We start from the raw sequence: 288358 nt of genomic DNA on the forward strand, positions 1-288358 counted from the left end.
TTCATACTATACTACAGGGTTACAGTAACCAAAGCAGCATGTTATGTGTACAAAAAGAGACACATAGACCAATGGAATAGAATAGAGAACCCAGAAATAAGGCCACACACCTGGTTAGCCATATGCAGAAGATTGAAACTGGAGCCCTTTCTCACACCACATACAAATATTAACTCAAGACAGATTAAAGACTTTAACATAAAACCCAAAACTATAAAAACTCCGGAAGACAACCCAGGCAATACCACTCAGGACATAGGAATGGTCAAAGATTTCATGACAAAGACACCAAAAGCAATTGCAATACAAGCAAAAATTGACAAATGGGATATAATTAAGCTAAAGAGCTTCTGCACCACAAAATAATCTATCAACAGAGTGAACAGAATCTACAGAATAAGAGAAAATTTTTGCAAACTATGGTTCTGATAATGGTCTCATATCCAGCATACCTAAGGAACATAAACAAATTTACAAGAAAACAAAATCCAACCCCATTAAAACGTGGGCAAAAGATATGGACAGACACCTTTCAAAAGAAGACATACACGTGGCCAACAATCATGTACAAAAAGCTCGACATCGCTGATCATTAGAGAAATGCAAATCAAAATCATTATGAGGACCATCTCACACCAGTCAGAATGGCTATTATTAAAAAGTCAAAACATAAAAATTGCTGGCAAGTTTGCAGAGAAAAAGGAACACTGATACACTGTTGGTGAGAGTGGAAATTAGTTCAGCCATCATGGAAGACAGTGTGGTGATTCCTCAAAGAGCTAAAAACAGAAATACCATCTGACCCAGCAATCTCATTACTGGGTAGATACACAAAGGAATACATTTTCTGTTTATGTGAGGAATCATTTATTGATATGCTGAGTGGTCTGCTGTTCGTCTAATGGGCTTCCCTTTGTAGGTGACCTGACCTTTCTCTCTAGCTGCCTTTAACATTCTTTCTTTCATTTCGACTTAGGAGAATCTGATGATTATGCATCTTGGGGACCATCTTCTTGTGAAGTATCTTACTAGGGTTCTCTACATTTCCTAAATTTGAATGTTGAATTGCATACAAATAGGGGTGCCTGTTCTGTTGACAAACATTATCCAATAGCTTAGTCCAAGCTACCCTAGCCTTGTTTATTTGATAATATGTTCCACTTTTCAGACAAGAGCATATGATCAAAAATTAGCCAATCACAGATCACAGTACCCTCAACTGTTTGGCCTCAGTGACGACTATCTAAATGTCCCAAATCCTATCACTTTTGAGGCTACTTCTACTCCTGATATTGAGTACTGATATTTTAAGTTAGGTTTTATATTTGCAATTTTTATTTGTTTAATTAATTACAGTAACATTTTCATCACTTACAAACAAATGAATCATAAGTAATAACAGTGGTATATGATATAGTAAGTTAGTGAGTTTAGCATTATCTATATCTGTCAAAGAATATTAAATAAAAATAATGAAAATAGCAAAATGTTGATGTATGTTTGTGAATTTAATACCTTCTTCTTCCACTCATTTAAATGATTAATAACAAAGCTATCAAACAACAATCAGAAACAGAAACATAAAGATTTTACCTATTCAAATTGTTGATTAATAACATAATGCTCCTGAATCTGTTTAAACAATTTTTTAAAAGGGGAACAAAAATGAGTAAGGAACCAACTATGATGAAATGGACAAATTCTATTCCAAAAAGAGTCAAATGCCACAACTAAAAAAATTTAAAAAATAATTATTTACACCCAAAGTTATAAAGAACATGTATAGAGCAGAATGGACATAGGTTAAGAGAAAATCCCTTAATTAAAAGGTAGGTTAGAATACTTTTTTAAATCATAAAATAAAGACTAGGATATAAAATATATGAAACAAAGGTTAGGAAAAATATAAAATAAATTGAAAAAATAAACTATATGATAAGTAAAGTTCCAAAAGGAAATCACAAAAAGAGGAAGAAATATGTCATATTGAAAAGATAATGAAGATAATTTTCCAGAAAGAATGAAAAACACCAATCTTTAGATTTAGAAAGGCTATTTACAAGTAGGAATAATTAAAAGATGTCTACATGTACACATTTTAAGCTAATTGCAAGTAACTGAAGGTAAGGAGAACATAAAAACAGACATAGGAAAGAAAGATTATCTATATATAAATTTAAATTAGACTCTGGCTTACCAAAAATTTTTTTAAAATGACAGCCTGAATGGAATGGAATAATATCTTTAATGTGCTGAAGCTAAATGGCTACCAACTAGAAGTCAAATAACCAGCAAAATATATTTCAAGAGTGAAGCAGAGGCCCAGTGTCACACCTGTCGTCCCAGCACTTTGGAAGGCCTAGGCAGGACGATCACTTGAGACCAGCAGTTCAAGAACAGTGTGAGCCACACAGGAAGACCCCGTCTCTACAAAACAAAACAAAGCAAAACAAATTAGCCAGGAATAGTAGCCTGTGCCTGTAGTTCTAGCTACTCAGAAGCCTAAGGTGGGAGGATTGCTTGAGCCCAGAAGTTTGAGGTTGCAGTGAGCAATGATGGTGCCACTGCACTCCAGCCTAGTGACAGAGCAGGACCCTATCTTCAAACAAACAAACAAACAAAAACAAAATCTTGCATAAGGCTGAATTAAGTACTTTTCAGATATACTGAAATCTAAAGAAAAATTAAAATAAACATACATTACTAAAGAAACTTCTAAATACTTGCTAAAATGAAGAAAAGTAATCACCGAAAATACAAAATGTAAAAAGCAACAGTGAGTAAAGAAAATAGGAATGTATACATAAAGCTAAACAAATGCTGAAATACTATTACGAAATAGTAAAAGCAATTTTTGTTATGGAATTTAAGGACAAAACAAGGTAGGGTGTTAACAGCTAGGAAACAAAAGCAGGGAAACAGAGAAGTGGCTAATGATATGTTGAATAGTATTAGACTTTATCAGATATGCATCTTAAAATTTCAGATAATCACCGGTCAAAAATAAAATCTGATAAAATTAGAAAAAATGTTGAAACTTTATTGTTGTACAACTAAAAAAACTACAGATTGCTATCCAGGAAACTTCAAACCAAAAAGGACTATAATAAATGAAAATGCATTGTATATTTCAAAATTGCTAACAGAGTAGATTTCACGTATTTTCATCATCAAAAATGGTAAGAATATGAGGCGATAGATTTGTTAATTAGCCTAACTTAATCATTGTATATTATAAACATATATCAAAACTTCACATTGTATCCCACAAATATGTATGCTTATAATTTGTCATTTACAAAGAAAACAAAAAACCTAAAGTCATAAGAAGGTTACAGGCTCACCATTACAGAATGGTTTATAAAGTGAATATGAGAAAGTTGATTAACACTTTCAGTGATTGGTTACTACAGTGAAGTTTTCCCAGTTGCAGTGGATTGGTTAGAAGTGATTATATTACTTGTGGAAGATGATTCAAGTTTTGTTTATGATTATCAGAAAGATTTACAAGGAAGAATCTAAGTTTCCTTTATATGAAAAAACAAAGTATGATTAAGTTTTGCTTTTGGGACCTAACTGGTTTTGTCTGCTCAGGGAACCCCTTGGCCTGATCTCCTTTTATTTCATTTAACATGCTTAAAGAATAGATTGTATATAGTAGAAGGGAGAAGAAAATCTTTAATCAATGCAACATATTTCAAAGTTACAGAAAAAGAAACAAAAATGCAGATAATTAAAAGCACACAAATGGATGGCAAAAAGAAAAAAAAAAACATAATCAGAAAATGTACAAGTGTTAAAGCCTTCTGTTAAAAGACATATGATTGGATATAAAAAATACATATCTAGGTAATTTTTTTTTTTTTTTTTTTTTTTTTTTTTTGAGACGGAGTCTCGCTCTGTCGCCCAGGCTGGAGCGCAGTGGCGCGATCTCGGCTCACTGCAAGCTCCGCCTCCCGGGTTCACGCCATTCTCCTGCCTCAGTCTCCCGAGTAGCTGGGACTACAAGCGCCCACAACCGCGCCCGGCTAATTTTTTGTATTTTTAGTAGAGACGGGGTTTCACCGTGGTCTCGATCTCCTGACCTTGTGATCCGCCCGCCTCGGCCTCCCAAAGTGCTGGGATTACAGGCGTGAGCCACCGCGCCCGGCCTATCTAGGTAATTTTCAAAATCCTAACAATAACAATTGCTGATGAGGTTGCAGAACACCATGAATTCTTCATTTATTGTGGTGGGAATGCAAAATAGTACAGACAATCTGGAAGACAGTTGGAAATTTCTTACAAAGCTAAACATAGTTTTATCATAAGATTCAGTAATTATGTTTCTACATCTTTACCTAAATGATTTAAATGTCTGTGTCCATACAAAAACCAATATACATATTCATTCATAATCATAATAAATTTGAAGTAAATTAAGATGGCCTTTCACAGGATGGATAAACAAACTGTAGTACATTTATACAGTTGGATACTATTAAATAATAAAAAGAATAAACCATCAAGTCATGTTAAGACATGGATAAGTGATAGATCATATTGATGACTGAAAAAAGCCAATCTAATTTTATATATATACACACATACTACATATAGTATGTATATAATGTGTGTGTATATATGTATATAAAAATATATGTGTGTGTGTGTATATAGTATGTGTGTGTATATATATACTGTATGAATCCTTTAACATACTGTCTTAGTCAGTTTGGGTTGTTATAACAGAGTACCATAGGTTTGGTGGCTTATAATATCATCTATAAGAACATTATAAAAAAAACAGAAGCTTGGCCAGGCACGGTGGATCATGCCTGTAATCCTGGCACTTTAGGAGGCCAAGGCAGGTGGAAGATTAAGCAATTCAGTACTTTTTGTAAGATTCCTGAAGGCTGAAGCAATGTTACCTATCTTTGCTTCTCCTTTACCACTCCTTGCATCTCTTTGTTTTATCATCAAAATCATGTTACTGTATGATCAGCTGACACAAAGCATTTAAAGGAAGAGACACGTACATGATTAGAGTCCCTAAACTCAATGAATGATAGTTAAATTGGTAAATTTGCAAAAGACTATAGACAGGACTCTGCCTCTACTGTGCACCAAGATCCTAAACATGTTACTGATCTTCCTTAAACTGAATTTCTTCATTTGTTAATTGGAAGTAACAAAGACATTTGATTATTTCCCTATAAAGTTATAATTAAATAATAAACCAAAAATAAATGAAGGATAGATGTGAACATGCTTCAAACACAATTAATAATAAAGCACTTGTTTACCGTGCTACAAGGTCGACGGTCAGCCGGAGTTGCCACTTTTGCACTCTTCTTTGAGGCTCCCTGGAGTTTTAGCAAGTACAGGCTGTGTCCTTCTTGATGGAGCATTCTTCACCATGCAGGGTCCTTGTCAGGTCAATTTTACAACTTTGGTTTTAAATATATGGCAGAAATTTTCACGTGATATTTTAGACAATCAGTTATAGAATATTTTGTTCACACATAATTCCTGATATATTTCTTATATAAGATTAACTATGAAATTATAATCCCATCTGATGCTTCAGCTATATGTGTGTTATAAATGCATATGTATATGTATATTTGTATATAAGTGTGTGTATCTACATGTTTGTGTATGTAGATACAAATTTTTTGGAATTAACTACCATATTGGCATATTTTGGTGCTACCGATTACATAGTATCATAGAAATGACATTGAGCTCTAGACTCAGCTCTGTGTCTCATTGGTATCATGGTCTCGCATGAATCATTTGGTAATTTCTCTACGTGACATGGCTTCTCAGGGAACATACAAACTTTTCAATCACACAGATGTGTATTCAGCATGACTCTGCCATTTAATACCTGGGTGGCGTTTTGTGTGTGTGCATATAGATAAATGTGTATCTATCACATAGATAGACAGATAGATAGATAGATAGATAGATAGATAGATAGATAGACAGACAGATAGATGGAAAGAGTGACACATTGCTGAAAACACTAATACTGCAGTAGAGCATAAACATTGAATTTAATTTGTTTTTCTTTTTCAGGAATGATTAGCATTAATTCAGACATTTTGTTTTACCTAAGAAACTTGGCAACATTTGCCAGGTATTATTGACTGGCAAGTGGTATGATTATGAAAATGAGAGCTGGAAGAAGCTTTAAAATCATCAAGTAAAAATTACTAAATTCTCAAATGAGCTAAATTGTGAGCAACAAAAAAGTTTTTATTCCATTTATTTTCTGAGTCAAATGCTAAAATAAGAATTTTATACAATGACTTTCTAAAGTAATTACTATCAACTCTAATTACAATTAAGGAATGTGAGGCTGAGAGAGTTTTATCATGTTCAAGTTTTCCCAGGTATTAAATGACACAGCCATGCTGAATACACATCTGTGTGATTGAAAAGTTTGTATGTTCCCTGATAAGCCATGTTACGTAGAGAAATTACCAAATGATTCATGCTAGACCATGATACCAATGAGACACAGAGCTGAGTCTAGAGCTCAGTGCCATTTCTATGACACTATGTAATTGATAGCACCAAAATATGCCAATATGGTAGTTAATTCCAAAAAATTGTTATTTTAATAGCTCTAATCAGTTACAAAGATATGTGGTCAACAAAAAATGGTGGTTGGTGAGCAAAAGAAATTATGTATTGTGTTACAGGTTTTTGTAAGTTGAAAACTTCAGAGATAATGTAAAAAATAGTACTTTCAATTGTAGTTCACATGCTATTCTGTTCATATTTTATATTTATGCATGGGTATATTTGACATTTTTAAAATAATTATTTAACGAAGTAGTCATAAAAAGTTTTCAATTGTTTTCTAAATTAAGAAATAATAAATATATAAATGTGAATGAACTTAATGTTCAAAAATAAATTTTGTATAAATATTCAGAGTACTTGGAAAACAAAAAGACTCTGTTGTAGTACATTTAAATATAAACGTATTTATTTTAAACTTTACTTGCTTTGCCACAAATTTTGTAAGGAGTGCTATTCACTTACACATATTAAAGAACTATTTGGGATGGATAAAAGTGTTACTTTTTGGCTGGGCGCGGTGGCTCATGCCTGTAATCCCAGCACCTCAGGAGGCTGAGGTGGATGGATCACGAAGTCAGGAGATCGAGACCATCGTGGCTAACACAGTGAAACCCCGTCTCTACTAAAAATACAAAAACAGAATTAGCCGGGCGTGGTGGCAGGCGCCTGTAGTTCCAGCTACTGGGGAGGCTGAGGCAGGAGAATGGCGTGAACCCAGGAGGCAGAGCTTGCAGTGAACCGAGATCGCACCACTGCACTCCAGCCTGGGCGAAAGAGCAGGACTCTGTCTCAAAACAAAAGTGTTACCTTTTAACATTTCAATTACAAAAATTGGTTTTACATTTTATCAGGAAAATATGATTGTATTATTCTAAAATAACATATGTCTCTTTTTGTTTGTCTGCAATGGCTTCTTTAAAGGTCAGAACTTGTACCAGTAAATCTAGATTAGTTTCATCTTTCTGGCCCCACAAATGTCATAGACAGATTTAATCTCTCTGTTGTGTCTAAATGGATCCAAAATAAGCAGGTTTTAAAGAAATGTTATCAATCCAAATTGTGGCTAAGCAATCTCAAAAGTCCACATATCTGGAAACATTCAAAATGTCTAAGGAAAAATTGTAACATGCTATGGAAAGGAAAGTAGAAGAACCCAAGCACCTATGGTATGGATTTCATGTATTTACTATGATTCATTACAATGAAGGTTTCTCGAACCTTTCTTCAGAAGTAACATCAACTCATAGGAAAAATAAGCACTCAGGTATTGGAAATTAAGGAGACAAAAAATTAAAATGATAACTACCACCTACTTCTGAAAATGAAGGCACCTCATGCAGTCCTGCTATCCAATAAGAAAATGCACTGTTCCTCCTTAAGAATGAACCCACACCACGCAAGGATCTAACACCTATTGATAGAAGCCTTCAAGGAGTCAACCCCAGTGGGTCACAGTGACATACAAAGCAGCAAAGTGCAGAAGCCTTCTTTGGTTCTGTGCTCTAGACTGCAAACTGTAAGAACAGAGTCCACCGATCTAACATGAGGAAGGGTGCATGAATCAGTTATGCTTTTGCCCTACAGGTAGTAAAGTATAAACCCCCAACAGAACTGTATTTGAGCTGTTCTCATTTTATCTTTTTTTTTTAAATATTTTATTTCCATAGCCCAATAATCAATGATTTATGAAGATAGTTCATTACCCAGTTGAAAGAGAAAAGATGACTTTTCACTTTATGTAGTTAGGGGGAAAACATAAAAGGAACAAAAGACTAAAACTCCATGAAGTGAAAATAACAAGATACCATTATATACATACCAATAATTACTACATACCTACTAGAATGGCCAAAATCCAGAACATTGACAACATCAAATGCTTACAAGGATGTGGAGCAATAGGAACTCTTATTTATTTCTAGTTGCAATTCAAAATTAGCCCTTTGAACATAGTTTGCCAGTTTTCTAGGAAACTAACCTTTTTTTTTTTTTTTTTTTTTTTTTTTTTTTTTTTTTTTTTTTTTTTTTTTGGTAGGGTCTCATTCTGTAGCCCAGGCTGAAGTGAAGTGGCACGAACTCGGCTCACTGCAACCTCTGCCTCCCGTGTTCAAGCGATACTCCTGCCTCAAGCCTCCTGAGTAGCTGGGATTACAGGTGCACTCCACTATGCTAGGCTAATTTTTGTATTTTAAGTACAGATGGGGTTTTGCCATGTTGGCCAGGCTGGTCTGCAACTCCTGATTGCAAGTGATCCACCCGCCTCAGCCTCCCAAAGTGCTGGGATTACAGGCCTGAGCCCTCATGCCAGGCTAAAACTAAACCTACTCTTAACTTACAATCCAGCAATCACGTTTATTGGTATTTACCCAAAGGAGTTTAAAACTTACGTGCACACAAACATCTGCACATGGGTGTTTAGGTGTTTACAGCAGCTTCATTCATAATTGCCCAAAATTGGAAGCAACCAGGATGTCCTTCAGTAGGTGAATGGATAAATAAACTGTGCTACATCTAGACAATGGAATATTACTCAGGGTTAAAAAGAAATGAGCTATTAAGCCATGAGGAGATATAGAGGAATCTTAAATGAATATTACTATGCAAAAGAAGCCAATCTGAAAAAGGTATGCACTGCATGATTCCAACTATACGACATTCTTGAAAAGGCCAGTCTATGAAGACTGTAAGAAGATCCGTGGTTGTTAAGGAATGGGCAAGGAAGGAATGAACAGGTGGAGAACAGAGGATTCTTAGAGCAGTGAAACTACCCTATATGATACTGTAGCAGTAGTTACAGGACATATATTTGTCTAAACCCCTAGAATATGCAACACCAAGATTGAGCCCTAATGTAAACTATGGACTTTGGATGTGAATAATGTGTCAATGTAGATTCATCAATTGTAATAAATGTATCTCTCTGGTGGGAATGGATAATGAGGGAGACCATGCATGGGCCAGGACAGAGAGTAAACTGGAAATTTCTGTAACTTCTGATCAATTTTGCTGTGAACCTAAACTGTTCTAAAAAATAAAATTTATTTTAAAAACTGAGAAATAAACTTATTTTCTGATCCCAAAGCAGGACCTCACAATAACTGTTTCAATATAAGGCCTATATTTGGAAACTATTACAAACTTCTAAAAATTGTCACATTTGATAATATTTTAAATTAATCACATATATTGAAGAAAATTACACGAAGAGATCTCCAAAATCATGGGCTTTTGTTTATTTGTTCTGTGACTTATTTTTGGAAATTCTTTTATAATGTCCCATCTTCAGGATAAAATTGAGGAAGCTAATTAATATCCCTTGTGGTGAAAAATTTCAAAAATTCCTCATGAGTGCCATTATCTTCCCAATCTTTTTACCCTTTTCATTCAATCTGAAGAGATATTGAGTATTATTAAGATTATTATTTAAAAAGGACTTTAAGACAATTACTACATCTCCATCTTCAAAAGACAAGGTCCATTTCATTCTCCATTTGAAGGATGACAGCTCTTCATAAAATGATTCTCCGTATCTTGAATGTTGAATGAGGCACTTTTCTCTCTCTTTTTTTTTTTTTAAGGTGATTTAATTTTATTTTTATTTTTTATTATTATTATACTTTAAGTTCTAGGGTAATGTGTATAACACGAAGGTTTGTTACATATGTATACTTATGCCATGTTGGTGTGCTGCACCCATCAACTCATCAGCACCCATCAACTCATCATTTACATCAGGTATAACTCCCAATGCAATCCCTCCCTCCTCCCCCATCCCCATGATAGGCCCCGGTGTGTGATGTTCCCCTTCCTGAGTCCAAGTGATCTCATTGTTCAGTTCCCACCTATGAGTGAGAACATGCGGTGTTTGGATTTCTGTTCTTGGGATAGTTTGCTGAGAATGATGGCTTCCAGCTGCATCCATGTCCCTACAAAGGACACAAAATCATCATTTTTTATGGCTGCATAGTATTCCATAAAACTGGAAAAATTCCCTTTGAAAACTGGCACAAGACAGGGATGCCCTCTCTCACCACTCCTATTCAACTTAGTGTTGGAAGTTCTGGCTAGGGCAATCAGGCAAGAGAAATAAATAAAGGGTATTCAGTTAGGAAAAGAAGAAGTCAAATTGTCCCTGTTTGCAGATGACATGATTGTATATTTAGAAAACCCCATTGTCTCAGCCCAAAATCTCCTTAAGCTGATAAGAAACTTCAGCAAAGTCTCAGGATACAAAACAAATGTGCAAAAATCACAAGCATTCTTATACACCAGTAACAGACAAACAGAGAGCCAAATCATGAATGAACTTCCATTCATAATTGCTTCAAAGAGAATGAAATACCTAGGAATCCAACTTACAAGGGATGTAAAGGACCTCTTCAAGGAGAACTACAAACCACTGCTCAGTGAAATAAAAGAGGACACAAACAAATGGAAGAACATACCATGCTCATGGATAGGAAGAATCAATAGCATGAAAATGGCCATACTGCCCAAGGTAATTTATAGATTCAATGCCATCCCCATCAAGCTACCAATGAGTTTCTTCACAGAATTGGAAAAAACTGCTTTAAAGTTCATATGGAACCAAAAAAGGCCCTCATTGCCAAGACAATCCTAAGTCAAAAGAACAAAGCTGGAGGCATCATGCTACCTGACTTCAAACTATACTACAAGGCTACAGTAACCAAACAGCATGGTACTGGTACCAAAACAGAGATATAGACCAATGGAACAGAACAGAGTCCTCAGAAATAATACCACACATCTACAGCCATCTGATCTCTGACAAACCTCAGAAAAACAAGAAATGGGGAAAGGATTTCCTATTTAATAAATGGTGCTGGGAAAATTGGCTAGCCATAAGTAGAAAGCTGAAACTGGATCATTTCCTTACTCCTTATACGAAAATTAATTCAAGATGGATTAGAGACTTAAATGTTAGACCTAATACCATAAAAACCCTGGAAGAAAACCTAGGTATTACCATTCAGGACATAGGCATGGGCAAGGACTTCATGTCTAAAACACCAAAAGCAACGGCAACAAAAGCCAAAATTGACAAATGGGATCTCATTAAACTAAAGAGCTTCTGCACAGCAAAAGAAACTACCAGCAGAGTGAACAGGCAACCTACAGAATGGGAGAAAATTTTTGCAATCTACTCATCTGACAAAGGGCTAATATCCAGAACCTACAAAGAACGCAAACAAATTTACAAGAAAAAAACAAACAACCCCATCAAAAAGTGGGCAAAGGATATGAACAGACATTTCTCAAAAGAAGACATTCATACAGCCAACAGACACATGAAAAAATGCTCATCATCACTGGCCATCAGAGAAATGCAAATCAAAACCACAATGAGATACCATCTCACACCAGTTACAATGGCGATCATTAAAAAGTCAGGAAACAACAGGTGCTGGAGAGGATATGGAGAAATAGGAACACTTTTACACTGTTGGTGGGATTGTAAACTAGTTCAACCATTATGGAAAACAGTATGGCGATTCCTCAAGGATCTAGAACTAGAAGTACCATATGACCCAGCCATCCCATTACTGGGTATATACCCAAAGGATTATAAATCATGCTGCTATAAAGATACATGCACACATAGGTTTATTGTGGCACTATTCACAATAGCAAAGACTTGGAATCAACCCAAATGTCCATCAGTGACAGACCGGATTAAGAAAATGTGCACTTTTCTCTTCTGCCTTCTTCACATATTATCCAGTGAAACACAGAGTGCTGCCATAAGAACGTTGCAAAGAAGGCCGATCATTATACAGATGAAGGCTGAAACTTTAACTCACAATATTATAACTTTTATATTTTTTTCAGTCACCTTCCTTTCTAAAAATAAAATATGAGTGTCTACTTCAGGAGACTCTGAATCAAGTCCAATTAGCTTTCTATTATTTAAAGACACTATTGACCTTTAAAGTCCTCTCTTTGCAAATATTCAAACCAGGCAGTACAACACTTATTAAACAGCATTTTCCAGGTTGTTTCAATTATTTTTTTTTCTGCTAGATTTTTAACTCCTTGAGAATAGAGAACCTAAGGTTGGTATACACCCACACACACCTGCCTTATCGATGCCAACATAAATCCTAGTACATTGTGGCTAATCATTTATGTTTAATTACATTGATTTTATACTTAATTCAGATGGCCAGATGTATATCAGCTTGTTAAAACAGACATATGATAACGTTGAATCTGAATTTATAAAATGTTAATCATGCCAACATTGAGACTGTTCAAGTATTTTTTTAAAATGCTTATGTGTTTAGTCATTTCTGATATTTCTGTCAATTTAGCACATCTCTTTTGAATCAGAAAATACTTTGGTTCAACTTCCTCTGATTTGTTTATGCTGTCAGGGAACCTGTGGGTAATTCTATAGCAACTTAGCCTGTATTCTGCTGTCCTCTACATAGAATTTTTCTCATCCCCTCAACTTTCTGATTAAATTTCCTTTCCTTAAACTATCCTTGCTTCTTTTCTTTGCTGCATCCAAAATTAGGTATAGGACACAACTAGAGGGAAAAAAGGAGGTCATTTTCCCCCAAAACTTTTATAAAATATTGTAGTACATATTTAACGTCATCAGGTGAATTCATTTAACAAACATTTATTGTCTGTTCTGTGCCAAAGTTGTGTGCTGTGTGGTGTGAATTAAGAAATAAAGTTTTGCTCTTTAAAATGAGTCCAAATGTAATGGACTCTATTGTACATATCAAATTATTCTTTTTCACAGGAAATTCTCTAATTATTTTCCTGTCTGTATTATTTTCTGTGGTTGTTTTGGGGTTATCTGAAAATTCCAAATTAAATTTAATTAATGATCAGACTTACTAGGCTTGTTATATTCCTTTCTAGTCTACATATTAACATATTCCACCATTACATAATAATAATAGTTTTAATGTTTATTGAGTGTGTATTATGCTACAGTATTAAACACTTCATATATAATATTCCAGTTAGAGTTGTTCATAAAAACTATAATCCCAAATTTTAAAAAAGCTAGGTGAGTTGGAAAAATTAACACAACTGGTAACACAGCTCGGAGCAGAATTCCAAACTCAGCTATTTCTGACTCTGGACACTATATCCTAACACAATAAACACTCATCTTACTAAATTAAAACAACATGCAACTGGTACATTTTCTTCTCACTCATTAAAAAAAAATTAAACTATTTTTGAAAGTGGCATTTATTTATCTCCTTTGCTTCCCACTTTCTTATGGATAAGTCAATTTAAAGAATAATAAATCAACCAGAACTGAGCAAAACAAAAAGGCCAGAAATGTGAGGGGGAAAGAATCTCAAGTGCCAACTGTTCTGTTGTTATTGTTGTTTTTAAATAAGGAATTCACTAGGCTTTTTTCATATACATTTTAAAACCCTAGTTACCCTTGTGAGAGTAAGACCTGGTGCCCTCTATCCAAGACCCTGTCAAAAATGTCTTTGATAGGCATGAGACTATGCCAGAATGCTTTGGTTTCTCTTTAAAATAGATAAAATTGGTATGTACCTCACAAGATAAATTGAGCAATTCATCATTTTCTGTTGAATGCTTAAAGAAAGTTGGGTGAAAAGTGATAAGTAAATGAATACTTTAATAATAGAAAAATGAGGCAGTGCTGTGTATGATTGGATAGCTTATTCAATCAAGCATTTTGAAATAATGAAATTTCTCCTTATCAAAAGTCTGAATTACTTGGCTAGTCTTATTCATTGTATAAGTCTCTATTGAGTATGTGTAAATCTATATTGAGTATAGCATACTTTATACTATTATATATATATGTATACACACATTGAGTATAGCATACTTTACACCACTAAATATATATATACATAGACATATATGTGTGTGCCTACATATACATACACTTATATATACACATATATAAAGTTTTAGAATGCTCTCTAGTTTCACATGTTCCATAAGTTAAAATTTTATTAACAACTTTCTTCCTCACATAAAGGGTTTTATCAAAATTTTTAAAAAGTAAACATTTTCTAAAACTTTTTATGTATAAAATATATTAAAATTATGAAAGTTTTGACCAAAATAAAAATAAAAAGCCAGTAGGCTACAAATTGGACCACAATTGTCACTGTATTACATAAGGCAAAACTGTTCAGGACAAAGAAATATAATAGACTCAGAACACTTTGAATATTAACAAGACTTTTTCTTGAACGCAATATCTATTGAAATCATATTAAGGAAAGAGAAAATACTCTGACATTTAAAAGTGTCAATAATGGTTTAACATAGAGTATGAATGCAAAAGGAATAGACAGCCTGTGCAAACATCAGCTTATCATTTTCTTCATATATCAAACAATACACATTCTGTAGAATAAGCACTTGGTTGATACATACAGGTTAAACATGTGCATAACTACACAATCAAGAAAATCTTACCACTTCTGTCAATACACTCTATGCAAGGTGGCAATAAGATCACACTTAACACTCTCCAAAAGAAAATGAGATAGAATGAAACACCAAAAGCAATAGGTCAGGAGAGAGGCAGAGTTGTGGGTGGGAGAAGAGAAGGCCAGTATGAGTATCAGTAAGTATAACAAAATACATCTGAAATCTATAAGCTGCTCAAAACATGTATTTTGAATCACAGAAATGAAACTAATTATTTCCCTGGAATTTCAAATATCAAAAAGTATTCTCAAAGCTCCATTTCTCCCCTTTGCCTTGGTACAAAGTGTGTTTTCTATTTTCTATCCATGTCTTCCTGCAGAAGGTTTCAAGTTTGACTTTTTATATGTATATCAACAAAAGTCTTAAATATTAACTTTAGACCTCAAGTATGACTCAATCATAATCAGAGTTTAATGGAATAACCCTTATGAAAAAAAGTAAGGCTTATTCTGCATAGATTATTTCAAAGAAATAAACATGGTAAAGGGATGCATGGTGTCTCCAACTTTGTATGTGATGAAAATACACAGACGTCTAAGCTGAACAATCAAAGGAAATCCAACAGAGTATTAGAGTTAATAGGGAAGAATCAATAGGAAACGGTGATATGATAGGAATTGAAACTGACACTTCTAAAATAGAGAAAGTGGATATTTTGTTCAGTCAATATACCAGCATGGCTTTGTGTCAGAATTACATGTTGGTTAGATATTTTAATGAATCAAATACTGGTTGAGCTGAAGGCCAGTCATCAGCCTGGCATAATATTTAAGGTCCTCACAGTATGTTACGACAATGGTAATATTTATATAAATAGAGAAATAATCTAAGAACAGTTTATCTTGATTATATTGTCACCAGTGAGAAAGAGTTGATTGATGATCAACTACAAAGAAACAAATAGGAGGAAAATGTAGTAGGCTAAGCTACTAAAAAGAGTTCAAAGAAATAATTTTTAATTATTCAAGTGAAAAAAACAATTTTAAAAAATAAGCTTCAATCATAAGAACTGTGTAAAATTAAAACATTATGCAATTATAATCAACTCTATTGATTATGTAATTATCCATTTTGCAGATACCAGAACCAAGACCTCAGACATGCTCTTCTTCCTAGCTGGAGTAAGCAATTGATTAAACTCACTACCTGCTGCCTTCTCTTGCCACCCTTCATACCCAAAGAAGAAAAAAGGGAAACTAACCTTGTGGACTATCCACAGGGTAACAAAAGAAGGTAGTGTTCAACCACTGCTTCAAATATCATTTCTTAACCTACATGAATATTGCATAATTTAAAAACCTACATGCATGCAAATCAGTTTTGCTAGATGATAAGCATCCTGAGAAGTTGAGCATCTGCAATTAGCAGCTGTTATCTTTAAATAAATTTACTAAGGTGAAATTCAGAAAACATAAAACAATTCATTTTAAAGTGAACAATTTTGTCACTTAATAGACTCACAATGATGTACAATCACCATTTCTATTTCATTCCAGAATATTTCCATCACTCCAAAGTAAAGACTCTTACCCATTAAGCATCTTCTCCCTATTCCGCCCTCTCTCAAGCTACTGGAAATCACCAATCCATATTGTGTCTCTTTGAATTTACCTATTCTGGATATTTCCTATAAATAGGGTCACACAATATGTGACCTTTTGTGTCTGGCTTCTTTCACTTGGCACAATGTCTTGGAGGTTCATTCTTGTTATGGCACAATGTCTTGGAGGTTCATTCTTGTTATTCCATATATCAGTAATTTATTCCATTTTATGACTGAATAATATTCCATTGTATGTATATACCACAATTTGTTTATCCATTCATTAGTTGAGAAAAGTTTGGGTTGTTTTCACCTATTGGCCATTTTGAATAGTGCTGCTATAAAATGTGTGACCATGTACTTTTCTGAGTATTTGTTTTTAATTGTTTTGGGTATATACCTAGGAGTGGAATTGAAGGGTCATGTGAGATTTCTGTTTTTAACTTTTTGAGAAACCATTGGAAACCATTTTTCATAGTAACTGAATAATTTTACATTCCCATCAGCAGTATACAACAGCTTTAATTTTTCCACATCCTTGCCAACACTTTGTGTGCATGTGTGTGTGTCTGTGTGTATGTGTGTTTACAACCTAATGTGTATGAAGTCATCCCTTATTGTGGTTTTGCTATGCATTTCCCTAATAAGTAATGATACCAGCATCTTTTTAAGTGTTTGATGGTCATTTGTATGGTTTCTATGGTAAAATTTCTATTGAAATCTTTTACCTTCTTTTTAATTAGGTGGTTTGTCTTTTGTTGAACTGTAAGTGTTCTTTATATAGTATGAATAATAGACTTTTATCAGAGATGTGATTCACAAATATTTTTTCCTCCATTCTAGATTGTCATTTTACTTTTCTGGTAACATTTTTGGTATATAAAAGCTTTTAATTTTGTTGAAATCCATTTTTTCCATATTTATGTTATTGGTATCATAACTAAGAATTCATTGCCAAATCCAAGGTTATGAAGATTTACCCCACGCTTTCTTCTAAAAGTGTTGATATTCACGCTTATATTATGTTTTCAGTCCATTTGGGGTTAATTTTTATATATGGCGTAAGGTAAAGTTTCAACTTTTTTTGCATCTGAAAATCCAGTTAAAATTGTGTATGGGCTTGAGAATTGGCATTTCCATTTCTGCAAAAAAAAAAAAAAAAAAAAAAAAAAAGACTGAAAAGACTGCTGGCATCGTAATAAGGATTGTATTTTGCACTGAAACTGTAAATCACTTTGGGTAGTATTAATATCTCAACATTACTTTTGCCATTCTATGAACACAGACGTCTTTCCTTTTGTCTGTCTTATTTAAATCCTTTCACCAACAGCTTTCAGTATATTAGCTAATTTAATTTCTAGGTATTAGTATTCTTTGGAATGTTATTATAAATGAAATTATTTTTGTAATTTTATTTTTAGATTACTTGTCCCTGCTATACAGAAACAAAACTGATATTTTCTTTGTTGCTTTTGTAATCTTTAACTTTGCCAAATTTGATTATTTATTCCAGAACCTTGTGTGTGGGTATGCACACTCGCACACGTGTGCATATTCAAGATTTTCTATATATAGGATCATAGCTGCAAATAAACAATTTTATTTCTTCCTAGTTTGTATACATTTTATTTCTTTTACTTGACTAGTTGTTCTGATTAGAACCTACAGTACAATGTTGAATAGCCATGGTCAGGTCTTGTTCCTGACACAAAGGGAAAGCTTTCAGTCTTTCACTATTGAGGATAATGTTAGCTATAGATTTTTCATAAATGTCTGTGTTTAAGCTTTTATAGGAAAAAATATAACAGCTTGCAAATAAAAAGATGCCTGTATTGAAACTTGAAAATTCTCTAACAGCTTAAGCTTTTACAACAAATTACCATAGACTGGAAGGCTAATAAACAACAGAAATTTATTTCTCACACTTCTGATGGTTGGGAAGTCCAAGATCAAAGTGCTAACAGATTTGGTGTCTGGTAAGCTGCTTCCTGGTTCAAAGATAGCCATCTTCTTCCTATGTTCTCACATAGCAAGGGAACTCTCCTCCAGAGTCTCTTAGTGTAAAGACACTGATGTCTTTCATGAGGGTTCTTTAGTCATGACCTAATCAATCATATACCAAAATCCCACATCCTCATCACATTGGAAATTAGAATTTCAATATATAAAATTTGGGGGACAAATATTCAGCCAATAGCAATGTCTTTTATCATGTCAGGGAAGTTTCCTTCTATTCCTTCCTTCCTGTCTGTCTTTCCTTTCTTTTCTTTTCTTTTCTTTCCTTTTCTTTTATTTTCTTTCCTTCTTTCTTTTTCTTTCTTTTTTTTTTTTTTTTTTTTTTTTTTTTTTTTTTTTTTTTTTTTTTTTTGACACGGTCTTATTCTGTTATCCAGACTGGAGTATAGTGGTGCAATTATAGTTCATTGTTACCTCAACTCCTGGCCTCTGGCTTCAAGTGATCCTCCCACTTCAGCCTCCTGAGTAGTTAGGACTACAGGTGCATGCCCCTATGCCTGGCTTTTATATATATATATATATATTTATTTATAAAAATATATATATATTTATTAAAATATAAATATAAAATATAAATATAAATATATAAATATATATATTTTTATAAATATATATATATATATATAAAAGCCAGGCATAGGGGCATGCACCTGTAGTCCTAACTACTGGCTTATATAATGTATATATATATTAGATACAGGGTCTTGCTGTGTTTCCCAGACTGGTCTTGAACTGCTGACCTGAAGCAATCCTCCTGCTCAGTCTTTCTAAGTACTGAGATTATAGGCATAAGCCACTGCATCCAACCTCTTAATTTTTTCAGAAGTTTTTTTTTTTAAATCATAATAGGATGTTGGACTTTATCAAATTATTTTAGAAGATGTTATTTTTGAGAAACTATATATTTTTAAAACATTGACTAGAAAAACTATCTGAAAAGCTATAACGGTTATCTAGTTCTTTTAACTTACAAAATGTATGTGGTAGAGAAATGCACTGGCAATCATGAACCAGTAAGCTCAAACTCTGAGAAGATAATATAAGAAATCATCTAATAATCAATGGGTAATCATCTAGCAGAATAGAAGTTAGTAGATAGCAAATTATATGAATTTAGGAAGTACAAATAAAATCTGAACAAATTTAATTTTTTTCTACAAGAGAGTAAAAGGTTATATAAAGAGGATAAATTAATTAATATCAGAGAATCTTGTGTTTGAGCAATGCTGTTTCTTTAGTTCACAGAACTACCATTTACAAGCCAGAATCAAATAGTATTCATTTAAAAGAGATTTCTACTGAAGACAAATATCAAATTTTAAGTGTCATTAGTACATAAGAGAAACTCATCTTGTTTATACATATCAAAGGCTATGTAAATAATTTCCATTTTGGGTAGTTACAAATCAAGTTGATATAAACATTTCTGTACAAGTTTTTATATGGTGATGTTTTTCTTTCTCTTGAGTAAATATCTGATGTATTGGTTTTCCATTGCCACTACAGCAAATTATCACAAATGTGTGGTGTTCAACAACACCTATTTATTATCTCATTATTTTATAAGTCCAAATATTAGGCACAGAGTCTCTCAACTGACTTCTCTGCTTACAGTCTCAGAAGGCTGAAATCAAGGTGTCAGCAGAACTGCATTGCTCACAAGGCTCTATAATATTTGTTGTCAAACACATTTAGGATGTTGGCAGAAATCAGTCTACTCTCCCGCTTTTCATGCAGTCCCCTCCATTTTCAAACCAGCAAGGTTCATTGAGCCCTCATACTTTGAGTCTACCTCATCTTCTCTTCCTTCAGCCACAATAAAGCTCTGCTCCGCATGTAACAGATCATATGATTATATGCTCTCCTGAAGAATTTAGAATTATCTCCCTATTTTAACTAAATTGATTAGTAAAACTTAGTTACATCTGCAAGGTCCCATTTACCAAGTAGAGTAACACTCCAGAGTGTAATACCAGAAGATGAAGGTCATGGGGGCCAAAATTCTGTCTACATAACTTGGGCCATGATAAGTATATGTGTAACTTACTGAAAAACAAAAACAACAAAACAGAGAACACTGGATAGCTGTTGTCTGTCTTGCATAGTTTTTGCCAAGTGATCTGCTGTAATTAATTTTTGTTCCTTTATAACTAGTGTGTCTTTTTTCTTTGATTGTCTTCACAATTTTTCTCTTCATCTCTGTTTTGTCCTAAATGTTTTCTATTAACTGTCACTACCAGCTTATCAGTTTGAGTATAATGTGTCTGCATGTATATTTTCTCTTTTAAAAAACTATTTTCTGTTTGTTTTGGCTTGGTTTGCTTTTCATTATGTGTGAAGTTCTCTTAGCTGGAATTTTGCATTTCATGTCCCTTTCATTATTTTAGAAATCCTCGGCCACGGTCTTTTCAAATATCTTTTATCTTCTTGTTTCTCTCTCTTCTTCCTGTAATTCCACTTAGGCACATGCTCACATTTCATATTATTCTGCATCTCCTGATGGTCTACTCTGTTTTGTTTTTTTTTTTTTCTTCCTCTTCTCTTTCTGTTTTAATTTATATAATTCTGATTGACCTATATACAATTTTATCAATTCTTTTCTTGCTTCTGTTGAGTTTAATGATGAGTCCATCAACATCACACTTCATCTCTCTTACTATGTTTTTACTTTAGGTCTAGAATGTCACTCATTCTTATTGTTGTTTTTCCTTTTTTTCCTCTTGGCTGAAATACCCTCCAGTCTCTTCAGGCATGTTGTCTTTTCTTTTAGGGGCTTTAAAATATTAATCAGAGAGCATTTTTTAATTCCTTAACTTATAGTTTCAATATCTGGGTCATCTCTGAGTCTTCTGTTGAATGCTTTGTTTCTTTTCTCTTTTTTTTTTTTTTTTATTATACTTTAAGTTCTAGGGTACATGTGCATAACGTGCAGGTTTGTTACATATGTATACTTGTGCCATGTTGCTGTGCTGCACCCATCAACTCATCAGCACCCATCAACACGTCATTTACATCAGGTATAACTCCCAATGCAATCCCTCCCCCCGCCTCCCTCCCCATGATAGGCCCCGGTGTGTGATGTTCCCCTTCCCGAGTCCAGGTGATCTCATTGTTCAGTTCCCACCTATGAGTGACAACATGCGGTGTTTGGTTTTCTGTTCTTGTGATAGTTTGCTAAGAATGATGATTTCCAGCTGCATCCATGTCCCTACAAAGGACACAAACTCATCCTTTTTGATGGCTGCATAGTATTCCATGGTGTATATGTGCCACATTTTCTTAATCCAGTCTGTCACTGATGGACATTTGGGTTGATTCCAAGTCTTTGCTATTGTGAATAGTGCCGCAATAAACATACGTGTGCATGTGTCTTTATAGTAGCATGATTTATAATCCTTTGGGTATATACCCAGTAATGGGATGGCTGTGTATATTTGGTTTTTCTTCTTTCTCTCTTGTGTATCACTTAATTTTTCATTATATGTCACACATAGTACATAGAACAACAGAGACAAATGAAATAAGTATTTGTGATGAAATGGGCATGCCTTTTTTTCTACTTTGACTTTAGTCTGGGAATTGAGTTGAAATTGACAGGAATTATGCATTATTTGGGTATTGTTTTGCCATAGATACTTTTAGTGAATCATCAGCTCTAAATTCCCCCAGTAGTACTTTGTATTTAGGGTTTTAGTTGAATTATCAAGGAGTTTCCCTTTATGGTCCAGCTCCACTCGCAGCTTTATCCCTTCACTGTGCTTTTGCATCTCATGGAGAGTGTCTCTCCATGTGCATTACCTTTCCCCACTGGTTACTTATTTCTTGTTACTTACCCTCACTGACATAGTGCAAGGTAAGGAAGGTTATCTCTTTTTCTGATTCAGCTTCATTTTTATGTATGGCCTTCATCCCTGGTACTCAGGTATAGGATTCTCTCAGTTATTCTAATTTTCCTCCTTTGATAGATTTAAAATGGTCCTAACCCATCTCTTAGTGACTTACTTCTGTTATTTATGAGAGATTGGATTGGGTATATCTCTGTGGAACTTTTTGTTTGTTTTGTTTTGTTTTTCCTGTGGTATCTTCCCTTCTCCAAGGCTTATCTACTAAAAAATGCTCTCCTGGCCACCCCCAGTATTTCTCATGCCCATTCAGGGAGGTTTTTAAGTTGAGCTTGCCATGTATGCTGCTCTCACTGTTCTATACTTGCATGTGAGACTTCACTCAGATGTTAGCAATATGTTAAAATTGGAGCAGACTTGTTTTTATCTGTTTTTAGTCTTGCCGTGTCTACTCCTGTCTACTAACATAGGTGTTAGTACTTGTGCCCTATCTTTCTTTAAATTTCATGCTGGCTTTTTCTGTGACTTCAACTCTTTGGATTCAAGAAAAAATAATTTTATATATTATCTAGTTTTCTCTCATTGCTACAGTGGGAGAAACACTCTTCGGTTTTCTACATATTTAGAAGAGGCCTGAAGTCAATTATTGTATATATATGTGTGCATATATATAAAATGAATGATCAGATGATCATATGTTTGGATAAATACGTCCTTGAAAACAAGGACTGTGTTTTTATTTACATTCTTTTTGTATATATAGTCTTTGTCCAGAGACTACCTCATCTCAAGATCACAAGATGGCTTCCAGAAGCAATGGGGAATCAAGCCTCATTATCATATTTTGCATGAAAGATGCTCCATAATGTCATCTCTAGACTAAGCAAATTCAATGTAAATAAAGGGTGGGAAATTTCATTCCAGTAGAGATACGATGTAAAAAAATTAATGTCAAGATGATCTGAAGATTATTGAAAATGCCAGGGAAGTGAAATGCCTTTTCCAAAATTAGGTTTCTTTGCAAAAGAAAAAGTCTAATATGACATAAACCAAAATATTAAATAATTTGACTCTATAGGTTGGAATCTTAAGGCATTGTCTTTTTATAGTAATTCTACAAGTGAATTATTACTTCTAAATTTCATAAATGAAGAAAAGGGCAGTTTCAATGAACTAAAATAAGTTATTTCTTTTTTAAGAAAAGGAAAAAAAATAACAGATTTCTAACATAAATATTCTAACAATTAAAAAGTTGGTCTTTTTTTTTTTAGTTTCTTTGTTTGAGTTTTTTTGTTTTGTTTTGGCCTCTTTCATTCACAGGGTTTGATTGAGATATATCAGCAAATATCCTAGCCTATGCTATTGACCTCGGGTAGCACTCACTCACTCACAAATGTATATATTTACTTCCCATCTTTCAAAAGACAATCTACACTTATGCTCTAGCAGAGCTTTATTTTTTGTATCTTCAACCCAGAAGTGCTCATCTTTGTTTTGCATACAGTCTTCTGCATTTACTCCCTATACCTGTTGATTTTTTAACTTCATCCAAGCCTACTGACTGCAAATATTGGCATTATCCCTTATTCCTTCTTTGTCTTGACTTTCATAATCAATCCCTTATCATGTTCTGCACATTCTGTCTCTAGAAGGGTCCATATTTCCAAGCCCCATTTTCTACCCACTACAATTTTCTCCTTTTGTAATTTCATCACTCCTACCTGAATCATTGCAGTTTCAGCCCCACTGACCTTATCATTTTTCAAAATTATTCATCACAGATGATCTCTGTCATTTTTCAAACTTACTAATCGCAGAGGATCTCTTTTCAAAATAAGTGAACTCATAGTATTCCATATTTTAACAAATGCAATAGTATCTTACATCTTGCAGGATTAAGTAGGGCTTTAATGTATAGAGTCTTTCCTAGACTCTCATTGTTTTATTTGTTTGCAAGTCTTAAATTGAGTTATATTATTCACAGACTGAATGTTTCATGAAGACTACCTTGAGCTAAACCCTAACCTCAAAAGATCTGAGCTAAATGCTCTTCCTAGCATTCCTAGCTTTTATGGTTACCAGGAGAGTCAACTCTGACTTCATTTCTGCAAACACTTCTTGAATGTTTAAAATATGCCAGATGTTGTACTAAATATTTTATATATTTTGTCATTAATTCTCACAATTGACCTATGAGATATTAACTACTATTTTCTTAATGTGATTGCTGAAATATGTATTCACAGAGAGATTAAATGGCCTATATTCACATAGCTAGGAGATGGTAGAGCCAGTACTAACATCCAGGCTGACTCCAGGATACATGCCCCTCATCACAAAACTGCCCTCTAATTTTATTGATCACTCGAGTGCCAGAGCAAATATTTAATACTTCTAAATATTATTTATTCTTATATGGTTTAATTTGAAACATCTAATTTTTCTTCCCAGTGGTTTGCAAGCTCTGAAATAAGAATCTTTATTATATTACTTAAGTCTGTAATTCTTAGCAGTACATTGTATATAGTTGGTATTAAATAAATGTTGGGTGAGTCAATCATTTTATTCTTACGGAGTCTCCTAATCTTAATTAATGTTATAGTTAACTGATGAGTTAATCCTAGTAATTCTTAACATGCCACTAGATTGCTCAAAAACTTTCAATGAATCTCTACTTCTTTTATATAAAAGCCCCAATTTCTCACACTAGCCTTTGGTAATTCCATTGTCTACAGCTAACATTCCTTTTAAACGTCATATTCCACTCCCTTTCTTTACAAAGACTCTGCTCGTCCAAAACTTGCTGTTTTCCTTATTTACTTTTTTCCATCTTTTTTGTTTTGGTTCAATAGTTTCCTTACATATAAAAGGCTCTTCTTTTTCTCACCTTCAAATGATCAAATTCAAAGTTCGAGTTCTCTGTTTTACTCATGTCAGCCATCTAAACAGCTATATTATCTGCACTGTTTCAGCTGTCCAATGTCTAATTTATCATTGTTTCTCCAATGTGATATATGTCAATACCTTGCAAATAACAAGATATTCAATAAATGGTAAATAAGACAGTGATAGGGGATAAAATCTTAGTATAAATGGTACATATCCCAAACTTAAGCAACATGACATAACTTTTATAAATGTTTTAAATGAGACAGTAAAATATATCATTAAAATAGAGATAATAGTCTTTTGAGGAAAATTAAATGGACTAGGATTAAACCTAGAGAAAGCAGTAACTCTAATATGTTTCATTGCGTAAATTGTAAGTAATCTTACAACACAATGAATTGAAAATAAACCAGTATTTAAAAAGTATGTCTTTAGACCAAAGGTTAGAATGGAGAAAGATTTTGTTCCAGTAAGGATTGAAATAATTATTTTGTGGGAGTTTATACAAACTCCATTGCTAGTCTTATAAATATTTCTGATGAAAGAGAAAAATCTTTCTAGATATGTAGAAGGATACGCTGTTTTTTGACAATGTATAATGTAAAACAAACACAGGATAATATAAAATCAGAATTGAAGTCACTTAACCTACAAATCAGATTTCTATTTCAAAAGTTAATGAGAAACTATATAGAAGAATTATATAGGTGTATTGGGGGAAAACCGATTAGTTTAACATTCTAGATGGATTGTTGGATTTGAATTAAGGAAATAAGTTAAACATGAAAAGCAAATGCTATTACTTACTTTAAGGTATTCTAAGTTTAATCTTACAATTCTAAACTTTGTACTAGTAACTTGACTTTGTAGGCAATTCTATGCAAAGGGGTAAATTTCAGAGGTCAGTCTCGGCTTATATTTCTAAACTGATTCATTGCTTTTTTGCTTTCCGGTGATTTAAAAAGGAAAGAAAAAAGATTATACTCATTTATCTTCCTAAAAATATCTGCCTTCCACACCATACTCTGCATCTCTAAGTTTAATTTTTCAAATAGTAAATAATTCAGCAGAGAAGTGGCCTAAGGGAATACTTTTGTGGCAAGATAATTTTTGAAATATCCATTTAGGATTTCTTTTTATATGTTAGCTATTTGTTTTCTAGTAGCCTCTACTTTGCTTGCCTTGTGAAAGATCTGTTGTGGGTTTTCCAGGCTTTTGTTTCTGAACACAATTTACTGAGACCTATTGAGGTGAACATATTTTTAAGGTAACAGAAGATCCAGTGAGAATAGGAAAATGGGAGAATAATGATTTATGCAGAGTATTGTCTCAAATATCAGAATAAAATAATGAGCCCTATTCAAAGCCATACTTCGGACTTTAGAAGATGGAGGAAAGGGGACAGTTTGGGTCATTCCCAAAGACATACCATATACTGAATGGTATGTGTAGATAGAATAATAATAGAGAAATGTTCTATCAAAGCCTACCTTGAGAAACATTGCTCCAGCACCATGGAGTTTCATGAAAAATAAGGTATTATTTGAAAGCATAATGATATTCTTCTATTGACTGGGCTGAGGGGTGTGTGTGTGTGTGTGTGTGTGTGTGTGTGTGTGTGTGTGTGTGTGTAAAAGTGAATTTACTTTCATTAGCAGCCATTTATCTACTGGCTCTTATCCTCCATTGGCTGAGGATGTCTCAACTGGCATTAATATCTTCCTATATTTTTAGTTGTATACATAGAATTATCCAGCTGCCATCCTCAAAAGCAGCATCAAAAAAATATCAAGGTTCTTTCAGATAACACAAGTGTAGATGCACTGTTACCACCAAAGAGTAGGGAGTAGGGAGGGGAAGCCTGCATGCCATTACCCTTTATACATGTGTCTGAAACCAGAAACAAATCCAAGGGAACAAGGATGGTAATGTAACCAAATTGGCAGTTCAGAAGAGTTCTGGCAGCAGTGTGGAAGGTGGGTTAGAAATTTTATTGCATATTGTCTGACAAAATTGCCAAGATATGATGAGCTCAAAATTAAAAGTATGACAGCAGGAAAGAGATATACAGATGAATTGGAACAATTTTATAGAGATGTATAAGACAGTCCTGAGAAACAAATAGATACCAGTAACAGAGTTGACAGCAGGTTTTTAAGAATCTGGTAGATACATTGAGATGTTCTCTGACATGAAAAGGGTAGAGCACTTTTCAGAGAAAAGTTTGTAAATTTCATATTGGACGTGTTACTCTGAGAAATCTGTGAGAAGTACAAATTTAAGGTTTCAGAGTTAAAGAGTGTTCTGAGCTGGATATAGTAACATTTTAGATATTTATTTTTGAGAAAGGAACCTTTTAGTATAAATAATTCTCAGAAATTACAATTAAAGAAGTAAAATGGTCATAAATTGTATTGAAATGGTATATTTAGCGAATTAAGTCACTGAAGCAGAAATAATTAAACAGTACAATATCTGAAAAATGAGAAGCATGTGCAGAAAAACAGGGCGTATGAAGATATTTTCTTATGTTGGAACACAGTTTTAAATTTCCAGACAACTTGGGAAATATATCCTTATTTAGTATCCAAATCAGCTTATTAAAGGCACGTTGGGAGATATTATTTTTATTTGGAGGACAGAGAAACTGCTGGCCAGAGAAAGCAAAATTTCTCTCTACAGTTAATAACCAGAGTTAATTACATAGATGTGGTGTCATTCTCACACCAGCACTCCATCCAGTATGCTCTATTTTCTTTTCAGGAAATTAGAGATAATATCATAGTTATTCGGGAATTAGTTCTTGCCTACACATAACAAATGTTACTTTTAAAGGCCAAAAAATTTTTTATCTGGATTCAAGGGTTGATCATTTGAATCCAGCAATAACAAACTACCACAAACAAGATGGTTGCATACAACAGAAATGTTTTTGTATGATAGTCCTAGAGATATCTGAAATCAAGAGATCTTCAGTCCTAGACATATCTGAAATCAAGAAGTTAGCACAGTCCTGCACCCTCTGAAACTTGTAAAGGAATCCTTTCTTTACTCTTCCTAGGTTCTTGTGGTTTGCCAGCAATCTCTGGCATTACTTGGTTTATAGAATCATATATAGCTCCAATCTCTGCCTTGGTTGTATATAGTGTTCTCTCTGTGTGTCTCTGTTTTCATATAGCCTTCTTCTTATAGAGACACAAGTCATATTGGATTAGGAGCACACCCTATTCCAATAGGACCTCATCTTAATGTAATGAATTATACCTGCAACAACCTTATTTCCAAATAAGGTTGCATCCTGGGTGATTGAAATTAGGAATTTGACATCTTTTTTTTTTTTAGAATGACAAAACTCAACCCATAACACCAACCATATCTAAGTATATTAGTAAATACTGTATATCTCTTAGTAAACTTAATGAAATAAATGTATTTTAAATATTGGAACACACATTTAGAAAATGAAGAGATAATGCTTTTGCATAAATTACATTGACATAACCCCCCCCCCAGAATGTTATAATACTTACTTGACAAAGACAAAAGAGTGACTTATCTTCTTACATTCTAATTTATATAATTAATCTTTTTATTTTCCATGGTATAAAACAGCATGCTTTAGTTTTGGTTTATTTTTTATAATTTTAAAATGATTTCATGTAAAGACATAAAAAGATAATTTTCACTATATTGATTGAAAAAAGAGAATGTAATTTGCATTTTGTTTTATAGATTAAAAAATTACCATGAGAAAATGTTATGTCTATATAAACTAAATACTTAACAGTTTTAAATATTTATTTTAAGCAAATATCATATTTGCTATTTATCTTTTTTAATGAGATGATTGATTCATATAAATTCATATTATATGCATAAAACCATCAAAATAATACTGACTTTAGTCTTTACTTGATTAGGGACTAAATTCAATGTATCTCTTTGTAGACTGACATAGAAAATATATTCAAAGTATATTGTAACTAAAGACATAGTCATACTGTTACTAAAAGTTCATTCAAAACATTCAAAATTTTTTACTGCATTTGAGAAAAGTAGATCTTTACTCCATGCCATTGAGAAAAGTTGATCTTTACTCTACGAAGGAAAATGGTTTGAGGTAACTACATCAGAATGCAGAACAAACTAAAAATTTAATAAATCTTACATTCTATTTCTCTCCAAAATACATCAGGTACATTTACTCAACAAAAGCAATCCAAATTAATAGGTAAATGGAAATTCAGCAGTTAGAAATTCATATTTTTTCTCCTTTTTGATTGTAAGTGTAAAATAAATGGAGTCTATATCACTGCTTATAAATCATAACTAACTTTAAATAATGACTATTCATGTGCATAATGTCTAGGAATTATAGTAGAAAAATAAATATTAATTTTATAAATATTTATCATTCAACATTATGATATACCAATTACTGTTACTAAACATAAGCAACACACTTACATACACAGTTGAAAGAAAAATTAGCAACTCAATGAATGTCAAAGGTACTCTGAACAAACACAATTTTCAACTAATTTCAATTATGTTGGCAAATTCTGCTCAAGTGCTAGGTATGTGGAGTCAGTTGACCTTTGATGCCCAATCCTTAACTCTTGGGATATGACACTAGGAGAGCTCTTGTCACTTCCCTTATGCAAATTAAAGAATAAGCAAGGAGCTATGCTATCTATTCTCCTCTGTGAACTATTGCTTAAGGGTTGTAGAGCCAAAGATACAGTTGCTGGCTTTTAAAAATTAGTACTTTGAGAAAATAAGATGAATGTAATCAAATCAAGTTTTCCTTTCGTCCATTATAGGTTAAATAATTTTTGTGGGAAGATCTAAAATTCTACCAATTATAAATAGAGTGGAAACGTGGTGAAATAGGTAAAAGCTAGAAATGCATGAGTTCACAGGTAGGCTCAATAATCCTTCATTTAGATTTTCTTCTGTGAGCCATTTAACTTCTCAGTCTTCATTATCTCATCTTGCAAATAGGGAAAATAATTGTAACTTCCTCACTGGTCTATTGTTAAAACTAAATTAAGACAATCCACGTAAAGCAACTGACAGACAATAACTGCTGCATACATTTTAGCTGTAATAATCATTAATGTAGTGGTTCTATACAACTGTTTCTATGAGAAAATATTAATAACTTGCAAATGCTCAGAAGACAATCCTTTCAAATTCTCAAACTGTGTACATTTTTATAACAATTATTATCATTATATAATACATTATTACTTTTAATACATTTCTAGCTTATACCTCTACCCTCCACTTAATAATTGTGGCTCCACTATGGTTCCAAGTGACTAGACAGATAAACAAATGATCAGTATGCTTAACATAATTTAAGAAAATGTCACTTTTAGTCCGAACTTACAATATGTACAGAGGCAATTTTAGGCCAAACTTAATTCAATTTAACAGAATAAATTACAAAGAATGCTTCAAAGGATTTAAGAGGTTAGATAATGGAATGCAAGGGAGGTGAGGCTGCTGGAAGAAATGTGGGACTCCAGAAAAAAACTGAGATATTTAGATGGAGGATGAGGTTATATGATAGGGTATGGAAAATAATATTCCCTTTCTGACTATACACAAAAGCTGTTAGAAGCCTGATTATTGCTTTTTCAATATGATAAATGCTAGGTTCTGCTTCAAAGTGTCTCCTGAGTGAGAATATGAGCTGCCCATGAGGATCTGGTTAGATCCACAATATAAAAAAGTGTCGTTGTTTCTCATAATTGTTTGTAATTCACTATACTGAGAGAAGATGGTGACGTGGAGGGGAAAAAACAATAAAGACCAACTTAAATTTTATGTTGGTTTTTTACTTCAAGTAAGCAGCTAATTTTAAACAATGAGTTCAACTGAATTCAAGTTATGATTTTTATTAGACAAATCTGTTCATAATATTATAAGGATGTCTACTGTTAACATCTCTGTTATTGATAGCAATAAGAGGCTTGCTTATTAAACTACAGAATTTTTTATTTAAATTGTCCAAGATATTAAAAGTAAGCCTGTTTCCTAAATTATAATCAGATTTAACCTTTGTAGCTTACAGGTCATGGGAAGTATATCCTATAAAATCCAATTTAATGGAAAAATCTACTCATAAGAGAAAAACATCACATTACTTTATGTAGATTCTGTGACTGATACATCTTTAAATCATCTTGTATTAAAATATAGGAAGGTTTAAGATTATTTATACTGTTTCAGGAAAAAAAAAAGGATAATCCAGTGGATACAAAAAAAGAGTCAAGTTATACATTTTCAGATTATCATTTCCTGGCCACGATTTACTATTATGTGAACTTGGGGTGGAAGAGCATGCATGGATGATGAAGTTGTCGGGAGACAAATGACCTGTGAAGAGGTGAGTTCAATTGAATAGTCTTTGTTAATGTCTTTTTCTTCCTCGGATATTAGCATTGGCCTCTAACAACAGCTCAAGGGCCTTCTGGCAAGAACTAAGTGACCACCCTTCATGACTTCAATCTGTCACTCAAATTTTGGAAAATTTGTCCTTAAGAAAGGGGAGAACTTAAAAAGGAAATAAAAGAAAATTTGAAAGGAAAAAAAAAATAAAGAAAGGGGAAAAGTGGAGCCTGAAGGATATTATTGACTCAGCGTACAGATCAGTAAAAATAAATGAAATAGAAAAATATAAAATAAGTAAAATAATTTGAAGAGCCAAAAATGAAATAAAGTTCTTGGGCTGATTTTAACTCACTACATTGAATATTTTATGATTTATATATACTGTGATTTTTATTATCAGATTGCCTACTACAGGTAGCATTACTGACCAAGAACTCTTGCTGCTAAACTTTGAATTTCATTTTTGTGTTTTGCACTGAGAATGATTTTAGACACATTCCTTAGAAACACGAGCCTCTTCTTGGACTGAATTTCACTTAAGAACGGCCCACTAGTGTTGCCAAACCTTTCATATACTGAAAGGCCATCTAAGATGCCTCATCCAACATTTTCTTTCTTTCCCCTCACTCAGAGTTAGGCTGCATAGCAGTCTGACTGACATCTTTCCCCAACTTTCCTGGCTAGCTACCTATATCCTTTTACTTATACATTTTCCCCCATATAATCCTTATATATTTATCCTGTCTTGACATTTAGTATTAGTCCATTCTCACACTGCTATAAAACCCACAACTGGGTAATTTATACGGGAAAGAGATTTAATTGACTCACAGTTCCGTGTGGCTTGGGAGGCCTCAGGAAACATACAATCATGGTGGAAGGGAAAGGGGAAGGAAGGACCTTCTTCACATGGTGGCAGAAGAGAGAGGTGCAAACAGGGGAAATGCCAGACACTTATAAAACCATCAAATCTCGTGAGAATTCACTCACTATCACAAGAACAGCATAGGGTAAACCATCCCCATAATCCAATCACCTCCTTCCAGGTCTCTCCCTCAACATCTTGGAATTACAATTCAAGATGAGATTTGGGTGGGAACGCAAAGCCTACCTATATCATATTTGTTTCTCAAAGGACTCAGACTAACACAAATTTGTGTTTCACTTAATTACTATATCATCTATATATTATTTTAAAATTTGCCATTTCAAATCAGGAATAGGATATGTTAGCATAAATAACATTGTTTTGTGACTGGTCTGTTTTATGGGTAGAAAGTCAGATACCTTGTCACTCACAGGCTATTTTCAAATTTTTTTTTTTTTTCAGCACTGACAACAATGAGAATACTTTGTCTGAGACCCCAGACTTTAAAAGTAGTATAGCCCATCTCCAGAAAGTTACCCACTTATACCCCAAAACCCTTCTCTTAACAACATGCAGAGTTTCCTACCAATATCCCTATGTTTTTATCAACAAAAGGAAAAAATGTGTGGGGAAAATTTTGTTCTAAATAGAAAACACTATAAAAAGATTATTTTATTTCTAGGAAAATTCAATATCTAGAAATAACTAAAAAATCAAGAAATAATATCTATGATCTCTAATGTAAATAACTCACTTCTTGGCCTCTCAGTCTATATTATGAGTCAAAAAATATAAATATGAATAATCATAATTATTTAAAAAGTTATATTGGCTATCTGCTATCTTTAAAGCACTGGATAGAAGCAGACATTTAAAAAATGGCCCAGAATCCTACTCTAAAGAGCTCTCAATCCAATAGGGGAAATGTAAACATATATTATATTATGTTACATTGTATATAAGTTTATGTCATTTATCAAAGTGTGGGAAGACAGAGAAATTAATCATTAATTCAGACATGATGAGTTAAAGACAGTTTGACAAATAAGGTTATATTTTAACTAAGCCTTAAAGGAAGAGAAGAGGTTTACTAGGTAATAAATAACATTAAAATTCTAAAGCAAATCAAAAAGTTTAATGATAAAAAAGTCTATAAAAATCAACAACTGGATTATACATTTATTTTATCATAAGAAACTTGGGCAAACTTTTATACATGTCCTATGTAAATTATATTAAAAACAAGTAAGATAATTACTCATATAAAGTTAATACAAATAAGTGAGAAGAGCAATTATAAATTACAAAAATAACATATTGACATAATTTAAAGAAAAATAAAGTATAGTAGAATTCTAGGTGAGGCTAGAAATTGTCCAGAAAAATAGTGAATTGAAGACTATACTAAGGAATTAACTTAGAACACATAACAGAAAGTCAAAAGGTTGGTATATTTATATATATATAAAATTCATGTATTTTATATATAACAGCAGTTATAAGACAGAAGAAAGGGATAGAGAAAATATTTAAAAAAAGCAAAATTTAAAGAGAATTTTCTCTAAAAACCTGAAGACTTTTTAAATTGAAGAAAGGAATAACAGTATTCTTATATCAAATGTGTATTCTGAGTTTAGTTCAAATAACATAGCACTCACATACACCCCCCAACCCTGAAAACAATCAGAAAAGGAAATTTTTAAAATAATAATGAAAAACAAATAAAACAAAACAAAATAAGCCACGCATTGTTCTGAAGATTTGGACAGCTATCAAGGAAGCCAGAGTTGAGAGGCTAAGATACCAGGGAGAAGGGAAACTCATTGAGATGAGCCTATAATTCTAGACAACATTTAAAAAGGCAATTAAAGATTCCTAAATAGTGTGAATTGAGAGACAAAGAAGCTGAGCAGTGATGTGACAACCAGCTGCACAGCTCCAGTCTCTTCAAGAGAAAGGGGAAGAAAATTAGAATTTAGAATCCACTAAGAAGGAAGGGCTCTCGCAATCAACTCAGAATGTCTGTTTAGAATTCTGAAGAATTACTTCCTATGACTAAAGTAAATAAGAAAAAATCAGGCAATAAAGAATGAAAGCAAACCTTGAAACAGCACAATTCATGGTTAAATTGAGGTGATGTCTTTTTATTCTGAATGCTCAATTGAAGCTAAGGTAACTACCCATTTGAAGGAAGATAAGAACTTACAGAATTTCTGGAATATATCAAACACAATGTTCAGCATCATTCAAAAATTGCCAGCAATACCAGAAGACAACAACAGGAGAGAAAAAACTCAAACAATAGAATAAAACTCTCAGTGATTTTGATATTAATGTTGAGATGTAGGCCTTTAACATATTAATATGTTCAAGTTAAAAATAACTGATTAATATATTAAAGATAAAAAAATAATTCTATAAAAAATCAAATGGAAATACTAGAAGGTAAAATATATAACTAAAATTAAAAACCTAATAAATGAAGAAAAGATTTGTGAGCTAAAGTAAATATCAGTAGAAAATATCCAAACTGAAATAAACATGAACAAAAATAAAAAATGTAAAAAAGAGAATAAGGAAAAATTGGGGATTGTTGAAATGTTCTAAAATATTATAATTTAGCTCCAAGATGGTGAAATGAAAGGAATGAAGGAGAAGTAATATTTAAAGAAATAATAGACAATAATTTTCCAAAACTAATAAAGTTTTTTTCATATATTTATGAAGCTCTAGAAAACTCAATCAAGATAAATGCCAACAAAACTATACCAAGGATCTGAAAACCAAAGACAAAGAGCAAAATCTTAAAAGTAGTCAAAGAGTTTCAAAAAGAGTAACAATACAATCCAAACATATAATGAAAGCATGTGGGTCATTAATCTGACCAAATCATCTTTCTTTAATATGCCATCTTCCAGTAAAGGGAGAGAAACTATTAACACTTTCTTTCCGAACCCACATTCTGACTATGATACTATTTCCTGTTCATACTTCTGAGGTGTGTTTCCATAGTTTCTCTGACATTTAATTTACAAAAATATCTACTACCAGTGCAAAGGCCACCAGAATTTGAAACACAGGTAGTAGGTAGTAAGAATTTGCTCCACAAAGCTTGTGAATCTTAGCCACCCCCACCCCCAGGTCTTTTGATGTTCTCCCTCCAGTTCCATTACCTTTTCCTTCATCACCTATAACGCATGTTGATGGCAGAATTTAAGACAATGTGTGAATTTTTAGCACTTAATTAGTTTCTCTTCCTTGCCAACTGGCTTCCATAAGCATTAATTACATCAATTACAGTTTCCAAATTAAGTTCCCCCAGAATGTTCTGATTCTAGAGTCATTGTCTCCTATAACACAGATTTTTATTTAATTATCTCAGTAAATTCAGGAAACATTGGTTACAGCAAACAGCTGTGGCAACTAGATTAAAGTAATATTTAACTGGGTTAAAATTACAGTAACATGCTCCATTCTTATCCAGTAAAAATGATCTTAAGGGTATATAGTCATCCTCCAATGTACATGTTTCATTTAAATCATACTTCTTAAAATTAGATTTGAATTACACCAGACTAGATACACACACACACAGACACACACACACACACACTCACACACACTAGACATTTGTCTTGACACTGTGAAATCTAGGAGTTGAGGGCCAAGACCTCTTTCAACCCCCTAGTGTTATTAAGGTGCTTTTACTCAGGGCCCTCCAGAGAAACAGAGCTGTCAGAGTAGCAGACTGGAAATTCTGGCAAGAGTTGATCTTGTAGTCTTATATCCAAGGCTAGTCTGGAGGCAGAATTCCATCCTCTTTGAGAGACTTCAATCTTTTTTCTTAAGGCCTTTAACTGATTGGATTAAACTCATTCACATTATTGAGGATAATCTGCTTTACTGAAAGCCAATTGATTAAAATGTTAATCATAAAAAAAAACTTTACAGCAACATCTAGACTGATCTTATACCAAGCAACTGGGCATCACAGTGTAGCCATGCTGACACACAAAATTAATCTCTGAGTGCTACAGCTTCTCAGTGGAAATTCAGTTAACTTTCTCTGTGTCTATGCCATTCTTCAAAAGTTACCAGAATGACTCCACCTTGTTGAGTCTTTCATCATTTCTTCTACACCTCCAGCTTTTTATTTCCCCCTTTGTGTCACCTCTTTTTCTGCATGGTACAAATGTAAAGTTTTCATAATAAAGCCCTATGTATAATAACTGAGGCAATAGGTAACACTCTTCTGAATATTCTCTTGGCTTCCTGCAAGCAAGGGTACGTAAGGCTTTATGTATAAGCAAACTAGGTTATGCTGGGCTAAAAAGAGCCACAAATCTTGGCCCAAACAACAACAAAGGTTAATATACTTTCAACTCCACTTCCATTGGTGAACAAACACAGCAACCACAGCTCTTTTCCTTATTAATTTCATTCCAGAACTCAGGCTCTCTCTAAAGCAACAGTCCCCAGTATTTTTGGCACCAGGGACCAGGTTTGTGGAGGACAATTTTTCCACGGACCAGGGTACAGGGTGGGTGTTGGTTTCAGGATGAAACTGTTCCACCTCAGATCATCAGTCATTAGATTCTCATAGGGAGCATGCAGCCCAGATCCCTGGCATGCAAAGCAGTTCACAACAGGGTTCACGTTCCTATGAGAACCAAATGTCACAGTTGATCTAACGGGAGGCAGAGCTCAGGCGGTAAAGCTCACTCACACATTGCTGACCTCCTGCTGTGCAGTCTAGTTCCTAACAGACTACTGACCATTACGCATTCATGGCCTGGGAGCATTACAGTTCTTGAGGTAGAGGGAAAAGAGAGATTTTAAATCATATGAGAGCTCTGCCCTAAAATGACATATATCGCTTCTGTCCACATCTCTTTTGCTGGAAAAATTCTGAGTTCACCAGAGTGAGTCTTTATAATATTCTCTAGGACAGACCTATTTGTTTCTGGTAAATTATATGTATTTAAAGCCAAAGATTTTGTCTAGATAAAATCTTTAAGGCGGAAGACTCCATTCTTCTTCTACTAGTCTTTGATTCCTGTTCTTCCCCCGTCCTTAGCTTAATGACCACTGCCTTAAAGCAATTTTAAAAATAGGTCTTTTTGTTGTGGGCTTCTGCTCTTGTTTAGTGGAGAACACTTAAAGAAAAGTATTCTGGGAAAGCTTGCCACTCCATTATGCCCTGATAAAATTGCAGCTTCAAAACCACCGTAATAACCATTATAATTTGTAGTCTTTTTCAACACTAGAAACTGCAAATTGTGGAACTCTCAGTCAGTTTTGAATGTGGGTCACAAATACAGAGTGACTCTTAGGATAGAATTATTTTTCCCATTTCTGGCTCAAATTTGTCTTGCAAGCCTCCTCAGAAAAGAACAAGAAGTATCGAAGTATCCAATATTCTAATTTTTTCTTCAATTTCCCTGACTTTTACAGCCTCAGTCATTACTTTGGTCTTCAACCCAAGCAGAACAATTTGACCAGTTGTTTCACTGATGCATATCAGGAGTCAGTAAGTTTCCGCTCCATGGTTGGTCATCCCTGGTTCTAGCCCCATCTCAACTGCATTCCACAACATTGGTTTTGAAATTTATTAAACTACTCTTTCATGAGCCAAATCTTCTTTCAAGTAGGGATTGTGTTCATCTATATATAACAGAAACTTAACTGTCTAAAAAATTTTCCACAACTAGCATTTTCTGTGCCTATATAGTTGAAACTAGGAGTCACAAGACTACTCCTAGTTACAGAAGTTGCTAGAAAATCTGGTTTTAAGCTGTGCTCATTGTCCTTCTGAACACAAAGTCTTCTATTAATACAAGAGAATTAACACTGTGTAGGGAACCAGTAATCCTGCCATAGTGACCGCATGCCTTTGCCAAGAACATTTAAATGAATATAAATCTACACAATGATAATACGGTTTTAGCATCACAAGTAATATGATAGTAACAACAGTTTCCATAAACAGAGTTACTTCTTTCTGAACATTACCCCAATTGTCTTACTGAATTCTTACAGCAAATTTGCAAGCACATCTTTATATTAATTTGATTGATGGCAAAAGTGGGGGTCATTTACCTGATAAAAGGCAGAGTCAGGGATCTACTCCATACTAAAACCACAGTCAATTCTTTCCACTATACATTTGCTCTCTAAATCTTACGTCTGAAAAGAGAAAAGCTTACAAGCAACTATGTTAAAAATAACAGGACCTATTAAAGCAAATAATCTCCACAGAACTCATTTAATAAGTAAATCAAAACTATACAACCTCAGCGTTTCAAACATTTGTCAGTAAATTCAAGCAGAAAAAAATGCTTGTGATTTAGCTTTAGCCAAGAATTCACTTGAGATATTTGAAGGAAAGACTGAAGGAGCAAGTTAACTATCAATTTATTTGGATTCTTTATGGTTTATTCCCACATTAAGAAAGATAATCAGAAAGTAATATTTCTGGAGTATATTATTTTAGTTCCTTGTAGAAAGGCTGTCTCATTTGTAAACCAAACCATCACTAAATACAATTTAATGTTGTAAAAAGTCTATATGATAGATATTTGTTTCATTAATAAAAAAGAAAGCTATGAAGAAAGATAGAACTCATTTTGTTGCTTATTACCGATTTTAAAAGAATCACATGATAAATACATAAAATATGGTTCCATACACAGAAAATATTTAAAGACATTTCTTAGCCCTAATTAATAGGAAATGCTGAATTGAAATGCCCTATTGCTATAACTAATTTCCTGGATAAAAGATGGCACTGTTGCCAACTTCCAATGTGTCGATCTGTTTTAGTATGTTAACTTTCTTCTTTCATAATATGACTCACTGTCAATTCTTTTTGAAATTAACCTATGTAACTTACACAGAAAAAGTAACATATATGACAGATTTCTAGACAAATTTTCTCATATTCAGAACAGTCTTAAGAATCTAATCTGAGAAATATGCTTTACCAGGAGAGAGGGAGCTTGATTTTTAAAAAGGATAGTTTGAGAATTTCTCCAAGAACTATCTCTTTTGAATGAATCCAGGTCCTGTTTTCAGAATAAAATTCCTTTACTTTATGATTCTAAAAATGTACACTCTTAAAAATTTAAAACTAAGAAGAGTAAAAGGAAATATTATCTTCTAGAGATCACCCTATGATTAAATTATCTCCCACGGGGGTCCTTCCCATATCACGTGGGGATTATGAGAGCTACTATTCAAGATGAAATTTGGGTAGGGATACAGGCAAACCATATCAAGAATTAAAAACAAAAATCACATGACCCACGACCATCTCAATGAATGCAGAAAGAGCATTTGACAAAAATCCGGCATCCCTTTATGATTAAATCCCTAATCATAGAAAATCATAGAAAAAATCATAGTAAAATCATAGAAAAAATGTACCTTAATGTAATAAAAGCATAGAAAGGATGTACTTTAATGTAATAAAAGCCATCTATGACAAACCCACAACCAACATAATATTGAATGGGGAAAAGTTGAAAGAATTTCCCCTGAGAACCGAACAAGACAAGGATGCCCACTCTCACCACTTCTATTCAACATAGTACTGGAAGTCCTAGCCAGAGTAATCAGGAAAGAGAATGAAATAAAGCGTATCCAAATCAGTAAACGGCAAGTCAAACTGTCGCTGTTTGCTGATGATATGATCGTATACCTAGAAAATCCTAAAGATTCCTCCAAAAAGCTCCTAGAAGTGATAAATGATTTCAGCAGAGTTTTAGGATAAAAAATTAATGCACACAAATCAGTAGCTCTGGTAAACACCAACAGTAACTAAGCTGAGAATCACATCTAGAACTCAACCTCTTTTACAATAGTTGCAAAAAAAAAAAAAAAAAAAACAAACTTAGGGATATACCTAACCAAGGAGATGACGGACCTGTACAAGGAAAACTACAAAACATTGCTGAAATAAATCATAGACAACACAAACAATCATAGGGGTGAGTCTTTCCCATGCTATTCTTGTGATAGTGAATAAGTCTCATGAGATCTGATGGTTTTTTAGAAACGAGTTTCCCTGCACAAGTTCTCATTTTCTCTTGTCTGCCACCATGTGAGATGGGTCTTTTACCTTCCACCATTATTGTGAGGCCTCCCCAGCCACATGGAGCTGTGAGTCCACTACTTTAGTTCCTTAACCAAAAAGCACTACTTTTAATTTCAATTTACTATATAGATTTATAGATGTCAAAAAGTCACAGACTGTATCTGTTTGCTACTGGAAAGTCACACTAGCACATGCTAATCCATTCTATTATATTCACAATTAATACCAACCACCATGGCCAAAAATTTTATGCAGCAGATGTTTTTGCTTGTTAAGACAGCTGGAAAGAAATAGCCATAACACATTCCAAAAATTTTGCATTCTTATTCACTCCAATCCAAAGAAATTGCTATTGGAGTTTTCTCAGATGTTTGATACATCATTGAAAACTAATTATAATGTTTAAAATTGAATATTGATAGAAAGTATCATTAAAATAGTCAAACTCCATTACAAATTGAAACACTGCTCAGTTTCATGACTGATTAAAAGATCTTCCCAGAAGATATTCTCAGAAAATTATCCAGGAACCACTTTTCTGGTAAATAATTTTGATGTTACAGTATTTCAGACATTCTGTCCATTTAACACATTTATATTCATAATAAATAAAATACAAAATAAGAGCTTTGCATTTATTAAAGTTACAAATGGTAACTTTAAAAAAATTCTTGGAATCTAATTGATTTTCTAAAATAAGTTATTCTAGTTTAGTTCAGGGTAAATCATAGACATTTAGTAAGTTATGTAAATGTAATATCTAGTTGCTTTCTAGTGCTTTGACATCATACTAAATATATCTACTTTTTTTGGTTTTATATTGAAGTTATGTTTTCTTAAAGCTCTTCCTCTTAGCTATATCCTTATTTGATTTGGCTTGGTTTGATTTGATTATTTATTTTTTGGAGACAGGATTACTCTTGTCACCGGGCTGGAGTGCAGTGGTGTGATCAGGGCTCACTGCAGCCTCAACTTCCCGGGCTTAAGAGACTGTCCCACCTCAGCACCTCCCAAGTAACTGGGACTACAGATGTCCACCACCATGCTGGCTGATTAGTCATATCTTTATGTTCAACTTAATCTTCATTTAGGACATTCAGATTTTCACCATCAATCCAATAAATAGAAGAGTTACTTCTCTACTAGGTGTCTCTTGTTCCTTAGAGTCTAAGAGTTTCATATAATAGGCACTCAGTAAATATTTACTGCATTAGAGAATGAATAAAGGAATGAATAACTCTTATGGAAATTCATTCCAATGCCCTGCAATTACAGTGAATTTTTTCTATTTAGTTCATATTCAGAAAAAATCCATAATTTTTGCTCATAGTTTTGTGTCTATATACAAAATGATGAGCGCAAACTTTGGGGGGAATTTTCCTCAACACGATTCTATTTGTTTTTGGAAATACTGATCAAAATTTCATATTTCCACATCAAAATTATTTCAAAATACAAAGGAAATAAATTTTATCATCATATCCCAATTTCTATAATTTAAGGATAGAAAATAGCATTTACATAGTCATATATACATAAATTTAAACAATATTATATTAAATTAAGTAATATTACCAATTGGGAATATTACTTCTATTATCAGCTTATTTAAAATAGTTTAAGACATAATAATCAAATGCATTTTGGCTACCAAATTTCAAGTATATTTATATGAAAAATTGTACTTTGTAATGTAAAATAAACAAAAATTGTGAGATTTTTATGTTGGAAATATTTATTTTCAAATTGTAATGTCAATTTTTCAAATGTTAAACAAAAGAGAGATTGCTTTTATTTAAATAATTTATGAGAAATAATTTATGTTGCCTGTTCATTTTTTGTTGAAAGATGGCATCATTAATACGTAGAATTGTATTCACCTGGTAAAGACATCATTCACACACTCCATAAAGTTTTATTTTAAATTAAAAGAATTTTTGCTCTGACATTAATCCTATTAACAGAATACAGAATTCAAAATTATGTCAAGAAGCAACACAAGCTTTTAACACTGTAATAATTGGCACTGTTCTGTAGGTGATATTAAGAAGTCCAAGGTTACAGAAGGATGGAAATAATAACTGAATGGTTCAAGTTTTCTCACTGATTACATTGTATTACCATACTAGGGGAAATATTCCAATAAAGCAATCAATGAGGAAGGGGCTTAAAACTATGTAAAAATATGACTTATAATTTAGCGGTTTTTAAATGAACACAGTACCTTGTATGTAAGTGCTGCTCAAAAATTATTGACTTTTAAAAAATAATAATATATTTTAATAATGTTATTATTTCCCTAATATAAACTTGTTTTAATACAAGAAGAATGAGGGCATTTAGTCTTTCTAGTGATCTGATACCTTTGTCACTTAGTTGTCTGTTTTATTTACTCTTAGTTTTATTGTAATTTTTGATAAATTTTTTGTATAAAGCAATAACCTACTCAGACACCAGCCCACTATTTTACAGTTCTTTTTATTTAGAAAACTCCATTAACATTTACCTCCACATTGCCATGCCAATACCTGGGACCTATATACCCTAAAATATTTTCTCTTCGATACTGAATACTTCAACCTTACCATTTTGGAAGCAAGTTTTTAATCAGTTATTACCCAAAATATATTGATTATCTTTTTATTCCATGAAGACCAGTTTCTTAGTCATGCCACTTACTACTTATAAACTCCCATCTTATTCTACTTTTGCCTTCTACCCAGCCTTTCTTCCTTTCTTCCTACCGTCTATCTTCATTCCTTCATTTATTTATTCAGAAAACACAGATATGTGGCAATCCTCAATACGAAACTAAATATCTCAGGGTTCTTTTGTGGCTCTACTGCCTGAGTTCCTTTTCCCAAAGTTAAACTGTACTGATGTACTCAGGAAAGCACAATATTATTTAGCTTTAATAATTTCATTTTAAAATCTGTGCTCAAATTGTCTTTATAGACAAACAAAACTGACTTTATTGATTTTGTTCAACATTTAACAAAATTAAAAATATTTCTAAATAAAGAGTCAATGTCTGAATTGACTTTAATTTTCACATTCATCTTGCCAAATGTAGTACTTTTAGTTAGGCCCTCTGTTATGGTTCTTCTTAGTGTGAGAAATTGAAGACTGATTCTGATTCTGCTCACACGAATGCACTGTGTGAGGTCTTACTTGCTCCCAAATATGTATATATACACGTATATATATACACACACACATATATATATAGTCACAACGAATCACAATGAACATACATGAAAATGTATGTCCCCGGTGTGAATGTTCAGTTACCTTATAAATCATGCCTACAATGTGCTTTATGGTTTGCAGATAATCATAACAAGCAGCAGACACAGTCATCGCTCTACATATAGCCACAAGTATCCACGAAGAGAAAATGATCTTAGAATAAAACTAAGACTACTTTCTCAGATGATCTTACAGAATTTCCACCCTAAGCAAAGGCATCCTTTGCTGCTGTGCGACCTCTTAAGAAAGTCCAGAGCCCAGGAAAGTCAAACTTTCAGTTGAAATGCTGCTGCTCTGTTCTCCGCTCTAGGTGAGATCAGACTTCCTGACAAGGCTACCTTAAACAGTCTCCTCTCCTTTGCCTGTGTGTTGATAACTTTTGTCAGTTTCTGCCAGTCTGATAACAGTAATGTGTAAATAAAGTTGTTTGGAATGTATTTGTGTATTTACTAAGAAAATTAATTATTTTCCTCCTAAGGGGAACTAAATGCATGTGTTTATTTTTTTCCATTTTCCTTCCAAATGGAAAGCGAAAATGCTTTACTCCACCATTGAAAATTTGTGAAACTTTCTCTTTTTGAACATTTAGAACTCACTGTAAATTTTTATTAACGTATTACTTGAATTTTCAAATTCAGAATCAGACAAACTTGTACAAATCTGTCCTACCACTTACAAGCTATGTATCCTGGACTCTCAATTTCTCTGGAACTTAGTTTCCTCATCCATAAACAGAATGCTACCAGTGCCCACCTCACAAATCATTATGATGTTAAATGGGACATAATGTGTCCAATCAATGCTATCAACATTATGTATATTTTATTATTATTGCAATAATGATGAGGAGTATTCATCTCAATTGTTTAATAAACACTTTCATTTAATTCTAATATCTTCCAGTAAGTCTAAGTATAAGGATGTTGTATTTATATAGACAGCTTTAAATAAATACTTTCCTTTGGTAAACCTTTATTATTTGGAAGAATATATTTGATTAACACAAATACTCAAATTGAGACAACGTGAACCAAACACAAATCATTGAAATTAGTATGATTGTTGGCAAATCTCTATATCCTCAGAATAAATTATGCAAACAACTCAAAGATTGAACAAATAAAACAAACACTGGAAATATTCTTGGGGATTTTATGTTATCTATGGAAAGCATGAAAAACTAATTCTTCTTCCATTTTCTGTTTTCATGACCACCCTTTAAGAGATGTCAGAAATGCAAGTGGAAACTAAATCAAGATCACAAAATGGTACAATTCAAAATGCACAGAAACATATATTTCCCTAGTTTATTACTTCAAAAGTCTCTATGAAACCTAAGTCTGTCTTAATCTTATATAATATACTATGATAGCTGGAATTTATTTTCTTAATGCAGCTATTCCAACTACATCAAATAATTTGGATCCTAAATATTTTCGTTTTGGCATTAACAATATAACAAAAGAAAACCTTTTAGGAGATAAAGAAGATATCATAGACAAAGATGTAAAATATACACAATGAAAAAGTGGCAATTAAGTGTAACTAGCATCGTCCCTTTGAACGTGACATACACTGAGCAACTGTTCTCAACACGGAATCACTTACATCAGAATCACTGGAGGTATTTTCAAACATTCATCCCCAGGACATGAGTCAGAATCCCCAAATCAAATCTCCAGAACTAAAATCTGAGATCCTGCATATTTAACAAGCTCCCAAGGTGATTTTTATACACATGAAAATTGATAAGTTCTCACCTTAGACTGATTCACCTGATCAGTCTAAGTATTTGTGTATTTGTGTTAATCAAATATATACCCAAAGGTTTCAGAAAAATGACTAGGTAAAGAGTAGCCTAAAGCAGTTGTGCAAAAATTCCAATTGGGATGTGTTCAATTAGTTCAGTGTTCGTCTTTGTGCAAAACAGCGGATCTATTATTCTATGAGCTATCATTACTAGGGGATTTACTAAGTCTTATATACTGTGTGATAAGTGCTTAGCATACTCATTTTATCTTTATCTCCTAATTCCATAAACAAAATACTACTATTCTTATTTTACAGATGAGAAGAAATGAGATCAGTGAGATTAAGTACTTGCCCGAAGTATTTTGATTAGTAAAGAACAGAAAATGAATTTTTAACTCAGGCCTGAATGATTTCAAAGCTCATGTTTCTGACTACTATATAATAACATCTAATACGCCTCTATGGCACTTGGTATTATCATATGGACTCCCATGCAAATACTAATTAATCTTAACTTTTGAGGAAGGACTGTCTTCTGTCAACATGGTCTTGTCATAAAATATTTTATACCTGTTACTACTCATTTATAATATGTTTACTTACACTATCTCCTTGTATCCTCAAAACAGTTCTGCGACATGAGACAAAGCAAATTATTATCATCTGCAAATGGAAAGACTAAGGTAACACCAAGTGCCAGAGAGATGTATTAGAGGACTGGGGACAAGAATCCACGTCTTTTATCGCCTGATATATTTTCTTTTGTTTCTGCTATACTGACCCACTAGAAGGCAAGAATTTCCTATATATCCACTTGAACTCAAATGTTTGTCTAGAAAAAAGATATTTTAAAGACAAAATATGGTAAAAATTTCGCCCACTGATAGCAAGTGAAGAAGTGACTTGCAATAATAATGGTGACTTCCCACTGCTATAAAAGCTATAAACATTTTCCAATGCTGTAATTACAAAGTTTTGCTCTCTTCCCCTCCACTCTCTTCATACTGCCAAAAGAGGATGAAAACAGCCCCTATCTGACACTACTATGTATAATTGAGGCTGTACTATAGAGTTATAGTGCTAATCTCTTCCTTACAGTCTTAAGTCTTTTAATCTCATATTTTAAAAAGAGGAAGTATAATCCTAACTACATATAGATGAATCACTTGCCTTTTCAACAAACTTTTATTGAGTGCTCAAAATGCATGAGGACCAGTGCTAAGTACCGGGAGTACAGAGCTGATGAAGTCACTCCCTTAATTAGCATTTACTTTCACCTACTCAGGCTTCCATTGACTCCTAACTTAACATGCAATTTTAGAGTGGAGATATTTGAAGGGAAGTACTTTTCAAGTTGACATATATTTTGTTTTAAACCTTTTAAGTCTACACTAGAATTATGCATTACTTGCTTACAACAGAAATGTAAAATTGCCTAGGAATGACTACTTCTCTGGCACATTTATGCATTACACTTATTTATTTCAATGTGAAAATAAAATTGACTCGAAATTTGCCACTTTTATATATTCATTGTGGTGATTTAAGTTAATTTCTTTTCCTAGACGAGTTATCTCATCAAATTAAATGCTTTTCGGTGACCAATGTTTCAATGTCATAATAAACTAAGTTATTACGTGGAAGTTGTACTGTTACAAAAATCTGGACTTGTTGGGTTCTTGGCCTACTACTCCATAGACACTTTAGGCATATCTTATACACAGATACCTGTTAACCTTATGCACTGAAGAATCTTAAATCTCACAGAGGACATATAGTAAACATAATTTTGTTATTGATTGTTCTTCTAACAAATGGGGGTCTAATCAGAAGACAGAAACCACACAGTAATCTGAATGAGGAATGCTTGATGTCAAGAATTACTGACTTATAACAGGGAATTAGAAAAATAAAGGATTGGCTAGGAAGGAATAAAAAGAACTCTGGAAAATATGAGTAGACAATGTATGATATAGACATTGCCTCTAGGGTGAGATAGAGTGCTCAAGTAAAGGAGTACGTTTGAAAGAATGTCCTCCCCTTTTGGGTTATTTTCCTATGAAATTCAGATCTCATAGGAAAGTAAAAAGCCTTGATTCTGGACAGTGGAGACACTCACCGTGGCTACAAAGCTCCTTGAGTTTGGGTGCAGGGTAGGTCACTCAGAGGAAGCACCAGTCTACATGACTGCAGCCAAGTGCTGCAGGAGCCTCACGGTATGGCAGAAACTGGCTGTGTCGTAAGAGCTGGGCACTGCAAAAACCGCATGTGCTATAGAAGCCTGCCTACAGGAACTCACTTGACTCTGAAGAAAAAAGAAAAAAAATCCCTTCACTTTTCAGTATCTCTTTTGCACCTTTCACTGACAAAGTTTAGCCTCAGAGAGCTGGCAAAGAGAAATATTATAGGGTCCATCTCCAGGATCACAGAGCCAGCCATTCAATGTGGATTTGGAGCTAAATATGTAACTGACACATCGATGGTAGTATAATTTTTTATTTCTAGTGAACCCAGTTTTAAGCTATTTTGAAGATATTGAGAATCTTGGTCATTGCTGCATGTAGAGGGTCACCGGCATCTTTTAATAAAACTTTATCTAATTTAGTGTAAAATCGACAGAAAGCATTTGTGACTGCTATGAAAAGGTGTGATATAAATGTGATACCACACATATAAAAAAAAATTAGGGATTATATCACAATAATTTCCATACAATAAGAATCCTAATATTTAAAAAGGTAGAAATATTTTTGATTTGATTACTTGTACCAATCAAACATGTGTTAGAAGAACAAGTTTTTTAAGTAATAGTAAGTTTTTCCAAATAAGTGAGTCAGTTAAGCCTAAGTAACTACTCCCCAAATTAGGTAGAAATAAAAATAAAAATTTGTTTCCTTATATTTGTATATAAATATCTAATTAAAATGTATCTCCTAAATAAGATTTTCCACAGAGAGAGCATTGAATAGAGATGTACAAATAGATATGTCTAGAGTCCTGAAAAAAAAAAAATCATAGAAAATATACCAAATCAGCCAGTAAACAAAAGCAATATATAGATATGCAGAAAGCTCTGGGAAAATAACAGAAGAAAAAGAAGCATAGGTAATACAAAATGGCAGAATGTCTGCATATGTGTGTATGAGAGCCTTGATATCTCAGGACATTCACTGCAAATATGTGCATGGAAAAAGCATTTCATAATTCATATATTTCTGTCTTCTGGGATGGAGTGGCACAGTCAAGGGTTTATAAAGAGTGAAACTAAGTTTTTACTGGAGTGTTTGGATGTGTGTTTGTACCTGTGTGTCTGTGGGTGCATGCACAGGCACACACACACATTCTTTGCACGGTTATTAACAGAAGAAAATTTGGGGTTCAACAATATGGCTAAAAGCAAAAGGTCAGTGTTTTGAGAGCATTTGCAAAGTAAAGTTGAGCCTCAGAGAATCAAGGGGCTAGGGAGCTGGTCTTCAGAGGTACTTCATTAGGCAAAAAGAGTTAAAACTGTAAAAGAATCCAAAAGATTATTTTGCCTTTTTACAGAGCAAAAGGGGAAAACTGTATTTTGGTAGGAATATCCCACTTTACTCTCTAATCATGATTTACCTTCTCAGTATCTGCCTAAAAGAGATTAACTCATTCACCTTTATCATAACTAGTCATTGTTTATTTCAACTTGTGTGTATAGCGGAAGTACACTTTTATCTTACTGCAAAATCAGATTATACTAACTCATGGTGCTAGTAGCTTAACTTCCCTGAGCTTGTTGCTTCTCCATATCTTGTCTGTTGTAACCAATGTAAGTTAGAGATACAGGATATTGAGTTAGATATCAGTTCCCCACCACGAAACCTATGTCTATGACTATAAATGCATCCATATTCTCCTTTCCACTGATACAAATGAATTCCTAATGGATACAAATGCTCAACACGTACTGCACCTTCCTCTTCTATCTTATCAAAGAATGTGTTATCATATTATTTACACTCCCTATTGAATCATAATTCTTTTTCTTCCCTATTCTCACAGTATAAATACATGCTCTATAATCTACTATCTTGGAAACAATCCCCTTTTAACTCTCCAGATTTTTCTCATTTTTCTGCTCCTTCTGACAAACAAACTTATAAAATCATTTGTCTACAAATATCTCTTTCTCTCCCTTCCCATTCATATTTTAACCCACAAGACTCTAATATTCATCTCTGTACTCCATAAAACCACACTTATAAATTGCTAAATTGCCAAATTCAACATAAATATTCCTTTTTTGTCTTATTCAATATCTCAGTAGCTCAGTAGTAATGACTATTCTCTCATTAAAACATTTTTTCTTGTCTTTTCAGATATACTGCCTTGCCTGTTCTCCTACCTTCTCTGTTTCTTTTGCTGAAGTTGAATGATTATGACAATATCCTCAATAAAGTAGACTTAATTACATTCACCTGTGTTTCTCTCTGGTGCACTCTCTCATCAATTGTAAATAGTTGGAGTTACTCATTATCTAAGGAGTTTGAAGAATGGTAAGGGAGATGAGAAGGACAGTCATAATTCTTTTTTCTTAAGAATATGCATGCGTTTGTTTTTTAAAGACACACACATACACCACCACTATCACCAACCACCACAATATCTTTGGAAATACGATTAGGGAATTTTTACTTTTAAAAAATACATGTAGAAAAATTAGCCTACCTACTGATATTGGAAGCTAGTATATTTATTTGTCTGTTTTTTTCAAACTTCCAAAAGCAACTTTTCTTTTAGAACAAAACCTCTTAAGAGCTATATTTGTCTAATATAAATATATGACAACTTAAAAACATGCTTAAAACTTATAAATGCCTAATCCCTTGAAGAAACTTACATCGAATAATAGCCTGCTCTACAGCACATATTTGATGTGGCCTCCATGACGGTTATTCCATCATGATTGCCAGGATCAAGGTTTTCCTTCTCAGAATTTAGGTATCAACAAAACAAATATTTTAACAAGATAAAATAATAGACTATAAGCTCTTAACATTTAAAAGAAGCCAAGTGATAATTTTCCCTTGTCTCCAGATTTTTTAATTAGGTGATTCAAGTACAAACATTGTTTTGGGTCAAGTTTCCCAGAAACAGACTCCATGCAAGTAACTTACTAAGGATGAATTAACAGAAGAAACCCACCAAAGGAATAGCCTAAAGGGCACAATAAGGAAATGTGCAAGCAAGGGTGTAACTTCAGGAATAGCCTTAGCTTCAGCATGATCCTGGGGGATGATTTGGAGTGTGAGTTATGTTGTAAACGTTATCCTGACTAGAAGCAAAAAGCTAGGCTTTTATTCTCCTGCTACAGTTGCTCTTTGGATACTTATGACCCAGGAGATAATAACTCCCAGGTACTTCTGGCTCTAGCTGTCCGTCTGGGCAAAACATATTGCAACAATACAAGGATATTCCACTGAGGAAGACTGCAGATGTGAGCTGTGTGGAGTAAAGCACACAGAAACTGGGGGATGTGTGCATCAAACCAGTTCTTTCAGTAACAGATTGAAATGCAGATAACTATCAGTAAGATATAGAAAAATTAAACACAGTATTATAATTCACCAAATTGTCCATTTGGATGATTATGAAGAAGAGCAATCAGCAGTTGAAGAATTCATGTTCTTTACAAGTGCATTTAGAACACTGATAGAAATTAAACCCAAATAAAAGAAAAGAAAAAAATAATAATGTTATAAAAAAATTTGGAAATTTGGATGAAATAGACAAATTCTTAGACAGATACAATGTATCAAAGTGTAATAAGGGAAACAGAAAGTCTTAACAGTTAAATAATAAGTTTTAAAATAGAGTTTGTAAATAATATTTTATAGGAAAAGCTTCAGGTGCAGAGAGTTACAAGTGAATTATTCCAGTCACTTAAAAAATAAGTATCACTAATTATATACATACTCTTCCAGAAGATAGAAAAAGTGAACATTTGTCAAGAATTACTTTAAGAGGCCGGCTAACCCTGACACCAAAATTTGATGATAAATTGCAAGACAGGAAAATTACAGACCAATCTCCTCTATAAATACAGATGCAAATATTGCAAATAAATAACTAGCAAAATGAATCAGCAATATTTTTAAAAATATTAGGACAAAATTGAGTTGATTATAAGAATGCAAATTTGTTTTAGAATTAAAGTTAAAATACGATCATAATACATTAAATGGGTTTATGTCCAACTAAATGAATACACTAAATAAGCACATTAAAATATTTTCTACACAACTAATGATCAAATTCATATAATCACAATTAGATGCAAAACATTATTTAGAGAAATCCAACTTTATTAAAAATAGAGAGGATTATTGGCTACCTTCAAAAATCCTTCAGCAAATTTTTAATGTAATGGTGAAATGTTGAAATTTTCCCAGTTAGATCAGTCTCAAAACAAGGAGGTCAACTATCACAACTGTCATTCATTATTGTGCTAGAATAATTTGTTACTCATGTAAAATTAAAATAGATTTTTATATATTGAGGTTGTATTCTGCATTCTTCCTAAATGCACTTAACAATTCTAAAAATCTATCTGTAGTTAATAAATATTTTATTTATTTTAGATACATTTTTGGAGTAACAGGGAGAGAGTAAGCTAAAGAGCTTCATTAATGCATACAAAAAATACAGTTAGATAGAAGAAGTTCTATTATTCTATAGCACAGTAGAGTGACAACAGTTATCAATAATGTATGTTTCAAAATAGTTGGAAAAGAAGATGTGGAATGTTTTCAACACAAAGAAATGATGAATGAGGTCATGGATATCTCAGTTACCCTGATTTGACCATTATATATTATGCTCATGTATCAAAACGTCACATGTACGCTATAAATATGTACAATTATGTGTCAATAAAACTAAAAACTGTTTTAAACACTTAGAAAATCCAATTCATAAACATACGGGTAGAGTTTTCACTAAGTAAATTTTTGACTAAGAAAGAGTAAATTCAAATGGCCAATGTACATATTTAAAAGTGCTCAGTCTCATTAATTATCAGGTAAATTTGTTAATAAAATCTGGAATAAAATAGTACTGCACACCCAACACAATGGCTACATTTCCAACATACATTAGAAAGTCTGGGCGGGGCTCAGTGGCTCACGCCTGTAATCCCAGCACTTTGGGAGGCCGAGGCGGGAGGATCACGAGATCAGGAGATCGAGGCCATCCTGGCTAACATGGTGAAACTCCGTCTCTACTAAAAAGTACAAAAAATTAGCTGGGCGTGGAGGTGGGCGCCTGTAGTCCCAGCTACTCCGGAGGCTGAGGCAGGAGAATGGCGTGAACCCGGGAGGTGGAGCTTGCAGTGAGCGGAGATCAGGCCACTGCACTCCAGCCTGGGCGACAGAGCCAGACTCTGTCTCAAAAAAAAAAAAAAAAAAAAAAAAAAAAGTCTGCAGATCTACATGAATCACATAATCATATCTACTGCTAGAGGAAGTATAAACTTATGCAAGCACTTTGGAAAAGTTTTGTATTATCTACCAAAGTTGCATATAAAACACACTGTCAATTCCACCTCTACATGTATGTTCAGCAGAAATGCATGCACACCAAGTATAAATATTAAGTTGAAGAAGCTAGGCACGAAATTACACGTAAAATGTGACTGTAAAAAATTCAATATAGAAAAGCTAACACAAACTGTTAGAAATCTAGATGGTGATGATCTTCTGGGAGTGGCAAGAAGGGAGGATTGATTATGCTGACATTCTTCAACTTTTTAACCTCAGTTGTGATTACACAGATAATCATTTTATAATAACTTATTGAGCTATGTATTTCTGTATGGAACACATGTAACAAAAATATAATAAAGTTTTTATTATATAGAAACTGAATGTATAATAAAAGTTTTAGGATATGCATATACACATGAATTTATAAAATTGTTAATTTAAAATTTAAGCTAGGAACCCACATTTAAACACGAACATGGTAGTTGGATCAGGGTCCTCCAGAGAAACAGAACCAATTAGAATATACACAAGGGTGCATGAGTGTGTGTATGTGTACATGTGTATACACAGTTGATCCTTGAATAACAAAGAGGTTAGGGGTGCTGAGCCCATGCAAGGTCAAAAATTTGTATATGACTTTTGTCTCCCCAAAACTTAATTATGAATAGCCTATTGCTGACTGGAAGCCTTACCAATAACATAAACAGTTGATTAACACATATTTTATGTTTTATGTATTATATACTATATTCTTACAATAAGGCAAGCAAAAGTAAAGAAAATGTTATTAAGAAAATCAAAAGAAAGACAGTATACTTACTATTCATTAAGTGAAAATGAGTGATCATAAAAGTGTATAACCAATTATCTCCTTGTTAAGTAAACTGAGTAGGAAGAGGAAAGGTTGGCCTTGTGGTCTCAGCGGTTGGAGAGGCACAAGAAAATCCATGTATAAGTGGACCATGCAGTTCAAACCTGTGTTGTTCAAGTGTTATGAGAACAAAATTGGCATTTTGTCATGTATGACTAGACCCAAGCCCTATAAATGCATGTCTAAAACCACAAAACAGAAATTTCAGAGAAAAGCTATAGAAATTGATTTTATCAGGACTCTCAGAATCTTAGTTCCATGTTACCCTTGTTTGGTAGTCAGGCAATCAAGCAATACAAAAAACAAAAAAAGAATGAGAAAAGGGCATTCTCCCCATTGTGGAAGAAACTCAGCGCAACTTCTGAACTTTGTTAATCTCAAGAAATGCAGAGCATACCAGGCCAGGGGCTTGGGAAACACTAGAGATAGCATGCTCCCATAGCCATTGGAATGGTCACATCGGCCTTTGTAGCTGTAATAATCAATGTTCAAACATCTCATAAAACTTATGGGCAGCATCCATCAAGGTGAGAAACATGAAGACTGTGGTATAAAAATAACCTGTTTATAAAGTTATAAGACACTGATGTGAAGTACTGGGTGATACCTAGTAGGAATTTAAAAACTTGCATAAGGCTAAGTGCAGTGGGCTCATGCCTATAATCCCAACACTTTGGAAGGCCAAAGCAGGAGGTTCCCTTGAGCCCAATAGTTAGAGACAAGCCTGGACAACATAGAGATTAACACATAACCCTGTCTTTACAAGAAAAAAAAAAAAAAAAAAAAAAAAAGCCAGGAGTGGTGGCATGTGCCTGTGGTCCCAGCTACTCTGGAGGCTAAGGCGGGAGGATTGCTTGGACCTGGAAGGTTGAGGCTGTAATGACCTGTGTTTGCATCACTGAACTTCAGAATGGGTGACATATCGAGACCCTGTTTCCAAAAAGAAACTGCATAAAAGGCAGTGATAAGCATCAGTGAAATATTAATATAAATATTTTTTAGCCAAAAGCTAGTTAGGCCAGGAAAATCACGGACTAAAATCTCTCTGTCTCTCTTTCACACACACACACACGCACACACACACACAAATATGAATTTTACTTTTAACATTTATTAATTTAAAAGAATGCTAAACTTCCTGTTCCAATGAATATCTGTTGAATTAAATTATTATACACATAGAAAGTTTGACCTCAGGGAGTCACTCTAATTTTTCATGAAATAGTAAATGTAAACAACAAATCATCCATTAACATCGGTCATTTATGACTATTTTATATTTAAATATAGACATTATTTTCAAAATGAATTTATATCTACTCAAGTTTATGAAAGAAATACTTCCATAGTTCACTCCAGTTCATTCTATTTCAATTTTATGGTATTAACGTCTATGCTAACAAATCCTTAAGACATGTTTTAAAGTAATTTTAAAATAAATAATATTCTCCAAAATTGCTTATCATTTAAAAAAAATCCCAAGAAAAAACTGATACACAAATTTCTATATAGAGCTCTGCTCTTAATCCTCATAATATATTGTAAATAAGATGTTATATTCATAATTCTACTTGCATTTTAAATATTTAATTGAAACTTACACAAGTCCTGCAGAAGATTCTACTTCCTAACATTCTTCAATCTACTCTGCTATAGCTATGACTTAGGATAAAATAAAAAGTTGTGTTTTTTTTTGTTTCGTTTTGTTTTTTATGAAAGCACAGGTAGCACCTTATACGATTTCACTGTGCCCTATTATAGTCCTAAGAAATATTTCGTGATTACAAGTTGTTATTCTGAACTCTACCTCAATGTCCACTCTAATTTTTTACCTTTTTTTAATGTTAAAATACAGTTATCGCTGAAGACAGTCGAGAATGCATTTTCTCAAATCATACTCCCTGGATTTGACTCTGGACCATACATAACCCCTCTAAGCTCATTTCTGTTCTTACCTGCATGACAAGAATAACAGGGTCATTGTTTGTATTAAATGAGGTAATATACATATAAATATCTTGGTAGAGTACTTCACATATATTTAGTGTTTAATATATAATTTCAATTATCATAATAGTGATGATGAAAATATAAGGCCTGCTTGAATTGTAACTTGGAATTTACAAATTATGACATTTATTAAAAGCAAACATAATATCACATTGGCATAATCTAAGAATAAGAGGATTCATGCCAATAAATATTTCTTAGTGACACTGATTATAGGAAGAAGTCATATCAGTCACACTGCTGCTCATTTGGTTTGTTTGATTGTTTTAAATCCAATCTATTCGTCAGGATCTAGAAATGACAATATGAATACAATATATACTAATTTTCTATCCCCACATCCAGTTTTTAAGGTATTTTACATAAAATTAAAAAATAAGACAAAGCAAATATGTTCCCAAGAAATACTAAGCCATAAGCAAACTTAAATGGTATGTTTTCTTCTAAACCAATGATCTTAAAAACCTTGAAAACTAATTTCCTAAACGTTGGATAAAATTCTCAATCAAAATCTTAGAAAGAACTACACACATGAAACCTTCTATCCTTCATGTGCTTGGAATAAAAGATAATATAGTGGGAGTATAATTACTTTAACCCAATCTGGTAACAGAAAACATATTCATTATCAGATAAATTATAAGATGATTTCCTCTATGACATTTTTCACCATAGGAACTCATTACTAGTTCCCTCCTTGACACTGAAACTTCAACTGAATATTTGAAATCTACTTTTCATATATGATTTTTCTAGATTCATTTATTTTAAAAGTGAAATTCCATTTAATTTATACTCCTTCTTCAACATGAATGATAATTGCTTTCTTATGATAATTAAATATTCTTTATTCCATTATTTATTTTTTAAAGTTAGCAAATATCTATTTCTGACTTCTGTATCAACATATGTTCCATTATGACTTTTGCATTAAGCATAATGCTAAACAGAATTGCTCCAAATATAACTGCTTTCTTTCCCAGGGTCCCTGTCACCCAGAATCTGAAATTAATTGTATTGTTTAAAAACTAGAAAAAAAGGACCAAGCCAGTTGCATCCATCAAGTGTACAGAACAAATATCTAGATATGAAATTGCCTTATGTAACTGCACTTGTGAAAACATAAACATTTGGCAGTCATTTCCACTCACACAGTCACTGACAAATAATATAATGATAATGGTAATAATATTAATAACAAAATAATAGTAATAAAGTTGTGTTTTAGTGGTGAGGTGTTTTGTGAACAAGTTTATTAACCTCCCTATGTTTCTTCATTCACATAATGTGGGTAATAATACTTGCTACACAAAGCAACTAACATCTCACAAATATTTTCTAAATTATAAGGACATTAAACATTGTTAATTTACAATTTATATGTTCTAAGATAGTTTTATGAGAAAAGAGATATTTTTATCCCTTGCCATTTCATTGTATTTCTATTGATTTCAACTTAAGTTTGTCTCTTTGCAGTTTATACAATCAATAGATATATATTGAATTTTATATGCATAAGATGCTGTCATAAGTGCTGAAAGAGAAACAAGAATTAAAACAATGTTGCCAACACAGAAAAAAATTTCTTTCTGTCAAGGCTTTACCTTCAAATAAAAAAATCAAAACAATGCAAATGTTTCCAGAAATGACATGAAAAACAGTGAACTTGCAAATTAAGATTATTCAGAATTTGCTGTGGGCTTAGTTAATCACAATGTTTAATTCAGTCACGGACTTGTGAAGCAGCTACTATATACAGGCACTTTGCTGCATGCTGGGATATCAAAGCAATTCACAATCTGCCCAAGAAAGTAATAAAAATAAAAATATTATGTGAATAGTTTATAATATTATTTGGTCTTTAAGTCAGATTCAACAATCGTACATAAAAAATAAATTCAAGCATTTAAAATGTAGATAGTGGGATAAACAGAAATTTGAAAAACGTATTTGACAATGGCTAGACCATTAACAGCAACTCGGAGTATTTCTCTCTCTCATGCACCCCTGACTCTAGAAAGCATTAATGCTTTTTCTCTCATTGCTTTAGTTTCTTTCATGTTTCTGGTCTTACTTTTTCACTCACTCATCTGTAACCTTTATGTCACTGTAAAGTACAAGCAAAACATCAGGCTGTACAGTGGGAAGAGCACAGTATTTAGATTCTTATGATCAGTGATCTCGCTCACATAACTGCAGACATAGAGGGTAAGCTTAATAAGACTATATTGAGAATTCTCATCTCAAAGTGTGTAGGTTTTGCCTGTGTGATGCCTACATTTGTCTGTATAATCTCTTTTGATTCCTACTGAGATGTTTAAAATAAATCATGTCATTAAACAATGTATGTGTCAATGTTAAAAGCAACTAAATTATTGTTTTACTTCCATAAACTTTGATACCTTAAATTACATGTTCAAATCAGACTTGAATAGAAAACTAAATTGCATTACTTATTGAGAAATTTTGTTAGAGCACTAAATATGTCTAAAATGGAATGTCAACTTTAAGATAAATGGTTAATGCTATACTTAACTCTTAAACATTAAAAATGCAAATCAAAACCAAAAACTATATTTAAAACTAAAACAGAAGCCATCAGTTTCATCCTCAAATAAACCAGTAGATATCTGTAATGTAAAACACAATGCATAAAGGATGAAAGATTATAAATGAAAACCAAATGTACAGAGTAAAGGAAGATGAAGGAATAAGTCTATAAGAAGCAAGTTCATTTGTTCTGGAACTCCTCATAACTGGAAGTACCAGGTGTGACAGAAGTTAGCAGTAAAACATTAGCAGTAAAGCAAAAATCTAAAGAGGGAGCAGTTAGAGCACCAGGTTCTCCCTCCTAGCTCAACCTGACAAACATCTTTTCTCTATTCTTGAAGGCGGTGGAAAAAATCATTCTCTATAAAGATTGAATGAAGAAAGCTCTGGATTTGAAAACATCAGGCACAGAAAAGAGAGGAAATGCTGTGATGTGCTGAAAATAGTGAATTATTTTGTTGGTGCAAAAGTTATTGCATATATATACATATTTTTTGTTTTGCCATTACTTTTAATGGTAAAAGCCACAATTACTTTTGCACCAACCTAATAGTTGAAAATCTGGAGACATATTTATAGCCTCAAGGCAAGAGATTAAAAACCCTCTTCTCCTGAAAATCCTAAACCACACTAGAGAAAAGATTTATATAAAGCAACATTTAAGTGTCTTTCATTGCAAAAACAACTTTATTGTAAAGTTGATCTGCAAAAAGGCTGGCCATGAACACAAAGCTCTCAAATGTTTCTGAATTGCTCATTCTCAAATATAAATGAACTACCAAAGAATTTTGAGTAATTTCCAAAAACTTTCACCATTAAACACCACAACAAAATACAAAGACAAAACTTAGGAAAAACAGAAAAAATATAGGATCAAGAAAGTACATACTTACCCAAATAAATTTAGAGTTAATATATTCAGAAAGATGACACATGTACCAATTCACAAAACTGGAGCAGGATGCTAGAAACATGATTAGAAAGGAACATAAAGCTCATGGAATAGGAAACTGAGAAAGAAAAAAAAAATCAAGTAATAGAACATAAAACTAAGAAAATTTCCTAGTTAGTAGTATAAAACACCAAAGAATGAAAAGAGAAACAGGAGAGAAAAGGAAATAAAAGATTAATCCAGTAGAATCAATATCTAACTAATAAGAATCTCAACACAAGAAAGTAAAGAACATGTTGAAGGAATATTATGGACATATTTTATCACTGAAGGAAATGGGTCTACAAATTGAAAGGATCTACTAAACACTGAACATAACTATTTCAAGAAGACTCACAGCAAAATAAGTCACTGGAAATTTTCAAACATCCCAATAGTAAGCGAATTTAAAAGCATCCAGAGAAACAGCACGAACAAGTAGCATTGGACTTTTCAACAGCAACATTAAAAAATATATAATTATGGAGCATAGCCTTCAAAATTCTGAGAGAACATAATTTAGAATTGTATACTACCCCAAATCTCAAGCAAGTGTAAAGTTGGAATTAAGATGGCTTCAAACATGTAAAATCTTTTTTTTTATTATTTACTTTTCACGTATTCTTTCTCAGAAATATACTAAACCAAGTATTGCGCCAAAACAAGGGAGTAAACTAAGAACACGAAGACAGGAATCCAAGAATCAGAGGACCCAGCAGAGAAAAGACGCGAAAACCATTCTCAAAATAGTAGGTGATCAGGAAGCTCGTATAACTAATCTGGATGGGAAAGGGGAATGGGAGTTTCCAGGAGGAGATCCCCAAGAAGAGAAAAGCAGGCAATCTTATAGCTTTGATCATTTAGAAAATACTGTGTGCCAAGAGAAAGCTGGAAAGATCTAAAATTGACACTCTAACATCACAATTAAAAGAAGTAGAGAAGCGAGAGCAAACACATTCAAAAGCTAGCAGAAGGCAAGAAATAACTAAGTTCGGAGCAGAACTGAAGGAGATAAGACACAAAAAACCCTCCAAAAAATCAATGAATCCAGGAGTTGGTTTTTTGAAAAGATCAACAAAATTGACAGACCGCTAGCAAGACTAATAAAGAAGAAAAGAGAGAAGAATCAAATAGACGCAATAAAAAATGATAAAGGGGATATCACCACCGACCCCACAGAAATACAAACTACCATCAGAGAATACTATAAACACCTCTATGCAAAAAAACTAGAAAATCTAGAAGAAATGGATAATTTCCTGGACACTTACACTCTTCTAAGACTAAACCAAGAAGAAGTTGAATCTCTGAATAGACCAATAGCAGGCTCTGAAATTGAGGCAATAATTAATAACCTGCCAACCAAAAAAATCCAGGACCAGATGGATTCACAGTTGAATTCTACCAGAGGTACAAGGAGGAGCTGGAACCATTCCTTCTGAAACTATTCCAATCAATAGAAAAAGAGGGAATCCTCCCTAACTCATTTTATGAGGCCAATATCATCCTGATACCAAAGCCTGGCAGAGACACAACAAAAAAAGAGAATTTTAGACCAATATCCCTGATGAACATCGATGCAAAAATCCTCAATAAAATACTGGCAAACCGGATTCAGCAGCACATCAAAAAGCTTATCCACCATGATCAAGTGGGCTTCATCCCTGGGATGCAGGCTGGTTCAACATTCGCAAATCAATAAACGTAATCCAGAATATAAACAGAACCAAAGACAAAAACCACATGATTATCTCAATAGATGCAGAAAAGGCTTTTGACAAAATTCAACAGCCCTTCATGCTAAAAACTCTCAATAAATTTGGTATTGATGGAACGTACCTCAAAATAATAAGAGCTATTTATGACAAACCCACAGCCAATATCATACTGAATGGGCAAAAACTGGAAAAATTCCCTTTGAAAACTGGCACAAGACAGGGATGCCCTCTCTCACCACTCTTATTCAACATAGTGTTGGAAGTTCTGGCTAGGGCAATCAGGCAAGAGAAAGAAATCAAGGGTATTCAGTTAGGAAAAGAAGAAGTCAAATTGTCCCTCTTTGCAGATGACATGATTGTATATTTAGAAAATTCCATTGTCTCAGCCCAAAATCTCCTTAAGCTGATAAGCAACTTCAGCAAAGTCTCAGGATACAAAATTAATGTGCAAAAATCACAAGCATTCTTATACACCAGTAACAGACAAACAGAGAGCCAAATCATGAATGAACTTCCATTCACAATTGCTTCAAAGAGAATAAAATACCTAGGAATACAACTTACAAGGGATGTAAAGGACCTCTTCAAGGAGTACTACAAACCACTGCTCAGTGAAATAAAAGAGGACACAAACAAATGGAAGAACATACCATGCTCATGGATAGGAAGAATCAATATTGTGAAAATGGCCATACTGCCCAAGGTAATTTATAGATTCAATGCCATCCCCATCAAGCTACCAATGACTTTCTTCACAGAATTGGAAAAAAACTGCTTTAAAGTTCATATGGAACCAAAAAAGAGCCCGCATCTCCAAGACAATCCTAAGTCAAAAGAACAAAGCTGGAGGCATCACACTACCTGACTTCAAACTATACTACAAGGCTACAGTAACCAAAATAGCATGGTACTGGTACCAAAACAGAGATATAGACCGATGGAACAGAACAGAGTCCTCAGAAATAATAGCACACATCTACAGCCATCTGATCTTTGACAAACCTGAGAGAAACAAGAAATGGGGAAAGGATTCCCTATTTAATAAATGGTGCTGGGAAAATTGGCTAGCCATAAGTAGAAAGCCGAAACTGGATCCTTTCCTTACTCCTTATACGAAAATTAATTCAAGATGGATTAGAGACTTAAATGTTAGACCTAATACCATAAAAACCCTAGAGGAAAACCTAGGTAGTACCATTCAGGACATAGGCATGGGCAAAGACTTCATGTCTAAAACACCAAAAGCAACGTCAGCAAAAGCCAAAATTGACAAATGGGATCTCATTAAACTAAAGAGCTTCTGCACAGCAAAAGAAACTACCAGCAGAGTGAACAGGCAACCTACAGAATGGGAGAAATTTTTTGCAAACTACTCATCTGACAAAGGGCTAATATCCAGAACCTACAAAGAACGCAAACAAATTTACAAGAAAAAAACAAACAACCCCATCAAAAAGTGGGCAAAGGATATGAACAGACATTTCTCAAAAGAAGACATTCATACAGCCAACAGACACATGAAAAAATGCTCATCATCACTGGCCATCAGAGAAATGCAAATCAAAACCACAATGAGATACCATCTCACACCAGTTACAATGGCGATCATTAAAAAGTCAGGAAACAACAGGTGCTGGAGAGGATGTGGAGAAATAGGAACACTTTTACACTGTTGGTGGGATTGTAAACTAGTTCAACCATTATGGAAAACAGTATGGCGATTCCTCAAGGATCTAGAACTAGATGTACCATATGACCCAGCCATCCCATTACTGGGTATATACCCAAAGGATTATAAATCATGCTGCTATAAAGACACATGCACACGTATGTTTATTGCGGCACTATTCACAATAGCAAAGACTTGGAATCAACCCAAATGTCCATCAGTGACAGACTGGATTAAGAAAATGTGGCACATATAAACCATGGAATACTGTGCAGCCATAAAAAAGGATGAGTTTGTGTCCTTTGTAGGGACATGGATGCAGCTGGAAACCATGATTCTTAGCAAACTATCACAAGAACAGAAAACCAAACACCGCATGTTCTCACTCATAGGTGGGAACTGAACAATGAGATCACTTGGACTCGGGAAGGGGGACATCACACACTGGGGCCTATCATGGGGAGGGGGGAGGGGGGAGGAGGGAGGGATTGCATTGGGAGTTATACCTGATGTAAATGACGAGTTGATGGGTGCTGACGAGTTGATGGGTGCAGCACAGCAACATGGCACAAGTATACATATGTAACAAACCTGCACGTTATGCACATGTACCCTAGAACTTAAAGTATAAAAAAAAAAAAAAAAAAGAAAGAAATACATAGCAGATTTCTCGACTCAGCAATGAATTATTTGCACTGTTTAAATAATAACTCCGGATACTAATTTCAGCAAAATGTGAAGCATTAGTTTGGAGGATGAGAGAAGGGTAGAGAATGTATAAAGGAGCTCAGTCTTCATTAAATTGTTAAAGAATGGTATATTGATATGCGAAACAAAGACTAGGCTAAATAAATAAATAAATAAACACAACATAGTTTTATGTGTTCTCTCTCTTTCTCACAGACACACACACGCACGCACACACACACAGTGTTCAAATGCAGTCTTCCAGGGCTTTATGAACTCATCAGTATTTCAGGTTCCCTCCATATTTCTGTTCCCATATTCTGACATTAGTTTCTGTATTAGGTCTCTATTGTTGCCATAACCAATTACCAAAAACTAAGTCGCTTAACCCAAACAATTAGTATCTTACATTTCTGTAAGTCAGATATTCAACATGAGCCTTACTGAGCCAAACTTAAGGTGTTAGTGGAATTGCATTTCTTTTTGAGGTATTAGGAGAGAATCTTTCTCCTTGCCTTTCACAGCTGTTAGGGATCACTTGCATTCCCTGAATCAAGGTCCTTTCCTCCATCTTCAGAGCTAGTAAAGCTAATTATTGGCAGAGCAAAAAGGGAACAAAGATCTACGAGTTCATTGGTAAACACTACTCTCTAGCTATTGACAAGAAGATGCCCTGAGATTTTATGTCAATTTCCTGAAGACAGACAGCCAAGTCTCTGCCTGATATTCAACAACTACATGTATCTTAGGGGAAAAAAACTCTGTAGACAAAGCAAGCAAAGAGCCTAAAGCAGCCTCCTCAATATGAGATAATATTTTATAAAAATGTTGTCAGTACAGATGTAGTTTACAAATATATTTTTGAGGAGTTTACTTTCCAGCTATCTCACCATGCAAAAGCAGTCTGGTTTCCTTAACTTTGGACCTTGCTTTATGTATCCACCAACAGTTATCACCTACTGGCCTATGAGTGGCATGAGCTAGTGAGAGGTGACAATGTACTAGCAGCCCTCACTCTCAGCGCCTCCTCGGCCTCCGCATCCACTCTGGCGGCGCTTGAGGAGCCCTTCAGCCCGCCATCGCACCGTAGGAGTACTTCTCTGGGCTGGCTGAGGCCGGAGCCGCCTCCCTCTGCTTGCCGGGGAGGTGTGGAGCGAGAGGCGCGCGGGAATCCGGGCTGTGCCCGGTGCTCGCGGGCCAGTGCCAGTTCCGGAGGGCGCGGGCACAGGCTCATGCTCGGCAGGCCCCGCACACTAAGCTGCAGGCAGGCGCCACCCGCCCAGGGCAGTGAGGGGCTTAGCACCCGGGCGAGCAGCTTAGCACTCCCCCAGCAGTGCTGGCCCGCCAGCGCTGCACTCAAATTCTCCCCTGGCCTTAGCTGCCTCCCCCCTGCCTCCCCCCAGGGCAGAGCTCCAGACCTGCAGCCCGCCATATCTGAGCTCCCCACCTGCGGTGGGCTCCCGCGCGGCCTGAGCCTCTCCGACAGGCGCTGCCCCCTGCTCCCTGGCACAGGGTCCCATCAACAGCCCAAGGGCTGAGTAGTGGAGGGGAGGCTCGGGACTGGCCGGCAGCTCCGCCTGCAGCCCCACTGCAGGATCCACTAGGTGAAGCCAGCTGGACTCCTGAGCCAGAGAGGGACTTGGAGAACTTTTATATCTAGCCAGAGGATTGTATGTGCACCAATCATCATTCTGTATCTAGCTAATCTGGTGAGGACTTGGAGAATTTTTACGTCTAGCTAGAGAATCGTAAATACACCAATCAGCACTCTGCCTCTAGCCCAAGGTTTGTAAATACACCAATTGGTACTCTGTGTCTAGCTCACCTAGTGGGGACTTGGAGAACTTTTCCGTCTAGCATTGTGTCTAGCTCAAGGATTGTAAATGCACCAATCAGCACTCTGTCAAAACGGACCAATCAGCTCTCTGTAAAATAGACCAATCAGTTCTCTATAAAACAGACCAATCAGCAGGAGGTGGGTGGGGTCAGATAAGGGAATAAAAGCAGGCTGCCGCGGCCAGCAATGGCAATCCACTTGGGTCCCAATCCATGCTGTGGAAGCTTTGTTCATTTGCTCTTCGCAATAAATCTCACTGCAGGTCACTCTTTGGGTCCGCGCTGCTTTTATGAGATGTAACACTGACCAGGAAAGTCTGCAGCTTCACTCCTGAAGCCAATGAGACCATGAACCCACCAGAAGGAAGAAGCTCCAGACACATCTGAAGGTCTGAAGGAACTAACTCCAGACACAGCATGTTTAAAAACTGTAACACTCACTGCAAAGGTCTGCAGCCTCATTCTTGAAGTTAGTGAGATCAAGAACCCACCAATTCTAGACACACGAGGGCCTGTGGTAGAACATACTCTGGCTAATGTCTTATATAATATGAGAACAAAAGTCAATGTGAGATAGATTCCCCTATAGAAACCCTGACCGAAAGGTTCCGCTTTCTTTTGAAACAGAGTATCTCTGGAAATTGATCATGAGTATATTTTGTTTGTTTCTAATGTTCGCCCTAAGATGCTGCAGATAACAGCCTTTAATTTTAGCAAGTTTAAAGGCTGGGTGGAAACTAGGGAAAATTCCTTTTCCTCAATAGCCGTTCTCCATTTTCAGTGAATGCTCCTATTTTGCATACTATATGGTAACCACTGCTGACTTCACAATTCTGTAAGCTGCGTATGAAACTAGTGCTGGATCAGACACCCCACCACCTGGGCCTTGTTAATGAAGTGTATTTTCTAAGGAGCGAATACTCTTGACTAAGAAGTACGTTAGTCGGGGTTGTTTAGAAAAATAGAACTAATCGGATGGAGAGAGAGAGAGAGAGATGATAAGGAATTAGCTCACACCGTTATGGAAGCTGACAAGTTCCAAGGTCTGCACTCAGCAAGCTAGAGACACAGGAAAGCCACTGGGGTAGTTACAGTCAAGTCCAAAGGCCTGAAAACCAGGTGTGCCAATAGTTGTAGTAACAGTTTGAACACCAGCAGGCTCAAGACCCAGGAAGAGCTGGTATTTCAGTGTGAGTCAGGATGCAGGAAGAATCTATGCTCCTCAGCTTTAAGACAGTCAGGTAAGAGGAATTCCATCTTATTTGGTGGTGGGCGGAGGGGGTCAACAGTTTTGTTTTATTCAGAACTTTAACTGATTGGATAAGGGCCACCTACATTAAGAAGGGTATGCTGCTTTATTCAGTCTACCAATTTAAATGTTAAATAGTAAACTCAGTCAAAATCCCTTCACAAACTCATAATAATGCTTGATCAGATATTACGAGCCATAATATCTAGGCACCCAATGGGCTTTTTAAATTGTCACATAACATTCATCATTACAAGTAGCTTGCTTATTAAAAGATATTTCCTTCTGTGGGCAACTCTATCTCACTTAATTTCAAAAAAACTAGTGAGCCTATTTTAGAGCAGAGCTGAAACCAACAGCTATACATTCCCCAGCCAAATAAAAGCTGTTTCTTTTTGGTGTGAGTTTGTCTTTGTTACTAATTTTTAAAAAATTTTTTTGAACACTGGGATCATTAGGTCTCTAGAATTATAATTGTAAAAAAAACGCTTGCAGCTTTACCAAAGTTATTATAGAAACTCTTCTTAAATAAAGCTTGTTTTGATTTTTTTAAAAGAGAGTTTCTCTCTGACTCTTCCATTATTCAGCCACAGTTGTGGAAATCATATTATTAGTTTCAGTTAACCTGGATAACGCAGTAACATTGCCCTATCTCAAGGTCCATAAATTTAATCACACCTACAAAGGTCCGTTTTTGTTTGTTTGTTTGTTTGTTTGTTTTTTCTGCCATATACAGCAAAATACTCCAGTCGCATTTCCTCATCTCAAGGTCCATAAAGTTAATAATACCTGAAAATCCTTTTGGTCATATAAGACAATATATTTACAGGTTCCAAGAATTAGGGTGTGGACATGTGGGTTCTGTTATGTGTTATGGACTATTCTGCCAAACACCTGTCCCTTCCTTAGTGTTACTTCATGGTCACAGAAGTTGCTACAATTCCAGTCATCATGTCCTTCCCAGAAGATGAAAAAATTTAGAAGGAAATACCTTCCAACTGATTGACCATCTTTTTAAGTAAACGGCACTAAAAACCTACCGAGCAACTTGTACCTTCATGTAATTGAGTGGATTAAGTGTTTAATTGGGTGTCACATGAGCACACTCATCTCTCATAGCAGGAAGTCAGTAAATTATGATGAAAATCTATAAATTAAAAAATAGTAACTTTAGTATAATACATGGAAAATTTGAAAAGGAAATCACTATATGAATTAGTTTTCTCTGGAAAATGAAATACATGGAAGGAAAGGGGAGAAGGGACTTCTTTTGTCCTCATAAATTGCATGGCACTACCTAACTCATTTAAATATGTGCATGCATGTTTTGATAAATAAAACAAAACAATAATTTGATCTACCAATTTACATCCATTTCATCCTGGTTTTTCCTCTAGATTTTGTACAAGGATGGACCCTATGGCTAGAATACCACTATTATGCAAGTGCAACAAGACTCTCCTGCAAATAGTTGCAGAAAAACCTCCTTATTTAACTATAGAGTATTTATCTTATTAATTTAAATGTTGGGGTATTTTTTTACTTCTCTCTCCAGTGATTCTTTTATCACTTATTTTTTATATACATATTTAACTTTTTAGTATCTTAAATTAGAAGCTCTTAAAAGCAACAAAAAATAATTATTTGTGCAGCTTATTTTACCCAGAACCCCAGCAGAGCTGTGTTTAACAGATTCTGAAGAGGAGATTCTATAATGAAATTTCAAACTAGCATTCTTTGGCAACTGTCATATTGTATATTTTGATTGACTTGATTTTGCAGTTTCTAGAGGTTTCTAAGAAGATAAGTAGTTTAAAATGTTTTTTGTGTGTTCCCACATACATAAAATGCTAATATAGAAAAAATGATTCTTTCCCTATCTGAGTATCCTACATTTTGTAATGTGACCGCCGAACTAAGTTTTCTTTTAAACACTATTGTTCATTTGCCATTCATTCAACGTTCTCCCTTTTGCTCGGAAAATAGGAAACTCAATTTCTGTGATGGTCAATGGAACTTTTGACAATTTAATGAAGAAACCTGGAGAGTCAGAGGGTAAGCAGAGAGATGTTTTTTCCTTATACGAGGAAGCAGCACTGAAGTGGTAAATATGTGGTTTTATTTCTGTTCTTAGTATTGTAGCCTGGCCTGCCTGCCCCTAGTTTTAAACTGGGAAGCATCTCAGAGAATTCTCTGAACAATAACTATTCTTTTCATTTTCTCATGATTTTCTACCTATATTAGATGGGAGTAGAAAACACAGCTAGTTCAGATTGAAGCAAGAATGGTGTTTCCTAACATCCATTTTCTTCCTGCTCTTCATCTCTCTCTCCCCACCTTTGGCTAGCCAGGGAAATTTATTATAACTTATATACCACAAAAGAATTTCAGGCTGTATTCTACTGAATTGTGAAACATACATGAGATACATGATCCAGGATAGGCAAGAGTAGTAATACACCTTGGGCTTCTGCCTCCCCTATAATTCTATTTGAAATCACCTAATGTCTCTATTTATATGAGGAAGGAAAAAGGCAATCTATATCACTAAAGGAAGTATCCCAGCCAGGTTCTGTTGCCGAAGAAAATCTTGGATGAGACCAAGGATAGGATTTATATTTGATTAGGACAACACATTGTTAGTGAATATCCAGGCACAAAATAATGATTATAGTAATAACAATATTATAGTAAACAATAAGTAAGGATGACTGTGGGACAACATCAGATTAAAAATATAAAAAATCAAGAGGGCTTGAAAATATTGGAGTCAAACTAAACCAATAATTCTCAAGTGGGGTGATTTTGTCCCCCAGTGGGGCACTCGGTAGTGTTTGGAGACATTTTTGGTTGTCCTAACTAGGGTATTCTACTGGTATGTAATAGATAAAAGTTCAGAGATGCTGCTAAATCATCCTACAACACAGAGGACAGCCCCCACACAACAAATAATTCATGGTTTAAAGTTTAATAATTCTGTGGTTGACAAATGCCGGGTTAGACATTAATTTTTAAATCTACTAATTGTAAGAAACAATAATAAAACTGAAAGAATAAGCATAATAGAGTGCATTATTTTGGGTAATAAAATGGGATCACTTTGAGATGCTATATTATACATTTAAAGCAGATAGGAAATATATCAAATGAAATACATCTTCCAAAATCCCTGGAGATTGCATTTGAAGCAAATTCTGCTCACTTCAACACACTCAACTTTTCCAGTAGTTAACAGTTCAGCTTCTATTGCAGTTTTAAAATTTCTAGGTTTTCCTGGAAATGTTACAAATAAAGAGCAGAGAGCTAGTAGATATATTCTCCTGTATATAACAGCAGTCTATCTTCTGTCACTAACTAAAATGGGTCTTTCTCAACAACTATGTTTTAAGTACCTTCACTGCTCAAAGGTCACGACCTTCCCTCTAAAGTCTTCCCAACTCCCCTAGGAAAGACATAATCATTTTTCCCCCTCTTGTTCTCCAAGAATACTTAGTGCACCTCTCAGTTACAACTCTTCTTACATAGTAAGTATTAGCAAATTTTGCTTATCATTTAATCTCACAAAGGCCTCTGTGAGCTCATGCAGGATGGAGATCACACCTTATTTTTCTTAAAACTGAGCACAGGCTGGGCTCACACCTGTAACCCCAGCACTTTGGGAGACCGAGGCAGGCAGATCACCAGAGGTCAGGAGTTTGAGACCACCGTGGCCAACATGGTGAAACCCCGTCTCTACTAAAAATACAAAAATTAGCCGGGCATGGTGGCAGGCACCTGTAATCCCAGCTACTAGGGAGGCTGAGGCAGGAGAATCACTTGAACTCAGAAGGCGGAGGTTGCAGTGAGCTGAGATGGTGTTATTGCACTCCAGCCTGGGTGACAAGAGCGAAACTTCATCTAAAAAACAAACACAAACAAAAAACAACGGAGCACAGACCCTGGAACAGAGTAGATGCTCAAGATGCTTAATAAATATTCATGGAATGAGTAAATGAGAATGAATTTGTAACTTGGATTATTAGATTCAGGAGATCTTGATTTGAATCTGTGTGCTTAATGTTACTAAATATGGTTCAAAACTGGCTCCATCCAGACTTTGCCTAAGTAATATAACACACAACACAGTTATATCCTCTTCAGAATTTAGAGTTAGAGACCTGCAGAGGGCACAGAATTTGAGTGGGCAAGACCTGCAGCTCCAGAGAACATTACGTGTCAGTCAGTGTACATGCAGAGACAGGAAGGAAGGGAGGGAGGGAGGGAGGGACGGATTGGGAAAAAGCAAAAGAATAAGGTAATACGGTGGGGAAGAAAGGAAGGGAGGAATATTCCACCCTACATTTGCAGGTACCATCTTTGTAAAACAGGCTTCAGATAGCAGACAACAATAAGAGATTGAATACTCTTTGGTAATAACAAAAAGAAAAAAGCTGTTGAAATCAAATACAAGTATGTATGACCTAAAGATTTATGAAAACTTAACAGATTGCTTTTTAAAAATCAATTTCTAAATTCTCAAAATCTATATGTCCTCTTTCTGAAAGTGAGGTCCCAGACCTTTATTCTTTCCCATACTGCTATTCCTGCTAGTCCTGCTCCCACTTTATGAGAGAGAGGCATATGCCTCACTCATCCAGAATCTTACCTTGGTGTAAGTAAGGTGTATGTACTGAGGATTGTCCAACCTAGCAGGGGATAAAATCCACTAGTGGGGCCTACCAAAATGACAATTTTAAATACTAGCCTCTATCCAACTTCCTTGGATTAAGGTACCATAATCCTTTGGTGGAGTTCTGTGCCTCTTCCTGACACAAATTTGGTTAAGAGGGGGAGTACAGAATTAGATATGAGACATTTTAGCCCTCTTTGGGATCCCATGTCATTGACTCTTCCTTCCTTTATGATTGACAAAGACTGTATTCCTCCTGAGAGTCCTGTAAGAGCAATGCAAAAAAAGATTCTGCATGAAATATTGTAAGTCCCAGCATCTTACTTCATGTAGGCAAAAAAACTCATTGCAAAAGCCCATGTCTTATTAACTGTTTCTCTTAGATTCACAATGATTAAGATGTGTGCAAAGCAAACTGTGACATGCCAATCTATTGCAAAGTATACCCTCACAACATTTTGACAATTTTCAGTAATGAGAAAAAATTGGGTGATTACTCTCATTTGCCCTTGCCCAGATCGGTGTCTCAGTTGCATGTTTTATATGATTTTTATACGGAGCAGGAAAAATATTCTGCATTAACTTCCAAAACATGAATGTTCACGTTCCAAAATATGAATCAACTAATATTCAGGACCTATTCAGGTGAAGAAAATAGATCCTGAATGTTAGTTGATATATTATATGCTCTTGGTCTTTTCTTCAATCTCCACAAAGAATATTTTTATTGACTATTGTGTATATGTGTGTGTGTGTGTATGTGTGTATATATATATATATATATAGAGAGAGAGAGAGAGAGAGAGAAAGAGAGAGAATATTATAAATCCATCTTCATCTTTTACTTAGGTAACTTTTCATATTCGTATCACATTTCAGCATATCTGTATTATTTAACAGGAATATATTATAAATTCTGGCATAAATAGTTAGCAACAGTAATTAATATACATGTGTTGCCCTATCCTTTTACATATCTTAATCCTAAAAGTCCCCCACTCCTGTTATAGGACAAAATGTTTCCCAAATGGATTCAAATGCAGAATGCCCTGAACATAGGACAGCAGTTCCATATAATTTAGATGAATTCTCTCAGACAGGAATTGAGGTGCTACTTCAAATCTTCTTTCAACTCCTATTCCTTTCTTCCCAAACCACCCCAACTCTAAAGACATATTTTCTATTCTAAGTTGTCAGTGAACCAAATGGCACTCTGCCTTTTCTTTACAAATAAATGGAAAAGCAAAATTGTTGAGTCACAGTACTGTTGAAAGTACCACCTCTATAAAATATGAAATATGTTCAAGTTATTTTGCTGAATAAAAAAATTGTTACATTTTTTCTCCTTAAACCCAGAAAGGTAAAAAGTGTCTGCTTTTTAGTTAATGGCTTAATATAAAGCCACAAAATATCATCCTATCTGTTAATACAGTTAGCTAATTAGATTCACACTTGAACATATTATAGAAAAACATATTTTTTTAATGTGGAGAGGAGCAACCCCTTAAGAAAAAAGAGAAGAATATTGAACTCTGTAATGAGGGGATAAAAACCTGAATCTACTTAAAAACGTAACAACAACAAGCCTCTGAAGAAGAATATGTGCATTTGAAAAGCAGCACAGTAGGCACTGCAACCATGAGCAACGTACATTGACAAAGGAAGAAGGTGAATGGAAGCAAGCTATATTCCAGGTAGATATTATGGAGAAGATTTTTTGCAGTTGACTGACTAATAGGTTTCTTCAGAGGAGATTTGAAAGTAAATCATACTCCATAAAAGATGGAAAAGCAAAACCTAAGAAAAGCGAGAAAATGAACTTGTTGACAATGGTTCTATTGACAGTCGATCCTTGGGATCAGCAGACACCAAAATCCCCTCATAATTCCCACAGTTGGCCCTGTGGAAGTGCAGATAAGAAAAGTCAACTCTCTAAATGGTGATTTCACATCCCTGATACTGGATTTCAGATCTGCATTTGCTTGCATATGCAGTACCTGCCAATACAGAAGGCACACTATATTTATTGAAAAAAAAAAAATCTAAGTAGAAGTAGATGAACACAGTTCAAATTCATGTTTTTCAAGGTTCAACTGTATTTTGTTTGGTGGATAGAAATACATTTACGTAGTGTGTGAAGCATTTCTTGAACTGAATATAGTAAATTAAGAGCTCTGTTTCTGGAGTCAGACAAACCTGAGTTCCTTACTATCATGAAGTCTTTATTTCCTATGTCTAATATGAGACTCGTAGGTTTATTGAGAAAAATAATATCCAGCACATTAAAAGCTTATCTCAGTGTCTAATACAGAGGAAGTCTTCTTTTTTTAAGAATATATATATGCTTTAAGTTCTGGGATACATGTGCAGAATGTGCAGATTTGTTACATAGGTATACACGTGCCATGGTGGTTTGCTGCACCCATAAACCCATCATCTACATTAGGTATTTCTCCTAATGCTATCCCTCCCCTAGCCCCCCACCCTACAACAAGCCCTGGTGTGTTATATTCCCCTCCTTGTGTCCAGATGTTCTCATTGTTCAACTCCTACTTATGAGTGAGAACATGTGGTGTTTGCTTTTCTGTTTTTGTGTTAGTTTGCTGAGAATGATGGTTTCCAGCTTCATCCATGCCCCTGCAAAGGACATGAGCTCATCCTTTTTTATGGCTGCATAGTATTCCATGGTGTATATGTGCAGCATTTTCTTTATCCAGTCTATCATTGATGGGCATTTGAGTTGGTTCCAAGTGTTTGCTATTGTGAACAGTGTTGCAATAAACATACATGTGGATGTGTATTTATAGTAGAATGATTTATAATCCTTTGAGTATACACTCAGTAATGGGATTGCTGGGTCAAATGGTATTTCTGGTTCTAGATCCTTGAGGAATCTCCACACTGTCTTCCAGAATGGTTGAGCTAATTTATACTCCCACCAACAGTGTAAAAATGTTCCTATTTCTCCACATCAGAGAGGAAGTCTTCTAAAGCTAGATGTACTGCAGGTAGAAACATACCCCATTGGCTCTTCCTTGAAAGGTGATTTTAATTTGGAAGATTAACATATTTTAAGTGAAAGAAATACTTAAGGTAATTCGTGGAAAGAATTTCTTCTCACTCTACGACTGCATGGCCACATCACAAGCTCTGGATGTGGAGACTATGACTAGAGTATAGATTATAACTACTTAAAGTCAGGTATCAAGTGTTTCATTTCCTTCATACATTCCCCACATCTTTTTATTCTGATCTGTTCACAAGCAGCACAGGATAAACATTGACTCAATATATGTGTCAATGATCTCTACATACCTAAACACAGATAGTTATTTTCGTTAATTCATCACTCAGTTCTTTGAAAGATTTCACCTGCCAGGACACTGACTCCTGTCATGTCAAAAGCAGCATCTCAGTACTAAAACCAGCACAAGCACAGCAAGACATACTGTGCACAGAAATCATGCACTGCTAAGATGAAGACATTATAATGAGAGCAAGGTAACAAGCAGAATAACAATTTGCCAACAAAAGACAAATTTTCTTCCCTTGGAAGCGATGTCTACAGAGAATACCAACAAGGAAACTGCCTGTCCGGAATATATATTCTTATCTAGCAATGCATTTCTTATCATGATGAAAAGGAAAATGAATCCATGGGTAATGCTGATAAGTTAACAGAGATACTGTGTTTCAGTAAACATTAATTTATCATTCCATTGCTAAGAAACAAAAGGAAATAAAATAGCAAAGGAAGAAGGAAACTGTAAAAGCAAAACTATGTAACTTATGAAATACATAAAATAGGTAATTGACAACCAGTTATGAAGTAAAATATTTAAAATCGGATTCTCTAATTCTAAAACAAAAGAGGCTAAATTAAAATTTTATTTCGTCCTTGAACTGAAGAGCCTACCATTTAAGTAAAGCTTAGAAAAAACCACCCTCCCCCACAAAAAAGAATAAATGAGACAATATTATGTGCAACTGAGTATCATATTGAAAATCTAAGCCATGGGTGAAAACCCTCATTATCCAAAATGATTTTCCTAGATAAACTTATTAGCCCTCTATTAACCAATTACTACAGGTGTCTTTGCTTACCCAATTTTTAATAGAGAAGTAATCTGTCAACCTTTGGAAGTGAAAAAATATTTTAAAGTATTATCAGTAGTGCTATAAAGTTATAGGCTGCTTAGTAAATATTAAAACAATGGGTCAAAATTAGAGTTCTGATGACTCTAAACTTGATTGCACTATTATCAGGCACCATAGGAACTACAGAAATGCTTAACAGAAATGATGATAAATTAAGCAATTAGATTAACCCTTACAGCCATGCCATTATTAAAAAGAACACACCTCTGGCCATCATTTTAATAATGCTATTAATATAATCAATGTATATAAATCCCATTAATATACTAATGGGAATTAGTACATTGTATTATGTAACTTGTGAGTATACATTATTAAAATCATTTATTCATGATCTCTACTTTCCATAATGAGTATAAATAGCTTAAATTCTTATTCCATTGTTTTCATCGAAGGTTGGGAGTAAGACATATTAGAGTTCTTCAACAGATTTTGCCATGTACAAAAAATATGTATCTGAATGATTATTGTTTATGCCATATTAGCACAGTCAGATGTTACTACAGAAAGACCACATGGCATCTGGGAATATGATTTGATGTCTACCAAAGCAAGAAAGCAAGCTCTGGAGGCAGATGACCTGAGTTCATTTACATTCATCCTATCTAAAGTGTATATGTGTTGCCTTATATCATTCTGTAGGTCCTGCCATTTATCTATTTTTTGTCTGTTGTAATAAAGTTAATGTAAAAAAGTTTTTTAATGTAATAAAGTTATTAAAATTCTCTCTAAGCCTCAGTTCATCCACTGTAAAATGGAAATGCTAATAGAATTCATATAATACATTTAACACAAGTCCAGGCACATAGTAAGCACATGAATAAAATGGCTTTAGTTACTAACCAGCAAGTCAAGAAGAAATACTCTTACTGCAATGTTACATGGATTCCTCATATCTGAGGCTTTTACTTATTAATGCAACTAGCATTTGACATGATATCAGTTACTTATAAAATAATTATTCCCTTATATGTGATCTTAGATAAATTTCTAAGGTTTTTTTTTTTTTTTTTTTTTGAGATGGAGTCTTGCTTTGTCGCTCAGGCTGGACTGCAGTGGCATGATCTCGGCTCACTGCAAGCTCTGCCTCCAGGCTTCACGCCATTTTCCTGCTTCAGCCTCCCAAGTAGCTGGGACAACAGGCGCCCGCCACCAGGCCTGGCTAATTTTTTTTGTACTTTTAGTAGAGACAGGGTTTCACCGCGTTAGCCAGGATAGTCTCGATCTCCTGACCTCGTGATCCACCCGCCTCAGCCTCCCAAAGTGCTGGGATTACAGGCGTGAGCCACCGCGCCCGGCCAACATTTTGTTTTTTATTTGGAGTGTTAAACACCTATATTCACTTTTAATTCAATTATTATCTTTCTACACTGTGTGCATACGTTTTAAGAAATGAAAACATTACTAACAACAAAAACAAAATCACCAATTAAAATTCTTCACCCCCAAATAATTCAGAAACATAAACCTGTTTACATGGTAGAAGGTTATGTGGCAAATCCTATAATCAGTCATTTTAAACATTCTGTTTCACATGAAGCTTCACTCTAAATTCATTTAATACAATTCTTAGGAAAATATTTGGGTGGTTAATTACAAGATAAATGAAGATAAGCTCAGATTATTTTTTATTCCTTATAGTTTTCATTGTGCTTTTCTTCTGAAATATATGTTTAATATTTATGTATGTATTATATATACATATCTATATCTATATCAATCTACTATTGATGTAAAAGCATGTACAAATGAGGTACAAAAAAGAAAAATGGCTTTTAAAAAGAGAAAAAAATAAAAATAAAATAAAAGGAGGAAGATCATTCCAAAGATGGACTATCACAGCCACCAACAAAGGGAAATTTCCATAAAGGAAATAATCTCTCCTTTTAAAATAAAAAATTAGCTTGACATGGTGTTAAAAAGATGATGGAATTAAAAACACAGGCTGATTTTCAAGGATAGCTTGCCTTATGAAACGCACAATGTTGATCACAATGTAAATATGCTGTTTCCAGTGGCCCACTCTCTGAGTTTGACTTGCCTCTTCTGGCATTTGTACTGTACCAATTCAATTCCCTCACCACTTTCCTCTATTAGAAAAACTGTGCAATCTATTTGACATTTTCTCGTCTATATATAGATATATACACACACACATATATAATTATACTTTAAGTTCTAGGGTACATGTACACAACGTGCAGGTTTGTTGTGCCATGTTGGTGTGCTGCACCCATTAACTCGTCATTTACATTAAGTATATCTCCTAATGCTATCCCTCTCCCTTCCCCCCACCCCACAACAGGCCCCAGTGTGTGATGTTCCCCTTCCTGTGTCCAAGTGATCTCATTGTTCAATTCCCACCTATGAGTGAGAACATGCAGTGTTTGGTTTTTTGTCCTTGCCATAGTTTGCTGAGAATGATGGTTTCCAGCTTCATCCATGTCCCTACAAAGGACACAAACTCATCCTTTTTTATGGCTGCATAGTATTCCATGGTGTATATGTGCCATATTTTCTTAATCCAGTCTATCATTGACGGATATTTGGGTTGGTTCCAAGTCTTTGCTATTGTGAATACTGCCACAATAAACATACGTGTGCATGTGTCTTTACAGCAGCATGATTTATAATCCTTTGGGTATATACCCAGTAATGGGATGGCTGATCAAATGGTATTTCTAGTTCTAGATCCCTAAGGAATTGCCACACTGTCTTCCACAATGGTTGAACTAGTTTACAGTCCCACCAACAGTGTAAAAGTGTTCCTATTTCTCCACATCCTCTCCAGCACCTGTTGTTTCCTGACTTTTTAATGATCGCCATTCGAACTGGTGTGAGATGGCATTTCATTGTGGTTTTGATTTGCATTTCTCTGATGGCCAGTGATGATGAGCATTTTTTCATGTGTCTGTTGGCTGCATAAATGTCTTATTTTGAGAAGTGTCTGTTCATATCCTTTGCCCACTTTTTGATGGGGTTGTTTTTTTCTTGTAAATTTGCTTGAGTTCTTTGTAGATTCTGGATATTAGCCCTTTGTCAGATGGGTAGATTGCGAAAATTTTCTCCCACTCTGTAGGTTGCCTGTTCACTCTGATGGTAGTTTCTTTTGCTGTGCAGAAGCTCTTTAGTTTAATTAGATACCATTTGTCAATTTTGGCTTTTGTTGCCATTGCTTTTGGTGTTTTGGACATGAAGTCTTTGCACATGCCTATGTCCTGAATGGTATTGCCTAGGTTTTTGTCTAGGGTTTTTGTGGTTTTAGGTCGAACATTTAAATCTTTAATCCATCTTGAATTAATTTTTGTATAAGATGTAAGGAAGGGATCCAGTTTCAGCTTTCTACATATGGCTAGCCTGTTTTCCCAGCACCATTTGTTAAATAGGGAATCCTTTCCCCATTTCTTGTTTTTGTCAGGTTTGTCAAAGATCAGATAGTTTTAGATGTAAGGTATTATTTATGAGGCCTCTGTTCTGTTCCATTGTTCTATATATGTTCTGGTACCAGTACCATGCTGTTTTGGTTACTGTAGTCTTGTAGAATAGTTTGAAGTCAGGTAGCATGATGCCTCCAGCTTTGTTCTTTGGTCAATCCTAAGCCAAAAGTCAATCCAAATATATTTTTTATACATCAAATCTTCCTCGTTTAAATTTCCCATTTACTTCTGATTATTATATATCACAAGCTGATACCAACAATATCAGGCTTATTTGGCAATAGGTTATTTGGCAGTAATCCACAAAACTCAGAACATGCTAATATCAAATTATGTGTTATCGTCAAACATTGTTTTTGGTTTATCACTTTTTAAAATTGAGATTTTTTTTTTCAAAAACCATAAAATTCACCCGTTTACAGTAAGCTAGCATCAGTGGTTCGTAATATATTAGTAAGGTTGGGCAACGGTCACCTTTGTCCATTCCAGAACATTTCATGACGCCAAAAAGAAAGCCCCATTACCATTAGCAGTCTCTCTCATTTTCCCTGTCTCCCTACCCCAGGCAAGCACTAATCTACCTTCTGTCCCTATAAATGTACTTATTCTGGACATCTCATGTAAATAGAATCATACGATATAATATGTTATCAAAATTTAATCATAACATTTAAAAACAGAAAATCTGCCGACCCTTGAGAATATGGAAGCAGAGCTCAATTAAGGAAATATTTGTATAGAATAATAGATAAAGAAATATGAGAGAGGAAAATTTTTTAAAAAATGAAATGGAACACTTACTAAGATCCTACTTTAAAATATTCAGTTCTTACCCCTTATGGAATCAAAATCTCCAAGGAGAAAGCCTGGGTATTTGTATTTTAAGAAAGCTTTTCTGGGGATTATTTTTTTTTTTAATTTATTTATTATTATTATACTTTAAGTTGTAGGGTACATGTGCATAATGTGCAGGTTTGTTACATATGTATACTTGTGCCATGTTGCTGTGCTGCACCCATCAACTCGTCATTTACATCAGGTATAACTCCCAATGCAATCCCTCTCCCCTCCCCCCTCCCCGTGATAGGCCCCGGTGTGTGATGTTCCCCTTCCTGAGTCCGAGTGATCTCATTATTCGGTTCCCACCTATGAGTGAGAACATGCGGTGTTTGGTTTTCTGTTCTTGTGATAGTTTGCTAAGAATGATGGTTTCCAGCTGCATCCAAGTCCCTACAAAGGACACAAACTCATCCTTTTTTATGGCTGCATAGTATTCCATGGTGTATATGTGCCACATTTTCTTAATCCAATCTGTCACTGATGGACATTTGGGTTGATTCCAAGTCTTTGCTATTGTACTAGTTCAACCATTATGGAAAACAGTATGGCGATTCCTCAAGGATCTAGAACTAGATGTACCATATGACCCAGCCATCCCATTACTGGGTATATACCCAAAGGATTATAAATTATGCTGCTATAAAGACACATGCACACGTATGTTTATTGCAGCACTATTCTGGGGATTATGATATTTGGCCAGGTTTGCTTTAAGCCATACTCTGACTCATTTCTAATTGAGGTAATTTCTAGAATTTGATGATTCAATGATCCATTTGCAAGAGTCTAAGCCATTCAGTTTGATATGTTGAAGAAAAATAAATAAATAAATAAACTCAAATAACAATCCCACAATATGCTAATGTTTTAATAACTTCTTAGTTTGTCTATGCAATAATTAATTGCTTAATTATGTTTCTAGACATCTACAAATGTGCATAATTTTAAATTTTAAAATGAAAATTAAATGTATATTTATTTAGATTTCTTAGTTCTTGCTTTCATTTATTTTGCATAAGCAAAGCTACACACATGCAAATTGATAAAAACAGAAATTAAGCTCCAACAAATTATTTAGTTTATGCTTCTAAATAGACTCATAACTAACAGAAAAACATTTAACAGAAAAATATAAACATTTATATTTAAAATGGTCATGTCAAAATATCATGAAAATTTTAAAAATAGTTTATGTAAAAAGTGGTGAATACTGAAATAGCTACAGATATGGTAAAAGATCAAAACAATTTTATTTCCACTGAATTGTATGATATGCCAACAAATGTACTTTGTTCTACATTTCCTTCACAAATGTTTTGTCATTTCTATCTGCCTTAAGCTTATCTCAGTAATTAAATGCTTTGAATTAAATTTTATATGTATTTTCTTTTTTAATTCATCACTTCATATCCAGTATCTCTGACAAGATATGTAGAATTGAGTCACTAGAAGGTTATATATGACCAATAATATTTATTGTTACAAAGAGAAACACTGATATGAAACTACCTGAATAAATGTGGTAGACTCAGAAATGCTACTACCTTCTTTGCCCCACAAGCAAAGACAGATTAAAATATGTGCCTCACAGTGGATTTTTAAAGGGGAGGGAAAGAGAGAGAGCAAGGTAGGTCAGGGTTCTATCTAGGCCAGGATAGAAGATGGGGAGGGAAAATCAAACTACTTTGGCATTGAGTCTTAATCAACAGTATAATTTCTGACAAAGTTCTGTCTCAGCAATTGGCCTTAATTGTTCAAATATTTCAAAGGACATGTAACCACCATAAGTTTTGACAACCATTCCGATCCTTTGCGGGGGAAAATAAACTGCCTCAAGACAATTCTTCGTGACATATCTTGTTCTATCTAACATAAGATAACACAGTGTAGGTTACTCCATTTCCGAAACATTTTAGGAGTCTCGATTCCCCTCAATTGATTTATAGTTCCTCGTACAAAATTCTGAATTCTTAATATATCTACTTCATGTTAATTCCTGGGCAACTTCTGCAGTCGGGCTCAATAGGCAAAATGCTACATTACTATTGAGAACTAAGAAAAGATATGGTCAAGAGTATTGCAATTCATTGAAAAAATCATTAGGTTGAATCCAAATTTAAGAATAGAAGATTTTTTTTTTCACTGATTTCTATTTAATTTCAGAGTTACTTTGCTGTTTTTCTTTGTTTCCCCGATTATCCTTATATTAGCTCTGGCATCTTCAGTTCTTCAGTTATAAGTTTCTTTGTCCCAGGCCTCTGTTAAGTAGCCATTATTTTGTAATACATGTAAGGTATTGTTAACAGGTCCTTTGGGTTAATCTCATTAGGTAAAGAATACTTTCTATTGAAATTAAACACCAGCCTTCTGGTTAATCATTTTTGTGACTTCTGGTTTTCATATGCAGAATTTATTTCATCAATTACATTTGCTCTTAGAATTTTCATTTTTCTTTATTCTTCTTTCCAGCTGTCTCTTGATCACTTGCTTTCACTTGGTATTCTCTCCCAACAGTTTATATTTTTTTAAACACTGTTAACTAGCTGATTAGCTACTTTTGTTACTTTTAATCAAATATATCAAAAATAGTATTTCTTCAACTTTTCTGAGGTTGCAATCTACACATGTACCTGTAGAATATGCCAAATAATTCTGATTTTTTATTGTCAAATACTCAATATTGTCAAATTTTTTTAGAGTCAAATTGTGCCAATTTGATATTTATGTTAGATTAGCCACAAGAAAGTTTATAGTTTGAAGCTAGATTGCTTGAGTCTCTTAATAATCTTGTTCTTGCTCATCTAAATCCAAATTATTATAAGACTTAGATCCTATTGAAGTTTATCCTAAACTACACTAAATCAAACACAGCAACAATAATGTTTGATTAAAAAAAGTGTGCATTCAGATGATGAGGACTATATTTTAAACATCAGGACAAAGTCAAATTTAAAGCTCCAAAAATAAACATGGCTCTTATACTGGATTCCTTTTTTTTTTTTTTTCTTTTAATTTGCCACTTATTCTGACGCATGCAAGATTACAGTTACCTTTTTTTTTCCCTGAGGAATTTAAATGCTGGTCACATAAAGCATCTTATTCTCATTCTGACAGGGTGAAAGAATTAGTACTCTACATAGTGATCCTGCTCTCCCTCCCTCTGCCTGTTGCCAGCTTACTTTTTGTTCTTATACTACTGAAGTAGAAAGTGATTTAAGTTTAATTTTTCTCCTTTGAAGTCATAATGAATAATCATAAGGATGAGTCAATATGTTTTAAGAATCCAAAGGATAATAACTCTGTTGTATTCGTTTTCTCAAAACAGATGCCCCCTGGAAAGCATATTTCATTTTTGAAACTTTAAAAATATTACCCAGCATGGGATGGGATAGATATATAATTTATAAGTCACAATAAACTCAAATCTTACAAATTCAGAATAAACTGTTAATATTTATAAGATGCCATAGTGCCTCTTACCTAGATTAATACACACTGAAACTACATTTCTCCCTGAAACTGACACATAATTTATTTTATGAAGTACTGAGAACAAAACTAATAATTCCACAGTAACAAGGGGAACAATATGATTGCTTTGTATATGTCATAAATATATATGTATCTATTAATATTGAGCATGGCACAATATATTAACAAATTCATTTGCATAAAAATAATAAAAAATTAAAAGAAATAAAAGTTTAGCTCTACATTTTTATAAATTGCTAACCCATCAAGAAAATACTGCTAAACATTGCTTTGATTACTATAATTATTTTTTAACTTTTGGAGAGTACAGAATGAGTCAATTTTGATTAAAATTTTCATTAAGACACTGGAAATATGACTAATAAATTTAGTCATATTTATCAATTACTTCCTTTTTCACTTAGAATAGAGTAAAATTACATCAATAAAAACTTCTCTATCAGTAAGTACCATTTTACTTCTCTTTCAAATATTCATTTGGATTCTCTTCCTTCTGGAAAGTCTAGTTGGAGATAAGTTAGTCAATTGAGTGAAGAAATCAAAAGCCAAAAGAACTGTAAATTGAGGCAGTCTATGTGATACAAAGAATATGGACATTAAAGAATAGCTCTAGATCCTCAGCTCTGTCATTTACTATATCACTTCACATAAGTCTGAGTGTGAGCCTTAGACCTAAGTTTACTCACCTACAAAATGGAAGTTATAAAAGCTAACTTGACATTTTTTTTATTTCTTGTTTTTTTGCTTTATTTGAGACCGGGTCTCTTTCTCACCCAGGCTGGAGTGCAATGGTGTTATCACTGCTCACTGCAGCCTTGACCCCACAGGCTCAAGCAATCCTCTCCAATCTCAGCCTCCCGAGTAGCTGGGACCACAGGCATCCACCACCATTTGTCCAAATACTTATTTTATTTTACTTTATTTTATGTAGATACAGGGTCTCCCTATGTTGCCCAGGTTGGTCTTAAACTCTTGGGTCTAAGTGATCTTCCTGCTTCAGGTTCTTAAAGTGCTGGGATTACAGGTGTGAGCCACCATGCCCAGCCTAACAGTTTACTGTAGGAATATATGAGACATTAGTTTTGTTAGGGTGTGTGATCACTTAAGATTTTATACATATTCATATATACAGTAGGTAATATACATATACATATATACATTTGGTTTATACATATACATATATACATTATGTTATATACATATACATATATACATTATGTTATATACATATACATATATACATTATGTTATATACATATACATATATACATTATGTTATATACATATACATATATACATTATGTTATATACATATACATATATACATGTACATATATAGACTAGGGTGTGTGATCACTTAAGATTTTATACATATACATATATACATTTCTTAAAGTGCTGGGATTACAGGTGTGAACCGCCATGCCCAACCTAACTTTAGTTTACTGTGAGGAATATATATATATATATATATATATATATATATATATACACACATATATATATATATATTTTCTTGGTTATCCAAGAAGAGGTTTAACTAAGACCATATCTACATATATATTCCTCATAGTATATATACATATATATATACATGTGTATATATCCCCAGAAAAATATGTATATATGTATATGTATAAAATCTTAAATATATTCCTCACAGTATACATATGTATATACACGTATATATACACCTGTATACACATGTGTGTATATATACATGTATATATACGTATATATACTGTGAGGAATATATACACACACTATATACATATACTGTGAGGAATTTAAGATTTCATACGTATACATATATACATATTTTTCTGGGGACATATATACATATACAGATACATATACACATATTTTTCTGGAGACTTGAGATGAATGATTGTGTGATTAGATATGAAACATATCAGGAGAGGAAATGAAACTCAGTGTTGAACATACTGAGCTACAGTTGGTGTTGGACATACAGGTGGAGTTGTCCGTGAGATAGCTGGACATGTGGGTCTACAGCATGAAAAAGAGATCTAAGCCAGAGGTACAGGCATAAAGTATCATAGGCAGACAGTCACAAACTGACACCATGTGATATTGGATGGGGTTATCCAAGAAGTCTGACTTAAGACCAGTGGCAACTGATAAATTTTCTAAAAACTAAATTTATCCAGTAGTTTAAATCCAACGTCATACCAAACGGTTTCCCGCTTATAAACAAAGATTAAAAGAATCTAGTTTGATTTTTTTCCAAGTAAAGATGGTAATGAATAGTAAAACTATTCAGAAAAAGAAAGCCAGAATATAATTCGGAAGCATGAATAATTTACAAATTAGAGACACCAAAACCAAAAGATTAAATATAAAATAGTGACTGAAAAAGGCACCTGACTGATTATTCCTTCTATTTAAATCGATAAAACTCCCTCCCTCCACACTTTCACCAGGTAGTACTGGGTAATGTCATTAGCATTCGACTTCTTCAAAGAGGAAAAGTTAAAGGAAGTAAAGCAAAGTAGACTCATATCTCCTTTTTCTTCAAGTTAAAGATAATAGAAAACTTGCCATGACATAAAATCTGCAAATATAATTTTTAAAATGCCAAAAAGATGAAAAGGAACTCAAAAATATGGATCTCCAATTTCTTCCACTGTACTCTGAATAACAAAGCTGTTTTCTCATACGTTGTGAACCTTTCAGCAATTTGTTGGAATAAAGATAAATCACCCTAATTTCCATGTAATAAGAATGCTCTGCTGTCAGTCAGAAGCAGAGATTGTGGAACCTGATTAAATAATTTTTCATCACCTTTTCACTCTGTTTAAGAAAATTGTAGTGCCTAAATTCATATAAAATACAGTTTGGTTTGCTATAACAACAGCAACATAAAAGAGAACAGATGAATAAAATTCTAATGTCAGAGTACATTTTAAAATCACCAATTTAAAAAATGTATTAATTTTTAAATTAATTTTCTATATATTTTTCATTAAAAATTAAATATTTTAATACATCTTATTTCCAGTAGAAATGTTTCAAGAAATATTTAATGCATATCCCCCAAATCTTAAATATTTTATGGTCTCTTTTTCTTTAAATTTAAAGTGCTTATATTTCTAATATTAAATCAGTAAAATTGAAATGTTCATATTCTATTTGTCTCTAAATTTAAAGAGTTCTCACTTTTGTCTATTCCTAAAATGTCCTTCTCAGCCACCTGATAATTAAAACACAGGGCATGAAAATAATAATCTGAAATAATCTTAAGGGCTTTGTTTTTATCTATGTCTGTCAGTTTTTGTTGACTTAGCTGATCTCGCCTACTTGTAATTTTAAGATTAAAGAATCACTGAATAATTTTGAGGAAAAAAAAATTATTTTTCCTTTCTGGTGCTTACTTTTTTGCCATTATTATAGACTCACCGAAGAGATAGAGTCAAGAAAAATTCAGAATATTAAATAATACAACAATCTGTGCATATTCATATTGACAATACTAACAAAAGACAAAATGCCATAAAGAAACAGGAATTTGTTTTACCTGTCTAGGGACAACCAAACTTATTTTTTCAGTATTACTGTAAAGTAGCTCTTCAAGTGGAATGACATATTAAAGATAAAATATTCTAAAGAAAGATACATTTAATATTTTTTGTCAGCCTTTATGTGATTTTTCACTCATACTGTAAATAATGATTTTAGTCACTAATATTTATCAAATATTTCCAAATCATTCTACAAAGTTCTCCTTTAGATTACAATTATTTTTCTTTTATATCCATATTTTATCCATTTATATAATATTTAAATTATACAATTATTAAAATAGAATTCACAGCGCAGGCTTGTAAAGTATTAGTATTGCTCTATTTATTAAACTCGTGGGAACATATATGTTTCATTTATTATTAATATTAAAGGTGTGTCTCTTTGTTGTATACACTGTTTAATGTGTATTATAAAAAAAAAATAAGTTCAATTGGTATAAACACAATTGGGAAAAAATAGTCCATTCTCCTGGTGAGCATGTAAGACTATTTTTGTGGTCAATGCAGAAAATATCCCCAAATTAACCTAACTCTCAATGCACCATGGACATCTATCAATTACATGCTACAGTAGGAACAGAGAGCATCAATTGATATCATACAGTTCATTTAAGTGGAATTCCTTTAAGGGAGCTTCTCCTACATTTACAGGCAAGGGTCTATCTCTTCCATTTTTCTGTGATCTTACATTTTGGGGCTGGATTTTATTCAGACCTGTAGAATTCTCAGGACTTAGAACAGTTTTGGCATAGTATGCACTTAATAAATACTTGTAAAATGAATAAAAGAATGTAGAATTACTGAAACATTTACACATTCATTTTACTTATGCTTCTATCACGAGAAATTAAGTAGTTTTCATTTCAATATTTTGTCGTTTACATCTTGCTTCTGCACTTAGTAACTCAGAATTAATTGGGTAATAGTAATTTCTGTCTCCAGGTTGTAGTTACATGGTAAGACACAGGAAAATGAGTTTCAGGGATTTACATGATACCTGATGTTTTCAGGCATGAAATTAAGTTGTATTTATAATATCTCATTTTAAAAAATAACTTTGATGCTTTCTAAAATATTCTGAAATTTCTACCAGAAAAATGAAGTTATTTAAAGAGTTACAAAAAGTTATAATCACAGTTTACCTAGAAACTGAAAGGGAAATATTTCAAATCCTTGGTTTTCTGAATTTGAAATAACCCTTTAGAATCTTAAGAACAGTGATATGTTTAGACAGATATTTTATGATAAAATTAACCACCATGACAAACAGCACTGAGTATTTTTGACAAGATATAAGGTCAAACACTTTGTTGTATTATTATTTGCATTCAAGATTAATTCTGTCCATGCACAGACACAAATGTCGTATTTAATCCCATAGAACGTAATACCCGCTTTATAAACATAGAGCTATCCACAATATCAGTTTATTAACATTAGAAATTACAGAATTCTATCTCCAGCTGTTCTTTGTGAAGTTCAGAAACCAAACAATTAAACAAGAATACATTTACATTTCTTTTTTTTTTTTTTTTTTTTTTTTTTTTTTTGAGACGGAGTCTTGCTCTGTCGCCGGGGCTGGAGCGCAGTGGCGGGATCTCAGCTCACTGCAAGCTCCGCCTCCCGGGTTTACGCCATTCTCCTGCCTCAGCCTCCTGTGTAGCTGGGACTACAGGCGCCCGCCACCTCGTCCGGCTAGTTTTTTGTATTTTTTTTTAGTAGAGACGGGGTTTCACTGTGTTCGCCAGGATGGTCTCGATCTCCTGACCTCGTGATCCGCCCGTCTCGGCCTCCCAAAGTGCTGGGATTACAGGCTTGAGCCACCGCGCCCAGCCTACATTTACATTTCTAAGTGGTCTCTCTGGTCTTCTCTGTTACGGAGAACTCCATAAATCTAATCCTTGAAGATATATCTACTGAAGCAATGTCTACATGACAACAAAGCATTCATATGAAAAACAGAAAACTGAACGATCCAGATGTCTCCCAATATCTGGGGTTTTGGCATCATGTAGATAAAACACTTGAGACACTGAGACCTTCCATTTAGTGTATGTGTTCTGAATCACTTATATGCAGTAACAAAATAGATTTGAGCAGCTCCCCACTGAGCAATGTAACATTCACATCAAAGCACAATCTTGGGTATGAACATCTGCCTAAGAACTTAGGAAACACCCCTAAATAAGTGTAGAGCCTCAATCAGCCAAGTCTAAGTTAGGTGAATTTTATAAGATCTAAGATTATATGTGTGGATGTGGATAGATGAGAGAGAGAGAGAGATACATACATAAATACATACATACATACATAGATACATAGATATAGGTGATAGATGATAGATGCATACATACATATATACATACATAGATACATAGATGTAGGTGATAGAAAATTGATAGATACCTGATATATGTACACACACACACAGATGAAGGGGAAAGTCTACAAGTATCTATGCCAAATTATCTTTGAAATAATCCCTTTACGTTGTCATTCCCTTGTTGAAAAATTTGTAATGCTATATCACTTTTCAGTGGTTTCTGAAGTTTTCGGCTATAGAAGCTTTTGTTTAAATGAAATTTTACATAGAAATTCACTGTGCAAAATATATAAAAGCAGTTCTGCACTGATAAAAGCCTAAAACCCTGTTGAAATGGCCCCACAGATGCAACAGAACACAGGTTGACAACCACTAATCCATGCAATAAATCCACACTCTTGTCTGCCTTCAATAAATTTGTCCCACCTTACCTACCTTTCAGTTGAGCATTCATTAATTCAAAAAACATTCATTGAGCAATACTTATGTTAGACACTGTGAGGCACTGAAGACACAGTTATAAATAAAACTATGGGCCGGGCACAGTGCCTCACACCGGTAATCCCAGCACTTTGAGAGGCTGAGGTAGGTGGATCACCTGAGGTCAGGAGTTCGAGACCAGCCTGGACAATATGGCAAAGCCCTGTCTCTCCCCCCAAAAAAAAAAATTAGCCAAGTGTGGTGGCACGTGCCTGTAGTCCCAGCTACTTAGGAGACTGACGCATAAGAATCGCTTGAACCTGGGCAGTGGTGGTTATAGTGGACAGAGATCGCACCAATGCACTCCAGTCTGGGCAACAGAGCGAGACTCCCTCTCAATAAAAAATAAATAAATAACACTAAGACTGCATTCTCAAGAAATTTACATTCTAATAGACAAACATAAAAAAATTAATATAATGTGATTAGTATGATGTCTGTACATATGTCACAAAGGAAAGAATAATTAATCATATAGATTAGTAAAGAAAAACTTTACCAAAACATATGTTTGAATTGGATCTTGAAAGAAGGCATAGGGAAATAAAGAATGTATAGAAGTTTGATGGGTGAATGAATGGGTAGGGGTAATTTTTAGTAGAGGAGACTGTGTACAAAAGCAGAGAACATGTGAGAGTGTGGTGCCTTTGAATAACAGAGAACTCTAGGGTGGCTGAAATGTAGGATAGGAAGGGACCTTAACTAATCACAGAGCAAATTAAAGGGTATATTTCCCCATAATCAATGGGAAACAATCCTTGAAATAGCCATGTAGGTCCATTTTAAAAAAGCTATAAAACCTATTTATTCAGCACATGTCTCTGATTTCAGACAAATCTTAATTTGATTTCTGGTACTCTTACCATATGTTTTAAGGCAAGTACTAGGTTTCTATGTCCTCATGCACAAACTGGGGTAATATCTATTTCACAAGGTTACTATAGAGATTATATAAAATCATATATGTAAAGTCAGTGCATAACAAGTTGTTATTACTGTCATTGTCATCGTTATCCTTTGTTTGGTTTGGTCTATCCTCATATCCGTGTCTGTTCATATTGTGTTCCTAAAACACATAGAATAGATTCCTTTTTCCATCTATTTAACTAAAATGGACTTATCCTTCAGTCCCAGGCCAAACTCTACCTAGTATTCCTTTGAGAAGACCTTTCCTGTGTGTGAATATTAAGAACACTTATAATCAGTACCTCCCACCTAATTTTTAAATAATCATTATCATATGTAAAATATGTAAATATGCATATGTATATATGTTTTGCCTACCAAACTACTTTGCAATCTCTATAAAAACTCTTAACAATATTTTCTGATTTCTTTACAAACCCTTGTGCCACCATCAGACTCTATTTACATACTCTCCACAAAATCACTTTCAAATCCTGTCACTTCTTTCTTTCCCACAGCCAACTTAGAGCTCATTAAGACTCTCATTATTTGACATACCACTATTTTCCCATTTATTACTGCCACATCATTTAGCTTTCCATCCAGTTTGGAAAGACATAGTCACTCCTTTTAACAATGCTCTATTTGCTTCCTAGAATTATCTATCTCGGTGACCACTTCCAACACATCGGTCCTGCCAATTTTAACCCCATGACAAATTGCAGTATGGTTTATCCCCTACTGCTTCTACACAGGTGTTGCTATAGAAAATCATGAAAATTTGCTAATTGTTTTCACTACATATTCATGCACCTTAAACATGGAGAAGTTTTCAGTTCTAATCAGGTATCTTTTAATGTTTTTCTAGCTGAGTTCCAATTTTATTTCCTACACATCTCAGCACCCAGTACTTGTTTTACTTTCCAGTCCGCTGTCCATTTCCCTTATTTTGTGTAGATAACTCTACTTAAATTATTTTCAAAAATGAGTTCTTCAGGTAGTTATTCCTTCATTTTACTCACAATTTTAAAATGCCCATGATTCTTCTCCCATCCATTTTTTGTTATTAATTTTAGAGGAAGGTACATTCAGCTCTGAACTCGGGAGGTAAACCAGGTCTCCTTACTTCCTCTAGACTCTTATTCTATCAACTATATTCTCTTATCATTTTTATTTTCTCCACTGTATATTTAAGCATGAAAATTTAACAAATGAATAAAGGGGGAAATTTTATTTTCGACAGAGGAAACTGTGCAAAAGCACAGTCTAGTACTAATAAATTGCATACTAATAAACTCAGCTTCTTGTGTTAAGACACAGTTTTACGTTTCTCATAGAATTAATCTACCAAATTATCAAGTTAAGGTTCTAACACATGAGAAAACATTATGTTTATGTTGCCTTCATTTACTCAATCTCATCAGTTCTCAAACTATTGCCATTTGGCATTCATCACCACTACTGGGATAAAACTACTTTCTTGATTATCACAAATGTGTTTATAAATTCCGAAGCAAGTAATCTGTTGTTGATTACTTCATTCTTCTTCCTGAAACCCATAAACTTAACAAAAAACAGGAAAGGAAATTTCATCTTCAATGAACCCAGAGGCCAGGAGCTTTGGCTCACGCCAGTAATCTCAGCACTTTGGGAGGCCAAGGTTGGGGGATTGCTTGATCCCAGGAGTTCAAGAACCAGCCTGGGCAATATGGCAAAACTTCATCTTTACAAAACATACAAAAATTAGCTGGGCATAGTGGCACAAGCCTGTAGCCCCAGCTACTTGGCTGAGGCAAGAGGATCACCTGAGCCTGGTGAATTAGGTGAGATTCACTGCTGAAGCTGGAGCTGGAATTATCACACCCAAACCCATTGCCACTATGTATTATAACTATGTCAGAGTGAACCGTAGGGAGAGAGTTAACAAATGATGACTGCATTATGGACTGTGAATATTCTTCCAAGTGCTTTCCCTAACTAAATTTTTTCTAGTTTTTTCTCCGTTACATTTATTTTTCTTTCTTCCAGCACATCAACTCTAACTTCTATGTAGCTTGATACTAAACGCATTGTTGGTTCTCTGGAGAGACAAAACCAATACGATATATGAGAAGATTTTCATAAGATCACAAATGTGGAAAAGTCCAACAATAGGCCCTCTGCAAGCTGGAGAGCCAAAGAAGCCAGTAGAGGTAAAGCGATTCAGTCAGCAAGCCTCAAACCCAGGAAAGCCCACTGAGAAACCCCCAGTTCAAGGCTGAAGGCCCAAGAGCCCCCAGGAGGCTTCTGGTACAAGTCCCAGAGTCTAAAAGCCAAAGAACCTGGAATCTGATGTCCCAAGATTAGGAGGAGTAAAGCATCCAAATCCAGAAGGGAGGAAGAGACCAATGAGAAAGAAAATCTGCCTTCTCCCTGTTTGTCCCATTGAGGATACCAGTCAGAGGATGGTGCCTGCCCACATTGAGGGTGGGGCTTCCTTTCCCAGTCCACTGATTTATATGTCAGTCTCCTCTGGATACCCCTTCATAGACACACCGAAACAGTGTTTCCTCAGCCATCTAGGCATTCCTCAATCCAATCAAGTAGATAGCTAAAATTAAGCATTACACAGTCATATCACAAGTAGAATGTTGTGGGGGAGAAGGAAGCATATACTATCATTGGACTCTTGTATTGGTTTTGAAGGAGGAAATTACATTCCAATGACATGGTTTGTAATATCAGAGCTGAATTCATGTTCTTTTGACAGAAACATTGGGTTACTACTAGTTTTAATGTTCCCATCACTGGAAGTTTTAGGAATGAGGACAATGCTTCAGGCACTATCTTTCTGTTTTCACATCTAAATGGCTAGTCCTATCCTTGACCTCAAGTGGTAGGCTCATGACTTTTACCATCCCCAGACCTCTTCTCCCAACTACATCCAAGCTCCCAAATTCTGATGTTTTCTTTTGATCTCCATACTTCCTTTTCTGCCATATTCAAACTCAGTCAAATGCAGTTTTTAATGCCTGTACCATTTTTAATGCATATATCATATTTTTCTCATTTTTATCTGAAATGCTAGGTTAGTCTTCATCATTTCTCATTTTAATTACTCTAATAGGTACTGAGCCAGCATCCAGGATTCAAGCCTTCCCTAACCCATTCTGATACACAGTGATAATATTTACAAAAATCAAATAATCACAGCTGAAATTATGTTCCTTCATCTTTCAGTTTCTCCTCATTGTCTATTACCTAAATAAAGCTCATTACACGTTAGCCCAACCTTCATACTCTTCTTTAATTTGACTTCAATATACCCTTCTAGCCTATATTCCACTATCTTATTTACATAGTCCACTGTTAGCAAAGAATTGCTCAGCATTGTTTCAGATACCCTGCTCTCCAGTCTACGTCTCAAACCACAGTTTTTCTCCACTTACAATGCCTTTTCATTATCACTGCTATAAAAATTCTAACATTTCTCAAGGACCAACTTAAATGTCATCTCTAGACAATAAATTAACCCTCTCATTCAAATTGAAGCACTTTCTTATAAGGTGTAAGGAAGAGATACAGTTTCAGATTTCTACTTATGGCTAGCCAGTTTTCCCAACACCATTTATTAAATAAGGATTCCTTTCCCCATTTCTTGTTTTTCTCAGGTTTGTCGAAGATCAGATTGTTGTAGACATGTAGAATTATTTCTGAGGGCTCTGTTCTATTCCATTGGTCTCTGTTTTAGTACCAGTACCATACTGTTTTGGTTACTGTAGCCTTGTAGTAGAGTTTGAAGTTAGGTAGCATGATGCCTCCAGCTTTGTTCTTTTGGCTTAGAACTGTCTTGGCAATGTGGGCTCGTTTCTGGTTCCATATGAACTTTAAAGTAGTTTTTTCCAATTCTGTGAAGAAAGTCATTGGTAGCTTAATGGAGATGGCATTGAATCTATAAATTACCTTGGGCAGTATGGCCATTTTCATGATATTGATTCTTCCTATCCATGAGCATGGAATGTTCTTCCATTTGTTTGTGTCCTCTTTTATTTCATTGAGCAGTGATTTGTAGTTCTCCTTGAAGAGGTCCTTCACATCCCTTGTAAGTTGGATTCCTAGGTATTTCATTCTCTTTGAAGCAATTGTGAATAGCAGTTCACTCATGATTTGGCTCTCTGTCTGTTACTGATGTATAAGAATGCTTGTGATTTTTGCACATTTATTTTGTATCCTGAGACTTTGCTGAAGTTTCTTATCAGCGTAAGGAAATTTTGGGCTGAGACAATGGGGTTTTCTCAATATACAATCGTGCCATCTGCAAACAGGGACAATTTGACTTCTTCTTTTCCTAATTGAATACCCTTTATTTCTTTCTCTTGCCTGATTACCCTGGCCAGAACTTCCAACACTATGTTGAATAGGAGTGGTGAGAGAGGGCATCCCTGTCTTGTGCCAGTTTTCAAGGGGAATGCTTCCAGTTTTTGCCCATTCCATATGATATTGGCTGTGGGTTTGTCATAAATAGCTCTTATTATTTTGAGATATGTTCCATCAATACCAAATTTATTGAGAGTTTTTAGCACGAAGGGCTGTTGAATTTTCTCAGAAGCCTTTTCTGCATCTATTGAAATAATAATGTACTTTTTCTCTTTGGTTCTGTTTATATTCTGGATTATGTTTATTGATTTGCATATGTTGAACCAGCCTTGCATCCCAGGGATGAAGCCCACTTGATCATGCTGGATAAGCTTTTTGATGTGCTGCTGGATTCAGTTTGCCAGTATTTTATTAAGGATTTTTGCATCGATGTTCATCAGAGATATTGGTCTAAAATTCTCTTTTTGTTGTGTCTCTGCCAGGCTTTGGTATCAGGATGATGTTGGCCTCATAAAATGAGTTAGGGAGGAGTCCCTCTTTTTCTATTGATTGGAATAATTTCAAAAGGAATGGTACCGGCTCCTCCTTGTACCTGTGGTAGCATTCAGCTGTGAATCCGTCTGGTTCTGGACTTGTTTTGGATGGTAAGCTATTAATTATTGCCTCAAATTCAGAGCCTGTTATTGGTCTATTCAGGGATTCAACTTTTTCCTGGTTTAGTCTTAGGAGAGTGTAAGTGTCCAGGAAATTATCCATTTCTTCTAGGTTTTCTAGTTTATTTGCATAGAGGTGTTATAGTATTCTCTGATAGTAGTTTGTATTTCTGTGGGGTCGGTGGTGATATCCCCTTTATCATTTTTTATTGCATCTATTTGATTCTTCTCTCTTTTCTTCTTTATTAGTCTTGCTAGCGGTCTATCAATTTTGTTGATCTTTCAAAAAACCAGCTCCTGGATTCATTGATTTTTTGAAGGGTTTTTTGTGTCCCTATCTCCTTCAGTTCCACTCTGATATTAGTTATTTCTTGCCTTCTGCTAGCTTTTGAATGTGTTTCCTCTTGCTTCTCTAGTTCTTTTCATTGTGATGTTAGGGTGTCAATTTTAGATCTTTCCTGCTTTCTCTTGTGGGCATTTTGTGCTATAAATTTCCCTCTACACACTGCTTTAAATGTGTCCCAGAGATTCTAGTATGTTTTATCTTTGTTCTCACTGGTTTCAAAGAACATCTTTATTTCTGCCTTCATTTAGTTAATTCAAGATCGATTAGAAACTTAAATGTTAGACCTAAAACCATAAAAACCCTAGAAGAAAACCTAGGCAATACCATTCAGGACATTGGCATGGGCAAGGACTTCATGTCTTAAACACCAAAAGCAATGGCAACAAAAGCCAAAATTGACAAATGGGATCTAATTAAACTAAAGAGCTTCTGCACAGCAAAAGAAACTACCATCAGAGTGAACAGGCAACCTACAGAACGGGAGAAAATTTTTGCAATCTACGCATCCGACAGCTAATATCCAGAACCTACAAAGAACTCAAACAAATTTATAAGAAAAAATCAAACAACCCCATCAACAAGTGGGCAAAGGATATGAACAGACACTTCTCAAAAGAAGACATTTATGCAGCCAACAGACACATGAAAAGATGCTCATCATCATTCGCCATCAGAGAAATGCAAATCAAAACCACAATGAGATACCATCTTACACCAGTTTGAATGGCAATCATTAAAAAGTCAGGAAATAACAGGTGCTGGAGAGGATGTGGAGAAATAGAAACACTTTTACACTGTTGGTGGGACTGTAAACTAATTCAACCATTGTGTAAAAGAGTGTGGCGATTCTTCAAGGATCTAGAACTAGAAATACCATTCGACCCAACCATCCCATTACTGGGTATGTACCCAAAGCGTTATAAATCATGCTGCTATAAAGACACATGCACACGTATGTTTATTGTGGCACTATTCACAATAGCAAAGACCTGGAATCAACCCAAATGTCCATCAATGACAGACTGGATTAAGAAAAGTGTCACATATACACCATGGAATACTATGCAGCCATAAAAAAGGATGAGTTCGTGTCCTTTGTAGGGACATGGATGCAGCTGGAAACCATTATTCCCAGCAAACTATCACAAAAACAGAAAACCAAACACTGCGTGTTCTCACTCATAGGTGGGAATTGAACAATCAGAACACTTGGACACAGGAAGGGGAACATCACACACCAGGGTCTGTTGTGGGGTGGGGGTAGTGGGGAGGGATAGCATTAGGAATATACCTAATGTAAATGACGAGTTAATGGGAGCAGCACACCAACATGGCACATGTATACATATGTAACAAACCTGCACATTGTGCACATGTACCCTAGAACATGAAGTATAATAATAAAAAAGAGAAACACTTTCTTGTTTATACTTTCATAATTGTCAGAAGTATACTTGTTATGGCATTTATAAGATTTTTGTTTATTCTACATTTTATTTTATAGCCTTTAATTTATAGTTATTATTATTCACCTTATTTTTGTTTATTTTATAGTTTTGTTATTTGTTATCTTTTTACTGGTCACAAGACCTAGCACAATACCTGTACATAAGCATTTAAAAAGTAAAGTTTTACTTATTTTCTAAAGAGGAGATGGATATGTGACAATATTCAGTACTTTCTTCATACTTTTATATTTTTTAGCCTGGTAAACCTATCTACTTGGTGAATTTCCTTTGGTCTTCTTTCTACAGTTAATGAATGAAAAGATGTTTTTTGTTTGTTTGTTTGTTTGTTTTTGTGATTCAATACTTCAAGGAAAACGAAACCTCAACTTTTCCTAGACTTAAACTCTAAAAGTAACAATATAATATTACTCTTTTACATTTCCACCTCCAGCAAAGAAAATCAGTGTCTTCCAACTAATGGAAGAAAAAAAAAAAAAAAAAAACTAAAATTGTGGGTTTTCTTAATTTAAAGGCCTTTTAATATCAGATTTTAAAATAACAAAAATATCAGATTTTAAAAACTGAACTGTATGTTTTTAAATAAATGCATATTTCATTTATTTGAGATCAAGAGTATGTCTGTTTTACAAAAACATGATTCGATTAAGAATTTGAATATGGAAATACCTGTTAAAGTACGACATAGTGGCATTTTTTATTAATGATCGCTACACTCTACTCGTGTAACAACCTGTAAACCTTAGTTATAAGTCCAAGTCTTTCTTGTGAATTTCTACTATATTTTTCTCCATCTAAACTGGCAGTGATAGAATAAACGTATTACATAGCAAATAGTGACTTTCAATATATAAGCAAAGCAGTATCCAAATTGTAGATGGTACAGAAGATTGTGGGGAAAATGTCAAATATTCTGGTCCTGGGTAGAAAGGTATGGTTTAGACAATCTTTCTTCAACACTCTTCTACCTACCACACATACCTCTCCAAGTTAGACACCTATTCTGGCTCCATCAGCGATCTGGTCACCATCATCTCTATTCTCAGTCAGCTCTCAGAATATTTATGAAGTTATAAATAAACACCTTGATTTATTTTTCTCTAAAGTACTTACTTTAAGAGACTTTGCTTGTTAACCCAAATAAATGTCTCAAAAAAGGAAAATATGAGGTACGTTCTAGGAAAAAAGAAAATGAATTTTGAGATCAGTTTTCCAAATCAGCAAAATCAAAATGGTATAGATATTGGGGGCAGTGGCTCAAACATGTAATGCCAGCACTTTGGAAAGCCAGGGAAGCAGGATTGCTTGAGGCCAGGAGTTCAAGACCAGCCTGGGCAACATAGCAATACTCCTATCTTTACAAAAAAAAAAAAAAAAAAAAAAAAAATTAAATTAGCTAGGTGTGGTGGCACATGCCTGTTGTCCTAGCTACTTGAGAGGCTGAGTTTGAAGGATTGCTTGAGCCCAGGAATTTGAGGTTACAATGAGCTACATAACCTTAAATTCATGCCACTGCACTGCAGCCTGGGTGGCAAGGCAAGACACTGTCAAAAAAAAAAAAAAAAAAGGCCGGGCGCGGTGGCTCAAGCCTGTAATCCCAGCACTTTGGGAGGCCGAGACGGGCGGATCACGAGGTCAGGAGATCGAGACCATCCTGGCTAACACGGTGAAACCCCGTCTCTATTAAAAAAAATACAAAAAAACTAGCCGGGCGAGGTGGCGGCGCCTGTAGTCCCAGCTACTCGGGAGCCTGAGGCAGGAGAATGGCGGGAAGCCGGGAGGCGGAGCTTGCAGTGAGCTGAGATCCGGCCACTGCACTCCAGCACGGGCGGCAGAGCGAGACTCCGTCTCAAAAAAAAAAAAAAAAAGAATACCTTACCTACTCCTGCTGTTATTGGTCATGCTTCTGAAGGAAAATACAGGCAATAGAAAATGTCAGGATTTGAGATCTCAGAATTCCAAGTCTAAATCATAGCTAGACACCCAACACAAGGCTAATACATACTCTGTTGCTACTAAAGCATCAGCCTCAATTGTTTTTGTTTCTTCACTTGTCAATTTTATTATAATACAGAAATATTCAATATCTTCTTTTATCCTCTTCTTCTTAAGCAAAGGCAGGCTTCCCTACTTGGAATTTTTATTTTCAAACTTAATTTACACAACTGCCACATGGAACAATAAAAACAAAGAAGGAAAATTCAAAGATGTTTACTTCTTTTGCAATCCTACCAAAGATCCATTCACCACAATTTCTTATGAACAGAATTTTGTTCTTGAATCCTAGCCAAGTTCTTCTGTTTTGGAAACTGAATAAAGGATGAGATAATTGAGCTTTCTGTAAACATTAAAGCATGCTTTCTACATGTTTGCATTCTGAATAACAAGAATAATAACGTCTGTTTATCTAGGGCTCAACTGCATGTCAGGTACTGTTCAAAATACTTTGCATATGTTATCTCATTTAATCATCACAAAAACCAGTGAATTAGATACTATTATTATTCTCATTTTACAGATACTTGTCATACCTTGCTCAAGCATATATATAGTTAGAAAGGAGTAGAGTCGAGACTCAGCAGTTAAGATGTACGGTTCCAGAGTCCATACTGGGCCCCTCCTAATTATGCTTGAACACTTTTCTCTTTTCATTTGATTTTTGAAACACTTCTGTGACAGAGTCATGGTTGAGTATTTTCATTTTGCAAATAAGAAAACTGAAGTTCAGAAGTATTTGGTAACTTATCAAGTTTTAGGCTGTATTTTTCAATATGATATACACTATGTGTCTATATAATTAAGTTACTTAAAATTAAATATTCGGTCCCTCAGCCACATTTCAAGTGCTCAATAGCTTCACACAGCGAGTAGCTACTGTTCTGAAGAGTACAGATCTATGCCATGTCCATTATTGCAGAAAATTCTACTGGACAACATTGCTTTCTAAAGAACATCCTTTGTCTGTATCGACAGAAGCAGGCAAATCTTATCCTTAAAGTCCAAAGGAATTATTGAGATAAAATACTTTATGCACCTGCAGCACAGCCAAAGTATTGCTAATACAAAAGAAAATCAATTTATAAAGTTAATGCATTTTAATATAGTAATCACCAGCTTCATTTTTAAGCTTAGATTATACAAAAGGAACAATTGATGAAAGATCAGAATTTTAAAAAAAACAAAATTATAAAACATAAAAAAGAAAAACTGTGTAGTTAAATGTGGAACTAACCTAGAATCATAATTTTTTCATTAGCATTAATCTATTAAGCTAATCTACTCTATAAGAAAAAAATCTAACAATTGGTAATCATATTCTACAAGTTTTACAATGTAAAGTTTCCAAAGTTGTGAAAAAAATTAAATAATGGTTTGCATTTTGCTGGTACATATGCAGATCACTCATTAGGAATTCCCTAAACTGGAAATGAGGTGCTCGTTTTTATAATGAAATCTATGGCTTTAAAATAGATTTCTTTAGGTAGATATTTTGTGCCCATTGACCAGTGCTCACCGCTCTCACAAACACTTGACTAAAACTAAAGTGATGTAGACAGTAATGGCCTTACTTGTAACGTAAGCCCCTATATCCTGGAAATTTTAATTCTACACAAAATACCTTATCATTAATTTGATGAAATTAAATTAAAACTAGTAAACAAGCTGGTGCTTCATTTTAAAGACAATATATCATCCCTTTAAGAAAAGTATGTAAGTTTTTGTTATTTGGGGGAAAATCCACAGACATAAATGAGAATAAGAAAGAAGAAGGATAAAAAAAAAAAACAATTTTGTGTTTGGGAAAGGCAGAGCTAGAGGCTCTGAAGGCACAGAATATCAAATCTAAATTTTTATCATTTTAAAGGGAAATGACCCAGTGTGATATGTAGAGACCTCAATTCTCTCAGGAAGAGAGAAATGAGTGGATTCCTCGGAACTGGAACACGTTAGCACTATAGAAAAGTTTTCAATAGCAAACTCCCCAACACCATTCCTCAACTGTAACCCCATTTAGTGAAAATAGCTGAGGTTTGTGGCTCCTGAAAGACAGATAAAGAATGAGGGACTGGAAAGTGCTGGAAATGGGGAGATGTTGGCTAAAGGGCACAAATGTTTAGTTATAAAACAAATAAGTTCTGAGGATCTAAGGTACAGCATGGTGAGCATTGTTATTAATAGTGTATTGTATATTTGAAATTTGCTAATAGATCTGAAATGTTTTATTAAAAAGATATCTATGAGTACTGTTATACATATATTAAGTCACCTCATACACTTAAAATATATACAATTTTATTTTGAATTATATTTCAACAAATTCAAGTGATAAAGAAGGAAAATAATGAGAGACATAGAGACAGAAGAGAAAAAGAAAATGTGCAAGAGAGGAATCACTTCCTTTTGGAATAAATGGAATTACCAATCTACAGAGGCGAGTCCAGACCAGCTCTGCACATTGTGCATTAAGCGGGGTGCAATGCGGGCCTGAAGAAATGGCAGGAGGTGGGTGAGCGTGGAGGGGAGAGCAATGCCCCATGCTTCCTTCCCTTTCTCATGGATTACCTGCCCTCTATAAGCTAGAAATAGGCTTGTACATGAGATGTAATTTCTAAAAATCAGCAATAAGAACAAGCAAAATAGTTCATTTACCCCCAGGGAGTCAAGGATTGTACTTCCAGGTTTGTGCTTCCTGAGGGAAATCTTCTGAACAAAGAAATGAAGGCATACTACATTTCTGACTTAAGATGGAAATTATTTCTTTAAATCTTATCCGTGAAAGAAACCTTGAAAACCCAGGCATCTCCTTTCAAATTATATTAAAACCATGTTGCAACCCTTAAGAAGAAGAACAGTTTTCCTACTTTTAAACTACCCCAGAGAAAGATGCTTCGAGATCTACAGCAGAATAGTTCTTCTAATGTTTGACAATTTATACCATGTAAGTACAATAAAGTATAATATAATCCTTCCTCTGTATAAACAAGTCTCTCAAGGAACTCACCCTCTTTGCCTTTTCTTCAGTGGAGATAAGCTTTTCATAGACAAATAGCAAATCACCACAAGCCTTCAGCACTTCATGCTGAGACTCTTCTCCATTTTTTAACATTTCAATTAAATACATTTTTTCCAGTCACTTTAACGATTTTTTTTTTAAAAAAAACACTCTGTGAATAAATTGCAATCGTGTAACTTATTAGTTATCTGTAAAAACTTGACTCAAATTTGATTTATTTATTTCAAATGTGACCAGGCAATTTGTTTCCATAATTACCAGATAAAGGAAAGTAAACATTTCCTTTACGAGTCAAGAAATATATTTCTTTTGATTATGCTCTAAAAACAAACCCAAAGATACAATTGCAAATAAAATACTTAGCTACTCATTTTATTAATTTTGCCATTTTGAGTTTGGCAAGCTAGTTTTTCAAAGCACTGGTGTGTGTTTAAAAAAAAGGGGCTTATTTTTATGTTTTTCAATATAGTAAGTTTCAACTGATGATTTATTTCATGCAAATAATTAAATACCAAATTACAGTATGTGGTGAGTAGAAATGGCTAATAGAACATGCCTATCAAACCTGGGGAATATTAGAGTGTGCATATGGGTTCAGTTCAGTTAACAGAAAAATTGGATTCCAATCATTTACTCTTGATAGCAATTTTACCCTCTGTTTTTAGGTTCACCTGACATAACAGTACAAGACAAGCTATATTTGCAAAATAACACCTGGGAACATGCCTTGCACAAAATTCATTATTTGCTTAACAGTTTTATGTATGTCCTGTACATTATTTGAAAAGTCATCACGTAGACAGTTGACATGTTACTAGGGGATTTTGCTTCTGCATTTTTTCAGTGAAAAGCGATATATTTAAAGATCAGAACATGGGAAGGTTTCTTTGCAGTAGTATATCAAAGTAGCTGGATTAAAACTGGAATGACTTTTCTTCCTTCATAAACTCCTGTCTAATATCTATGAAAGCTGAAATATTAATTAGCAGCATAGCTGTTTGAGGATGGTTTAATTTTTTTCACATTAATCCTTCTATTAAAAAGATAAAAGTCTTTCCATACCTACTCTTCAGACTATTATGTACTTTCATTAACTTTCTTCCTGGCCAGAAAGAAACATTGTAGCAATACTAATTACCATTAGGACCTGAAAAGATTACCAGTGCTACATAAATAAACATATATTAGGAAGAAAACAATTTTATGCTCTGATATTATGCATTATAATATGGCCACTTCCTGTAAAATACCATTCCTATTTTTTGGCAAATTTAATCTTTGTTATATTTACTTTGTTTCTATCCTAAATTGTAGAACTAGACATCCACAGCCATCTTCTAAAAATTCACATTATTTGAGCACAAAGGGAATTGAAAAGAGAGATGTGAGAGATTAGAGCAACTCGATCACATTTATCATAGAGGTATACACCACTGTCCTCCCTGCAGTGAATTAATGGTGTCACAATTGTAAACATACAAATCAAGTGACATAATTATGTAGGCTAATACTTACGTAAGCACTGTTCTAAGGGGTTTACCCATATTATCTCTTTTAATATAAGAACCCCATGATGGAGGTATTGTTATTATTAATTTCCATTTCACAGATAAAGAGACTGAAACGCAGATCTAGTTAATGGCAGAGCCTAGATTTGATCACACACAGGCTGGTTCCAGAGTTTGGCTGGCTGTGCTTATTACTAACGTAATGTTATAGGCCATTGTGTATAAGGCTCATGCCAAACACCAAATGTGGTATAGAATGTCAAGTCTGAACAGTGCTGTGGAAACATTTTTCTAACTAAACTCTCATTGCTGCTTCTCCCAGAATCTATGGGATGCTCCAGCTTTGGCTCTGAGCCACCTCCAGAAGAAATGAAATATCCCTGTCTTATTGAAGAATGGTCATGGAACTCAAATTCTATAGAACAGTAACATCAAGTTACAGCGACATTGGCACGCATAAAAATCTCTCCAGCTAGAAGTCACAGTGCTATTTGGCAGGACATTACACTTTTATAATTTTATTTGGATTAATCAATTGTTTTAACCATAGTGTTCTGAACTTGGCAAGACACCAAAACAAGCAATTGGAACATTGATATGTTAGTTTTCAATTGCCGCTAAAACAAACAAACAATAATTTTAAGGGCTTAAAACAAAATTTCTTAATAACTTGCTATTGCCAGGGTGTATTACTCAAGGTTCTCCAGAGGGACAGAACTAATAGGATATATATATATATATATATATCCTAGGATATATATATATATATATATGAATTTATTAAGAAGAATTGGCTTACACAATCACAAGGTAAAGTCCTATGATAGGCCATCTGCAAGATGAGGGAGAAAGAAGCCAGTAGTGACTCAGTCCAAGTCCAAAAGCCTTAAAATCAGGGAAGCTGACAGTGCAGCCTTCAGTCCGTGCCTGAAGGCCTGAGAGCCCCCAGCAAACTACTGATGTAAATCCAAGAGTCCAAAAGCCAAAGAACTTGGAGTCTGATGTCCAAGGGCAGGAGGATGGAAGGAATCATCTAGCATGGGAGGAAAATCAAAGCCAGAAGACTCAGCAAGCCAGCTGATCCCATCTTCTTTCACCTACTTTGTTCTAGCCTCACTGGCAGCCAACTGGATGGTGCCCATCCACATTGAGGGTGGGTCGTCCTCTCCCAGTCCACTGACTCAAATATCAATCTTCTCTGGTAACACCCTCACACCCAGAAATAATACTTTATCAGCTATCTTGGCATCCTTCAATCCAATCAAGTTGACACCTAATATTATCCATCACACAGGAGTCAGTTGTCCAGGCATCATCTAGTTAGGTTTTCTGTTAAACGGTCTTGCTGGCCTAAAATCAAGGTATCGGTCAGGTCTAAGTTCTCATCTAGTTTTCACTTGGAGTTCTCATCCAAACTCATGCATGCTGTTGGCAGAATGCACTACCTTGTGGTTATAGAACTGAAGCTCCTGTTTTCTTCCTGACTGCTGGCTAGCCGTCACTCTAATCTCCAACAGTCACCCTCGGGACCTAGCCACAAAGTCCTCTCAAACCATGGGAGCTACTTTTTCAAATACACCAGGAGAATTTCTCTTCAGGAAGGACCCGGTTTCTCTTTTAAGGACCCAACTGGCTAGGTCAAGTTCATGAAGAAAAATCACCATTTTGATTAGCTCAAAGGCAACTGAGTAGGAACCTTAGTTATATCTGTAAACTACTTTTAACCTGCCCTAATCTGTTGGTTAGAAGTTAGTCATAGTCTGGATTAAGAAAATGTGGCACATATACACCATGGAATACTATGCAGCCATAAAAAAGGATGAGTTCGTGTCCTTTGTAGGGACATGGATGCAGCTGGAAACCATCATTCTCAGCAAACTATCTCAAGAACAGAAAACCAAATACCGCATGTTCTCACTCATGGGTAGGAATTGAACAATGAGATCACTTGGACACAGGAAGGGGAGTATCACACACTGGGTCCTATTGTGGGGAGGGGGTAGGGGGGAGGGATAGCATTAGGAGATATACCTAATGTAAATGACGAGTTAATGGGTGCAGCACACCAACAAGGCACATGTATACATATGTAACAAATCTGCACGTTGTGCACATGTACCCTAGAACTTAAAGTATAATTAAAAAAAAAAAAAAAAAGAAGTTAGTCATAGTTTTCACTTGCACTTAGTAGAAGGGGTTTATACAACGGTTTTTGGCAGAATTCACATACTGTCTATTACAACTAGGGAGTGATGGAAAAGGAATTATAAATTACATAAACTAGTTAATTTAATATAATAAAATAATTGTTTGACCCTTTATATATAGGTTCTTCAATTCTCAAGAACTTTCCTTCTCCCTTAAGACATTTCCTACAGAGAATACCAAATCTGAAGAAAGTGTTAGCTCATTCATTTTATTTTGGGCTACAAGTTTTTATTGATCCCAACACTTAACTAAAAATCACATATGGATGCTTAGAGAATGAGCTCTGTGTGTGTGTGTGTGTGTGTGTGTGTGTGTGTGTGTCTATGAGAGAGGGAGAGAGAGGGAGACTTTTGATCACTTTATTTTCATACTCATGTATTTTAAAGGTATTGAAAGTTATCACATGAACAAGGATCGTTTCCTGAAGACAAATTCATAACATTTTGATGAAACACTTCTTGTAAAAGATAAAACTATTACAAAAGTCTTTTTAGCATTTGGCTAACTGTATCTTTTGTTTAATCTTCATAATCAATAGCTCTCTTTTCACTAACCATAATCCTATTAGAAATCTCCTTCTAGCTAACACAATTAACAAAAGGAAAATATAAAGTAAACACAAGATTATAAATAAAACATTGAAAACAAATAATTTTAATACAAAAAGTTTACTCATTTAATTATTGTAAAATGTTATACTCAGTGTGAGGAATCTGAAGCACGGGAAAGCTGAGGAACTTGCCTGAGACCACATATCTAATACAGGAAAAGAACCAGAAATTGAGCCCAGGGGGTCTGGCTCTCAAGTCTATTTGTATAAACACTATGCCATGCTAATCTTCCAAGTGTAATAGTCAAGAGGTTCTATAAATTTTTAAGTTTCTATGAAAATCTTAAAAGGAAAAATTAGTTGTTTTGAAATTCTCACATTGAGCATAGCAATACAATTCATCCTCAGTGGATACTGAATAACTAAGTAGACATTTCTATGTCTTCCCAGAATGTCCCACAGAACATTGGCTCTGAGGAATACTAAGAAGTTTTACGTGAAAATGATTGCAGCATTCAATATATTTGGAAATCTCTAGCCAAAAATGAAATGGTTTCTTTAATGTGGAACTTCTTAGAACCCAAAATGTACCAAAGTACTAAGAAGAGGATATGATTTGCTCCATTTTTCAAAACTATTAAATTATAAAATCTTCCTTTTTCAAACCTTCTTTCCCGGAGAAATAGCATTTGGCTAAACACATTTTCAAAATGTTGCTTTCAAATGCTGTACACTCTGAAGTCGTTACTTATAAGTGCCTTGAAAATATTAGGCCTTGGAGAACAATATATCATTTCAATTTGCAGTTTTTATGCCTGACTCTTTGTCCTATGAGGAAAGAAGATTTATCATAAACCTACATATTTACATGATAAATGAAAAATATTGACTGCTCATGTCTAATATTTGGTGTGCTTCAGTCAGAGATTTTAGTTGCAAGCCACAGAAGCAGATTCAGGTTGATTTCAGTAGAAAAGGAATGAGTGAAAAAGATATCGGTAGCTCAGAGAACCACAGGAGAACTAGAGATCCAGGCAGAGGCAATTTAAGAGGATGCTTAAAATGATGCCATAGGACTGCTGCCACCCAGCCACTTCCAATATGCTTGCACTGTTACAAGCAGTATTCCTGCCTCCTTGCAGTGGGTGCTACAAGTGGCACTGCTTCTACTCTTGCCCCGGAGATTCAATAATCCTTTTGCTTACTCTCACCATTAGGAGGAATTTTCTAGTTTTCTCTTGTTACTTTTACCAGTTCCTGATTCCCACTCTGGGGTGGTCCATTTTATTGGTGGATCCAAGGAAATATCTGCAATTCCACTGAAGGAAAGCTGGGAAAGCCTCCTATCAAAACCAAAAGGTGATGAGTTCCTCAAACTCTAGGAAGGGATCCAAGTTTTTAAACAGTTAAAATATTAGAAATTTTAACCACATTAGGGAGGAGATTGGATAATGAGAAAGTATTTAATGGGTACAACATACATTATTTGGGTGATGGATGCACTACAAGCCCAGATTTTGGCACCATGCAATATAGCCATGTAACAAAATTGTGTTTGTAACCCTTACGTTTACACAAATTTAAATAAAACAAAATGTTTACCACATGGAAGTACTAAATCTCCCGCATAAATTGAACTCTATATCCTTCACAGTCGATAAAGCCATTAGCATGACAAGAACCACCAATAAGTTATTTGCAAAGAAATTATAATAATGCCTGGCACATAGTAAGGGCATTAAAAGGGTTTTTAAACTAAAATGGCATAAAATAAAGTAGTCTTCCTACTGATGCTAGTGTCCAAAGGTCAGTAAGAGATCCCTGAATGAATCAGCATTGGAGAAGCACAAATTTCACCAGCTCTCTGTTTCCTACAGCCATGTTTCCCATCTGGTGAAGAAACGTATGAATGAATTCAAATAGTAAAGATAGACACTGCTCTTAATGCCAGGCTTCATTCTGGTGGCTATAGATTTTCCCCACCTCCAGCTCTCCACCTCTTATTTGAATGAGTTTATGGAATTCCGGACAGATCTCTTCTATTTAATTCCAAACACATACAGCATTTGTGCATTTATCAAGAAAGTCTGAGCACTGTAACAGGAGCCTGAAGATCCTATGATGTTACTTAAGTTAGATGAAGCTATATGTGTCTAAACACGTTATTGTAAACTACAACTATAATCAAGTGATAAGCCTCTGAAAATTTATCTTCTACCTTATCTGCTTTGGAAAAAGAGCCAATTTTCTACCCTCATCTCATACATCAAAGTAAAGATCATGATTGATTGAAGCTTGTGTCTACACAGCTAAAACTGGGTAGTGCATCCAGTGGAGTAATTCTTGGCCTCATGATTTATAAATTCCACACTCTAGATCTACTGCCCCTTTAGTCTGGACACAATATTTCTATCTTCTTTAGGTTTAGATGAAACTTTCTTACTGAGAAACTCAATCGAATTAACAATCATAGAACACATTACATAATAATTCACAATCAAAATCTTTTGTAGGAGAATATATTCATATAGGGAATACAAATATTGAAAAGTATCTAACCCACTGAATGAGTGACTATGGAGGATTGGCGACTGTTAGTCTCGCTGAGGAAAGAAAGCAAAGTTGGTTACTCCAAGAATATAACCATGAACCTGACCATCTACCTTCAGTCTCTTCATACACTTTCTGGTGGATTACCATTGGGCTACCTTCCAAACAAATACTGCCCAGGGATAAAATCGATGGTGGGTTTATTGGACATGCATTTGAATTTATTCTCCATCATCTTAAACAAGAAAAAAAAGGTCCATTTTGATGTCATGATTTTTCTTTCTTGCAAAATGTCTCAAGTGCAGACACAGCCCTCAAGAAAGTAGGATAGTACTCCAGGGGAAATTATGTATAAAATCCTTTATAAGACAATCAAGAATCTAATGTGGTACTTCTTTCATCTCTACTATTTTGTGCCATACTTCTCCAAAGGAAATTTTTCTGTAAAATAACACATTCTAAATTCCCATATCCCTATCTTTTCAGACTCCATGGGCCCCCATTATACAGGACTTGTGTTTTGGTAGCGTTACACATGGATAAACACCCAGACACTCTTTCTCTGAAGCCCAGATTTCACCACTACACAATGTAGCACAAAATTGCACTTGTGCTTCTTAAATTTATACAAATAAGAATAAAAGAAATGCTCTCCACATGGAAGCACTAAATTGAGCTCTATGTGCACGCTTGCTTTTGCACTAAATTGAGCTCTATGTGCACGCTTGCTTTTGATGACTACCTTCTCTATTGCCAGATTATAGTATCATCTACTATTAAGTGTTTTGATTCAGAGCCTCCCTCTTCAGGGAACTTCCTTCCACACTCAGAAAGTGGCCGTCAATTTCACATGTTCTTCAACAAAGCTTAGAACTGTATTAAGAGGCTATACTTATAGTCTGTGATGGATCATTACCTCAAGCTTGGAACTACAGGAAACAATCCCCTGAATTAAAACCAGCTTCCTGACTCCAGTTAGGAATAAAAATATAGAGATGAGACTGTTCTTTAAAAAAAAAAAAAAAAAAATTCTTTCTCCATTCTCCGTGAAAGCAATATTCTCAAGAGTTACAGTTATGTAGGAATTACTTTAGCAAAGACAAAGGGGAAATTTAAAGCCACTGAAGTGTAATAGGGGAAAAATTAAAGCTGCTTTTCAAAGAAAGCTTTTCTCAATCTAAAAGCAGTTACTTAGGAAATTAAGCCCTTTACGTATTTTCCCTTTAAATCTTCTTATTCTTCTTCATACATTCCCACTACTTGGATTTCTTCTGTAGGGTCTGCAGTATCCTGAAAAGCAATCCGTTTGGCAAACTTTCTCTGTATAATTCTCTATTCGTCTGTTTATGAACACCTCCCACAGAAAATGGTTTTGCTGCCTAGGTCCTTCCTCTTCTTTCCTTTGTTAATTTCCTCAATCTAAGTCACGTAAGTTCTAATTTGACCACTCAAAGCTTGGGCACAAGAACAAGGTAAATATCGTGAAGGGGGAAAATGCTGAGAGGTATGGTTCCTTTCGATAGGATCTCCTGTCTCAGTTTCCTCTACGGTTTGCATTGAAAACATGACTTTCTTTTGCTGCTACCCCTGTTGGATTCAGCATTTCCTCATGTTATAAGCAAAATATAAATTTTTAAGATAGATCAATAAAACCTAAAATGAGAAAAATATTTACTAATCATCACCTACTCTGAAATGACCTTTGCCTTCCATTGAAGAAGTCACAGTATTATGTAGAGTCGAGTTTAAATTATTTTCTTCTTCTTCTGTAGGCTTGCCAGAATAAGAAGAAAACTTTATAAGCCACTTAATCACTCTTCACTTTGAAATTAGGCAGAATTAGAGGATGCTATCCTTCTGTCATGTTTTTGGCAATACAGGTATTGTCAGTTTTTTCTTTTCTTCTTTTTTTTTTTTTTTTTTAAATGCAGTTAACTTGAAAATTGCTCATGCAGTGCCAAAAACCAGTGTGCAGACAATAAAGGTACTATGAAGACGAAAACAATGGTCATTTTTTTGGCAACAATTGAGAAAAATAACCGTGCCTATCTGTAATGATTTAATGAGTGTATCAAAATTTTCTATTAAGCATGTCTCAGGGAGAATTACTGCACACATATTATCTCTATTTGTGTTCTAAATCATTAAAAAATCTCAAAAGATTACTTCTCAAACAGTATCTTTGTTTGACTGATAACTATTGACTAAGTAATTAGCTAAAATAAACAATTTCAAATCCACTCTCTCATGTCTTATTTATCTAAGATTTATTTTATTCCTTTCTTTTTCTATTGTAAAGTTCAAAACCGGAAAATATAATCAAAGCATGGGACACATTTTAATGTTTTTCCAAATGTAATAAAAGCAGAAAGTACAAATTCTAAAACCAAATGAAAACAAACAGGAATGGAATGCTACAAATCAATTAACCAATATTTATAAAATTAAAAGGAGAAAAAGTACATTTAAAGGGTATGGTCACAAAAAATATGATTTAAATTAACAGCATTTATAATGCTATTTCATAAACATAGGACTGTATGATAAGGTAAAATGTACTGTAGAGATAAATCACATTGAAATGTATATGTAGTTATGAATATAAGCAGACTCTGGAAACAGTCTGATTTCAAATCCCAGCTCTGCCATTTAGTATCCTCCTGGCCTTGGCATGTTAACTGTCTGTTAACTGTCTGTGCCTGGGTTTTCTCATCTGTAAAGTAGGCTGTTGTAATAGTTGTAATGACTAAAAACATTTTTATATATAAGCCCTAGAAAAGTACCTGACAGATAGGAAGTGCTATATAAGAAGCTTTTTGTTGTTGTATGCTGTTTTTGTTGTTTGCATTTGCAATACTGTAAGACAATGGAATATAATATTAAAGAAATTTTTATAAAGGAATTTTCATGGTCCATCCTTCTTTAATGCTTAAAATATATTCTATGAAAAAATACATTAATAATGACATATTTTTGAACAGATTGGCTTTTGGAAATAACATTATTCATCTATAATAACAAGAATGTTATATATCCAGGTTTTACACAACAAGTCATTCCAATCCAAAAAGATACGACATCATGAACAGCAATGGTGGAAAATATGCTTCATTCAGACAGGACCTAAGATTAAAGGATCCAAATTCATCCCAGGAGAATGATGCCACATGATGCAAGAATTTAGTATAAAACTGACAAAATTCAGTGTATACTGAAGTGGAAGTTCTAGAACATACTACATTACACGATTCCTCAAAAGGAGATGAAAAACTGTTCTATGTTTGGCCAAAATACGTAAATGACCCATCAGGCTGTATTGTTAGTTACCAAGAACAATTCATTGTTATAACCAAAATGGGGTGTGGTCTTGTGCTGAGTCAGCAATTATGGTTTTCTTTTTTTTTCCCTCACAAACTCAATCACTTCATTCTTTTCAACTTCTCATCTCCTCTGATTTATTGAATACTGTGTGTTCTTGAGTGTCAGCTTCAAAGCCTGTCTCCTTGAAGAGCCTCAAGTGATTGCTACCCTCTCCCCACAGTCATATCCCTCATTTGAATTCATACTACACTTATTTTCTATACTACTCATTTTCCCCTTCACCTGGGCGCCTTTTGCTTCTAGCTAACTTTTCATACACGTATTTATGTTGTAACCAGAAAAAATATCAGAGATACACTTGAATAGTTTCTGTTCCCCTAATTTATCTAGCACATCTCCTTGGACATTGTGACCTCACCATTATATGTTACTTGATGAAAGAGTGGAAAGAGAAATGGGATTATTCCTTATTTTATTATATTAACAAAGCCTATACTTGTTAATTTTAACTTAAATTATAATACCAAATATTATAATAGCAAATGACTTAACATTTGCTACTCAATCAATGGTAATAAGGATGTTCTTGAGATGAAAATACTATTTATAATTTTCAGAGTGAGATCAAAAGTAAAATGAGAAAAAATGATCGAGTTGTTATTAACAAAACTCACTTTAAATAATCAAAATAGTTCTTCATTTTCAAAATATTATAAAGAAATTCTAGTTGACTCTTCTTAAGATATTTCTATTGATTTACATAACTGATATATAGGTGGCAGCCTGCAAAATTATGCCTGTCTTGTAAGTAATGTTCTGCCTTTCTGTCATTCAGCCATTAAATGTCCCATAGCCAGATGACAGCCTCAGGAAAACACGTCTAGTATTATATCAAAGCCTGTCATTCTCCTTGCCAAGTGCCTGACCATAAAAAGTGTCTGAATTCGAGCAAGCTACTGAAATTCAATCAAAATGGCAAGTTTATATTGGGAGACTGAGAACACTAGGGATCACAATGACAAAGGGCAAAATGTTATAACTGCTACAAAGATTAGGGACAAATTTCTCATAGATATTGTGAAAATAGTTTCCCCTTTTAATTCAAAATAAACAGAATATGATGTACAGTATTGCATTTCTATATATAAAATATAATATATATGACTAAAGAGTCATCATTTCAAAAACTTAGACTCACTTGAAGCAGTGTGCTACTTATGCATGAAAAGTTAAACAGATCATTGAAAAAAACTGGAAGGTTCAACAATGAACACTAAATGGGATTTCAGTAAGATAAAGGCAGTATTCTAATAAAAATAATTAAGATATTTTGAAGTAAATATATGTGGGAATATTAGGAGGAGTTATGTGGAGAAAAATAAAATCACATCTATAAATCAAACTTATAACAAAATAAACCAAAAATATCGTAAAAAAATAAACATAAAAAAGTCATCAAAGATCAGAAGATATGTGGCAAAATGTCTTTATAAATTTAGAGTGGGGACTCATTTCAAGAATCCATAAAATAAATGATAGATTACTTTAGGTACATTTTTTTAAAAATATGTCACAATAAAAAAGAGTAAAGTCAAAAGGCAAGTAACAACAAAAAAATTTAGTAACATCCATTATAGACAAAGAAAGATAATCTTTCTAGTAGATAAAATATCTAGAAATCAAGAAAGAAAAATTAAAACTAAAAAGGAAAAAAAGTGGAATAAATAAAAGTTCACCAAAAATAACTTAATAAATAATAAGAACAATTTTTATTTAAGGACCCTTTAAAATGGTGCTTAACAGAATAAAAATCTGTTGGAAAAATATCTTTTACTCAAGATATGAAAACTACTTTCTTTTATAATCATTTTGTTTGATATATCTTTTACATATTTCTAGATTAAAATGTGTATGTTGATAAAGTTTGAAATTTTTTCATTTCTCTGTTTTTCATAAAACCATAACCAAATTTTGTTGAGGATGAATGAATATTCAGAAATAATATCATCCAAAAGTTGAGTGGAGGTGAAAACAATAAAGATAAAAACGGAAAAAGTTTGGTAACATTTGAACAAAGAAACTGATGCAATTGAGGACTGATTCAATATGGGGAGATAGCAAAGAGTAAAATAAGGCTGATGTATAGGATATATTAGTGCTATTAATAGACCATTTGGAAATAAAAGTTGGCTTCAGGGGAATTTGTCAAATCATCCAGTTTTAAATGTCTAACAAGTAGCTGGAAATACAGGACATAATCTCAGGACAGAAGTAACTGTTCCAGATAAAAGTGAATTTCATCTAAATAGAGGAAATTGTTGAAGATAAGGGAATAGATGAGACAGAGAAGGAGACAGGGTATAGAAAGTAAAGAACTTGCATTAGGAAAACATTGTATTCTTCCAACAAAAGTAGGAAAATAAAACAGTTCTATGAAAAAGACAAGTGATATGCTCAGAGGTAAACAGGAAGAAAACCATTACATTGCAGTGTTATGCGCTCTAAAAAGTGAGTTTCTACAAGGAGGTGAAGGAAGAAGACAATTATGTCAAAACCCATGGTTCAGGTATAATTTCATCACAGCATTCAGAATGTATATGAGTGTATGTGTGTATGTATGTGTGTGTGCAAAATATTATATACCTATATATGCATATAAATATCTATAATATACATGTGAATAAAGGTAAATATGAATTGATCATACTTCTTATCTACTGGCTACTCTAATAAATTATTTGGTTCTAAAATGTAATAACAAGCTATTTTAGAGAAATTTCTGTGCCCTTCAATTTTTTGCACCCCAACTTTCACGGTGAAAAACTAAGACTCAGTTGCTGCTCACTTTGGCAACACCATTTGAGAGATAATGAGGCTGGATCTTATCACTAATGTATTTAATGGAAAACTAGTTTCCCAAGTTTCTTGTACATTCATTTTCAGACCTTGGAAGGTCATTATGCTTTTATTAACAGTACTTTAGACAAAAGATGAAACATTCTATTTGCAGCAAAAGAAGCCTATTTATATTCAATGTGTTATCATTATTCATTATTCCATTAGTGTAATGGGGGTTACAGGTTTCAAGGAGTAAAACTACTTTATAATAACAAGTGATTTTTTTCCCTATTGCCTTTTAAGTGGGCCCTGTTACAGTTCCATCTCACCATAGTCTCTACCATCAGAAACGGATGAGAATAACAAACAATTCAGACAAGGATAATTTTAATTAAAAATAAATATCTAACATTTTATACATGATGACAAAGATCTCACTTTTTTTTCTAATATTTCTCATGTACTGATTTCTTAGGGAAAAAAAATTTACATGTTTAAGTGGACTTTTTAGTCATATCTTTCAAAATGGAAAGAAAATATGAGATAAGAATGCCTATAACATGCATATCTAATCTGCTGTTATTTAGAGTTTTAAAAACCGCTTTTAGTTTGAAATGAGACACCTCAATAAAAATCATTCAATACAACTTTTTAAAGCAGTTCTGATTTTTTTTTTTATTTCCTGCAGGAAAAGAAAGTTCACTTTTTAATGTTACATAGGTGCTGAAGCAATCCTTTTGATAGAGGAGAAGATAAAATGACTTAGAGAATATATACATAGATCTAATTATTTGGTAGTTAGTACTTTAAAAATATAAACATGAGCAATTTGGGGGAAATGAGTATATATATCTTTTATTTTCCTTTTTCTCTTTGCCTCTCCTTTGTTGTATTTTTCTTTTTTTTTTTTTTTTTTTTTTTTGCCTTTTCTGGATTTCCTTTCAAAATTCATTGTTCCTGTGAATGATGCCACCATTCTTCTGACTCATAAAGTTACATTCTGACATTAGCTAAGACTGCTCTCTTCCTTTGCATCACATCTAATTAGTTATCATGTTCTGTTGATTCATTCTCTGAAATATTTCTAGGATTGCATCCATCTTCTCTTTTTTGAGTCATCACTTAATGTACCACCCTAATTCACTCTGGTTATGCTTCCACTTCATTTCTTCTTGAATAAGTGCCAAATTCATCTTCTAAAAATATAATTTTTATTATACACTTCGCAGTTCAGAAATTAGGCTTCTCATGTGTGAACAAATAATAGCTTCTGTCATCCATATACTGTACCACATTTTTCAAAACATCATAATATGTGTAATTCTACTTTATCTTTACTACAGAAAATACACATTTTGACCTTCTTTTACAAATGAAAAAACCTAGTTATAAAGAGCTTAAGTAGCTTGACTGAGGATAGAAAGAAAAGTGGCAACATGTCTTTGGAGCATAGGTTCCTTGACTCCTACACTTGATACTGTTGCCATCCTATATACTAAGCTCAGTATTTAAGTTATTCATTCATGTAGCCCCATTTTACCTACTTAAGAGCATCTCTAATTATCCTCAGCTATCATCCCATAAACAGCCATTGGGCTGAGAAACAAGAGGACTAGAGGAGGAAATAGACAATATTTTTTTTAAGTTTCATTTGCAGTTCTTCTTTCATTACAAATCTTTATATTCAAAGCAACAATTACAATCAGACTTACAAGTTCAGGTACCTGAAAATGTGATGTCTCTACAGTGTTGATTCTTAGTACAGGATAGTTGCTTGGAGAAACTGGGCCAAAAGACTTGGGCCACAGAGTCCCAACATATCATAGCAGTTACTAGAGTTTGAATGTCTCCTCCAAAACTCATGTTGAAATTTCATTGCTATCATAGCAATATTAAGAGGTGAGGTCTTTAAAAGGCAATTAGGTAATGAGGGCTCCACCCTCATGAATGGATTAATGCCAATATCACAGGAGTCAGTTAGTTATGGTGGGAGTGGGTTCTTGATAAAAAGGATGAGTTTGTCCCAATTTACTGTCTTGCAAGCTCAGTTGAACTTTCAACATTTTATGATTCAGCATGAAGGCCCTTGCAAGATGCCAGCACCATGCTCTTGGACTTCCCAGCCATCAGAATCATGATCCAAATAATTCTCCTTTCTTTATAAATTGCCCAGCCTCTAGTGTTCTGTTACAGCAACAGAAAAACAGACCAATATATCAGTGTATCACCAAAGTAGGTAAACTGAAAGAATGGTTTTCCAAGGTTATTCTATGCTTTTATTAATTGAAGTAATAGATAAATATTTACCAAACTTGATCTGAAAAATAGCAGAAAATAGGATTAATCCAATATGTGTGAGCACCTGACATGTTGGTTTCAACACATACACACACATACAGATAGATGCATGCACAGGTTGTAATGAAATAATGTACATTTGTAGAACCCTTCCTCTGATCTTCTCTGATAATCATTTCACTGAATTAGAAGCAGAATATTGAGCTCAAAATAGAAAAGAAGAGAAGAGGATTTAGGGGAGGATCTGTCTTGTTTCTGATGGGAACTTCAGAGCTGGATTAACACTTTCTCTAACTGACTAATAAAACATTACATCAGGGCATATGGAGACATATTATAAAGAGTTTGGGCCAACTATAAAGTTGGAGGGTACAATCCCCAATATTTCCCTCATATCTGGACATCAACTGAAAGTTCAAAGGGTTCGTATCCCCACTCTCAGGATCAATAATTTTCATAGACTCACAAAACTCATTAAAAGATATTATACTGATGACTATGGTTTATTACTTGAAAAGGACATAGTTTAACATTAGCCAAGGCAGGAAGCACATGGGGAAAAGTCTAAAAGAAATATCAAATGCAGAGCTACTCTTGTCCTCTTTCTAAGTCAGGACACATTAACTTCCTGGAATCCATATGTGATAATACACATGGAGTACTGCCAATCAGGAAGCTCACTCTTAGCTTTTATGTCCAGAGTTCTTGATGGGGCTTCCTCACATGGGCATGATTGATTGATTGACTGCACATATGATTGAGTTCAGTCTCCAGGTCAAATCATACCACATGACCCAGAACCTGCACCTTATATCACATTGTTAGTCTTTCTAGCATTGTCAGCCCCTGCCCTGAGACTTGGGTTTGGTTAGGCCCTGTCCTAACTCACATTGTTAGACTACGCAGTAGGACCCACGGCCTCCAAAGACACTCCAATCAGGCATGACATTCCAAAGGTCCAGAAATTACCCCCCAAAAGCTGAGGGTGAAGTCTAGACTTTCCTTTTTGGCAAGGGCAAATTCTTTACTACATACTGTACTAGATACTACAGTAGAGTCAGGAAGAATATAACAGAAAATAAATCGAGGAATAAAATGCATGAAAATAATTTTTTTTTCAGAAAAAGAAAATAAATGTCACACACTTTTGTGTTTCCACAAAACAAGAGGTGAAATAAGACAACACTTAGCTACAAATGAACTTGAGAGACAAAGCAGAAATATAAAGCTAAAATAGATTTCAAAGGACAGTTTTTAAAATAAAAGTGCACTACAGAGTATTTATATGCATTAGATGAAATTAACAGTAGAATTAATACTGTTAAAAAACCTCATATCAAATAAATTCATGTGAATAAAAGGCTTGAGAAAACTTTCAAATGTGGGAGAAGACAAATAAGTGAAAAGTGACCATAGAAATGACTGGTATTAAGGACAGAAAATAAAAATTCAAAATACAGTTAATGACTGTTTTGGAAGAGTAGAAAAGATGAAACAAGAGATATTTTCAAAACAATTAAGAATTTATAAGTAATAACAGAAAAAAAAAAGACTTTTGCACTATACTAAAAAAAAAAAAAAAAAATTAAAAGCAAAAGATTTCTGGATTTTTTAGATGAAAAAGTTCAAGTCAATACCTAAAAGATGCCCATAATTCCAGGACTTTGGGAGGCTGAGGTGGGAGGATCATTTAAGCCTAGCAGTTAAAGAGCAACCTGGACAACATAGTGAGATGTCTTCTCTACAGAATTTTTTATTTATTTATTTATTTTTTTTATTTATTTATTTATTTTTTTTTTGAGACAGAGTTTCCCTCTTGTTGCCCAGACTGGAGTGCAATGGCGTTATCTCGGCTCACCGCAAGAGATTCAGGGTTCACCGCCTCCAGGGTTCAAGCGATTTTCCTGCCTCAGCCTCCCAATGAGCTGAGATTATAGGCGCACACCACTACATCCCACTAATTTTTTGTATTTTTAGTAGAGATGGGGTTTCTCCATGTTGGTCAGGCTGGTCTAAAACTACAGACCTCAGGTGATCCATCCGCCTTGGCCTCCCAAAGTGCTGGGATTACAGGCGTGAGTTAGCCAGGTGTCAGGCTGCATGCCTGTAGTCCCAGCTCCTTGGGAGGCTGAGACAGGAGAAATCGTTTGAGATCAGGAGTTTGAGGTTGCTGTGGGCTATGATTGCACCACTGCACTCCAGCCTGAGCAGCAAAATGAGACCCTATCTCAAAACAACATGACAAAGAAGAACCAAAAAAGAAGTTAGCAGGCCTTAATGTCATGGAGAAAAAGAGAATACTTTAGTATTCAGCAGGGAAAAAAAAATCTAATTCTTCCACAAAGATATCTTTCAATATTCTTTCCAATAATATTTTAAGAAAAAAAAAACACATTAATTTACAAACCTTTAAGGAACAATTTCCAGAGTGAAAAACATTTATTTTCAAGTCATCATTTATTAAATAATATCAGAGAAAGATATCCTTAATAAATGAAGACTGAAATTGCATACTGTAAAAGTGATATTTAAGTCAGTAAGGAAATCATTGATATCTATATAAATGATAATGGCATAGTTGATTACTACTACTATGTGTGACAACAAATAACAAATTTGATTAAATAAATTGGAAGGCAAAATATTAAAAAATGAAACCAAAAAACAATTAGAAAACAAAATAGCTTTTTATATAAAAAATATTTTGTGAATAAGCATGGCAATAACAAAAGATATATCACCATTATAAACAAATATATACAAGCTAAAAGGCAAATTACAAGCAATGTTAACCAAAGTATTTTCTATGAAACAGAATTTTCATAATTAATAGTTAATATTAGAATAAAGAAATTTTCGGTCAAAGAATTTCTCAGAACTATTAATATACTATTGTGATGGTTAATACTGAGTGTCAACCTGATGGGATTGAAGGATGCAAAGTATTAATCCTGGGTGTGTCTGTGAGGGTGTTGCCAAAGGAGATTAATATTTGAGTCAGTGGGCTGGGAAAGGCAGATGCATCCTTAATCTAGGTGGATACAATTGAATCAGCTGCCAGTGCAGTTAGAATATAAGCAGGCAGAAAAATGTTAAAAGAGAGACTGCCATAGCCTCCCAGCCTACATCTTTCTCCCATGCTAGATGCTTCCTGCCCTCAAACATTGGACTCCAAGTCCTTCAGGGACTTGGACGGGCTTTCCTTGGTCTTCAGCCTGCAGGTGACCGATTGTAGGACCTTGTGATTGTGTGAATTAATTCTTAATAAACTTATTTTATATATATGATATATATACTGAATATATATAATATATAATCATATTTATTATTTCACTATATATACACATATATGTGTGTGTGTGTAGAGAGAGATAGATATTCCATTAGTTCTGTCCCCCTAGAGAACCCTAGTACAGATTTTGGTACCAGGAGTAGTTCTACAGGAATAAAATATTAAGGATGGAATTCTTTCATTGGTTTGGGGTTTCTAGAGTCGGCTGCTTAATACGATTAGACAAAAATGCTAAGGACTCTACTTCTAATAGTGTGGAGAATACTGATAAGTCCTTGGCATGAACTGTTTAGAGAGTTATGCAAAATAAATGCATTTGACACTCCTGATTCATCATTCATGACAGGCAAGGAACTTAGTGACTCTATACATAATACTTTTGACCATATGTGGAGAACCAAGGAACATAACGAAGCTGGTTGGTTGCTCCTAAGTTCAGTGGACAAAGTGTTGAAAGAAAATGATGACCTCAGGGATTCTATCTCCTGGCTTCAGAAGCAGATACTGAGCCTCAAATCTGCTAAGGCTGCCCTGAGTAAAAGTCTTATCTTACTCTTTTGCAGAAAAACAGACATAAGCTCTTGTCATGCTAGTTGCTGACCTGCAATGAAAGGTACATGCACAGCCTCGCCAGGTGTCTACTGTTAATGTGACAGCATTGATTGGAAAAGAATGGGACCCTGCAACTTGGAATAGGGACATGTGGGAGTACCCTGATGAAGCTGGGGACACTGAGTTTGTAAATTCTGATGAAACGTTTTTGCCAGACAAAAAAAAAAAAAAAAAAAAAAAAAAAAAAGCATCCCCATCCCCAGTAGTGGCAATATCCCCTTCCCGACCCAGGTTGCAGTCAACATTTCCACCTTTGTCTGAGGAGATAAACCCTGCACTGTCTGAAGCAACAGTGATGGCCTCCCCCGAGGCAGTTGCCAGGCAAGATAATGTTGAGTCTCCTCAGAAGCCACCTCCAACACCTCTGTTTGCTTCTAGACCTATAACTAGACTAAAGTCCCAGCAGGCCCCTAGAGGTGAGATTGAGAGTGTGACCCATGAAGAGGTGTGCTACAATAGAGTTTTCTAATTTATATAAACAGAAATATGGAGAACAGACATGGGAATGCATATTAAGGGTGTGGAATAAGGGTAGAAGGAATGTAGAGTTAGATCAGGCTGAATTTATTGATTTGGGCCCACTTAGCAGGGACTCTGTACATAATGTTGCAGTTCAAGGAATTAAAAAAGGTTCTAATAGTTTGTTTGTTTGGTTAGCTGAAATATGGATTAAAAGATGGCCTACCGTGAGCAACCTGAAAATTCCTGGTCTCTCTTGATTTAATGTAGAGGAAGGGAATCCAAAGGCTTAGGGAGATTGGGATGGTGTAGTGGATTAGTCACTTTAGACCTACTCATCCTAGCTGAGAGGGTCCAGAAGATATACCCTTAACCAATGTTTGTGAAATAGATTTGTAAGGGCAGCACCTGCATCTTTGAAGAGCCCTGTGATTGCTCTTCTCTGTATGTCAGATCTAACAGTGAGAACTGCAGTCACTCAACTAAAAAATTTAAATACAATGGGAATAATTGGATCCCGAGGTGGCAGGAGCCAAGTGGCTGCATTCAACCATCAAAGGCATGGTGAATGTAGCTACCGTAATGGACAGCAGAGGCAAAACAGCAATCGGAATAGTCTGCCTGGTGTAGAGCTCTGGCATTCGCTAATTAATTATGTTCCTGGAAGTGAAATTGATAGAAAGCCTACAGCATTCCTACTTAATTTATACAAGCAGAAAATTTCTAGGTCAAATGGACAAAATACTGATTTAAATTATAAAGACAGAGAATCACAGCCCCTCAATCAATTTTCAAACTTGAGCCAGTTTACAGACCCAGAACACCTTGAATGAAGGGGAGGCCAGGCCCCCTTGAGGAAGGACCCCCTACATTACTAACAACTTATGCAGTGAATCTTTCTTCCATCCTTCCCCAAGGAGACCTCTGGCCTTTTACCAGCATAACTGCATTGGGGAAAGAGAAATGATAATTCATATCGGGGACTACTGGATACTGGTTGTGAGCTGATGTTGACTCCAGGAGACCCAAAATGTCAATGTAGTCCTCCAGTTAATATAGGGGCTTATGGAAGTCAGGTAATTAATGGAGTCTTAGCTCAGGTCCAACTTACAGTGGGTCCAGTGGGTCCCCAGACTCATCCTGTGGTCATTTCTCCAGTGTCAGAATGCATAGACATACTTAGCAATTGACAGGCCCCTACATCGACTCTCTGACTGGTATCAAAAAATAATATTGCATCCCTGGTGGGATTGCAGAGATTAGTGCCACCATCAAGGACTTGAAAGACCCAAGGGTGGTGATTCCCATCACATCCCTGTTCAACTCTCCCATTTGGCCTATGCAGAAGACACATGGATCATGGATCTTGGAGAATGACATTGTATTATCGTAAGCTTAACCAAGTGGTGACTCCAATTGCAGCTGCTGTATCAGATGTGGTTTCATTGCTTGAGCAAATTAACACATCTCCTGTACCTGGTATGCAGCCATTGTCTTGGCAAATGCCTTTTTCTCCATACTGGTCAATAAGGCCCACCAAAAGCAATTTGCCTTCAGCTGGCAAGGCCAGAAATGTACCTTTATTGTCCTACCTCAGGAACATATCAACTCTCCAGCTTTGTATCATAATCTCATTCAGAAAGACCTTGATTGCCTTTTGCTTCAGCAAGATATCACACTGGTCCATTACATCGATGACATTATGGTGAATGGACCCAGTGAGCAAAAGTAGCAAACACATTGGACTTATTAGTGAGGCATTTGCATGCCAAAGGATGAGAAATAAATGAGTAAAATTCAGGGATCTTCTACCTCGGTTAAATTACTAGGGGTCCAGTGATGTGAAGCCTGTCAAGATATTCCTTCTACGGTGAAGGATAAGTTGCTACGTTTGACCCCTCATACAACCAAGAAAGAGGCACAATGCTTAGTGTGTCTATTTGGATTTTGGACGCAACACATTCCTCATTTGGGTGTATCACTCTGGCCTGTTTATTGACTGACCTGAAAGGCTGCCAGTTTTGGATAGGGTCCAAAAGAGAAGAAGGCTGTGAATGGGTCCATGCTGCTGTGCAAGCTGCTCTGCCACTTGGGTCATATGACCCAATAAAGCCAATGGTGACTAAGGTGTCAGTGGCAGGTAGGGATGCTGTTTGGAGCCTTTGGCAGGCCGCCACAGGTGAATCACAGCAAAGGCCTCTAGGATTTTGGAGCAAAGCCCTAGTATCTTCTTCAGATACCTATTCTCCTTTTGAGAGACAGCTCTTGACTTGTTACTGGGCTTCAGTGAAAACTGAACATTTGACTATGATCATCAAGTCACCATACGACCTGAACTACCTATCATGAACTGAATGCTTTCTTATCTATCTAGTCATAAAGTGGGTTATGCACAGCAGCATTCTATCATCAAATGGAAGTGTTATATACATGATCAGTCTCGAGCAGTTCCTGAAAGCACAAGTAAGTTACATGAGGAAGTGGCTTAAATGCCCATGGCCTCACTCCTTCCACCCTGCCTCTTCTCCCCAAGACTGAACTAATAGCCTCATGGGGAGTTCCCTATGATCAGTTGACAGAGGAAGAGAAGACTAGGGCCTGGTTCACAGATGGTTCCGAACAATATGCAGACACCATGCTAAAATAGACAGCTGCAGCACCACCACCCCTTTCTAGGACATCCCTGAAGGACAGTGGTGAAGTTCCCTGGTGAATCTCCCCAGTGGGCAGAACTTCAAGCAGTGCACCTGGTTGTGCACTTTGCATGGAAGGAGAAATGGTTAGATGTGTGATTATATACTGATTTATGGGCTGTAGTCAATGGTTTGGCTGGATTGTCAGGGACTTGGAAGAAGCATGAGTGGAAAATTAGTGACAAAGAAATTTGGGGAAAGGGTACATTGATGTACCTTTCTGAGTGATCAAAAACTGAAGATATTTGTATCCCATGTGAGTGCTCACCGATGGGTGACCTCAGTGGAGGAGGATTTTAATAATCAACTCGATAGGATGACCCGTTCTGTAGACATCTCTCAGCCTCTTTCTCCAGCCACTCCTGTCATCGCCCAATGGGCCCATGAACAAAGCGTCTATGGTGGCAGGGATGGAGGTTACACATGGGCTCGGTAACATGGACTTCCATTCACCAAGACTGACCTGGCTACAGCCACTGCTGAGGGCCCAATTTGCCAGCAGCAGACTGAGTCCTCAATATGGCACCATTCCTGGGGGTGATCAGCCAGCTACCTGGTGGCAGGTTGATTAAATTGAACCTCTTCCATCATGAAAAGGGCTGAGGCTTGTCCTCACTGGAATATACACTTACTTCAGATATGGGTTTGCCTATCCTGCATGCAAAGCTTCTGTCAAGACTACCATCCGTGGACTCACGGAATATATTATCCACTGTCATGGTATTCCACACAGCATTGCCTCTAACCAAGGCACTCACTTTATGGCTAAAGCAGTGCAGCAGTGGGCTCATGCTCATGGAATTCACTGGTCTTACCATGTTCCCCATCATCCTGAAGCAGCTGGATTGATAGAACGGTGTTGTGGCCTTTTGAAGTCACAATTACAATGCCAATTAGGTTACAATATTTTGTAGGGCTGGGGCAAAGTTCTCCAGAAGGCCACGTATGCTCTGAATCAGCATCCAATATCTGGTACTGTTTGTCCCATAGCCAGGATTTATGGGTCCAGGGATCAAGGAGTGGAAGTGGAAGTGGCACCACTCATCATCACCCCTAGTGATCCACTAGCAAAATTTTTACTTCCTGTTCTCATGACCTTAAGTTCTGCTGGCCTAGAAGTTTAGTTCTAAGGAAGAAGATAACGTCTCCTATTGTCTCATGCCTCAGAAAAAGAAAAGAGGAAGCAAAAGCTAAGGAAAGGCAGAAATAAGATCAATAGTTAGACAGCTCCCAGCCACTCCCCAGACCTGGTAGTTAAAAATCAACCCCTGACCTAACCACTTGTATTATGTATAGATTCCAGACATTGTATAAGGAAACATTGAGAAACTTTTTGTTCTGTTCTGTCCTGATTACTGATGCATGCAGCCCCAGGCATGTACCCCATGCTTGCTCAATCAATCACGACCCTTTCATGTGGACCCGCTTAGAGTTGTAAGCCCTTAAAAGGGTCAGGAATTTCTCTCTCAGGGAGCTCAGCCCTGAAGACGCAAGTCTGCTGACACTCCCAACTGAATAAAGCCACTTCCTTCTATATTTCGTTGTCTGAGGTGTTTTGTCTGTGGTTCATCCTGCTACATTTCTTGGTTCCCCGACTGGGAAGCGAGGTGGTTGACAGGCAATCGAGGAAGCTTCTTAGGTGGCTTAGGCTTGCCCTGCAGAGCATCCCTGCAGAGAACTCCGGCCAGCTTGAGCAATGTGGATCCTGAGAGTGCTCCCAGGTAGGCATTTGCCCCGGTGGAACGCCTTGTCAGAGCAGTGCATGGCAAGCCCTCACGTAGGATCGACACAGTGGCTGAACATTGGGAAGGAACTGGCACTTGGAGTCTGGACATCTGAAACATGGTAAGACCGGTCTTAGGAACTTGCCAACTCCGTTTGAGTGGAAGTGTGGCCTGATGACCCACAGAGTGCCTTTATTGGCACTTTGGTTTGGGTTTTGATTTTGACTTGGCTTAAATTGCTTGACAAACAGGCATGCCTTTATCAACACTTTGGCTTTGCTTTTAATTTTGATTTAGTGTGAATTAGACGAGTGAGTGACATTTTACCCTTTCCTTCTTCTAGTGTGAATGTTGTTTTGTCTCCAGAAAAAACTAAATAAAATAAATAAGAAAAATTCATCAAAACATCCAAAACTTACTCTATTAAAGTACATGTTACAGAACCTTAAAAAAGGTTTTGCAGGGGATTATAGAGTTAAGTTAACACCCAGCGGTTGAGAACTCTCTATGAATGTAAATTAAAATTTCCCTCTTTTGATGTTGGATGGTCAGTTGAAAGAACTATAGACAGGGAACACTTGGCCATGTATTTAAGGTGGTGGCAGGGGTCAGAGGACAGCCAGTGTACCCAGATCAAATTCCTTTATATTGACTCAAAGTTAAATATGATATAGACAAAAACGGCGTTTAACAGCTTATAGCAAAAAAGGCCAAAAGTAAAAGTAAGAGCAGCTTTGACAGCAGACACAGAGTTAAAAGAGGAAATCCCAGAAACAGCAAGAGAAACCAGTTTTGCAGGATCCGCCATAGGTAACAGAAATTCTTCCTCCATATGTCCCAGTCTACCCACCCTTTACCGAGGCCAACAGCCCCCCAGGAACCAGGTTCAGGAGCTAACATTCCCCAGGTCTCACCTCGAAGGGGAGGAGCAGAGCTTTGAGAGGCCAGAGAAGGAAGTCAAGACAGTCAAACGGGTAGTCTCAAATCTGGCCGTGCTCAAGCTATGCAAATGCCCCGAGGGAGACGAGGAAGGGCATATGGTAGAAAGGCATGCCTTTGTATATCAACTTTTCACCTCTGCTGATCTCCTCAGTTGGAAGAACAATACCCCATCTTATAGTGAAAAGTGTCAAGCCTTAATTAATTTGCTCCAAACTATTATTCAGACTCGTAACCCTACTTAGGCTGATTGCCACCAGCTGCTCATGTACTGAGACCAGATGGTTCACCTGCTTCACCTGCCTAGACCTGAAGGATGCCTTCTTTAGTATCAGACTAGCTCCTGAGAGCCAGAAGCTGTTTGCTTTTCAGTGGGAAGATCTGGGGTCAGGTGTCACCACTCAGTAGACTTGGACCTGGCTTCAAGGGTTCAAGAACTCCCCCAGTATCTTCAGGGAAGCCCTGGCTTGAGACCTGCAAATTTTCCTGCCAGAGACCTAGGCTGCGTGTTGCTCCAGTACATCGACGACCTCCTGCTGGGACACCCCACGGCAGTCAGGTGCGCCAAAGGAATAGACGCCCTGCTCGGGAACCTGGAGGACTGTGGGTATAAGGTGTCCAAGAAGAAAGTTCAGATTTGCAGACAGCAGGTATGCTACCTAGGATTTACTATCCAACAGAGAGAGTGCAGCCTAAGATCAGAAAATAAAAAGCAGGTTATTTGTAACCTACTTGAGCCTAAGAGCAGAAGGCAGGTGAGATAATTCTTTTTTTTTTTTTTTTTTGAGACGGAGTCTCGCTCTGTCGCCCAGGCTGGAATGCAGTGGCCAGATCTCAGCTCACTGCAAGCTCCGCCTCCCGGGTTCACGCCATTCTCCTGCCTCAGCCTCCCGAGTAGCTGGGACCACAGGCGCCGCCACCTCGCCCGGCTAATTTTTTGTGTTTTTAGTAAAGACGGGGTTACGCCGTGTTAGCCAGGATGGTCTCGATCTCCTGACCTTGTGATCCGCCCGTCTCGGCCTCCCAAAGTGCTGGGATTACAGGCTTGAGCCACCGCGCCCGGCCCAGGTGAGATAATTCTTAGGAGCTGTGAGGTTCTGCAGGTACTGGATGCCAAATTTTGCAGTACTGGCCAAACCTCTGTACCAAGTCACAAAGGTGGGCAACACAGAACCTTTCAAATGGGGGTCCTAACAGCAACAGGCTTTTCATAAGTTAAAAGAAATGCTCATGTCAGCTCCAGCCCTGTGGCTACCTGACCTAAGAAAGCTATTTACATCGTATGTGTCTGAAAGAGAAAAAAAAAATAGCTGTCGGAGTTTTAACCCAACACGTAGGGCCCTGGCCAAGGCCACATACCTCTCTAAACAGACTGAATTCCTAAAGGTTGGCCCTGATGTTTCAGGGCCTTAGCAGCAACTTCCCTGCTAGCACAAGAAGCGGATAAACTGACTCTTGGACAAAACTTGAACATAAAAGCCCCCCATGCTGTGGTGACTTTAATGAATACCAAAGGACATCATTGGCTGACAAATGCCAGACTAACCAAGTACCAAAGCCTGCTTTGTAAAAATTCCCGCAAAACCACTGAAGTTTGTAACACCTGGAACCCTGCCACCTTGCTCTTGGTATCAGAGAGCCCTGTCATGCGTAACTGTGTTAAAGTGGTAGACTAGGTTTACTCTAGCAGACCTGGCCTCCAGGACCAGCCTTGGGCATCAGTGGACTAGAAGCTGTATGTGGATGGGAGCAGCTTCGTCAACCCACAAGGAGAGAGATGTGCAGGATATGCATTGGTAACCCTGGACACTGTCATTGAAGCCAAATCGTTGCCCCAGAGTACTTCAGCCCAGAAGGATGAACTTATTGCTGTAATTCAGGCTTTAGAACTAAGTAAAGGTAAGACTGTGAACATCTACACTGACTCTTGGTATGCTTTCTTAAGCCTCCAAATACATGAGGCATTATACAAGGAAAAAGGCTTGCTAAACTCTGGAGGAAAAGACATGAAACATCAGCCAGAGATCTTGCAACTACTAAAAGTAGTGTGGAAGCCCCAAAAGATGACAGCCATGCACTGCAGGGGACACCAGCAAGTTTCCACTATGGTTGCTTTAGGGAACTCCTGGGCGGACTCAGAGGCTTGGAAAGCTGCATCCACCCCCTACCGGGCATCAATCACAGTCTCCCTTCTCCCACAGGCCCCTGACCTTGTACCTACTTATTCTAAAGAAGAAAAGGACTTTTTCCAGACAAGAGGAGGACAAATAATAGAAGAGGGGTAGATCCGGTTACCAGATGGAAGGATAGCCATGCCACAACTGCTAGGAGCTGCAGTTGTATTGGCTGTGCATGAGACCACCCACCTAGGCCAAGAGTCACTTAAAAAGTTGTTAGGCCGGTACTTCTAGATCTCACATTTATCAGCCCTTGCCAAAACGGTGGCACAGTGATGTATTACCTGCTGGCAGCACAATGCGAGGCAAAGTCCAGCCATTCTGCCCGGCATACAAGCTTATGGAACAGCCCCCTTTAAAAGATCTCCAGGTAGACTTCACAGAAATGCCCAAATGTAGTAACAAGTATTTACTAGTTCTTATGTGTACCTACTCTGGGTGGGTGGAGGCTTATCCAACACAAACAGAGAAAGCTCATGAAGTAACCTGTGTGCTTCTCTGAGATCTTATTCCTAGATTTAGACCGCCCTTACAAATCGGCTCAGATAACGGGCCGGCGTTTGTAGCTGATTTGGTACAGAAAACAACAAAGGCATCAAGGATCACATAGAAACGGCATGCCTCCTACTGGCCGCAAAGTTCAAGAAAAGGTAAAAACATATAAACCGGACACTCAAGCAGCTACTGAAGAAATATTGCCAGGAAATTCATTTAAAATAAAATCAGGTTTTTGCCTATGGTCCTCCTCCGAGTCAGATGCACCCCCACCAAACAAACTAGGTATTTGCCCTATAAGATTTTGTTCGGTCGGTCACCCACAAATCATAGGTCACCCAAATTAAAGGTAACCTCCAGGAACTAGAGGAATTCACCTTAAAAAAGCAAATGCAGGTTCTAAGAATAACCATACAAAGTGTTCATGATTAAGTACATAAAAATACCTACAAGCCTGACACTCCTTTAAATCTGGTGACTCTGTTTAGGTTAAAAAGTAAAATTTAATTTCTCTAGGATCCATATAGGATAGGCCCTATATTGTAATCTTGTCCACTCCCATTGCTGTTAAAGTTGCAGGTGTTATGTCTTGGATCCACCAGAGTCAGCTAACACCAGCAGCTCAGGACAAGTGAACCAGCCAGCAGGACCCAGATCATCCATTCCCAGCTAAGCTGTCTTAAAAACAATCACTAATAAAACTGGCAGAGCTTTAACCATTTTAGGCCAGCAAGAAACCCAAATGAAAAATGCCATCTATCAGAATAGATTGGCCCTAGACTATTTACTAGCAGCTGAAAAAGCAATCTGTAGAAAATTCAACCTAACCAATTGCTTTCTGCACATAGATGATCAAGGGCAAGTAGTTGAAAATATAGTTAGGGACATAACAAAGCTGGCACATGTGCCATTGCAGGTTTGTCATGGGTATAATCCTGGGTACCTGTTTGAAAAGTGGTTCCCATCTCTAGGAGGATTTAGGACTTTAGTAATAGGCATAATAATAGTGTTAAGAACCTGTCTATTGCTTCCTTGCTTGCTGCCCATATTTCTCCAAATGACAAAAAGTTTTATTACCACTTTAGTTCATCAGAAAACTTCAGCACAAATATATTACGTGAATCATTATCAATCCGTTTTGCAGGAAGACCTAGGTAGTGAAGATGAAAGTTAGAGCTCCCACTAATAAGTGAGATTCTCAAAGTGGGGGAGAGTAAGGAAGACCACCTCTCCTATTGTCTCATGGCTCAGAAAAAGGAAAGAGGAAGCAAAAGCTAAAGAAAGGCAGAAATAAGATCAATAGTGAGACAGTTCCCAGCCACTCCGCAGGCCTGGTAATTAAAAATCAACCCCTGACTTAACCACTTGTATTATCTACAGATTCCAGACGTTGTATAAGGAAGCATTGAGAAACTTTCTGTTCTCTTCTGCCCTGATTACTGACGCATGCAGCCCCAGGCATGTACCCCATGCTTGCTCAATCAATCATGACCTTTTCACATGGACCCCGTTAGAGTTGTAAGCCCTTAAAAGGGTCAGGAATTTTTCTCTCAGGGAGCTCGGCCCTTAAGACGCAAGTATGCCAATGATCCCAGTAGAATAAAGCTACTTCCTTCTATATTTCAGTGTCTGAGATGTTTTGTCTACAGCTCGTACTGCAACAGTTCCAGAGAGAAGAACGCTGTCACCAGGAGACACAACAACAATCCCATTAAACTGGAAGCTAAGATTGCCACCTGGACACTTTGGGTTACTCCTACCTTTAAGTCAACAGGCTAAGAAGGGAGTTACAGTGTTGGCTGGGGTGACTGACTTGGACTACCAAGATGAAATCAGTCTACAGAGGTAAGGAAGAGTATGCATGGAATACAGGAGATCCATTAGTATTATCATGCCCTGTGATTAAGGTCAATGGGAAACTACAATAATCCAACCCAGGCAGGACTACAAATGACCCAGGCCCTTCAGGAAGGAAGGTTTGGGCCACTCTACCAGGAAAAAAATCGTGACCTGCTGAGGGGCTTGCTGAAGGCAAAGGGAATACAGAATGGATAGTAGAAGAAGGTAGTCATCAATACCAGCTACAACCACATGACCAGCTGCAGAAATAAGGACTGTAATTATTATGAGTATTTCCTCCTTCTTTTGTTAAAAACATGTTTGTGCATGTATACACTTGTACTAAGAAAATATCTGCATTTTATTTTCTTTCATCTTTATCATCTGACATAATATTTATTGACTTCATATCAGCATTTAAGTATTGTTAACTTTATGTAATAGCATTTGGGTTGGAGACTGGTGCATTTTCAGTTGTATGAAGATAATTGTATTATGTTAGGCATAATTATGACCTCATTATTATCTTTATTTGAAGATTATGTATGATATATATGGGTTTAAGCTGACAAGGGATGGACTTGTGATAGTTAATACTGAGTGTCAACTTGACTGGATTGAAGGATACAAAGTATTGATCGTGGGTGTATCTGAGAGAGTGTTGCCAAAGGAGATTAACATTTGAGTCAGTGGGCTGGGAAAGCCAGTCTCCCCTTAATCTGGGTGGGCACAATCTAATCAGCTGCCAGTGCAGCTAGAATATAAGCAGGCAGAAAAATGTGAAAGGAGAGACTGGCATAGCCTCCCAGCCTGCATCTTTCTCCCATGCTGGATATTTGCTGCCCTCGAATATTAGACTCCAAGTTCTTCAGTTTTGGAACTTGGACTGGCTCTCCTTGTGCCTCAGCCTGCAGATGACCTATTGTGGGACCTTGTGATCATGTAAGCTAATACTTCATAAACTCATATGTATATATGAGTTTATATATATGTATGTATTTATATATGTTTATATATGAGTTTATGTATTTATATACATGTATATATGGGAATACATATATATAAACTCCCATACATATACACACACACACACACACACACACACACACATATATATTCATTAGTTCCGTCCCCCTAGAGAACCGTGACCAGTACATCTGTTTTTCATTCTGAATGACCCAAGTTTGTCTACTTACCCTCTCCTTTCCCTCACTGCCTCAGAGCATCTCAGCCAACTGACAAAACTTCCTTTGCCTCTTTAATGGGTACAGAGTTTCAATGTGGGAAGACAGAAAAGTTCTGGAGATGGATTGTGGTGATGATTGCACAACAGTATAAATGTACACTTAAAATAGTTAAAATGATAGATTGTATGTTACACGTTTATAACCACAATTAAAAAAAAAAAAAAAAACTGTAAATTCTCAAATTACCAGAATTCCTTGCAGGTAGAATAGTACAAGCAACATATCTATAGCTACTGATCCTTAGTCTGAAATCTGCTGAAACCAATTTTATCCTGCTTTATCTAAATTCTTCCTGCATTATAAACAGGCATGATGTCTGAAGTATCTGACTACCTAAAAACAATAAAGACAAGAGAGAAACCCAAGAAAATTATCAAAACTCAGCCCAGACATCTTAGAGTTGTAGAATCGATTTCTTCTAGTAATTATTTTGAAACTTATCATAATAATAAAATTGTATTTTTTAAATAACTGAAGTTGAATGAATTTCTAAATAATATCTCTTTCTGCATGTACATATGTGTACTTAGGTATATAACACACTTTAAGAAAAGATAGTTTTAATAATTCTTTTACCAAATCTATACAGGGGCTATAAATAATATTTGCTGCCTTTATAGAATTGAAAATTAAGAAATAATTGCAGTCTAGTGTTCTTAGAAATAACAATGATGATACACTTTTCTTGGCTTTGACCATCAATATATTACCATTAATGTTCCATTATTATATTCAGAAGCATTATTATCTAAGGCAGGGCTTGGCAGACTTTTCTGCTAAAGGGCCACATAGTAAATAATTTAGGTTGTGCATGTCATATGGTCCTAGAACAACAAAAGCCATATACAACACATAAGACTCAATAGGACAGTGAACCAAGAAAACTTTATTTTTAAGAACGAATGGCAGTCCAGTTTTGGCCCAAAGTCCATCATTTTCCAGTCTCTGACCTTGAACAAAACAGCAATATCTTGTTTCTGACTTATCCTGATAGTGTCTTCCACCTCATTAACAGCCCAAGCACATTCTGTATCATTCTTCCCTCTTCCCTGTATCCTACATTGATTTATCCCCTTTAGTCTGTCAGTCAGAAATCTTAAATGCAGAAGTCCACTACCATTGAACTACAAGATCTTGGATCCTCTTTAATTTGTAGAAGTTCAATTTGTGTTGCTGGACATGCTAAGTTTTCTGCAAATATGCTTGATCGCTAAACATTTAATCTTTTAAATTATAATGTAGATTACATGTATGAGGATAAATTTTGCCATATCTGTTTAAACTCTGGTCAGGTTGATTGTTTAAGTGCCATTAATATCACTTATGATTTTAGATAATTCATTTTAAAATAGTAGGTCAATATTAAGCATTTACTCTTTATGTGAATCTATTCAAAAAGACAAAAGTCTTAAGACAAAGGTCCAATGTAAGTATTAATAGTTTCCTTTGCAGAATTGTATGTTGCTCCTGTTATTTTCATGAGAATTGGCTCTTCTGAAAGGTGTGCTTAGTCAAGGAGTAAATAACTCCCTCCAGAAACCACATAAATCTTATCTACACTGCTTACATCCTTCAGTGCTCTGGGAACCAATATATTTAAGTTCTGACCCTCAGGTCCTTATGTACTTTGTACTATCTCTGGAATTTTCCCTTCTCAACTCATTTCCTCAACTCCATGTTGAAGACCTCTGATCTCTGGCTGGCATTACTGTAATAAAATCTTGCCCAGTACTTTTTCAAAAAATATTTTAAAAGCATTGGAAAAAATAGTAAATAAAAAGTAATTTTAATTGTTAAAAATGTTGTGTTCAAAAGATAAGTTTTTAAAATATTAATTTAAAGTATAGCTTCTTTAAAATGCAAGCATGGTCAGCAAGGGAATTCAGGTTATGTTTCCTAAACAGGTGAAAATCACAAACACAAGAAGTCCAAAATATTCTACTAGAGTGATTACAAGAAATAAACTGCAGACCCAAGTGAAGTTGGATCCATAGGTTCTGCTGAAATAAAGCAGAAGAGCTATAAGGCAGAAGGGTAATGCATGTTAAGCATACAAACATTCACACCTGTTGGAAAATAGATCTGTGTAGGCACTATCATCTTTTTTAAGATTTCTTTTTTAAAATCTTAAAAGGACATGCCTGTAATCCCAGCACTTTGGGAGGTGGAGTCAGGGAGATCACTTGAACTCAGGAGTTTGAGACCAGCCTAGCAACATGGTGAAACCCTGTCTCTACCAAAAATACAAAAACTTAGCCAGGCACGGTAGTGTCTGCCTGTGGTCCCAGCTACTTGGGAAGCTGAGGTGGGAGGAATAGTTGAACCCTAGAGGCAGAGGTTGCAGTGAGCCAAGTTTACACCACTGCACTCCAGCCTAGGTGACAGAGCGAGACTCCTGTCTCCTGTCTCAAAAGTAAAAGAAATTTAAAGGAAATATAAAATAAGGAACATGTAATAAGTGAATCTGCTTCTTCTTCAGGGCAAAACAAAATAATCAATTTCAGCAAAGATGGAAGCAACAAATACCTATTCTAGAACAGACTGGTGTGGAAGTGATGGCCAGAAAATCCAAATAACCAAAATATTTTACTATAAATTTAATTAAATTATTCATTGACTCTTAAGATAGGACCTTAATTACACTTGACATTAAATGACAGTGATAAGATGTACATTAGGTTAAATGACCTTAGTCTAGGTTTTGCTATATAAAACTTTAAAGAATATCTTTATTCTTTAGAGTAACCAGCTCTCAGGCTGGTTACTAGTACCTCATTGTTCCCATCTATAAAAAGAAGATAATGTTTATAACTGGTTTGAAAAATTAATGATACTCTGTTTATAAATTCCTGAGCATAGAGCCTGTAATATTTTAATATTATATCTAAATGAATATTTTTATTATTTTAAGGAGAGCCTAGCCTGCTTGAAAGCATCAGATAAGTATAACACATCATTTTTCTATGAGTCAATAAATTGAAAGATCCAATTAAAATGATATCCATGAAGAGTTATGAGACTTCAAATGAAATAGGTGCTAAAGACAAACAGAATCATTCCTGGGAATTTTATTTCATTATAGCAAAACATCTTTAGTCATTACCCAGTGGTACAACTCTAGATGTAGGACATTTTCCTTGGGGTTTGGGTACTTTTAAAAGGTAGATCTAAATATCATAATTGTTCCCAATAGACCCACCGACATCAGAATTTCCCCAAAACTACACTAGTTTGGATATGGCATTCTTTGAAAGATGCAGTGTTTCTTTGAATAGTACTAAGATGATAGTTCTCATATTTATCTTGCCTTCCTGAAAACTATTTTTCTTGTTGTTGTTCTGAAGAAGAGGTGGGGGTCAAGGGGTTGTTCATAAACTTATTCCAAAAGATTTCCAACCTCAGAGAAACAGTTTGAAGAAAGGCAAAGGAGGCAGAACAAATCCTCCTGGAGAAATAAGAAGGTAGAAAACACTTGACAAAGGCAAGTCAAGCATAACTACATTTTAATAGAGACTTTAAAAGTTCTGTTATCTGGCCAAATCTCTTGGAATTCCCTTTGTCCTTTCTGTAAGTCCATCTTGCAGCTTCTGTGTACCTTGCTTCTCAAAACCTGCACCTGTGACTCTCTTCAGAGACCTTCCTTTGAGCTCCTGGACCACTTTTCCTCTCACTCACAGAGAGCTAGAGATGCCCAGGAGTGAGTTTACATTGTATCCCCAGGGTGGCCTTAGTGAATGGCCAACTAGTGCTGTAGATAGAAAGCCTAATGACCTTGTCTCAAATCAAGACAGACTGTGAGGCATAAGTTTTATTTCTAAGTTTCCCCAGGAATCAGACTGAAGCTGGGATTTTATGTGAAACTATACCTCTGTTTGACTTCCTCTGTTTCCCTTTCTTGATTCCTCTCTCACTTTAAAGATTTCTCTTGGATCATTTCCTTAGGAAATCATTAACAAATCCTCCTAACAAAAGCTGTTTCAGTGTCAGCTTTTGGAGAATCTGACTCCAAAGAAGGAGACTGTGAAAATTTTGGTTGATTTTTAGTAACTTTGTACATTTCCTCATATGTGTTATTTTTCTTGCACTCATTTTCCTTGTCCTGATCTATTTCTCAATGGTGAATGTAAATTCTTTTAAAAAAGAATGAAAATCAGCCAAATAGAAATTGGATATGTTGGAAATTAGTATACCATACTTTGTACTCAACTGGACCCGAGAATGGGGAAAGGAAGAGTGGGAGAACCAAATCTCAGAGAAGACAGTGTAGACAGTTAATCAGAGAAAAGAAAAGTCATCTAGCTAAATGGGTAGGTCCTGCACAGTAAAAAGCAGTGCATGTGGTCTTAGCCTAGGATTGCTAAGAATGTGGTCAAAGATTTCATTGATTGAAATTCTATTATAATCCTGTTGAAAAATGAATCAAGGAGAAGAGGTCTGCAATGTGCCAGAATTCAGGCATCTAATAATTTGGCAGTCACTCATAAAGATGATTATGTACAGCTAGAAAGGACCTAAGCAACACTTACATCTATTTTACTGAAATGCCCCAACACGCCTAAATTGAATGAAATTGTCCTTTCCAATTTCCACCTTATCATGTTATCTCATATTTAAAATAACTTATTTTCTCTTTAGTTCAACATTCATTTAACTTATGTAACTCAATTTCAGTAACATTTTTGGAGGCCAGTGAGTGTTGGAGTTAGTAGGTGTGGGGCAGAGTGCAAAGGGAATGATATGATAAACAATATGATTTGTATCAGAACCCGAATCTCCTTATAAATCTCTGATGAAAATTATTGTAGAAATGTTATTCATTATTTGCTACAGACCTACAAAAAGTAGTTTGAGACAAATAAAGATTAAAAACTACCCACAAGAGAACAAGGTCAACTCATTGACCTGGCATTCTCAGAAGAAATTCAAATTTTGAATGTTGTAGTAAATACACTCATGCTGATACAGTTCCAGTTCTAGCGAATATACTCATGTAGGTACAGGTCCATCTGAACAGGCAATACATCGAAGGCTAGAGTCTGTCAATGTCTCTACTATTATTCTAGCTTGTTATGACTGTTCTACAAATGCCTGGCAATCAACAAATTGCCATGGGCAATTGACACAGTATAGTCTGTATTAAGTATCCCTTATGCTAAAGAATTCACAATCAGGTTCTTGAATGTATTTCAATTGGTTGCAATACTTAGTTGGTAATATTCATGCCACATACACATAAAATTATATTTTCTAAGAAATACAGATATTCAAAATGTATTTACATCCTAGCTACTTTGAATGAGCCTTAGAGATTTTCACACATGATTTCACACATAATCAAGTATTTTAAGTAAAAGTAAACTCAGTTTTATGTAGGTGATGAAATATAGGAGGAATATCTCTAGCACACGAAGAATCACTTTCCCATATTAGAAAAACTACTTCCAAAATTAATGTGCAAAAATCACAACCATTCTTATACACCAGTAACAGACAAACAGAGAGCCAAATCAGGAATGAACTTCCATTCACAATTGCTTCAAAGAGAATCAAATACCTAGGAATCCAACTGACAAGGGATGTAAAGGACCTCTTCAACGAGAACTACAAACCACTGCTCAGTGAAATCAAAGAGGACACAAACAAATGGAAGAACATACCATGCTCATGGATAGGAAGAATCAATATCGTGAAAATGGCCATACTGCCCAAGGTAATTTATAGATTCAATGCCATCCCCATCAAGCTACCAATGAGTTTCTTCACAGAATTGGAAAAAACTGCTTTAAAGTTCATATGGAACCAAAAAAGAGCCCGCATCTCCAAGATAATCCTAAGTCAAAAGAACAAAGCTGGAGGCATCACGCTACCTGACTTCAAACTATACTACAAGGCTACAGTAACCAAAACAGCATGGTACTGGTACCAAAACAGAGATATAGACCAATGGAACAGAACAGAGTCCTCAGAAATAATACCACACATCTACAGCCATCTGATCTTTGACAAACCTGAGAGAAACAAGAAATGGGGAAAGGATTCCCTATTTAATAAATGGTGCTGGGAAAATTGGCTAGCCATAAGTAGAAAGCTGAAACTGGATCCTTTCCTTACTCCTTATACGAAAATTAATTCAAGATGGATTAGAGACTTAAATGTTAGACCTAATACCATAAAAATCCTAGAGGAAAACCTAGGTAGTACCATTCAAGACATAGGCATGGGCAAAGACTTCATGTCTAAAACACCAAAAGCAACGGCAGCAAAAGCCAAAATTGACAAATGGGATCTCATTAAACTAAAGAGCTTCTGCACAGCAAAAGAAACTACCAGCAGAGTGAACAGGCAACCTACAGAATGGGAGAAAATTTTTGCAATCTACTCATCTGACAAAGGGCTAATATCCAGAACCTACAAAGAACGCAAACAAATTTACAAGAAAAAAACAAACAACCCCATCAAAAAGTGGGCAAAGGATATGAACAGACATTTCTCAAAAGAAGACATTCATACAGCCAACAGACACATGAAAAAATGCTCATCATCACTGGCCATCAGAGAAATGCAAATCAAAACCACAATGAGATACCATCTCACACCAGTTAGAATGGCGATCATTAAAAAGTCAGGAAACAACAGGTGCTGGAGAGGATGTGGAGAAATAGGAACACTTTTACACTGTTGGTGGGATTGTAAACTAGTTCAACCATTATGGAAAACAGTATGGCGATTCCTCAAGGATCTAGAACTAGATGTACCATATGACCCAGCCATCCCATTACTGGGTATATACCCAAAGGATTATAAATTATGCTGCTATAAAGACACATGCACACGTATGTTTATTGCAGCACTATTCACAATAGCAAAGACTTGGAATCAACCCAAAGGTCCATCAGTGACAGATTGGATTAAGAAAATGTGGCACATATACACCATGGAATACTATGCAGCCATCAAAAAGGATGAGTTTGCGTCCTTTGTAGGGACATGGATGCAGCTGGAAACCATCATTCTTAGCAAACTATCACAAGAACAGAAAACCAAACACCGCATGTTCTCACTCATAGGTGGGAACTGAACAATGAGATCACTTGGACTCAGAAAGGGGAACATCACATACCGGGGCCTATCATGGGGAGGGGGCAGGGGGGAGGGATTGCATTGGGAGTTATACCTGATGTAAATGACGAGTTGATGGGTGCAGCACACCAACATGGCATAAGTATACATATGTAACAAACCTGCACGTTATGCACATGTACCCTACAACTTAAAGTATAATAATAATAAATAAATTAAAAAAAAAAAAAGAAAAACTACATCCTTTCAAGGAAGAGTTTATCAATAATTAATAATTTCCTCCTCAGTTAAAAAATTTTTTACACATTCAAAAAGTAAAAAAGCATACAAAAATCAATGAGAAAACATTCAAATATATAAACTTACATAAAGTGAAAATAAAAGGCTCAATCACCTCTAGAAAAAAACCCTGATTGACATCTGGATATGTGTACTTCAGTATAATTTTCCAAGTCCTTTTGTGCGTTATTTTAAATTGTCTATATTTTTGTGTAAGTTGCTTTTTTAAAAAACATTAATAATACAGTGTGGTCATTAATCTACTATCATTATGAATACAGGTTGACTGTCCCTTTTAACAACAGCATCACACTTTATCAAAGAACATCTTTTATTCATGGCCTTCTAAGTTATTTCCACCATTGTTTTTATATATTCAGTGTATGTGTGTGTGTGTGTGTATGTATATATGTATAATGTATATGAAATGAGCATATTCACAAGGGTAATGCTTTATATAAATGTAAAAGTATATTCAAATATCTAATATATATGTATCTATATATGTATACATACTATATAAAACATATATATAACCTGTTTTGTTCATCACAACATGCCTGTACACATGTATGTCTTGCCTCTCTTAAAATGTTTTGAAGCATATTATAAAAAGCCTAATTGCATGCCATCAATAAAAACACATTTGATTCCAAAACTTTATATATATATATAACCTACGGAAAGAAAAATACTGCTTTTCACAGGTATATATTATTACAGTTAAATAAAGCAAAGGAGCAAATGATTTCTAAGGAACCTTGTTCAAGGAGAGTAACAACAGATTCTCTGCAAGATAATAATCTTCTAGATATGTTTATTTCACTAAGTACCATGATTCACACATCTCTTGGGTAGTGCACTTACTTATAATGAAGAATAAATCAGGTTAAAATTACTGTAAATCAAGTTTCTGCAGATGAATTTCTCTAGCTGTAGAAATGCTAGTATAAGCACCTGCTTCATTTGATCAAGATGGTTTGCATTAACCTACAGATGTTATTTTTCCACCGCATACTGTGTGAGAAATGATTGTGATTGGGTGACTGTCACTTTGACAGTGGAGAAGACACACCACCTGTTTGCTGGGAAAATACACAAAGAAATGTTTCCTTTTAAAGGAACTGCTGTAGAATGAATTTTAAAACATCAATGTGAGAGTAATAAATCATACTTTGTGCTAAATTAAAATATATAGGAGAAGACTATGAAAGCCATATGTTTAAAAATTTCACAGAAATGGAAAAAAACGACTAATGTTAAAAACAAGCTAAAAGTAACAGGAAGTCAAATATTGGAGATAAATATTTTTAGTATTATCATTTTGAGTTGCTTTCAGAAAATTCAATGTAAGAAAACATCCATCTAAATTTATCCCTAATTCAATCATTTTCCCCAAACGAAATTAAAATATATCAAGGAAATCATATGTAAATAGATTCACTTCATATATTTTTTTCATATTTAGTAGAAGATTAATATTAGAAATTTAGAGATTTTATACATAATGACACAACCATAGATCAGAATTAAGAAATATGCCAATGTTGCTTAATCTTTGCATCTTTTAAACAAATACTTACTAAATAAGAATGATCATTTGCCCTGTGCATAACCAATAGTTTATGACTAAATATAAGAATTGCCAATATTCAGAAGTCCTTATGCAGCCAGCTAATGGACGTCATTTTATGCCTCATTATATGAAACACATGTATTTCCTTTTAGCACCTCTCTAAAAATATGTAAGACATTTCCTTTTTAGTTTATATTAGTAGCGTAAATTCTTCAACTTAATTCATCTGTCGTTCACACTCACTCAAATTGAATAAATTACCTTTGACAATAAATATTATACTGTAGAAAGAATTCAACAATTTCATCTTTCAGATAACAACTGGATTGTTTGCCATTTTATATCTCTATTGTTTTTATGCCCTTGCCTCATTTCACTAAACAGAAAGCATTTTTATTTTATAAGTGAGGGTTTTGCCTTATTTAATATTATTCAGTATTTGTCTCATTTAAAGTAATATCCCTTAAATATATATGACCTCCCAAAAAAAGAGATTTAGTGAATTCTAACCGAAATTAGATTGGCAGTTATTGAACTGAGAAGTTAGCATTTTTCAAAATTATATTTGTGTGAAATAAGTTTTTTGAATATGGGTAATTGGGTGAAGATTTCTGTCATATGATATCAAAAGACAAAATTTGAACACATTTAATTAAATAATTGGCTTTTATTTGTGATTCATGAATTGGGAAACATCTCCTCTAAGATAAAGAGGTACTATTCTGAGCATGGCAGAAAAGCCAGTTCTTACAAGATAGCTTGAATAGAAAAAGGAAATAATAAAAAGCAGATTGATTAACATCAGGTTAGTTCAGGTAACTTTCTTTAGGTGTTAAAGCAGAGGGGACTTCCTTATCATGCCAGCTAAAACTGGCATGTTTGGGAATTCAGCAATTATCTTTCTCCTGGTTTCTCAAAAGGTCAGATAAACAATTTGATTTTGGTTTGGTAATGTGAGACTTTAGCATGAGTGACTCCATTTTGGTTTAGTCCACTGAGGCCTAGTGCAGGAGCTCAGCCCAAAACAATGGCCTTCCATAAATTGTATTTAGCAATGATAACTACCTGATGAGTTTTTGCTTTAATATATATGTAGTTTTAAAATCAACATAATTTCTAACATCTTAAGAAGAAAGCAACAGGGTAGGGTTCTTTGCACACATCAAATATCTTTTACAAGAAAATGCTGAATTTACTAACATATATAGGTATTGTGAAGATGTTAAGTGAGCTTAATGTACAGTTTTTTTTTTTTTTTCTACTGGTTCAATTATTCTGGAAAAATATTCAATGCTGGCATTTATTTTGTCTGCCAGAAATGAGTCAAGAAACTCATATCTGCAATTTAGTGCATTCTCTCACCAATTCCTGTGTAGTTGGTACCAGACAAACCAGGATTAGAATTATTACCCTACATTTAACTATCTGTAAGATAATGAGCAATTTCATTAGTACTAATTTGTTTTGTTGTTTAATTCCTGGAAGTGTAATTAATGTATAATTTTCATATAAATAATATATAGGATATAAATATAATTTTAAATAGCATATTACATGATATTATATGTGTCAGAGTACATGTACAATATTGGCAATTGCATGTCGATCAAGAGAATCAACAGTTTTTACCAAAATAGAAAACAGAATTTTACGCTGACCAAAAAAATATAAAGAAATTTTCTCTAAAGTTGTGTAATGGTATAGTAAACTGACAGAAAAAAAACAAAATGCCTTTAAAAATACAGGCAGCCTTCTGTATCCATGGGTTTCACACAGTAGATTCAACCAACTTGGGATTGAAAATATTTAGAAAAAAATGGATTTTTGTGTCCATACTGAACATATACAGACTTTTTTTTGTCATTATTCACTACACAATACAGTATAACAACTATATGCATAGTATTTATATTGTATTAGGTATTATAAGTAATCTAGAGATGATTTAAATTATGCAGGAGTATATGTGAAGTTATATGCAAATACTATGCCACTTTACATAAGGAACTTAAGTATCCAACGATTCTAGTATCCAGAGAAGGTCCAGGAACGAATAGCCCATGGATACTGAAGGACGACTGTACGAAGATTCAGAGTAATGTCTTATTTTAGATACCCCTCTACATGTACATACTAAAAAACCAGAATACATATTCACCAAACCTACTTTCTTAGGAAAACTCTAATCATTTTTTGATAAACACCAGAAATAATAATATAAGCTTAAAACATATCTAGTTTATATTTTAGCTTGGTATGATACCCTTCTGCCGTATGGCATGTACTCAATGGATATATGCTGGATCAATGAATAGTTTCTGAACCCTTGGCCCATGTTAGGCACCATATTTGTACTTCTAAAATTGAAAACCAGTATGGTCTACAATATTTTGATATAATTTTCTTTCTTCTGGGGAAAATACACGTGCATGTTTTCTCCAATGTGCAAAAGCATTTTCTTCTATGAAACTAACATTTTGCCCTCAAACAAGGAGTTTTTTACTCAACATTAAGACCCATTTACATTTTTTGCTCATAGATATATAGAGTTCTGTTTTATACCCTAACTACCAGGCTTCTTTGATTTCTTAATCCAAATATTTTCTTTTAAAAATGTTTTCAAAAAATGCTTAACATTATTGTGTTTACCTATGTGTGTTTTTAAGATGTAAGATATGTTGAAAATTCTTCTATTTCACAGGTTTGTAAATTATTAAAGCACATTCTCCTACTATATGAGAGTATACAAATTCCTATATCTGTTAATAAAAATACATATCTTGTGAAAATTTAATTCAGGAGAATAAATATCCAGTGTCTTTGACCATAAAATAGTCTGTTCTTCCATCTTAGCACGTTAAACAAAATGTCTTTCTTACATTCTGCAAACAGTCAAACCTCAAAAACCTTTTGTAGGGACTTGAGGAGGGATGCCAGATGAAGTCTGTCTGTCTGGGTTAATGCTACTCTTTCTAAATGAAAATTGCAATGATGCCTAACAACCAACACTGAGAGAAACAACGTAAGTTCAATACAATGACTTTTCTCTATCAACTTATCAATACAGGAATTAAGAGTCAAGGTTCTAAAGTAATAATTTTGGCTTCACATTCTGCCCTTCCTGGAATTTGGCAAATTGCATTACCTTTAGGTGCCTCAGTTTCCTTGTTTATAAAATGACAATCAAAATAGTTACTAGTTGTAAATATCTATTCATGATCTTCTATTCATTAGCACATGGGATGTGGCAATCAATGAAAGAGATATAATCAACTGTATTCTGTTCATTACAACCTGTCTCCTTTCTAACACTGTTGAAACCAGACATGGCCATCGAGATTCTTTGCCTAGTGAAATATAAGTGGAAGTAACATATGTTACTTCTTGGTAGAAACTTTAAGTCCAAGTGAGCAATATGTCACATTTTCTTTTCCCAGCCTCTGTCATCATGGAAGGATGTTTTGAGATGAAGCCTCTATATTCATGAATTTTTATATGATATACTGTGTAGAACCTCCTGCAGGTTAATGATGTACATATCACATGAGTGAAAAATAAACTTTATCATTTTAATCATTGAGATTTGGGGTTGTTTGCTATGCAGCAATGACTAACCTACTCTATTAAAATGAAGATGTGTATTCTTGAGGAGCACTCATTCTAGTAGAGACAGACAATGGGGAAAAACATACTAAAGCAGGTAAGGAATATTAGTACTCAAAGAAGAAAACAGGGAGGGAGGATACAGTGTAAAATCCGAGAGGCCAACTAATTAAAGAACTTTGAGCGCTTACAAAAGCATCAGGTGCACAGTAAGTACTCAATAAAAGTTATATGTTTTCATTTTTATGTTGTCTACATTTAATACAATGAGTTTGTTGACTGTATAGTACTGTTGTTTAACCTTTTTCTTCCCATTACTTCTCTGAAATCTAAAGCAAAACCTCTCAGGCTGCTTTAGAAGTTAGGATGGATAGCATCACATTCCCAGGGTTCTAAACCTTCCTTATTTAGCTTCAGGATATAGAAATCTTATTAATAGTAGGTCTTAAGGCACCAATGCTACCATACCTATGCTACTGGAAGAATTATTTTTAATATGACTGAGAAAACCCAGGTGCAGCAGGATTGTTAATTCACACAACACATTTATCTGCTTGGCAGGTATAGCCTGTGAGGAAGCTTGGCATGTTAATGTTGCTGTAATGCTGCTTTCCTTCTCCAACTATCAATGGGAATACTGCATGCAAAGGCAAAAATGGTGAAACAGAAAAGGCATTGCCTATGCCATGTTTATTTTTCCTTGTTTTATCTATCTAAGCTTGAATAGGAGAGGTTTTGTAATAGGTACGTAATCATCTTCAAAGTGATGTTTTAAAGGGAAATACATTTTTATAAATTTATTACAGAAACCACTTCCATAAGAAAATAATAGATGTAAATCAATCAATTCTGGATAGTGAAAATGGGGTATTTAAATTAAAAAGTAAGATCAAATGATAGCTGTGTTTTCCTCAGTTTTACAAATACTTAACCCTATCATCTTAGAAAACTTGTTAAACTCAGATGAAATGGAGCAATACGCAGGTAAAGAAAATTTACTTAGAAAAATCCTAAATAAACGGCTGTAATCATGATGAGAGTCAAGTTAATTAATAAGCCAACAAGGCCTGCTATTTGATTTAAATGTACTATTTTATTTGATTGGTTACATTTAAGTTAGAAGAGATTGCTGAGAGTAAGAAATATTGAAATGATCATGCTTATTTAAGTTTTCCTGATGCTGTTCATTCCAAGTATTCATTCCAAGTATTTATTGAACTTGGACAATTTACCAGACATTATTGTAAGAGCTAATAAACCAAACAAGGTCTCTGCTTTTGCGGGGCTTTCATTCTAGAGAAGAGGAGACAGAAAATAAAGTGACCAAATAAATGACTGAGATTATTTCAGGCAGAAATGAGCATAAGAAATAAAATATAATCAGATGATATTATAGAGAGTGATTACTTGTGAAAGCAGACTGAGAAGAAAGTTAGGAAAAGCTTTCTCAGAAACAAATGTGATGGGTGGCTGTTTGATCTGAAATCTAAGTGACAAAAACAATGGGACCTTACCAAGATCTGAGGATATAGCATTCCTAGTATAAAGAAAAATTTCTCCAAAAGGCTTTAGGTTGAATAAACTTCCTTCAGTTGAGGAACAGAAAGGCCAGTGTAACCAGAATCTGTGTCAAATCAGTCTATTATTGAGAGTGGATTAATAAAAAGACAAAAATAGCAACAATTAGACAAGTTCGGAAAGTACCAAGTGTGAGATGATGGTGTGAACTAAAGTAGAAAGTGTGCAGTGCAGGAAGCATGGAAAGATGCAGGATGTGTTTGTACACAGAGCCACATTATTTGTTGAAGTATTGGAGGTTGAGTTCATGAGAAAAAGGAAGATATTGAGTATGCTACTGTAGGCTGGAAGCTGAATACCTAAGTAGAAGTAGAAGTTTCATTTTCTAAAAAAAGAAAAAAAAATAGCTGATGTTTTAAGTGCCTACTATGACTCAGGCATTCTTCTAATCGCTTTAAATATTTGGCTCTTTAAAAATTGTCACTTAGTCATTTAGTCACTTTAAAAGATTTAACTCATTTACTCTTTATAACAACCTTATAAATTGAGTACTATTTGATTCCCATTTTATAAATTAGAAAATTGAAACAGAGAGAGTATTTGATACAAGCCAATTGATATCAAGTCATACAGCTAGTAGTTGTTAAGGTCTTGCACTATCATTTCTGGCTTCCACCCATGTAAGGATAAGTACATAGGTCTTCCAAACACATATACTAGACTATTCATAGAAGCAATATTAGTAATAAACAAAAACTGGAAACAAGCATTTACATGGAAATACGGATAAATAAATTGTGGTACTTTCACACAATGGAACACATCATAATGGCAATAGTAATAAATGGGTAACTCTTATAGACATAGCATTGACTGAAATAATCCACTCCAAAAGAAAATACAGCAACCTGTTACATAATGACATTTTGGTCATCAAGGGATCACATATATGACGGTGGTCCCATAAGATTATAATACTGTATTTTTACTATACCTTATCTATGTTTAGAGATGTGTAGATACACAGATACTTACCATTGTGTTACAGTTGCCTACAGTATTCAGTACAGTAACATGCTGTATAAGTTTGTAGCCTAGGAGTAATAGGCTATAGACAGTATAGCCTAGGTGTGTCATAGACTATACCATCTAGGTTTACGTGAGTATACTATATGATGTCCCCACAATGATAAAATCACTTAATGACACATTTCTCAGAACGTATCCCCATTGTTAAGGAAAGCATGACTATATATCGTGCTATTTCATTGTATGAAATATAGACACAGATCAAACTTTTGAGATAGTATGGTAACTAAAAAACAGTATGGAAATGGCCCCTGTGTTGTTGATAATATTTTATTTCTTGTTCTGGCTGCTGATTATACAAATGCCCTCAATCTGAACACTCAGTGTACATTAGCACTCATCTACATTTCCTGTAATTACAGTATACTAAGACAAAAAGTTGACATAAGATAAAATAAAATAAATTTCATTCCAAAAATATTTATAATAAAAAGAGACCCAGGATCCAGCCCTGGCATCCACAATCCAGAGATGTAAATAGGAATAAGAACCCACAACATGCACTGAAAAGGTACAGTGCAACCTATATGATTTGAGGACACTAAGAGGATTGTGGATTGTGTTATCAATTGTGGCAATTGTTGCTGAGAGGTCAATAAATAGGAGGACAGAAAAGCAATCATAACGTAACATTTAATGCTCAAGATTCTTTCCTAAATTTAATGTTTTGAATCACTGTGTTTTTAATTTATGTACTTTTACCTCTGTATCACTCTATTATAATGTGTAATCTTAGGAGAAGAATGGAAATTAATCTTAATTTCATGATTAAAATTACATTTTAATCTCAAGATTTGAAATATAAAACTCAATGTGGCCATTCCCCTGCTTCCAATGAAGACTGCTATAAAATCAGAACAATGATTATCAAATGATGCCATGAATGTTAACATTATTATTATTATTTTTTTTAAATTTATTTATTATTATTATACTTTAAGTTGTAGGGTACATGTGCATAACGTGCAGGTTTGTTACATATGTATACTTGTGCCATGTTGCTGTGCTGCACCCATCAACTCGTCATTTACATCAGGTATAACTCCCAATGCAATCCCTCCCCCCTGCCCCCTCCCCATGATAGGCCCCGGTGTGTGATGTTCCCCTTTCTGAGTCCAAGTGATCTCATTGTTCAGTTCCCACCTATGAGTGAGAACATGCGGTGTTTGGTTTTCTGTTCTTGTGATAGTTTGCTAAGAATGATGGATTCCAGCTGCATCCAAGTCCCTACAAAGGACTCAAACTCATCCTTTTTTATGGCTGCATAGTATTCCATGGTGTATATGTGCCACATTTTCTTAATCCAATCTGTCACTGATGGACATTTGGGTTGATTCCAAGTCTTTGCTATTGTGAATAGTGCTGCAATAAACATACGTGTGCATGTGTCTTTATAGCAGCATAATTTATAATCCTTTGGGTATATACCCAGTAATGGGATGGCTGGGTCATATGGTACATCTAGTTCTAGATCCTTGAGGAATCGCCATACTGTTTTCCATAATGGTTGAACTAGTTTACAATCCCACCAACAGTGTAAAAGTGTTCCTATTTCTCCACATCCTCTCCAGCACCTGTTGTTTCCTGACTTTTTAATGATTGCCATTCTAACTGGTGTGAGATGGTATCTCATGGTGGTTTTGATTTGCATTACTCTGATGGCCAGTGATGATGAGCATTTTTTCATGTGTCTGTTGGCTGTATGAATGTCTTCTTTTGAGAAATGTCTGTTCATATCCTTTGCCCACTTTTTGATGGGGTTGTTTGTTTTTTTCTTGTAAATTTGTTTGAGTTCTTTGTAGGTTCTGGATATTAGCCCTTTGTCAGATGAGTAGATTGCAAACATTTTCTCCCATTCTGTAGGTTGCCTGTTCACTCTGATGGTAGTGTCTTTTGCTGTGCAGAAGCTCTTTAGTTTAATGAGATCCCATTTGTCAATTTTGGCTTTTGCTGTCGTTGCTTTTGGTGTTTTAGACATGAAATCTTTGCCCATGCCTATGTCCTGAATGGTACCACCTAGGTTTTCCTCCAGGATTTTTATGGTATTAGGTCTAACATTTAAGTCTCTAATCCATCTTGAATTAATTTTCGTATAAGGAGTAAGGAAAGGATCCAGTTTCAGCTTTCTACTTATGGCTAGCCAATTTTCCCAGCACCATTTATTAAATAGGGAATCCTTTCCCCATTTCTTGTTTCTCTCAGGTTTGTCAAAGATCAGATGGCTGTAGATGTGTGGTATTATTTCTGAGGACTCTGTTCTGTTCCATTGGTCTATATCTCTGTTTTGGTACCAGTACCATGCTGTTTTGGTTACTGTAGCCTTGTAGTATAGTTTGAAGTCAGGTAGCGTGATGCCTCCAGCTTTGTTCTTTTGACTTAGGATTGTCTTGGAGATGCGGGCTCTTTTTTGGTTCCATATGAACTTTAAAGCAGTTTTTTCCAATTCTGTGAAGAAACTCATTGGTAGCTTGATGGGGATGGCATTGAATCTATAAATTACCTTGGGCAGTATGGCCATTTTCACGATATTGATTCTTCCTATCCATGAGCATGGTATGTTCTTCCATTTGTTTGTGTCCTCTTTGATTTCACTGAGCAGTGGTTTGTAGTTCTCGTTGAAGAGGTCCTTTACATCCCTTGTCAGTTGGATTCCTAGGTATTTGATTCTCTTTGAAGCAATTGTGAATGGAAGTTGGGATGCAAGGCTGGTTCAACATTCGCAAATCAATAAACACAATCCATCATATAAACAGAACCAAAGATAAGAACCACATGATTATCTCAATTGATGCAGAAAAGGCTTTTGACAAAATTCAACAGCCCTTCATGCTAAAAACGCTCAATAAATTCGGTATTGATGGAACGTACCTCAAAATAATAAGAGCTATTTATGACAAACCCACAGCCAATATCATACTGAATGGGCAAAAACTGGAAAAACTCCCTTTGAAAACTGGCACAAGACAGGGATGCCCTCTCTCACCACTCCTATTCAACATAGTGTTGGAAGTTCTGGCGAGGGCAATCAGGCAAGAGAAAGAAATCAAGGGTATTCAGTTAGGAAAAGAAGAAGTCAAATTGTCCCTGTTTGCAGATGACATGATTGTATATTTAGAAAACCCCATTGTCTCAGCCCAAAATCTCCTTAAGCTGATAAGCAACTTCAGCAAAGTCTCAGGATACAAAATTAATGTGCAAAAATCACAAACATTCTTATACACCAGTAACAGACAAACAGAGAGCCAAATCATGAATGAACTTCCATTAACATTATTATTTTTAACCATTTCTTCAATAAAATGGATAATTTCAAGTTCTGAGTGTGAGAGAAACTGAAGTAGAGAACTCAGTTACATGGTGCCCTAAATTCCTGACTAAAGAATTTGTGAGATAATAAAAATGTGTGTTGTTTTAAGTTGCTAAATGTTGAGGTAATTTGTTATGTGTTAATAGGTAACTAACATGTGAGCTACATTCTTTAAAACTTAAAAAGCACAAATGTAAAAAAATTGCATCAAATATGAGACAATATTTCTTTTTATACCATAAACTATTTCTATTGATGGGAATTAAACTGAGAAATTGGCTTTTATGATGCCTGAAATACATACAACGTGATGGCATTTTCTGGCACTACTGTCATCCCTCAGTATATATGAGCGATTGGTTCCAGGACCCACTTATACCAAAAGTTGCTCACACTCAGGCCCCAAGGTCAGCCCTGCAGAAATGTGTTTCAGCCCTGCAGAAATAAGAAAAGTCAGCCTTCCTTACATGCAGGTTTCAAATCCCTTGAATACCAAATTTTCTAACTGCATTTGGTTGAAAAATACTGGCTTTTAAGTGGACCTGTGCAGTGCAAGCCTGTGTTGTTCAAAGGTCAATTATCCTTGCACAAATGTGTAACTTACTGTTAAACTATATATAAAAATATCAAGCAATAGAATGTCCCTACATAATATTTTTAGTTTGATAAAACAAAATCATTGTAGCTACTTTTAATTTCCTTTTTTGATAGTAGTAGTGTGTGTTTACTAAAGCAATGTTACTTCTCTAAAACGTAGGTGTATGACATTCTAAAATGATTACATGTTTGCGTTACAGATGTGTGTTTTGAGTAGGATAAAGGCAGGTAATGTTACATAGTGTAAACACTACAGGGTACAAATCACATACACACACACACACACAATTATTTTATCTGAAGTCATGCTTTCTAAGTGGAATATCCCAAATTTAGAGGACTCTGTCATAGATCTGAAAATGGATTGTTACATTTAACTGACCTAGTAGATAAAGTGAATTTACTTGGATTAATAGGATTGAAAGAAAACACTCTATCCTTTTTAGAATGGCATGTCCTGATCTTCTAAAGGAAAGTCTTTAGCCCTTTAGCACCAAATTCAATTTCCTATCTTGAAAAGGAGAGACCACTTCAGAGGACACAAAACCACTCCTACCCTAAAATTTAGACACTTTGCAGTTTTCAAAATCCCTGGAACAAAGGTGTCATATCTCTGATAGAACTTCTAAGTTCTTATAAAGGAACATTTAAGGAAGCGAGTCACTCAAGATGGCATGTCAATTTTTACTTTACTCTGCAAATTGATGGATATTAACTGCATATAAATAAATGTCTTGACATAGAATTATTTGCAATACTCATATGTTTTTAAATTCTATAAGTGTCTCCGATTTAAATATGAGTGTGTGAGTTCAAATTACATTCTTTTTAACTTCTCTGAAACAAACTGCAGATACAAAAATCTTTCTCAGTACAAACAAAACCATTTTCTTCCTCCATTTTTAAGCCAAAGAAAATAAATACACCTACTGATCAAAATTTTAGCAGACAAGCATCACTTATGTAATATACAGAAGATATGGGCCAACTAGAGATCAGCACTAGAAGAGCTATCACCTGTCAGTTCCCTCTTTCTACAATAGGTAAATGCTATTTTGTTAATAAAAGCAGGTCGAGTGTATATAATACATTTTTAATAAGTAGGCTTACTCTTCCTAGGAAATATTCGTTCTACAGATTCAGATAGGTTTCTTGATTGCATGCAATGAAATCAGACTCCAGATGTCCGGCAAATAAAAAAAAAAAAAAAGAAAGAAAGAAAAAGAAAAATTTATTGGGTGGATTTTAATGATTCAAGGTATTGCCTGGAACTTGTAGGGCCAAGTTTGGGTCCCATTAAAAAAAAATGGGCAAAGAATATGTACAGACACTTCTTGAAAGAAGACATACAAGCAACCAACAAACATGAAACGATGCTCAGCATCAGAGAAACGCAAACACACACATACACACACACACACACACACACACACACACACACACACACACACAATGAGATGCCATCTCACACCAGTAAGAATGGCTGTTATTAAAAAGTCCAAAAACAACAGATGGTGGTGAGGCTGTGGAGAAAAAGGAGCACCTATAAACCACTGGTGGAAATGTAAATTAGTACAGCCACTGTGGAAAACAGTTTGAAGATTTCTCAAACAACTTAAAACAGAGCTACCATTAAAACCAGAAATTCCATTACTGGGTATATGCCCAAAGGAAAACAGATCATTATACCAAAAAGACACAGACACTCATGTGTTTATTTCCATGCTAATCACAATAGCAAAGACATGGAATCAACCTAGGGTGCCTGCCAATGGTTGATTGGATTTTTTAAATGTGGTACATATAGGCAATGAAATACTATGTGGCCCTAAAAAAGAATAAAATCATGCCCTTTGCACCAACATGGATGGAGCTGAAGACTAAGGATATTAATACAGAAAAAGCAAACCAAATACTGAATGTTCTCACTCATAAGTTGGAGCTCAACATTAAGCACACATGGACATAAACATTCAGTGTCCATTGTAAGAATAATAGACACTGAAGACTACTAGAGAGCAGAGGGAGGGAGGGAGGTGTGGGATAAAAACTATCTACTGAGTACTAAAAGTAAAATATATCCATTTAACAAACCTGCACATGTGCCCCTTGTATCTAAAATAAAAGCTAAATTTAAAAAAAAAAAAAAAAAAAAAAAAAAAAAGGAGGGAGAAAGCGAGAGGCATCAAGACAAATTCTGAAGGGTGAAGAAGCAGGAAATGAGATCATTGGCTGTAGAAAAAGCAGTTTGTCCAGGACATTGCTATAGGTCATTATCCACAGTCACAATTACAAGTGAATTCTGACCATACCCTGATGTTTGTTTGATCAGCACAATACTGCAGATCCTCACTTGGAACATCTGATATGCAGAATTTAGATTATATGCCAATGCCCTGTCCACCAAGGGGCAGAGAATGGAAAATCTGACTCTTCTGTTTTTAATGTTGGAAAAAGTATACCGAGACTATACATACTGGGAAGTTCCTTAGTATAGATAATAGGAAATCTTATGTGGGGCAGAGAAAGCAAAATAATTTTTCAAATAAAACTAGCACATATCCACTCACCCCTCCTAAAATAATGCAGCATTATGAAGAACAACTTTAGTATCTATTTTTGTTATTACAAGAATTTTGCTACAGGAATGATATGTGGCAGTTGATCTCATTAGGTAAATAAGTAAGACACTACCTAATAATTTTTTTATTCTAAATAGGCCCTGCTCGGGGGAAAACTCTGATTAAGTTCTCAGTGTTAGCTGATCTCAGGCACATATTGCATAACATTTTTTTCTTAATTTGCTTGTAAAATTCATTGTAATTGCTAAATATCTAAACATCTTGCTATTAATAGATTTTTTCTCTCTCTCTTTTCTATATTTTATTCATATATACCACTCTTCTTCCCATGTTCTTTTCTGGGCTCCCATTTGTCAACAGCGTTGACCATCTCTTCAGTTCTGTACCCTTCCAAAATGCTGGCAGTAGTATTTTAAGTGATTCCATCACAACAGCACTTCTGTTCCTTGCTACCCACAGCATAATTTTGATCCTTACCCATAAAATGAAAATAATGTAAGATAGGAGCTAGAAAAGAAATGTCCTTTAAAAGACAGAGGATTCTTGGTGGGAAGGGAGAGGAGAATGAGGGAGGGAAAATGCAAAGAAAAAAAGCCCTGTAGCAACTTCTTAGCAGCTTCTCTACTTCTATTTTCATATTAAGCTTATTATATGTTAGTTTCACTTCAGGACAACTACATTTCACAGGAAACTATAGTCTACCTTAAGATTTGTCAGAGTGATACCAAGAAATTGCAGTGATTCATTGATCAATGGAAAGCAAATGCTTAATTTCAGGGAAAAAAAAAAAAACGAAATTAAAGTCTAGTCAACTTTATTCAGACCTTTCTTCTGAAAAGCTTTAACAGCATTTAAATTGAAGACTGGATTCATGGAGTACATTCGAGTAATGGGGACTTCTTCCTCAGAGGCAATATTCTTCAAGGAGTCTGATAAATAGTCAGAAAATTTGTGGTCTTTTAGAAATGCCTGCTGGAGAGTTTAGTGCTCCTTGTTAGAGGAGGAAAAAGGCTGCCATATCCTGACTAACATTTAAAATACAGATTTCAGTCTTGCTTAGGGTTTAGGGGCCAAAACTAAAAGAAAAAAAAAAAGCATTCATATTCAATATCACCTACACTTTCAAAAGAAGAAAATTATCCCGTTTTGCGTTTAGCTACTAAATTTAAGAAATATTCTTAGTTTTCAGTAGTAGTGGAAGTTGATGTCTCACAACCTAGCAACTAGGGTACAGTACTGAACAGTTTAGAGACCAATCTCATCCTTGAGAAGGAAAAAATACGGTATTAAAGTAAGGAGGGGGGAAGTGATTGTCTAAAAACATAGGAAAGGGAAAGAAAGATGAAATCTATGAAAGAGAAAAATAGTTACAATCCATTTTCTTAAAAGGCAGTTAAAGTGGAACTGATAATGCATAATTATCTAAAGGTCATCATAATATCTCTCCAGGTAAATGCTGGGAAACTAATAAAGTCTGTCGTATGTCCAGGGTGCACCCTTCAGGATCATCCAGAAAGACCTGTGTGCATAACTGCTTTGAAAGAACCTCATGTAAATTATCATCTGCTCTGAATGTCTAGCCCTTGAAAAATAATCAGTACTTTAAAAAAAAGATGTCTGTTTTCACATAAACATGGTGACAGAGAGAAAACCCAAAGGAGGTCAAATAACCTTTCTATAAAACACATCTATAAAAGGTTTTCATTTCAGCCTTTACAAGGACTCGACATACATAACCTGGAGGGGATAAGACGTGCTTACTTCCAAGCAGGTGTCTCAGAAAAGATATTTAAATGCCCCAGCAAAACAAAATTTTCTAGTCATCTCTGGAGAGGCAATTCTTGACTAATAAAAAAGCAAAGTACATAACATAAAGAGAATGTGTGAATGAGAAAGGAAAAAAAATTGATGTTCCCATTCACTCTCTTTTCACACCAAGGCTAAAGAAAAACATTTCGCTTTACTTGGAATCCAAAGAAAGACATTTATCTCAATGACACAGATGCTTATCTGTTACATTTTAGTGTCCACTGCGTGAACCCTTGAGAATTTAAACAGCATTCGCTACGTAGGTTTAGAAGACTTATAAGAGCAAATGGAGTTCTTCTGAATGTTTTACTTTACATACATATTAACTTCAAAAGTCATTTTTATAAGTAGTTTCCATCCTTCCTCTGCTCCCTCACAAAGTAGAAAGTCATGTAAAATGTAAACATCAAAGAATCAAATCAAATCTAATTGCAGGAACATGGTATTATCAGTAATTTTTATTTTGGCAATTCAAAAACGTATGTAATAGTATCTCACTGTGATTTTAATCTTCAATTTCTTAATTACTAAAATGCTGTTCAGTATTTCTCATGTTATTATATGCCAAGCTCATCTCCTCTTTGGTACAGTGTCAGTTCAAATGTTGTCCATTTTTAGGCTGTTATATTTTTACTGTTGAATTTTGAGACTCATTTATACATTCTTAATATAATGCTTGTCAACTATGTGATAACAAATATTTTAACGGCAAAATGCAAGGTCACAACAATTTTGTCCAATGTTGTCTTCTAAGAGTTTTATTGTGCTGTGTTTTATATTTAGTCTATGATTGACTTTGAGTTAATTTTGCATGTAGTTTGAGATTTAAACTAAGCTCCTTTTTTTGCATATAGTTGTTTAATTGTTCAAACACCATCATTTATTTTAAAGACAGAACTTTCTTGATTGTTTTGCATTTGTACTTTGCCAAAAATCAATTAATTAATTTTAATATAGCCATATATGTGAGTCTATTTCTGCCCTGTCTATTCTTTTCTATAATCTACATATCAACATATAGAAAATATCATATCACCTTGATTAATTTAACATTACAATTTATCTTTATTGTATAAATCCTTTATTTTTATTCTTTAACAAAATTGTTTTAGCTAGTCTAGTCCTTTTGCCTTTCCACATAAGAGTTTGAAATCGGCTTGTCTATCTCTACAAAAACAATCAAACATCCTGCTGAGGATTGAATTATGTAAAATCTATGACCAAAGTAGGTAGAATTGACCTCTTTAGTGTATTGAATCTTTCAATCCATGTATAAGATATGACTCTCAATTTATTTAGGTATTCTTTGACTACTTTTCTTACCTTTTGTAGTTTTCAGCACACAAATCCAGTATATGCTTTGATAGACTATATCAAAATATTTCATTTTGGGGAGCTATTTTAAATTGTATTTTTAAATAATATAACCATTGCTAATTGTCCATTGCTGCAATATTTAAAAGATTGATTTTTGTGTCTCAATCTTATATTTCATGATCTTGCCAAACTTACGTATTAGTTCTAAGTCATTTCATTTTGGTTTTTGGTACATGCCTTGGTATCTTCTACGTGGACACTCATGCCATCTGCAAATAAGCCAGCCTGCCTGCCTTCCTTCCTTCCTTCCTTCCTTCCTTCCTTCCTTCCTTCCTTCCTTCCTTCCTTCCTTCCTTCTTTTCTTTCCAATCTATATGAACTTTAGTTCTTTTTATTGCCTTATTCCCCTGACAAAAAATTCCAGTGGAATCTTTAATAGTAGTCCTGAGCGTGGACATCCTTACCTTATTCCCAATTTAAGGTAAAAGCACTCAGTTTTCACCATTACATATGCGGTCATCTGTGAATTTTTGTAGACAACCTTTATTGAGTAAAGGAAGTCTTCTTCTATTTCTAGATTACAGAAAACTTTTTTCGTGAAAAAAAAAAAAGTTGCATTTTGTCAAATGTTTTTCTGCATAAATTGATATTATCATGTATTTTTCTTTTTAGACTGTTAATTGGTAGATTATATTAACTGATTGTTTATGTTTAATGAGCCTTGCTTACTTTTCTAGGATAAAGCACATTTGGTTTGATGTACTATTTCTTTTCTAGATTGTTAGATTCAATTTGCTAATACTTTGTAAAGAAATTTTGCATTTATGTTCATGAAAATAATTTTGCTTTAGTTGTTCTTTTAACTTATCTTTTGTCTTTCTTTTTACATTTTTTATTAATATATAATTGGTGTACATATTTGGGGAGTACATATGATAATTTGATACACTCATAAAATCAAATCAGGGTAATTGGGAATCTGTCATCTTAAATATGTATCTTTTTTAACTCTAAAAACATTCTAATTATCTTCTTCTAGCTATTCTGAAATGTACAATAGATTGATATCAACTGTAGTCACCCTACTCGTCTACTGACCACCAAGTCTTATTTCTTCTAACTGCTTTGTCTAATTTTGAGATGAGAGTTATGCTTAGCACATAAAATTATTTAGAAAATGTTCTCTCCTCATGTCTATAGAATTGGTGTTATTTCTTCCATAAATGTTTGCTAGAAATAAACTAATATCAGCTGGACCTGAAGATTTCTTTTTAGGGGGAAGATTTTAAAATATGGATTCAATTTCTTATTAGTTATAGGATTACTCAAGTTATTTATTTTATCTTGGATGAGTTATAATAGCTTGTGGTTGTCAATGAATTAACTGATTTCAACTAAGTTACTAAATCTACGTGCAAAGAGTTGTTTGTAGTATTTTTTATAATTGTATTAATGTCTGGAGGTTCTAAAGGTATATTTCCTCTTTTAATTCTAATATGGATAATTTCTGTCTTTACTATTCTCATTTACATTGCCAGTCTAGTTAGAGGTTTATCACTTTTATTAATCTTTTCATAGAAATGTGTTGGTTGCTTTGATTTTCTTTCTTTTTTTTTTTTTGTTTTCAATTCCATCAATCTTTGCTATTATTTTATTATTATCATTCTTCAGTTTTCATTGGGTTTATTTTTCTCTTCTTTTACCATTTCTCAAGATGGAAACAAATTATTGACTTGACAACTTTTTGTTCGAAAGCAAGCATTAAATGGCAAAAACTTCTAAGTAATACATTAGCTACTTACCACAATTTTTAGATCTTATATTTTCATTTTTGTTCAGTTAGAAATATATTCTAGTTTCTTTAAGACTCCCCTTCTGACCCATGAATTATTAAGTGTATTTTTAAGGCAAAGTTTGGAGTTTCTTTTACTGATTTCTAGTTTAATTTTATTATGGTCACAGAATATACTTTAAATGATTTCAGTCACTTCAAATTTAATTTGTGTAGGGTTAATTTATGAACAAAGATATGCTCTATCTTGTTCTATCTTCATAGCATATTCAAGGATATGGCCTATCTTCAAGTTCTATGCATGCTTGAAAATAATATGTATTCTACTGCTTGGGAGCAGAGCATCCTATACATGTTAAATAGATCCAGCCAATTGATGGTGTTGTCAAGATCTTCTGCATCCTTTCTGATTTTCAGCATACTACTTCTATCTGTTGCTGACAGATCAGTATTAAAGTCTCCAACCATAATTGTAAATTTCCCTATTTCTCCTTTTGGTTTTCTGGCAGTTTGGTTTAATGTTATTTTAAGCCTGTCGTGTTAGTTACAGGCTAGAATTGTTTTAATATTCCTGGTGAATTGGTCGTTTTTTTCAGTATGTGGTATCTATCATTATTATTATATTTTTATTTGTATAAATTTAAGGGGTGCAAATGCAGTTTTGTTACATGGATATATTGCATGGTGGTGAAGTCTGGGCTTTTACTGTAACCATCACCTAAAAAATGTACATTGTGCCCATCAAGTAATTCCTCACCCCTCAACCCTCTTCCCTACCCATGCCACCTCAACCTTTCTAAGTCTCCAGTGTCTATTATTCCAGATTCTGTGCTCATGTGTACACATTATTTAGCTCCCTCTTTTAAGGGAAAACATGAAATATTTGATTTTCTGTTTCTGAGTTGTTCCACTAAAGATAATAGCCTCATTTCCATTCATGTTTCCACAAAAGACATAATTTCATTCTTTTGTTTGACTGAATAATATTCCATTGTGTGTGTATATTTTATTTACATAATCATCCCTTGATAGACACAGGTAGATTCCATATCTTTGCTTTTGTGAATAGTGATGCATTAAGCATATGAGTGTAGATATCTTTTGATGAAATGACGTCTTTCCCTTTGGGCAGATGTCCAGTAGTGGGATTGCTAAATAAAATGGTGGTTCTATTTTTTAATTCATTGAGAAATCTCTAAACTGTTTTTTGTAGATGTTTTACCAATTTACATTTTCACCAAGAGTATATAAGTGTTTCCCTTTTTACATATCTTTACCAATATCTGTTATTTTTTGACTTTTTAATATTAGCCATTAGGACTAGTGTGAGATGACATCTCATTATGGCTTTAATTTGCATTTGCCTGATGATTAGTAATGTTGAACATGTTTTCATATGCCTGTTGGCCATTTGTATGTCTTCTTTTACAAACTGCCTGCTCATGGTTTTTCCCACTCTTTAATGGAGATATTTGTTCTGTTGTTGTTGTGGTTGGAGTTCCTTGTAAATTCTGGATGTCAGCTTCCTATTGAATGCGTAGTTTGCAAATATTTCTCTCATTCCACAGTTTTTATCCTCACTCTGTTGATTATTTACTTTGCTGTGGAGAATTTTTTAGTTTAAGTACCATTAGTCTGTGTCTGTTTTTGTTGCTTGTAACGTCTAGAACAGGGTCCAGAAGGGCTTTTCCTAGTTTTTTCAAGGGTTTTTATAGCATCAGGTCTTATATTTAAGTCTTTAATTCATCTTGAGTTTATTTTTGCATATGGTAAGATATAGGGGCCCTGTTTCATTCTTCTGCATATGAAAATTCAGTGTTCTCAGCACCATTACTGAAAAGAGTGTCCTTTCCCCATTTCATGTTTTTGACAACTTTGTCAAAAATCAGTTGGCTGTAGATATGTGGCTTTACTTCTGAGTTTTCTGTTGCATTCCATTGATGTATGCGTCTATTTTTATGCCAGCACAATAGGCTTGTAGTATAATTTGAAGTCAAGTAATGTGATAACTCCACATTTGGGTTTTTTGCTTAATATTGCTTTGGGTAGTTGGGCTGTTTTTGGTTCCAGATGAATTTTATGATTTTTTTTTTTGTAATTCTATGAAAAATGACATTGTTATTTTTATAGGGATTGCATTGAATCTGCCAATTGCTTTAGGTAGTATGGTCATTTTAATGATATTGATGTTTCCAATCCATGAGCATGGGGTGTTTTTCTATTTGTCTGTATCTATAATTTATTTTATCAGTGTTTTGTAGTTTTCCTGGTAGAGATCGTTCACCTCCTTGTTTGAATGTATTCTTAGGTAATTTTTTTGTAGCTCTTAAAACTGGAATTACTTCTTCATTTGGTTATCAGTTTGATCACTATTGATGTATAAAATTCTACTGATTTTTGTATGTTGTTTTATATACGGACACTTTACTGAATTCATTTATCAAATCTAAGAGTCCTTTTAGAGGACTCTTTAGGGTTTTCTAGGTACAATGTTATATTGTCAGCAAATAAAAGCAATTTGACTTTCTGTTTTCCAATTTGGATGTCTTTTATTTCTTTCTCTTTCCTGATTGCTCTGGCGAGGGCTTCCAGTCCAATGTTGAATAGGACTGGCAAAAGTGAGCATCCTTGTCTTCTTCCAGTTCTTAGGGGAATTGCTTTCAACTGTTCCCCCTTCAGTATGATGTTGGCCATGGGTTTGTAGTGTGTGTAGAATCAATACTAGAATAAACTTAAAATCAACATTTTACCACTTCGAGTGCATTGCATTGTAGAAACCTTACTACTATATAGGTCCATACTCCTTTCCATCTAATTTTGCAGTTGACTTATATATTATGCTTACATACAGAGAAAATCAAATACGGAGGTGTCACACTACCTGACTTCATATATGTCCTTTATTATTTCTAGATATGCTCATTCTGTGCTTAGTTTGTTGAGGGTTTTTTATCATGAGGTGTTCCTGAGTTTTATCAAGTGTATTTTCTCCATCAATTGAGATGATTGTATGGTTTTTGTTCTTACTTCTGTTTACATGATAAATCACATTTATTGGTGTGCATATGATGAACCATCCTTGAATCTCTGGAATAAAATTCATGTGATTATGGTGTTTTATATTTTTGATGTGCTGTTCAATCAGTTTGCTATTAAATAATATGTTGTCAAGGATTTTTGCAGCTATATTCATCAAGGATATTGTTCTATAGTTTTCTTTCTGTGTGTTTGTCCTTGTCTGGCTTTGGTATCAGGTTGATACTGGCTTTGTAGAATGAGTTAGATTTTTCTTTGCTCTATAGTTCACTTTGCTTGGTATTAATATAGCCATATCAATTTTCTTTGAATTAGTGTTTACAGGTATCACTTCTTCTATCCCTTTACTTTTAACCTACCTACATCATAGTATTTGAAGTTATATTTTTTGTAGGTAGCATATAGTTAAGTCATTTTTTATCCAATCTGATTAGCTCTGTCTTTTAATTTGTGTCATTTAAAGTAATTTTTGATATGTTTGCAGTTAGGTCTATTATTTTATTCTTCAGTTTTCAGTTTTCTCCTTTGGTATTTTATAACTTTGTTAACCATTCTTCATTTTCTTTATCTAACAGTCAACTTAAAATCAATATTTTACCACTTCAAGTGAATTGTTGAAACCTCACCACTATATAGGTCCCATATCCCTTTCCCCTGTATTTTTGCAGTTGACTTCTATATTACATCTATATACACTGAAAATCAAACAATACTATTTTTGCTTTCACCTACAAAATATATTTTAAAGAACTCAAAGAAGAAGAAATTATTACTGAGATAGCTTTCACTTCTGCTGCTATTAATTTATTCTTCACGTTCTGAGTTTCCTTCTGCTATTCCCCCCGCTCCACCTTACCTATTTTTGAAGACAGGGTCTCACTCTGTTGCCCAGTTTGTAGTGCAGTGGTATGAACATGGCTTACTACAGTCTCAAACTCCTCGGCTCAAGACATCCTCCCACCTCAGCCTCCCAAGTAGCTGGGACTACAGGTGCACTCCACCATGCCCGACTAATTTTTGTGTTTTTTCTAGAAACAGGGTTTCACCATGTTTCCCAAGTTAATCTTAAACTCCTAGACTCAGGAAATCCACCTGCCTCAACCTCCCAAAGTGCTGGGATTACAGGCATGAGCCACCATGCCCAGTCAATATTTGCCTTTTGTCCTAGGAACTGCCTTTAAAGAAACTTTTAGAGTAGGTCAGTTTACAATTAATTATCTTGGTTTTTCTTCCTCTGATAATTCTTTCTATGTCATCTTTATTTCTGATTAATATTTACACTAGATGCAGAATTGTAAATTGACAGTTTTTTTCTTCAACATTTTAGGAGTGTAACATTTCCTTCTGGCCTCCATGGAATTCTCAGTCATCCCAGCTGAATTTTATCCCTTACAAGTAATGCATTGGCTTTCTCTTGCCGCTTTCAAGATGTGTGTGTGTGTGTGAGAGAGAGTGTGTGTGTGCGCGCACGCGCATGAGCACATGTGCGTGTGTGCATGCATGCACATGTGCCATTTGTTGTAAGTATTTTTATTATTATGTACCTGAACGTGAATTTCTTTAGCATCATTCTGTTGGGGGTATGCTAAGCTTCTTAAATCTATAGATTTATGTCCTTCACCAAACTTGGAATGTTTTCATTACTAACATTCAGATTAAATAATGCTACTGTTATGGATGAATGTTTGTGTCCTCACCCTCCTCAAATTCATGTGTTGAAGACCTAACTCTTAATGTAATGTAATGAAATTAAGAGGTGGGCCCTTCTGGTGGTGATTAGGTTCAGAGGAGATCACGAGTGTTGAGTCTCCATCATGGGATTAGTGTTCTTATAAGAAGAGACCAGAGCTGGCTGTCTTTCTCAATCTCCAGCATGTGAAGACACAGTAAGAAGATGATGTCTGCAAGCTAGGAAGACAGGACTCATCAAGAACTAAATCTGCTGGTGCCTTAATTGTGGGCTTCTCAGCCTCCAGAACTATGGTAAGCACATTCCTGTTGTTTAAGCCACCCAGTCTATGGTATTTTGTTGTAGAAGCATAAGCTGACTGAGATAGCAGTTGAGCTGTCTTCAAATTCACTGACTCCTCTATCAACGGCTATTTTGTTAGTGAATGTAATTTTTGTTGTCATTTTATTTCTTATTTTTAAAGTTTGTTTTGTTTATATCTTCTATTTATTTCCTGACATTTCCTATCTTTTTATTCAATATTTTCACAATTGCTTATGGAAGTATTTATTTAATAGCTGCTTAAAATCTTTGTTGGATAATTCCAATATCTTTGTCTTCTAGGCAAAAGCATCTGCTTATTGTCTTTTCCTATGTGAGCTGATATTTACCTGATTCTTTTTAAGGTGAGTAATTTTAGATGCTATTCTGGATATAATTAATGTGATATTTTTATTTTATTTATTTTTATTTTCTTTTTTTTTGTTTTTTTTTTTTTGTTTGTTTGTTTTTGTTTTTTTTTGAGATGGCATCTCACTATGTTGCCCAGGCTGGTCTCCAACTCCTGGTCTCAAGCAATCCACCCAATTAGGCCTCTCAAAGTGCTAGGATTGCAAGTGTAAGCCACTGTGTCCAGCCTTTATATTTTTAGGCCTCAATTATTTGTTTCAGGGAACTGAAATACCCATACCATAAATTCTGTCTGGGTTTTATAGTGGTATTCTGTGAGAGAGACATGATAGTGTACTTACTGTCTTTTATCTGGAATCAAAACTCTTCAGAGTACATTCTATAGTCTCAATCATCCTATTTTTCTTTCTCTTCAGTAACAGTCACATTAAAAAAAACTGATTGAAATATATCTTTTTCAGTTGTGGTTGTCGTTTTTCATTACAGTCTTTCAGAAACATAAGAGCACCCACAACTAATTCATTAATGACAATGACTCCCTATGTTAATATAAAATCATAGAAAATAAAAGAAATATTAGTTGGTACAAAAAGTATATATATATTTTTAATCATGTTACTGTTTCTCTTAGCACATAACAGGCATTTTCATTAATGGCTTAAATAAGCATGTGATTTATGAGCAACATGACTTGGCAACCTTAGAATATGTCAGTATTAACAATGCACTAAGTAAACTACTATACTGAAAAAGCTCAAAATGTATTAACTTTTATTCTTTCCTACATTGTCTTTAAATTCAACACTACGTAAAGTCCAAGAAAAGTAAAACTATTCCATTAAATTACTCCCCAAAGACTTCAAATTTAACAGCTAGAATCCTTGGGATTTAGAGCATATCTCACTTTTATCCAAAATGGCTTGTATTGAATCACTTTTGACAGAGATGGTTCAACTGTTATAGTGACCTGCTCTTATCAAACTGCTAGCTATTGTCAGTATACTTCTTTTTCTTTGGAAATAGTAAGATACAGTTTAACTTTAAAGAACTGAAAGCTCTGCCTGTAATAACTTTATAATACCACGTGGTCAACGTGTTAAAAATGCTTCACACTCACTAACAATAATAGCAAATTCATGGCAGGTTTTTGGTTGAATTTTGTGGGGATTTTTTGTCAATTCTGCCACGGCTGTCAAAATGCATTTTGCTATTTAAAGAAGTTTTGACCGAAAGTGAATGTTTTAATTATTGAAACGTGATATAATTAAAAACTTGGCGTGTAACTAGAGAATCCTCTAATTTTTGCCAGTATACATAATCTTCTATGCCATTTATCCATTATATTTATTTGGTTTAAAGAAAGATTTATTTTAAAGATCTACATAACTTATAAAAATTAGTGGTGGAGCTCATATTTCTGTAATGGGAAAGAATTTTAGAAATCATACCATTCTCACCTTAAAGGTGAAAATTCTCAAACTCAGAGACTCAGCCTACATCATGCAAAAGTCAGAGGCCCCAGCTTCATAAATCATCTAGTATTATTTCTATAACATGAAAATTATGTTGTGAGTCTCCAGACCCTCTAAGACAAATGCACAGTAAGGCAAAAATTTGCTGAAATTTTAAGGGTTCATTTAACACTCATGGATGTTACGAGAGTCTCTAGATTAGAAAACTGCAGAAGGACAATTTACTAGCCATCTGGACAAAGAAAAGGCAGGTCTGTACCACACATCTTAAACTAAGGTAACTTCCAAATGGATTAAAATTTTAAAGGTGAAAATGTAAAAATTAATGTTCTAGAATCAAACAGGGCTGAGTAATTTCATTTTCTTGAAATGAAGAGTTGAGTCTCACTGTACCTCAAAAATCCACAAACTAAAAAGGAGTAACAAATTTGACTATAAAAAAGATAAACATCAAAAGATAAATTTAGAAATATATCCAGCTCTACACATATTAAGGGCCATGCTAGCATGGGAGGCAGAATGGCTCTTAAGTAAGGTTTCTGCCCTAGCCTCCAGATTCTGTAAATATGTTACATTGCGAAAGGAACTTTTCCTATATAATCAGCATTATTTTAAGAAGCTACATGTGTGGTAGTTTGTTGCAGTAGTGTCAGAAAACTTACAAAACTTTCCAGTACTTAAGAGTGAAATTTAGCCTGCAGATATAGTTGAAAATATATTAAATATTCTTTGCAAATTTTTGTTTATTGAAGCATAGTTTGCTACTGTTTCCAGTAAAAGACTGGAAAACACCTAAATGTCCATAAGTAGGAATTTGCTGAATAAATTGAGTTACAGCCATATTATGGAATACTTCTTAGCTATAAATAAGAAAAAAGAAAATTTTATATTGTTATAAAAGGATATCCAACATATAATATATTCTCAAATGAAAAACGCAAACACAATACTGTGTGTGAAAAGACAGAAAAAATTAAAAATTTGTTGACATTTACTTGTATATGCATAAAATGCTTTGGAAAAATATAGAAGAAAGCAACAACTATTTTTACATACAGTAATGGAGATAAAAGTGGGTATTCTCAGTCCCCAGAATTATTTTATAAGTCTCCTGTCCCTCTAAGACAAATGCACAGTAATGCAAAAATTTGCTGAAATTGCAAGGGTTCGTTTAATACTGATGGATGTCATGAGAATCTCTAGATTAGAAAGCTCTGCAGAGGGACAATTTACTAGCCATCTGGACAAAGAAAAGGCAGGTCTGTACCACACATCTTAAACAAAGGTAACTTCCAAACTGATTAAAATTTTAAAAGTGAAAATGAAAAAATTAATGTTCTAGAATCAAACATGGCTGAATAATTTCATTTTCTTGAAATGAAGAGTTAAGTCTAACTGTACTTCAAAAATCCACAAACTAAGGAAAGGAATATTTCTCTGTGTATATTTTAATAATTTTTTAACTATGCATTGTTATTCTAATGTGTGTTTAAATAATGATGACGATAGATGATAGATAGATAGATAGATAGATAGATAGATAGATAGATGATAGAATACAAAAATAATGTATTTAAAGTTATCTTACACTACCCTGTGTTTTCTTTCATATATACAACTGCTTAATGGTGTGATTCACTAATAAGGAGAAAACATATCCTGTCTAAAGGTAGAAAGAAGAAGAGAAAAAGAAAAAAAGAAAGAAAATTATCTTTAATTTGTCATTAACACACCATGTTCTGCTATTGGAAATAAAAGTTTGGATTTTCCAGTTTCACTAGAGCTGTAATACAAATTCATCTTGAAAAGGTAGCAATATTTTCTGAATATCCCACATGAATAGATGTGACATACAGAGGCTAATGACATACTACATATTTTTTTAAGGGTAGGAGAAGACAAAAAAATTAATGACTGAAACACTTAGCATCAAATATTGAAAAAAGTACCAAAAGACAACCCATTTTTCTCACAGCTGCTACTTTCCTCCCTGACATTTAGCATCTCTCTTATCTGGTCACTTCCCTGAGAAACCTTTCTCTCCTCATCTCAGAAAATTTGTTCAATAGTAAGGGTCATGAAAGTGAAAGCAGATTTTGCCAATGTGCAAGGAGTAAATCTGAGGCCAACGATGTGGTAGAAATCCAGACCTGTTAGTTCTCTGCCAGATTTTTAGAGGGTCTCTCCCTAGTGCAGGCTTGACTGCCTGGTAATAGTGCAGGTAAAGACCTGGGAGGTGGACAGTGATGGGTAAGTTTGGAGTTCTTTCAAAATAATAGGGAAGCATTTAGAATAAGGTGGGACAGGTGACATCAAACAAAATTAAGAGGGTCGTAAAGACTAAGTAACTCTAATTAAGCAATCAGGCATCTTTACAGATTGTTCAGAAAAGTGACAGCACCAGAGATATGCTCTGAAGATTAATCTGGCAGAGTGTTATCCAATATGAATGGATTAAGGAAGACGAGAGGCCAGAAAATTTGTAGGCAAGAGCATGAGAGAAAGCACTTTTAGATTCAAAATCTATTTTAGCCTTCTAAAAATTAGTGAGGCTGGTTGGCAGTTGCATTATTTACTGCTAAATCTGATTAAATCCCAAAAGCATTTTTTAAAGGAGAGATTAAAGGAAGTGAAATCAGAAGTCAGAACCAAATGAAAGCATCCACAATTTTTCAAAAAAAAATAATTTCCAAAAGGCCATCCAGTTAATTTAAGAAACACTCTGATGCATCCGTGGCTAAAACTCTGATATTTCTTATAAGAAGTGTCATTTCTAAAGTGTAATTGCATAACACGTTACTAAAACAGTAATGAAAGATTTTAGAGCATCCATCAAAGGACATCGAATGTGAAATAAACAGCATTAGTTAGGAGTCATGGGATTGCTGTACAGGACATTAGACAGCACTGCCCTCTGCAGTTAAATGTGCTCTATTAGTTGAGCCCTGCAGCATTTGTTATAAACCGATGCCTGAAATCACTCAGATATTTTGTAATTTCATTTACTGTAGCCAACAAACTGACAGCATTACCAAAGTCTCCAACCTGTATCCCTGCAAAAGGGATAATGAAAGGTAGCATGGAAAAGTAAGGAATAAGGAGGACAAATCCAGTTTTGTTTACTTACTTCTGTGTCCTAGACTTTGTTCTTGGTGAACAAGATTGGCCATATTCTTGAATCACTGGTGTTTCGACTCTATGGAAGGATGGAATCATACAATAAAGAAGCCATGAAACAATTGAATAAAATTGTTGTAAGTTGTGACAAATGCCATGAAATAAACCAATTCTAAGATAGAATTTCAGGTAGATCTCATCAAAGGAGGTGATGCATCAATTAAAATCTGAGGGATAAAAAAAGACATAAATATGTGAAGAGTAGGGAAAAGTAGAAGGAATGGCATGTACAAATATCCTGTGGTAAGGAAAGAGAGTAGCATATTCCAAGAACAGAAGGAAGACAGTGTTGCAAGAGAATATAACACAAGGATTAATTGCTAGGCAGAGACAGATTTTAAATATTTTACCTAAATTTAGGACCTGGTAAGAAAATAAATTTGTTCTCTAAATGCAGTAAGGATTTTTTCAAGGGTTTTGGGTGAAAAATAATTGTAATGTGGTCATGTTGTTACAAGATCATTTTGATTGTTCTGTGGCGAGCACATTCCAAAGGAAGAAGAAAAGACAACATTCCAGATAGTTTTCAGAGAATTCGTATATCATATAACAAACTTATTCTACTCCAGTCTTTGTTTTGTGGTTATAGAGGAGTGTTAAGGAAGAAGAAAGATTATATTCATTTATAACCAATCAATTCATAGCCTTATATTGGTAAACACTTGCCCTGAAATTACATCACTGTCCTCAGCAAAAGAAGATGGTTTAATGACTATTTAATTATAATATATAAAATAGGATTAAGTTCATAAAATCAAAGGTGAAATTTCAAACAAGAAGAGTTCACAATGATTTACCCCCTTCAAGATGGAAAGGCCCACCATGTGCTAATAACCTGTACTCTCCGGATAGGACCTTACATTTGAATATCCATAGATAGTAAACAGCTCCGATATTATCCCTGTGCAGTCAGGAGGTTGTTTTAACATGAACTATCAATCCCTCTCATATGTTAACATAAGAAAGATTCAAAAATCCCACAAATAACTAGGATTTCCCAACAAAGAAGCCCCTTCTTACTCATTTCCCAGAGTAAATGGCATTTTTCCACTTCTGATCTAGAACAAGAGAATGGAAATAAAACTACTGATTTTTTTCCAGGAAACTGAGCTGTTAATTCCCTCCTTTTGAGCCTTTATGATGTTTTCTACCTGAAGTAGAAAAAAGAAAGAGAGAGAGAATTTTGCTCACCATACCTTATTCAGGATCTCTTTTTGTACGTTAAAACAACTCAGCAGTACTATCTGTAATACAGTTCCACAGAGAGAAAAAATTATTTTCTATAAAAAGCAATACATTAAGCATTCCAGTTTCTGGCTGCAACATTAATGAACAGCTTAAGGACTTCTAGAATTGAATTAACTGCCCCAGTAATTTGAAGTTATTCAGATTTCTTAGTCTAGGTTTTCATAGCTTACAAGTACCTGTGTGAAAATGAAATCATGAACAGAATATTAACAGACTGATAAAGAGCCTTCCAACTGGTGACACAGAATCCACTGCTACAAATAACTAAATGAGATTAATATTACTGATAATATTCTCTATACTTTGATGCACACCATTCTGTATTTCAATTTCTAACATATCAGTCATGCTTTATTTACTTTTATTTTTAAATTAATATAAATAGAAAGCTGGTATCCATGTAATATGAATACCTTTTATGCAGCAATAAGTAAAATATTGGCTCTGTGAATATTCAGTTCACTTATCAAATGTCATAGTGTGTGTGTGTGTATGTGTTAGATTAACCATTTCAGAGTCTGAGTAATGATCAATATTTAAGGAATATTTGAGGCCTAACAAACCTATCAATACTTGTACAAATTTACCTTCTTTGCAGAACTGGAAGCAATTATTCATTTCTAGTTTTGTATGGATTTTTGTTGTTTGTTTGTTTGTTTGTTTTAGAGACAGAGTCTTGCTCTGGCACCCAGGCTTGAGACAGTGGAGTAATCTCAGCTAACTGCAGCCTCTAACTTTTGGTTCAAGGGATTCTCCTACCTCAGATTCCCAGATAGCTAGGACTATAGGTACAAGTCATCATGCACAGTTAAATTCTTAATTTTTTGTAAAGATGGGGATCTCAATATTTTGCCCAGCCTAGTCTTGAACTCCTGACCTCAAGAGATCCTCCTGCCTCAACCTCCTAAAGTGCTGGGCACCATGCCTGGACTATTCCTAGTTTTCAATTAGATATATTTAATACTGGTGGATTATCTAATGCTATGTGAGGGTACATTTTTACCATGAGAGATGGATAAATATTAAAATTCTGTTCAGCATCGCAAATACTGCATCAGGGTAGGCTGAAGTCAAGCTTCTGAGACTATTCTGGCCTAATTAGCTGTACAATATTTGTTTAAAAGTCTCCCCTTCATGACTTCTACCATTAGAAACTAAACACCATGGAAATGGCTTTCGTAAAGCAACATTTCTTTATTCTTGTATTTTTCTTCTGTCTCCCACCTAAATAATGAAATGTGATGTCTTTCTTTTGCTTTACTAATAGATATTGCAAAATGTACCTTTTTAAGAGAGCCAGGTGCAGTGGCTCACACCTGTAATGCCAGCACTTTGGGAAGCCGAGGTGGGTGAATTACCTGAGGTCAGGAGTTCGAGACCAGCCTGGCGAACATGGCGAAACTCACCCTCTACTAAAAATACAAAACATTAGCCATACATGGTGGCTGGGTGCCTGTAATCCCAGCTACTTGAGAGGCTGGGGCGGGAGATTCACTTGAATCCAGGAGGTAGAGGTTGCAGTGAGCCGAGATTGTGCCATTGAACTCTAGCCTGGGCAATGAGAACGGGACTCCATCTCAAAAAAATAAAAATAAAAAAGAGAGAGAGGGAGAGAGAGAAAGCCAAACAAGTAAACTAAAATTAGGTCCAATTCAAGTTTACCGGCCAAAAAAAAAAAAAACAAAAACAAAAAAAACAAAAAAAAAACCAGAGCTATAGATCAGGTACCCGTTGCTTAATAACGAGCTAAAGGCAGATTGCAAAGTCGGCAGACTTCACAAAGTATGTTATTGAGATCATGCACAATTATAAGCATTGGAACTGCAGTGAAGTGACAAAAGTCTGTGTAACTTTAATGGAATCTACTAATAATTGACATTTATTGAGTGCTTTATAGGAAGTCTCAAGATCCAGCACATTTCTTGATGGTTTCACTTAATCTTACAAGAACCCAGTTAAATTTCTACTTTTTTTGAATGTTATCTTATTTTAAATTCCAGGATACATGTGCAGGACGTGCAGGTTTGTTACATTGGCAAATGTGTGCCGTGGTGGTTTGCTGCATGCACTATTCATGATAGCAAAGATATGGAATCAACTCAACTGTCCATCAATGATAGACTGGATAAAGAAAATGTGGTACATATACACTATGGAATACTATGCAGCCATAAGAAGGCATGAGAACATGTCCTTTGCAGGGACACGGATGGAGGTAGAAACCATTATTCTCAGCAAATTAAATTTCTACTTTTAAACTCCTTATCTGATAAATGAGAAAATACAGGGTTAGAGCATTTTAATGACTTACTCAAGGTCACAGAGCTCACAAGTGTTGGGTCAGGGATTTGAGGGCAAGCTGGCTAACTCTTACTACTCCCTATTTCCTAAAAATATTTTTTCAGCACTTATTACAATTTTCCATATTTCTGGGGGCATAACTGTTATTATTCTCCTCCCATGATTGAGGAAACTGAGACTCAGAGAGAAAAGAAAGAAGTAACATGCTTAAAATCTCACAGTAGACCACTGCCAGATCTAAACTTTCAAGCTAAGAGTTCATATCCCTTTAGATTAAAGCTCCAGAAAGACTGTATACATACAATCTAAAGCAGTTAGTCTTAACTTTACTTGATTTTCTATAATGATTCTCTATATTTTAAAAAAATTGTAATGTAGAATATGCAGTAGATCTTGACTTGTATGACCATTATCCATATACATATATTTGTGTTTGCTATAAATTAGAAGCCAGGATTATTCCAGGAGAAGGAAAGGGCAACCTGTAAGAAAGTGACTTATTTTATATACACATGTAATATAACCAGAAAAGGGAGAATCAAAATTCTGTATCTGTGCAGAAGCAGGGGCTATATGGGAAATCTCTATATCTTTCTCTCAATTTTGCTGTGAATCTAAACTGGTTATTGAAGTACTCAGAAGATGACAAGTTTTTGCATATTATGTCATCTGCCCAGGTGACATCAATTGTTCTGGCATCACAGAAAAATGTAGATCTATTTGTAATTGTAGTTCACTTGTAAACATAAAGTTGGCCCTTTACTTGTGAACATTACTATCTATTGTCCTCAGCTTCAGGCTCACCTTATCCACACATTATCCCTGGCATGCACCCCATTGATGACCCCTGTAGTTACAAATCAAGAGGTTGGAAAGCTGAAGGTCACACTACACTTCAATTTGGGCTCTATCGAAATAAAATCAGTTCAAGTTACACAAATTTTTAGTTTATTGTCGCACAGAAAAGAAAGTACAGATTGCAACCCAAGAGACTCAATATGAAAAAAAGGTGAGAAATTTAACTCAGTAGTTACAGGATGGCTTATCAATCAAAATAAGGAAGTTTGAAACCTTTATAATGATTGGATATTACAGGAGAGGTTTCCAGATGATAGAGGATTGGTTAAACGTGATTATCTTATACAATTTCTACAAGGCAATGTAAGCTTCATTTATGATTTCAGAAGCATTTGCAAGAAATAACTTAACTTTCACTTACATTTTTAAAAATACGCTAAGTTTTTATTATATGGTCTACCTGGTTTTGTCTGCTTGGGGAACTCTCCGGCCTGATCTCCATTTTATTTTATTTCAACATTTCCACAAGTGATGAAGCTTTCACCAAGTAAACTAACATCTACAATAATTGAAATGAGGTCCAGTCAGGTTCCACCTCTGCTGTTTCTGTTTTTATTGGCTGCAGTATCAGAAGTCCCACTATCTGGGCCCCGTTTTGTTTTTGTTTTTGTTTTTGTTTTTGTTTTTGAGGCACAGAACATTCATTTTGCCAGCATGGAAGTTGTTGAAATGGTGTGATCATAGACCCGGCAGTTTGGGCAGCTACTTACTAATTTTCTAAATCCTTGGTCTTGGCAGAAATAACCACTTACTATTGCTAGGTCAGTACCTACAACAACAGAAGAGCACAATGGTTAGGAATGTGAATTTAGGAGTTGCATTGCCTGGGTTCAAATGTCAGCTCTGCCATTTACTACTTGTGTGATGGTAGGTAAGTGACTAGGAAAAAATGCCTAGTGAGAATTTATATGTGTAAAAACATGTAGAATGACTCCTGGACCACAGAAAGTACTATCTCTTCTGGGGATAATTTCTTTAAGCTCAACCTAGAGCCTGTATCTCCTCCATCCCTTTACACAATTGTGTAGACATACAATTTTCCGTATTAAATATCTTTTGGCTCAACCCAAATAAAGTGGTTTTTACTGTCTTGCATAGAACCTTGACTGACACATGGGCCATTTTCTATTTCTTTTTGAGTACTGATTATTAAATTACAAAAATAATTAAGAAATTAGAAGATGTGAGGTGGTTGAAAAAAGGATATTCTGCAATTTAGTTATAAAGGCAAGTACAACACAAATGCAGCATTTGGATCCACAGAAGTAAGGTAAATTATTTCTAAAAAATGTTTGCTAGAAGCTTTGAGTGTATTTCCAGCCATGCTTCTTCAGGCACAATACCTTAAAGCAATTGTATTTAATAGCTCACACCTCTAGCTCTTCTTCTTCTTGTTGCTAAATTGATAATAGACATCATCTAGAAAATTCTATTGAAAATCAGACCACTGCAATGAAACTTTCTTCACTTTAAAAAGTTATTTGTCTACATAATTTATTTAATAATTAATTATTTATTTATCTAGTTCATTTATCCTTAAAAGATCAGAGATTTCAGAGTTTCCAAAAGTCTTCAGTGCTCTCTAGACCCACATATTTCACTGCATACTCCACATCTCCATTTAGAATTAAATAAGCGTCTTAAACTTACCTGGAAGCCCCTGAGTCTCAACATCTGGTAAATGGTTCTATTATTCATCCAGTTGCTAGGACCAAAAACCCATGAGTCATCCCCAGCCTTTCTTTTCCTCACACTCCAGATACAACTCATCTGACTTTGGCCTGACTCTCAAAATATATCTCAAATCAGTTCTTTTATAACCACACTCTCAATAAAGTAGTCAGGTTCAGCAAAGGAAACAGACACACTATGCATTTCAAGGAGAAAGACTGTATCGAGGACTGCACATTCTTCAAAAAATCCTGAAATCTCACTTGTTGACTTCGAAATTTCCTACTCCTTTGCCTTCAATGTTGTTTCCAGTCTTGCATGGCTGGGTCCGTCACTTTGCTGCAAATGGTTTTCAAATGGCACCTTCTCCAAGAGTCCTTCCCTGAGAGCCCCTTGCAGAAGGGCATCCCAATATATTGCCCTCTGCATTCTACGCTTCTTTCCTCTCCTCTTTTTTCTCAGAATACCTGACACGGTATTGTACATTTCTTGATTCAGTTGTTTGTTTTGCATTTTACTAACTAGAATAACAGTGCCATAAAGGTAAGAACTCTGTGGGTTTTCACCACTGAATCCGCAGCACGTAGAATAGGAATGAACATCAGTAGGAGCTCAAAAAACATTTGTACAAAGGCAGAATCTTCATTCCATTTCCTCTTTGATTGCCTTAAAGGTTATTATCCTAATCAAACGTACTCAAATTTTAGATTGCTCCACCTTCCACATCACAGCATTAATCAGACAACAGACTCTGGGCCATATGTGATATTTTTTATGGCCATTCCCTGCATTCCATATAGTAGTCACCACTGCATTCAAGATACAGGATTAGAAAAGCTCAAAAGGGAATGCTTAAAGTGAGGCATTTATCATTTCTGAAAAAGTTCTTAACACAGACTTAGAGCAGGTGAGAAGCATCTTCAAAGAAGGGTATCAATCATTACACTGGATTTAAAAGTGAAAGCTCAGAGAATTGTTACACTATATATTCTATATGAAGACTCAATATCTGTGGAAATTATCTTGTGACTTCAAAATTAATTACGAACATTCTTCTGTATTACTGCAATTATGAATACAACTATAAATAATTTGCATATAGCTATCATGTTATACATCTCAGATAGCCAAAAACTGAGGCTCTAATTTTTTTTTTTGTCATTTGTTTGGTTTCTAAAGTTGTGATATAATATTGAATATTGGGCTCTTTCCTTTAATTCAATATTCTTAATATATTTATTTTCATTATTATTAACCATTAAAATATTAAATATTAACTGTCACAAATCCTTTGCATTTATAAAACATATTATTTTGAATCCTACGTGTAAATATATTTCTTAATTCTATTAATAACTTGAGGTATGTATTGTTTCCACTTTACAGATAAAAAAAAACACACGCTGAAAAGATAAGCTGTTCACACAAACTTATAAGAGAAAATAATCCTAGACCCTTTGATAGTATTATTTCCCCCCATTGGAAAAAAGTCATAGACCCAAACAGAGACACAAAAGATAGAGTCCTCTGAGATACTAACTAGATAGCTAAAGAAATAAAATATATACTTCACAGTAATTGAACTGAATAATAACATAAATGGGAGAGAAGTGGTAGCTATAATTTGTGCAGGCTAACTCTGGCACATTTTGTGGTAGATCCTTGATGCTAACCTCACTTAATACCAAACACGGGCCGGGCGCGGTGGCTCAAGCCTGTAATCCCAGCATTTTGGGAGGCCGAGATGGGCAGATCACGAGGTCAGGAGATCGAGACCATCCTGGCTAACACGGTGAAACCCCGTCTCTACTAAAAAAATACAAAAAACTAGCCGGGTGAGGTGGCGGGCGCCTGTAGTCCCAGCTACTCGGGAGGCTGAGGCAGGAGAATGGCGTAAACCCGGGAGGCGGAGCTTGCAGTGAGCTGAGATCCGGCCACTGCACTCCAGCCTGGGCAACAGAGCAAGACTCCATCTCAAAAAAAAAAAAAAAAAAAAAAAACACTGAACACAAAGACATAAGGCAAGTGCTGTCATCATCAATTCAAAAATAAGGAGACTTTGCTTCAGAGTCCAAGTTTACAAGGATGATAAGCATTGAAGCCAAGACCAGAGTTCACATCTATGTGATTCTAAAGGCCATACTCTAACACTGTGCTTTACTCTTCAATAAAAAGAAACATACACATTTTCCTAGATTTCGGAGAATTCGTAGTTTTATCCTTGGATGGAGGTTCCATGGAATTTTAAACAGTTACATGAACAAAGAATTGAATTGGAGGAAGCCAGAACATCAGCCTAAGTAGAGTAGACAGTATGAACTTAAAAGTGAGCACAGCAACTTCTGGAAAGAGTGAGGAGATTAGCATAAAGTAGGAAATACTAAATTTAGAATTAAAGAGAGAAGAGAATAAAATCAGATGATGGAGGCCTAGAAAACTTAAGCAGAGAAAAACTGACCTTTTTCTATTAAGAACAGGAGACAACTTCAATGAAATTTGTGTTTAAAATCAGTCTAATTGAGGTTTATGAGTGAAAAGAAAAAGACAAGACCAGGTGCAGATACTAATCAGGAGACATACCACAATGCAAAGGAGAATGTATAGAAACCTGGAAAACTGAGGAACCAATAAAATATGATTTAAAAATACCGAAGACAGCAGGGTCAAGAAGAAGACTGGATTTGAGTTAATATGGTTTGGATGACAAAAAAGTAAATTAAGAAAGTAAGATTTTACTGAATTATTGAGAGAGAATGGAATTTCAGGTCTGGATAATGAATAGGCCTTTGTAAAGGGAACAAGAACCTCTTCTTCCCCAAATAAGCCCTGTGAGTAAATGGGCTAATGAACCAAATGGTGATTTTGGGGGACAAAATCCTAAGCAGAATCCAAGGTATGTTAATTCTTCAAGCCAAAAGACTGGTATTTTATTTCCATCTCTGCCAGTTACCAATGTCAGGGAGCAAACTGGTACCATTTTGTAAAATGAGTTGTTCCAGGTAAATTATCTCAAGGATTGTTTCATCTATTTAAAAAATGAAGTCGGTGTGTCTTGCCGTCATATGTAACACAGGACAGCATGATTTATGCTGGTATATTCAGCACCATCAATCTTCTTATGAAATATGTTTAACATCCCAGCTCATATCAAAATACCTGGGAAAAGCGCACAGCTAAGAATTAGCCAGAAGAAAATGAAGAATAAAGATGAAATGATACATGTGTAAAAGATTTTCTTGAGACTGTGTTATATATAGAATCTTTGTGAGAGAATTTTGTTAGCAAATTATGGCTTATTGGTATCATTTGAAAAGACAAAGATCTATTTTATAGAGTAGCTAGGCTTCATCTGTTATTTTCCAATCCCCATTGATCAATAATAGTAATGCTATGTTCTGATCTTTGTTATTTATATTCTTCTTCTAGCATTAGGTTTAGTTTGTGTTTTTCTAGTTTCTTGAGGTGTGATGATGGGTTGCTAACTTGAGAACGTTCTATCTTATTGATGTAGGCATTTAACACTATAAACTTTCCTGATTGTACAGCTTTTTCTGTATCCCAGAGGTTTCATTATGTTGTGTCTCCATTTTCATTCATTTCCTTTTTTTTTTTTTTTTTTTTAGATGGATTCTCCCTCGTCGCCCAGGCTAGAGCGCAGTGGTGCAATCTCGGCTCACTGCAAGTTCCACCTGCCAGGTTCACGCCATTCTCCTGCCTCAGCCTCCCGAGTAGCTGGGACTACAGGCGCCTGCCACCACGCCCGGCTAAGTTTTTGTATTTTTAGGAGAGACAGGGTTTCACCGTGTTAGCCAGGATGGTCTCGATCTCCTAACCTCATGATCCGCCCACCTCGGCTTCCCAAAGTGCTGGGATTACAGTCGTGAGTCACCGCGCCTGGCCTCATTGCTTTAATTTCCTTGTTTATCTAAAAGTCATTGAAGAGTTAGTTATTTCATTTCCATGTATTTGTGTAATTTTGAGAATTCCTCTCGATATTTTTTCAGTGGCAATTGTAAATGCAATTGAGTTTTTGATGTGGTTCTCAACTCTCATTAATGTTATTATTTTATTTCTTTAGAAATCTTGTTAGTATCTTGAAGACTCTGTCTTTTGTGTCTGTTTGGGTCTATGACTTTTTTTGCAATGGAAAAATAATACTAAAACTATTATCAATGGTCTAGGATCATTTTTCCTTATGAGTACAGCTTATCTTTTCATTGTGTTTTTTTAATCTGCAAAATGGAAACAATACGTATCTCATAAGTAATTAATAGAATGAAGAAATATAATACTTGTACATAGGCTTCAAAGTAATATATTTTATAAATGCAAAGGATTTGTGACAGTTAATATTTAATATTTTAGTGGCTGACAATGAAATAAAATATATTAAGAATATTGAATTTTTAAAAACCCAATATTCAATATTATATCGCAACTTTAGAAATCAAATGACAAAGGAAAAAAATAGAGCTTCAGTTTTTGTCCATTTGAGATGTATAACATGACAGCTATATGCAGATTATTCATAACTGTATTCATAATTGCAGTTATTCAGAAGAATGCTAGGAATTAACTTTTAAGTCACAAGATAATTTCCACAGCTATCAAGTCTTCATATAGAATATATAGTGGAACAATTCTCTGAGCTTTTACTTTTAAATCCAGTGCAATGATTGATACTCTTCTTTTAGGATGCTTCTCACTTGCTCTAAGTCTGTGTTAAGAACTTTTTCAGAAATGATAAATGCCTCAGTTTAAGCATTCCCTTTTGAGTTTTTCTGAATGTTTATCTTGAATGCAGTGGTAACTACTATATAGAATGCATGGAATGGCCATAAAAATATCACATATGGCCCAGGGTCACCAGTCTGATTAATGCTGTGATGCTGAACGTGGAACAATCTAAAATGTGAGTACTTTTGATTAGGATAATAATAAAATATCTAGCAATATATTTAACAAAGGAGGGGAAAGATCTTTACAAGGAGAACTACAGAACACTGATGAAAGAAATTGTAGATGATACAAATAGAAATGGCCTAATGTGTATGAGTCTAGGGCTTCTGGGGAGGGACTCTCTATCATGGATTCTGTCCCAGGGTGTCAAAGCCATAAGGATCAAGGTCCCCTGAAATAAAATCACTGAAAAGGTATGTTCTCTTATATATTATTTAAAAAATTTATCTGATGCCACCAAAGAATGACAGCAGTTTCTAACCAAGTTCATATTTATAGCATCATATTAAGATATTTATCTTATATATTAGCATATTTTGCACTGGTTTTCTTTGTAATGTAGGTTGAAAGGGAGACATGCTTGAATGCTTTTGTATGTAACCATCTCCCATTCTTTTTCTCTCTCTTCTTGGTCTGTATTTGCTAAGGATTGATATTAAAAAATAATTCATTAATGAGCTCTGCATATTATTGAACACTCACAAGGTAATATTGATTTGGGTGCTACTAGACTTTTGCCTAACATTAGTCTTTCTCAATAGTTCTTGTAAAGGACAGCATTCAATCCAGTAAATATTGAAATCTATTAGTTCAATAAAGGTTATTTATATACTGTCATACCACAAAGCGATGGTGGAAAGAACATCTGCATTCACTAGAATGTACTTTCTTCCTTTGGCTGTGAATAAATTGGATAAGACTGTTTTATTGTAAGTACTGGCTATTGGGAGATATGGGGATAAAATTGACATTGTTGTTGAAGTATTGCAAAAACATGACTAATTTGGTTAATTATGTCTACCACTTATGTTTAAGAGATCCTTTCACTAACTTAAAATGTTAACTTTTAATTTCACTAACTTAAATTGTTGTGATATTGAGAAAGAATTTTAACCTAAACAGTCACTTTACAACAAACATGTAAAGACGAGTGTGCCTGCAGTTGAGGTTTTTTCGCATTTCTGAGCCCACTTTGTATTCGTGAGAAACAAAAACATAATGGGTGAAAAGTTTTAAATAACCAGTATTGTAGGTTTTCATAAAGTTTGGGACTTCAAAGTATTAACGAAGGATACTGAAAACATACTGACTTTTACTTTGGTCAAATTACTTCCTATGATCTGATTTCTTAATTTTCAGTATTTGAAATCTTGTGAATTAGGAATATCTACATCTATATATAAATAGATAACTAAAACTTAATGGTAAAAATAAGTGTAATTCAGTAAAATTATTCAACAGTTTTTATTTTTACAATAAGTTATCATGTATTGCATTGATATCAAATCTGTATATATTGCCTTGCAATGCTAAATGCTCTAAAAAGAATATTTAGGCTACTTCAGTTCTATAACCTTCTTCCCCCTCTCCCAGGACATACAAAAGATCTTATATTAACTAATCCTCAGTGTGAATTTTGCTGTATCAAACATTATGCCTTATTTTATTAAAACTGTTTTGTCAGAATCCAATTCTATACTAAAGTCTCTATAATGTTTAAAAAAAAAAAAAAGGAAAAAACATCCCATGCTCATAGATTGCAATAATCCATATCATTAAAATAACCATATTGCCCAAAGAAATCTACAAATTCAACACAATTTCTATCAGATCACCTATTTCAGCATCACAGAATTAGAAAAAACAATTCTGAAGTTCATATGGAACCAAAAAAGAGCCCAAATAACCAAAGCCATTCTAACAACAACAACAACAAAAAAAACAAAGCCAGAGGCATCACATTACCTGACTCAAAACAAGTTACTATAAAAAGCTATACTGACTAAATCCGCATGGTACTGGTACAAAAACAGACACACAGATCAAGGGATCAGAATAGAGAACCCCAAAATAAAGCCACATACCTACAACAACTGATCTTCAATGACGTTGACAAAAATAATGGGGAAATAACCTACTCAATAAATGGTGCTGGGAAAATTGACTAGCCATATGAAAAAGAATGAACTGGACCCCTATCTCTCACCACATACAAAAATTAGGAATAAAGACTTAAATATAAGGCCTGAGAGTTCAAAAATCCTCGATGTAAACTTAGAAAAAAACTTTTCTGGACTTTGACCTAGGAAGAGAATTTGTAACAAAGACCCCAAAAGCAAATGCAACAAAAACAAAAATAGACAAATGAGACTTAATTAAACTAAGAAGCTTCTGCATAGCAAAAGAAATAATCAACAAAATAAACAGGCAACCTACAGAATGTTAGAAAATATTAGCAAATTATGCCTCCAGCAAAGGACTAATATCCAGCATCTACAAGGAACTCAAACAAGAAAAAACCAAACAACTCCATTAAAAACTGAGCAAAGGATATGAACAGACAGTTCTGAAAAGAAGACATACAAGCAGCCAACAAACACATGAAAAAAATGTTTAACGTCACTAATCGTCAGACAGATGCAAATTAAAACACAATAAGATATCATTGTACACTAGTTAGAGTGGCTATTAATAGAAAGTCAAAAAACAACAGATGGTGGCATGGATGTGGAAGAAACAAAATACTTATACACTGTTGGTGGAAATGTAAATTAGTTCAACCTCTGTGGAAAACAGTATGGAGATTTCTCAATGAATTACAGAAAGAACTACCACTTAACCCAGCAATCCCACTACTGGGTATATACTCAAAGGAAAAGAAATAATTATATTAAAAACATACCTCCATGTCACAACAGGTATATATTTATCACAGCACTATTCACAACAGCAAAGTCATGGAACCATGGTAAGTGTCCATCAACAGTTGATTGGATTAAAAAATGTGAGATATATATTTATATGTATGGTGCCTTTTATGGCCATATGGCATTTATATGGTATAGCCCCATCTCAAAATACAAACAGCCATAAAAAATAATAAAATTATGTCTTTTGCAGCAGCATTAGTAGAGCTGGAAGCCATTATCATATGTAGCATAACTCAGAAGCAGAAAATCAAATACTGCATGTTTTCACTTGTCAGTGGAAACTTATAAATTGTTGCAGATGGACATAAAGATGGAAATAGTGGACACTGGAGACTCCAAAAGGGGGAAGGAGTGAGGGTTGAATAATTGGGTACAATGTTTGCTATTTTGGGGATTGATACACTAGAAGCCTAATCCCCACCATTATGCAATATACTCAGGTAAAACCTGAGTACTCCCTGAACCTAAAATTAAATGGAAAAAATAAAAATAGTAATAGCGATGCTGTTTTAAGGATGAATCTGAGCCTAAATTCTACTTAGCATAAAAAAAGGTAGCATGATTAGTTTGTAATGTCTGCCATGTCTGTGGGTGGGAAATCTATTCATCATTCTGACATTCTATATATTTTGATCCCTGAGTTATATTTTACACTCTGATTAAAAATACTTTTAAAATCCAACCTGTCCTAATCCAGGGCGTCAAATCTTCTTTACTTCATAGTTTATTGTTGAGTTTCGGTGTTCTAAAATACTTACATTTTTCTTTTTCATTTTTAATAACCATCTTTACCATCCTAAAGAGTAATACTTTCTCAGTATGAAAAAGACTGTCAATAAAAAGTGACTAGAACTCTGAAAGAAATTGCAGCTTTTAGACCGAATTATGATTTGGTTTATCTGTTAACTTTATTTACTTTATACTAAACTGATTCCCATTAGTGTGGAAAATAAAATAAATTTTTCAGTCGGCATTATTTCTTCACAATCTTTTAAAGTTATTTCCCTTGATAGCTTTTTATTCCTAAGATTTATCTATATATAATAAGTTACAATAAAGTAAAAATTTTTAGTATAATCATAATAAAAATGTGGATATATGAAAAGTGTATTTAGTACTAAGGAACATTCTCAGATAAAAGTTTCATTATTTTAGCAGCCAAAGAATCTGCCTTTTTAAGCTGAACTCATAACAGGAAATGTATTACATAAAGCACAATCTAATTGGGTATTCAGTGTGAATAACTTCATTAAGACTTCAGGATAAAGATATTATTTTCAAGCAGGGTCATAGGGATAAATTAGGTAACAAAGAAAGTGATTAACTGGAAGTAGTCCTCTTAACTTAATCATAATTATTGTTAATAAAACCACCCAATCTACAAGATTAATTTCACATAATCAATTAGGCTAGCAAAAAAAAAAGGTTTATTAGGAGGTCAGGCATCTAAAGAGTAACATCTTTCAAATAATTATTCAGCAAATATTTATTTAATACCAACTATATGCAAGATACTGTGGAGAATAGAAAGAGTGATAAAACACACTACCTATCCTCAAGAGACTTAAGGTTACAGCAACAGCTATAAAATGTATAAAAGAATATCTTTTATGATTTTCTACTTAGGTGAATAATGCCAAAAACTGGCAAAGCTACAGAAGTTCTGAGGGAAGTTAAAATATTCTTCATGGAGATGGTGGCTCTTGAAAAGCCTGAGAAACATGGATAGAACTTACTTGTGGAAAAGTGAAGGAAGTTGGCTTCCAGATAGAAATAAAATTGTTCACAAGGACATAGAAATAGAAATATATGTGAAAGATCTGCGATTAATTTGGTTGGAGCCTATGATTAATAAAGGAGCACAGTAGAAGGTAAAATAAGGAATTTTTGGGCCAGGGGCGGTGGCTCACGCCTGTAATCCCAGCACTTTTGGAGGCTGAGGCGGGTGGATCACGAGGTCAGGAGATCGAAACCATCCTGGCTAACATGGTGAAACCCTGTCTCTACCAGAAATACAAAATATTAGCCAGGCATGGTAGACTACAGGCATGTGCGCCTGTAGTCCCAGCTACTCAGGAGACTGAAGCAGGAGAATGGCATGAACTCAGGAGGCGGAGCTTGCAGTGAGCCGAGCTCTCGCCACTGCACTCCAACCTGGGCAACAGAGCAAGACTCCATCTCAAAAAAAAAAAAAAGAAAAAGGGAAGTTTTGATGCAAATTATGATAATACTTTATACATCTAAATTACATCTTATTTAAGAGACATTAAGAAAGAAGCCAATGAGAAATTTTGAGTAATAGAGTTGCAGTGATCATAATTGTTTCTTAAGATAATGACACAGTCAGGTGGTGGAGGTACAAGAAGTAGGGACATCTGGTAAGAGGCTTTTATAAGAGATTGAAGGAGAGAAAATTAGGGCTTCAGTTAGAAAAATGACATGCAGAAACTGAAGACGAGGTAGTTCTCATCATATGTCATTATCAATAAGAAAAAATATTTTTAGTCCTCTTTGGTAGGTAGAACAAGAAGATAGCCCCTAAGATTCTTGCCCTCTAGCTCTTTATCCTCCCCAAGATAGTGAATATCATGAAACATTTCTCTTGTGATTTCTCAGTTTTTATATAAGGCACAATTTAAGAATGGGAAATTGTGTTTGGTGGGCCTGATCTAATCAATGGAACCCTCAAAAGAGATGGGGCTATTCCTACAGAAAGAGATTCAATTGTGCGAGGATTGTGATGCCAGGAAGACTTTCTATTCTGGTACATGAAGAAAAAAACATCATAGGGTCTTGATTATAAGTGACTCTAAGAGCTAAGAATGGCTCCTGGCTGCTGCCAGATGGCAATGTGCTACAACCACAGTCCTACAGCCACAGTCCTACAGCCACAGGGAACTGAATTTGGGCAACAACCTGAATCAGCTTGAATGCTGATTCTTACACAGAGCTCCCAGAATGGAACACAGGAAAACCAAAACTCTGATTTCAATCTGAGCAAGGAATTTAGCCACACCACACCTGGACTTCTGAGATAATAAATAGTTGTTTGTTTGTTTAAGCCACAAAGTGTTTGGCAGTTTTTAAAGCGTTAGAAAACTAACACATCCTGAGAAATAATTAAAAGATCCCATAACGTAAAGTAGGAAGTGTTATATACCAAGGAATGCCACACACAAATAAAAACTTCAGCATAAAGTTTGATTAATCCTAAACTAGACCTCTTGGAAAGGTGAAAACTGGAAATTCTTACCTCTTTGTAATGTGGTGCAAAATAAAAATTCATCTGTTGGCTTTGAGAATATTTTGCCCTTCTTTTCTTAAAAAATAGCTTCTTTTTCTTTTTTTTAAGTTAATGTGATGGGCCTTAGGTGTTTCTTTGATTTGGATGTAGATTTACAAAGTCAAAACTTAACAAAATGGTGAAGTAGAACATATTGTCTCTTGTGCACTCATTTTTATTTACATCTTCTTTCCTAAGATTCCCTGAGGGCTATGGCCCAACAAGCCTGAGCATCACAAAGTGGTACCCATACTAGTGCCCCAGCCCGGAATCTCCTCCTCAAAATGTCCCCTAGTAGATTTGGCCTGTACTTTTCTCTTTTTCCAAGATCTGTAGCTCTTTCTGGCAATCATATCTAATCTGTGCTAAAATGTGAAAATGTTATTCTTCAAATGAATATATTCAATTAATAAGAGCTTTGTGGAGAGAATGACTTTACTTTGACTATGTAAATGATTTTAACATTTAAAAGGAGAGACCAGAATCACTGGATGGTTAAAAAAAAAAATACATAAGAGGATATGGATTCTTTGATGACTGGGTATCTAAATTTATTTACTTGTCTTTGAATAGAAGCCTTCATGGTCATTCTACTTGTCAGTAGATATCTTTAATAGAGTATTTCTTCATCAATCTTTGAAATAACTTAACAATAAATAGTTATTTTGATGTCTGAATTACAATCTCTGAATGGAAAAATGCTTTTTTCTAATATGGCATCACTGTGGTAAATGATAAACTAAGTTTTAATGCTATTTGATGGGGAAAATCCTTGTATTATAAACTACAAAACATTATAAAGGTAGTGAAAAATGTAAATTCTATTTAGATGAATAATAATCTAGTTAGGAAACTAGAAAAAAAACAAAAATGTATATTTAACACCAGTGACAATTATTAACATACAAATCTAGCAATTGCTGGTCAGGAATGTACAAAACTATAAAGTATTTTATTCATCCATGTACTGTGTGTCTACTCTACTAGGTGGTCCTTCCTTCGGCAAACTGTGAGGAAGAATCGGTTCCATGCCTCTCACCCAGTTTGTAGTAATTTTCTGGTGGTCTTTGACATTCTTTGCCTTGTAGAAACATCACACTGATCTCTGCCTTTGTCTTCATGTGACATTCTCTCTCAGTTTGTGTGGGTGAGTTTGTACATGTATGTAACAAAAAAATTTCTAGTTTTTCATAAGGACATTACCCTTACTGGACTGGGGCCCCACTTTACTTCAGTATAACCTCGTTTTAACTGATCACGTCTGCAATGGCCCCATTTTCTCATATGATCACATGCTGAGGTACTGGGGGTTAGGATTTTAGCATACGAATTTGGGGAGGACATGATGCAACCCATAACTCACGGGAAACACAACCATGAATGACATGGATTCTGCTCTCTCTAAATGAATTCGCAATCAAGAGAAGAACAAAACACAGGCAAATATATGCAAGATACTGAGGTAAATGTCATTAAGAAATCTGTAATAAATACTTATGAAAACATAGAAAAAGAGGTGCCAATGAAGAATGATTAGTATGAATGAGTAGCACGCCATAGAAGACGTATCATTTAAACTTCTTTTCAAGGAACAAAATAGTCACAAAAAGAGAAAGAGAAAAGGGTATCTCAAACACAGGAAAACAACATATGCAAATAAAAAGAGGTAGTTGTCTCTGAGTAGCTCAGAACAGCAGCCAGTCTAGGGACTATGGGATATTGCAGGATGCAGGTGGCAAAAGGTGAGATTAAAGGAAGTTGGTGTTCATTTGCTGAGGAATCTTGAGAGACACTCTAAAAACCTTTCAATGTATTCAGCATAACAACTATCCCAATACTGGGATTTGATGGAAGACCATCAGATATTTTTCAGTGAGAGAATTACCACTTTCCACCTGTATTTTATTTTAAAATTTCGGGGAATGAGGGACAAAGGACATAAAGAGTTCAGGGGAGTTGTTTTTACTGGAATGACAAGAGCTAGAGACGACACTGGTCTAACATTTTCCACTTTTCATTTTGGTTTACATTAACATGATGTTTGATATCTACATTTCTAAGGGATTAGGTACATTAGCTATGTCCCCACAAATTACTTATTAATAATAAAGTACTATTGCGTCAGGTTCTAATCCGCCTAGTTGTGCTATGATGGGGGCAAGGGGCATGGTGCTGGAAGGTTTCACAGTGACTTAATGGCAAATTTAATGCTTTCAAATTCATGATTCTTGCAAATTTTTCACGCACCAAAAATCATGCAAATATATTCAACACGTAGTCTGTAATAAGTCGGGGGGATGGGGAGCGCACCACGGAACCACAGTGAGTAGCTCAGGAGATCAGCACCCTAGGGCGGGGCTGGGGAAGTGTTGCTGCTCTGCCCAACACAGCTTCCAGCGACTGATACTGGTGATAAAGAGGCCTCAGACTTCTCATGCTCAGAGCTTCTGCAGGTGCCTAGGCCACAGCTTCTTTGTGGTTTTTATGGCCCACCACAGCAGTGACTCGGGACATTAACTCTCCTGCCTTTTGGCTTCACTTTCTTGTCAGGCCACAGCAAGTGTTCTCTTATCCCCTTTGTCCACTATACATATGCTCATCACTTCGAGGGGTCAGCAATTTCACTGTAGGCTGAGTCACTTGTCATAAGTGACTTCATTTTGAGACACTGGAGATTATAAAATATTATTATATATCAAATACTCACTTTACAGTGGAGAAACTGGCAGATACCACCTTGACAAACTGATGAAAGTGAACATCATGTATCAATTATCATCATATGGCCTCTGATGCGGTTCACTGAGAAAATATCACCTTTGCAGTATTCCTGCCAAAACTCTATAACCTGATCTAATCAAAAGGAAACATATCAGACAAGCTCAAACTGAGGAATGTTCTACAAAACAACTAACCTGTACTTTAACAGTAAAGTCAGTATCTTGAAAGACAAGTGGAGCTAAATAACTATCCCAAAATAAAGGAGATAAAAGAGGCAATGATAGTCAAACAGGTGTGTGATCCTGGATTTGATGATTGAGCAGGAAAAACAAAAGGTATTGAAAAAATTTCAAAGTTTGCATATGGATTTCACATCAGGAAATTGTATTATATTTGTGTTAAATTGTCTGACTTTGATAATTACAAAACAATAACCTGCTTTTATAAAATACAGCCAGAAGTAAAAGGACATGATGTCACTCTCTAGTGATTCAGAAAAAAATACAGATCTATTAAATGTATAAAGTGACACTCAGCTCTTGCATTTTGTAATTGTTAGTGATTGTTTTTGCTGTTATATTTTGCTAGGATGTAATAAATACATGTATATTAGGTGTTCCATGGGTACTTTGTATACTCTAGAATCTTAGATAGTAATACCACCACTTTGAGTGACTGAAGCTTCCCTCATCTACCCAACCTCCCTCCTAATTATTAACCTCTTTTATCTATTATTATACCTCACACATATGATATGTTGATTATATTTCATATTAAGCATTTGCACATCCATTCCATTATCTAGAATACTATCTACTTGAAAACTGATTCCACATTTCATGTAAATTTGTATCACCACTACCTAAAATAAGCCTGGAATACAACCAATAATTGCTTTTGAAATGAATTAAGGAATGAGTAAAACTACATATGATTTTTTGTAATAATTATAATTGAAATTCTTGATCCAATATTTGTCTAGACATGCACATCTTCATTCCAAAACAGTAGGTTAAGGATGTTACCATAAGTGAAATTTAGTAGACTGAAAATAGATGCTTATATCTTCTCGTTATTCCACCTTTGGTAAATAAATGTATTTAAAGTCTATCATTCCTAAAGTAACTTACTTATCTTTGGCAAGTATCATCCTATCAAATAAAAGGGATCCAATATTTCTAAAAACATCCAAGCCAGGACTACTTCATAACATGATAAAGACTATATATACAGTAAAATTACTTGGCTCCAGTTGGTTACATATGGGTTGCTACTTTTTCGGTTAGAATAAATAAGAAAATCCACATGCACCTAGAATATGTTTCCAATTATGCTCTTGGAAATCTGATCAAATGATCTATAAAATCCGTGAATTGGAGCTTTCTTTCTTGACATGGGTCCTCAATTTCCTCACAGCTAGAATGATGGCATGTAATTATTCTGCTTTGCTACTCTGACAAGGAATGCATTCAATCATCAGTTAGGAATTAGCACATGTGTGGTTTCAATTATATTGATTAATCACCAGCAACTTTTTAATACAAAATTTAGTTACAGTCTATCATGCCTTGATAATGAAAATGCACTTTGGTCTGTTGTTTCTTACTGACTTGTAGAAAAACAAGTAAAGTCATAAAATCTTCTTGCATTGTGTGTTATTTATTTCTACTAATCATGAGTCAGAGTTTGCCTGTATTTAGAACATTATAAAATCTAGACAAATATTATCACTATCATTACCACTTCTACCTCTATTTATCATTTTTCTACTATAGCATAATTATGGGGAACATTTTCCTAAACTACATCATGGATAGGAAACCATAACTCTTGCAAAAATTCAGTTTGCCTTTAAGATAAGAAGCATAGCATGGGAAAAATCTGGACATGTTGAAGCAAGTCTTCACAATTTCAGTCTATTTGTGTACTTGTTCCCTTCCATTTGATAGTACCCATCATACACCCAACTCAGGACATGTATAGGGTTGCTCTACTAATCTTTACTACAAGTAAAAGTGGGAAGATCTGAATTCACTCATTATGTCTGCTGATTTACTCAATATACTTGAGATATGAGGATAATACCAGCAGTTGCACATTACTGAGTAATAAGTATGTGCCAGGGTCTCAGTCAAATTCTTCACATCTGTTGATGATTTAATTTTCACACTTTCAAGTAGGTATCAGGCTCATCCTATGTTTTGCAGAAGCAGCAACTGAGGTTCAAGAGGTGAGATATACGGTTCGACATTACCTAATTAGGAAGTAGCAGAGAGTGAACTCAAGGCCAGATCTGCCTTACTCCATAGCCCATGCTTTTCAAATATGTTTTATTGCCTTTTTAGGTGGATCAAGATTGCATAAAGGGAAAACAGGTGTTAACTCCAGGATGTGGGTATAGAAATACAGCGAGAGTAGAAGCTTGTATTAGTTGAACTCTAACAATGGAGAAGTCCCATTCAGAATATAGTGGGTGTGGGCAGTAGCTATGAGGTTAGAATGCGTGTTGTGGCTAATGAGGATTAAGTTTTATGTGGTATCAGATAAAATTTTCGGCACCACCGGTCATGAAAGTGTTGAAGAAATAACAACAAAAACGAGAAGAGCTATAAAATTTTAGCTTGGCTATGTAAAATTATAATCATCTGTTGTCCATTCAGGCTTAATTACCATGTAGCACAACAGCAATTATGCATATCATTAAATAGATGCTAGATTAACTTATGTACATTTTACTTGATCAAAGCAGTAAAGTGCAGTTAGCAGTACGTTCAAGCTTTACAGTTTGTGGCTCATGTAACATAATAATCTACTCAAAGTTTTAAAATACTAGGGGATATGTTGATTATGAAGCTTTACAATATCATATTGGTTAATCAATTTTATAATCATATATAAACAGTGGAAATGCAGCTGTTAATCTGGCTATATGCTATGCACGCTGCTAAAATATTTCGCAGAAGGAAAATATCTTCCTTAATGGTAGAAGTGAAGTCTGACAATTATCTTTAAACTTCAGCTTTTAACACCATTATCATTTTATGTTACCACCCAAAATTTATAATTTATTTTATCTAGAAAAATAGCCTGGAAAAATATAGCTAAGTTAATTTTGGTTAATGCTATCTGGAAGGTAGAGATTATTTTAGCTATGTATACTTCTGTATTTTAAAAGTTTGTCTTAATTTTTTAGCTTTATAATAAAATATTGAAGAACTGATATATCTGTGCTATTATCAATTGAATGAGGCATTACATTGGAGCAGTTTAAACCTGTGAGCCCTGCAGAACTTTCTGAGATTACATCTTCCTTCTGATGCTTCAAACTATGTTCCCTTCATCTATCTGGACATCAGTTTCCTCATCTACAAAACGTGCATTAAGAATGGTAGTGAATAGTACCTACTGCATAATGTCACTGGGAAGACTGCATGAGATAGCCCATTTAATGTACTCAACTATGTTCCTGACATATTAAAAGTATTCAAAAAAGGTCATCAACTGTTATTGAGTAGCCCCATTTTTCTACCTTTTTCTTTTTGACTTAATCATTTTTAGGGATGCCCATTTTACAAATTAAAAACTGGTCAATTGACAGATATCTGTATAAAAAATCTTAATATATGGCTATTTGTAATAATTTTTTTAAAAATTTTGGATGAAATCTGGCCATTTCAAAGCTATTACAAACTCTACTACCTGCTGCCCAAGCCCCAGATAAAGTCTGGTGACAGATTCCTGGTGCCACACTGTTGAAGAGCCTTGAAAAAAGCAATTATGACTAGAGAAAGGGAGAGAATCATATGGAGAACGTGCTTTAATGCAAGTTTAAAGTTAAAGACACATCGGGCATTCTGGTAAAATATTTTTAAGAGACGTAATGCATGTTTTTATTACTTTTTTCCCTCAATTTTATTATTTATAAACTGAATGACTTAATCTAAACTGATTTTTAAGGGCCATTCTTTCTCTCAAAGAATTAAGTATCTAAGAAAAATCTAAAATTCTGTGAACTGAAAGAAGAAAGACAGTTGTAGATTATTCCAGAGATCAGCATCAGGAAGAATTAATGAAAGAGAGAGGCAGCTTTTTAATATGTTACAAAGTAGAACTTTCAGACAACCAAGAAAGAAAAAGAGAGATAATCAACTATTAGGGATTTTTAAATACATGAACAGGGATTTAAGTAGGCAAATGGAAAAATAAGCTCTACCATCCCATCCAGCTTCCACCATTATTTACTCATGTTAAGTAAAATATTTCTAACATTTTCTGTAAATTTACTTGCAATAAGAGTTTTTTAAATTTGAGATCCTGGGGCCAGGCGCGGTGTCTCATGCCTGTAATCCCAGCACTTTGGGAGGCCAAGGGCAGGTGGATCACCTGAGGTCAGGAGTTCGAGACCAGTCTGGCAAACATGGTGAAACCCCGTCTCTACTAAAAACACAAAAATCAGCCGGGTGTAGTGGCGTGTGCCTGAAATTCCAGCTATTTGGGAGGCTGAGACAGGAGAATCACTTGAACCTGCAAGACAGAGGTTGCAGTGAGGAGTTTGAGATCCCACCACTGCACTGCCTGGGTGACAGAGTGAGACCTTCTCAAAAAAAAAAATTATTTGAGATCCAGGGGCTTCAAGTGTAGAGCTTCAGAGGCTAAACTTTCTGAAAATTCTGTATTAAAAAATTACGTGTGTATGTGCATTTTTTCAGGGAGGAATGGCCTTCATCTTTATCAGACTTTCAAACAAGTCAATATTAGAGTCATTGATTTAAATAATAATTCCTTTAGTGCACAAAAAACCTAGAAATAAAGTCAGGACACAAAGCGAGACGCTTCTAAAAATAGTTGTGTTAAAAACATTTATCTGCAGGTACTTTTTTCCTAAATGTTTTGTTATAAATCCTATTTTTAAATGGATTTATAGATTAAATGTAAAAAATGGCTAGGTGAATGTAGTGATTAAATACCTAATAGTTCTTTAAATCATATCAGATAAATACATGATGGAAATGTTTCTGGCATCACTTGGTTATCTTACTGTGGCTGACTTTCTTATCTTGTTTGGATATGCACTGTAGAAAAAGATTTATGCAATTATTCCTGAATCCTTATATTCAATTCTGAGAGTTATGAATTTTTTTAACCTCTATGTAATAAAGATACTTAGAACAGTTTTCACCTTGAACTAATATTGCCAAAAGAAAGCAAAGTGTCAATATGTCAATATTCTTTCTTCCAACGTATGTACATATGTGTGCTTATCAGACATAGTGATGTCTCACCTGTGTGTTAAATTATCTGAGAGCATGCAATTGCCCACCCATTTAAAAGAGTATAAATGGAACCCAAGGAATGTCAGGCAAGTAGTCAACCTTCCTGCATGTTCCATTCAATTTGAATAACATCATTCACAATGCAAAGTAAAGGCAGGACTGTCAAAGTCAATATCCTACATCTCTATGTCTATGCTACAGCTTTCTCTGTGCTAATAGTGTTGAAGCCATCTGTCTGTTTCCAATTAAAGTCCATTTTTGATTCAATGATCAGCTGTTCCATATTGTGGGGCTCTTTCGTTACCCTCTTCCTCTGCTTCAAAATTAGTATAGTTACTCCAGTGTTGACACTGTTTTTTCTTCTTTTTCTTTTATATTTCTGATCTCATCAGTTATTATGTCCTCCATCTTTTCCAAGTCATGGGTAGATTTTCCATTTTTTATTTACATTTTGTTTTCCACAAAGTCAGTTTTCTGAATGTGTTTTCATTTCTGACTTGATTTAACGTTTGTTCACTCATTTTGCCCATTTATCTAATTTCTTATATAATAAATATGTGAATAAAAGTTTTAAGTATAAATAACCTACATAAGTAAATTTTAAATTAAAACACTAAATATATGATTCTTCAGGGAAGGATAATTACTGTCTAACGCCTTTTTCTGTTCTTTGTTACTTTAAAGTATTTCTAAGTTCTTTCCATAAACCTTGCACACTTCCAGTCCTAACTCCATGTACTGTCAACTTTGTCCATTTTAGTTGAGAAAATAAAAACTCAATTTAAAAAATTAGATTCCAATCTCATAATCTCTTTAGGTTTTATTAATTATCTCCATCCTGGAGGAAAACATTCAAAACTTTCCTTAATAGTTTTAAGGTGTTATCACTCTAATAACCTCAGCAAGGTGCCATTTCATGAAAGATAGATGAATGACAGCTGCAGTTTTTAATGTGTTCTATTTTGTCATTGGCATTGGTGAACAGGTTGGAAACTTCATTGAGAATGTCTCCATGCTTGCTATATTGTCATGGACACCTTACATATCCTTTCTGGCACAAGCACCAGCTTCTATTTTTTTCTTACATCTACAAATAACAGGCTCTAGAAAACGTATTAATAAGGAAGCAAAAATAGTAACATTGTATGGCCTGCAACAATGAAGAAATAATAAACTTTCAAGGCTCCCAGAACACATGCCTATGGTAGTGGCCACCTGAGGTTAGCTACTTTATAGTGGAGCCTTTGACTAGATTAGGACTATGAATTTCCATACCCTCATTAAGAAATAAGCAAAAGGTCACATATCATAGTCAGTAGCACAAACTTGAATTTTTTAATCTTCCCTGAAAAGAGTGTATTTGTATTTAGTCTGAAATTTCACATTTTTATGTCTGAGAAGTATATTTGGACATTTGATAAGGTTTCCAAAATGCAATATTTATATCTGTAAACCACTGAGCAAAAACAAAATGTTTGATATGAAGAAAAAATATGTATTTTTTTTTTTATCAGTGTTCACTCTATTCCTTAATCTAGGCTTTTGCACTGTCTTGGTGAACATTCAGTTCCTCTATCATCTATATCCAGTCGGATTAGATTTTCTCCTGGAGTTTTCATATAGCCAAATTCTATCTACTTTAAAGGTCAAAATTAAATGTTAGGTCCTCCAAGAAACATTGTAAGCTATTGGAAGTAACTGCCTCCTTTGTCCTCTTCATGTATGTCTTGTGGCAGTTTATATTTAATATAATGGAATATTTGGATACATATATTACCTCTTTTATGTATTTTAAATTACATGACGAAAGATAACAAGGCTTATCTCTGTTCTTTCTTACATCTAACACAATTATCAAGAATCATTTCTGAATTGAATTAATTACTGAACCTGCGCTAAGCCAAGTTTCCTTGTCCACAAATAAAACTCATTTATTTCTGCTTCAACAATTCAGGTCCTGTTATTTTCCAAAAATTAATCTATTAGCAGAATTTCATGGTAAAATTTTTAATAGCTTTAAATTATTTCTTTCCTAAATAGACACTTTAATTTTAATCTAATCTTGATTTTATTAAACCTAAAACATCCATAATGAAGGACTTTCAAGTTCAAAAATGAGGTTGATAGGAGAGCCTCTGGGGTTAAGAGATGGCACCTGTCACATAATGTTACTTACTGTGTTTCAGGTGAAGCTGCTCCTCCTATTCATATTGAATCAAACTATACTTTAAACTCCACAGGGCTATTTGTAAGAAGACCATTAAATCCTGCTTTGAATGATTTCATTGAACTTCATTACGTACACTGATATTGATTCTCAAACCTTAGAGTACGTAAAGTAAATCACCTAGAGTGCTGTTTGTTTGTTGTTTGTTGGATTTTTTTGGGGGGGCGGGGTTGTCTTTTTTGTTGTTGTTGTTGTTGTTTTGAGACAGAGTCTCTCTCTGTCGCCCAGGCTGGAGTACAGTGGTGCCAAATCTGCTCACTGCAGCTGGTCTCCTGGGCTAAAGCAATCCTCCCACTGCAGCCTCCAGAGTAGTTGGGACCACAGGCACACACCACCACACCTGGCTAATTTTTTATTTTTATTTGTAAAGATAGGGTTTTCTCATATTTGCTCAAACTGGTCTCGACCTCCCGGGCTCAAATAATCCTCCTGCCTCAGCCTCCCAAAGTGCTGGGATTACAGGCATGAGCCACTGCACTCAGCCTTGAGTGTTTTTTTAATGTAAATTTCTATGTGCCATCCCCGTTGATTTCACTTTATGGGTATTAGTTTTAGGAATCTCTGATTTCATAAACACCTAGTTGATTCTGATGCTGGTAGTCAGAGGAACAGACATGAAGAAATGCTTCTCTAGATGATCTAAAGATTACTGCCGTAAAGTTAAAATGTATTGCCCAGGAACAGTGATTAAGGCATGTTTATATACATGGCCTAATTTTTATTTCATTCCATTCCATAAAATATGAACACAGTATACTTCAAATTTTGGATGCAGAAAGGATATAAAGGAGTATATGAATTTTAAGAATAGAAATGTTAAAAGAAGACAAATTATGCATTTACTTACCTTTTCATACAAATTTATACCATGATTAAAATATTTAAAAGATATTAAGAATATTGAGAACATATACTGTATTAACAGCGTAACTTTACATTTACTTATTTTTATGTTCAGTAAGTATAAATTATATATTTTATAAAATTAAAAATGAGATAATTTTGAATTTTATCTTTAAGAACTTTTTAAAATTTTACATTTCCTTTATATGATGTCAAATTATACATATGAAAGGAAAACTCAGTAAAAATAGATTTCAACAATGTTATGGTGACTCTTATGGGGCATTTTGTTTGTATTTGCAAGGGAAAACTAGCACTGTTCCATAACTCAAGAAATTATGAGTAAATAAATGAACAACTGAAATTTTCTAGAAGTCTCATTTCAGTTGCATCAACTATTGTTACTTCTAATCTTAACTGGGGAGAGCAAAACACCACACCCTTGCTTACATCTAATTTCAATTTCATAAATCATAGATAAAATCAAGAGAAATATCCAGAAAGTCAAAATTCTGTTCCTTTCCTCAGTTCTTTCATTTCATACCATTTCCTGTCACATTAAATCAATGGAAAATAAGTACATATCTTCTGCTATGTGCAGGCACTTGTTTGAACATAGAAATAAAGTGGTGAACAAGATAAATAATATTCTGCTTCTTGTGGAAATTAAATTCTAGTTAGAGAAATAAAGAAGTAAATAAATATTATGTAAACTAAAAGAGAATTGGCAACAAAAGTTACGCAGTTAATTAAGAAGAGTCACATGGCCCGGCTCTAGAAAAGTGTCCAGAGGTTACTCTCGATTTGGTTGGTTAGGGGAAGTAGTTCTAAGCTGAGATATCAGCACCTAGAAAAAAGCGGTCATGGTATGACCAGAAAGCAGAGCATCCCAGCTACAGAAAACAGCTTGAGAAAAATACCTAAGATGGAATGAGGTTGGTCTGCTCTGTTCTAAAAAGAAAAGGAGGAAGAGTGGTTAAAGCACAGCGTGTGAGGGGAGACCTATTAAATAATGCCAGGAGGTAGGCAGCAGCCAGGTTCTACTGAACTTGTGAACCAAGATAAGAAGTTTAGACTTTGTTCTATTAGCAATAAGTCATTAAAGAACTTAGATTTAAAGCAAAAGGGTGACATGACAATTTACATGTCAAAATAGATCCTCCTGGCTCCTCTGCAAAGAAGCAGTTTGAAAGGGACTAAGCTGGAAAATAAGCAGAAAGACAACAGTGGTTTTAACAAAGATGATAATTCAAGAGTTAAAAAGAATTAGAGAATATTACTACACATATATGCATGTGTGTATACATATATATACACATACACAGCAAGTTTTAAATAAGTATTTTTTATATATATATATACACACACACACACACACACACACACACATACATATACACATGAATTTAGGATATTCTTTAATTCCTTGAACAAAACACATAATTCTCCATGTCTTTGCATGGAATAATATGCAGTCAAAAAAAAAAAAAAAAGAATGAAATCATGTCCTTTGCAGCAACATGGAGGCCATTATCCTTAGCAAACTAACACAGAAACAGAAAACCAAATACCACGTCATCTCACTTATAAGTGGGAGCTAAATGATAAAGAACGCAGGGATACATAGAGGGGAACAATACACAGTGGGGCCTTTTGGAGGGTAGAGGGTGGGAGGCGGGAGAGGATCAGGAAAAATAACTAATGAGTACTAGCCTTAATACCTGGGTGATGAAACAATCTGTACCACAAGCCCCCATGATACAAGTATACCTATGTAACAAACCTGCATTTGTACCCCTGAACTTAAAATTACATTTTAAAATATACACATAATTTGATAGAGTAGATAGGACCTGAGATGCATAGTAATGGAAAGACAGCATAAATCATATAGATGAGCACTGTTCAATAGAGCTTTCTGCAATAATGGAATTTTCTATATGTGAGCTATTTAATATGGTAGCCATGAGCCATATGTGCCTACTGAGCACTTGAAATGTAACTAGTGCAAGTAAGAAAGTGAATTTGGAATTTTTAAATTTGAATTAATTTGAATTTAAATAACTGCACACAACTGATAGCCAGCTATTGAACAACACTGCTCTAGATGCTTGACTTGAACAAATGGATGGGTGACAGTTCAATTTGCTGAAGTGTACAAGAGTAAGACAAAGCAGACGTGGAATGAAAATCAAGAGTTCTATTTGAATCATGGTAAGTTCGAGATGCCTAATGCATATCCATGTGAAAATATCAAACAGTATGCAGAATATGGGACTCTGAGGTTCCTGGAAATATCAGGAATATAGCTTAGATTTGAGAATTTTTAGAACATAGATCATATTTATACCTTATAAAACACAATGGGCTTACCTAGAGAGAGTACATAGAACAGATACCTGTGGCATTCTAACATATGATAAGCAAGTAAAATATAATCCAGAAGAGAGGATTTTTATTTTCTTTTACTTTTTTTTTTTTTTTAAGATGGAGTCTCACTCTGTTTCCCAGGCTGGAGTGCAGTGGTGTGATCTCGGCTCACTGCAACCTCTGCCTCCCGGATTTAAGCAATTTTCCTGCCTCGCATCCTGAGTAGCTGGGACTACAGGTGTATGCTACCACGCCCAGCTAATTTTTGTATTTTTAGTAGAGATGGGGTTTCACCATGTTGACCAGGGTGGTCTTGAACTCCTGACCTCATGATCCACCCGCCTCCGCCTCCCAAAGTGCTGGGATTACAGGCGTGAGTCACTGCGCCCAGCCGAAAAGACTTTTTTAAATGTCAGTTTGAAGAGATAAATGTTAAAGTGGCGCAAGTCAAACAAGATCAGGTACATGATGCTTCAGGAAGGGTCCTCTCTTCCATATCAATGTTGGAAAGCACCCTTGGGAGCAGGAACAGAATGGGGTCCAGGGAGAAGAAAACTCAGCTTGACCACCTTAAGATGATGAATTTTGGTAGAGATTTGAACCTATAGCTGAATCTAAAAATAAAATGTGTAATGTTCATTTTACACAGATAATTCTGGAACCGTGATGGAGGAATATTCATGGTTCCAGAAGCAAGAAGGAAGCAGCTAGAAGACAATTTAAAACTTGCACCATTTGCCTTTCAGAAATATTTACTATAAATTTCTAATCATAATAAAATCAATCATTTTAACAAAAATGTTGTAGTATTATTTTGAGAACAAATCCTTTAAAGGTGAACATCACCCCTGAGTTTGTATTATGCTTTAAAGTTTCATGAGGGTAAACTGCATACACCAAGATTTGCATCAGATACCAAGAAGGTATAAAACCCTTTGACAATAATTAAAAAGAGGTAAAAATAATTTTTAAGCAGTAGAAAATAGTTTTTTATCTTTCACAGATCAGTTTCTCTTTGAATTTTTTAGAATTCTCTTTCAAGTAATTCAACCTAGGTTTAATCTTAGATTGTTTCAAGATTCACGATTGCATAATTTTGTTTGAGGTTGATAGAAGAGAGGGATTTTTTACTCCAAGGACTTCTGTATCCGCTTTAATCTGTCTCCAGAAAAAAAAAAAAAAAAAAAAAAAAAAAAATGCATATATAAAACCAGTAGCAAAGGAAGACAGGCTAAAAACCACCACCACAGATTAATGAACTGCATAAATTGCTCTATTTTGATAAACTATCATGTGCACATACAGAGAACTTTTATTCTATGGTTGCAAATGAGGGTTCATAATACATTCAGGAGCCGTTGCTCATTTTGGTGCCTCTATATAGTAAATAACAAAATCAAATCATGTTCAGAGGAAAAATGTATATTATCTTTACTTGTTAAACTACTGATTTTTTGTGTGAGGGAAAAGTCCTCAATTAGTCACATCCTTCAGTACTACATATAGGATACACACACACACACACACATATATAAAGCATTGATAATTAAAATATAGATATTAAAACAATAATTTAAAATATAGAAAGATATATAAATATAAAAGATAAGGTAGGTAAATGAAAATTTAGTTTCTAACTATACAAGCTTACCAGGTTTTGAAAATGAAAATGTAGAAGAGAGTGTTCTTGTGGTCTCCACAACAGTGAGCATGAAAAGATTCAACAGTAAAATGCCAAGCTGCTACAGCCATAGGTCATGTTTAATTCCATAATGCAAGACACATTTTTCTATGAATCTGTCTAATAAAACTATTTTATGCATCTGATTCAAACTGAGTGAAATGAAAAACTCCTGATCATTCTAGAACAACAGAACCAATTGATCAGGCAATGCACAGACACATCAGAAAGAATCAGTGTAAGACAGAGCTACAGCAGGCTTTTGCTGCGATTCAGAAATGCACATCAAAGCACAGTAGAGAGATAGAGAAAAGTGACAGCCCCAAGACAAAGGCAGAAAAGCCATGTCGTAATCATACAGAAATTTTTAGCAATTCTGAAAGAAGCACAACTCCAATAGTGCTGCTGATTTAGACTCAATTAAAAATCTGAACTATAAGTAATTGCAGGCAAAGAAACTTAGTTTCTTTTACTGCTATAAGAATGTTGAAATAAAAATGGCATCCAACCAACCCAGTGGTCTGATGTAGTAAGAGACACACAAAAAAAGGGTCTCTAAAACGTGAATATGAGGAGAAAGAACAAACCTTTTATTTGTCCACATCTGGTTAAGGGTATTTCAACTTCTTTAATTATAAACAATTAAAATTCTAGAATTAAAATTCAGTAGATAGTATTTTGAATTAGATATTTGAATAATTATACTGTTACAATTGCACAAGAAACTGAATGTATTATCATTACAATGTGTGTTATCATTATAGATAATACCCTTATAATGATTTTGATCAGGCATCTTCAATTCTATATGAAAGAAGCCTACAGATAGGCAAATACATTAGAAGTCCTGCCATTATACAAGAGCCAGAGTCACAGTGTGCAGGAAATCAAAAGAGTTAGTTTTAGTGGCAAATCTTAAAAACATAGACCTGAATACACAAAAGTAGGAAACAGATGAAATACCATAATCATTAGATTTTAATTTAAAACATAAGCAACCATTCACCAGTTTGACAATGCCCAAAGGTTAATTAGAATACCGATCAGTCTTTATTACATAAACTGTCTCTAATGCACTCTAATTTCCAGTTTCCATTTCTTTGCAGTAAAAACAGAGCTTACAGACATTAATAAAGCAATATGAGTGTCAATCTTCATGTGTTTACTGTTTCTCCAGTTTTTTTAAATCATCAGACATATATATATTAAGTCAAAGTATTCAATTTAGTTTTCAGCACATTACTATCCATTTACATACATGTTTCACCAACTTGTGTTATGTTTATTTAAACTTTTGTGTTTGTAGTAACAAGTCCTACTGACATAAACCTGTTAGAGCCAGTCTTCATTTCAGTAGGTGAGAGTAAATTTTTTTTTGGCAAAGTAGAGCATGTGCTGTGGGCAATGAACTTTCAGCTTGTCAAGGGCACTAAACAGTATGTTTATAAGGAAAATATAATTCATCTGTTAAATCAATTCAGAAAAGGTTGAGTAGGAGGTCTACTACAGATGACTGATGGATGTATGGATGGATGGATGTATAAATTCATATTGACAAGAGTCTTATGTAAACAATATGTAGAAAGGGAAAGTATTATGGTTTAAAAAACTGCCAAATTTTTTTATTTAGAAAACAAAAATCTTCAGAACTCTGATTCAATTTATTTTAACCTTTTTTTAAAGAGCAGAAAATATATATGATCTTGCTTTGTTTATAGGTCATGAAATTATATGAAAGATAAATATAGAAAAGGAGAAAAATTGTTTTATTTCTGAATAAACAAGTCCACATGTATCTCACAATTTATTATTAATTTGTGCTAATCTGAAAAACAATTCAAAAGTAAATTATGTAGTAAACTGACTACTTAGAATTTTAGGTTTCACATGGTTATTCTTTCTTTCTAATCAACGTACACACATGCACACAAACACCCTTTTGTGGTTGGTTTAGCCTCATTGAGCCTTTGAGCTTAATCAGGGGAATGTTTATTTGTTTTACATAGAGATCATTTTCTCTTGACTGAAGATAGTCCATAGAGCAAGTTTATCCACCTGATTAAAAAAATACTAATTAGACAAGTTCAACCCTAGCATTTCATCTGCAACTGACAAATAGGAGAAAGCCATGGAATATTAAGTACCAAGATATGTTAACTTTTTTATATGCAAGATGCTGCTTAGAGTAAAAAAGGACAGGATGGGAGTAAAAGTGGTAATTAGTTTATTATAGGCATTATCAAGCCTGTCCCAACTTCAAATAAACACATGTCTAGATTTTTCCCCCATTGCTTATTCAGGGAGTAATATAAATGAGAATACTAGTATCTTTAAAGTATCTAATTTACAACTGGCAAGTTTAAAACTTTTATGCTGGCTCTGAGACGATGGGCAGTGGAGTAAAGAAAATATATGCTAAATTTATGGTTAATTCATTTCAATTCTGGCATTATAACTTAATTCAAGTTGGATGGAACCGGCATAAAGTCAGTTTGTTTATTTCTAATCTATAAATTTTGGATAGCTCTCATTTCTTTATTCATGTATCTACCCCTCCAATCTCTTTATGTAAAAATCCAAGATAGAGTGCTATACACTGAAGCAAGGACAATGCACCTGCCTCAGCTGCACATGTATTAAAATGTGAACAGCAGCAAGTAGTCCCGGTTAGGCCTGTCATTTGGTGCTCCAAGTTCATGAACACGGTCTATCGACACCCTACCCCAAATCATCACATATCTAAAAGTATGTGTCACATTTTCCATAGACTAGTAGGATTGTAGCCAGAAATCTGAGAAGGAACTTTCCCTTCCCCAAAGGACTAATGGCTTTCTGTCATAAAAGGAAGCAAACCTTTAAAAGCTAGAATGCCTCTTAAGACCAAGAAAAAAGGTTTAGCCAACTCAAAGGCGAAGAAAAGCTTTTAAACCTGCCTGCTCTAGGCTAGAGTTGAACCCATTTATGTCCACAATGAACTCTCAGGCTTCTCATGATTACCAAGAGGGTTATGGCCCCTGGGCTCACTTAGATCTGCTGGCTACCTCTCATCTTAAGCCTGTCCCTGGGCTGTGCCTTTCACACATTAGTGTCTGTTAGACATTTGGGTCCCATCTCACTAGATATTATCGTCCTGTTTTCAGTTTTCATACGAATGTTGAAGCAGATGTAGCCACGAAAAAGAAGCACTAAGTTGAAAGACATCGAAAAACTGAAGCTGTTAAAGACAGTCTGTCTTACTTTCACTCTATAAATTATCATAGCAGATAATATCCACACAGTAAATAATTTTCATCCATATGAAACGTCCAGGCTCCTTAACTAATACAAAATGAGATCATTCAAAAAAGAGGGTAGAATCTGAAATTGTCATCAATATTTAACAGTTAACACCATGAAATATAATATCCTAACTCGTGCGTTTATAAACACACAGACCAAATGAGTTGTTATAATTCACCTATGAAGAAGGACACAAAGAACTTTTAGGAAAACAATTATCCAACAAACTTTCAGTAAAATATTTTTTAGAAACTACATGACACTCCTTTTCTTGAAAGAAAACTTCTTTTGCTAAAATATACAATCTATATCTTGGAATGGATATGTAGACCTTGATATACTTTGCTTTAAAATAGTACCTTCAACCTATTAAATTGATTTTCTTCCTACCAAAAGGAAACAAAGCCAGGTCCAATTTGAGATGTTTTCCTGCGGTCTGCCCATAACGATTACATTATTCAAAGTTTTCTATATTCTTATTTGTTTTTATCAACTTGGTCTGTCAAAGTTGTCAAAACAGAGTTGAAGTCTCCCACTGCTATTGTATTGAATTTCTCCTATAATATTTAGGATCATGGAGTTGTGTGATACAGCAGAAAAGGCACAGGCTGTAGAAACAGAGCTTACTTTGTACTACTGCTTTATTCTCTGTGAGCTGCATGACTAGTCTTCAGTTTTGCAATCAATGAAAGGGCCTTTATGATAAAGGTTTTGTAAAAATAAGATAATTCATTTACCATAATGCCTGACATATATTAAACATTCATATTAAGCTATTACCATTACATATGCTAATTATACTCTGAACATGAACGTTTGTGAATTTTCTAGCTTTCACTGCATATTTCATTTTATCTATAAAAATAACCTTTAATCACTATTTGATTGTCTTGATTTTTACTTTGCTTAAAATTAATATTCCCACTCTGGTTCCTTTCGGTATTTTTGTGCTTAATTTTATCATTAATCTTTCTGTGCCTTTGTGATTGGATTATATTCTAAGTGCAATGGGAAGGAATTAAAAGAGTTTAGGTACATTATCTGACTTACATGTTTAGAAAATTGCTCTGGCTGATGGTTAGCAAATGAATTACCAATGAAGAACACTAAGAAACCATAAAACATTTGAACTGCCAAAAAAAGATAGTGACTTGGACTAGGACAGAAGTTATGTTTTGGTTGGGCATGGGGAGGAGGCTAGTAAAGAAAAAATTCTAGAATAACTTCAGGTTTGTCGAAACGAGCAATTGGAAGGCCAGTGGTAACATTTATTAAAATGTGAGCCATTCAGAAGTAAACAGGTGTAGAGACCAGTAAAGGAAAGAAAAAAATTCTATAATAACTGCAGGTTTCTCGAAGTGAGCAATTGGAAGGCTAGTGTTAACACTTACTAAAATATGAACCATTCGGGAAAAAATACGTGTTTAGAGGAAGAAATAGAATCTTCTTTTTTAGTTATGTTAATTTTGAGAGTTTATTTGACTTCCTAGTCAAATCAAGAGTCAGACCAACAATAACAAATGTAAATTAAAGATGGAGACCTAAATTTGGCAGTAAAGTCACGAGGGAGATGGTAAGATGATTGTAGATAAAAATGGAGACCCAGGACTAAGCATTTCAGTATTTGGTGAATGGAGCTCTCAAAAGACATCGGAAACTGGAGCTCTCAAAAGACAGCAGAAAAAAAGCAGCCAGAATAGTAGAATATTTAGCAGTAGAGAAGGAAGTACTTCAAGAGGGAAGTGGTAAACTGTGTCAGGTGATGCTAATAAGTAGACTTAGATGAGCTCTGCAATGTGACTCTTGATTTTAGCCTAAAGAAATAGATATGGTTTAATTCTCGTAGATTCAGAGGCATGATGGTGAAAGAAGTGGAGGTTGAGTGAGTTAAGTGGAGAATAGCAGTAGTTTGAAGAGAATCAAATGAAAACATTAGAAAAGAATGAGAAGCCATTTTCCAAGTGTTTCCTTTCTTAGATCACTTACCCATCTTAATTCTCTTTTCTCCATATTTACCATCATCTTATACATTTTATCCTTATGTTTCACATTCTAGTTCATCCTCCCATGTTGTTTTGCTCTTTGGACACAAAAAGCAGGACCAGGACACACTTTACTTCTATAATTCAAAGTCAAATTTACTAATATTCCTTTTTAAACCTCAACCACGCTTTTTTTTTTTTTTTTTTTTTTTTTTTTTTTTTTTTTTTTTGGTGGAGTCTCACTGTCGCCCAGGCTGGAGCGCAGTGGCGCGATCTCTGCTGACTGCAAGCTCTGCTTCCTGGGTTCATGCCATTCTCCTGCCTCAGCTTCCTGAGTAGCTGAGACTACAGGCGCCCGCTGCCACGTCTGGCTAATTTTTTTGTATTTTTTAAAATAGAGACGGGGTTTCACTATCTTAGCCAGGATGGTTTGATCTCCTGAACTCGTGATCCACCCGCCTCGGCCTCCCAAAGTGCTGGGATTACATTCGTGAGCCACTGCGCCTGGCCTCAACCAGACTACTTTTAACCTCAACTGATGGTCCATAAAACTCATCTGGCTGTATTACCATCTTAGCCAGTTCTCTTATTATTGCCTCAGCTTCTATATCTTAATGAGCATATCCTCTTTGGAAATATTTTTCCAGTTCCAATAATAAATCATTTTAAAGATTTATGTTTCTTCTGAATCTTCAAGATAACTTTCTCTTTCATTTTACCTATGGTAATTTTCCAGTAGGCCTCATGGTCCATCTAGCAAAATCCTATGTTTGACAAGATACAATAGGCAGGGCTAGCCCTTGAGACCACACTTATTTGTTTATTTGGGGACTAATTGAAACCCCATCTTAAATCTACAGCCTATGACTCAATGCACATGAATTTTAATCTAACTTCTAATACTCACTAATAATTCTCATAATTTTTATATGTTATTAATTCAATTTACCCTGACCAATCCCAGAATTGCAGCATTCCGATTTTGAAACTTTCATAGAGCTGTTTGTTATTGTGACTCACACTTACGCAGATGTTCACTTCGGCAGAAATAGTCTACTATAAACTACACAATATATGACTTTAAAGCTCCATGTTGGTCATTGTTACTGTCAGTGTCTACTCATTATTTTCAAATGGGAAATGTTATCAGTCTTCTGTAATGAGATTGTTCTTGAAGAGAAATTTTACATTGGCCGTAGAATAGCTCTGCTCAGAAAGAGTCAAATCTGAATTTTAAAATTATACATACCTCCCCAAATCACTGACATATTTTCCTAATCACTGGGGCAAAATTTCAATTTATAAAACAATTTCATAGTGCTTAACTTTGGATCCATAGTGACAAGAGAATGCACATCTGCTGAAGAGTGTGTACGTATTATAATATATTTACCAGAGTCTAACAGAAAACCAAGGACAAATTGATAATTGGCATAGAAAACACAAAATGTGCCAAATTGTTTTTCTAAATATTGAGGGAAAAAGGTTAAACATAATGCTGTACTTTACAATAATGAAAATGTCCAGTATATTCTTTTCCCAGAGCAAAATAACATGTTAATGACTCTGCTCAATGTCATTTTTGTTAATGTGACATCCAAAGAAGCACTCCTCCTGGAGCCATAAACTGTGTTCAAGAACAAAGATCAAAACTGCTTATCCCTTGCCTCTCACTGGTGGCTACAACTGAAGCCCTGTATCACAATGACCATCATTAATGTAAGGGGCAGCTTAGCCAGTTAGAATTAGGGCTGTAGCCTATCCTCACTGTTTCCTCTACTGAGGAATAGCAAATGATGTGCTGAAAATTTTTACTACAGCATTCCAGGACTTACATAAGGGAAGACTCCTTTCCTTTAGCCTGACAACTCCTGAATATTGAATTTCACTTATTCTTTAAAACTCGAATGCCATGCTTTCACAAAAGCTTCCCCCCCCCCCCCCCCCCCCCCAGTAAGAGAAGAGAACTTCAGAATTGATGTAGAGGTGGAGCAGATTAAGATAATAATAAGACATGAGAAGTAGCTGAGCACAGGGTTAACAGAAGGGAGATGGGAATGGTGGTATAAAAATCTTCATCCTAATGTCTTCAGTGTGGAAAGTGATGATACGGGTAAAAAGACCACTTCGGCTGATACTATAGTAAGATGGTGGACATGGAGCTGAATCATAGGGTCTATGGCAAACTGTCCTAAATGTATGTGCTTTTCAAGATGGCCGGACATTGCAACATTACCCACTAGCGGGCAGTAATCCAACCACCCTGCCTTATTCAGGACTTTAGTACTCCTCAAAAGCACCTTAATAGAGCCTGTCCTTAGCTTCCTGATCTCATTTATCAACCTGGATGCTGAGGGTTTCCTAGTATTATGCTCCCAGTCTTTGTTCAATGTCTATTAGCTGTTTGATTATTTAAGACATAAACTAAAATACATGTATTTCTTAGTTTGTGCTAAAAACTTTAAATATGACAGGATTGATTGATTTAATTTTCATAACAACTCTCTGAGGCAAGATTATTGTTCCCATTTTAAAGGTTAGGGAACTGAGTAACAGTTTAAGTAATGTGGCTAACTTAGTAAGAAATATAGCCAAGCCTCAAAATCAAGTTGATTTTGCAATAAAGCCTGTTATACCATTATGCATATAGCCCCATCTGCTCCATTTGTCCAAAAAAGAATGTCTCTCAGATGTGTGATAGCTTTGGTCAGTAGAAAAGAGTTTGCTATTCTCCCATATTCAGAGAAGCAAAGTAGCTACAGATGTGTGTGTGTGTGTGTGTTTAAATTTATAGATCCAGCATTTCAATCTAAAGAAGTATTCCCACAGAATAATAGAATGTAACGAAAATTTTATCCCCTTTACATTATTTTCAATATTAATTTCAACTCCTAACTTTAATTGTTAGAGTTTGCTAAAATACATTACTCTTTGCATTTTTAAATATGTTTAATACCATGTATGATATGCACTGTATAGATGTTGGTTGGTTTTTAAAAAGGGGCCATGTATAACAATAGGACAATGAGCTAAAAATAAGTTGTGTGCATATCATGTTTCTGATTTGGGGTAAATATAATGAGACTTTCTCTTCATGGGGAAGTAATCATATTTGGACAAATGTTGCATTCTGTTATTCTAATATACAATTAAACACAATCAATGTTAACATGTAAAACAAACGGAAGCTCGTGGGTCAAGGAAATTCTTGAAAACTATGTAAATTATGCTTTAAGACTGTGGACATTCAAATGTTAGCAAATATCACTCATGAAAGTCATTAGAAATAAAAATGAAAAATAATAGAATTTTTAGTATTAATAATACTAGATAGTATAAATAACTTGATAGTAAAAAATTATCCTCATAGAAGTTTTTATTTTATAATAAGTAGAGTGGAAATCCCAGTAATTATTATATCACTATTATTATATTCTCATCATTAAATGCTTATTATGTGTCTACTAAACATTAAATATTGCCACAACTTTAAGTTGTAGGTAGTTATCATCCCCATTTTATAAACAAGCTAAAGACAGCAAATGAATCATCTAAGATCACACAGTAAGTGGAGAAGTCTATATGGCTAACTAATGTGTGTGTGTGTGTGTGTGTGTGTTTGTGTGTGAGTAAAATGCACCGAGTTTTTACAGAAGCTGTTATTCAAAAAACCTTCTTCATTCATTTTGCCTACATATAAAGCTAGCTCAATCCGAACATATAGAAACTTTCATTGCATTTACAAATATCTCACTTTTTTCCTAGATGTCATAGTGGATTTGCTATATAGCATCTAGTCTTACCATCCCATTTGGAATTTAAGCAATTTTTTTAATTGCATTAATGCAATTATATGTTTTTTTAAGTATTACAATAATAAATACATGTTAGATATATTATCATTATAAAAGTATTTTGAGGTCAACAATAATAAAGTAAGGCATTAAACACAGAATTTAGAGATTTTTGAGTAAAATCATTAGGTTTGTTTAGATTGAAAGCAACTAAAAAATCATTACCTTACAGCTTCCGCACCACAGTTTTATGTGAAATGAGTAGGTGAGACACTTCATTTCTTTAAAAATAATACCCTGTCAAAATCATAAAACTTTGCTACCACAACTGACACTAATTGGCATCTTTGTTAGCACTCTCAAAAGAGAGGTCAAATTGGATGTTCATAGAAGCTGAATTGCCCCTTCTTATAAGTGGTTCCTCTGGGTTAAAGAGAGGAGACATGGAAACCTTAGAAAAAGTTTGGCATTTATACCTTTATTATAAGAAAAACAAGAGACATTCATGTTGATCTGTGAGCATTGATTGTTTGACATCTTGGTAGAGCATTATATATGAAACTTACAGACAGATGTCTAAGATAACTAAAATGATCAGATAATAGTAATACAATTCCCCAGTTTTGTACCCAAAGTCTTTGAAGCTAGATGTGGATTTGTACAGAATATCAGAGAGGTTTGTGGGAGGCGGACATTTTATAAGGAGAAAAGAGTGCATATACCTTATGTTATGTAACAGCCCAGTGGGGTAAAAGGCAGCATTCTGTTAATATTTCTAAATATATACATATGAATATGCATACCAAGTAAATAAAGAAAAGCTATAAACATCCTCAGGTCAATTCAGATCAAAGTTTGCTACCAAAACAATAAGTTCATGTATGGTTAAATTTTGCTTCCAAATACATTATGAAAAAAAATGCTATTATAGGAGATTTTATAATTTCTGAATTGCAGACACAGATTTATACAGTTGTACAAAAATTAGGATTATTTGGCTACAAGGAAAAGAAGATTGAAAAGTCATTAAATATAGACTTTATTTGTAAATTTATATTTTCAACAAATAGTTATCAAGCACCTACTATTTGTCAGTTACAATGACAGGAAAACTGCTATGACAAGACAAATGCGGCCCTACATTTGAACAGTGTTTTATTATCAGCTTTATTCATCTCCATTGAAGCCAGAAAAGAAAGCATACATTTTAAATGTATCTAAGAAAAATGAAACAAAGTAAAAAATAATGTTGCTCAATTTCCATGATTTTTAAATGCAGGAAAATGTTATCACAGCAGCTTATGGAATCTACTCTCCTTGGGAAAACCTAAAAGATGTATCATCTGTCTTAGATGATTTGGAGTCAACCAGATCAACAATGTAGCTCCTTAAAGCTCCATATCAACAAAGATTCTCTACTTCAAAATTAATTTTCCAAATTTTGATTCTGATTAATTCTTATAGTGTAATAGTTTTTTACAGTGCCATCAATGTTTATAGATATAGTTATTTTGCACAGACAGAAACAAATCTAAATAACCACAAATCAAGAGATTGGATGCGTACAAATCAACAAAAATCCAATTAAATTTTAGCTAGCTAAACTGACTAAAAGTAAAAAATAAATACAAATATGAACTAGTAGATGAAGAAGTCAATGTATTAATTCTGAATGATTTCCTTTTCAATTAAGAATTTTATGACAAATGGAAATAAAGCACTATCATTGCCATTTGAAATATAATAATGAAGATACTGGTGGTGATGGTAGTGTTTTAATATCCACAAACCCATGACTCACACAGCCAACAATATAAGCACCCGTCCCACTGTTAATTATATGGAAACAATATTTTCTATTCTGCATCCTTCTTCTATAAACGTGCTCTCACTAAGATTTTCAAAAAATCAATATGTGCCATTTATTAAGTATATGTAATAATTCTAGTTTTTCTAGAGATTTTTCTCCCTTAATGTTTAGTAAAGAACATTTTCTGTAGCCATGCACAAACAAATGATTAAACTCAACAGGCCAACTGAGTAGCTGTTTCTCATACACAAACACTTTTGCAAGCATATTTGTACATACCTCTCTCTATATAGAGGGTAAATAAAAATCAGATTTTATTTTCTGAGATTTTAATGATCAAAGCTGTAATGCAACCATCATGTAGCGCTTTGCTATAGCAGGTTGAGGTGTCATAAGACATCTTTCCAAATATGTCCACTAAATATACTAAAATCTGAATTATTCTTGTAGAAAAAAACAATGATTTTTACCTCTAGAGTAAAACAGAACTTTTTTGGAATGGGTCAGGTTCAAAGTCATTCCGTAAAAAAGATGTTCCTAGATAAGTGGAAATTGAAACTTTCCGTAGCCGTTATTTCACTAGCATGGGAAAATTTTAGGTTGTTTACATTTCCACTGATATGTGTGTTCTGAACCACCTAAGAAAATTAAACAACAATAATTCTAAATTCTAGTAGGCCATTTGTCTACCCCTTCTCACTGGTAGGAGAGGTAAAATCAGTAGGATAATAATTTGATGTTTTTTTCTTACTATGTCACAAAAGTGTATTTAACCAGTATACAATGAAAGTCTATGTGATATAAGCAAGTGGTTTCTGTATTCAGCAGTCTTGTTTCTCAGAATGAGACACCAAAATCCAAGAGCTCACAAGGAGATGATGAAAAGGGACTTCCCAAGATGAATATCAAAGATTGCAAGACCAAGATGATTAATCCTGTATCCCCTAAAACTGTTTCCTTTGACTGCCTCGTATGGGTGGATACAGTATTGAAAAAGAGTTATAATGAAATACTGTTTAATTTTGTATTAGAAAAATGTATTTCTTCTGATACTCTTTCTAAAAAATATCCATTGTTAATCAACTTGAGCTGCTAGACTGCCTGTCTCTCTTGATCTCCTATTCTTTGCAAAGATAAAAATAGGTAACGTCTCACTGATTGGTCTTTGTCTTATCTCAAGTTAGCCCAGTAGTTGTTACCTCAAAGAGCCACAACTACAAGAAATGAGGAATGGATTCTGGATGATAAAATAGATTTACCTTTTCTGAAAGCTCGTCTCAGCACATATAAAATGAGGGAATTAATAATATCTACAACATAGGATGGTTGTGATAAATAATTGAAACAATGTAATGTGGAAAGCTTACTATAGTGCCCAGGGAAAGCTTAGTAAATTTTACAGTTACCAATACTTTAAGAATTGCCTGGTATGCTGCTTTGCACACATGAAATGCGTTTCTCTTTTATATAAGTGCCATGTTTTCTAACTGATTTTTATACATTAAGGGACTATACTGTGTTTAAAAAGCTTTAGACTGAAGATACGTAAAATTCCATTGTGGTCCCTGCCTTGCAAGGAGCTGATTTTTTATATGCTCTGGTAACATTTGCTTAATCATTATAAAATTTAGTTTTCTTGTCTGTGATATATAGAGTTGGGCTCCACAGCTCTAAATTGTCTTCCTGACCTCTGGGATGATTTTATTCCTGTGAGGAAGATATACTTTGTTCACAGCTAACATCATGCTCAATGGGGCAAAGTTGAAAGCTTTTCTATAACAAGGCAAGGATGCCCATTCTCAGCACATCTAATCAATATAAAGCAATGAAAGTCCTAGCCAGAGCAATTAGGCAAGAGAAAAAAAATAAATGGCAACCAAATTGGAAAGGAAGAAGTTAAATTGACTCTGTTTGCATATGGCATAATTATATGCATAGAAGACCCTAAAAACTGCTAGAATTATTAAATAAATTCCGTAAAGTTGCAGGATACAAAATCAACACAGAAAAATCAGTAGTATTTCCATACACTAACAGCAAAAATCTGAAGAAGACATTTTTCTAAATCCCATTTAAAATTGCTACAAAAAAAGTGAATACTTATGAATAAATTTAAACAAAGAGGTAAAAGATCTCTACATTAAAAAGTATAAAGCATTAATGAAACAGGTTGAAGACAGAAATGAATAGAAAGACATTCCATGTCCATGGATTAGAAGAATTGATAGTATTAAAATGTTCATACTGCCCAAAGCAATGTATAGATTCAATGCAATTCCTATCAAAAAAACAACAACACTCTTCACATATAGAGAAAAAGAAATCCTAAAATTCATATGGAACCACAAAAGACTCAGAATAGCCAAAGAAATCGTAAGCAAAAAGAACAAAGCTAAAGGAATCACATTACGTGTCTTCAAAATACACTACAAGTTTATAGCAACATAAACTGAATGGTACTAGGAAAAAAAAAATTAATCACTGCTTACAGCCAAATGATTTTTGACAAAGGCATCAACAAAACAGAACTGGGAAAGGACAGTCGTGCCAATAAACAATATTGGGAAAACTGGATATCCAAATGCAAAAAAATTAAATTAAACTCTTATTTCATACCACATACAAAAATCAACTTGGAATGGGTTAAAGGCTTAAATGTAAGACCAAAAACTATAAATAAAACTACTAGAATAAAACACAGAAAAAACATACCATGACATTGGTCTGGGCAATGACTTTTTGGATAAGACCCAAAATGGACAGGCAACAAAAGCAACAATGGATAAACTAGAATATGCCAAACTAAAAAGTTTCTGCACAGGAATGGAAACAATCAACAGAGTGAGGAAACAACCTATAGAATGGGAAAAAATATTTGAAAGCTCTATATCTGATAAGGGATTAATACCCAAAATATATAAGGAACTCAAACAACTTGAGAGCAAAAAATAAATAACCCAGTTAAAAAAATGGGGAAAGGGCCTGACTAGACATTTCCCAAAAGAACACATGCGGATAGCCAACAGGTATATGAAAAAATGCTCAATATCACTAATCATCAGGGAAATACCAAATAAAGCCAGGGTGAGATATCACCTCACATCTATTAGAATGACTATTATCAAAAAGATGAAAAAGACCACACGTGGTGGCTCATGCCTGTAATCCAAGCATATTGGGAGGCTGAAACAGGAGGATGGCTTGAGCCCAGGAGTTCGAGACCAGTCTGTGCAACACAGTGAGACCTCATCTCTACAAAAAATAAAAAAAGAATGAGCCAGGTATGGTGGCACATGCCTATAGTCCCAGTTACTTGGGAGACTGAAGTGAGAAGATTGCTTTAGTCCGGGAGGTCAAGGCTGCAGTGAGCCATGATCACACAACTGCACTCCAGCCTGGGTGCCAGAGTGAGACCCTGTCTCCAAGAAATAAAAAGATACACTATAACAAGTGTTGGCAAAGATATGGAGAAAAGGGAACATTATGCACACTGTGAGAATGTAAATTAGTATAGCCATTATGGAAAACAGTATGGAAGTTCCTCAAAAAACTAAAAATAGAACTACCATAGGATCCAGCAAGGCCACTACTATGTACATATCCAAAGGAATTGAAATCAGTATGTCAAAGAGGGAGCTTCACTCTCATGTTCATTACAGCACCACTTACAATAGCCAAGATATAGACTGCAGTGTCCACTAATGGATAATTGGATTTTTAATGTGGTATATATACACAATCGAATACAATTTAGCCATAAACAGAAAGAAATTTTTTCACTTTCAACATGGATGAACCTGGAGGACATTATGTTAAGTAAAATAAGCCAGGCACAGGCAGTCAAGTGCCATTTGATCTCCCTTATATATGGAATCTGAAAAAGTTGGTCTCAGAAGTAGAGAGTAGAATGGTGGTTACCGAGGCTAGGGTGGTTGTGGAAGGTAGTTGAGGAAATGTTGGTCAGAGGATTCAAAATTTCAGTTAGACAAGAAGAGCACGTTCAAGAGATATATTTTATAACATGATGACTATAGTTAATAATATAGTATTCTTGAAAAATATTAAGATAATGGATGTTAGTTCTCATCACAAAAGAATGATAACTTCATGAGGTAACGCACACGTTAATTAGTTGGATTTAGTCATCCCACAATGTATATATACTTCAAAACATCATGTTGTACATGGTAAATACATATTTTATCTGTCAATTTTTTAAAAATTATACCTATATATACACTTTATATACAACAAAGTATTTATATATACTTTATATACACCAAAGTAGTATATACATATAATGCAACAAAGTAATATATATACTATACTATATATATAGTGTGTGTATATATACTATACAATAAAGTAGTATATATAGTATATATATATAAAGAAAAAATTATACAATAAAGTATTTATATATACTAGGAATATTTTTTCTAAACATTAGAAAGTGATGCAAAATGAATGGGATTAATTTTATGGTATTTTTCAAAAGATCAAGTTTATTTCTGAATGGAAGGAATTCAGTTCAATCAGATTGGGTATTCAATAAAGATGACAATAAAAAAAGAATTACTTGGATATTTGGGTTAGAATGCAAAAGTAAATGTTAGGTTTATTTTATTAGGTGAATCCTAGCCAATTGAATTTACTTTCTGTGGATGGATTTTCGAAACCTAGAAAGCATCTCTAATATCACCGCTGATTTATTTCTCCTTTAATGTTCCTTTGCTATACTGGAAAAATTAAAGATTTAAAAGAATTGTTAAATATCCTGTCAATGATTTCTCATTTATGTCTTTAGTTCTCTCTCTCCCTCTCTCTCTCTCTCTCTCTCTCTCTCTGTGTGTGTGTGTGTGTGTGTGTGTGTGTGTCTTCTCAGTTGCCTAATTTTACCTACTATATTTTAGAGATAAAGTTTCTGGTGCAACAGAGCAGTCCACAGATCAATCACAAACACTATCCAGTTGTTGTCAGTAGCCAATATCTAATACTTATGGGAGAAACAAAAACTCAGGAAAAAAGATAACACTGAGCCTCTTGTGGGAGATTTCTCATGTCTGGGGGGTGACGGAGAAAGTGAAGCAAGACCAATCCCATTACTACTAGTTATGCTTCAGCCATTCCAATTTCATTCATTTTGCTTTTATTTCTGATGTGCAGAGGCTGTTTGATGAATTCCCTTATGGGAACAAGCAAGTCTTGGAAGAATGTACATTAAAAAGTTATGAAGAGTACATAATTTATTAAATCCAACTCATTATTGGAAACTGTTAGCATACAATTCACTTAATAGGAATCATTGGTGGAGAAAATGACTGTTGTTTTGATCTGATCACATAAGCTATGGCGTAATTTTCCTTGTCTGTGGTGATTTACTTAATCTTGAACAACATGCATACTCACTTAAACTCTGCTTGCTGCTGGAAAATAGACACATAGGTTTTGTTATTTATTAATGGCAACGGCTTTACATTTTTATTACATTCTGTAACAAATAGACTCTCCAAGTTTTCAGCAAAATAATTGAATAATTGAATACAGTAGCTATAGCCCTGAGTGCAAAATAGACAAGAATAGGCAACCATTTTACTGACAAATACCAAGGCCTATGGACCTGTCATCTATTAACAACGTTCACTTAATAAAACAATCAATCAAACAAAAAAAAGATGACTGTCTGCCTACTATGCACAAACAGTAAGCCTTAATATTGTACAAAAAAATGGCAAGGGGCTAAAAAGACAAGTTCCATACATGGAAATAGTTAGCTACAGATGTGAGGCAGCATATTAACAAACACTAGAGGATACAGACAAATACAAGAGGCCAGAGGAGAAGGGATCTCAATGACAAGGGACAGCCAAGGGATAATCCTTATCTTACAGCCCTATGTCTAAACCTAGGCAGAATTTCTCTAAGTAAATTTGTAACGTTATTTTCCAGACTGACTGTTTTAGAACTAACTCTTAATGGCAGGATAATTTCAAATACTAAATTAAATTTATTTAACCATCACTTTATCTAGCCTACAGGAACATTTACTTTATTTCCAGTTTTTCCCACTACAGAGGTACTATAATAGTCACCCTCACAGTATTTTTGCTCTTATTTCTATAGGATACATTCCCAGAAGTGGAATTGCTGGGTCAAAAGCTGTGTGTATATACACAGCTTTATATACACAGCTGTATATACACAGCTTCACACCATATATATATAACACACACACACACACACACCATATTTATATATTCTTAATACATTGTCATATAGCTTTCCAAGAAAGCATTCAAGCTCACTTCTCTCACAGCAAGGTCACGGCCTGCATTTTGCCCACATCGCTGTTGGGGGTAGTTCTGTCACTCTTCTGAAGTTTTGCAAGTCTACTATATACACACACACATATATACACACACACACATTATGCACACTGTGAGAATGTAAATTAGTATGGCCATTATGGAAAACAGTATGGAAGTTCCTCAAAAAACTAAAAATAGAACTACCATAAGATCCAGCAAGGCCACTACTATGTACATATCCAAAGGAATTGAAATCAGTATGTCAAAGAGAGAGCTTCACTCTCATGTTCATTACAGCACCACTCACAATAGCCAAGATATAGACTGCAGTGTCCACTAATGGATAAATGGACACAGCTTCATATATATATACATACACACAGCTGTATATATATTATATATTATAGTGTGTGTATATCTATAGATATAACCTGTATATCTATACACACACACTCTCTCTCTCCACATATACAGAGTGTGTTTGTGTATATATAGATATAACCTATATATATGCATTTTTGCATTTATATATATGGAAAAAAGCTTTTATACACACAGCTTTTATATATATACATACACACAGCTGTATATATATTATATATATGATGGTGTGTGTGTGTGTATATATATACAGGTTATATCTATATATGCACTCTCTCTCTCTCTCTCCATATATACAGAGTGTGTGTGTATATATATAGATATAAGCTGTATATATACACTTTTCATTACTTTCTAATGTATGTGTATACATAAAGATATAACCTATATATACACATTATATATAGATATAACCTGCATATATACATTTTGCACCACTTTCTAATGTTTAGATGTAAAAATGTAAAGCCATTGCCATTAATAAATAACAAAACCTGTGTGTCTATTTATAACTTGTATATATACAGGTTATATCTATATACAGGTTATATATGTATATAGGTTATCTATATACACACAATCTGCATGTGTGTGTGTGTGTATACAGGTTATCTATATACACACACAGCTTTTATATATATATATACAGTTTATATATATAAGCTGTATATATACAGCTGTGTGTATATACACAGCTTCACACCATATATATATATATATATATATATATATATATAAAAACACACACACACCATATTTATATATTCTTAATACATTGTCATATAGCTTTCCAAGAAAGCATTCAAGCTCACTTCTCTCACGGCAAGGTCACGGCCTGCATTTTGCTCACATCACTGTTGGAGGTAGTTCTGTCACTCTTCTGAAGTTTTGCAAGTCTAATGGTAGGAAGTAGTCTCGCATTGTTACTTTCATTTTCATTACCCAAAACTCTCAATGAGTTTGACATCCTTTCACATATATTTAATGGCCATTTGGATTTGCTCTTTAATTAAATTATTTTCATTCTTTGCCTATTTTTGTTGTGGGTTGTATTTCTTCTAGTAAATAATAAATCTGAAAGTACACTTAACAGATTTTTAAATTTTAGTTGCCTATTAACAGACAAAACTTATGAATTTAATAGTGTTGCTTAGCTTCTGCTGTACACAATGCATGGTTTTAGAGAACCATGGGAGGTACGATATGGTTAAATTTGGTAGTAGAACTGAAATAGATATGGAAATAAAATAAAATGTGTATGTCATATAGCAAAAATTCAATAATTATTGTTTTGAAAAGAACACAAACATTGATCCCCAGGAGAAAAACATTTTTTTCTTACCCATTCTAACTTGCTCTGTAGGAGTAGTGTGTCCAATGTCATTAATTGACATCACACAATTAATCACACAAATAATAAAGTTAAGAAGGAGAATGTGTTTTTTGTTAATATGGTCAAGAAAAAATTTTCATCAAGGACAATGTTAGCTTGGATTTTATGGGTTGGTATATTTTGGTAAATGTTATCTGAGAAAACAGCAATCCCTGTACAAGGAATAACAGATTTAAAAAAAAAAAAAAAAAAAAGGAGTAATTTTAATGCCAGAATAGTTGACCTAAGGTCTTGCTCTGTCACCCAGGCTGGAGTGCAGTGGAGTGATCACGGCTCACTGAATCCTTAACCTTCTTGGCTCAAGCAATCTTTCCACTTTGGCCCCCTGAGTAGCTGGGACCACAGACATGCACCATCATGCTTGGCTAATTCTTTTAGGTTTTGTAGAGATGTGGCCTCACCATGTTGCCCAGACTGGTCCTGAACTCCTGGGTTCAAGCTATCCACTCACCTCAGCCTCCCAAAGTGCTGGGATTACAGGTTTAGGACACCATGCCCAACTGCAAATGCCTTCTAAGTGGAGCATTTTTAAAAAAATAATAATGTTATGCTTCTTGTTAAATACAGAGAAATCTCTGTTTCTTTGTTTGAAATTTAAAATTTTAGCAATCACTTATAGCTATCACTTATTATATACAGTTTTAAGGTGTAATTTTTTGAAAATCAGGAAAACCTGGTAGTTACATTAACACTTTACTTTCTGAAAGAACACTAAAGTTACTAAATAGTAGCTTGACTTTACAAAAATTAATACAACTTCCTAAAACATCTGATTTAAAACGAGAGAAAATCTCTTACTCAATGTGAATTGTGGTTATATTTGACTTTGAACATACCATAATCTATTCTATGTACTGTCCATGGATTCTTGAAATCTATAAATAACCCATGTTTCTGAAAAGCCTTATCAGTTATACAAAACAAGGTACTATTGATGCTTGAACAACATGAGTTGGAACATCATGAGTCCACTTTTAGATGAATTTTCTTTTGCCTCTGCCACTCTTGAGACAGCCAGACTAACCCGTCCTTTTCCTTCTCCTCCTCAACCTACCCAACTTGAAGATAACAAGAATGAAGACTTTTATGATGATCCACTTTCACTTAATGAATAGTAAACACATTTTCCCTTTCTTATGATTTTCTTAAGAACACTTTCTTTTTTCTGGCTTACTTTATTATAAGAATGCAGTATATAATAAATATCACATGTAAAATATGTGTTAATTGACTGTGTTATCAGTAAGGCTTCTGATCAATAGTAGGATAACAGTTGTTACATTTTGGGGAAGCCAAAAGTTATACACAGATTTTTTTTTTTTTTTTTTACTGCACGGGAAGTCAACACCACTAATGTCCATATTGCTCCAGATACAACTGTGAGAAACAGCAATATCAACGACTCACTCTGCCGGGAGGGAGCGCTGCTTCTTTCCCTCCACTGTACAATTCCGAATATACAGCTACTTCAAAGTCTCCCGAAATAAACATAGAAGTCCCTGAGGGTAACTAAGCTATTCTCAAAACAAGTGTAGAGTTCATTTTACGTTCTGCCTTTGCTGGGCATTGTGGACCCTCCCCTATGGTGCCATCACTTCCATCCAGCACTCTGAACTTTTCGTATGCCATTGCTGCTTCAACAGTCAAAACTAGGTGCTATTGCTTCTGCCCTGAACACTCCATTTTGCCAGTCAAGGTTACTGCTCGTCCCCTGTGTGTTAAGCAATATTGTTTTCAGCATGTAGCACTAGAATCTCCCACTATCTTCTTCCAGGCATCACAGCCTCCTGTGAGGCACTGCCACCAAAACACTGGAGAGCATGAGGTACGAATGCTGTGCAATGGCCGATGGCAAACGGTAAAAGGATGCTTCTCCTCTTTCTTAGTGTTATGGACTGTTATGGGAGTCCCAAACATCTGCTGCCTGTGGTAACTAATCTATTAGTTATTAATTAAAACCCTCTCTCTTCCAGTAACTCTGAATGCTGAGGAGTGGATGCCGATTTTAAAATGCCCTCACTGCAGAACCTGAAACTTCTTCCCCTCTTTGGCAAGACAAGGACAGGGAGTGTCCAGGATGCACTAGAAGGTCACTCAGCTGGAGCTATGTTGGAGGAGCAACTGCCTCAAATAGTTCTGACCTGACAAAGTGAGGGACTCTATCAAGCTTCTGATCCTCAGGAGGAGTGGAAAATCAAGAGTTTTGGAGTAAAGTTCTATGTCCCAGTTAGTGAAATCTGCAGTGCAGAAGTCCCCGTAGGCAACCTCTGAAGAACTCACACACGCTTGCCAAGAAAGCAAGTCAATTTGAACATCTGTAGGCCCAGAAAGCTCTAATAGTGTGTTACAAGAGAAATCTCATTAAGACCTTTCCTTTGAGTTAATTCTTCTCATTCATCTGCCAGACTCCAACCCTGGACAGATCAGAAAGTGAACTAGAAGGCAAGGATGAAGAAGAAGAGCACAAAGCTCAGGAAATATGAAAGATGCTGACAATCCTACCTTTCTGCTATAGACTTGCAGCCTGAAGCAGGCCCGAGCCGGGGGGAAAGAGAAGATTTAGCTCTGCATGCAGATGTAAAAGATTTCAGTTCTTAAAATGAGATTCTGTGGTTAAAATTGCCAGAAAATTGTTTTAACTATCATAGAATGACCGGAAAAAATGACATTGGACACACACTACTCCTACAGAGCAAGTTAGAATGGGCAGGAAAAAAAAAAAAAAATGTTTTTCTCCTGGGGATAATGTATGTATTCTTTCTTTTCAAAACAATAATTACTGAATTTTTGCTATATGACTCACACTCTCGTTAGTCGTGAAAATGAAGAAAAATACATTGATTGACTTAATTTCAATACAACTCTATGAGATCAACACTGGTATTATCAATCCCACTTTATAGATAAGGAAATTTAGGCAAGAAATCTGAAATAACTTGTCAAAAATCACTCAAATAGTGAGTGGCAGAGTTGGGATAGATTGTCCCCTATAAGAATCAGTAAGATCAGAAGCATCAAGGAACAAAGAGAAATTCTGAATTTCAAGAATGCAATATTTACTTCCATAAAGACTATGAGCTGTTTTCCTTTCAAATAAATAGGCTACAATAACAGAAAAAAAAACTTACATCTTTTTTATGTTCTCACAAAGGCACTACACACATGAACCTAAAATAAATTACAAGTAAAATGGAAAGTTAAGACAAGGAGTAACTGAGCATATTTTGTTTATTTCTAAACTATGTTTCTGAATGCTATATATAATGAAGAGGAAAACATATTAGATACTACAGAAAATCAAATTAATGATGTAGAAGAAACCATGAGAAATTTTTCTAAAACATAAAGAGATGGAATAAAGAAATTAAAATGAGAATAAAGGAAACAAACCATGTGGAGAACAGATTCCCAAAGCTTAATCAAAATATATAGGAGTAGATACAGCAGAAACAATAATCAAATTAATGAGAAACTTCCTTCATCTAATAAAACTTCATTCTGACATCTAAGTAAGTGTTATATTTCAGGAAATCAATAAAAAGAAAACAATATCAAAATATATCTAGTAGAGTTATCACAGCTAAAAGGCAAAAAGAATTCTATAACCACCTAGGGAAAAAAATAATACTAGGTACAAAGAAATAAGACACATTCTGCTCAGATTGCTCTGCAACACTAAATGCCAGGAGACTGTAAGCAATATTTATCAAAGTTTGAAGAAGTTATCCATGAATTTTGTTTTGAGAAAAACTGTCAATTTCTGTGTGAAGGCAGTAGAAAGATATTGTGTATGCAAAGTGGAGAAAACATTTCCCAGCTGTATTGTTTAACCATATGAATCAAAGACACCCTGAAGGACAAGAATTAAAATCTAGGAAACCGAATGTCCTAGAAAGGATTGGTGGTGAGCACTGACAACCAGTTAATCATATTGAGATACTTACAAATGCAATAGAAACTCTTAATTGAACTCAATTAACAAGGGCCTCCATTCCCCCATGTACATCCACTGATTCTCACTATTTGTTTAGCCTGTTAGAGCTCCCATAACAAAGTATCATGGACTGAGTGGCTTAAGCAACAGAAGTTAATTTGCTCACAGTTCTGGAGGCGAGAAGTCCAAGATCAAGGTGTTGGCAGAGCTGGTCTTCAGTGAGGCTTCTTTTCCTGGCATGAAGATGGCCACCTTCTCCCTGTGTCCTCACGTGAACTTTTCTTGAATGCGTACTCCTGATGTCTCTTCCTCTTCCTATAAAAACATCAGTCTCATTGGATTAGTTCCCCACCTTAAAGACCATATTTAATGTTAACTACCTCCTTAAAAGGCCCTATCTTCAAATACAATCACAAAGGGGATTATAAACTTCAGTATATGAATGTGAGGGGGGCACACAATTTTCTATTATAGTGTTCACAACTAACAGGCTACTCTTATTTCCCACTATAAAACCTACTAACTCTGAATGCTTATTGGTAAGGGTTACCCTTAGGGCAACAGACTACCTCCAATTTTGCTTCTATTAAGTTGCAAAATGATGAACTGAGAGTCAGCTATGATAAATTTCCAAATAAGAGCTATAATTACCAATTCAATAATTTATCTAAATATTGTACAGACCAATGGAAGGGGCGTCTGAAAAGTCTAGAGAGTTTCTGTATCTAAGACCAATTCTAATGTTTGGAAAAACTTAATAGAAGAAAATTATATGACAAAATTGTTTAATTAATTAATTGTGGCTGAAGCAACTATAAAAGAATGAGGGTAAAACCTATAAACATCCAAAAGGATTCTACCCTCAAATTATTTCGAAAGTGTCCAATGTATCACTTCACATTAATTAAACAGAAACCAAAAGCTGTGGTTGTTATTTTCAGAATGTTGTATATGTAAGAAAGACAACATGGAACTACAATTAGCAGAAACATCCTCAAAAGGATGTCTCAATCCTACATCTAAAGGTAAAAATGAAATATACATAAATGGTTTATGTTAAAATAAAAGGCTTAATTATATTGTAGTATTTTAATGAGTCAACTTTTCATTACTCAAGTAATTATGAATTATAATCATATTATATAAGGATTCTTCTATATTTGTTTAAATAACAGTACAAATGTGACTATAAATAAGTTTAACTGAAATTTTTATTTATATATTTGTTTAAACAATAGGTTTATAACCCCAATTTTTATTAAAATTAGTTATCAGAGTGACTTGGTAGGTTGCATAATGTTCATTTTCATATATAAGTATTACAGTTATAATTCACGTAGGGGTTTCAGATATCTAGGAAGAAGATGTGATGACTAGGGACAGAGGCAAATGGAGAATTTACTGGGATATGCTGGGACAGAGTTGCACAAAAGGGGAGGTCTTTCACAGTATAAGGCTATTCAGAGGCTATGGCAAGGGGGCCAGCACCCTGAGGGGAAGGAGGGCAACAGAACTACTGGAGAAGAGGGGAATCAGAGAGGGGACTAACATGTTAGGTGATTTTTGCTCAGCAATACAGCTGGAGTTCTGTGGGTCCAAATACTATAAAGGATAATAGGAACTTGGGGTCCTATAGCCACAAGACGATCTAATCAATGACCCACAAAAATGGGATGAAGTTTCTCATTGTTTGTGAACTAGGCAGACTCTAAATGGCTAAAAATCTGTTTCTTGGGCTGGGTTCTTTTTTATATAGTTAGATGTACAAAGGTTTGAGTTTGGTACCAGGAGCTTCCAAGTCAATGCGTCTCAACCTGCAGTAAAGAAATAAAAAACCTAAGGACCAAAGCACAATAGCTATCTTTGGATCTTTTATATACAATTATATTATTAGTATATACTTATATGTATATAAGTATTACATATACCTGTAAATATATGTGTTTATATATGTATATACTGATATTATTTCATGCTGATATTTGTGATATTCAACCATGAAACTACTGGACTAGAATTGCCATTAGCGATCATGAAAAAGAAGGGGTTGAACATTTATTTCCCCTAGAGAAAATAATTCCAGTGAACAAAAATTGTATACAGACAAAATCACTAATCATCTTTACCAAGTATAAATGTATATTTTAACATACTTGCACATAAATTATTTTAGCTTATATAAAATTGCCGAAAGAATGTACTACTGGCATGCTTTTCAGAGGAAATTTTAATTATTTTCTGTTCTCTCATCCTTATTTTTATTCTTCTTCTTGTTGTTTCCTTAAAGTCACTCTGGCATGGCTTCAAGGGAAAGAAAGTCGATTGAAATACATATTATTGATGTTACATTAACAGACTTCACAGCTAGCAATGTGAACCATGAATATACCCACATAAAATACAAATGGGTTCAATGTTGGGGGGAGGAGGGAAATAATAAATAACAGCTCTAAAATTGTGTGGAATGAAAATAAATCATCGTTTCAATAAATTAACAAACAGGACCCACTAGACTTATAAAAATGCAAAGCACTATGCACTTTAAATGAAGTTAATAAAAGCAGATGGGGAATATTTTATTAAGAAGCCATTAAACAATAAAATAAAATTCTAAGATAACTGTGGGTTGAAAGCTTGCTCAGAAACTAAACTAAGAGTAATAACAAGGATTGGGATATATGTTAGGGGAAGGAGAAGCACAATAACTTAATTCAACAACTTATCATTAGGAACCCAGGTGCCCAGGATATCAAGGTAAATACAAAAATATTTATTTGTAGCAGGGTGAGATGCAATTAAATCCCCTCAGACACCGGGTTAAAGAAGGGAGAGGCTTTATTTGGCCAGGAGTGTCAGCAGACTTGCGTCTCAAGAACCACACTTTCCGAAGAAAGAGTTCCTAGCCCTTTTAAGGGCTTACAACTCTAAGGGGTCCACCTGAAAGGGTTGTGATAGATTAAAGTCTATAGATAGCACATGTGGTTAGAGTGAGGGGTTAATCTTTAACCTCAGGCCTGGTCAGTGGCACCAGTTGGTCTTGCCACTGACTTCATTCCTGTTGTTTTTCAGTTTTTACTTCCTCCTTCTCTTCAGAGACAGGAGACAGTAAGAGAAATGGCGTCTCTCCTCATGTTCAAGGGTCACCATATATAGGCAGCCATTGTAATTGCCTTAAAGTAATACAAAGTCTAGTAGATAAGAAATAAAGTAAAGTACTGTATTGGTCTTTTTCTTCATAATTATCATAGTGTCCATCTTTCCCACAAGACCTTTTGAATATAAAAACTATATTCAGGTTTTTTACAGTATTACTAACACTAGAGCAGTGATGTTTGCATTCATAGGCCCTCAATAAGCATGTACATGTGTTAAATTGTTTAATAAACATTATGGGAAGAGCACCAACTTGGATTCTTGTTCTGCCTCAAGCATAAAACCAGAGTTTAGCAAGTAATCCTACTACCTGCACTGAGTTTTGCTATGTGTTTTTTCCTTCCTGAAGACTCTCATTCCAAGCTTAGAAGAAGTCCTGAAGACTCTCATTCCAAAGTTCAACATTTTTCTTTATCTCTGGATAGAGAACCCACCTTATGTAGGAATTGGGGAAATGTTACATAGTTTTCTTGTTAAACTAGAGATAGTATCTGATTAGAACATCAAAGTGAAGGGTAAACTTAAGAGTATGAATTTGAAGCCCAGTTAAATACCTGAAGCTCTAAGATAGTGTGCTGGATATTAGCCAACCTGGTGTTTCCACTACTCCATTTCAAGATCTCTTTTGTGACTCAAAAGACATATTAGAATCCACATTTCACAGACTCCCCTTCCATATTTGATTCCACATTGCATTTTCAGATGACAGGCACTGGTGAAGAAACCGAATTCCCTCAGGTATTTGCAGCCTGAACAGAACTGAGATGTACAGCAGCTTCCTGAAAAGTTTTTACAAACCACCCATTTCACTAATGCAGACTGGGAAAATTGGAGGGAATTTTATAGTATTAAAGTAGTTTCTAGACAAATTATTAAGAACCACCCACTTTGATATTTTGGGCTAAGATCGTGGGTAGAAGTTTTCCTGACCTTTGTTCCTTCAGCTCCTCTAACAGTTGTATGAGTCTCTATTTCCCATAGTAAGCTTCTGTATCCTAATCACTTAGTGAATGAATCATTAATTATGTGAGTAATTTCAGACAATACTGTTGTCTGTGTTTTCTCCACTTTTTAAGCACAGACAAAAAGCTAGAGTGGAAGACCTCAGATAATTGTCTTTACATCTACATTAGCAAATGGCAACATTAGTTGTATGGGTAGTAAAAAACCCCATCTCTGGTTCATGGGTTTCTTAGCATTTTCTAACAATGAAACCTGACGTGTGTGATAGGACTGATCCAAACAATTTCCTGGGCTTACAGGCAAATGAATTCACACTGTGGTGCTCCTCATCCCTTTTGCGATCAAAGCAATCTGCAAGCTTGCTCCTGGTTCAGTGCTTTCATTATTTCAAATGCATGTAATTGTGGTACATTAAAAGAGACTATTCCTCCTAGATACAAATACTCTGCTCAGATTGGACTTCTTCACATCTATACATGGCATATCTCTATTATTTTCTAGACTCAAAGCCACCTGTCTTGGCAGAAACTTCAGTTTGAATTCAAGGGACTCTTACCATTTTTGGCTTCTTCTTTTCTCTATTATTATATTCTGTGCTTTACAGAGGTAAAATTGGGCTATATATACACACATTCTGACTAATACAAATGTCAGAGGCATGTGAACCACAGTAACTCCATCTTAAATAGGAGCTGGGTAAAATGAGGCTGAAACCTACTGGGCTGCATTCCCAGATGGTTAAGACATTCTAAGTCACAGGATGAGACAGGAGGTCGGCACAAAACACAGGTCATAAAGACCTTGCTGATAAAACAGGCTGTGGTAAAGAAGCCGGCTAAATCCCACCAAAACCAAGATGGCCACAAGAGTGACCTCTGGCCTTCCTTACTACTACACTCACATCAGTGCCATGACAGTTTACAAATGCCATGACAACGTCACAAAATTACCCTATATGGTCTGAAAAGGAGAGGCATGAATAATTCACCCGCTGTTTAGCATATCATCAGGAAATAACCACAAAAATGGGCAACCAGCAGCCCTCAGTGCTACTCTATGGAGTAGTCATTCTTGTATTCCTTTACTTTCTTAATAAACTTGCTTTCACTTTGCACTGCAGACTTGCCCTGAATTCTTTCTTGTGCAAGATCCAATAACCCTTTCTTGGGGTCTGGATCAGGATCCCTTTCCTGTCACATGAAGAGTGCTTACTTCATAATTTTCATAAACCATATTTTAAACAATATTTTCATTGTACCTCTGAATTAGAAATGAAATAATTGTTTAAATGCTGTGGGTAGAAATATGAGTTGAGAAATTTTGATCTAGACCTCTCTGTACCCAGATTCTAAATACTCTACTCAGGACTGTTGAATTAGTCTCTTAATTGGTCTCTCCACCTCTAACTGCTCTCTCTTCCATTTCCAAGATCTTGCCTACTAACTGTTCTACATTCTCTAAAATTACATGGAACTCTATAGATCAGTTCTGAGATAATGTGGGCAGAAGAGAAATGTTCTTTCAGGCCTGCCTTCCAAAAATCTTCCCATATAGCAAGTTAGGTGCAGAGGCCCAATAGAAAACAATGAGACTCTAGGAGTTTGCAGAAGGAGCCTAGGTCTTTGAAGAAGTAGAGCTTCCCCACTGACCCACTGGATTATAAGATAAGCAGGAAAAAAAAATTTCTTTGTTAAACCATTGAGATTTTAGAGATTAATGGTTAAGAGTATGTTAACCTAATCTGATTACATAAATTAGCCTAGTCTATCTAATCTCATCTCTGAAACCTCTCTACGAAACAGAATCTGAATATTTTAGAATTATTTTCTAAGACATTCCTCCAGGAAACTGTTCTAATATACTTACCTCCTTTCTTTGACAGACCTCATGTATAAAATTACAGTTTGGATTAACTGAACTAACTTTAACATGATCTGAATAATCTAAAATATACTCACTTTTTTTCTCCATTTACATTTTCTTTTCTCAAAGATTTGCCTCTTAAAATCCTACACAAAAATCCATTAAAGTGACTAAATTGTCAGGATTATTGTATTTTTGTGTATATTGGAGTGTACAGAATAAAATAAGGTCTGTCTGAGAAAAATAAATGTATTATGTCATAGAAAAATAGAAACTTTCATCTGTGAACTAGGGTTTGCAGCATTTTGATTTTTTAATTATCTATAGGTAAGTTTCACTTAAGGAAAAGATATTCTGGTTTCAAATAAAAAACCAAGCCTCACAATCTATTTCATACTCAGTATTATGGTGCATTAGACAAAATATTAAGCAAATAGTTGAATGTCAATTCTAAGTTTTAAAACTGTCTCTGATTTTCTTTACCGAGATGGGTAATGTATTGTGGTCTTGGCATTGTTTTGCTGGTTTGTTTCACCTCAATAAAGGTAGGGTCCATAAACAGAAGTAAAGACCTCCACTCTGAAAAGTGATGGTTTATCGTTGTTATAAACTCATGTGGAAAATCTATATAAATGATCTTACACTGCTTGAGTCAGGTTTGTATATAATTATCCTAAGACATCCTAAAATGTATGTATTTACTTATCTGTCAGCATTCTAAAGCATGAAAATCATCTCCTTTACGTTGTATAAGAGTTGACTTCATGCATGGGAAAACATGGAGCCTTAAGGCTCAACTGGCATTTGGAACAAACAATCTGTCTACACAGAGCATCATCTGTTTACAGTTATTATCTATCAAAAGGATATAAGAAGCATTATCTTGTGAATGATCACACAGAAGCCATTGTTGTATCATCCTCATTGAGTGGCTGAGTAGCAGAAAAATACCACTTGGAAAAAACTGTGGAATCTTTATTTTCCCCTTCCAAAATCAAAGTCATCTCTTGTCAATGCTTAGATTATATGGCAATGAAATAGTCAGGTTTACTTCTTGTTTCCTTAGCACCTGAAATTATTAGAAATGACCAAAAACGGCTTGATTGTAGGGTTGTATCTTTAAACCCCAATTGGTGTATTTCAGAGTTTTTAATACACAATAAGTAGGCAAGTATTCACTGAATTTAACCAAAGAAACTGATATGGCAATATGGCATCTAAACACACAAATTGGAATATATATATATATGTACGCGCTGTATTTGAACTAAATGAATTGTTTGCTTCCTGTCTTGTTTTGGCATAAACAAAACACAATAAAAAATCAGAAAAGATGAAAACCTATTATCTATAATTTTGGACAGGGGCAAATATAAATAAGCCCTGCTGTTAATAAACATAAAAGAAAATGTATTATATTACTTAGAAAGGAGTTGAACTAACTCTAAAAACCTTATTCCTTTTATATACATGAGCTCTTTTTCTCTTCACCGGGTCTTAATGTTTTTGTAGATTTCTACCCTCACATTAGCTGGTATCAAGGTACTACTCCTTCTCTTTGCTGGAGTAGCATCACAGGATTCCTAGTAGAGAATCAGGATGTTAGCACTACCCAGTTTTAAAAGGCCATCCCTCCCACAGAGTGTAAGGTAGGCCACTTGAGGAGCATAAACCAGACACCTCTAGGCCCTCGCAGCCAGAGAGAGGCCCTAGTGGAGAGCTGGAATTCCTGCTTCCAACTAGCAATGACAACGAGTAACACCCTCCCCACCAAATGTTAATTGGGGACAGATGGAGAACCCCACACATGGGAGGAAAAAGATGACTTGTCTCTCCCCTGATGGAGTTATGCCTGAAGAGGCCTGCTATAACACAAGACTTGGAAACACTGAAATAACACAGATGTTACATATCTGATAAGGTTTTAAAGTGGCCTTCATATAATTACTTTAACAAGCAATTATGAGCATGATTGAAACAAATGAAGGAAAGACAGTCAGTCTCAGTGAAGAAATAAAACATTTAAACATGAACCAAATGAAAATTTTAGAAATGAAATTTATACGTCAACAGATACATCAACAACAGAATATAGAGGACAGCAGAAAGAAACAGTAAATTGACACGACCGGCTGGCCCTGGTTGGCCCTTGAATTCTTTTCCTGGGTGAAACCAAGAATCCTCCTCGGCTAAACCCCAATTTGGGGGCTTCCCTGTCCTGCATCAGTATAAATGGGAAATTCCACACATAGATTTGCCCAGGTAGTTATGTGAGTTCTTCATTTTCTCTTTTATAAAATTTTCAGACTCTAGAATAAAAATTATTTTGATCAGAAATTCTTTAAAATATTAAATGTCAGTATTTACCATAACACCTTTTCTGACCTGCTAGTATGAAAGTAAGGATCTCTTGCTTTCTAACTAGTTGAAAATACCAAATACGCAATAAGATCATCTCGTTTAATGTATTGCATAAATTGTGTGTGTAGACAGTAGAGTAGGTAGTAAAGAAAATGGGGACATGCGAGCAGGAATGGGGGTGGGGAGGGTAGTTTACAGAGCTCAACAAAACCACAGTCTAGCCAGCATATATATAGTTTAGTAACTCAGACTGACAAGGGATTTTTTAATCGATTTCAAGTAGTCATTTTGAGCAACATTTATATGATTTCTGCATCAATTCAACCAAATTACCATCTATATCTACTTATGAACTGAAGGGATGTAAGCCTACTGAGATGTCAAAGCTACTTTCTATTATTACCAGATTTCTCTCAGAGCTCAAGATTAATGAAAAACTAAATCTCAGCACAAACAAAAAGAAAAGAAACATTCTATTCAACAAACTTAAACAATTTGATTTTTAGTCTAGCTTCATAACACACCTGACATGAATACATATTTTCTGCAACAGTATATGTATATATAAATATATATACATATATATAAATATATATACATATATATAAATATATATACATATATATAAATATATATACATATATATAAATATATATACACACATACATACATATATATATATATATATATATTTTTTTTTTTTTTTTTTTTTCTGGAAGAGGGATGCCCAGAAAATAAAGATATGGTGTTTTCTTTGGGAAAATTACCCTCAGGAACCTACTCAGCAGGACTGTCCCTGAATTTTCTGAGCCCTAGAGCAGCTTCCTAATTCAGGATGGTACTCGGGTCACAGAGGTAAAATTTATTTCCTTAGAGTAGATTTTTCAAGGTAGTATTTTAGGTTTGAATATCATACATTCTAGAAATAATCTTAGAAAATTAATTCATTGGAAGAAAGAGGTAGCATCATTTCAGAAAAAATAGTGTTTGCTTTTTATGTTTTCATAAAATTTATAGTTGGATTGTATAGGTTTGTTTTATTCATAATAATATAAAAGTAGAAATGTTTCAGATATTTTTAGTTTTACACATGTTGAATAAAATGCTTTTAGTTTAATACGATACAATAAGTGAATCTTTAGCAACATTTTGAAAAAAAAAATTTTTCCAATATATTTTTACATTCTAGAAAAATTCTCCATTCCAGACTACATCCACCATAAATGAAATACATGTATACTATAGCATTTTAAATTTATCGATTATTACTTACAAAGTAAAAGTCTTTCACCATTAATTACTTAGCAATGTATCATTTTCTCAAAAAGCCAGGATGAAAAATCTCATTATCAACTATGGTTTCAAGATATAAATTAAATTCAAATGACCAATAACAATCTTTTCCTTCTCCCTACCTAAATATCAAGGACTTGAATAAATTCAATCATCCATATTAAATAAATTCAATCACTTTCTCCTTTGTTTACAAATGTATGTTATTAAAAGATGATTCTCAAGCAAAAGAATAATTTTATCAGTTTTCTACTTTTAAGATTATTAAGGTTTTTCTTGTTTATATGCTTTCTTATACCCCTTTATTCTCCACCTAGTGAAAGTTATTCCAAAAGAGGTTATCCAGCGTAATAATGCACATAAATTAGTACTATTAGACTATTAAGAATGTATTAGTGTAAATAAGAGCTTTATAATAAAATTGATACTTTTTATTTTCTGATTCTCTTATTCCATATGTATTAAAACTACCATAGTTCCTATATACATATATGCCTCATTCCTAGTGCAAGTATGATACACTTTTATTTTGTTATTTAGTTTTTTGTCTTTGATTTACATGTTTACACTGACATTTTTTAAAACTCTATTTGCTTAAGGTACAAAAAAAATGTATTATTTACTGCAATCTCAACTATTAAAGCTAAAGCATTTCAAAGCACCTAGTCAAAAAAAAAAACTGGAGGTGATATTCCCAGACAACAGCAAAGCACTAAATGAATTTCATAGCTGTAGCAAAACTTTTTTCTTTTAAAATAGCAAAAAGATATTTATATCAAACTGCATCATCATAATCAAATATAGCATTATTATACTGAATATTGACTTTGTACATCATGCAAGACTTCGCAATTGCTGAAATATATTAAAAATCGAATGACAGGTGTGACAAAATCTACTGCTTGTGTGCCTTTAACTACATTAAGTCTCATCACAAACTGAAAGAAAAATGTATCACATGAGATAAAGAATATAAAGAACAACTCCAAGGGTTATTATCTTGTCACTTTCTATAAATCCAGACTTACATAATAGCCATTCTTTTAAGTGAATGAAGAACTAGAATACATTACAGACCAGAGCTGATTTCTTGCTAAGACCTCTCTTTCAATTTACCCTTTGTCCTTGTGATCAGTCCAAGTCCATGGCCTCAAATTAATTCATACATTGATGATGCTGTAGATTAGCTCTATCTCAGAATTATTATTTGAGGTTTATATCTATTATGGGCAATGTCCATTCAATATTTTATTTGGATGTCTCAGGAGCTCCTCAATTTTAACAAATCCAAAACTGAACCAAAGTTGATCATTTCCCAAGAATTCCATTTTACCTCCTAAATATTATTTTATCTATTTACTTATCTCTCTATCTCTATTGCAAGCACCCCAGTTCAATCTATTATGATCCGTCATTAACTGCACTATGGCCAACACCCTTCCTACTGGTCTCCTAGAATTTATTCTTGCCCCTAGTGTATCCATTCTTCATTCAACAGCCGGAAGCATCATTTTTAATGACAAGCATGATAAAAATGACCTTGAGGAAAAGAAGTGGCCAAATGTATGTTGTACTATTTTCAAATAAAATGATAAACAACTAGAGAAAAATGAATAGAGGTGTTGAAAAAATGTCAAACATTAGTCTTGTCAATGGTGACATTGACAAGACCAGATTCAGTGGAGAGGTAGGAATGGAAGCCAGAGTGAAGTGAGATGAAGCAAATGACAGGTAAGGAAATGAAAATACCAGATGAAGACAACCATTTTAAGGAGTTTAAAAACTGAAGCAGAGGAATGGGGCAGTAGCAGCATTAAAATATTGGATTAAGAGAGGAATTTCTTAAGATGGACAGTTATGAAAAACATTTGTATGCTAAGGGATCCATCATGCCCCAGTGGGACAGAGCATGGAAGGAAGAAAAAGTTAGGTTTCTATTTTTTGAATGGAAAAATTTTTATATCAGATCTGTGGTTCATAGAACATTTCTTCACCCAAAACTTTGGCTCTTTAGGTAAAATTGTAGTTAACAAGGGATAATAAAGTAACTGGAGTGATGGTGTCCTGTCTCTTTTTCTCCTCTCATAAGGTACTCATGATTCATGTAAGGTATTCAGCTATTTGAAATGAAGTACTCTAACCAAAAGGCATTAGAGAATGGTCACTGTAGGCTGGGCACGGTGGCTCATGCCTGTAATCCCAGCACTTTCGGAGGCCGAGGTGGGTGAATCGCCTGGGGTCAGGAGTGCGAGACCAGCCTGGCCAACATGGTGAAACCCCATCTCTACTAAAAATATGATCATTAGCCAGGTATGGTGGCAGGCACCTGTAATCCCAGCTACTCAGGAGGCTGAGGCAGGAGAATAGCTTGAACCCAGAAGGCAGAGGTTGCAGTGAGCCGAGATGGAGCCACTACACCCCAGCCTGGGTGACAGAGTGAGACTCCATCTCGAAAAAAAAAAAAAAAAGAGAGAATCGTTGCTGTTGGTCACTGTAGAGCTCTGCCAGAGTGGGGACTACTGCCGCTTGTCCCTTTAAAATTAAACAGATTATAGTAAGAGACAATTAGTGTCAGTCAAATGAAGTGTCTAATGACCAAATTTTCTCAAACTTCTGGGTAAGGGAGTCATACTCCTTGTATCCACAACTTTCTGACATGAAATTATACCAGAACGGGAAAATGAAAGTAAGTGGAGCCCTGGAGGCCAGTAACAAAGAGTGCCTGAAAAGATGAAATAAGGATAGCAGTACTAAAGTTTCTCTATTTGCAACATTACATCTACTATGGATTTTTATGTAAAAGCCCAGGTTCTAGAGATTAACTAATTGAGTTCAAAACCCATGTAGAACTCACCGTTTACTAGCAGGGCGATTCAGAGCAATCAGTTTTCTGGAAAGGATAGTTTTCTTTGAACAATAGAACCAAAATTATAAGTCTTTGTAAGATTTAAAAGAAAAACTGTATGAAAAATACTTAGCAAAATATGCCATATGAAGTATTCAGTGGTCACTATTATTATTATTATTATTATTATTATTCCAACTAACAAGAATGAAACGCAGCAACAGTGAGTTAAATTTGCCAACCAACAATAGAAAGTGTATGCACAGAATAGCTAGTGTAGTTAAACCTAAATTTATAAATAAATAGACTCCCATTCTCATTATTTCTATCAACATCATATAGAAGGTCATAGACAGTACTATAGATATACAAGATGTATAAAAAGCACAAATATTTGAAATGGAAAGTTAAAACTATCTTTATTTGAAGACAAAATAATTGCTTACATACAAATTCTAAAGCAATCTATAAAGCAAGTAATGTAGCTAATATATAGCTTTAGCAAGGATATAGGATATAAATTCAATATATCAAAGCCAATCATTGACTATATATAAACTGGAAATGATTGAAAAATAAAATTCTAATTATCTTTTCATTTAAATCTAAAATTTTAAGTATAAAATTAATTACAATAAATATAAGATTTTATGTAAACCACAGGAATAAATTTAACAAAACACATGCAAGACCTCTACTCCAAAAAGGAAAGTATAAATATTTGCTAAGCAAATTAAAGAAGGCTAAACAAATAGAAGGATATACCATGTTCATTAAATTAAAAAGACAGTATTTTTAAATGTCTATAGATTCAATGTAACCCCAGTGAAAACCTTAATTTTTTAGTATTAGTATAAAAGTAGTAATAGAAGACTGTAAAATAGGACAGAGAGCCTAGAAATTGATCCTCACTAAAATGTCAATCAATTTTCATCAAAGGAAAATCTTTTCAATAAATAGTATTGCACCAGCTGGATAAATATATGGACAGAAAACTGAATCTTGACCTCGCACCTCACACCATGCAAAAAAATTAATTTCAGGTGAAACATACGTAAAAGTCAAACCTTTAAGGTTTATAGAATAAAATGTAGAAAAGTATCTTCACATCCATGAGTAGGTAAAGATTTACTAGACAGATGGAAAAAAAGCAATCAATTAGACTTCATCAAAAATGTATTTTGCTCTCAATAGACACAATTAAGAAAATAAAAAGGCAAGCCACAGAGTAGGAGAAAATATTCACAAAACACATCTAACAAAAACATGTGTCCATAATATATATATAGCTATTTATATTTTTATTAATTGATATAAATATATTTATATTAGTTTTATATATTTATGTAATAAACATAAATATTTGTTTATAAATTCATTTTGTATATGTTATTTGTTAGACATTTCTGTGACCATATGAATATATATACATATAATTTTTAAATCCTCCATCTCAATGATAAAAAGACAAACCACTTAATAAAAAAGAACAGAAGATATGAATACACACTTCATAAAGAAGGATATATAAAAAGGTCAATAAGCACATTAAAAGTGCTTAATATTACTACTCATTAGGAAAATTCAACAAACAGATTCCACTTCTTACCTGCCAGAATGCCTAAAATTTAAAAAACAAACTAACAAACAAAAAAAGACATAACAACAAGGGTTGGAAAGACATTGAAGCAACTGAAACTCTTATGCATTGCTGCTGGTGGGAATGTAAAACATACAATCTCTTTAAAAAATATTTGGCCTTTTATATAACTGGAAGCACTAGTTACCCAGAAATTTCACTCATAAGTATTTTTACAAAAGAAATTAAAATGTATATCCTCAAAAAGACCTGTGCAAGGATTTTCACAGCAGTTTAATTCATAATAACCAAACGTGGAAACTAGAGAGATGTTTATCAATGGAATAATGGATAAATAAATAGTGTTGTACTAATACAATGAAATATTACTCAGCAATAAAAAGAAAAGTACTACTGGTACATATGGCAGCATGGCTGAATGTTACAGACACTAAGCTGAATGATAGAAACCTGACACAAACATCTACAGCAGGTAAAAATAAGATATGGTGGAAAAAATATAAAACAGAAAAGCAGTTGCCTCTGGTTGATGGGGAGTACACTGACTGAAAGGGGGCACAAGGGAGGTTTCTGGGGTGATGGAAATGTTCTATAACTTGATGGAGTGATTGTCACACAGGTGTATGTATTTATCAAAACTCATGAATTACGGTGCACTTAATGTTTGTGCATTTCACTGCACATAAACTTTACTTCAATAAACATGGAAAAAATAAAAGAAACCTGAGGGGAGGAGGAGGGGGAACTCTGAGGACAACCATTTAGAATGTAATCTGTTTGGAAATCAGAGTCCCTCTGTTGAATGAGATTAGCACTGGTGTGACAGTTCTTTCCATTGGATTAAAGTTGCAAAGTAGCAACTCATCCATTCCTTTGTTCTATCATTTCTGCACTAGTTTTTTTTGAGCAAACATCGTATGTCAGACACTGTAACTGAATTTTTGGATATGCAGAAAAGTGAGTTCCCTGCATTTAAGGAGCTTAGTCCATTCTAAGGCCATTTCACAAAGGCACTCTGTGACCTCCTCCACACAAGTGTGTGAATATGTGTGTGCATGCACAGGCACACACACATACACAGAGAGATGTTTTAAATGTTTTTTAACAATAATTTCACTTGAGGAAACAATTAAATGTGGAGTTTCTCTAAAGTGCTAGATAGCCTATATAACCATATTTTCCTCTTATGCTTTGGTATTATAAAACAAACACAACAAAAAAACAGATGGGATTTATTTTGGTAAAGCATTTCACAGGATATTCAGTCAGCACAACTTGTTTGAATTTACACATGTGTAAAATATAACCTTTTCCCCCTGTGCTACCAGGTTAGCCTGAACATTAATGTTGCATAGATTATATCGTCATCTTAACATCATTGTATCTTTTTAATATTTAAAATGACTACACAAAATAGTGAATACTCATATTTCATTGAAGATGTTTACATTATGTTAGGTAATTGGTTAAAAAATGTGATGTATTGAAATAAATATTTTAATTAGGTTTTTTTCTCTAAATAAAACTATTTGCCAACATTTAGTTTATGTTATTTACAAGGGCATAAAAAGCAACAAAAGATGAACTTTATGTTTTTTAGAAGGCCGTATTTATCAGGTGAAGAATTCCTAGAGCCCAAAAGATGCCTGGAGTGATTCCAGATTTCAGGGATCACAACTGTCAACCTACTTAAAAATTAATTACTTGCAGAACATTTAATTAGCTATATGTTTCTTCAGTGAAATTATTTGACTATATCAATTTTATATTACTGTCTTACCAGCTGTGTGTATTACATTGTATAAACATTTTCTAACTTACAGAAAGATTTCTTACAAAATAAGAATAACTACAAATCTTCTCTAAATAAAAAAAAAAGGCCCTACTGAAAAGAAGTCACTAAAGTTACTCACTTTTTAGGTAATTATTTATATATATTAGAAAGGGGATAGATCTGCTGGTGAAAATCATTCTATTTTGCTACACTATTGGTGTGGTATGAAAGATGTAGGTTAATGACACTTTGCCATACTCGAATCTTCAAAGCAAGAAGCAGAAAGAAATGGCTGATTTAAATTTGTGGTTGATCAGAGGGGAGACATTCATATTTGTAAGTTTCCATGGAGGTAGACAGAAATTATTCGCCTGTAAAGAGTAACTAGGTTGCATGCAAACAGATGTTTGGGAGTTGTAGGCATGAAAGTTTCAAATAAAAAAATGATGCTATCAATGTTACTAACTAGGAAAATTTACATGTTTTTCTATTTCATTGAAGATGAATTCATAAAATAACTGTGCACTACTTGCTTTCCTTTGATATTACATTTACAAAAATGTTTTTGTTTTGTTTTAGAAATAATCTGAGATGATGTTTTGCATAATCATTGATTTAGAAATGAGTTAAGCCTAATTACTTTGTAAGATATTTTTCATAATATATATTCTTATTATGTTTAGTATGTATAATTTGCAAAGGAAGGAGGACAGGTGGTAGAAGCAGGAGTTTCTTCTAAAATTAGTAAAAATGTTTAGATATCTACTAAGATGACATGTTACAGAAAGAGCACTAGATGGGGAATCAGAAGGTCAAAGTTCTGGTCCCAATTCTCTCATCTCCTATACGTCTTTAGAAAAAAAAAAAAAAATCAGTTAAACATCCAGAGAATCATTTTTCTCAAATGTAAAACAAGAGTGGGTAAAAGGTACAATAAAATATTTTATCTAGTCCGCCAAATTACAATTTCTGGGGAAAAACATAAGATTCTTGAAAGACTTCTACATTAACCCTCACTTGGTTCCAAGGTCACATTATACTTTATGGCCATCTGGAAACATTCTTGTAGCTCTAAGCCTTAAAACTAAATGAATATGGGGTAACTCTATGCCTAACAAATCACAGCCTTCTCTCTAAATTTTACAGAAACACTTACTGAATTAATAATTATATATTGTACTTTATTCATTATTGATTTATTCAATAAGGATTCATTGATTTCCTGTTTTGTTAGGCCTAGTGCTGTACACCGTGCTGTGACAAAAACAGACTTATCAAAGATAGATTTAGTTTCTCTCTATACAGAGTATATGCTTTATTTATTTTATCTTAATCTCTTCCGTTATATATAATAATATTAATAACTTGGATGTATTAGTAATTACTGGCTTTCAAGGCCCTGTATGAAGTATTTCACATATATTATACACTTTAGCTTTCACAACATTCCTATGAAGAATACTTTTATTTGGCAAATCATGGCCCATAGCCTAAATATGACCTTCTCCATATTTTTATGAATAAAATTTTATGGGACTATAGTCATATCCTTTCATTAAGAATCATCTATGGCTGCTTATTTTTGCTACAGTGGCAGAGTTAAATAGTTGTAGAAGAGATCACAGCGCCCACAAAATGAAAATATTTATTACTATCTGGCCTTTCACAGAACATTTTACCAAACACTGTTGGACACTGATTCAGACATAAAAAGCTACCACTTATTCTGTTAACCAAATAACCTGATATTGCTGTCTCATCATGATTGCATTCTCTAAATATAAGAGTATAGCTAGAGTAAGGATAAGTCGACTAAAGTTACTCCTTTATTATGTAATTATATATGAATGTAAGAAATATGATGAACTAGCAAAATAATAAAATTCATGTTAATATTAATAGTATGAATGGGGCCAGACGTGGTGGCTCACGTCTGTAATCCCAGCACTTTAGGAGGCCAAGGTGGGCGGATCACTGGAAGTCAGGAGTTCGAGACCAGGCTGACCAACATGGAGAAATCCTATCTCCACTAAAAATACAAAATTAGCTGGGCATGGTGGTGGATGCCTGTAATCCCAGCTACTAAGAAGGCTGAGGCAGGAGAAACGCTTGAACCTGGGAGGCAGAGGTTGCAGTGATCCAAGATTGTGTCATTGCACTCCAGCCTGGGCAACAAGAGCAAAGCGTCTCAAAAACAAAACAAAACAGAAAAACAGTATGAATGGATATACACCTCTGACTGACAAATGTCAAACCATTTTGCACTCAATCAAAATAGCAATCAAAATTGCCATTTTAAGGGTAAAGATATCAAAACCAACCATCAAACTTCAGTGTGGATTTTCATGATGTCAGCCTTTTAACGTTGGCCTCTTCCCTCACACTTTACTGCATTGTCAGTAAGGAGTATTTTATCACCTTGTGGAGAAAAAGCAGCATTCTAAACAGGAATTATGGGTATCAAAGTTTTTTTTAAATAATGAGCAGCTTATTGCCATTAAGACAAGAAAATTACTATAGCAGAAAATCATCACTTGCAAGTCTAATTGTAGGCATTCTAAATTGTCTGTTTAGGAAAATTACCTTTAGGATATTTAAGAACTGCTTTGAGATGTACAAATTGCAGATTGACAATTTTTTTCTAGGAAACTAATCAATTATAAATAAATACAGCTTAATCAACAGTTCAAAATAAGAAGTTGCTACATTAACTTTAAAGAAGGTAAATATGTTTTATTCTATTGCCTGTACTTCATGTTTGTTTTAAAACAGTTCTGACATATGTCTGACAGAACTTAACTCGGTGCCTTACTCAGAAAAAAAGTCAGATTTAATGAGTGAATCATTTAATGAATGAGTTAACAAAACAGTTTAGTAGAGAAAATTTGTAGAGTTAAAATCAGGTGCTTTATTAAAGGACTTATTTGAAACTACTTTTTTTATATTCTAAATTTTAATCTTCGGTGTCAAAATCTTCCTGACTCGTGTCACCCCTTACATTCCTGCCATTGCTTGAGCTTAGTGCTCTTCTTCTCAATGACCATAGCATACTGTGAATATATTATGACTTATTGAACTTTGTTATAATTATTTATATTAATATTTTATCTCCCCTCCTAGACTACCTTGGCCTACCTTAAGGCCAAGGCCTATATTCCTAACAACCTAGCACCATATCTAATATCTAGCATTGTGCCACATAATGTGCATTAAAAGTTATTGAAAGAATTAATAACCAAACATTTCTGGAATGAAGAGACTTTCCCCAAGTCGAGGGGCCAAGAGAGAGTTCAGGCAAGAAGAGTATGCAACTACATGAAAATTACAACTTAAGGCCGGGCGCGGTGGCTTAAGCCTGTAATCCCAGCACTTTGGGAGGCCGAGACGGGCGGATCACGAGGTCAGGAGATCGAGACCATCCTGGCTGACACTGTGAAACCCCGTCTCTACTTTAAAAAATACAAAAAAGTAGCCGGGCGAGGTGGCGGCGCCTGTAGTCCCAGCTACTTGGGAGGCTGAGGCAGGAGAATGGCGTGAACCCGGGAGGCGGAGCTTGCAGTGAGCTGAGATCCGGCCACTGCACTCCAGCCTGGGCGGCAGAGCGAGACTCCGTCTCAAAAAAAAAAAAAAAAAAAAAGAAAATTACAACTTAAAATTTTTTCAGTATGTCAATAGTTCAGTATATCTAAAGTCCAAACTCATGAGGAAAATGTCAAATTGGAAAGATGCTTGTAGTCTATACTATTAGTGCCCTGGGCAGAAGCCCTTTATTTTCTTATGCCCCATTGTTATGGGTTGAATTGCACCTCCCAAAAAGGTATTTTGGGGTCCTACCCCAGGTATCTATAGATATGACTTTATATGGAAATAAAGTATTTGAAGATGTAATCAAATCAAGATGAATCTATTAGGGCAAACTCAAATCCAATATGACCAATATCCCTGTAACAATAAAGAAATTTGGACACTGATAAGGGAAATGCCATGTGACAATAGAAACACACACAAGAAGACAACTATGTGACAACAGCGGTAGGTTTTGAAGTGATGCAGCTGCAAACCAATGCCCACCAAGAATTACTAGCAAACATCAGAGGCCAGAACTGGCAAGAAAGAATTCTCCCCTACTAGTTCCAAAGGTAGCATGGCCCTAATGACACCCTTATTTTGAAATTTTAGCCTCCATAACTGTGAGACAATCCATTTCTGTTGTTGTAAGCCACATACATGTATAGTATTTTGTTATGGTAGCCCTAGGACTCTAATACACACATCAGCCATCGGCTGTGAACAGCTTACAGCTGTATCCTTCTCAGAATAATTTCATTAACCTGATGAGTCTCTCAAAGTTGGATAACTCTGGTGCTATTTTTACTCCAAATTCCTTATGGGATCAGGCTGAGGCTAGCCTGAAAGCACATCTCTGTTAAGCTTCTTTCTTTCCCTGTCCTGCTTGCCTTCATTCCTCAGATGTTTTTCCTGAGAGTATTCCCTCAATAAAAACTTACAGAAGAATCCCCACCATACACTCTGCTTTTAGGCAATCTACACTAAAACAATGCCTATGATATTGAATCTTCTGTATGTATGTTTAAGAAACTAAGACAGTGTTCTATAAGTAAGTTGACCATATGCGCAAGTTTGCCTGAGATGCTTGATTTGTTCCTGCTGTGCTACCAAATTATCAATAAGTCTTCCTTTCATTCTCAAGAATTTGAATTACAAATCTTGTAATCACCCTGAAGAAAATGATACAAAATGACTGAAGATGCTTAAGCAGAGAAGTAATGTGATTTGACTTTTGTTCTAGAATTGTATGATTCAAGGGAGTTCAGTCTAAGGCTCAGAAATCTCATTAAGAGTCTATTGCAATAGCCCAGTCATGAGAGGCTATGAGAGATAAAGGAAGGAAGGAAAATACTGAGTTGACAAAACTTACTGACTAGTGAATGTGAGGAAGAGTAAGTCAATAGGGATGCCCAATTTCTTTTTAGTCTTAAAGTTCAAGAAAAATAATGATTTTGGAAATAGGGAAGAAGTAAGTTGTACTTGGTCAGGAGTTGGAGATTCCTGTTGGACATCCAGATGGATAAGCCAAGCAGCTTAAGCAACAAGCCTTAGAAGAAAATAGATATGTGTGGGTAATTAAGTGTTAAGACTTTTCCATCCTCCTGTACAGCTATGGCACAGTGTCTTTATGTTTCTTTTAGAAGTCCTTTTATCTAATAAAAAAAAAAAAGATCTAGCAGATACTCCTTTAATTATTCTGGGGTCTAAAGAAGATGGTAATCATGCTCTTCACCTTTACCCTAAGACTTCTTGTCTTTACAGTTACCCTAACTCCCTGGATTTGATCCTTGCCTTAAAGTCTTTTCGTATTTGGGGAGCATTTACTGGCTGAAAAAATTATCTGAGCTCCTTATAGTATCTCTAAATTTTTCTTGAAATTGAAAAAAAATTGTTCACTTTTCTTGTCTCTCATTTTATTTTTAGCAGCTAGAAAAAAACTGAAAATATTTCCAATGATCTGCCCAGAAATCTTCCCAGCTAATCAAATGCTTATGTGCATTTATAATTTCCACATTACCACAAGAAACAGTATTACCAAACTTTCTCTCACTACATAATTACATCTTTTCCTCCAGTTTTCAATAGCATTTTCTTCACTTTCTATTGTACCCTCACTAATAGCCTCCTCAAGGTCTGTAGGTCCTGCCTACTCACTGCCGGATCCCCAAAACAGTATCAGCACCCAACTTCCAGGTACCAAATTCTGTTCTAGTTATCTATTGATGCATAAAAGACCACCCCAAATTTAGTGACATAAACAACCATACCACCGTGCTCATAGAAGTAAGATGTATTTTTGAACATGTTTTACCAAATGAAATTTATACAGCCCTGATCCTTAAGAAACATATTCATGTACTCCACAAAAATGACTGGGTATTGTTGGCAGAGAGAGATTCCTAGGCTAGGTAAATCAGTGGCTTCACAAGTCTGAAGTCTGCTTTTGGCTGTAGCTTGTGTCTTTCCATCTGTGACTTATCCTTAGAAAACAGAATTTAATCATCAGCAAGAAAAACTGAAATCTGAGTTGCTAGCAGGTAGAACATGCTCCTGCTACAAAAATTCTGCTTCCTACTATAGCTAATTTTTTGCTTAATCTCACTAAATTATTTTATAGATCAAAGTTACACAGTTATAATTAAAATGCTATAAAAACATCCATCATTCTTCATGATTTCTAGTACTATTTATGCATACATAGGCAAGAATATTCACAGACATAGCAGACCGGGCATTTTTTTAAAGTGCTAGTAAAAGACAAAGAATGCTAAGGAAATATTAGCTACTTTCCTTCTTTCATTTACATTTTGTATTAGTTCTGATATGTTCTGTGTACTACATGGTATAAACTAAGCATTTGAATTCAATTGGTTAAAAGTATTGACATTCATTAGGAAAAATCAGAATTTAGGTAATTAAATGTTGAGCATTTTCCAAAACATTCTCTTCTACCCTCTGGCTGCAAAAGAATAAACTCAAAAGAAACATTGCAATTAGTTCTCTGCTTTCACTGTGGTGCTGAAAATCGGCACACATTTTACAATAAAACAGGATCAATTTTTTTAAGATTATACAATTTTGGAGATTTTTCTTCAGCCCCTTTATATTTTAATTAATCCATTCTGTCATTGTATCTAAAAAGTTACTTCATAATTAAGGAAATACCTTTTTGTTAAAAAAAAAAAATACCCTCGATAAAATAATGAAATTTTATGCTCCTTTTTTGTGTTTTAATACTGAATCACTTTTCTGCTTATCCTATTTGCTACGATACAACACACATTGCAGATTCTACAAATAAAATCTGAAAGAGAGGGAACAAGTTTAAGCAACATTATCTTTTTTTCTCATCAACGGAAATCCAATGAATTTAGAAACTGTAATGTTGGTTGTTAGTCCTATGGTTATTCAAAGAAAATCTATCCATTATTAAGAAGTTTTTTGTTTGTTTGTTTGTTTTTGAGATGAAGTTTCACTCTTGTCACCCAGGCTGGAATGCAGTGGCGCAATCTCAGCTCACTGCAACCTCCGCCTCCCGGGTTCAAGCGACTCTCCTGCCTCAGCCTCCCGAGTAGCTGGGATTACAAGCGCCTGCCACCACGCCCAGATAATTTTTGTAATTTTTTTAGTTGAGGTAGGGTTTCACCATGTTGGCCAGGCTGGTCTCAAACTCCTGACGTAAGGTGATCCACCCGTCCCAGCCTCCCAAAGTCCAGGGATTATAGGTGTAAGCCACCATGCCCAGCCTATTAAGAAATTTTAGATAAAGCTGGAAACCTTCTATATACTTCTACTTTAAAATTAGCTCATCACTAATAAATACTTAAAATATTACATCCTATTAAACAAAAATTAACTATTTTGATTCATCACTTTTACCTTCAAAATAAATATTTAGATTTAATGTCTGTTGATTATTTTTTAAATAACAAGTTTTTAAAATTCATAATATGCTTATTTCTACAGACACAAAGTGAAGTGGAATATTAAGGCTTGTGCCAAAATCTATTTTTCAGTTTTCATTTTCTGTATATTTCACCAGAAAAAGATTTGACCTAAGTCTTATTTCACTTTAGTCACTTTTTCATATTTTAAGAATATTCTATTATTTGCTTAAAGTCACCTTCTATACCATAACCAACGCTTACATGATTTAATATTGCCAGAAACAATAAAATTATGTTAAAACTTAAAATATATCATGCTTTCTTGTATTTTCAAGTTTAATACACTTTTCTATCCATTATGGAGAAATTGAAACTGTTGTGTTTTTCAATATCGTTATTTAATATGCTAATTTCTAATACCTAAAAAACATATAAATCTAAAATATAATATGTAAGTTATATAGTTATACCGATGCTAAGGATAAAAGCCCATTATCTAAAACCTTCCATCACTTTATAACACTTACATGGTCCAGAAACCACAAGAATGTTTTAAATTTTGTACAAAACAACCTTTCCCTTTCCTGATTAAACTAAAACAGATATGAAGAACCCTTTTCCTCTTCATGTCATCTGAAATTGTCTGTAGAAGTTTCATTTCTTTTGCTGAGGTCTTAATTACTATTAAGTTGGAAAGTCTTCAGATAACAACACCTTCATATGATGTCAACTGTTTATAGATTTAAAATGTATTAATTTTAGATATCATAAAAGCCTTCTTTTTTCCCAAAGAAAAAGAGAATGTATTTTTCTTGTAATCCTGGAGAGGGGTGTTCAGAAAAGAAGTGTCTGAACAGTAGGAACCAGAGCAGAGTTCAGGGGCTGAAAGATCCAAAGGCAACATTTTTTCCATGTAAGTGTTTGTTTTAAGGTAAGTCATGTTTTTCATACACAGGGTGTGACCTTGAAGTCAAAAGCTAGAAAATCAAATGTAAAGTTCCTGACTTTCTTCACGCAATGCAGGAGTAATACTTTCTTTTGATCCTTGCTGTAAACTAAGAAATAAACAGCTATTGTTTGCTCTGAGATATCCACTTAAAATCGTCACCACTGCAACAATGGGCAACTCTGTGTGCACGAGGTGAAGAAAAGAGTATTCAGCCTCATATGTAGGCTCTTTATATTTCTAATGATTAAAACAGTGTATGTTGCTTTTTTCTTTATCAATCTCGATTTTCATCTTCACTCTACCCCACAAAGTTCTGAGTGCCTAGAAAAGGGAGAGAAAAAAGGCAAACACAACTCTCAGATTCTGGGCAGGGGCAACCAGGAAATGGGGATGGCATCAGTGAAAAGGAAAATTAGAAGGATAGGTTTCTGATGGGGGATGGAGTTTCACCAAGGTAACAAATTCACTTTTATGCAGGCTGAGTTTGTGGTGTCATTGTGACCTTCCTGGGAGAGATTATCATTGAAATTCTCCAATAACAGCATCATTGACAAAAGTCAGGTTAAGTACAGAAGATGGAGGCATCATCTTTGGTAGAAAGATGGCCAATTTGGTACCTAAGAGGAAAAAATATGATAACTTTTTTCCCCTATTACTAAAATTATCAAATCACCTTGTCAGACTTCATTGGTCTTTATGTTTTCAGATATTGGTATCTATCATCTTATTTTCCTGATATAGTGAGATTTTGCATCCTTAATCTTTTACATTTTTTTTTTTCCCTTTGGAATTCCAACTTCTTTAAAGGTTTAAGATGGTTTTCACTTTGGTTATTTATATTTGCCACCAAATTCCCATTGCTTATATGAAAAAATATATATATATATGAAAGAGAGAGAAAAAGAAAGAGGAAGGAAGGAAGGAAGGAAGGAAGGAAGGAAGGAAGGAAGGAAGGAAGGAAGGAAGGAAGGAAGGAAGCAACAATATTGTCCTAAACAAAAGTACACAGGTCAACAAATAGTATGTTTTTTCATCTTGCATATGGCTGTAACCACTCCTTCCCTAATCACTTACAGCTTCCAATATCAGTCCCGCCCACCTTCCCTATATAATGTTGCCTGTTGCACTGTAAATTTAAGTCAAATTCTTACTTCTTTTCTTAATATGTATCTAAGCCTTCATCTCTAACTTTAAAATCAAAGGTTTTACTTTCCTCTTGGGAATGACAGGAAAAGTTGTTGGATTTTTTTATCTCCCTGAAGTCAGGTATGTCTGCTTCCTCAATATATACTGAAGACTGCTCTCAGAGGGTTTATAACTCAAATCAGTGATTTTACTTCAGATGGTAAAAGCCTATGTCCTGGGAAAAAAACTTTAAATTCATTATCTTTTTTTTTAAACGTAAATGACTGTAAGCTCTACCTTCCCCATAATTTTCTTCCTTTAGAATGGAATTTCTACAGCAGAAATGCAAAGAGAGGCTAGGCATGGTGGCTCATGTCTATAATCCCAACACTTTGGGAGGCTGAAGAGGGTGGATCACTTGAGGTCAGGAGTTTGAGACCAGCCCAGCCAATATGGTGAAACCCTGTCTCTACTAAAAGTACAAAACTTAGCTGGGTGTGTGGCGGCACTTGTAATCCCAGCTACCCAGGAGGCTGAGGGAGGAGAATTGCTTGAACTTAGGAGGTGGAGATTTAGTAAGCTGAGGTCACACCACTGCACTCCAGCCTGGGCAGCAGAGTGAGACCCTGTCTGGAAAAAAAAAAAAAAGAAGAAGAAGAGACAAGACAAGGAAAGAAAAGAAAAAGAAAAAGAAAAAGAAAAAGGAAGAAAACTTCAGCTTTTGAGTTTCTGAAAAGACACTAAAAACCTGTTGTGTTTGAGCAATAGGGATTTTGTATCTCACACTCCTGAAGTTTCAAAAGTCAAGTTTATGCTGATGCTATTCTACAAGACTATAAAATTAAGGTTTTTTCCAACAACCATTTCAATAAATTTGCTTAAGTTTATAATAATCCATGTAGATTATTAAAAATACCAAAAAATTTATGCAGAATCAGTAATACAGAATATAATATAGAATATAATAATATAAAATATAATAAACTAACAAAATATAATAATAATCTATACTTCTTTAGTAGTCCTCCACACTCAAATTTTTCTAGATGATTTAGGTTCCTCTCTATACAGTAAATGAACAGTATTCTAGTTTCTTCATCTGGTGAGTAAGAGAGATGTTCTCTCACATCTTAAGTTTCTATTATTATATTTAAATTATTTACCTTAAATGAACTTAAAGATGGCTTTAATCAAATATTCTGCTTATCTTTGTTAGTCAAAATATATACAAGGTACTATTACAGAGTTCCATAGCTCTTTTAGGCAATGATAGTAAGAAAACTAGGAAACTGTCAGAGACAGAATATCTCAGGATGTCTTTCTTTTCCTTTTCCTTCAGAAGACTGTCTTCCTAGTTGCACTTAGTCAGGAAAGCAGTTTGTTTGCATCATACAAATGATAACGGGATTCCCTAAGAAGCTGATTTCAAGAAAAGAAAAAATTAAAAATTAAAAAATAACACACAACAAAATCTGAGAAATTTGTTATTAGTGACCCAAATGGTCAGGTGCCCTGGTAGCCTGAGTGGTTTGAGAAGTATCCTTGGGTCATATGACCTTAATATAAAAGCAATGACACAAATAAAGACAGTGCAGTAAACAGGAAGAAGGTAAGATCATCTTAACACAAACTGATCCCAGCACAGAAAAAATAGCAGCACTGAAAAACAATGGTATGGAACAAATAATCACTGCTATATATTGAGCATTACTACTTGCCAGACACAGTGATAAGCACATGTGTTGACTTAATTACAAACTAATTGTCTATTTCTGAAGGTAGATGTAAGGATAGGTTCATTACCTTCTAAATGAGTGGATATCAGCACACATTCACAAGACAGGAATAAAACAAAAGCAAGCTTTAATACTACATCCCATCTGCCCTGGACCCAGTATGGAACAGAGGGATGGATCAATAGAATCTATAAATGTGCATCACTCCAGGAAGTGGATGGCACACACTGATGCCAGAGAATGGAGTGGGCACTAAGCCAGAGGATTGCAGGATCCCAAGGAAGTAGGGCATTACCTTGCTGAGTCAGGTGAGACACAGAAACTCAGACCAGGTACATATTCTGTTGACTCACATTGCCCTAAATAGATGATTATAGGACAACAGATTTCAGCCCAGAGGGATTATGCCACCAGAGATGTTTGGCAATGTCTGGAGACATATTTGGTTGCCATAAGGTAAGAGAAGGGAGGTGAATTTACTGGCATTTAGTGAATAGATGCCAGGGATGAAGCCAAATATTCTGTAATGCACAGAACATTCCCCCTCAACAAAGAACTATCTGAAGCAGAATGTCAGCAGTGCAGTTCCCGCAGTAGAGCCTCATTTTTACAGGGCTGAGTGCAGTTCAGGCCTTAATTGAGGATAATCAGTTACCAAGGGCTAAGGTGCTCAGTGGAAATTAATATTTACAAGAAAAAAAAAACATCAAAAAGTGGGCAGAGGATATGAACAGACACTTCTCAAAAAAAGACATTTATGTGGCCAACAAACACATGAAAAAAAAAGTACAGCATCACTGCTCATTAGAGAAATGCAAATCAAAACCACAATGAGATACCATCTCACACCAGTTAGAATAACGATCATTAAAAAGTCAGGAAACAACAGATGTTGGAGAGGATGTGGAGAAATACAAACGCTTTCACACTACTGGTGGGAATGGAAATTAGTTCAACCATTGTGGAAGACAGTGTGGAGAGTTCTCAAAAATCTAGAATCAGAAATACCACTTGACCCAGTAATTTCATTACTGGTTATATACCCAAAGGGTTACACATCATTCTACTATAAAGACACATGTACATGTATGTTTATTGCAGCACTGTTCACAATAGCAAAGACTTGGAACCAACCCAAATGTCCATCAATGATAGACTGGATAAAGAAAATGTGGCGCATATACACCATGGAATACTATACAGCCATAAAAAAGGATGAGTTCATATCCTTTGCAGGGACATGGATAAAGCTGGAAACCATCACTCTCAGCAAATACACAGGAACAGAAAACCAAACATCACATGTTCTCACTCATAAGTGGGAGTTGAACAATGAGAACACCTGGACACGGGGAGGGGAACATCACACACTGGGGCCTGTTGGGAGGTGGGGGCCTAGCAGACGGATAGCATTAGGAGAAATACCTAATGTAGATGATGGGTTGATGAGTACAGAAAACCACCATGGCACATATATACCTATGTAACAAACCTGCATGTTCTTCACATGTATCCCAGAACTTAAAGCATAATGATAAAAGTTTTTTTTTTTGTGTGTGTGTGTATATATATATATATATCCTTTATAATATATTGCAAAAAATAAACATTGGGTGACTGAAATGTTCTGTATCTTAATTGTGATTTGGGTTAATAGTTACATAGAGTTGTGAAATTCATTGATCAGTGTACTGAAAATATATATATGTTTTATTGCATGTAAATTATACCTGGATCAAGTTAATTTTAAAAACTAAGTGGGGAAGGTTTCAAGATAGCTTCCACTAAGAAGAGCCAAAATAGTGGGTAGAAAATCACACTTGGAATATATCATCTCAAAGAAAACACTGGAATTCAATAGAAAGGTGACAGGAAATACCTAAAGCAAAGAAAGAGAAGCAAATCAGGCAGCCTGCTTGGCCAGGAACAGCTGGAAGCCAAGAGAGACTCCCCAGTGTGGGGAAAGGGTAAGTAAGAGGCACTGAGTGGTTCATATTCCAACCAGGGACTCCTGCAATCCTTGGCACTGGAGAGCTCCTCAGCCCTCATGAGCCCTGAAACTAATATAGGGAGATGCCAAGAGATTGTGGAAGAGCACTGCTCCATGAAGGAAGCTCACACTGTGTCCCACACACTCTCTGAGACCAGCAAGGCACCATTGTAGAGGCTCAACCCCAACAGATTGTGCACTGTCCAGGAGCCCAGTGGTAGCACTGGGGCTGAGGTGCAAGAGAAATCAGCTGACACGCCCCACTCCTCCCCAGCTTAGGCTTAGATGCAAGCAACCACGGGCTACCGCATCAGGGTCCCGGGCTCAGACTGAGGCATGAGCAAGGCACTGGCTACCATAGCAGGGGCCAAGACGTGAGTGTTACCAGGGCTGAAGCATGAGTAGCATGCTTGTTCCCTACCCACCGGCGTAGGCTGCCCACCACTGAAGGCATCAGCACCTTCCCCAGTGACAGAGCAGCAATGCAGCTGCTGCTGCTCCCCAACACAAGCAATCCAGTGGTAACCCGGGAATCACTCCACCAGTGCCCACCACAGCTGGTCCCTGCACTTACCATCAGCAGGCCTGAGGACAAGCCTACCCTACCTGGCTTCAACCCCCACCATGTTCCAGAGCATACAGTCTGGGGCCTGTGGGAGTGTCCCCAGGCCACTACCTTTAGTACCTGAACACTCCTCCCAAGGGTGGTCTGAGTTTGAACCTATAAATCAGCTGCTACCACCACAGCTGGCACCAACCTGTATGTACCACCTGCAGGCAGGCCTGGAGACTGGCTCACCCAGCCCACTGCAGCCATCGCCAACCAGCACGCACTTCTCAGAACCTAAAAGGTCATCCTACTACTGCCACTGTCATCACCCATGCCATACAAGCTTCCCAGGGGACCAAGAACTCACTCACCCACTGCTGCCACTACTGGCATCTGAGTGAGCACCTAAAGGCCCCAAAATTGGCTCACCTGGACCTGCTAACACCTGTGCCAGCATACACTGCCATGGTGCCCAGTGACAGGCCCACCACTCTCACCACTGTAGCTCAAAGGCTGACCTAGCTGACATCCCAGTTGCCAGCAAAACTTCATCACGGTCACCATTAATAACTGCACCATAAGCCACTATGAAAATTACAAATATCACTGATGCTATTTACCGTTGAATAAATTGTGGAGAGACTACACTACTTCAGGTGCCCAGAATGAAGTCAAAGTGTCCAACAACTGCAGAATACACAGTATTCTTATCAGTACATGGAACATTCTCCAGGACAGACCATATATTAGGCCACAAAACAAGTTACATCAAGTTTGTAAAAATCAAAATTATATCAAGTGTCTTCTCAGACTACAGCAGAATAAAACTGGAAATCAATACCAACAGGAACTTTGGAAAAAAATTCTTCTGAATAATCATGTTTCAATAAAGAAATTAGCATGGAAGTCAAAAAATCTCTTGAGAGAAACGGAAATGGAAACACAGCTTATTAAAAGCTATGGAACACAACAAAAGTAGTTTGTAGCAATAAATGCCTACATCAAAAATGTGCAAAGATTTCTGATGTAGTTTGCTTATGTCCAAATTTCATGTTGAATTGTAATCCCCCGTATTGGAAATGGGGCCTGGTGGGAGGTGATTAGATCGTGGGGGTGGATTTCTCATGAATGATTTAGCACCATCCTCTTGATTCCATCCTTGTGATAATGAGTGCATTCTCACAAGATCTAGTTGTTTAAAAGTGTGTGGCTCCTCCCCACCGTCACTGGCCCCTGCCCTGGTCATGTGACATGTCTGCTTCTCTTTTGCCTTCTGCTGTGATTGTAAGTTTCCTGAGGCCTCTACAGAAGTCAAACAGATACCAGCATTGTGCTTCCTGTACAGCCTGCTGAACCATAAGCCAATTAAATCTTTCTTCTTTAGGATAAACTCTTGAAAACATAAAATCTACAAAGATTGAATCAGGAATAAATAGAAAATCCAAACAGACCAATAATGAGCAGGAAGAGTGGAGCAGTAGTGAAAAGTCCCCCAACAAAGGAAAGCCCAGGACCACATGGATTCACTTCCGAATTCTACCAAGTACATAGGAGAACTAACACCAATCCTCCTTAAACAATTCCAAAAAAAAATGAATAGGAAAGAATTCTTACTATCTAATTTATATAACCAGCATTACCCTTATACCAAAACCAGAAGAGGACACAACAACAATAAAAGAGAACTACAGGCCAGCATCCCTGATGAACATAGACAGAAAATCCTCCACAAAATACTAGCAAATCAAATCCAACAATGCATCAAAAAGATAATACCCCATGATCAAGTGGGATTTATACCAGAGATACAAAGATGGTTTAACATACGCAAATCAATAAACATGATACATCATATCAACAGAACAAAGGATAAAAACCATATGATCTTCTCAATAAATGCAGAAAATCACTTAATAAAATTAACATCCCTTTAGATAAAAACTTTCAACAGACTAGGCATAGATGGAACATATCTCTAAATAATAGAGGTCATGTATGACACACCCACAGCTAACATCACACTAAATGGGGAAAAGTAGAAAGCCTTTTCTACAAGAACTTGAACAAGTCAAGTATGTCAACTTCCACTACTCTTATTCAATATAGTACTGGAAGTTTTAGCCATTCCAATCAGGCCAGAGAAAGAAACAAAGGCATCTAAGTTGGGAAAAAAGGAAGTTGAGTTGTGCCTCTTTGCAAATAACATGTATTCTACTTAGAAAACTCAAAAGACTCCACCAGAAAACACTTAGGAGCTGATAAACAAATTCAGTGAAGTTGCAGGATACAAAATCAACATACAAAAAATCAGTCACGTTTCTACATGCAAATAATGAAATAGCTAAAAAAAGAAATCAAGAAGAAAATCCCATTTATAATAACTATTAAAAATAAAATAGTTAGGAATAAATTTAACCAAAGAGGTAGAAGATCTCTACAAGGAAAATGACAAAACACTGATGAAAGTAATTGTAGATGACACAAACAAATGGAAACATATCCCATGCTCTTGGATCAGAATAATTAATATTGTTAAAATGAGCATACTCCCCAGTGCAATACACAGATTAAATATAATTCCCATCAAACTATCAATGTCAGTTTTCACAGAAATTGAAAAATCAACTCTAAAAATGTGCATAAAACCAAAAAAGAGCCAGAGTACCTGTAGAGGACTACGTGCTTGCAAACAGGGTGTTCCCAATAAGTCCTGCTCCTGCAAACGAAGCAGGGCGTTCCCTGTAAGTCCTGCTCCTGCAAACGAAGCTGGGCGTTCCCCGTAAGTCCTGCTCCTGCAAATGAAGCAGGACGTTCCCCGTAAGTCCTGCTCTTGCAAAGTCAGGGAAAGGTCAGGGAAAGGTCAGAAAGCAGGTCAGAAAGCAGGGCGTTCCCCATAAGTCCTGCTCTTGCAAAGTCAGGGAAAGGTCAGGGAAGTCAGGGAAAGGTCAGAAAAACAACAATGTGTCTTGTGACTTGGTAACATTCCACAAGCGACTGTATAAAATAAGGCAGAGCGCGCCATTCGAGGCGGCCGCCATGTTTGTCTTGTCTTGTGTGTTCATTCCTTTGTTTAGGAAACACGCGGACCCCAACATCCCATCAAACTATCAACATCAGTTTTCACAGAAATTGAAAAATCAACTCTAAAAATGTGCATAAAACCAAAAAAGAGCCAGAGTACCCAAAGCATTTCCAAGCAAAAAGAACAAAGCTGGAAGCATCACACTACCTGACTTCAAATTATATTACAAGGCTGTAGTAACCAAGACAGTATGGTATTGGTATAAAAATAGACAGATAGACCAATGGAACAGAATAGAGAACACAGAAATAAATTCACGTATTTATAGCCAAATGATTTCCAACAAAGATGCCAAGAACATATGCTGGGGAAAGGACATCCTATTCAATAAATAGTGCTAGAAAATTGAATATTCATATGCAGAAGAATGAAACTGGGTTCCTATTTCTCACTGTATACAAAAATCAACTCAAGATGGATTAAAGACTTAAACAAAAGACCCAAAACTATAAAACTACTAGAAGAAAACATAGAGAAAACAGTTCAGGACATTGGTCTAGGCAAATATTTTATGGCTGAGACCTCAAAAGCACAGACAACTGAAACAAAAATAGACAATTTGTCTTCTTCTATTAAACTAGAAATCTTTTGCACAGCAAAGGAAACAAGAGTAAAAAGACAATCTGTTGAATTGGAGGAAAGATTTGCAAACTATTCATCTAACAAGGGGCTAATACCTAGAATTTATAAGGAACTCAACACAATGTTTTTTTAAAATCCCATAAAAAGTGGGCAAAGCACATGGATAGACAATTCTCAAAGAAAAAAATATAAGTGACAAACAGGCAAATGGAAAAAACAATGCTCATTACCACTAATTATCAGGGAAATGAAAATCAAAACCACAATGAGACATCACCTCACACCTGTCAGAATAACTATTATAAAAAGACAAAAATAACAGATGCCTGAAAGAATGTGGAGAAAATGGAACTCTTACATACTATTGGTGCAAATGTAAATTAGTACAGCTTTTATGGAAAACAGTATGGAGAGTTCTCAGAAAGCTAAAAATAGAACTATCATACAATCCAGCAATCCTACTATTGGGTATTTATCTAAAGGAAAAGAAATCAGTATATCAAAGGGATACCTGAACTCACACATTTATCACAGCACTATTAACAGTAGCAAAGATATGGAGTGTCCATCAGCACTAAGTGTCACATCAGATGAATGGAAAACGAAAATGTGGCATGTAAACACTTTCAGCCATAAAAAATGAAATCACATCATTTGCAGCAACATAGATGGAACTGGCAGTCATTACATTAAGTGAAATAACACAGGCACAGAAAGACAAATAGCACATGCTCCCACTCATCTGCAAGAACTAAGAAACTTAATCTCAAGGACATAGAGAATAGAATGGTAGATAATAGAGGCATTGGAGGATATGAGGGTGGGAGAGGGAAATGAAGAGAAGTTGGTGAATTGGTACTCACAGTAGATAGAAGGAATAAATTCTAACATTCAATAGTCAACTAGGATGACTATAGTTAGCAATAATATGTTCTACATTTCAAAATAGTAGAAAAAAGGACTTGAAATGTTACCAACACATAGAAATGATGAATACTTAAGCTTACAGATCACCCAAATACTCTGACCTTCTCATTACACCACCTTCTATGTATATAAAAAATACTCACATATACTGCATACGTATGTAAAATATTATGTAGTAATAAAAGAAAGAAACAAGTAATAATTTCACACTTAAAACATAGTATTTGATATAAATTCAAATTGCCACATAATTCATTGTTTTCTGTGAACAGTCATTGATTGTCTTTATGCAGGGTACTTAGGATAGATATATCAGTAATCAGATAAAAACCTAACCCCTGGCCCTCTGAGAGATTACATTCTAATAATCAATCAGCCTTTTAAAAAATATTTTGGACCTACTTACTTCAATGGCCAATCTAGACAATGAAGCAAAAAGAGAAAATTAATTAAAAAGTGGCATGGAGGAGGATACCTCCAAAGGGGATTATTATAGGGACATTTACTAATAGAACACTCTAAAGCATCACATATTTCAATTAACCATCCTAACAAGTCTATAAAGTAGGTAACATTATTGTCCCCACTTAAAAGATAGGGAAATGTTATGCAACTAGCCCAAAGCTAAATATGGTAGATCATGTACTGAACCCAGGTCAGTCTGATCCCAGGCTATAGTGTGTTCCTTGGAGTGTGCAACTCTGTCTGGGGAAATGTGTAGGAGCAAGAAAACCACAGAAGAATTACGAGGATTTTTCAGCCACTGTAACAAAGCCCCAAGATTATATTTAACCACCGGATATTAAACTCCTGTGGAGTCACTCCATAAGACTCCAGCAAGAAATTAGAAAGTCTCTGAAGAAAATAGTATGTCTTAAACAAAGCTATTTCCAATTTCCTCTCAAGCACACAGAAATCACATATTTATCAGACCCCTGTCTTCTAGGTAGTAGTGTGTGAATCAAGTAGAAGACTCCAAAGAGACGCAAGAAGATAATGGCACTTAAATTATCACGTGGAAGATCACATGCTTAACATCTGATTCAGATTATGACATAAGTGAGAAATAAATTGTGTTAAACTGCTAAATTTGGGGATTGTATGTTACATTAGCTAGCTTCAATTATGCTGTCTGGCCCAGGCTCCATAAAGCATAGAAGAGAAAACTTGATAAATTACACTGCAACAACTTTGTATGTGAGGAAAATTTATGATTTATGATTAGTTGATTTACATGTTAATATTATTCCAGAAAACATTTGAAGTACAGAAGACACACAGTATATAACAAGATAAAATAAATTTTAAATTGAAGAGTAAAATGAAGCAAAGGTAAATTTAGAAAAGAAGATAGAGCCAGGAGTAGGGTACACAAAATATATTCATTGTCTCCACTGAAGATGGATCACATATTTGACTCTAAGTTTTCTAGGAACCTAAAGAGGAAATCACAGTGAAGTTTATTATTAACAGTACCCATAGACAAACAGGCAAAAAAGCGAGTCAGCTACTCGGGAGAAGCCTGTTTATTCTAGTCTAAGACCAGAGAGAAATTTTTCCTATGGGTCCTCATAAAAATGACATTGTGAAGTGTATTGAACCACATTCTTGGGAAAAAAAAATCCTCACAGTAAACCCATAAATGAGTTTTATAAGTCTGTTATTTATAAAAATCCCTTAGCACAAGTAGGAAAGAAGATGGCCAAGCACAATTCAGGGACAATAATACAGTTTTCGAATGTTGTTCAATGAGGGATGTGAAGAGAACTGGTAATTAAACCTAACCCACTTTGTGTAATAGTTTTATAATTAGCTGACATGTTTAAAACAACCCTTTGGTGAATGCAGTAATAATTTACACAAAGGACATAGATGTTATTATCAAGTAAATTCCATTTTTTTGAAATTATAAGTCCAAACTGAAAAGCCAAACACAGAAACTGTTATGGCACAAATACCTTTTGATGGACTATATGTATTAGTTCGTTCTCACACTGCTATAAGAACATACCCATGACCGTGTAATTTATGAAGGAAAGAGGTTTAATTGACTCACAGTTCTGTAGGGCTGGGGAGGCCACAGGAAACTTACAATCACGCAAAAAGAGAAGCAAACACGTCCTTCTTCACATGGCAGCAGCAAGGAGAAGTGCAGAGTGAAGCAGGGTAAAACCCCTTATAAAACCATCAGATCTCTTGAGAACTCGCTATCATGAGAACAGCATGGAGGTAAGAGCCCCACTGATTCAGTTACCTCCCACTGGGTCCCTCTCACAACACGTGGGTATTATAGGAACTACAGTTCAAGATGAGATTTGCATGGGGACAAAACCATATCACTATTTTAACAGTGTAGTTGCCAACAAACACATTGTTTAGAGGATCAGAGTGCCTCCAGTTGAATTTCTGTAGTCTCACCTGAATAATAGAAATATAGCAGCAGCTTACATACATTGATCACTAGTGTTGGACCTGGTTATAAATCATGATTTTCAGGGAGTTATTTGCACAATTGTTTATATTCATCATATAGAATACAAGAAAGTTAGTTCTACTCTCAAATCTCTCCTATATTTATTTTGCTTCTACTCTGGAAAAAGTCTTTCTTTTTAGAACAATGCGTCAAATTTATTATAAAATACCTTTCGTCATTTAAATTATGTTTCCCTAAAAGGAATAAATGAAGCTATTTAATTATTTAGTATTCCAGTTATAAAACAAAGCAGGAGATACCATAGTAATTTTTTTTTCTTTTTTTTGACACAGAGTCTCACTCTGTCACTCAGGCTGGAGTGCAGTGGCATGATATCGGCTCACTGCAACCTCTGCTGCCAGGGTTCAAGCGATTCTCCTGCCTCAGCCTCACAGGTAGCTGGAATTACAGGAGCCTGCCACTGCGCCCAGCTAAATTTTATTTATTTATTTATTTATTTATTTTTGAGATGGAGTCTTGCTCTGTCACCCAGGCTGGAGTGCAGTGGTGCACAATCTCGGCTCATTCCAACCTCTGCCTCCCGGGTTCAAGCAATTCCCCTGCCTCAGCCTCCCCAGTAGCTGGGACTACAGGTGTGTGCCACCACGCCCAGCTAATTTTTTGTATTTTTTTGTGGTTGTTGTTTTTAGTAGAGATGGGGTTTCACCATGTTGGCCAGGAAGATCCCGATCTCCTAACCTCGTGATCCACCAGCCTCAGCCTCCCAAAGTGCTGAGACTACAGGCGTGAGCCACCACATCCGGCCTGTATTTTTAGTAGAGATGGGGTTTCACCATTTTGGCCAGGCTGGTCTTGAACTCCTGACCTTATGATTCACCCACCTCGGTCTCCCAAAGTGCTGGAATTATAGGCGTGAGCCACCACACACAGTCCTACTATAGCAGTTTAGAAAAACCTGGTCAAAGCAGTAACAAGTGTCATGGCAAGTTGAGCTAAAATGGAGATGGAACATGAATATAATGAGACTTGGTGATTTTCAAATTGAGAAATATTAGTTTCTATGTTTATCTTATAAATATGTATCTACCCATACTTGGTAATTCTCAATGACAAATGATTGTATCATGAGATGATTCAAGAAAAGTGAACCATTTTTAAACCTAAATTAAGGTAAGATAAGTAAGTTGGAATGAAAAACACGAAACACTTTTAAGGGAAAAAATGTTATCGAAAGGTAACGAGACTTTTTCCACTTTGTTTTTTGTCTGTTGTTTGGTTTAGCTTCTCATATTCTAAATCATTTCAACTTCTCATACTCTCTTGATACAAACTAAGTCTTGTCAAATCTCCTTGGAGTAGATTTGATATTTGGAAATATCCAGAAGTTATTTTGGAGCCGAGACTGTTGAATAAAGCCATCCTGTAGCATCTGTATTTTGAAATACTTTGGGGGAAAATAACATTTTTAAAATGTATCTTATAATTGAACCTACTTCATTCTCTGACAATTTCTGTCTCCTTGGACTTTAATTTATGCAATTGTGCTAGGTGACAAGCAGAGGCGGATCATAGGGAGGCACTTTTTAGATAAAAATCACAAAGCATTAAAAACAAAACATTAGGTGTTGAAGTGAAGCGGGGGTGGTTACCTCCATGCTGTTCTCGTGATAGTGAGTTCTCATTCGATCTGATAGCTTTATAAGGGGTTGTATCCCCTTTCTCTCTGTACTTCTTGCTGCTGCCATGTGAAGGACGAACATAAGAAAGTAAAAAAATATTTTAATCATTAATTGCCTGATACATTTCTATAAGACAGTTTCCTATAGTTTTTTGTTGCATACCTTTTCATCACCCCTTCATGTGACAATTTTGCAATATCATTTTCTATAGAGAGACTACAAAGATAATCCATTATTTCTCCTAGCAAGATAGATCAGACTTGGAGCAGGGGAAAGCAAGAAAGAGCCCTGTGGGGATGGATTAAAATTTGAGGTGTTGGTGAAAGGTGATTTCTTTTTTCTTTTCCTTTTTTATTTTTTTGAGACAGAGTCTCGCTCTGTTGCCAGGCTGGCATGCAGTGGCGCGATCTCGGCTCACTGCAACCTTTGCCTCCTGAGTTAAAGTGATTCTCCCGCCTCAGTCTCCCAAGTAGCTGGGACTACAGGCGCGTGCCACCACACCCATCTAATTTTTGTACTTTTAGTAGATACGGGGTTTCACCACGTTGGCCAGGATGGTCTCTATCTCTTGACCTCGTGATCCGCCCGCCTCAGCCTCCCAAAGTCCTGAGATAACAGGCATGAGCCACCGTGCTTGGCCAGATATGATTTCTAAAATGTGTATATGCATCTGCATTTTCATGTTTATGTACACATATATGTGTACACGCATAACTTCTAGGAAGCAAAGGCATCCTAGTAGTAGTGAACATACCTAACACCCAGACATTAATCTTTATTACCGTTTACCACTAACAGAAACCAGTGAGCATTCTTCATAGAGATTCTGGTTCCCAGGACTGAGATAAGGTAGGTATAAATAGGCCAGGAATATCTTATTATGAAATAAATATTAAAAGATAAAAAATGATAAGGACACATAGCAAACACAGGAAGGGGCTACCAAATCTGGAACAATGTAAGCACTAAAATATTTAAGTAGAGTATTGAATTATAGACCATTTAAAAATTAATTAGTGAATGCCAATAATAAATAAAGTAAATATATAGAGTAGGAAGTAGGTCTTTTTCATATAGTTAAATGTAAAAGGACAGTTAGTAAATATGGAAGGGGTACTGGAGTTGGAAAATCATTATTTCACAACTATTATGGTAATAATCAGGAAAGAATAATCAGTGGAACCTATATCCAAAGGAAATGTTTGAGAGGAGTAGGATATTAGCACGGTCTTAACATGTCTTCACATGGGGTACTTATTAGTTGCAAGAGAGAAACAGTAATTGTACAGTGAAAAAGTCAAACAACACCTTGACTACATTGTGAACATTAACGTCACCAGTGAGGAACAGATGCACATACTGTGCCTCCACATGTGATGCAAATGACACAAATCACCTAGGCAGCATTTGCCCAAGAACACATAGTCTCAGTTTACTCCTAAGGAAATGCTGGACAAACACAAAATGAGGAATGTTTTGTGTTTTTCAAAATGCAGGATGGGCTGTATTACTCAGACATGCTAGTATCATAAGAGACAAAGAAAGGCTATGGAAATTGTCTTAGTCTGTTTTCACACTGCTATGAAGAACTGCCCAAGACTGGGTCATTTATGAAGAAAATAGATTTAATCAACTCACAGTTACACATGTCTGGGGAGGCCTCTGGAAACTTAGAATAATGGCATAAAGGGAAGCAGGCACATCTTACATGGTGGCCGGTGAGAGAGAGAAGAGCGGGTGAAGGAGGAACTGTCAAACACTTATAAAGCTATCACATCTCATGAGAATTCACCCACTATCATGAGAACAACATGAAGGAAATGGTCCCCATAATCCAATCACCTCCCTCCCTCAACATATGGGGATTACAGGTCCCTCCCTCACCACATGGGGATTACAATTCAAGATGAGACTTGGGTGGGGACACAGAGTCAAATCATATCAAAAATGCTCTGGCTTATAGAAGACTAAGGCGATAAAGAGATATAATGCAGTATTTGCCTCTAGACGTTATTAGTAGATCTGCTAACAAAACTGGAATATGCATAGATAAAAATATTGTACCAGTATAAATTCATCAGGTTGATACTGCACTGTAGTTATATAAGAGAATAGCCCTATTCTTAGGAAATACACACAGAAGTACTTAGGGGTCAAGTGGTATAACGTAAGTTAGGCTCAAACCACTCAGAAAAAAATATGTATAGAGAAAGAAAAAGTACAAATGTTAAAGAAAATAAAATAAGGTTTTTTAAATAGGCAAATCTAGCTAAAGAATATATAAATGTTTCTCGTACGAATTTTATTTATGCAACGTTATTTGTGCAAGTTTGAAATTATTTCCTAATATTTTAAAATAATTAAATTTTATTATTATGTTCAAATATCTATACATTTCCATTAAGTATAAGTTGATATTGATAAATTCATATATAAAAATAAGTATATTTTATTTATTTTTATATATATTCTAAATATATTAAATTATTTCCAAATCAGTATAGTGTGAATGTTTGTCTCCTCTAAATCTCATGTAGACATGTGGTTCTCAGTGTTGGAGGTGGGGCCGAATGGGAGGTGATTGGATGATGTGGACTGATCCCTCATGAATGGTTTAGCACTATCCCCTTGGAGATGTCAGTTCTTGTTCAGTTAGTTCACACAAGATCTGTTTTTTAAGAAAAGTCTGGCACCTCCCCTTTCTCGCTCTTTCTCTCATTTTTGTCATGTGATGGGCCTACTCTCCCTTTGCCTTCTGCCGTAATTATAAGCTCCCTGAGGCCCTTACAAGAAGCAGATGCCGGTGCCATGTTTCCTGTATAGCCTGCAGAACTGTAAGCCAATTAAGTATCTTTTCTTTATAAATTACCTAGTTTCAGGTATTTCTTTATAGCAGAGCAAAAACGACCTAATGCACAAGTATTTTTAAATAAATTTTTTTTTGTTTAAATTTAGGGGGCATAAGTGCAGTTTTGATACATGGTTATATTGCATATGGTAAAGTCTGAGTTTTAGTGTAACCATCACCTGAATAGTGTACATTATACACATTAAGTAATTTTTCATCCTTTATCCACTTCTCACATGTATGTTTTTAAGTTTCCAATGTCTATTATTCCACAATCTATGTCCATGTGTATATATTATTTAACTCCCACTTATAAGTGAGAACATGTGACATTTGACTTTGTTTCTGAGTTATTTCACCTAAGATAATGGCCTCTAATTCCATTGATGTTGCTGCAAAAGATAAGATTTTATTCTTATAAAACAAATAAGTAGTATTCCTAGAGCATTCATTCATTCCTATACATATATGATTCATATATATATATGAAGATGATACAATTCATCTTGAATTGTAATCCCCATGTGTTGAGGGAGGGACCTGTAATCCCCATATGTTGAGGGAGGGAGGTGATTGGATTATGTCTATATATATAGAGAGAGAGAGAGACACACACACACACATTTTCATTATCCAGTCACCCACCGATGGACACTTAGATTGATTCCTTCATCTTTGCTATTGTGAATAGTGCTGTGATAAACATATGAGCACAGGTATCGTTCTGAAATCATGATTTATTTTCCTTTGGTTAGATATCCAGTCATGGGATTGCTGGATCAAATGGCAGTTCTATTTTTAGTTCTTTGAGAAAGCTCCATAATGTTTTCCATAGAGGTTGTACTAATTTACATATCCACCAACAGTGCATAAGCACTCCTTTTCTCTGCATCCTCACTAACATCTGTTCATGTTTGACTTTTTAATAACAACCATTCTGACTGGTGTAAGGTGATATCCCATTGTGGTTTTAATTTGCATTTATGATTAGTAACAACAATTTGTTCATATGCTTGTTAGCTATTTGTGTGTCTTCTTTTGAAAAAAATGTCTATTTATGTCCTTTGTCCACATTTGATGAGTTTTGGGAGTTTTTCTTGTTGAGTTGTTTGAGTTCTTTGTGAATTTTGGATATCAGGCTCCTAAGGGATGTATTGTTTGCAAATACTTCGTCCCAGTTTGCAAGTTGTCTGTTCACTCTATTGATTATTATCGTTGCAGTGCTGAAGCTTTTTAGTTTAATTAAGTCCTATTTGTCTCATTTTAGATTTGTTTCTTGTGTTTTTGAGTTCTTAGTCATGAATTCTTTGCCAAGGCCAATGTGCAGAAGAGATTTTCTAAGATTTTCTTCTAGTGTTCATTGTTTGGGGTCTTTTAAGTCTTTAACCTATTTTTAGGTAATTTTTGTATATGATAAAAGATATGGGTCCAGTTTCATTCTTCCGCATATAGATATCCAATTTTCCCAGCACCATTTATTGAATAGGGTGTGCTTTCCCCGGTGTATGTTTTTGTTGACTATGTTGAAGATCAGTTGTCTGTAGTTATGTGGCTTCATTTTTGGGTTCTCTATTCTGTTCCATTGATCTATCTATTTTTACTCAAGCACCATGCTGTTTTGTTTACCATAGGCTTGTAGTATAATTTGAAATCAGAAAATGTGACACCTCCAATTTTGTTCTTTTTGCTTAGGATTGCTTTGGTTATTCAGGCTCTGCTTTTGTTCCTGTGAAATTTAGGATTGTGTTTTCTAATTCTGAAAAAAATTATATTGCTAGTTTGACAGGGATTGCATTGAATCTGTATATTGCTTTGGGCACTATGGTCATTTTAATAATATTAATTCTTCTGATCCATGACCATGGGATGTGTTCCCACTTGTTTGTGTGGACTACAATGTCTTTCTTCACTGTTTCATGGTTTTATTTGAAACTTTCTTAATTAAATATATTCCTATGTATTCTATTCTTCTTAGAACTATTGTAAATGGGATTCAGTTCTTGATTTACTTCTTGGCTTCTTGACTTGATCATTATTGGTGTATATGAAACACTGCTGATTTTTATATGCTGATTTTGTATCCTAAAACTTTACTGAATTCATTTATCAAATATAGGAATCTTTTTAGGGTTTTCTAGGTATAATATTATATCATCAGAAAATAGAGATAATTTGATTTCTTGTTTTCCAATTTGAATGCCTTTTATTTCTCTCTTGCTTGATTGCTCTGGCTAGGACTGCTAGTTCCATGTCAAATAAGAATGGTGAAAGGGGGCATTCTTGTCTCCTTTCAGACCTTAGAAGGAATGTTTTCAGCTATTCTTCATTCATTATGATGTCACCTGTGGGTTTGTCATATATGGTTTTTATTATTTTGAGGTATGACCCTTCTATTCCTAATTTGTTAAAGGTTTTTATCCTGAAGAGATACTGAATTTTATCAGATGCTTTTTCTGCATTGAGATGATCATGTGGTTTTTATTTTTAATTCTGTTTATGTGGTAAATCACGTTTATTGATTTGCATATGTTGAACTATCTTTGAATTTCTGGAATAAATTCCACTTAATCATGCTGTATTTTTTTATGTTCTGTTGAATTCCATTTGCTAGTATGTTTTTGAGGATTGTTGCATCTATGATCATCAGGGATATTGGTTTGTGGTTTTCTTATTTTGTTGTGTCCTTGTTTAGCTTTAGTATCATGGTGATACTGGCTTCGTAGAATGAGTTAGGGAGAATTCTCTCTTCCTAAATTTTTAAGTAGAAATAATAACAAAGGGATAATCCAGGCATTTCTCACTCCCTTCTAGTAGTAGAAAAGCATCATAAATGTGGTAGAGTCTAGCATCCCCCTGCAAAAGAGATTCAACTCCAGGCCAGCAAAGTAGCTGAGAGAGGGTAAGAATGAGGCAGCCAGCATGCAATCCATCCCATTGCAATCTCAAGCCCTGGCAGATGTAACTTTTCTGAGAAAAATATTTCCAAAGGCGGATTTGATTAATGTTTGCAAAACCAATGACTTCAAGTCTCCTAGAAGACAATTTAGAAGTGTTAGAAGCACAAGTTCAGAGCTCTGGTGTTAATCAAGGATCACAGGACCTGGTGGTCTGCCCTGCTATTATACCACCCAGCCATGCTGTCTCTGGAACCTAAAGAACAGTCCAACTCTAATTCTCTCTGCAATCTGAGAGATCTGTTCAGCATAATACAGCAGAAGATGAAGCTTTAAGTCGTGAGGAGCCTACATACACTGTATTAGTGTGTTCTCATGCTGCTAATAAAGACATACCTGAGACTGGCTAATTTCTAAAGAAAAGATGTTTAATTGACTTATAGTTCATCATGGCTGAGGAAGGCAAGGCTGAAGAGGAAACTTACAGTCATGCTGGAAGGCAAAGAAGCAAGGCACCTTCTTCACAAGGCAGCAGGAAGAAGAAGTGCAAGCAGAGGAAATGTCAGATGCTTATAAAACCATCAGATCTCATGAGAACTCACTCACTATCAGAAGAATAGCATGCGGGAAACTACCCCCATGATTCCATTACCTCCCACCAGGTATCTCCCACAACATGTGGGGATTATGGGGATTATCATTCAAGATGACATTTGGGTGGGGACAGAGCGAAACCATATCTCAAACACACACGTGCGCACACACACACAAACACACACACAATTGAATCCATATATAATCATGTATAAACTGAACTCTTACCTGCCTTCCCTTAGGATATGAGCAACTTGTCTTCCAAGCAATTCGTTTAGACCACGGTATGCAATGATTAGGAGCAGAAACTTTGAAATCAGATAAAACTTGGTTTAACTTCCAGTTTTGCTACTTACTAGCTGTTCATGCTCAAAGCAAGTCATTTAGATTCATTAGTCTCAATTGCTTCTTCTATAAAATAGTAATTATAACAATAGTAATAGTTCCTTCACAGGATTATTATGAAGATTAAATGAGATCTTATATGTAAAGTCTATGGTAAGAACTGGATGTTAGTTTTTATTAATGAATTTTAAAAGTTTAAGTAGAATTAAGGACACAGTGAGCCACTGAAAAAAATATGTATTTTGCACCAGGGACCACTTTTTTGAAGAAACACTGAACCACTTTGTATTATTATGAGGTTTAAATGAGATATTATATGTAAAGTATATGGTAATAACTGGGTGTTAGTTTTTTAAAAATTTAAGTAGAATTAAGAACACAGTGAGCCACTGAAAAAAATATGTGTTTTGCACCAGGGACCACTTTGTTGAAGAAACACTGAACCACTTTGTATTGAATACATTATTTATCCATCTATTCATGAAACATAAATTTATTGAGTACTTACTATGTGAGAGGATAAAATGATGAAACACTGTCCTTTTTTTTAAAAAAAGAAGCATATGATAAGGAGATAGAGACATATACAACTAATTACAATGCATGATATTACTAACATAAAAGTATTATAAATTAAATTTGAGGTGACCTTAAAGGAAAGATAAATTGATTCCTTTTAAGGGTTTTAGGAAGGCTTCTTAGAGAAAGTGACACAGATGTAGAATTTTGAAGACAACAATAGGAAAAAGAGGAAAGAAGTGAGGGCATTTTACAAAGAAGAAACAATATAAAGAGTTAAGCATATATTATAGTTTTTTGATCAGTAAGTAAGGATTATTTGCAAAACTTTCTCTTTCAGAGAGTCATCACTAAATCATTCAGAAGACTGACAGAATATTTCACAACCCTAATTTCTTCAGAAGAATCTCATTTTCTCCTTTTCCTGAAGCCAGGTTCCCCCTCGACTCTTTCCCCAACAAACATAAAATTTCAAATAGATGTTAACACAGAGCCCTGATTCTAATGCTACAGTAGCGAGAAGTTGTAAAAACTTAAAAAGAAACTTGTTAACTTGAGTTTTGCAATGTAGGATGGAAACATATAATTTATTCCCTAAACAATTTATTTTTTAAAAAAACTTCAACCTAGTCCTTAAAAATCTAATATAGCAGCTGTTGAGGAAAATGACAAATATTGTACTTTAATTTTTGGATATACTGTTCTATATAATATTGAGAAAATGACAAATATTGTACTTTTGTTTTGGGATATACTGTTTTATATAATGGAATTTCAGTCTCTAAAGCCTCAAGTGGATCTAGAAAGTACATTGCTCATTCTTTGATATATACGCTACTCACTACTTAAAATAATTGGATTTTACTTTTAAGATATAATACTGAAGTAATCCTCACGTCTCTGAAGACATTTTCTATTTTGTACCCATCAATTCATGAAATATCTCATTTCTCTTTAAATGCACTTTATAGTGAAAGAGTATCATACTGAATCCAAAGTTGCTCTAGAATTATTCACATTTTTCTTGCCAGCTGTTATGACATGAATATAGATTGTTAGGCTGCTTGTATAAGAAAAAATAAATAAATCATACCTGTTCCAGGTATGATTTACCCAAAACTTAGTGACTCAAGGAAACAATTTACTGTTTTCTCTTACAATTCTGGGGGCTAATGGGCTCAGCTGGGCAGTCCTTGTTTAACATGCTTCATAAAGTTGCAGGCAAATATAACTGTAGCTAAAGTCACCTGAAGCCACCTTTACAAATACATCTGATGCCTGGGCTGGGATGGCAAGAATAGCTGGGTGCTGGTAAGTCTGTCCCTTTCCCTGTCTCCCTCTCCCTACTTACCCTCTCCTTCTCCTTGTACTTTTTCTGTCTTCTTCCCTCTCCCCATCTGCACATACCCTACCCCCGACCCCTACCCCCAGTAATGTGGCTTATCCATATAGCTAGTTTGGTTTTCCTCTTAGTCCTGAAAGTCTCTGGATAGTTAGACTTCTCACATGGTATTTGACTTCTCCCAAGAAAACATTCCAAGTTGCTAAAGAGAAGCTGCAAGGCTTTTGATGAACCAGCCTCAGAAGTCTCAGAATGTCACTCTGTTGCATTCTATTGGTCAATTCAGTCACTAAGGTCAAGAAAAGGGATGTTAGACCCCACCACTCAACAGAAAGAGTTTCCAAAAAATTGTGGCCATCTTTAATTTCCCACGATGCCTATACAAAAATAGAATATTGCCAGATTTATTTAAACTTTTTCTTCCTTGTTTAGTGAATTTAAAAGAAATCAAGATTAGCATAAAACTCCTAAACTCAGACTACATTCATTAGTTAACTAATTTATTAATTGCTTTCTACTTAGCAATTAAGAAAAAACATATAGCAACTAGTATAAAATTTTATTTTGTGCTCAGTTTGGCTTATTGACAAAAAATGTTCTTTAGAAAATATTTTGAAATAACTATCAAGAGTGTGATCTACAGGTGGTACCTAGCCACTAATACAAAAGTTAGTAATCTGCCAAGAATAAGTGATCTCAGCCACTTTGAATCCCACTTCATTTTACCTCCTAACTCATCAGGAGCATCGAAAAGCTGCAAAGTGCATTTCTGAGTGTCTAGCACTCTCCAGAATACACCAGCTGCTACACCACCTTCAAATAGAACCACCATACCTCCCATACTCTCAATGTTTTGGCATGTTTGGCGCATCCGTCTTTATTATAGCGGAAGAACTATCACAGAAACATGACTCCAGAGAAAAATATATTTGAAGCAAAGATAATATTTTACATGATACAGCTAAATTCTCATCTACAGATTGGTAATGAGAAACTGTGTTTTACTCATGGCATCTAGAAGAAAGGCTAATTTCCTTAAATAGAGCAGCTGTGCTACTTCTAGTTCTCTTTTTGTTGCTCCATAAAAAAACTACCCCAAACTTTATGACTTGAAAAAACAACCATTTTATTATACCACACAAATCTCTAGAACACCATTTTGGGCAGGAGTCAACTGGACAACTCTGCTCTACACAGTGGTGACTGTAGTCACTCAGCAATATTCAGCGGAGGGTGGGGCTAGGCTGAAGGGTCCAAGATAGCTTCGTTCACATGCCTGGCACTTGAGTGTAACCACCCTCCTCCCCCATATTTACATAGGTATAAACATATATATATATTTTTTTTAATTTTTAACTTACCACAAAGTCCATGAGTAGGCAGACAATTCTGAAACCATATTCTGGAATCTCTGGCCTGCAGGTCCCTAAAGAGTTAACTCAAAGCCAGATACCCCGTGGAGGCTCAATTAATGTGAATTAGAAGCAACAATGAACCAAATCCACAGATAACATTACTTTACACTAGATTGAAAAGTATAATCCAGAAATATTAAGTGTGAAAAACTCTCTCAATTATAGTTAAATCAGAATCCTTTAATACGCAAAGGCAGTGAATGGAATGTTAAAAAAAAAAAAATGAATGTCACATAACTTCTATAAATTAGGTGGTAGGGGACACCAGTTATGATGCATTTCATGAAACCCTACTAAAAAATAAGCTACTTGTTGAAACAAAATATTAATTTAAGCGTTTTTTGTTTTGTTTTGTTTTGTTTTTTGGTGGGGGGGCATGGTTGTTCTCTTCCAAAAACTGAAAGAAAAAAAAAATAGACAAAACAAAGCATATATGTTATGCCCTTTTCAAAGCAAACCTTGGGTCCTATTTGAATTGTTTCCTAATGCTCTATAAATGAGACACGTGAGGAAATACACATTCCCCCACAGATGAATAACATAACACTTAGGTTACTAGGGTCTTTCACAATCTAACCTAACACCACTTTCCCACGTTCATTTATCACTGGTTTCTTCTCAAGACCACCAGAAGCACACCTGTAATTGACAAATGGTGTTTATTATTCATTGCAGTAAGAGAGAGCATATATTGTGAGAAACAATGACGTTTAAGAGTTCTCTGTAAAATATTAGAAAATGCTTGTTGGATTTGGGATTTTTTTCCCCTAATATTGGCTATCTTCCTAAATCTTAGGAGGAAGGAAAGCTAGATCCAGGCTAAGACTGTAAAGAAGCAGAAGTCATCATATTAAACCAGATAGGGTGATGTTCGGTCATTTTTGTGGCTTGGACAATGTTTTATCTGTGTTCAGATATGATTACACGGTGATCATATTCTTTTCTTGATGAACACTGTCAGAGTGGTCTTGTTGGATGCTTTTGCTTGCTGAAATTGTGTACGTTCATTAGGCGGACACCAGTTCCCAGTCCAGGCTAGCTCCAGGTATCAGAGGCCGGTTTTCTCTTCTACTCCTCACACATGCTGTGTTCATACCAGACTTGAGTTTTCCTTGCCCTTTGTTCTTCTTTCTGTTCTATTTGATTCCCTTTATCTTTAGTGATCATTACCTTAGTACCTCAGTTTTCTTTCTGAAGTCCTTTGTGCTGCATGTTCTTTGGTTACTTGTGTTTATGCTTTGTTTCTTCAGCCAGGATCATTAGCACATATCTCTCAGCACTGGCAAAAGTCCTTGAAATCATTGATACCTAGCATATACTTTATTTAAAATAAAAAGAAAAAATAAAAGAAAAGGAATGGGTTTATTGTCCTGTTCAATAGACTAGAGTACACGGAGTGAAACTGCTTCACTTGATTCAATAAAATCGTTTCCAGGCCAGTCGCGGTGGCTCACGCCTGTAATCCCAGCACTCTGGGAGGCCGAGGCGGGCGGATCACGAGGTCAGAAGATCCAGACCATCCTGGCTAACACGGTGAAACCCTGTCTCTCCTAAAAATACAAAAAAATTAGCCTGGCGCGGTGGCGGGCGCCTGTAGTCCCAGCTACTTGGGAGGCTAAGACAGGAGAATAGTGTGAACCCGGGAGGCGGAGCTTGCAGTGAGCCAAGATCGCGCCACTGCACTCCTGCCTGGGCGACAGAGCGAGACTCCGTCTCAAAAAAAAAAAAAAAAAAAAAAAAAAAAAAAAAAAAAAAAAAAAAATCGTTTCCGGTAACAGGCCCCCAGGAATCCTAGACCTAACCCTGGCGCGAAACTACATTTCCCACAATCCTTCGGGAGCTGATAAGGCGCCGCACTGTTCTGAACTACAATTCCCACAATCCATTGAGATCTCCGCTTTGACGCGTTTCCTCAAGGCTCCCCTCCATTTCCCATCTTTCCTTTCGGTCCTTGAGCACGGGGGAACAAGGTCGTGAGAACAAGGTCTTAGTGAGGTGCAGCCATTTCATCCATCCTCGGTCTGCGCCTTTCGCAGAGCTTCCAGCAGCGCTATGTTGGGCCACAGCATCCGGAGGTTCACAACCTCTGTGGTCCGTAGGAGCCACTATGAGGAGGGCCCTGGGAAGGTTAGTGTATAAAGGGGCTCGACTTCGTTGGGGGAGGGGGCGCTTGGCTGTGACGCGCGTACCTGAAAGGCAGCCTCCGGGCTGTGGCGAGGGAGATGAAAGCCAAGAACTAGGCTGAGACGCAGAGTAGCGTTTCACTTACCCCAGGGGCCAGTGAGGAAGCTGGGCATCCTAGCGCGTAGCAGCTAAAGGAATGGGTAGGTAGATCCGGAAGCTCTGCCTCTATCAACCGCCTGACGCCCCCTCCCCCGCCCCGCAGAAAGCCCTGGGATGGCTCCTGGAGGCCACGGCTGCAGGTGTGTATGGCTTAAAGCCGAGCTGGAGGTCGTCGGACCCGAAATGAAGGTCATTGGAAAATCATGAGGAAATCAGGGCCTCTGGGTTATGGAAGAGGCTTTGTAAACCAGCTGGCTAAGTTAAAAGTACTAACCCTTCAACTTCGTTAAGGCCGTGTTTGGCCTCAGGTGTAAATAACTTAAACCACTTAGCAGTCACAACCTCGGAGGGTCACACGAGGCCTAGTCGTCAAGGGCAGAGAAGGTGCTTCGTATTGAGAAAATAAATAAATAAATTGGGCCGGGTGCGGTGGCTCATGCCTGTAATCGGGAGGCCGAGGCAGACGGATCACCTGAGGTCAGGAGTTCGAGACCAGCCTGGCCAACATGGCGAAACCCTGTCTCTACTAAAAAGTACAAAAAAATTACGTGGTGGTGTGTGCCTGTAATCCCTGCTACACGGGAGGCTGAGGCAGGAGAATCGCTTGAACCCCGGAGGTGGAGGTTGCAGTGAGCCGAGATCGCGCCACTGCACGCCAGCCTGTATGACAGAGCGGGACTCAGTCTCAAAAAAAAAAAAAAAGGAAAAGAAAAAACAACTTTGTATTGCACTTAAGATTGCTGTGTATTTTCTTCTAATGTGACTACTTAAGACAGCAGTTTTTTCGATTTTCTAAAATAAGAAACTTCTCACTATTTGACGTTTGAGTCCTTAAGACCATTACCTAGTGCTCAAGTAAAGCCGGATTGTTTCTTACGTTCTAGTGTTGTGTGATGAAGGTCATGGGATAAATGTTTAAAAAGATGTTATGATTTATGGCATATGTGCCATGATGTAAAATAAATTTAACTAGCATTTCCTGTATACTTGTGTTTTGATTATTAAGCAGATTATTTGAGGTTCTATTTCGATTACTTTTTCTCTTTTTTTCCAACAGAATTTGCCATTTTCAGTGGAAAACAAGTGGACGTTACTAGTTAAGATGTGTTTGTTCTTTGGATCTGCATTTTCTGTACCCTTCCTTATAATAAGACACCAACTGCTTAAACAATAAGGATGTTTCAGTTCGTCCATTTACCAGGTAGTTCATGGATTTCTAATCTTGTTAAAGATTAGAAAGCCTTTTTATTAAGTAGCCTCTTCCCCCTCACCCAGAACACACACACAAATACATTGTTAAGTAGGGCTGATTCCTGAGATTATATGTAGGTGTGGCATTGGTGGAGACTAGTTTTAAACCTGTATAAAAATATTTGAATGATGGCCAGTGTTTATTGAACACTACTGCTTATCAGGTACACTTTACATCGATATCTCATGTTCTCTAGCAAGCTTGTGAGGCGGATGATAGTAACCCCATCTGAGACACAAAGCTGTTAAGTTGTTCAAGATCTCATAACTGGTATAATGGTGGACCAGGACTCTTGCCCAGGCAGTTTCTTGTTCCAGAACTCACACTTTTAAACTAGGTAAAACTCTGACAAACTGATTAATGTTATTCTATCTTAAACACTGTTACTACAACAGTGGCCGAGAATATGTCTTTTAAAACACTATAAACATTTCCATTTCTTTCAGAAAGTGGTCACTGTGCTCCCAGTTTTTAAATTGGCTTACAATACTTGTTTAAGTTGTGAAAAAATCCCTGAAGATGAAGAAAACCCTTCTAGTGTTCCTTGATATATAAGTCCCAGATAATTATGCAGTTGTAAATCTATGCCTCACGAACTCAACCATGTTGGGAAACTCAAACTTCTGAATATACTTTCCTCATTAAGGCAGTGGTTCTTAAATGAGAATGATTTTACAACACAGTGGGGCATTGGGCAATGTGAGACATTTTTGATCATTCCAAGTTGGGGGCAAAATACCAGTGGTGCTGAGGTTGAGAAGCCTTGTGTCAAGGGGATATGTTAATATATGCTCAAAGGAGTCCTTCATATTGGAAGGTTAGCAGATTTCCTGTGAGTGGTTAAAATATTTATTTACCTTAATTGTCGTCAGAGTTTCTCAGAGTAATACTATAGAACACTGGAATGATCGGAAAGACTGTCATAGTTTAGAGGGGGAATAACTTATCCAAGCTACTAATGCGGAAAGGTTTCGGTGCATGTGATGAAGCAAATCAGTATGAATGAAGTCATGATACTGTAAACGCTTTCTGATGTACTACTGAAACTAATAGAAAATATTTTCATGAAACTACATGATTTCTGTTGAATGAGATTTTTAAAATGCCATTAATTTCTGTTTTTATTTTGCAGATATGAAGAGCATTTTAAGAGATACAGCCTCTGGAAATGGATCAAACTCTAACTCATGGCATGCTAGATATGTTTTTCAATAAACTTATGACATGAATGCTTAATGCCTCTTTTTTGAAATAGGGAATGTAATACTTGGCCATTTGCCTACTTTATTAATTTGGGTAACATTCCAGTATTACTCTGAGATTTAGCTTATTTAATGGTGTTAAACTGAGGTTATATTATTAATTTTTTGATTCCCAGGTCAGGATTTTGTTGGTAATTTATGCAATAAAAGGGAAATACAAATCAATCTTGTTTATTTCTTTGATTTTTTTTTTTTTTTTGTCGTTAACTTGAAGGAAAAAATACTTTTGCTCTTGCCCTATACTTTGATATAGTAAATTATTTTTCCCATGATTGATTAATCATCAGGAAAAGTATTAGTTTATTCCAATTGAAGTTCTGGATAATCAGGTATTTAGGAGCTTCATTCTTTTTTTGTTTTGTTTTTTGTGTTTCTCTAGGTCTGTAACCTAAAACAGAAGTGTTTGCCTCAGTAAGTGTTCTGGTGACCAGTACTAGTCTTAATTAGAATGAATAAAAGAATATTTGAAATGGAATATAATACTATGTAATTTGTAGTATAGTAAGTACTCCCAATTTATTCTGGTGCTTTCACTATCATATAGCCTAGTAGAAATGGGATAAAAGGTAGTTCTGATTAGTAATTATATATGTGAATCGAATTTATTTTATAAGTAGTGAAATGCTGCTTGCCATTTAAAATGTAATGAAGTCATTACATTTTAGGACTTTGTATAAGATGTAGGACAGTAACTACTGAGTATTTTCATCTGCTCACTGTTGGAATACCACTGATGTTAAAATGCTGCAATAAAATAGACTCCAGACTGGTAGTCTGTTTGGCCTCCAGACTTTGGTGAAAGGGTGATGCTCTGTTTTTAAACCAACATTTAAAAACCTATTTCCATAAAAGTATATTTCTGGATTTTTTAAAAATTGCTCTGAGTGGTTCTATATCCCTTCATCAAAAAAAAAAAAAAAAAATAGCTGTGTAGGCCACTCCCCACTATATCATTAGATTTCTTATATGGCCCTTGGGTACAACTACTGATTTGCTAAAAACTTCCATTTTGATTTTTTTGTTTCTCACCTAGGGCCTCACTTTAGGTTCTTCAACAGTCACCTGATAACTACTTAATTATGATGCAGCCTTAATTTATATGACTTTGCTCATATGTCTCTTGTACTTGTGTGTCATTGTTATTTGATTATTCAGTGGTAGATCAGGTATCCTGTATTGAGAGAGTTCCTTGTATGGAACATAAAGGTTTTTCATCTTTGGAAAAAGTTGAAGCGGCCAGGCAAGGTGGCTGATGCCTGTAATCCCAGCACTTTGGGAGGCCAAGGCAGGTGGATCACGAGGTCAAGAGATTGAGCCCATCCTGGCCAACATGGTGAAACCCTTTCTCGACTAAAAATAGAAGAAAACTAGCTGGACATGGTGGCGCATGCCTGTAGTCCCAGCTACTCAAGAGGCTGAGGCAGGAGAATCACTTGAACCTGGGAGGCGGAGGTTGCAGTGAGGTGCGAATGCGCCACTGCACTCCAGCCTGGGTGACAGAGCGAGACTCTGTCTCAAAAAAAAGGAGAAGCAAGAGTAAGTTTAAGGTTTGTTAGATGATTTTTTGTTTTTCTTGGAAATTATGATAAGTCTTACCTCATTGGATTGTTTTTGAGATCTAGTAAGTTATATAAAAACTTGTCTCACAAGTCCTAAATTTGAATTTTTTGGAGAGAATGTTAAAATAGATTAGGAATCAATAGTTATGGGTAGCTAAGTCTAGCTAGAGAAGTATTTGAGGGATATATGTGAGAGAAAAAACCTCTACCTGTCTTGTAATAGTACAGATGGTGCCACCCCCAAAAAGGCTTCAGTAGGCTGGCTGTAAGTGCATAAGTTACAGAGGGTGTATAACTGCTTAGTTTCTGTATTAGGATTCTCTAGACAAACAGATCAAGAGGATGCACATAGAAAAAATTGTCTCATCCGATTCTGGAGGCTTGGTGGTTTGGAAATACGGGTATGCCAGCGGGCTGGAGACCCAGCAAAGGCAGTTGCTGGTGGAATTCCTCCTTGGGGGAGGTCAGTCTTGGTTCATTAAGATGTTCAACTAATTCAAGAAGCTTAGCCACATTATAAAGAGGGTCAGCTTTACTCCAAGTCCACTGACTTAAATGGTAAACTCATAATAATTCAAGAAACACTTTCAGAGAAATATCTAGAGGATTGTTGATGCAAATATTTGAGCACTGTGTCCTTGTTGACACAAAGTTAACCATAACAGTAGTTTAATTTTCTCTTTCCCTAAACTGGTTTTTAAAATTCAAGCCAATATTTAAAACCTGGAGGTCTCCAAAAAAGTCCAGATTCTCGGAAAAAAAAAAAAAAAAAAAATTACACTGGATGAACCCACAAATGCCCACGTGAAACTAATCAGGACCAAGTAAAAAGTTTGCACCTTTTGCATATGTTTCCCTAACTCGCTAGAATACCAGAATAGGAATTTTGGTCAGAATCCAAGATTTGTTTTAAAGACAAGTCACTATCATTGTTTCAATGATTAAGCCATGGCCACAGTGAAGGACGTAATTCAAAATGTAGGTTTTGCTGCAGAGACCATAGAGGTTAAGTATGTGGGCTCAGAACTAAGACTTGGCTGGATCCAAAGCCAGGATTGATACATTCCTCATCTTCAACGATCTGTACCTCACTTTAAGTTGATACCTAATTTAGTGTAGCTGTGAAGATTAAAAATGAAAATAGAGGTAGGGCACAGTGGCTCACACCTGTAGTCCCAGCACTTTGGGAGGTCGAGGTGGGTGAATCACGAGGTCAAAAGTTAGAGATCAGCCTGGCCAATGTGGTGAAACCCCATCTCTACTAAAAATACAAAAAATTAGTTGGGCGTAGTGGTGGGCGCCTGTAATTCCAGCTACTCAGGAGGCCGAGACGGGAATTGCTTGAACCTGGGAGGTGGAGGTTGTAGTGACCCGAGATGGCACCACTGCACTCCAACCTGGCCGACAGAGCAAGACTATCTCAAAATTAAGAAAAGAAAATAAAATATACCTAAATTGAGGCAAATTTCCTTAAGTTTCTAGTGTAGAGTGCTTAATTGGAACAAGCCAGATGGGGCAAGTATAATGGGCATTGTGTAAGTCATTAAAGTTGATCCCAGAGCAATTCTGCAATAGTTAATAGATTGGTCTGTGCTGCAGACACTGTGTCTTCAAAAGTGATGCCAGAATAATAGTGCTAAAATGCGAGTCATCATTTTACTCACTGTAAAACACCTCACCATGACAATGGTCACTTCCTTATAGTTTCAGCCTCATCCTAGCCATATCACACAGTTTTATGTGCCACCTCCATGTTTTAATGTAGCTCAGGTGCCACCTTTTCTATAAAGTCTCCCCTTTTTATTTTATTTTTTTAAGAGATAGCGTCTCGATTTGGCACCCAGGCTGGAGTACAGTGGCACAATCATAACTGGCTGCCACCCTCCAGGGGATCCTCCTGCCTCAGCATCTGGAGTAGTTGGGGCTACAGGGGCTTGTCACTGTCCCTGGTTAATATTTTTTTTATTTTATTTTTTGAAGAGACTGAGTCTCACTGTATTGCCCAGGCTGTTTTCATACTCCCGGCTGCAATCCCTCGTTCTCTGAGGGATTATAGGCATGTGCCACCAAACCCAGTCCCTTGCTGATTTCTCTTCATTGTCCATATCACACTCCACACACCCTGTAAACAGGCTTATAATTCAGCAGGTACTGTAATGACTGATTTCCTTATCTACCTTTCATACCAGCCTGTGATCTTTCTGAGCCCAGAGAGGCTTCTTTATTCATGTATCCTGCATCTATCATTTAGTTGGTGATCCATGAACACTCTCTATTCTGTGAATCCTCTCGATAATCTGAAGCCAAGAATAAAAATTACCTAAAAACAAATTCTAGGCCTTGTATGCACTAAAATGTGTGTTTCAATACTTTACGAATAAAAATGAATTTTTCCTGGATAGTTGGAAATTGCTTCTCCCACCAAACATAAATGTATTGAAATAATCCAGTTGAAAAAAAAATGAGTTTAAATTCGCACCAAAATGTAACTCAACTATGACACTACTGATATCCATCTGATATCTTTTTTTCTTTCCTTAATGAAGGAAAGTGTGTTTTTATATATTCCGGAATAGCCCTTTATCTTGTTTCAAGCCAGCATTTTAAGAAGCACTGGCTTAAAGAATTGAGCATTTTTTTTTTTTTTTTTAATCTTGCGTAACAAAAGATGGAGCTCAGGAATTTTAGGTCCCTCCAAGTTTCTCAGCCTGTTTTTCCTAAACCATTTCTTCCATTCTCATAAGATGGCTGCTACAGTTCCAGGCATCCTATACAGACTTGACAATATCCAGCAAGAAAAATTACTGTCTTTGTTATTTTTCAAAGTGAAGAAAGCTTTCCTTCAGACTATCCCTCGTTAGTCACTGTCCAGAAAAGTGATAAATTCACCTCTGAATATAACACAGGCAAGGGAATAGCATGACAATGATTAAATTTGACCAATTAGCATTTTCTCACACGTCTTATGTGGGCAGAGTGGATACTGAAGCAAGTCAGAATTCTACCGGAAAGGGAAGAGAAAGTGGCTATTGGGTATGCAAAAGACACTGCCTGCTGCAATTATCCTATATACTATACTAAAAAGATGGACCAGAATGTCATAAAATGTGATAAGCCTTCATTTTAGTGTTTCCAATAAATAAAGACCACAGAGTAGGTCTTGAGAGCAAGCTATACAGAATAGAGGAGAAATACTGTTTAGGCTTTTTCTTTCTGTCTCCTTTCAATATAAAATATAAATAATGTGAGCTTTTATATGATTTATACTCTGCCCACATCAAAACCTTTTTAAAAATTTCATCTATTATCAAATGGTGTTTTGTTATCATAGCTATTGTAACTTTATAACCCAGAGGGAAGATAGCCACTTTCTATATATCTTAATACAGTGAAGATTTTTCAGTGAGTATGTAATTCAAATAATATATAGTTGATTTGTGTGGTACCCACATTTCCTTCCTTAACCTGGTATAGTAGTCATTAAGGCTTTTCATAAATATGACAGCTCTATTTCTGTACATATAGGATCAAACTCTAACCCCTTTGCTTTGACAGTAAAAAACTGAGAAGTGATATGCATTACTTCTACATGAAAGCTCTGAAAGGCAATATACCCTTCACCAACTTCCCTTCTTCCTGCTACAGGGATATAGCCTCCATTAGCCGGGGTTCCTGAAAGACTCTAAGCGTAGCCTCTTGTCAGATGTATAGAGTGAGCAAGAAATTTTCAATGTTTTAAGCATTTGGGGTTTGGGGATCGTTTGTTACTGCAGTAAAAGTTGTCCTACCTTCAAAATACTTAAGCACTTCATATGTCCTTGAAAAGTATCACTTCTCTACTTCTCTGATTCTTCAGTCAAAGAATTATGTTGATGATCTTTTAAGGACTCTTCCCAATTTAAGTGAATTGTATCTACAATTGCAAATGTGGGTACCATACAAAAGCCTGACTCAGAGGTGGTAAGATCTCTTTTCAGCACTCTTCATGCGTGGACAGGGCCAGAATGATGGAGATGAATCACCCTGGGCTTTCAAAGTGGTTTTCAGATGCAGTATTGAGCAACTACCTACTAGTCATTTCCACCTTCTCTCTCATTTTCATGGACTCTACTTACCCATTGTACACTTTTGTAAAAATTGGAAAATGAGTCTCTTCTTCCAGAGGGGCACAGCATCATGCCAGAGCATTCATGCTTTCCTATGCAGTACCTCTGTATCATTGTAAAACAGTACAGCTGTATGTTACATTCCTGTACAGTCATCTCAACTTTGAATTTTTCGGATTATTCCTACTAAAATTCACTCCTCCTCCCCCTAGATTTTCCCAGCTCTAACAAAAGGTGGATAGCATAATTATTATGGGTTGAATAGGTGTCTGTATTTTTTAGAATAAGCTTTGTGTGTTTTCTTTGCTGGATTCCAAAACATAGTACTATGCTTGGTAAATATTAAGCTTTCAACAAATATATTTAGACAGATGAAGGTATGGAAGAATACTAATCAGATTTAATAGCATCTTCAAGTTCAATAGCATTAGAAACCAGTCTAGGAAGTTCTGTACTTGATGCGTCCCTCTCTAAGGGGGACCAGGAAGTGATTGTTAAGTACCCATATATTGATAAATTTATCAGGGTTACATCTTAACCCTAATTTTCTTAGTATTATAAAAAAAAATTCCCATTAATTATGTTGTGAGAGCAATTTTATACCATCTATGAAACTGCCTAGTGTGAAATATTTATTCACACGCCAGCCCTCATACTAACTACCAAAACAATTGTTTGAAAGTGATTTTTTAATTTCCCCAGACAGGATATATACTAAGTTGAACCATATGAAATTACTGATATTTTACTTTTTTTTTTTTTTAACCTATAGGATGGTAATTTCTGATGGTTCAATGATCATAGTTTCCCTTTTCAGTTACTGGACCACCCATAGAGTTCCTTTCATCCATATACCTGTTTTGGGAAACTGTGGATTTTACCAACATCAAAAATTGACTAATTGGGTTGTATACACTCAGTATATCAGAACTAATTCTTCTTAATCTGAGTACCATTATTTCATTACCAATTATACAACAAGATAGTCTGAAATTCCCAAATGTTGCCTTTTCCTAACAGTCTGCACTTTGGGGAATAGAGTTCTGAATTACACAGCTCTGAAATCCATTACTTTCAGATGCAGAGTAAAATGAGCTTACAGCAAGATTATGGCTTGCAATGTTTTTCATTGTCAGATTTAATGTAAATTATCTGGATTTTAGAAAAGGAATTCTAAATATTTCCATGTTTTCATAGGAAAAAAATTGACCTATTTTAAATCTAAATCTCCCCTCATGTCCTCCCAAAAAAAAAAAAAAAAAAACGTACTGATTGTCAGGAAAATTCACTCATAACCTATACCTTTAATGTAACTGGGAAATAGATTTTTAAATTACTTATCAATAGGAAAATAAACACTTGAGACCAGCAGAATTTGGTAGATGTGTGTGTGGCAAAGAAGAAAGGCCCTGGTGGGGAGTGGGATGGGTGTTATTCATGTGACAACTTAAGGTCTAGGATTGATGGTGGGCTACAGCACTTTACAATTCTTAGCATATGAATTACAGGAGCAATATTATATTTGCAACTACCTGCCTGATGACCTGCTAAGAATAGAAACTGTGGAGAAGAATACCCAGAAAGAAGTAATCTGAGAATGGGAATATGAAGGTTCAATCAGGTTTAGAACATTATTCAGTTTAAGAGATATTTGAAAACAAAATGCAGAAAAATTGTGTGTCCTGTTGTCCCTAATTGTCCTGTTTCAGCAATGGACTTGTTTCACCTGTGCACTTCGTTAGATTCTTTAGGAATTCTATTCTATTGTGTAAATGTGCAAAAATACGACACTGAATTTTTATATAGTGACTCAGAAAAAGAAATGAGAGTAGAAAATTCTTCAAGGGGCCAGCCAATGTGAAAAGTGCTTTCACTACTCTATCTCCATAGTTAATTTAGTTCTGGTCTTAAAATCTAAATGCCTCTGTATTCTAAGACCTGTGGTAGTCTTGTGATGTCTTGAATGCTTCGCACTTTCTCTGACATTATAAAATAACTTTATAGTGCAGTTAATCAAATGACAGTAAAAAAAAAAGTACTCTACAGAGAGCTCATTTTAATATTTAATAAGATGAATGCTGATCTCTAAAGTTGAAGGCAGCTCCATTTACATAGGTACATAGGACGTCAGTACCTCATCAAAGCAGTAACTGCCAGTCAGGAAACTCTATGTGCTCTTCCCGAGCAGTTGTTTGACAAAGACATATATTCATTTCACTCAATATCTATTTAACTCCTATGTTTAAGGTACTGTAGTGGCCTCTGAGAGAAACACTAAGAGAAGTAAGTATTCCCCATCTTTCAGGAGTGCAGAAACTCAGGAAAATATAGATGCTTATGCACATAAATTGAGTACAAATTAAGAAGTCATAAGTACTGGAAAAGAGGCTCAAAAAGGGCAACGGGGGCCGGGCGCGGTCGCTCAAGCCTGTAATCCTAGCACTTTGGAAGGCCGAGACGGGCGGATCACGAGGTCAGGAGATCAAGACCATCCTGGCTAACCCGGTGAAACCCCGTCTCTACTAAAAAAAATACAAAAAACTAGCTGGGCGAGGTGATGGGCGCCTGTAGTCCCAGCTACTTGGGAGGCTGAGGCAGGAGAATGGCATAAACCCGGGAGGCAGAGCTTGCAGTGAGCTGAGATCTGGCCACTGCACTCCAGCCTGGGCGACAGAGCGAGTCTCCGTCTCAAAAAAAAAAAAAAAAAAAAAAAAAAAAAAAAAAAAAAAAAAAAAGGGCAATGGGAGGAATGGGGTCAGGGGCTGGAAGCCTAGTGTATCTGAAACAATTTTGGAGTTCATGTCTTAAGACATGTGAAGAATTTGTGCTCATAGATAGGGAAAAGGGTGGGCTATACAAAGTATGTATTTATATGTATATATATATGTAGAGAGAGAGAGTATGTATACATATATAATAGTGTGTGTGTATATATAGTGTGTGTGTGTGTGTATGTATGTGTGTGTGTGTATATATATATATATATGGGGGGAGAGAGAGAGGCAGAGAGAGAGAGAGAGAGAGAGAAAGAGATGGAGTCTTGCTCTGTTGCCCAGTCTGGAGTGCAGTGGCAGGATCTTGGCTCACTGCAACCTCCACCTCCTAGGTTCAAGTGATTCTCCTGCCTTAGCCTTCTGAGTAGCTGGGAGTACAGGCACACACCACCATGCCCTTGCTAATTTTTTTGTATTTTTTTTTAGTAGAGATGAGTTTTGACCCTGCTGGCTAGACTGGTCTTGAGCTCCTGACCTCAGGCGATCCGCCTGCCTTAGCCACCCAAAGTGCTGGGATTACAGGCGTGAGCCACCACTCCCAGCCCTATTTACATATATTTTAAGTGTATACACACATGTGTACGAGAGAGAGAGAGACAAGAATTGCATAGATTATTTCTTTATTGCATAGAATAAAGAAAAATCCTTAAGCACTTTAATGCTCAAGGTACACATTTTATTTATTTTAGAAATGGTTCTAAGCAAAGCAGAGCAATGCTATTATTCAGGTATATGCATTAAATCTGAAAATCTGGAACATGAAGCCACTAATCTCTGGTTGTTATGACAACCTCTTCTGTACAGTTTGTAAGTAATTTTGATAGACTCCAAAATATCATATTATTAGAGGGAGTCTTCATTAAGACAAAATTTTGGACCTCAGTGCCCTGGCATTAAATCAATCATCAATCTGCAAATGTGAAAAACTTCCCAAGCAACAAACTAAACTAACATATTAAAAGAACTTAAAAAGGCTAAAAATCACTTGTTAAAATGTAACCCATTGGAAACAAACAAACAAAAAAACAAACGATTTTTAAAAAGGAATGGAAGCAAGAGTTGGTATTTAGAAACATTTTTCAGCCATATTTGTTACAGTGTTCTATGGTCATAAAACTATTAATGTATTAATTTACATATATCCTTGATTTACCCTCAAAGATACTTTAGTCAGGTACTTAAATCTTTTACTCTTTGATGTATACATACACACATGCACACACACAGACATGTACACATTTATATATATACACACACATAAACGTATATGCATGGATACACATACACATCACGATCATTTCAAGAGAATGAAGAACAAAATTAATTAATCTTTGATCTTATGGGTACATTGAAAGTCTCCTGGAGAAGGGAGACCATGGCCTGAAACTTACTGAAAGATCATGACTGCACTTAGGATATGGTAAAGACTAACTAGTGGGCCATTTCAACTGGTGTTTCATGAGAGATCTACACCAACATGATGACTGCCTGGGTTCAGAGACTCTAACTTGGGGCTTAAACATTCAGTTTTGTCATTTCATTTGTATGGGTTAATCAAAATCACAGAAGGCTGCATTATGAGAATGATAGTATATTGGGGTATACGTGATAATCTCCATTTACCTTCTTAAGAAAGCTTAGTGAAGAGACTAAGGTAATATAAAAAGTATGCTTTGCTGTTATAGTCAGAGAAAATTTAAAAACATGAAAATTTTGATATCAAATGACTAAGTAAAATATACCTGGTTGTAATGTTCAAAATCAACTAATATTTATTAAGAAATAAATACTGCACTTTTGGACTTTCATACACTACCTGATGTGTCCTTCACTATAGTGCAGGATATTAATATTTTTTCTATATATATATTCCATATATATATATTATATATATATCATGCTGTTAACTAAGCTGTTATGATGTTAACTAAGATGGAAACATTAGATCACAATATGTTTTGTCACCTGAGTGCTAATGCCATTTCTTCTTCTCTCACTTGATCTT

General features: G+C 35.1%; 1 protein-coding gene, 1 long non-coding RNA gene and 1 other non-coding gene across 3 annotated transcripts; 2 read left to right on the forward strand and 1 right to left on the reverse strand.

Moving 5' to 3' along the window:
• Nucleotides 1-8483: 8483 nt before the first annotated feature.
• Nucleotides 8484-225090, reverse strand: LOC141407022 (uncharacterized). The gene is made up of 3 exons (XR_012413831.1): nt 224964-225090; nt 223992-224031; nt 8484-10502 (listed from the first exon to the last, which is right to left on the reverse strand). It is a non-coding gene; the product is annotated as an uncharacterized lncRNA (long non-coding RNA).
• A 49967-nt stretch (nt 225091-275057) lies between these two features.
• On the forward strand, nt 275058-278079 carry COX7C (cytochrome c oxidase subunit 7C). Its single transcript, XM_045393999.2, has 3 exons — nt 275058-275244; nt 276458-276601; nt 277785-278079. The coding sequence occupies exons 1-2, from the start codon at nt 275170-275172 to the stop codon at nt 276572-276574; spliced, it is 192 nt and encodes a 63-aa protein (XP_045249934.2). The 5' UTR covers nt 275058-275169; the 3' UTR covers nt 276575-276601; nt 277785-278079.
• On the forward strand, nt 277627-277689 carry LOC123574275 (small nucleolar RNA Z39). Its single transcript, XR_006699161.1, has one exon. It is a non-coding gene; the product is annotated as a small nucleolar RNA Z39 (small nucleolar RNA).
• Nucleotides 278080-288358: the final 10279 nt, after the last annotated feature.

Source organism: Macaca fascicularis, chromosome 6 (genome assembly GCF_037993035.2).
Source record: "Macaca fascicularis isolate 582-1 chromosome 6, T2T-MFA8v1.1".
In the NCBI taxonomy this organism is placed as follows: Eukaryota; Metazoa; Chordata; class Mammalia; order Primates; family Cercopithecidae; genus Macaca; species Macaca fascicularis.

Excerpts from the sequence above, each read along its gene's own strand:
- COX7C (XM_045393999.2), top strand. The coding sequence starts at position 275,170 with ATGTTGGGCCACAGCATCCGGAGGTTCACAACCTCTGTGGTCCGTAGG. Across the intron at positions 275,245-276,457 it reads ATGAGGAGGGCCCTGGGAAG|AATTTGCCATTTTCAGTGGA; the intron begins GTTAGTGTATAA and ends TTTTTCCAACAG.